General features: G+C 47.2%; 4 protein-coding genes and 1 long non-coding RNA gene across 16 annotated transcripts in view; 1 reads left to right on the top strand and 4 right to left on the bottom strand.

The window, feature by feature from the left end:
* Nucleotides 1-28,684: 28,684 nt before the first annotated feature.
* On the top strand, nucleotides 28,685-128,159 carry SCN5A (sodium voltage-gated channel alpha subunit 5). Of its 4 annotated transcripts, none has more exons than XM_070577232.1 (28): nucleotides 28,685-28,860; nucleotides 44,594-44,918; nucleotides 47,401-47,519; nucleotides 55,216-55,305; nucleotides 56,664-56,792; nucleotides 63,721-63,812; nucleotides 67,091-67,321; nucleotides 68,912-68,975; nucleotides 70,348-70,489; nucleotides 70,966-71,163; nucleotides 72,188-72,367; nucleotides 73,008-73,379; nucleotides 78,337-78,469; nucleotides 79,419-79,657; nucleotides 91,617-91,790; nucleotides 92,895-93,251; nucleotides 97,404-97,844; nucleotides 99,314-99,475; nucleotides 102,262-102,382; nucleotides 103,171-103,325; nucleotides 110,208-110,381; nucleotides 114,256-114,378; nucleotides 116,175-116,456; nucleotides 118,646-118,699; nucleotides 119,343-119,484; nucleotides 120,139-120,239; nucleotides 121,209-121,479; nucleotides 124,545-128,159. In XM_070577232.1, exons 2-28 carry the CDS (start codon nucleotides 44,646-44,648, stop codon nucleotides 125,783-125,785), a joined length of 6,060 nt encoding a protein of 2,019 aa, XP_070433333.1. In that variant the 5' UTR covers nucleotides 28,685-28,860; nucleotides 44,594-44,645; the 3' UTR covers nucleotides 125,786-128,159. The 4 variants fall into 4 exon arrangements, with proteins under 4 accessions (XP_070433333.1, XP_070433332.1, XP_070433331.1 ...); XM_070577231.1 differs by lacking the exon at nucleotides 63,721-63,812 and adding an exon at nucleotides 63,497-63,588 and having other exon boundaries at nucleotides 28,699-28,860; nucleotides 47,401-47,518; nucleotides 55,215-55,305; nucleotides 99,311-99,475; XM_070577230.1 differs by having other exon boundaries at nucleotides 28,699-28,860; nucleotides 47,401-47,518; nucleotides 55,215-55,305; nucleotides 99,311-99,475.
* Nucleotides 99,911-102,383, bottom strand: LOC139076181 (uncharacterized). The gene is made up of 2 exons (XR_011527507.1): nucleotides 100,705-102,383; nucleotides 99,911-100,597 (listed from the first exon to the last, which is right to left on the bottom strand). It is a non-coding gene; the product is annotated as an uncharacterized lncRNA (long non-coding RNA).
* A 19,659-nt stretch (nucleotides 128,160-147,818) lies between the features above and the next one.
* On the bottom strand, nucleotides 147,819-180,384 carry EXOG (exo/endonuclease G). Of its 2 annotated transcripts, XM_008535470.2 has the most exons (6): nucleotides 180,104-180,334; nucleotides 178,756-178,905; nucleotides 175,095-175,234; nucleotides 173,532-173,608; nucleotides 171,615-171,729; nucleotides 147,819-149,697 (listed from the first exon to the last, which is right to left on the bottom strand). In XM_008535470.2, the coding sequence occupies exons 1-6, from the start codon at nucleotides 180,306-180,308 to the stop codon at nucleotides 149,236-149,238; spliced, it is 1,149 nt and encodes a 382-aa protein (XP_008533692.2). In that variant the 5' UTR covers nucleotides 180,309-180,334; the 3' UTR covers nucleotides 147,819-149,235. The 2 variants fall into 2 exon arrangements, with proteins under 2 accessions (XP_008533692.2, XP_008533693.2); XM_008535471.2 differs by lacking the exon at nucleotides 178,756-178,905 and having other exon boundaries at nucleotides 180,104-180,384.
* Nucleotides 180,385-192,899: 12,515 nt separating this feature from the next.
* Nucleotides 192,900-223,445, bottom strand: ACVR2B (activin A receptor type 2B). Of its 5 annotated transcripts, none has more exons than XM_070577238.1 (11): nucleotides 223,036-223,230; nucleotides 199,573-199,780; nucleotides 199,031-199,140; nucleotides 198,721-198,848; nucleotides 198,496-198,639; nucleotides 197,817-197,960; nucleotides 197,350-197,498; nucleotides 195,685-195,799; nucleotides 194,924-195,062; nucleotides 194,701-194,831; nucleotides 192,900-193,233 (listed from the first exon to the last, which is right to left on the bottom strand). In XM_070577238.1, exons 1-11 carry the CDS (start codon nucleotides 223,085-223,087, stop codon nucleotides 193,039-193,041), a joined length of 1,515 nt encoding a protein of 504 aa, XP_070433339.1. In that variant the 5' UTR covers nucleotides 223,088-223,230; the 3' UTR covers nucleotides 192,900-193,038. The 5 variants fall into 5 exon arrangements, with proteins under 5 accessions (XP_070433339.1, XP_070433338.1, XP_070433337.1 ...); XM_070577237.1 differs by having other exon boundaries at nucleotides 198,721-198,872; XM_070577236.1 differs by lacking the exon at nucleotides 223,036-223,230 and adding an exon at nucleotides 217,709-217,942.
* A 735-nt stretch (nucleotides 223,446-224,180) lies between these two features.
* Nucleotides 224,181-287,656, bottom strand: part of XYLB (xylulokinase) — a 78,165-nt gene continuing 14,689 nt past the window's right edge. The window contains exons 1-18 of one of the 4 annotated variants that reach the window (XM_070577242.1): nucleotides 284,817-284,933; nucleotides 282,582-282,651; nucleotides 280,705-280,785; nucleotides 278,456-278,542; nucleotides 277,693-277,821; nucleotides 276,800-276,865; nucleotides 275,370-275,442; nucleotides 273,392-273,510; nucleotides 271,694-271,775; nucleotides 268,483-268,523; nucleotides 267,761-267,876; nucleotides 266,844-266,959; nucleotides 266,071-266,144; nucleotides 263,762-263,858; nucleotides 254,290-254,348; nucleotides 252,747-252,834; nucleotides 250,251-250,345; nucleotides 244,283-244,681 (exon numbers count right to left, since the gene is read on the bottom strand). In XM_070577242.1, coding sequence (XP_070433343.1) covers nucleotides 244,604-244,681; nucleotides 250,251-250,345; nucleotides 252,747-252,834; nucleotides 254,290-254,348; nucleotides 263,762-263,858; nucleotides 266,071-266,144; nucleotides 266,844-266,959; nucleotides 267,761-267,876; nucleotides 268,483-268,523; nucleotides 271,694-271,775; nucleotides 273,392-273,510; nucleotides 275,370-275,442; nucleotides 276,800-276,865; nucleotides 277,693-277,821; nucleotides 278,456-278,542; nucleotides 280,705-280,785; nucleotides 282,582-282,593 — 1,413 coding nt within the window. In that variant the 5' untranslated portion in view covers nucleotides 282,594-282,651; nucleotides 284,817-284,933 and the 3' untranslated portion in view covers nucleotides 244,283-244,603. Of the gene's footprint in view, nucleotides 224,335-244,282; nucleotides 244,682-245,227; nucleotides 250,346-252,746; nucleotides 252,835-254,289; nucleotides 254,349-263,761; nucleotides 263,859-266,070; nucleotides 266,145-266,843; nucleotides 266,960-267,760; nucleotides 267,877-268,482; nucleotides 268,524-271,693; nucleotides 271,776-273,391; nucleotides 273,511-275,369; nucleotides 275,443-276,799; nucleotides 276,866-277,692; nucleotides 277,822-278,455; nucleotides 278,543-280,704; nucleotides 280,786-282,581; nucleotides 282,652-284,816; nucleotides 284,934-287,656 lie in introns of those variants that run through there. The other 3 variants (XM_070577241.1, XR_011527508.1, XM_070577240.1) reach the window with 3 other exon arrangements.

Here is a 287,656-nt window from a genome sequence, read left to right on the forward strand (position 1 = left end):
CTAAAGCTGCAATAGTCAGACCTTTCTGCTGTGTAGCTAAGGAGGCAACTTTTGGATACATTCCAGAAACTATTCCACATCTCATAGACTTTAAGGAGGAAGGTTTTCTTATTTCCCTTGGACCAGGGCACCATAATTAGTATGATCAAAAGAAAAGGGACATTTTGATAAAGATGATCTGGGAGATAAAAGATTTGGCCAATATTTTCTTTAATTCATCCTATAAATGTTATTAAGTATCTATTACATGGCAGGCGCTGCTCTAAGCACAAGAGATAATGAGAGGTAAATCCCAAAAGATTAATTGGATTTATGCAGTGAATGGAGCAAGGGTTGTCAGAGGAGACTATTCAGCCCAAGGCACACGGCAAGTCTTAAGAAGAAGGAGAGCAAGGAGTTCATGTGACAACATAGGACATAAAGGATGTTAATGACAGCCATGATCTTCTATTAACTCTTGAGATATTCCCTGCCACAATGACAAAGATCACATCAATTCATTGATATGTATTTGGTGACTTCATAAGATTTCCCATTTATATAATTACAAAGCCTAGAGGCTGATCTACCTTATGTGCCTCACAGATACAGATTTTTCTGGGGCCTTGCTCTCCTTTCTCTATCACTGTTAGCCCATCAGAGGCCAAAGAGGCTTTCAAGATAATTGTTGTATGTGGCCAGCCCCGTGCTGTAGTGGTTAAGTTCGGTGGACTCCGCTTCGGAAGCCTGGGTTCACAGGTTCAGATCCCAGGCGTGGACCTACACCACTTATCAGCCATGCTGTGGCAGTGACCCACATACAAAATAGAGGAAGATTGGCCTATATGTTAGCTCAGGGCTAATCTTCCTCAAGCAAAAAGAGAGGAAGATTGGCAACAGATGTTAGCTCAGGGCAAATCTTCCCCAGCAAAAAAGATGCTTGTTGGGGTTTGCCAGCACCCACAGATGCAGGTTAATAAGATGACAATGGCATAGCTGAGGCAACAGGCTGTCCCAGTACAAATAAGCTATTCTCTGGACCCCTGGTTTGTATATAAAAGATAAGTTCAACAAAATGGCTTTTCCTCCCTAGTTCCACTAAACCAGAGAGCACACATGTCGACTGTGCAGCTTCTTCAGCATCTAAATCTCATGCAATCAATGAAAATGCTATCTGAGAGGATGCTAGCCCAAGTGTTTATGAGACAGCTGGGTGGACGGAGAGCTTGGGGAATGGTTTACTTTTACACTATTATGTGGAAGGATTAAATGTACCCAACCATCAGACTAGTTTTATTAAGTAGATGATATTATTCTCAAAGATATTTTTGTTACATTTTTTGCCCCATGTTATGAGTTGAATTGTGTCCCCCAAAAGATATGTTGAAGTCCTAACCATGGTACCTGTGGATGTGACCTTATTTGGAAATAGGGTCGTTGCATATGTAATCAAATTAACATGTGTCATAATAGATTAGGGTAGGCCAGTAGTGTCTTTATAACATGATGTAAATTTAAACATAGACAAACAGAGAGGAGAATGCCACGTGAAGACACAGACACACACACACACAGAAGACAGCTATGTGAAGACAGAGGCAGAAATTGTAGTGATGCAGCTGCAAGCCAAGGAATGCCTAGGATTTCTGGCAACTTCCAGAAACTAGGAAGAGGCAAGGAAGGGTTTTCCTCTAGAACCCTCAGAGAGAGTAGAGCCCTGCCAATACCTTCATTTCAGACTTCTGGCCTCCAGAGCTGTGAGAGAATAAATTTCTGTTATTTTAAGCCATCTTGTTTGTGGTAATTCGTTACAGCAGCCCTTATGAAACTAACACACCCCACATTTTTTTCCACACAGATACATTTCCCAAATTATAATGAGAACCATTGGAAAAGCAATGCAATATACACACCTTGCATTACACAAAGTTTTCAGAAATGTATTCAATATAAGTGCAAGATTAGCCCTTGACAATTTCAGTACCTTTAGTTCCAAAGTTTACGTGATGGTCCAATTATAAGGTAAGAACTAGACTTGTAGGGAAGCAAATCTGAGAGGTCCAGGGCATATGAAGAAACAGAGCTACCTTCTCAACCCCACCCATAGGAAATGGCACTAGAATCTCTCTGGCCCAAAATATGTGAGGATCGTTAGTGCTAAAGAGAGATAAACGGAGAAGTGGTGTTGACTGTATGAATATCTGGAACCTGCAGTTTCTTTAAAATATGTCTCCATCGTAAACACTACCCTGACTTTTTATCTGTTAAACTGCATTAACACACAGACATGGATGGCCAAGAACATTCAGGAACATCCAGCCAACACAGATGGGAGATGTAGGCATGGTGTGCTAAAGCATTTGCCTTGAGAGAAAGGTGAAGCCACTTTCTCAAGTGCTGGGGATGCAAAATTAATAAGAAATAATTAGATAATCAAAAAAGTATGGTAAGAAAGAGGATAAAAGAGAAATAGAGACTAAGAGAACAAGTATAAGTAACGAGTATGAGTAATGTAGTATATTTGAACACAAATATATCAGTAATTATATTAAATATAAATGGACCAATGGTCCAGAAAATAGACAAAGATTATCAAGAAGAATTTTAAAAATTCAAATAAATGATATTTACAGAGAAATAGGTACACCTGAAACCTAAGGTTACCAAATGGGTGAAAATAAAATGCAAGAAAAATATGTACCATGTAAATTAATCAAGTAGCTGCTAAATACATGTTCTTTTCAAGTACTTATAGAACATTTACAAAAATAATCTATATACCCAGCCATAGAATAAAATTCAAAAAGTTTTCAGGGGATTAAAAACATATAATGTATGTTTTTGGATCATAATACAGTTTAGCTGAAAATCAATAACAAAAAGAAACAAACCAAAGCATATATGGATACCTAATATATGACGAAGGTGACATAACATGGCAGTGAGGAAAAGATGATCTTCTTACAAATGGTGCTAGGACAATTGTGTTTTCATGAGAAAAAGAAACAAAATTGGACCCTTACCTAAAACCATACTTAAAAATCAATTCCAGGGGACGGCCCAGTGGCGCAGCGGTTAAGTTCATATGTTCTACTTCTTGGTGGCCCGGGGTTCGCCGGTTCAGATCCCGGGTGCAGACATGGCACCACTTGGCACGCCATGCTGTGGTAGGCATCCCACATATAAAGTAGAGGAAGATGGGCACAGATGTTAGCTCAGGGCCAGCCTTCCTCAGCAAAAAGAGGAGGACTGGCAGTAGTTAGCTCAGGAATAATCTTCCTCAAAAAAAAAAAAATCAATTCCAGCTGTACCTAAATGTGAAAGGCAAATCTATAAAGCTAAAATCTATAAATCTAAAAAGGACATAATAGAAGAAAATGTCTACATGACCTTGGAATAAAGAAAAGACTGATAAATTTGACTATACTAAAATTTAGAAGATCAGTTCATTAAAATATATCATTAAAAGAATGAAAAGGCAAGCTATAAAGTGGAAGAAAATACTTAAAACACTGATATCCAACAAAAGTTTAATATTCAGAGGAGATTTTTATTAACTTCTACAAATCAATACAAAATAGATGACACAGTAGGGAAAAAATGGCAAGAGATTTGAAGAGGCACTTCACAAAAGAGGAAACCTAAATAACCAATAAACATAAAATGTTGCATAACCTCAGTAGTAATCAGGGAAATGCAAATTAAAACTATAATGAAATACCACTGCACATCTATCAGACCTGCAAAACTTTGAGTCTAACAAATATCAAGTGTTGGCAAAGATGTAGAGTAACAGGGACTCTCATGCACGGCTGGAGAGTGTAAACTGGCACGATCATTTTGGAAAACAGTTTAACTTTATTGAAAGAGTTAAAGATACATGTACCCATGACTCCAGTTTTCTACTCAGAGATACGAAACTTAGAGAAATCCATGCACACATGCTCTAGGAGAGATACACGAGATTTTTTATCAACATTGTTCATAACAGACTCAAATTAGAAGCAACCTAATGTCAGTAGATTAAATTAATAAATTGTGGTATATTTTTAAATGTAATTTTATGCAATAATGAGAATGAATGAGATGTAGGCTCGTACAAGTCCACAGATGAATCTTAGAAACAATATTGAGTGAAAGAAGCCAGACACCAAACTGTATACACTATATACTTTTATGAGGTTCAAAAACAGGCAAAATTAAATATATTGTTTAGGAATGAATAAAGAAAAGCAGGAATTAGTCCATAAAAGTCAAGGTACAGGTTACTGATAGGAGGAAGGAGGCATTTGATAGTGGGTCTTTGGCAACATTCTAATTCCTCACCCTGGTGGTTCTCTTTACAAGTATTGTCTTTATAACTGTTAACCTAAACATATGTGTCTAATGTACTTTTCTGTGTGTGTGTCATAGCTCATAATTGTTTTTCTAAATTTAAATGGCTTAATTTAGATTCTCATCCCTCTTCACAGAAGTAGTTACAATCTGCTACTCGAATTGTGACGTTTCTATCTTGGTCTTGGATTATCTGAGCCGAGTTGTAAAAGGAGGAGTAGGAGTTCCATAGTGGGTAGTAGAAAAGGAAACTCTAGAGAAAGAGAACTTTCCACTATCAACTCTATCCAAGTAACCATCGTCTCTCACAAGTATTATTTCAATAGCCTTCCAATTGGTCCCCCATTTCTACTCTTGTCCCCAACAATCTATTCTCCTCCAACAGCAGCCAGAGCTCAAAATCTACCCACGGCTCCTATGGCACTCCATTCCAAGTATGCATCAACACAGTGGTTTTACATAATCTGGCCCTTACTCATCTCTGACCTCATCTCCCAACCCCGTACCCCGCAACCCCGCCCGGGTGCTTCAGCCACCCCGTCCTCCTTGCTGTTCCTTAAACACACCAGGCATGGTCTTGCCTCAGTGCAAAGGCCCTTGGCACTTGCTTTTTCCTTGGCCATTCTATGCACACAGCTCACTCTGCCACACTTTCTTCAGTTCTTCCCTGACCAACCTATCTAATTACCAGCCACATCCACAGCACTTCTCACCCTCTGGTGATCATATATGTACTTGCTTATTGTCTGTCTTCCCCACTAGAATGTAAACTCTGTGAGGGCAAGGACTCTACTTTGCTCATTGATGCATCCCCAGCACCTAGAACAGTGTCAAAGTAAATTCACAATATTTGCTGAATGAATTAAATGTTTTTTTCTTGATCAGTCTAGCGGCAGCTCCTCATGCCCCAGTACCCAAAGGCTAGCCATCTGACATACAATAGTATAGGATAAATGTTAGCTTCAACAAAAATCTCTATTTAGAAAAGGTGAGACCACATCCAGAAGTGCCAATCCACAGTATACCCTGGAGCGTGTACTGCTTGCCCTGAGAGTGAATTTCTTGGTCCTGTTTCTGGGAGAATGCATCATTCACTGTCCTACTCCCTCACGAGACAGGAGCACTGGGACAGCTTATTGCACTTTCTGTTGGCATCAGTGGGCCCTGGAAATTGTCTTAAGGTTTGAGCAACCATGGGCCATTATTTTCCTGACCTGAAGTTTCTCTGGCAATACAACTCTCTTCAAACACTAGTATGATTTCTATTTCTTGCATTTTACCAGCTCATCACGTCTTGTTGGATTATGGTCTTTCAGTTTAGACTTGGGACTGGATATTACTGCCTTTTAGCAATAGATGTCTTGTCCTCTTTCACTTCTCAGCTGAATTGCCTGCATTCTGGCCTCAGCCAGCCACTGTACACAGATATTGTTGAAAAGCAATTGGCTTGGGTGTGGAGGCACAGCTTACCTGCCTCCAGCCCAGTCTGTATTCCTTTGGACAGCTCTTTAAAGTAATGTCTCCTTTGCGCTACAAGGAGTACAGGGACAAGATGTCAGGGGAAGGAGTGGGAGGATGTCAGGCTTCTCCTAGCTTCTTACCCCCATCTCTATGTTTCCAATAATTAGAATGCTGGTAAATGTTTAACAATTAGTTCTTCAAGAGAAAAAAAAAATCCCTGATTTGTAGCATTTTCTGATTTATCTGGTATAAATACTCCACTATGGCTCAAGTCAAGCTACCAAGGTGACATCTCTGAAGGCAGAATTGGGAAGAGGTGTGCGCAATTGACTTGAGCTGGTATGAGTTGGCTCCAGCACACCAATGTTTCCAACCCTTGCCTTTTCTCCATCTATATTAGCTTGGGACAGAAATGTGTTTTTTATACTCTCCAAGGAATAAGACTATAAGATCTTGGGTTCCTGGCCATACACAGACAAGGCCTCCTTTTCTGCTTTCATATGGGCCAGTTTAGGCAAAGTATATCTTTCTGTGACTTTACTAAATCTACAAGAAGTAGCCCATGCCTTTCCAAATCCTACAGGTTTTTCCATCAAGGCCCTTAACTCCTGCTGCAAGAGGCAGGTGGTCTGAGTCTCCAGATATAACAGGCTACAGCTAAAAGCATAATGGAAATTTCCAGATTCAGATTTGGGGATGGGAGACTCTCAGTGTTCCACCCCAGCTCAACTTGGCCAATGCTACACTTTAAGGTCCATTAGTAGTAACACTCATCACCAGATATCAATTTCTATATCAGAGTCATTTTGTTACAAGCAGCAGAAACCAATTTTGGCATAAAAGGGATTTACTGGAAGGCTATAAGAAAGTGCAGAATAGAACTAAATGCTAAACAATCAGCAAGGGCAACAGCCAAGGCTGGGTAGGTTTCTGGGCAGAAGGCATCAACAATCTTTTCTAGGGGCCAGGACCAATCAGTTCCAGGATTTCTTCCCTGTTGGTGTCCAGTCAGGATTCAAATTCCAAGGAGAGAGCATCTGATTGGCCCAGCTCCAGCTAGGGAAGGGAGGGGCATTTTGATTGATAGCCCCAACAGGACTTCAGTCAATTACCTCCTCGCACCCCTTTCAAAGCACCCCCTCCCCCCGCCAAAAAGAGTTAAGACGCTGTTACAAAAAGGCAGAAGGAAGCTGGGTGGGCAAAAACACCCAGTGAGTTACAAATTACAAGTTGGATTTGTGTTTTGTGACCATCCCTCTGGCCACAGGGATGAATTACAGAGAAGCTGAAGCTGGGGGCAGAAAGATTAGGAGGTTGTGCCAAAGGGGGACCTGAACTATGGATTTTTGAGTCTCTCAAGCACATTGACTAAAAGTCATTACGTCTGCTCAGATAGAACCCCCATAACATGGACTAGGGTGCCAGCTTCCATCTTCATCTCTGGTGACAGGCCCACATCCTTTTCCTCCAGATGAATGCTCCCTAGGACCCAAATATCAGCAACGCACTCTGTCTCTGGAAAATCACTCATACATTCCCTGAAGTGGAAATGCGTTTGAAGTGTGTTCTCCTGAGAAGCCCCAGATGAATCATCATCCACGTGTGTTCAGGCGGAGAAAGGCAGGATTTGCCTGGGGGCATCAAATCTGTACCAAGAAAGTTCATGTTTACAATTGACCCCATAAAACACCAGTTCTGACAAAAGAAACAACAACGACAAATGGTCGATATGATTCATTGTACAAAGATAACAAATTCTAAAGGGGCATGCATGAAGAGCACTCATTTTTTTTTTCCTGACCAGAATTGAGTTAATTATTAGAAATGTGGCTGCTCCTGCTTACAGATTTAATCGTATTATAAAGCAATATAAAGGCATGTGTGTGTGTGTGCCTGTTGAATAATGATGCTTCTTGTAGTTAGAACAGGGAGCCCCAGAACCACTTGGAAGCTGAAGATGTCTGTAAATGACCCACACAGAAACACTCAACTCATCCACTAAGCACGTGGTACTCTAGACTGAGCTCTAGCTGAGAGGGCAGAAGGTTCCAGTTTGATTCTGGGCCTTCTCTCGCTCTCTCCTCTTTCATGTCACAACTTCTCGAATAACTTTCCTTGTCTATACAATGGGAATAAAGATTCCTGCCCTGCCAAACTCACTAAGGAGGTTCAATGGAGATAAAAACGTCCTCTCTGCCCACTGAAAGAAGCAGGAAGATAAAATGGGAGAAAACTAGAGAACCATCCTGCCACACTGTGCCCCAGGGTTGTCCACACCTAAAGGGCAATGCTGCTGCCCCTCTCCCATTGGGAGGAGGTGAGTAACCCTGTGCTTCACATGCAGAGAAGCATCTAATCCCATGCAGGGTCCTCCCTGGACACACCCAGCACTTTGACTGGTAGACAAGGTAAAGGGTAGCTCCTCCAGAACCCACTGTGGGAGGCCATGCTTGGATCCTACTATTTTGACCCTATAGCAGATACTCCTGGTGCCCCACCCCACAGTCCTTGCCTCAATTGACTTTGAATACAACTCTACAGCTTTTCTGTCTCAGGGCTTTCTCCAAAGCCACTGACTTTTCTCTATGCAGTCCAGAGGTGCAGAGGGAAGGAGAGATGTCGACATCTGAAAGGACAATCCTCAATCAACACTGGACAAGGGTTGGAAGATAAATAAATACGCTAGCCTCCCACACCTTGGAGAAACCATCCTGAGTCAAGTTTCTCAGAGAATCCCTAGAACATCTGAGCCCTAATTGTAGGCCAGTTTTTCACAAACCTGAGAGTAAGTGCCCCCATGATGTTTGTATCCTAGGTGACTCTCTAGGCTCACCTTACCTCCTGCCCTACCTCATTGCCCCCACCACAACCAGCTTTTTTTGGAGTTTCTCCCTTCCTTGGCTAACTCTCCCTGCTTATTCACTTTTGCCTGCTGGAATGACCTTGCAAATAAATTACCTGCCCCAAAATGCTTGTCTCAGCTCCAGATTTGGGGGAACCCAAATTAAGATAAACTCCTAGAAAACTTCCCAACTAGGAAGCTGTTTTCTCATGTGTCCATATCCCCATCATCCCATCTGCAGGCTTGCTATATATGGCTCCTGGATAAAGGACTTTGGGAAGGGAATCACTTCCCCTAGGATATGCAAGGTGTGCAAAGGGTCCCACCCAGAAGTGATAGCACCATCTCCACTTTCTAGCCCCCTTCCCATCACCCACCTGCTTCTGACTGATGAGGCAGGAGAGGCTTCTCTCCTTACCCCCTCAAAGCACTATTGAAGATTTGATTTTGGTAGTAACTGCTTTGGGACCAAGTGTATCCTTGCCTCCCCTTCAAAACTGTTCTATGATGAATAAAAGATTAATTACAAGTCTGAGCTTCAGCTTCTCACCGCATCTTATAAACTGACGACATTCTTGCGAGGTCCACAAACACCTATGGCCCCCCTTTCCATGAGTTTCTTGTATTGAGTTATTTTGAAATTTCACAATTTGCAACAAGACTTTCCAAATTGGGACTTTACCAAGAAGTAGTCATAGTGCCTTTTTCTGGCACACAACATTCTTCTAAGTTGCCATCAGTTCACAAGTAGCTTGGCTTGTGCCACTCGGAGCAGCAGAAGACTATGGGGAAATCTCCCTGGCTTCCCTCTTGTTGTCCACTCCATAAAAGAAGTCAGTGAGCATCCAAGGCTCTCTCCTGAACACTGAGAAATATGGGGTCAAGCTGATGGCTTCATTCCAGTGGCATCATATGTCTGGACAGTGACATCCACCTAACCCACCCACTGTCCCTTCTTTGGACAGAGCCTGCATCATGTTTAACAAAGTTCTAAATCTTTCTGGGTAGGGATCTCCTTGAGGATGATAAAAAACACTTCTAAATGTCTTTATCCTGCCAGATGAAACATTTCCTATAGCACTCAGTACTCAAAATGCCTCCCTGGATTTCTCCCTTAGAGAATCTATGGACCAAGACAAACTTCTCCCACAACACGCTGCCATGGTGGGGAGAGGACTACTGTGTCAGCTCTGGTCCTCAAAAAGCTGGTGTCAAATCAGAACTAGACGTGCAAGAGACTTACTGGAGGAAGCACTTATGAAGAATCAAAGGGAGGGAGCAGGAGTTGGCAGGGAGAGCCTCGGGCTGCATTTCAGGTCTGCCCTTGTGAAAGCCGAGAGGGAAGGAAGGAAGATTGGATGGGGAGAACCTCAGACTGCAGGGCAGCTGTGACAAAGTCTCAGCCAAGTTGGTGGCAAGTCCCAGAATAAAGACTGCCCAGTGGAGGACTCTTTGTTGGGCAAGAATGGCCCAGCTCTAGCCTTCCCACCATCTTTAGTCATTGGTAGGAACAGTGCGGGAAGAGCGTAGCTTCTACATGAATACTGCAGGAGATCCTACATGTGTGACAGCTGGAGCTCACCAGAGAAGATATTCAGAAATATATTGTCTGAGAACCCATAGCCATCTTGTACCAGAAAAGTCATTTTCTAATTAGGTCTAGGAACACCTCCTCCCTGAGTGCCCACAGTCATCATGGACTGCCCTCAATACTGTGGAGCAGTGTTTCTGAAGCGGAGCCCCCATTCAAGAAGCTCCCACTCAATAATTTTGACGTTTCCAAATCAGTGCTGAGGAGTAGGTTTGGCCCCTCCTTTCATGGGTTGTTCTTTACCTTCTAGTACTGTTTTCCAGGGAGAGAACCAGGGTAAGGCAAGCGAGGTGCCCTGGGCACAAAATTTAGGGGAGCACTCATTCTCAAGTGCTGATCTTGCGCTTGCGTAAGCCTGAGAGTGAGTACCTCCTTAAATTTTGCACCCTGGCAACTTTCTTGTCTCATCCTAGTTCTGGCCTGATGACCACTGCTTCTAGTGCACCCACTGAACTCTGGGGTATCATCCCCAGCAATAACAGGCTGAGGTTATTCTCGACCATTCATTAACCCCATGGTCTCTGGCTCATGTTCCCATCCTCAGTCCCAGGGTTATTCATCCAATACACAGATTTCTCAGATCCAATGATCATTTTCTCCACCCTACATTCACTACCCACTCAGGTGGTCATATCCAGAAGCTTGCCATCACTATTAACAACACCAATCTCATAATTATGCCAACTCCTCTCTCTCCAGTACACTTACCTTATTACCTCCACCTAAGTAATTCTCCGATTGCTTTAGGTCTTCCTTCCTTTGACTTTCATTCACTCCCATTCTCTCCTTACGCACTTCGATGTCATGGTCTATCTTTATAAGCACATGCCTGTGATCACTTTCAAGTCTTTTGCCAGCCTCTCCCTGCATCCTACCTGTCTGGTAAAACCTTTACTCCAGTTAAACCCAAATTTCTACCTTCTCTGCTCCTGCTCCAGACAGCTGCAAGTTGCTGGTCTCCCTTCAGTTTAATGACTACAAACCTTAGATAGGCTCTAAATACTGGCCAATGATGCTATTGCATTTCCCAAGAAAATTCATTTTCCTACCCACCAAAATGACATTTTTGTGCCTCTTCCTCTCTTCTTAGACCTCCAACTCCCCAACCCCTGCCTTCCTTCCCTCCTTCATTCTCAGTCTATGGTCCCAATTCTTACTTCTCTATTCAATGATGGAACTTCATTTTTGTCATTCCCCATCCCTTAAACTTTTATTCAGGATGGAAATTGTAACACTTCTGAATAAAATCTTGAATTATTCCATGACTTTTCTGATTACTCTTAAGTAATAAGAAATCCAATGGTCACTTTAAGTCACAAAACACTATTGATTTGATATTTAGAATGTCAGTCCTACGTGATAACCAAAGCTTCCAACTTCATTCAAAGTTCTGATTACACCCCTCCCTCAAGCTGGGGCCTGCTGCAGTTGGGCTGAGGGCTTCCTGGGAAGTGGGTATTGACGGCTTTCTTACTCACTTGCCTTCTCCCTCTCTCCTAGATGCTGCCTCTGACTCCTACAGGGGTTGGGGGTTGGAGAGAGAAGAGAACTGGAAAATTCTGCTCTCTGAGCCTGGCCAACATTTAAAGATGACTCTCTGGGAGCACTTATGAGTTCATCTAATAGCTCTCATGCCTGGAGATCTCTCATCTGCAGCTCCTTTGTTTGGAGTAATATGTTCTCCTCCAGCTCGTCTGCCCACTCACTTCCTTCTGCAGCCCCGAGAAACCCTGAGGTGGTCCACTTCCAGGTTCTGTCTGCTGAGGGGCCCTGATAGATGATTCTCTCTTTCTCTGTCTGTCTCTGTCTCTGTCTCTGTCCCTCTCTCTCTCATAACCCACATATGATGCATGGGAACACTCACAGGTCTTTTACCTTGACAAGTTCTGGGAGGGAATGTCTATTACAATACAGCCACCTCTCCTTTAGCTTCTCTGCCAGCAGCTAGGCAGCCCATCTTCAGCTGTTTAATGTCCCAGGCAGGAGTCAAACGCCAGCCACTGCATCTCCCATCTGCAGGGGTCCCAGAGTTGGTCTCTTGAAATCTTCCTCACAAGGCTCAAATAAGGCAGGCACCGCACCCAACCCCTCTCCAGTAGAGGTGGGGCTGGATCTCTATACACTGTCTCAGTACACTCTAGCCCCTCTCATCAAAGAATCACCCTCAAAAATCCTTCCACCTTCATCCTGACAATCTTACTCCTTCCTCTCTCGATTCTGGTAGAGTCTAAGAGTCATGTAACTATTTCTTCGAAAATTTGCCTCTTAGTCTAGCACCTCACTTTACCATGTCAGATCCATTATATTTTGTGTCTCAATCAACACTTCCAATTTAACATCCTGTTACGCTTCATTGAAAGAATAATGTCATCAGACAGCTTCCCACCAGCAAATAGACAAATCCACTTGCCACTATGAGCATATTCTCTGCATTCCCTCCTCTTAAAATGGAAAAAGAATTTCTGCTCCAGTTAAAAGTCAGTCTGTGCCCAAGATCACATACATCCTCACCCACCCTATAGATACCCCTTCTCCTTCATCATCAATGTCATCATTCTGTCAGCCTTCAAATATGCTCTCTACCCCCACCTTAAAACACACACTCTCTTCTCCCTCCTCTCCACATCTCCCTCCCACCCCATCTCCCTGCTCTCCTTCACAGCAAAACTTGGCTAGAGAGTTGGCTAGACTCACTCTCTCCACTCATTTAACTCTTGTTTGTTTGGTTGGCTGGTTAGTTTGGATAGAATTTCTTTATTTCAAATTTTTATTCTAAATTTAAAATATAGGGAAAAGTACAAACAACAATTCCACAAACAGAGCCCCATTTACCCACCTCTCTGAACAACACATGACAGCCTTTTAGTGGTTAAGGGCAGGGCTCTGGAACCAACCTGCCTGAGTTCAAATCAAGACTCCGCCCACTGTGGGACCTTGGGTGAGTTATCTAACCTCTCCGTGTCTCACCTTCTTTATCTGCAAAAAGGGAAGGTAACTGTACCTGCCTCAAAGTATTGTTATGAATATTAAGGGACTGAATCAAAGACTCAGCTCTGTCCCTGGAGCATTGTAACTGACTACAAAATGTTAGCCATCACATTTGCTTCAGATCTCTTCCTTTACTCTTGAAAGAATTCAAACATTAAAGATGAGTTGAGGTGCCCCTTGTATCCCTTCTCAATTCAATTCTCTTTCCTCCCTTCCCAGAGGCAATCATTATCAAAAATTTGGAGCCCATGTGTTCTTGCTGGGTTTTTATATTTATATTACATGAACTTGTTTAATGAATAATATATGATATCTTTGGTATTTTGTAAAATTTGCATGACATAATATTTTACATGTCTTTCTGCATCTTTTTCATTCAACATTATTTTTTGAATTCATCATTCATTTTAACAGTTAATTACTTTTATCTTATGAATATACTACAATTTAACAAACCATTTTCCAACTGGTGACCATTTACATTGTTTCAAATTTTAAGTATTAAAAACAGGGCTGCTTAGAACACTCATATACACTCGCTTATGGTTACATGTGAAAGTTTATCTGGGGTACATGCCCTCAAGGGTTGTATATACTCCACAGTGGTCAAACCAAATTATAACAGTAGTGTAGAAGGTTACTGCTTACCCACATCCCCATCCACACTTAGAAGTTGTCAGAAATTTTAATTTTTAGTAATATTATGAATTGGTGAATCATTGATATTTTAATTGTGCTTTCCTGGTTCCTTTTTTTTTCTTGTCACTTAGAATTTTTATTTGTCCTTATTGAAATAGCTCTTTTAGATTTTTTTAGACATGAATTATATATCACTTCTATGAATACATGAAAAAGAGTATGTAAAGAAAACTAACAATTTAACGTATTCCTAAAACTTGTCTGACTCTTCCAAATCACTTTAAAAAAAAAAACTTTTCATTTTGAGATAGTTGTAGATTCACATGCAGTTGTAAGAAATAATTCAGAAAAATCCCACGTGCCCTTCCTCCGGTTTCCTCCAATGGAAATATCTTTCATAACTATAGTACGGTATCACAATCAGGAAATTTACATTGATACAATCCACTGATCTTATTAAGATTTAACCAGTTTTTCATGCACTTGTGTGTATGAGTATTTTGTGCTAAGCAATTATATCACTTACAGTGATTTGTATGATGACCACAGTAAAGGCAGGGAACAATTCCATCACAAGTCTTCCTTGTGCTTCCCTTTAACGGGCACAGTCACTACCTTCTATACTCTACCTCTAAACCCTGGCAACCACTAATCTGTTCTCAGTCTCTATAATCTTGTCATCTCAATAATGTTATATAAATAGAATCTGCAGTAAGTAGTCTTTGACTGATATGCAATTGGTCTTCTTCACTCAGCATAATTCCCTTGCGATCCATCCAACTCGTTGTGTGTATCAATAGTTCATTCTTTTTTATTTCCAAGTAGCTTTCCATGGTATAGATGTATTACAATTGTCTAACCATTCACCCACTGAAGGACATTTAGGTTGTTTTTAGTCTTAGCTATTAAGAATAAAGCTGCTATGAACATTTATGTACAGGTTTTTGTATGAACATAAGTTTCCATTTCTCTGGAATAAATGTCCTACAGTGTTCCCTTAGACTGAATGTTTGTGTCCCCTCAAATTCATATGTTGAAACCTAATTCCCAATATGATGGTATTTGGAGGTGGGACCTTTGGGAGGTGATTAGATCATGAGGGCAGAGGCCTCATGAATGGGATTGGGGCCTTATTACAGAGACCCTGGAAATCTCCGTCTGCCCTACCACCATGTGAGGAGACAGTGAGAAGACAGTCATCTGTCAACCAGGAAGCAGGTCCTCACCAGACATCAAATTTGCTAGCGCCTTGATCTTAGATTTCACAGCCTCCAAAACTATGAGAAATAAATGGCTGCTGTTTATAAGCCACCTAGTCTATGGCATTCTATTATAGCAGCCCAGATGGACTGAGACAAGTGCCACTGCTGGTTCATATGGTAAGTGCATGTTTACTTTTATAAGAAATTGCCAGGCTATTTTCCAGCCTAGCTGTACCATTTTACATTCCCACCAGCAATGTATGAGTGATCCAATTTCTCCACTTCCTCACCAGTGTTTGGTCTTATCACTATTTTGTATTTTAGCCATTCTGATAGATGTGTGGTGATATCTCATTATGATTTTAATTTACATTTCCCTAATGATTAACGATGTTGAACATTTTTTCATATCCTTATTTGCCATCTGTAAATGGTCTTCAGTGAAATGTCTGTTCACGTCTTTTGTCCATTTTTCAACTTGATTGTTCACTTGTGTTACCATTGAGATTTGAGAATTTTTATATATTCAAGATGGTAGTCCTTTGTCAGATAAGTGGTTTGCAAATATTTTCTCCCTGACTGTGGATTGTCTTTACATCCTCTTAACAGGGTCTTTTGCAGAGCAAAAGTTTTTAATTTTGATGAGATGCAATTTACCAAGTTTTCCTTTTATGGATCATATTCTTAGTGCCAAGTCTAATTTCTGAAATCCTGAAATTTTTCACCCACGTATTTTTCTAAAAGTTCTTTAGTTTTACATTTACATTCAAGTATGTCATCTATTTTGAGTTAATTTTGAGGTTTTGGTTTAGGTTCATATTTTTGCATGCAGATGTCCAATTGCTCCAATACCATTTGTTCAAAAGTCTATCCTGGGCTGCCCTGGTGGCGTAGTGGTTAGGTTCACACACTCCACTTTGACTGCCTGGGTTCACCGGTTCCGATCCCAGGAGCAGACCTACATAGTGCTCATCAAGCCACCCTATGGCAGTGTCCCACATACAAAAAAAATAGAGGAAGACTGGCATGCATGTTACCACAGGACCAAACTTCCTCAAGCAAAAAGATGAAGATTAGCAACAGATGTTAGCTCAGGACCAATCTTCCTCAAGCAAAAAGATGAAGATTAGCAACAGATGTTAGCTCAGGACCAATCTTCCTCACCAAAGAAATATTTTTTTTTTAAGTCTATCCTTCCTCCATTGAATTGCTTTCACACTTTTGTCAAACATCAGTTGGACGATTTGTGTGGATCTGTTTCTGAGTTCTCTATTCCATTCCATTGATCTATGTGTTTATCCCTCCATCAATGCTACACTCTTGATTTCTGTAGCTGTGCAGTAAGCCTCAACATCAAGTAAAGTAATTCCTCTCACGTTTTTTTTCAAAATTACTTTAGATTCTAGGTCCTGGGCCTTCCCAAGTAAAATGTAGAATAAGCATGTTAATGTCTACAAAAACTATTGCTGAGATTTTGATAGGAATTGCATTAAATCTATAGATTAATTTGAGGAGAAGTGACATCTTTACTATATTGAGTCTTAAAATCCATTAACATGGTATGTCTCTCCTTTTATTTAGATCTTCTTGGAGTTTTTAATCCACATTTTGTAATTTTCAGGATTTAGTCCTACACATATATTACTAGGTTTATACCTAAGTATTTCACTTTCTTTGGAATAATTACAATGGTATCGTGTTTTAATTTCAGTTTCCATGTGCTCATTGTTAGTATATAGAAATGTAATTAAATTTTGTCTGTTGATCTTGTATCCTGCAATCTTGCTTAACTCATTAATTAGTTCTAGGAGTGTGTTTGTTTATTTTTGTAGATTCTTTGGTATTTTCTACTAGACACTCATGTCATCTGCAAATAGAGACAGTTTTCTTTCTAATATATATGCTTTTATTTCTTTTTCTTGCCTTATTGCACTGGCTAAAGCTTCCAGTATTATGTTGAATAAGAGTCGTGAGAGTGGATATCCTTGACTTGTTCCCAATCTTAGAGAAAAAGCACTCTGTCTTTCACCACTAAATATGATGTTAGCTTTAGGTTTTTTATAGGTGCTCTTTTTGAAGTTGAAGAAGTCCCTTTCTATTTCTAACTTGGTGAGGGTTTTTATCATGAATAGGTTTTGGATTTTGTCAAATCCTTTCTTCTGCATCAGTTGATATGATCATATCACTTTTTTAGTCTTGTTGATATGATAACAGTAATTGATTTTCAAAGATTCGAATTATTTTCAAACCAGCATTGAAGATCTGGAGTAAATCCTACTCAGTAATGGTCTATAATAATTTTTATAATCACTGGATTACATTTATTAATATTTTGTTGAGAATTCTCATGTCTAAGATCATGAGAGATACTGATCTTTCTTCTTTTTTGTACTGTCTTTGTCTGATTTTGGTATCAGGGTAATACTAGCTTCATAAAATGAATTGAGAACTGTTCTCTCCTCTTCTATTTTCTGGAAAATTGTGTAAATGTGATTCCTTTTTTAATATTTGTTTGTCATTTGGATTTTCTCTTCTATGGACTTCCTGTTTGTATCTTTTGTCCACTTGTCTATTGCATTGTTTATCTTTTTCTTATAAACTGTAAGAGTTCTTTACATATCCTGGATATACATTTGTTATCTGCTATATGGATTAAAAATGTCTTAAAAATAAGCACACAAAAAGATGCTGGACATCATTAGTCATTAGGGAAATGCAAATTAAATCTACAATGATATACAATTACACATGGAGTTAAAATTTTAAAAGACTGACAAGAACAAGTGTTGGTGAGGATATGGAGGAAATGCAACTATCATACTCTGCTGGTGGGAATGTAAAATGGTACAACCACTTTGGAAAACAGTGTGACAGTTTCTTAAAAAGTTAAACATACATTTACCATATGATCCAGCCATTTCACTTCTAGATATTTACCCAAGAAAAAATAAAGCATATGAGAAAGAAAGTATATGTTCATACAAAGACTTGTACACAAATGTTCATAGCAGTTTTATTTATGAAACCTAAAAACTAGAAACAGACCAAACTCCATTAACAGGTGAATGGATAAAAGGACTGGAATACAACCATACAATGGAATACTATTCATCAATAAAAAGGAAAGAACTATTGCATGGATGAATCACAAAATAATTAAGCTTAAAGGAGCCAGAACAAAAAAGAGTATGACATGACCCCATTTATATAAAGCATTAGAAAAATGCAAATTAATCTGTAGTGGCAAAAGGCAGCAGATCAGTGGTTGCCTGTTGATGAGGGGTGGGTGTCGGAAGGGACAAGAAGGAAAGATTGCAAAGGGGCACAAAGAAACTTTTGAAGGTAATGGATACGTTTACTATCTTGATTGAGGTAATAGTTTCATGGATGTATACATATGTCAAAACTTATCAAATTGCATATTTTAAATTTTACTTTATGTAAATTATATCTCAATTTTTAAAAAAGTACTCATCACAATCTCTGATCCAAGGATCAGTGTTTTGGTTGTCTACTGATATGTAGCAACCTACCACAAAACTTAAGGGGCTTAAAACAATTACCATTTAATTTGCTCATAAGTTTGTGGATCAGGAATCTGCGCAGGGCTCAGGTGGGTGGTTCTTTTGCTCCAGGTGCCATTGGCTGGGGTCATTCACTCAGCTACATTCAGCTAGTGGTTGGGATGAGCTGGAACATCCAAAAAGGCTTTACTCACGTGTTGACATCTCAGTGCTCCTTCATATGGGCAATATCTCTCCACGTGGCAATCTGGGCTTCCTCATAGCATGGCAGTCAGACTTTGTACACAGTGTTTGGCTTCCCAGACAGTGTTCCAAAATATGAAGGCAGAAGTTGCAAACCTCTTAAGAAGCAGCCTGAGAAGTGACACACCATCACTTCTGCTGCATTCTATTGGTCAAAGCAAGTCACAGGACAACTCAGATTTCAGAAGAAGTAAAAGATTCTCTGTCTCTTGATGGGGAATTTGCAGCCATTTTAATCCACCACAGTCAGGAAGCCACTGTAAATGCTGCATTTTGCCTCTTTATACCCATAAATCTAGTCACAGTTTGCTGGAATACTGATCTAGAAAAGCCCAACAGCTCCCTGACCCTGCTTGTCAAATGTAACAGCCAAAGCACTGGGAAGACAGTTTCTGCTATGCAAATCTCATGCCAGCGCATCTAAACGATGGAACCTAAATTCAAATCCAGAGCTCTGTCTGCAAGGAGCCTGGGAAATCTAGTTGCTAATTTTCTGGTTTAGGTACAAGTGGAGGCTGAGTGCCTGACCTACTATGTCCATCACAGCAGAGATTGAATGGCATCAAAGGCATCAACAGCTCTATTTTGCTCCTTAATGTGGTCCAACAAGTACGGACCAGGCATGTGAGCCAGGAGGCAGATGGACGGCTGCTCCCTGCTGTCCACTCCCACAGGTCTGGATACAACCCTAGGAGAAAGCATTCCTAATTGGATGTTTATCTGCCTTGGAGGGGCATCCCAGCTGGGGCTCTAGGGTTACAGATAAAGGACTGATAGCTGAGGTCTGGATTCTGGCTGATGGCTGAGAGCTATTCAGTAGGGACTTCTGAAAGAACAAAAGCCAGCCCAGTGTTCTTATCTTCCCCTCTGAACGTCCATTGATAAGAGTGTGGCCCTGGTGTTGGCCCAGGCTGAAGCCAAACCCCCTGGGAAGTACGGTTGATCTGGTCCCCAACACTCCTTTCTCAGAATGAGGGTCACAGGATCCTGTTCTTTGCAGCCCTCAGACATTATAAGGTTGCTGCCATTCAACAGATGAGTCCAGGATGGCTCTGAGCTCCCACAGTGTACATTCGGCTGCCAGGTCCCCAGACCCTCCCCCGGGGGGACCCCTGCAATAACCACTGACAGGCCCTAGGCAGGTCACTCCTTGTCCTAGGCCTGTCTCCCTCCATCAGAGCAGCGAGGGGGCTGGAGTGGTTGACATCTCTGCCCTGGCAGCCCGGATGCTCTGAGCCGGTGAGAGTGGGAGGCAGCTCTTCTGTTCTCCTGTCAGCGTTCACTTGAGAAGCCTGCACTCCAGCCTCTGCCTCTTATCTCTTCAGAAGCTGATACACTTGCAGACAAGAGGCAGCTTTTGTCAGTTGCTGCCAGTTCTGAGCATTTTCTGGCCCGAAGCATTGACTTCCAGTGAAAAAACCAATTTCCTTACAAAGTCTTCTGAATTCTCTTGTCAGGTCTGGCACCTTTGCTCATCCACTTTCCCTGGCAGTGTGCAGGTGGGCGTGGGGCAGGCAGTTTGCCAGCCAAGGTCACCCGGAACTTGTATCAGTGTTTGGATGCAGAGATGAGGGAGGTAGCCCCAAGCAGAGTCCTCCTCAGGTGCCTGCGGAGTAGTGTGCTTCCTTCCTTCATTGCCCCAACATTCTGATCCAGTATTAGAGAAGGATTTCAGAAGTCCAAGTCTTTTCTCTTAGAGACGGGGAAACTGAGGCCCAGAGGCATCTGGCAGTTAGTCTGTACAGCACTAGGACTTGAGTCGATTGGAGCTATGGACCCCACATCCAGTCCTCTTTCTGGATGCTCTCTGTATCCGTGATGATTTTATTTTTAGGACGCTGTGGATGTCGGGAGGGACAGGACCTGGGGCAGCTTGGAGGTTCCTAAGTGTGGGGCAAGGACTCGTTCACTAGCTCCCTCCCCTCTTCTCTACCACCGCAGCACTGGCGAGGAAATGTCTGACCGAAAAACAAAACAGAACAGAACGAAAAAACAGTCTTTCGTTTCAAAGTCCACGACCCCTGTTTCTGGGCAACCAGAGCCTTTAGTGGAAGCTCATGTACAGAGCAGCAGAGACTGCATACCTGAAGGCCAGGGACCGTCTCAGCTCTCTGGGGCTCAGAAGGGCGGCTCTGACCACCATCTCTTCAAGAACCACACATCCCTCTTGTTTCTCTTCCACTCACACACCACACACTCACACACTCCTGAAGGAAGTAGCACTTCCATTTAAAAAGGTAAATGTGTCTTCCTTTTCATTTTTAAAACTTTTGTTTATTTTAATTTACCTTCAGGCAAATTCATCCTTTTTGTTACAGTTCTTTGAGTTCTGATCAATGCAGAATCATGTAACCACCACCATGGCCAAGATACAGAAAAGTTCCATCATCTGAAAATGTTCCCTCCCTCATGCTGGCCCTCTGTGTCAACCCCACACCTCCCTCCACCCCAACCCTGGGCAACCACTGATCTCTTTCCTGTCCCTTTAATTTTGCCCTCTCCAGAATGTCACATAAAGGGAATCACATGGTGGATGCAATCTTTTGAAACTGGCTTCCTTCACCTAGCATAACACATTTGAGATTCATCCATGTTGTGTTTATCAATAAAACTGTTTCTTAAAGATATAAAAATAAAACTCTGGTGGAAACTCAGTCCCCAACCACAATGCCTATCTGGCGGGGGTCTCCAGCTCTGAGCATGGCCCCCCAGCTCCTCTATAACCAGCATCCTCCTCCCCACCAACCTCAATCTCATTCCTGCCCCCTACCTGCTTGCTCATCGCAACACACAGGCTGCCCAGAGCCCAGAATTCCCAGCCCTCCCTTCAGCATCTGCCTACTTCTGATCCTAGCTCACGTGACCACACTGGGTGATCCAGAGTCCTAATGGGGCTGCTTGGCCTTAATCCGGGAGAGAAAAAGTCAAATGCCTGCAGGGCCATGCAGGTAACGTTAATAAACATTAGACAACAAGGAATGGTGGGAACCAAAGAGAACTGGAGAGTGCGTGTCTCAGCTAAAGATTTTCAATGTATTATAAACTACCTGACACACTGTACCTGCAACCCCCTCAAGAAAACCACATCTGTGGGCTGCAATCAGGTGCGGCGACTCTGGTTTGTAGCCTCTGAATCGCGTGCACTGATTTCTTCCTCACCTCCACCTCTGTATTTGACAGGAACTATGACAGGACACAGGGTGGCCATGGCACCGTCATGAAGGTGGCAGAACCTGGGGTGACTACGTGTCCTCTGTGGAATGCGACGGAATGTGGAGAAGCAGGCTGCCCTAGGTGGACATGGACATACTTTTATGGATTATGCTCTGTGCAGGTAAGGCTGTCAGAAAGGCCAGCTGAGTGGAAGGGACAATGCCCAGGAAAGCCTATCCCAGCCACAGCAGTCTGGTGCTTCCTGCTCTACAAAACCCAAACCCAGGAAGGTTCTTCAGTGTACAGAATCAATTTTTGGCTCTTTTCTTATACCTTCCATGTCACATCCACTGAGAACAACACACTACCCCACATATACCACCAAGGGTAGAGGGATGTTGTGGCTAGCTGCCCAGCATCCCTCTTAGGATCGAGGTACCACTGTCCCTCCAGCTGCTGGGAGCGTGGCTACTGATGCCTCACAGCTGTGCCCCTTTCTAGGCATTGCCCTTGCCTCAAGGGAATGGCCTCACCCAAGGTGATGGCCCCTCGGCAGGAGCAGCCCACCACAATGACTGGTTGAAGTAGAGGTAGAAAAGCTTGCTCACTCTCTTCTGGCCTTAATTTGGGATAACTCCAAAGGGTCATCCAGCTCCAGAGCTTCCTGTGGGCTTGGCTGAGGCTGAGGTTGTAACTGCATTGGGCATCAAGTTCTCCCTCTGCCCAGCCCTGCTTCCCTCACATCCTTGTGGATGTTGTTCCTGAGTGCACTCCCTAGAAACCTCCTGCACGCAAGTCTCCATCTCAGAGTTGGTTTCCAGGGAACCCAACCAAAGGCAAAGGGTGAACAGCCTTTAGTAAGACTGTCAAGTTCAGTCCATAAAATATTTATTCCACTTCTCAAACACTTTTCCAGATGTTATTTCATTTGACCCTCTCAACAATGCAATGAGGTGGGCAGATAATTTTTCCATTTTATATATGAGTAAAGTGAAGTCCGGAAAGGTTATGTGTCCAATCCAAGGTCATATGGACAATAGTGATGAATCTGATCTGAGCTTCCGACCCTCCAAGCCCTGCTCTCTAGTTCACTACAATGGCCAGGGCTGATGGGGGAGTGACAGCATTTCATAAGGAGGAGATGGGTGAGGTGGAGGCAGAAGCAGCCTTCCACATACAGTTGGGCTTCACATAATCATGAGGCATGATGTACATTCCTAGTCATCAAAGATTTATGCCTACTTTCTCTCAACTCTCCAGCAGATGGCAGTCGAGTGTCTTGAGGAAGGGGCGGCCTTTCCTCATCTAGAGACCAGCATCATTTGGGCTGGTGGGGAGCAGCAGAAGCGAGGGGGGTGTGTGTCTGACCAGGGCTGAGGTCACATGTAGGAGACAGCAGATACCCCCTTGCAATGGTCCCTCAGATAAGAGTGTTAGCCTGTCCATCATCTAGATATAAAGGGGGGATCAGGCCACCATCCCCTTTGGAAACACGCCATGTCCTTGCCCTTGACCATGAAAACTTTTCTTTTTCTCTGCCCCTCCTAAGAGGGTCTCGACTACTCAAGCAAAGTCTCTCCTGAGGAGAACGCTGACAACCCATGAGGATAATGTCTGATTACCACTTAAAATTAACTGAGGTAGAAACTGAAATGGAGGACTTTCTTCAAAATATAGTGGATTGAAGACATCTCTTGAAATTTCACTAAAATAACAGTGAAATACTTTTTTTCTCTCTTGACTTTTTTTTTTTTCTGAGGAAGATTCACCCTGAGCAAACATCTGTTGCCAATCCTCCTCTTTCTGCTTCAGGAAAATTCGCTCTGAGCTAACATCTGTGCCAATCTTCCTCTGTTTTCTTTGTGGGTCACCACCAGAGCATGGCCACCAAGTGGTATAGGTCGGCGCCCAGAACTGAACCCAGGATGCTGATGGGGAGGACCCGTAGGCCATGAGCCGGCCCCCTAATAATAATTTTAATAAACTCTACAAGGACAAAAAGTATGGAAGATGAAACAGCAGTAGATGTGACGACAACTTTTGGGAAGTTTGAGTGATAAGTGACAGCAGAGCAGGGAAGGCTGAATTGGAAGCGCTCCCAGAGGGAGAGGGGCCAAAAGAAAGTAAAAGACACCCTCCTCTTCAAAACCCTGGAAAGTTCCCGGGACTCAGGCATAGGTACCTTGGAAAGAGGGGAGAGGGTTGACTAACAACAGGAGAACTGGTAAACAGTCTGTATTAGGAGCACCCGGGCTTCCAGATGCTTCACACCCAATCCACTCCGGGTGCGATTACAGAGAATCTGGTCTCATTTGTTTACACAAAGAGTAAGAGAGAAGTATGAAGGTGTGAGCTCTAGGGTTCATTGTCATCAGGGCCAAGGCCTGCATATCTCCTGGCCTTACCTTCATGGTTGTGGTATGGCTTTGTCAGCTCCAAGCATCCTGCCCTCATTCAAGGCAGGAAGAAGGGAAAGAGGGAAGGGAGCTCATCCAGCTGCTCCTTTCCTCTTTTATCAGGAATGTAAATGCTTTCCTAGAAACCACCCCTTCCCCAGCAAAGCTTTGCTGATGACTCGTGGCCATTATTGAGTCACGCGGCCAGCACTGGGTACAAGGAAAGCTGGAAAGGCAAATCACTTAGCTTGTACAGCCTCATAGCAGAGACAGGCAAGGAGAAAGATGGGTGGGAATGAATGTGGAGCGAGCAGAGCTCCTTGACAGGTGGGCTCTACAGTGGGGGTGGCTGGACGGGTGCCCAGGATCTATCCAACATCTTCTCTCTTGGGCTGGGCATGGTGTCAACATGGAATTCCCCAAGGCTTTGCCAGAGTTCTGGCACTGAGTGGAGGCAGGAAACCAGGGGTCTCCCTAGATCCCCTTACTTTCAGTAAGGCTCCTCACTCCTGCCTCCATTATGCCAGACACCCCCACCCAGAGCCAGAAGCAGTTGGCTGGATGGGGGAACCAGTCTCTGGCTGGGTGGGGGCCGGGGGCAGTGCCAGGTGTCTCTGGGTCTACAGGTCTTTGTGTGAGATTTACACTAGGCCTCTTGTTTTCAGTCCCAACTTGCACCTCTGCCATCTAAGATGCCCAGTCCTGAGTGTTTGTGGGTTCTTCACCTGCTCCCACCTCGGGCCTTAGCAGAGTGAAGAAAACAGAAACACAAGCCAGTTACTACTCTTCCATCCACTTACCATCTTCAATCCTACCTACCATCCATCTCTAGGGGAATGGATAAATAAAGTTCAGTGGACGCATAACACAGAACACCCTGCAGCTATCAGAAGCAAAGAATAAGCTGCCTACGCCACAACATGGATAGAGCTCAAAAGCAGAGTGCTAGGGAGAAACATAAGAAAAAGAATCAAAGTTAGAACAATACCCATTTATATAAATGAAAAGCACATACACACAAATGGCCAATAAACCATGAAAAAGTGCTCAATTTCATTAGTCATCAGAGGAATGCCAATTAAAACCACAACGCGAAACCACTGTACACCCACTCAAGTGGCTAAAATGAAAAAGATAAAAATACCAAATGCTGGAGGATGCAGACGAACCAGAATTCTCATACATTCACTGCAGGTGCAGGGTATATTGGTAGAACCACTTTGGAAAACCGTTTGGCAGTGTCGACCAGAAGTGACCATGCTCTCCCATGACCCAGCAATTCCACTGCCAGGTATGTACCTGGCAGAAGCGCATACCTGTGTTCACCAAAATTCATGTACTAGAATGTGCCGTAGCAGTACTATTCCTAGTAACCCCAACTAGAAACTACCAAACACCCATCAGCAGTAGAATGGATAAATAAATCATGGCATATTCATACCATGGAATTCTATACAGCAATGAGAACAAGCAAACTGTAACTACAAACAGCAATATGGGTGAATCTCATAAACCTACAGCTGATCAAAAGGAGCCAGACACAAGCGTTTGTGCCATGTGTTTCCATTTAAATAAGTATCAAAACCAGGCAAGACTAACATAAGGAATCTGATGTGAGCATAATAGTCAACACTGGGGAGAAGTGGTGGCGACAGGAAGAGGGCATGAAGGGGACTTCTGGGGTGCTGGTGATGTTTGCTTTCTTGACCTGTGTGCTGGTTATAGGGACGTGTTCGACTAGTGACAACCTTTGAGCTGAACACACAGGGTTTATGCTCTTTTCCATATGTAGGTTATAGTTCAATAGAAGTGAAATAGAAAAGAAAAGCCTAGGGCAGTAAAAACAGAAAACACATAGGCACAAACGACAATATGGCTACATGTTTTACAAAGAGGTGTAGAGACCTGCTATAGCTATTACAGAGGGTGCCTGTGTGGGGAGGGTGACAGTGAGGTAGCAGTAGCAGGGGAAGAAATAAAAGAAAGTAATACAGGAGAGGAGTCTTGTGTGGATGCACAACGATAACGTACCTAACCCAATTTTCAACCTGAGGTGGGGGCAACAGTGGGCTAGGAAACTGGCTTTTAAAACCTTTGATTGTTCTCTGACTGCTGACTCCATGTTCCTGCTTTAATTAGACGAGGTCTGGCGAAGAGAAGGGAGTCGCCCAGATCTTGGCAAGAGTTCCTTGGAGGAGGTGCCCCGTCTCCAGGCTGTTGCCCTTTCCTGCCCTCCGTGGCCTCTCTCAGACCACCAGGTATGTTGGCTGAATCTCCATAGCGTCGCAGCTCTGGCTTGTCCCTCTCACGGGCATCTCTCCCCTCCATCAATCTGGGCTGCATGTAGATTCATGGGGCTTAGCTCACACCTCCTGCTGGCAACATCCAAGTGCCCAGCACTAAGGAGGAATGTGAAAATCCCAGCTCTTCTAGAGGTAGGTGAAGCAGAGGGCCCTCTAATGCCCACCCCCAGCAGCCTCCGTTCTAGCTCAGTCTCCTGCTTGTCCCAATGTCCGTTTGCAAGCTTGAATCTTCATTCTGGGGCCCAGAAGCTGGTGGTGGAAGACCTTAGAGAGGGCTCCCGTTCTACTGCCCTCTTCTCCCACCTCAGGAGGTGTGAGCCCAGGGAAGGTGGGTCCCCTGACCTCAGGCTGAAAATTTGACATTGCCTGCTCTTCCTGCTCTGGCCGCTAGTGGGAGATGCTGGCCAACCTGAGCCCCGTCAGGGGCTAGAAGCCCATACATGGTTCATCCGTCCTCTGGCCAGCCACCCTACCTGACCCAGGGCCAGAAAGGGTCCTGTGTCTTGAACTTTCCTGTAGACTGATTTTCTTACTGATTCCCCCATCCTGGGCTGGCCGTCCAGGCCCCTCCCGAAAGCATGGGTAGCTTCTCAGTATATGTGTAAGGCACCCAGAGACCCCTGGAGCTCCAGAGCCAGGTCTCAAAGGGACAATAGTCCCCTGGTGACCTCTCCAAGATCCCAATAATGGAGGGGTAGGTCGCAGCCCTGAGCTCCCAAGCACAGCACGTTGGTGCCTTCTGACACCTCAGCAGCCGTTTTGCCCTCCAAGAGTGATTCTTACTTCTGGGAGCCTTGAAAATGTGTCAGGAGAGAGTACAATGCTGCTAGGAAAGAAGACAAAGGCTGTGTGTGTGTGTCTGTGTGTGTACTTACGTGTGCTCCTGTGACACTCTGGGCCGTGGCCACCGTGCAGGGTGAAGCATTCTGTTTCTTCCAGTGATGTTACTGGCCTACGGGCAAAAGCTGGTGGCCTGTTTGTTTAAACAAAGAGGTGTGTTCCTGGGTATGTTTCCCTGTGGGTCAGCCTGGGTGTGTGAGCGACTGTGTTTGTCAGTGTACATATCTGTGTGTCTGTGAGTGAGAGACAGTGTCTATCCGTCCACCTCAGTGTCAGCATGTGTCTCCTTGTGCGTCAAGGTGTAGGTTGAATGTAGCTCAACAGGGTGAATGTGAGTGTGTGTCTGTTTCAGCGAGGGTGTCTCTGTGATTGTCGGTTGTGTCCTTGTTTCTGGTCTCGGGGTGTGTTTCTGTCAGTGCATGTGTCAGTATAGGTGTCTACCTTTGTGCAGACTTGTGTGCTGTCCGTGTGTATGTCTCTAGGATAATATGGTTCTGTGTGTGTGTGTGTGTGTGTCTGTCACTGGATGTGTGTCTCTGAATCATGTGGGTGTCACTTAGTTTGTCAGTGTGTCTGCCTCAGTGCCAGTGTTTGTCAATGATGTGTCTGCCTGTGTCCATGTGGGTGTTTGTGTGTGTGTCTGCGTGTATCTGTCTCAGTGTGCAGGTGTGTGTCTGTGTCGGTGCAGGTGTGCATATGTTGGTATGTCTGTCTCAGCACGGGTGTCTGCGTGTCAGTGTGCAAGTGTCAGGGTATGTCCGTGTCCACGGGGTGGGTGTCTGGTGTAGGGTCTCCAAGTCAGTGAGGATGTGTGCGTGTATACTCCGGCGTGTGCCGTGGTGTGTGCCAATGTTTGTCAGTGTGTGCCTATCTGTGCCCGCGTGGGTGGCTATGTGTGGCGAAGCGTCCCTGGGTCGCTGCGCGTGTACCCCAGAGTGTGCCCGTGTCTGCGTGTGTCTGTCCGTGCCCGCGTGGGCGGCTGTCGGCGGCGGGGCGCCCCCGGGTCCGCGTGGGGGTGTGCGCCCCGGCGGGTGCCGAGGGGTTCACCCTCCGAGCGGGCGGAGCGCCACGTGCCGGGCCGGGCGCGTCGCTCTGAGGCGGAGCCAGCCCGGGGCCCCAAGCCCCAGGCCGAGCCCAGGCGGGGCCCGCCCCCGACCCCGCCCCCAGCCCGAGCCCGCGCCGCCCGCCGAGCCCCGGAGCCCGAGCCGAGCGGCGGAGCCGAGACGGCGGCGGCGCCCGTGGGATGCGGGGATCGCACCCCCGGGGCCCCTGAGCCTGCGTCCAGTGCCCCGAGCCCCGCGCCGAGCCGAGTCCGCGCCGAGCCGCAGCCGCCCATCCCGGGGCCCGGGCCGGGGGACCAGCAGGTGAGCGAGCGCCCCCGCGCCCCGCAGCCCCTGCCGGGCCGGAGCCCCCTCCGCCCGCCGCCGCCCAACTTTCCTCCCCGAGGGTCGGAGCCTCCAGCCTCTGCGCGCCCCCTCCCCTGCTCCGGGTCCGCCCGGCAGCTCCCTCCCCCGTCACTCCCCACTGAGGGTGGGAGAGGGAGAAGAAGGGGCGCAGATCAGCCTGGCTGGAGGGGGTCCCCCGGGGGGAGGGCGTCTCTAACCGCCGTACGCCCCCTCCCCTTCCCTTTCCTTCCGGGTTTCCCAGTGCGCTGTCGAGGGCCGGGGGAGGGGGGAGCTGCGGCCCCGGCTTCCCGGCCGACCCTGGCGCACGCTCGGGGAGGGTCTGGGATTGGGACCCGGATTCCCGAGGCCGGAGACCCCAAGGTCAGAGCGGCGACTAGGCGCGCAGTGAGTGTGGTTCCAGAGAGTGGGGAAGCTGACCGAGCAGGGCTGGGAATGGGGGAGGGGGCCAAACACCCCGTTTCTCCGGGCCGGCGGAGCCGTCCGCTGGGGGTGTCCTCTTTGGGACGAGATCTCTGCCTGTCCTGACCGGGAACAGATCTCTGTGCGCCCTGAGAGGGTAGAGATCTGTGTGTGTGTGTGTCCTCTCTCTGCGCGCTCCGACCACAGAGATCTCTGTGCCCTCTGACGCCCTAATGGGGCCTCATTTCGTCTCTGTGCGCCGGGAAGGCGGAGAGATCTTCGTGTGCTCTCAAAAGCGGAGATGCCTGTGCGCTGGGTTTGGGAAGAGTTCTCTGCCCTCCTTGCTCTGACCCCTCTGACCCGGGCAGACTCACACGCCCTGCGGGGAGGCAGCTCTTGTCCTCTGTTATTTGACGGTCTTTGGTGGCGCCCAGGGAAGAAGTGGAGGTGCCTATCCTTGTGGGGGCCGAGGTGTGGAGAGTGGTAGTGGTGGGGGGGCTGCTGGCGACAAGGCCCTGGCCATAGGCCCGCCTTGCAAACACCTGTTGGAGGCCAGTGCACCGCGAATCAAGACACCATGACTGAGGTTGTGTAAGGAAGGAATTGATCTTCTCTCCTTAGTGCCTTGAGAGCAGCCTGGGGTGGTGGGATCAGTCTCCTCTTGGGGGCTTGGGCTGGCATTCCATTTCCCCAGCTGTCTCCTCGCCTCCTGCTGAGACCCCAAGCACCTCCCACAGTGGGCCTAGACAGCACGGTGGAGACAGGCACACCAAATGACCCCACCATGCTCAGCACCTCAGCCCTCTCCCTGATTCCCACTGTCCCCCAGGATCCAGAGGGACACGGAGCAGCAGAGGCCCAGGCGACCAGGAGCCCAGGCCCTTGCTGCTGCCCTCAAATCCTCCCAGTTAGAATTGGGCAGGTGCACGTGAGCAGGTGGTCATGGAGCTGGAAGGTGGAATGAGGGTGGCACAGGCTGATCGCTTATGCCATGCTGCTGTCACAGGAGCGTGGGGAAAGCAGGGTCAGGGGACAGCCAGGGCAAAGAATACAAATTTCATGCTAGAATGGCCAGCCCTATGCTGAAATAAGCCTCACTGAACTTTTAGTCTAACCCTATCATCACCACATTGTACAGGAGGAAACTGAGGCTGAGAGTGGGTCAAGGACTTCTCCAAGGTCACCTAGAGAGAGAGTGAATTTGAGGCACCACTTAGGGTGAAGATTCCTTGAGATCTACTTCTTGGGAGCCAAACTGGTCTAGCACTGACCCAAGAGGATCTGAGCAGAAGAGGGATTGGCCCTGGCATACCAAGAACCAGCATCCAGCCCAATGTGGCATGGGCAGCTGCTGTGCCTCTGGGGTGCTTGGCCCTGTCTCTGTGTGGTGATTGAAGCTCCTCTGGAAAAATTCCAATATTGACTCACTCAGCATGAAGACTGAGCTTGGAGGAGTGGTGGGAAGCTGGGACACCCGAGACAGCTGGGAGTTGGGGAGCAGGGGAGGCTGGTGCTTGGGCAATCCAAGGAGAAGGGAGTCATGGGGGCAGCCTGAGATAGTGGGAATTGGCAGTCTCTGTTTTGTTCACAGGAAGCTAGTTCCTGCTGACCCTTGGGAAGCTTATTGGAAAGGTGTGCGATGATAGAAATGTGTCCCCATAGTCCACTCGAAGGAGGAGTGATTACCTTGGGCCAGGAGAATCAAGGGTATCTGTCTAACAAAAATGACCTTCCACCCAGGTTTTGAAGGATGAATAGGAGTTTTCTGGATGGCGAAGTTTCGGTGCAGCCCTCAGGATCAGCATGTACAAAAGCACAGAGATGTGAAACAGCATAATTGTTAGTTTAGTGACCCATTGGGTCCCATGGTTTGAGGGAGGAAAGAGCAGAAGATAAAGCCAAGATCACAGTCACGGAAGCCCTTGTGAGCTCTGCTCAGGAATTGGGAATTTATCCTCAGTAATGGTACTAAAAATAGCTAACATTCACTGAGTGCTTTCTGCTGGCCACTAAGTACTTTATAAGTCTCATCTCACTGAATCCTTGCATCAGTCCTGGAGGTAGGGACCATAATAATGACCGTTTGGCAGATGGAGAAACTGAAGTCTCAGAAAGGTTAGGTAACTTGCTCACCGTCACACGTCTGCTAAGTAGCAGGACTTGAGTTTGAGCGCGGGGGTCCGAACATCCGCTCTTCACTGTACTACCTCTCCAGGGCAGACCATGGGTGCCGTCCAAGGTCTTTCCGTTGAAGGAGAGGGACAGACAGGTTGCCACAGGGAATAGAACCTGTGGCGTCCCAGCTTTCTTCTCTGTTAAGGGCCATGCCACTCTCCCATCCCTAACTTCGATTGCTCACTGAGTGATGTTCACAGCGCCGGATCACACTGTGAGGGGTAAATGGGCAGGGGAAGCTGCGTTGGCGAGCTTGGTGGAGAACAAAGGAGAAGCGATGGCTCTTTCAGGTTCTGATTTGAACCTGTAGGGCTTGCCGGGAGAGAGGCCAACATCCAGCAGTCAGTTGAGGGAGGGGTCCAGCGTTCAGGAAGGAGATGTGGGCTGGAGGTGGGAACTTGGAATCGTCTGTGAAAGCTCGTCATTGGAGCCATGGCAGTGAATTAGATTGTCCAGCAAGAGCGCAGACCAGTGGTTCTCAACGCTGGCGACATTAGCATCACTTGGAAAGCTTAAAAAAGAAAGAAACCCTATGTCCCGGCTCCACGCCCAGAGATTCTAATTCATTTGACTCTGGGGTAAGGCCTGGGCATCAGTAGTTTTAAAAGCACCCGGGTGATCCTAATGTGGTGAAGAGGGTGAGAGAGAGGAGGGTTGAATCCGGAGACCCGAGGCACTCCAACAATTGAGGCAGGAGAATTCTGCAAAGGAGGCTGGGGAGGAGCAGTCAGAGAGGTGGGAGAAGAGCCAGGAGCAGGAGGTGTCACAGGAAGCAAGGAGGACACACATCCCAGGAGGAAGGAGAGTCATCCATGTCTTTCTGCTGAGAGAAAAAATACGTTCTGAGAAGTTCATGGATAGATAAAAAAGAATGCATCATTCAAAAACGAGTGTCCACTAGATTGAACAAGAGTAAGGGTGCTGGTGGCCTTGGCAACAGAAATTTCCTTTTTAATGCATGCCCGGCACAGAGGGGTCATTGATGAATGAATGAATGAATGAATGAATGAATTGGTGAGAATGGAAGCCAGTTCAGAGTAAATTGAGGAGTGAGCAGAAGGTGAGGACGTGGAGACAGCATGTGTAGACAGCTCTTTCAAAGAGTTTGATGATTTAAGAGGGAGGAGAGAGATAGAGGGGTGCTGGTGAGGGGTGGGGTCAGCGGAGAGTTGTAGGGAGAGCCTGGAGTGGACACTGGAGGCGTGCGTGTCCATGCAGTGCGTCCACGTGTGGCTGCTTGTGGGAAAATGCCTCTCCCTTGCAGTGAGGGCGGGAGGTCTGTGAGTTAAAATTGTGCCCATGGGGTCTCAGTTGCTCTGGTTTGTCCAGTGGGCCAGCCAGGAAGACCCGGGGTGAAATGATTCTTCCTGTGAATCTCTGAGAGGGAGATTTTGATGGCAGGAACCGTGATTCCTGCTGGGGGCCGGGAGCTGGAAGGGAGGGAGATCTTGCTCTGAGGAGAGAAAGTGTTCCAGAAAGCGGTGTCTGGAGACAAGATGAGGTCATCTAGAGCAGGTATGCAGGAGTAGAGGGGCTTGGGTAAGAGGCCTGTGGCAGAATCCACGAAGGTGGCAGAGAGAGAAGGTGAAGCCAGGGGGCAGCCTGTGGACAGAGGCTGGACGCGGACGCCGCAGGGAGCAGAGCAGTCACAGGGAGGCGGGTCCCGCAGTGAACCACGGACTGGATGCCCACTGCCCTCTGCCAGCCCAGACTGGCCTGAGGAGTGAGTGAACTCTCTGAGGCAGAGTTCAGCCTGCGGTGGTGGAGGAGAGCCTGGACAGGATGTATAGCACCTACTCTGTGCCATGGAAGATTCTAGAAGGTGTACAATTCAGATACAATAACTGCTCTCATGAACATGGTTTACATACTATTGGGGAAAGATCGATTGGATACTACTAAACAAATAGATAAGAAAGATAATTTTTGATAGTGAGCAGTGCTATGAAGGAAATAAAACAGGACGATGTGATGGAGAGATGGGATTGACTAGACTGGCTGGTCAGGGAAGGCCTCTTGAAGGAGAAACTGAACTGAGACCTGAGTAATAAGAAAGAACCAATCCTGAGGAGATCTGGGAGAAAAATATCATATAAAGAGAGAGCTGCAAGTGCAAAGGCCCTGAGGCAGGGTTGGCTGCTGTGGCTGGAGCAGAGGGAGTAGGGTGGGGATGGAGAGATTCCCAGCCTCTATTTCCACCCCCAACCCTTTCCGTTGTCTGCGCCTTCAGACTGCCCCTTTGGTTGTGCACGGCTTACACCACTCTCCTCAGGCTGGCAGCAGATCCTGGGGATGAGACTATATTTAGACACAACTCTCCTCTCTGTGGACCTAGAACATACCGTGTCTTTTTAAGATGATCAATATGGAATGGGTGCTATTTATGGGACTCCACATCAATTCCTGGGGTCTGGGACCCTCAAATGGAGGCGGGAGGTAAGGACCAGGCTTTGTGGGCCAGGTACTGAGGCTGGCACCGCACTGGAACCGTCTGACTCATGGACACTTTGAAACTTGTATCACCTCCCCTGCTGGGCCTGCCCTCGCCCCATCCATGCAGTCACAGCCATGGGCTGGGGAGCTGGGTGTCCACAGCCTCCCCACCTCTAACTTCGTTTCCTGGACGGGCATCCAGTGTACCGAAGCCCAACAGAAGTTTTAGTTGTGATTGTTGAAGCCAGAGTCCAGTGGGACAGTTCATCAATCTCTCCTTTCCATTCCTCACTCTATTTACTACGCTGGATGGGCAGAAGGGGGTATCTAGGACCCTCAGCGCCTCCCAGGTTCACCCCCTGGGCCAGAGAGAGATCTGCCCAGGACAGAGAAAATGCAAGGTTGGAGGCAGGAGCTGAGCCTCCCTGGTGGGAGGTCACTGTGGCCCAGAGCAGCCAGGGGAGGCTGCCTGGAGGAGGTAGGATTGGAGCCTAGCCATGGAAGATGCGCAGAATTTGGAGAGGTGAAAGGGATCAGATCATGTTTGTGGGCCTTTTGTGGGAAGAGAATGTTTATGCTCTGAGGCTGGACTTTCTCTTTCTCTCCTCTTCAATTTCTCTCCTGATTAAGTCTCCCAGGGAGGCAGTGGAAAGTTGAGTCCCTGCAGGGGTATTAACCGAGGGGAAGGATGGAGCTGTTCTTATGGCGTCTGTGTGGGCTCAGGGAGGTCCCTCACCCGCTCGAGATCCTGCTGTTGTCATCTCCAAGGGCTTTCACTCCCTTCCTTACAACCATGGGAGGCCATGGGCCGGTGCTGGTCACCCCATAGGCTCAAGGTCACACAGGATGCAGGTGATGATGATAAGCGCAGGGCCGTGTCTCCCTGGCCCCACCCAGGCCTTGCCCAGGCAGTCCCTGTGCTTTCTGGGAATGGATTTGAACAGTAGAAAGGCTCTTCCTGGCATCAGGAGGGTGGTAAACGTCTTTCTGGCGAGTATTGATTCCTCGAAGTTCTGTGTGAGGGAAGAGCCTGGCTCAAGAGGCAGTTTTCAAAGGGATGGCAAGGCAGGGAGAGGTAATCTGGCTTGAGGCACCAAATCCATTCTCAGGCTGCATTAGCCATCTCCCCCAGGCCGGGCTGGGAGGTGCCCTGGACAATCTAAGATGGGGGGAAAAAATCAGAACACAGGAGGGACCAGCCCAGCCCAATCACTACTTCCTGCTTGGCCATCAAAGCCCCAGCCCCGGGTGGATGGCAGGACAGTGGTCCCGAGGAACCCCTCAGAGCCAAAGTGCCCGCCCTCTGGGCCTACTCCCAGGAAGAATCGCAGCCCTCAGTCCATTCCCTGCTGGGCCCAGGGCCCCACCCAAGGGACACCCAGCTGGTGTTGGGGTGCAGGGAGGCCGAGGGTCAGAGGCTCGCTCACCACAGGCAGACTTGAGCGGAAGAAGGCACCGGAGCTCAGCTGGCCATTTGCAGCACCAGCCCTGCCACCGTGCTGCATCAGATGCGGCATAGACTGCCAGTTAAACAAAGCGACAGCTAGTTGCTAACAAAACTGCAAACCCAGGGAAAGCCCCCACTCCGCGCTTGCCTGCCTGGGTGCCTATTAGAGGTATAATTGCTGAGCTTCCATTTCAGGAAATGTCTGAGAGAGGGAGAGAAAAACACTCCTGAAGGATCCCCTGGGGCTGACCATCCCCGAAGATAGCTGGACTTCAGGTCCCCTCCAGCCCTCGCCTTTTATGATTGAATTAAGGCCTTGTCCCCAGATGGGTCACTTGTGTTCTCAGTGCATTGCACAGGTAATTAGATGCCACTCACCAACAAAAACAAAGTAAAAATCTCGAAAGCATTATGTTGAGCAGGAACAGTTGACACACGAGAGCCCGTACCGTATGGTTCCGTGTATGTGAAGTTCCAGAACAGGCAAAACTAATCTACAGTGATAGAAATCAGAAGAGTTGACTGAAAAGAGGCAGTGGGGAACTTTTGGGGACGATCAGAATGTTTACTATCTTAATTGGGGTAGTAGTTAAACAGGTATGGTTTATACATTTGTTAAAAGGCGTTCAACTGTACACCTAAAAACTGTATTTTCTTGTATATATATTATACCTCAATTTAAAAGAGTATTAAGGAAAAAGGGTTGCACATTTGGCTGTCCTGTGGCATGGACACTCTTGTGGCGTAGATTTTGTGTATTGGTGGATTGGCTTTTCTCCCTCTGAGGACGAAGAGGCCCTATAGCCTGGGCCTCCCAGGTTTCTCTGGGGGCATTTTTGTCACCCTCAGTGCACACAGTAGGTGCCCCATAAATGCCTTGGTTGCCATGGCATCGGTGCACAGTTCCCCTGTGAAGCCTTTTTTCAGCCCAGGTATTGAGAAAAATGAGTTGGAAGAAACTGGGCTGGAGAGAGACAGGATGCTGATTGCTGTCTTGTGGGCAACTGTTTGCTATGAAGGCATTTCCTGGCCCCAGGTGGGCACTTTTCTGGCCCCATTGTGTGTATTGTGAGGGTGTAGATGGTCGGGGTCTGGGGCGCAAGTGAGCCTAGGTGACTGTGGGGTCCCAGGAGTAGATCTTCCGGGCTCCCTCCTGGAGACCCCAGGGCGGGGCGGTTCTAGGCCTTGACTGACAGCTCAGTGCCGCTCAGCACGGTATAATAGATCTCCTATGCATGAAGCAGTAAAGGGGGTGAGAAGGAAAGCTCAGGTTTGAGGGGAATGGGATGCCGTGTGCCCTGTGGAGGGGGCCCTGAACGAGCTGGGGAGTTTGCAGTTCCTGTGGCCTGGCACCGAAACACCACCGAACATTCGATGAAATGAATGGGCAGCTTCCAAGCCCCCGACCCCTGTCTTTACTGTGGGGGAGACCGACGAGAAGGCAGGGGGCTTGGGCTGAATCCAGGGCTCAGGCCATAGATGCGCCTCCCCCCATACCGGCTCTCCCCTCAGCTCCCACTCCGGAGGGCAGCGTGGTCTCAGGGCCCCCGGTTTCATCCCTGCCTGGGGAATTACTTCGGCAGAGCCCGCGGGTGGAGTTTTCCTGTCAGCTAAATTAGCCGCGGCTCCAGCCTGAGCGTCGGAATAAATGAGATGCAAATGTATGTAAATGAGGGCATCCCCGGCTTCTGGGGTGGGCGTGTTCGCCTCTGGGAGGGATGAGGATGATTCTGCAGGACTTCCCCAGATTGCTGGGGGCTGGGGTAGGGACTAGAGAAGGGAACCCCTCAGGATCCCCCTTCCCCAGGACCAGGCTCTAGACCGGACAGGGTTAATGCCTGTGCAACCTCAAAGGAGTGGAGCCTGCAGGGAGCCGGTTAGCAGAGGCCCCGCACAAGGACGTGCCAATGTGCCTTTGGTCTGGGAGCAAGGACCTGAATGCACAGGCCACGAGCACCAGCTGGCACCCCCGCCGAGCCTTTGTCCAAGCCGTTACCCCGGGAGAGCCAGGACTCTGCAGATAATTGCCTGGGCGGGAGGGATGGCCTGAAACATGCTGTCGACCCGCCCCCTTGCCCCTCCCCCCCACCATCCCAACCTGTGGCTTAAGCCTGCAGAACCACCCACAGCCACTGCCAGAAACTGGGGTGGCCACTTTCTGATCTGGTGAGGACAACTCTTCAACCATCCCACCCCTCCTCCCCGTCCATTTCTTGCTCCTCCCCTCCCCCACCCCCAGGCGGGCCTGACGCCCAGCCTCTGAGGAGTGGCGCTCAGTCAGAGTTTAGGGCCTGGTGGCTGGAATTTAGGGCAGTGCCATCCAATAGAGATATAATGTGCACTACAAATGCGAGTCACATATGCAATTTTAAATTTTCTAGTAGCCATATTTTAAAAAGCAGTAAGAAACAGGTGAAATTAATTTTAACATGTTTTATTTAACCCTGTATATCCAGAATATTACCAGTTTAAATTGTAATCAATATTCAAAAGTTAAAAATGAAATGGTTGACGTTCTTGATCGTACTAAGCCTTCAGAGTCAGTGCGGATTTTGCAAGAGCACATCTCAATCGGCACTCACCAGGTTCCAAGTGCTCCCGAGCCTTGTGTGCCCAGTGGCCGGCTACCCTGTTGGCTGAGGCAGCTCTAAGGTGCCTGAGCTGGAGCGAAGAACTGCTGGGGAGTCGTTTCTGTCAGGGAAACTGCTGAGTCTTTGGCAAGGGCAGAAATGAGCCGGGTCTCCCTGGGAGCATCTGCCCACACGTGGGCCTGGGCGAGCCTGCCCTGCCAGGCTGCAGAGAGGGAGGACCAGCCTCAGAGGAGGCGGACGGAGCCAACTCACAGCTTTGGAGTGGGGATCACAGACACACTCAGTCCAGGTGGGTGGGCCACAGATAGACCATGACCCTTCCTCCCAGCTCTCTGTGACCTCAGAGGTCGGAGGCAATGTAGTGCAGTAGTTAGGCTCACAGGCCGGCTTCAGACAGACTGTCTTGCTGACTTAATCTCCGAGCATCAGATTTCTCATTTGTAAAATGAGGATAAACCACCAACCCCTCTCCTAGGATTGTTGCAAGGGTACAATAAGGTGATCACAAACAGTGCTTATGCAGTCCTGGGTGCATAATGGGCCCATGATACAGCTGGGATGACCCGCCCCAGCTCAGAGTTGAGGAAACTGAGGTGTAGAAAGTGGGGGGATATGACGTTGTCCAGGGTTACAGTGTGGGTTAGTGGCTGGACAATAGGAAGGTTAATCTGGCATTCATTCATTCATTCATTCATTCACCAGGCCCTTCTAGGCACCTGTGTGGGGCCAGACCATACCTTGGGAGCTCAGGACACAGCCAAAGGGAGAGGCAGATGTGGAAGTAAATTATTCTACCCTGTGATAAAGCTAATGTAGGCATACAAGGGTGTCAGGAAGTCAGAGAAGGGAAGGGCCAGCCGGTCAGGGAGGGCTGGTGTGGGCAGCGAGGAGGGTGTCAGAAGAGGGTCCTCTGAGCTGGGTCTCTTAGGAGGAAAATAATGAGAACAATGATAATAGCAGCTGACATTCATTGAGTACTTTCCATGTGCCGAGCAGGTACAAGTATTAATACATTTATGCTTCAAACAGCCCTGTGAAATAGGCACTGTTATTAGCTCCATTCTACAAATGGGAAAACTGAGGTAGAGAAACATCAATTAACTTTCCCAAGAACACACTGCAGGTAGCAGGGACCCAGGTTCACACGGGCAATCTGGCTTCCAAGCCACAGCCCTAACCCCTTCCCTATTCCACGTAGGAACAGGAAATGTTCCAGAGGGGGAGAGAGGAAGAGGGCAGAGGGGAAGCGGAGCTGGACACAGGGGCTGGGTTCTCTGGCCCAGGGCATTTCCTCATTGCCAGTCTCAGCAAGACTGAGTGGAAATTTCCTTAAAAGCCACCACGGAGTCTCTTTGCTGATGACTGTTCCTCATTTCCCCCTTCATCACCTGTTGATTTGGGATCCATTGCCTTGGGAAGAAAAATATGCTATGATGTCATTTGTGGGACTATGTACACAGTGGGTGCTGATTAAATGTTCACTGAATCATTCAGTTAATAAAATGAGCCCATGAGTTGTGTTAATTAGTTTTAACGTGTTCTCCTCAAGGAAGAAATGAAGTCACTCCTGGTGCCTCCCCTCCACCTGTGGGGAGTGAGCCCCTGCTTCAAGGGCACCCACACCCTCTCCCTGAGCCTCTTGCTTTAGGATGGAGGGGCAGCGGGAGGCAGTGCCATGGGGCCGGGGCACAGGTGGAACGAGTGCCCAGGGTGGTGGGTGCTCCAGCCCCAGGTCACCCCGGCCTGCAGGGCGAGAGAGAGGAGCCCAGAGCAGAGGAAGCCAGCAGAGATTTTCTAGGAAGCCTAGGAACCACTTCCACCGAGCGTTTTGCATAAATTTACATGGCAAAGAATATTCTTTGCATGTTGTGTTCCAGAGGCTCCTGATTCCAAGGCGACCAAAATGCCAGACGTGACTCAGGACGCTGGAGTGTGCCTGCCCTCGGGATCCAGGAGGGCAATGGGCAGGAAGGGGCTGCAAGGAGGGGTTAGGCCGGAGTGGAGTCCCTCTTCACCCCTCAGATGAACAACCGTCCTGGTTTGTCTGGGACTGAAGGTATCTCAGACACAGGAATTCTACTGCTAAAACAGGGGAAATCCTGAATATCACCGCCCCATCCCAGACAGTACCCACAGTTGCACTCTGGGCTGCCAGCCTGTCATGCTCTGTGTCATAGCTTTGTAACCACCATTGATTGAGAACCAGCTCTCTGCCCTGTGCATTCAGGAAATCTTCCGCCCAGCAGGCCTATTGAAGAGACAAAAAGAGGAGACCGTCCAGGACAGTCCAGTCTGGTGTGAACAGTCAATATTCTTCCCTACAATATCTCTGCCCTGATGTGGACATCCATACATACAGGCCAATGACTCAGAGGAGGGCGCGAGAAGCTTTCAGGCTGTTTGGGGAGACCAGAATTGCCCCCATGGCCTGTCAGAGAGCAGCTGAGGCCTGAAGGGGGCAAGGACTGGGGGTGGGGCTCAGCCTCCTGGCCCAGAGGAGTGAGGTCAGTGTGGGTGGGCAGTCAGAGGAAGTGTCCTGGAGGAGATGGGGTAGTGAGGAGAGCCTGAGGTCACTCTGCCCTCGCACAGGGCTGGGGAAGTGTTTGGGAATGTCTAGGCCAGGGAGTGGTGGGAGCTGCACGTGGAGGATGGAAGGTAAAAGGGAGGAGGCCAGTGGTAGTGGGATCAGCATGGTCCCAGCTGGGACGAGGATGCCTGTCCCAGGGCAGTGGCATTGGGGATGGGGGCTGTGAAGTTTGGTGGGGGTGTGGGGTTGTAGCCAGTGTCAGAGGAAGGGACGTAAGGAGGAACCAGTTTGAAAAGGAGCATTCATAGTTTGTTCCCATTAACTCTCAGGAACCACCAGAATGTAGGGAGAGATGCACCCAGTAAGCAGAAGCTGATGAACTTGGGACAGGATGGAGTAGCGGGTCCCTAGAGCTCGAGTGAAGCTGACAGGATAGGGGAAACTGGCCCAGGGAGAGTGGTCAGCTGGAAGAAGCTGTCCTAGCCCAGGGAGCGGCAGCAGGGCTGGTGCAGATGGAGAAGCTGTCCTGGGTGAGAGGAGAGAGTCACGGAATGCTGGCGTCTAGAAGAGGAGCTGTGCTCTTTCAATCAGATCAAGTCCAGTCTCCCCCGCATGATGGAGCTGTGCAAGGCAGAGGCCCCCTGCTCTTCCCCAGCTAGGGGTGGGTCCTCCCTGGAAAGCTGGGGACTTGACCTCCTAGGCCTTAGGGTATGGCTGGGCCTGAGCCTAGAGCATCCTTAGACCACCCCCAACCCCTCCTTCCCTGGCATCCCCGGAAACCTTGCAGCCAGAGCTCAGCCAGTCTCCACCACAGCAGGGCGTGGGCCTTGAGCTGCTGAAGGAAGGGCAGGGCCAGAGCCAGGTGCAGGCAGCGGGAGACAGAGAACAAGGGAGGAAAGGATCCTGCCCGCCCACCGTGAGCCGCCTGTGGGACCCAGAGACAAAGGACACTCTTGGCCGGTGTATTTTGGAACCTGAGGCTGCCTGGCTGCTGGGGAGCAGGGAACATCATCTGGAATCTGGTTTCAGAAACCACCAAGCCCCAAGGGTTTGGGTGATCTGCTGGAGTCCAGCTGGGACAGAAGCTTCTGAGGACCCAGGGCCCCATTGTCAGGGCTTCTTTATTAATGTATTAAATAATACAATCTAGCAGTGGGTCTAAGGAGTATTGTAATTTTTTTTTTTTTGGTGAGGAAGGTTCACCCTGAGCTAACATCCATTACCAATCCTCCTCTTTTTTTTCCTTGCTTGAGGAAGATTAGCCCTGAGCTAACGTCTGCACCAATCTTCCTCCACTTTGTATGTGGGATGCCTCCACAGCATGGCTGGTGAGTGGAGTAGGTCCCCACCCAGGATCTGGACCTGGGAAACTGGGCCCCGAAGCGGAGCACATGGGACTTTAACCACTTGGCCATGGAGGGACCCTGCAGCACCTGTGGTGGGATAGGGTACTGCTGACACTTCCATTTTGCTGCCTACATTCATAATTGAAGGAAATGCTAAATTTCAGTTAGAGTTCATGAGAGTGAGACGCAATTTCCCCCTGAATTCTTTCCCCATCCCTCCAAAAGGCCTGTTAGGAACCCCTGCATGATATGGATGATCAAAGCTAATCTATGCTGTTAGCAGTCAGGAGAGTGGTTATCCCTGGTGGTTAGTGACTGGAGGGGAACCCAGGTCTGAGGGACTAGGAACAATTTATTTCTTGACCTGGGTGCTGGTTCCCAGGTACGTTCAGTTTGTGGAAATTCATCCACTTGTGCATTTAGGGTATGTGCACCAATCTGCATGAATTATTGATTTCAATACAAATTTTAAAAACACCTTTACTAGAACAGATGTATCTGTAGGGTCAGTTTGCGGGCACGGGCACGCACACACACACGCGCGCACACGCACACACACACACACACACGTCGGTCTCTACTGGTGAGCCTCTGCAGGTCCATGGGCGTACACGTGTCTCCAGAACCCTTGCAGGCGTGTGGACACAGATGGATACAGTGAGACAGAGAACACTATTTTTAGGAAATAATTCCAAGCAAAAGAGGAGGCTTCTTGATTTACGGAACTCGCGATTGCTCGTGTGGAGAGGATTGCCCTGCAAGGCTGCTGTCATCCAGGCTGGCTTTTTTTTTTTTTAATTAAAAAGAACAGTGATTTTATTGTTTTTGTAAAAATAATACAAGATCATCATAAATAATTCAAGCAATGAAGAAAAGTACAAAGACGAAAGTTTAAAATTACCCAAATATCCACGAGCTAAGGAAAAAAAAATCACCATTCGCATTTGGTGATGAGTATTACAGACACCTTTCTTTGTTCACTCAAAGATGGAAGGTAGACAAGGACATGCGTTTATAAAATGGGAACCTACTCCCTCATCTGCTATTTTTAACAAAGGTAGTCCTTTCACTTTACTTGAATGAAAGAGAGGAGCAAGATGCTGAAGGAAGGGGTGGTTCCTAAAAGCATGGGTCCTAGGACCTCTCTCCTCCAGCCTCCTTCGCACATTCCATGATGCACATCTCCAGGGACCAGAGGCGCCCTTTTGAGGCCTGGCTGTGTTGTGTTTGCTCACTGTTTACCTGTCACCTGGCCAAGTGCCTCCTTCACAGCAATCCGTGGTGCTTGGGGCTCAGCCCTTTGCAGCCTGTGTGCAAGGGTTGGTGTGGCAGCAGCTCAGTGGGTCATTGATGACATGTTTCATAGGAGTAAAATCAAGGCAAAGCTGACCCTTGGTTGATGGAAAGGGATTCTGTCCTGGCAGAGATCTCTAACAGGTGTCCACCCTGCCCCCTTGAGCTGGTGCCCGGCCATTCCCGGGTTTGATGTGGTAACTGGTGACACGGCCTCCCCGTCCTGGTGGTGTCCCCATCAGGAGCTGTGCCGGCCACATCCTGTTTTGGTGGGGCAGTCAGGAGCACATTCTTCAGCCTCCATGTCATAGGCAGAGCGTGTTCGCACCAGGTCCTAGATCATTTGAGGCCACTGGGGGCCGCATTCTCCCGGTTTGATGTCACACGCCTGTGCCGGCTGGACGTCCTGGTGGATGAGCGATCACTGTTTTCCGGTGCTGCTGTCACTTGGAATCGGCTGTCGTTTGTTCAGATTGGAGCGGAGGCGAGTGAGTGGAGGTGTGAGGAGCCTGAGATGCTCCGTCCGTCCGTGTTTCCCGTCTTGGGAAGGATGCCTCACCCTGGGGATTTCTTTGAGATCCTCTCAGCAGGGCTCCACTGCAGCTCTGTACACCCAGGTGCCAACATCTAGATGACAGTTCCAAAGTTGTTGCCCGGCTGTTTCCAAAACCCTACAGGATTTTCCTGGGTCTTGCTTGGCAGACACACATGCCCCATCAGTTGCCAGATGTTGGCACTTGCATGTGAAGTCTAGGCACCCTCCCCCATGCAGGCGCATGGCGCTGAGGGGAGCCCCACCACCCAGACTGGGGATCTGCTCAGAAAAGAAGCCCAGAATTCCTCATTGGCCCAGGAGGCCTCTGACCACCCTCCCTAGCGCCCGGGGGTTTCCTAGAGAAGGGACAAGCTTGAGAGGGGGCGGCACGAGGTCCCTTCCAATGCCCTGCCCCTCACCCGCATATTCTTTATCATTCACTCCATCGTTCATTTGTTCAGAACCAGCCATGCCATGGATCTGGGATAAAAAGATGGCAGGTCCCATCCCTGCCCCACAGAGAGTCCTTCTCAGTCCAGAGTGTGTCGGCACCCATCTCAAGAAGTGCCTCAAGTGTCAGAGTGGGCTTGGTTAAGGAACCAACAGGTGCAAGTGTTCCCTTTTGCATTGAGGGGGACAGAATGAAGGGGCCTTGATGACACAGTCACTCCTGCCTACTCGAATTTAGACATGTTCGTTGGGATGGGAAAGGGAGCAGTGACCCTCCTGCGGGTCCCCGTGCATACACAGCAGTCAGAGGGGTCTGGGTTTACCCAGGCCACCATCGGCCAGGTCTGCCTGCGGAGAGGTTGGGAACCTGTGGTCCCAGAGCATCTTTGCGAGCCGTGTCCTTCCCTCTACCAGCACAGCCCCTCCCCAGCAGGTCTGGCCACCCTGCACTCTGGCCCTGGGAGTAGCATGAGGCTGGGTGTCTGTGTCTTCCAGCTTCCCACAGGCAGCGTGAGGACAGCCTGTGCCCCAGAAGCAGGATGAGAAGATGGCAGACTTCCTGTTACCTCGGGGCACCAGCAGCTTCCGAAGGTTCACCCGGGAGTCCCTGGCAGCCATCGAGAAGCGCATGGCAGAGAAGCAAGCCCGGGGCTTGGCCGCCTCACAGGAGAGCCGTGAGGGACTGCCCGAGGAGGAGGCTCCCCGGCCCCAGCTGGACCTGCAGGCCTCCAAAAAGCTGCCCGATCTCTATGGCAACCCGCCCCGAGAACTCATCGGGGAGCCCCTGGAGGACCTGGACCCCTTCTATAGCACCCAAAAGGTGACTGCCACCCACCCCCTGTCAACACAGCAGACGGGGAGAGGGCTTTGCCTCCACGTGGGGCTCTGTTTGGGGTGGGCTCTCCGGGCTTCGGGAAGTGAGTCACTGGTGCTCTAGATTCCAGTCACCTTGATTTTAGAGCTCCAGAATAAAAGGCCAGAACTGTGCAGCCTGAGGTTTGGTATGAGGAAAGAAAGAGGGCAGCCGTGGTTGATCTCCTGCCTCCTTGTGGAGTACCTCCTTGGGGAATCATCTGTGGTTAGGCTTCACCTCTGGAGGACTCCTGTGTCCCATGGTGTGTGTGAATCGGAGTCAGGCCCTGAGTCCTCTCCTGAGAGGAGTTTGGGCCCCAGAGCACAGCATGTGATCCCCTCTCCTAACCAGAGACAGCGTGTAGCCCCCGCCCCCGCCCCAGAGAACTTGCTGGGCCTTGGCTGTGCCAGGCTGGCTCAGGCTAGGGGCCACGGCGGCAGCTCCCTGGGCCTTGCAGGCTGGCGATGGGAAATCTGAGATGGGTGGGGAGGGAGGCTGTTCTGCCATTGTCCCTCCTGAGTGTAGGGAGATGAAGTGGCTTTTGTCCACTCGAGCAGGGTGACTCAGGTTTCCTCCTAGCGTGGATTTCTACCCCGGAGGTAATTCCCCCATCTGGGTCCCCTGCCCTGGCCTCACCTCTCAGGACTGTGTGCCCTGCCCCACCTGCTGCCAGACCATAGGCACACAGGGCTCCTGCAGAGGCCTGGTCCCCAACCCAGCTGCCCACATGTCAGGCCTCGCTGTTGGAGGAAGGGGGTTTGATTTGGACGAGGCCTTTCCCCAGAAGACTCAGGAGGTTGTGGCTGCTCACCTTACTGCTGTCAGTACCAGGGCTGAGGACACACTGGAGGGCAGGCGGATTCGGTGTGCACAGGGCACGTGTGAGAATATGGCAGGTGGGAGTGCTGTGTGTCTGTGTCACCAGGCCCCTGAGTGTGTGTGTGACTGTGCATTTAGGAGACCAAGAGTCTGACAGTGGGCGTGGTGCACGATTGTCTCTGTGTGTATGTGCACATACGTGGGTGAGTGGGGGAAGGGAAAGCCCACCCAGTCTCTCTGCACAGCTGGGAGAGGAGACCTTGAACTTGGTCCTGCTTCCTACCCCTGGTTCACATGACTCAGGTGGGGTCAGGGTCGGCAGCTGAGGCCACAGTTGGGGTCAGAGTTAGGCTGGAAGTTGGGATTAGTCAGGATGGGTAGGCCTAGGTCATGGTTGGTCAGAGCTGGAAGTAAGAATTAGGGTTGGAGTTAGAGCTACAGCTGGTGGTAAGTCAAGGTTTCAGCGGCCAGTCAAAGTGGTAATTAGATTGGAGTTAACTGGGCCAGGCAGGGGGACCCAGTTGAGGGTGAGGTCAGGGCTGGGCTCAGCTTTTGGGGGCTGGTGGTAGTTGAGCATGGAAGGAGTCAAGGAGACTCTCCCTTGTCCCTGGGTCTGAGAGTACTTGAACCATGGCCCAGGTATGATTCTGTCTCTAACCTGTCTCTCCTTACTGGCACCGGGCCGCACTGTCTGCAGTCCCCCCGGGTGATGCAAGCACCACAGCAGAACTTCTGGTCCTGATAGGTCTGGTCAGCTTGTCTCCCCAGCCCAGAATAAATAGAACCTTGTCTCACCAGCCCAACCCTCGGAGAAGCCAGACCCCAGAGCTGTGCCACCTCGGCTGTGCGCACCCTAGCCGGGCAGAGGAGGACCAACTGCTGTCCTCAGGGGCTGCATCTGGCCCAAACATGGCCCACTTGATGGGCACGTGGCTCAGCCTCCAGCGCTCATTGTCCATTCCCATGCCCCCTCGTGCTCTGTAGGCAGTGTCATCTGGAAGCTTGGGAACGGGGTCTACCTTGGGCTGCTCATGATCCCTCCAGGGGGAGATACTAGGTTGTCTACTCTCAGGTGGTATGCACCTGACATCTGTCCCACCCTCCAAGAGATGAGGTCCCAGAGAAAGCTTCTCCTGGGCTTGGGTCTACATTTTTTTGTTCTCTGCTCCTTACCCATTAGTTTTCCTGGCTTACCCAGCTCCCTCACTCCCCACAGGGCCTGGTGGGGAAGCTACGCAGGGTGGGGAGCGGTCAGAAGGGAGAAGGGGAAGAAGGGGGCATCAGCTGGGTCCTGGCCTCTGCTGTGACAATCACGAAAGGCCCCTTCTTGTTGGGACTGTAATTTTAAAACTAAACTAAATTCCATCCAACCTGACATTCCCCTAAACTTGACCTCATCCCACCCCAGCCATGGGCCACCCATCGAGGGTCCACTGACCTGCTGAATGTGCTGGCTGCCCCCCCCCCACCCCTACCGCTCCCTCAGTCTCTCACTTCCTTCCATCCCACACCTTAGCCAGGGAACTCTGACTAGGATTCTAGGGCTCTGAGCCAACAGCTGTCCCCTAGAATCCTCTCCCCATCAGGGCCCTGGGGCTGCCACCCCGCTAAAGCAGGCCTCTGTCCACAGACCTTCATCGTGCTGAATAAAGGCAAGACCATCTTCCGGTTCAGTGCCACCAATGCCTTGTATATCCTCAGTCCCTTCCACCCCATCCGGAGAGCGGCCGTGAAGATTCTGGTCCATTCATATCCTTTGCAGTGAGTCCATGCTGTGTGGACCCTCTAGCCTCACATGGGGTTTGGGGTGGGGATGGGCAGGGTGTTTAGGGCTAAGGGTGGTGCCAGTTCCAGGCTGGTCCTCAGACAAGCAGCACAGTCATCACCAGGGAGCTGCTTAGAAATGCAGACTTTCAGACCCCACCCCAGACCTACCGAATCAGCATCTGCATTTTAACGTGATCCCAGGGCTTCTTGGGCACATGCAAGTTTGGGAAACCCTGCTCTGCTTCTTCAGGAGAGAAAGTCATGGAGGTTAAGCTACTGAGGACTCCAGAAGAAATGAAGCCTATCAGTGTCCCCTGGCTCTGATATTGGCTCCAGATGTCCCCTCCCACTGCGCCGGCTTGGCCCTGCATCTCCCTGCCCACTTTGGGGGACCTCAAGCAGGTCACGGGGGCTCAGCCAAGGAGAAACCACCTCCCAATAAAGAAGACCTCAGCTTATTCAGACATGGGCATCTCTCACGGGTGGAAACACTTGCTTTTTGATTAAGTGTTGACAAAATGTTTGCAGTTTCAGAGTATCTCAGAGAACTTTGGTTAGCATTAAATTATATAAATCACAGCTAAAAAAGCTGCAGGCTGCGGAGGAGAGCAGTTGAGGTGCAGCAGTGTAATAAGGGACAGTCCTGGTCTTTGGGCCTTAGAGGGCCTCATTCAGGTCGTGTGTGCGACGGGGTGCCACGACCCAATCACAGCTGTCCTCCCAACTTCAGGAAAGGGGCCCCACAGATGGAGCCTCTCAGGGCGGGCTGGTGTCCAGCTGTAGGGTCAGGCATCTGTGTGTTATTGTGACGGCCTGGGCAGCCCTTCCTCTGGCTGGCAGCTGGCTCTGCTGTTAATCAAATCAGTGCTGCTGGGCTCAGCCGTGTGATTGGTTGTGTGTGTGTGGCTGGCCCGATAGGGCTTCCCGGGGTCACCCCTCAATTGCCTACTCTGGACCAACCTTTTCAGAGGCCAAGGTAGAGACCTCAGCCATCAACCTCTGGGCAGGGAAGAAGGCTTCAGGAAAACGGCTGCCCAGCAAGGGACTGAGGAACCGAGACCGGTGCTGATGCTCAGGAAGTTTTCTGTCCAGGCAGGGATGAGGGAGGCTTCTTCCTGGTTCCACTTTCTGCCCCCTGGGCCCCAGGGCCTGATCCTCACCCCAGGGGTTAATTGGAGGCATTCGGTGCTGCATGTGTTCTCTGCATGCAGATGCTCTCTTCCCTCTTCCAGCTCACTGCTGCTTTTCTCAGGGGCTCCTGAGAAACATGTGTGTCCGGGAAAACCCCCCACAGCTCGTGGCTGTGGCATCAGCAGAGTGGTTTCTAGGGTGGCAGATACCTTAGGGAGGGGCTCCATTGAGGGGGCAGCCTGCCATTCACAGCCGCATCTTACTTTGTGAAGCAACAGTGGTTCTATATTTAATTTTGAGCCATTCTGACACTGTTTCCGAGCTCCCTGTAAGTGCCAGGCACTTTACTGGGCACCTTGGGGGTATCGAGCTGAATAAGAGCCTGTCCTTACCCCTTTGGGAATTTTACAGTTCCCTAAGAGTGATGAGACAGCCACATGAGTAGTTGTCATTCCTGCCAGCGGGTGGGCACAGCCTGGTGAGAGCTGTGCAGCGGGAGGAGGAAAGGCCAGCCTCCTTTCTCACTCTGAGCCTGTCTCCAGCAGCACTCCAGGGGCATGGCCTCCGTGAAAGCATGCTCCAGCTCCCACCTGGGGCTTCTCCTCCCCGTATCTAACCAACCCAGCACTGTTTGGCAGCCACAGCGGCCCCCAGGGATGCAGCAGCAGCCCCAGGGTTCCTGCAAGACCCTGGACTGCGCCGTGGGGCGGATGAGGCCACGAGGCAGGTGGTCGAGGGAGGCGGTGGGGGCACTGGAGTCCCCAGCCTGGCCAGGGGGTCCATTAAGCAGTGGCTCTGAGGCTGTGAGGTGCTGGCTTCACCCACAGTCCCTGAGGACTCTGAGCCAGCCTATGTCCCCCAGGGCAGCTGCCCCAGGGAAGTGGCTCTGCCTCAGTGAGGCCCTGTGCTGGGCTGCCTGCAGCTGCCTTGACACTCCACTGCCTGGGGGTGGGAGCACACTGTGGGCCCTCAACAGCGCCCCTTAGTGGGTTCAGGGGGCACTGGGGGAGAGGAAGGGCCAAGATCTGTGGGGTTTGGGAGCCTCCTGTGTGCCCTTGAACCTGCCATTCAAAGTGTGGTACACAGACCAGAAGCATCAGCATCACAAGGATCTTGTAGGAACTGCCGAATCTCCGACCCCACCCCAGGACGTGGTTTCAGCAAGGTCCCCATGATTTGTGCGCACACTGCCCTAGGGCAGTTGTTTCCAAGTGTCATCTGTGAAGGCCACCTTAGACTCACCTGGGAAGTTTGTTAAAAATGCAGACTCTTAGCCCTGTCCAGACCAGAATCATCAGTGTAGGAATCTACACGCTCTCCATGCATTTCTCTCTTTTGTAATGGAGATATAATTCACATATCATAAAATTTACCATTTTAAAGTTACAATTCAGTGGAGTTGAGTGTATTTATATAGTTGCACGAACATCACTGCTATCTAATTCCAGAACATTTTCGTTACCCCAAAAAGAAATTCCATGCCCATAAGTAGTCACTATGCCTTGCTAACACACACAGATTTCATGTTGCATTATGAACTTTTTTGAGTCGTGAATTGTGAACTTTCACTCTGCTTACATGTTTTTCTTACTGTAATAAAAAGCACGTAACATAAAATTTGCCATCTTCACCAATTTTTTTTCTTTTTTTGGTGAGGAAGATTCACTCTGAGCTAACATCCATTGCCAACCTTCCTCTTTGTTTGCTTGAGGAAGATTAGCCCTGAACTAACACCTGTGCCAGTCTTCCTCTATGTTGTATGTGGGACACCACCACAGCATGGCTGATGAGTGGAGCAGGTCCGCGCCCAGGATCCGAACCTGCAAACCCAGGCCGCCGAAGTGGAACGTGCAGAACTTTAACTACTCAGCCATGGAGCCAGCCCCCAGCCATCTTAACCATTTTTATGTGTGTAGTACAGTCGTGTTAACCACATGCTTGTTGTGCAATAGATCTCTAGAACTTTTTCATCTTCCAAATCCAAAAGTCTATACTCATTGTTGGCTTACATTTTTATATCCACTCAAACGTCTGAGTTCCCACACATGCACAGTTCTGTGCCAGGCCCTTTCAAAAGGGCCGGAGGGGCGAAGACAACCTTAAAAGGGGCGGGAATGCAGTCCCTGCTCTCAAGAAATCTGCCACCAGGCAGAAAGAGAACCTGCTCACTTGCCACCATCCACACGTTCACAGTGACATGCCAGCAAGTGCAGGATAATTCAGTTGGCTTTGCTCTGTGCTCCACGCTTGCAATGCATCCCTGGGAAGTTGCCTAAAAAGTAAATATGGGCATGCAGAATTATTTTTTCCTGTATATTTTTGTTAGAATCCTGCAGAACGTGTTCCTGCCAGGATTAAATAGAAGGAACCAACTGAACTCCCCATTCCGCTGTAGTCACATCCAGAGGCCTCACGCTCACGCCGAGAAGCATTGTGCCTTCCTGGGTGCGCAGGATCTGTTCACAAAATCCTCCCACGTTCCTCTAGCAGATTCAAATGGGCAATCAAACCACATGTTTGTGTGTGTGTGTGTGTGTGTATGTGTGCATGTTCATTTAATAGCACAAATATCTGAAAGTACCCCCCACAGTTAATTCCCTTCTCTTTGGGAGTTTTTTCACTTCTTGGGGAGTGAAGACAGGCAGGCCAAGTTTCAGTCATTCCCCACAAACCATGCAGGCAGTCCTTGCTGGCATTTTAATTATGAGGCTGGGAGTGGGTGTTGGGGACAATGACACGACAAGATCGAAGATGTTCAGCTGAGCTCAGGCCTGGAGAGCTGGCCTTTGCCTCTGCCTACACATGGGACCCGCTCAGTCATCAGTCTGAAACTACCAGGCAGGGCAAACAGGTGTGCCCTGGCCAGGAGTGCACTTGGCTCATCTCTCTGGTATTGGCTGTGTGCTTGGCTCCATGGGGCACCTGGGGACGCTTTGGGGAGAGTCACAAGGACTAGAGGTTCAGTCTAGGGAGGAAGAGATGACACACATGCATATACACGGGCACACACACATACACAGGAGTGACTGGGAATAGTGAAGGGCTGTCCTCAAGGCCAGGAGAGCCAGGCAGGGCTTTGGACACCAAGTGGCAGAGACTAGAGTCTGCCGCATCTCACCCTAAGCCATTGCTATGTCTGGAAAGCCAAAACCCAGACAAGTGGCTCCTGTTATTTCCCACCATTCAACCCAGGCCCTGTCTTTCAGGACTCAGAAGGGCTGTCTGCTATGTCTCTTCCCTAAGTCTCTGTGTTAGAGTTCAGCTCACCTTGTCTGTGTCCAGCCAAGTCCTCTGGTCCCAGGCAGCCTGCCCACACCACTGCTTTCTGCCGAGGGGCCTTTTCTCCACTCTAATGAGAGCTGTGAGCACTCTGCCTACAGCCCAGAGAGGCTTGGCTCCACAGGGAGGGGGTCTCCCCAGTCCTCAGCCCAGCCTGCTTCGCCATGACCAGCTGGGCTGACTGATTGCTGGAGGAACCCTAGCTGGCCTTCAGTGCCTGTCTAAATGCCTCCTCTGGGAAGCCTTCCTGCCCAGTCCAGCCAGAGGCGGGTCTGGATTCTCATAACATCCCATCTGGGAGCAGTTCAGTGGCTCAGATGCCTCCCTGTCTCTCACACAGGGCCAGGCACACATGCTCAGGTGAGGTTTGTTCTGCAAAATGACAGTTCCATTCCTCCTCCTGGGTGGCAGTCTGCTCACACTTTACGGAGCCCTTCACTCATTTGGTTTTCATACTGTCCCGTGGGTGGCAGAGTCCAGGTGTGAGATCGCATTCCCACTTGGCAGATGGGAGCCTGCGCAGTGCGACTCACGCAGGCCCTTCAGTCTGGAGGCAGGGGAATGGACCAACGACCTTGGGTGTCATCGTGCAGACAGTGCCACAGCAGGGCTCAGAGTGGAGGCTTGCGCTGGGTCATCCAGGGCTCAGAGCGGGCTCTGCCATGGGCCAGCTTTGTACCTGGAGTGGTTTTCTGTGGCAGCTGTCACAAATGACCACAAATTTAGTGGCTCTAAACAACACAAATTTAGCATCTCACGGTTCCGGAGGTCAGAATCCAAAAAGGTCTCCCTGGGCTAAAGTTAAGGTGTCTGCAGGCCTTCCTTCCTGGAGGCTCCAGGGAAGAAGCTGTTTTCTAGGCTTTTCCAGTTTCTGGAATCTACATGGCTTATGGTCCCCTTCTGTCTGCAAAGCCAGCAACAGCTGGCGGAGTCTTTCTCACGTGCGTCCCTCTGACGCTGACTCTCCTGCCACCCTCTTTCACTTCTGAGGACCCTGTGATGACATTGGGCCCCCCCAGATAATCCCGGATAATCTCCACATCTCAAGATCCTTAATTTAATCACATCTGCAGAGTGCCTTTTGCCGTGTAAAGTAACACTCACAGTTTCCAGGGGTTAGGATGTGGTCGTCTTTGGGGGGCTGTTATTCTTCTTAATATAGTATCCTTTAACTTAACCTCACGGTGCCTCCATCTCCTTGTCTGTGAAATGGAGACGAAGTCCCCCCTCATGGGTTGTTGGGAGAATTGAATTAGTTAGTGGATATGGAGAGCAGAGCCTTGCACCTGGGAAGGGCTCAGTAAATATTTGCTCTTAGCATCATTACTTTCATATTTCAGGAATCATCTGGCATCCTCAGTAGATGGTTTAGCAATGGATCTGTGGGGATGAATAAAGGCTGGTTGAGGGGTTCGTTAACTGTCTGCCCAGCAAGGAAAGCCTTGGCACAGAGCCCGGGTGTGGGGAACGTGTGTGTGTGTAAGGGAGAAGGGATACTGAGATGTGTATCTGATCCTGCCCTTGAAAGCTGGAGAAGGAGAGAGACCTGCCTTGGAGACCCCCAGAGGGATGGGCAGATGCCAAGCTGAGGGAGGGACCGCGATGCCAGGAGAGGTCTCTCTGGCCAGGGAGAAATCAAGGCTTCCTGGGGCCATGGTTTCTGAGCTGAGCAACTCTGGTTTGACTAAGAGGGGTTCCCAAAGCCCAATGTCAGATGAGAATTTATTATAAACTGGGGGCTGGGTTTGGTCTGCTATTGCCTGGTTGCCTAGAAGTAGGCCTGGAGGTATGGAGGGCATCCACCTGGATTCCTTGAGAGGCCTCACGTCTCTCCCCAGCTGGGGCACCCCCTACTTAGAAGTCAGTACTTGAGTTCAGCCCAGTCTCCAGGCTGACTGCCTTGGCCTCCCCTCGGGCCTGAGTTTGAGCCAGGCGATGGAAGAGGGTGGAGCTCTGGTAGAGAGGAAAGAGGCAGGCCCCTGGAGCTCAATTATTGCAGCTCCCGGGCAGCCTGAGGGATCGCAGAGCTGGCGGCTGCTGCTGCGCTTGGGGTTGAGGCTGGGGTGGTGTGGTGAGCCTGGGGGCAGCCGCAGGCAGGGCGTGGGAGGCCCAGCCTCTCCTCTCTGGCTGGGGAGGGGATTTGTGAGGGCAACAGAGTGTCCCTGTTCTCAGCCAAGCCCTTGGGGGATCCCAGCCCACAAGAGACTGAGCGTCTGTCCCTTGCTTCTCAGCAGGCCTTGCAGAGGTGAAGGAGGCTGTGAAGATCAGAGCTTCGTCCAGCCAAAAGCAGCAGCTAGGACTTGTAGCCAAAGAGTCAGGGGTCAGACAAGGCCTCGGGTAGTTCAATTCAAGGTCAAAGGCCCAGAAGGATGCCCAAGACAGTCCCAGCATTTGAAGAGCTCCCCTGCTGGTGAGGGACAGGTGGACATTGCCATTCAGTGAGCAACCTTGCAATGAGAAGGGGATGCCCCGTGCCCTGGGGGTGCAGGGGCTGCAGCAACCGAGGTCAGGGCAGGTTGCTCGGGGAGGGGATCTTCCTGCTGGGGTGCTCCTGCTGAGGGGGAGCTTCTGCTGAGGGGTGCTCCTGCTGACGGGTGCTCCTGCTGAGGGGTGCTTCTGCTGAGGGGTTTCTTGGAGGAAGACAAGGAGTACATCAGGTGGAGCAGAGGACAGGCGTGAGGAACATGCGCAAAGTCAGGAAGCAGCACCTGCCTCCCCCAGGGGCAGTGTGTTCTCACAAGATGTCTAAGTTTTGGCAGCAGAACAGCTTTTCAGAGAAGTCCTAAGCCAGAGTTCAGCCTGAGTGGCTCCTAAAGAAGTGGGGAGGGGACTCGGAGCCCTGCCCCATGGCCTTCCTCTCCCACACTGGCCCCTGAGGAACAGTTTATAAATGCCTCTCCCTCCATTGTGGCTGAGGACAGCACTCCTGTGTGGCTCCAGGATTAAATCTCTGAGGTCTGGGGGTCGGCCCTTCCTCCCTTCCCTCCAGGATGGACCCTCCAGGGGACCCTGCCAAAGGGGCGAATTCAGGTATCTGGTCCCTGCCAGGGGCTGTGGAGCAGAGCAGCTGTCCAGCTGCAAGTGCCAGGGAGGGGACAGAGGCCAGCCTCGGTGGGGAGAGGTTGGCACAGCCCAAGTGTGTCTCCTTGGAGCCCCTGTTGCATTGATCTGGCAGCACTGGCCTGGCAGTGACAACCCCAGGGCCAGGCCCCTCTGGCAGCAGTGGCCAGCTGGCCCCCTGCACGCAGCTTTCCTTGACCCTCGCCACGCTCTTCAGCATGCTCATCATGTGCACCATCCTGACCAACTGCGTGTTCATGGCCCAGCACGACCCTCCACCCTGGACCAAGTATGTCGAGTGAGTATCTTTAGGGCCTCTCCAGCTGGCCCCTTCTGTCCTCCCTTTTCCATTCCATACTGTAGCCCCTAAAGTCACCCCAAAAGAGGCCCAGGGAGTCACCCACCTGGGGTCCCTTGGCCAAGCCCCTACCCTCCTTCTCTACTCCCAGGCCTGCCAACTTCTGGCTTTGAGCTGTGCCCTCGGGGGAGGAAGCTCTCCAGGTTGGCAAAGTGGGGATGTCTCCCTGTCGCACTCTAAAGAGTGTTGATGACCTTGGAGAAGGCTCTGAAATAATAGTAATTTATTGAGCCCTTAGTGCATGCCAGCGCGATCATAGAACAATAGGCAGCATCTCCTTTAACCCTCAGGGCAGCTCCACCGGGAAGGCACAGCCACTCTCCCCATGTGACAGATGAAGAGACTGAGAACTGGAGAAGTTACTTGCCCAAAACCATGCAGCCAGGAGGTGTGGCCACTGAGAAAGGCCCAGAGATCTCCCCACTTTTACCACACTCTGCTGCCTTTTTGTCCCCAAGTCCCGCCTCAAACCATTTGTGCAGTTTTAGAGAACTATTTCTGGTCCTCTCTTCCCAAATGAAAGTACCTCACCCCCAGGTTCTAAGCAGAGCTGAGAGGCCCTTGGTGCAGTTGGCTCCTGTCTTGAGAGGACCGACAGAATGTTAGGGACAGCCTCTCTTACCAAAACCAGGGCCCACAGCCAGCAGCTGAGACCTGGGAAGCAGTGTGGGTGTGGCCCTCTCCCATTCCAGCCCTCTGGGCCACAGTCCCGGCATCCAGGCATTTGGGATTCTTCAGCCCATCCCGGGCAGAGAGAAAAGGCCCCCAGCCAGCCGTCAGTGTTAGAACATTAACCCCCTTTCCAAGCCCAAGGCAGACAGCTGTGCCCACACCTACCTATAGGTGGTTGAGGACAGACCATGCTCCCATCACTAGCTGCCTGAGGACCCACAAACAAGGGTGAGGGGCCGTGACTCTGAGTGTCCTTACTGTTCCACGGTGGCCACCAGATGCCTATGTACATGGACCCCCAGGGCTGGGGTGAGGGGGTAGATGGAACGTCTTCTTACACCAACACAGCCAGGAGAGAGAAGGTGGAGGGTTCAGATGGGCTCATGGCAGGCACTCAACAATGCTAAATCACCAAGGGGGAAGATGCATTAGTTAGCCGGATGTTTGGAATAAAGCTCCAGCCCCCAACTCCAGCTCTGCCAATGGCGATGTTGCAGAGAGCCTCCGGGGGTCTGAGGGCCTCTTGAGAGAGGAGCTGCATGGGGCTCATGCCGTGTGGGGAACCTGGCGAACCTGGCCTGTAGGCTTCGGCCTCCTGAGAAACCCCGCCGGTCTCTCCTCCCCAGGTACACCTTCACTGCCATTTACACCTTTGAGTCTCTGGTCAAGATTCTGGCTCGAGGCTTCTGCCTGCATGCATTCACCTTTCTTCGGGACCCGTGGAACTGGCTGGACTTCAGCGTGATTGTCATGGCGTAAGTACCTTGCTCGCTGCACCATGCTGTGCCACCCCAGGCCACCCTGAGGGGCGTGTGTGCCACTCTCGGCCCCGGGCTGCCAAGCCCTCTCAGCTCCCTGGGGCAGTCCACATGCAGCTCTGCTCGGGGCTGTAGGGCAGCCCTCCTGACTGCTGTAGCAGGAGGAGACAGGATGGAGGCCCTCAGCTCATCCTAGTGGGAAAGATGGGTCCAAAGTGGCTCAGGTGGGTCACGGTGGTCAGGTCCACTGGCTCATCTGTGGCTTTCCAGCAGCCCTGTGCTCAAGGGACATCATTAAGATTCTGGTTTAGCATCCTCTGCCCTTTCTGACAAGGGAAATCAGTATTATGGCCTGAAATCTCTGGACCACTGTGAAACAGTAACCAGACTCCAAGGTGATTAAGGATGAAACTGCAGGGAAGAGAAGGGGCCTGGAGAAGTGACCAGGCCTCCCTGGGAACTCATGCCGGGCACACCAGCATGTCTGCTCTCTCTGCTCATAGACTCCATGTTTGGCACATTTTATGGCACCTGATCACTGACATGATCCATTGGGTCCTCACACCAGCAGAGGAGGTAGGCTGGATAGGGATTCTTGATCCCTATTTTCCAAATGAGCAAACTGAGGCCAAGGACACACACTGAGTCCTCCAGAAGGTGAACATCATCGCAGCCTGGTCTGTGCAGGTTGAGACCTCACTCCCTTGCCTAGGAGTCCCTTGCAGGGGGGTTGGGTTGAGGCGTTGCACTCTGGCTGTCTCGGGCAGTGGCTGCTGTGTTCTAGTGGGGACAGCTGCTCAGGGAGGGTCTCCTGTGCAGGACTCGTGGTCAGGGCTGAGCCATCAAACTCTTTCTGGAAGCCTGATGTGTGTGGAGAACCCAGTGTGTGCAGGACTGGGCTCCACACCTTGGCAAGAGGCAGAGATGGTGAGGGTTATATTCCCTGCCCTTGCAGAGCCTCAGTTTCCCCGCTTGTGAAAGGATGGTGCTGGGCCAGGTGGTATAAGAGGTTCAGTTCAGCTCTTCCTTTCTAGGACTCTCAGATTCACTGAATCCACCCATTCATGACAAAGACTTTATTTAACCCAGACATGAGCAGCCCTGCTGTGAGCTCAGCCTTGCTGTGAGGGAGAGAGCAGAGGGGGAAACTGGGCCCTGCTCATGGGATGCTTTCAAACTAGCTAGTGAACCTGGTGGCTAGAAAATGCATCAGAACCTGTTTCTAGGTACCCTGTGAGCTGACTCCAGCCCACCACTTTACAGCTGGGGAAACTGAGGCTCAGAGAGAGGCTGCCACTTGCCCCCAATCCAGTGTAGATTTAGGCCCAAGCAAAGCCAAGTGAACAAGGGAGAGAGCAGTGGGAGATGAGGATGCAAAGTGGTGGGGTAGGTTGTGCGGCCTTAGAGGTGGAGGTAAAAGCCAGGTGGGGGTTAAGAGCAGGGAGTGACGTGCTCTGATTTACATTCTCTGAAGTTCGCCCTGGCTACTGTGTGGACAAGAGACTGTAGAAGGTGACGGTGGAAGCAGAGCAGTTAGGAGCCTGTTTTAGTAGCCAGGAGGGAGGTGACAGTGGCTGGGACCAGCGTCCAAGTGGAGAAGGTGAACGACATGGTCAGATTCTGGATGTATTTTGAAGGTGGGTCAGGCAGGAGACCCCCAGGTGGTTCTTGGCTTGAGTAGCTGGGTGAATGGTGTTACCACCCATTGAAACGGAGAAAGGTGGGAGGAGCTGGCTGAGGGAGGAAGAGAATCAAAAGTCCAGTTTGGAATGTATTAAATTTGAAAGCACCTGGTGTGAGAGATTGAGTAGGTGTCTGGATATTCTAGTCTGGAGTTCAGGAAAGTGGTCCGAGGTGGAAATAGAAATTTAGAAGCCCTCAGGATGTAGATGGCATTTAAAGCCAGGAGACTGGAAAGACATCACCTAGGAGTGAGTGTAGCCAGAGAAGGGAAGCTGCCTGGGGACTATACTGAAGGATGCTCTAGGGTCTCGAGGTCAGGAAAGAAGGAGGATTGAGTGAAGAAAACTGGAGGGAACTGCCAGGGAGGGTGGAGGGAAACCAGGAGAGAGCAGAGTGATTCAACTGGAAAGGTACGGCAAGGAGACCGAGGAAGGAGAGAACCAAGAATGGACCAGCCATTGGAGTGGACAACGTGAAGATCATTGATGACCTTGACAAGACAGGTTCCAGTGGGTTGAGGGACATACGTCTGATTAGACAGGGCTGGAGAGAGTGGAAGGAGGCGAGGTGGAGCAAGTGTAGACATCTGGAGTTATCTTTGCGGGCTGATGGAAAGGATCCAGTAGAGAAGGGAAGTCTGATGATGGAGGAGGGGCAAATTGCAGAGCAAAGCCCTTGAGCTGTCCCGAGGGGTGGGAATCCAGGGCCTGGGGGGAACCTTGACCTTAAGAGCAGGGCAGGCAGAATTTCAGGTGGTGTTGGATAGAGTAGATGATGAGAGAAGGAATTTCTCTTCTGATTGCTTCTATTTTCTCAGTGATAAGAAGCAGGGTCATCAGCCGAGAACACAGAGTAGGGAGGCATGTCTGAGGTTTGAGGAGAGAGGGAGCACTCTCATGTCGGAGCCATGAGCTATTGCACTGACTTGGAAATGGAGTAGGATTGCTGGCCGGGCCCTCGAGGAGGGGGGCAGTGATCCCTGGACCCCTGAGGGCCTAGTGTCACAGGAAGGGAGCTTCCACAGGAAAGGACACAGCGTCTGCCTGATCCATCCCTACCTTCCCATCCTGGAGCCTCAGCAGGACTGTGTCACGGCAGTGACACTCCCAGACCCCAGGAAAGGGGTCGCACGGGGCCCCTTGTCTGACAGCAGGGGCCAGGCTTCGGCCCGTCTTCAGCCCATGTCTCTGGGAGATGCTCTGCATGACCTCAGGCCCTTAGCACGTCCTCCTGTCCTGCTTGGGGAGAGAATCCCAGTCTCAGTCCCCATGAGATCCCTTGGGGACCCGCTCCTTCTGCTCAGCATCACAGAGCAGGTGTGTAATCCTCACCACGGCTGGCCTGCCTACCTTCGCTCTGAACCAGAACCAGGGGTGACAAAGCAGAACAGGGCCTCAGAGGCCACCAGACTGTTTCCACGTCTCTGAGCATCTCACAGAAATGTCACACTCAGTTCCCCGGGGGCCGCATGGACCCATTGAAATGTAGGTTTGTGCTCTGGACTGGACTCGCCCGGCAGCTCCGATTGACAGAGATTCCGCGTTATGAACACAATGAATTAGTGCTATGGTAATGCAGTGAAACACATCATCCTACAGCCAAAACAGTTCAATAACATGGGACGCCTAGGATAATCAGAGGAGCCTTGAGTGGCAGAAAAGTTCTATTCGATGAAATTCCCCATCCCACCCTTGGTTTTACAGATGGAGAAACTGAGGCTCAGAGAGAGCCTACCACTTGCCCAAAGTTATAGAATGAGTTAGCAGCAACACTGGGACTAAAACCAAGTCTCCTAACTTGTAACCAGGAGAGGCACCCGCAGTCTGATGCTTCTGATTCCCCACCCCCAATTTAGGGGCTGTGGGAGGGTCAGGGGGGTGTGCCAGGAAGCCTGCCAGGCAACCCTCCAGCCGGAGCTCTTCGTGGGGCCCCCTCCCAGCTGGGCATTACCTGCTAGTTAGCACAGCCTCCCTCCCACCTTCTGGGGTTGTTATGGAAACCAAACCTGGAGGGGAAGGGAGGGAGGGCAGAGAGGAGAGGGTGGCATTCAGTGCGGTGGCTGTGGTGCTGGCTATACCTTCTGCCAGCAGCCCCATGAGGGGCCGTCTACATCGAAGGGGAGGGCTGCACAGCAGCGTAGGGCTGGAGCAGGAAGAACGCCAGGGTCTGCCCTTCCTCTTGGTTCCTCAGCCTCCCAAAAGGCTCCTTGCTGTGCTGCTGCTGGTGTGATAGGGAAGGGATTCTCACCCACCACCCTCTGCTCTTCCTGTGGGGGGGCCCGTGGCACCACCCGCCACAGCTGTCTGCCCTTGCCCAGCAGCTTGGCCACAGCAGAAGGAGAAGAATGGCTTGGAGGAGAGTTGTGCCAACCTTACAGGGGCGGAGCCTTACCTGTACCCCTGCTACCGCGGAAGCTGGCCCTTTGCCTGCTTGCCACACTCCAGGGCCCCAAGAGAGGGCTTGATGGGGTCTCGGGCCCCAGCACGGGAAGCAGGCAGGCACCAGGCTCTGGACCGAGTAAGAGGCAACAGCTCGCATGTCACAGACATGGTCACAGACACACCGTGCCCTCACGCAGCCCTGCACCCCACCTTTGAGACTTCCTTCCCCTAAGGATTGCGCTCCCACGCGTGTCCTGACTTCACAGACACGCAACCACCAGCCCCAATCCTGTTCTCAGCCACTCAGCTGACTTTGCAAGCCTGTCGGGAGCACGCGCCTTGGGGTTTTGACTTCTCTGTGCCCGGCACCAGCAGCTGAGGAGGCGGACGAGGAATGGAGGGTGGGTACTGTCTGTGCAAGGGCGAGGTGTGGCAGGTTCTACACTGGGACGGGCAGACACAAGCTGAATTCGAGCTAGAGACAGGCAGGTCTTCACTGGAGATGCCAGGAGACACACAGGGTCTGTAAGGGACAGGAGGAGAAAAGCAAGGACAGTTGGTTCCCTCTCTGATCTGTACAGTGCTCCACTCACACTCTGTTACCAGAAGAGGCAGTCTTGAAATCAGTGTCCTGAACAAGAAAAGCTGTTGTCCCAGGCCACATCTGCTAGACCAGCAGCAGGAAATGGGACCCAGAGCCACCAGCAGGCTGGAATCATGGCTTTCGTGTGATGGCAACATTGGCAATGGGCCAGGCTCCACCTGAGAGGCCCGTGGCAGCACCATGTCTGGATGGAGAGTCCAAGCCGGAGAGAAGAATGTGAGACAGAGGCCTGAGGGTCTGAGCCATAACAGAGAATGGAGTAGTCATCAAAAGTTGAGAGGGAGCTTGGACCAAATTAATAGGTGTATATGAGCCAGAACAAGGGAGGTGACTTCTGCTCCCCACTGGAAGATGGGGCTGCATCTGATTGCTGTACCAGAGAAAAATCTGCTAGCTGAAGTGAATCTGGGGGATGGAATGGAAACTACACCACAGAAAGGATTTGGTATAGCCAGAAGGAAAGCTCTGAGAATGTGTTTGCTGACTTCCCACCTCTGAAGGGATGTGGTGAGTAAGGAGGGAGCAGGCATGGTCCACAGGGCCCTATGAAGATGGAAGGGCCCCATGAGTGGACGTAGAGGAAGCTGGTGTCAGTCAAGCGTCAGTTAGAGCTGGACCAGGCTGGGCCCAGCTGATCCCAGGACGTTGAGTCCCTTGACACAGCCCGCCAAGTCCTTCCCTGTAGACACCCCCAGCTTGAAGGCAGATTCAGAAGCTCTGAGCAGAGTGGAGGGGCCTGGAGGTCCAGACTGACCACAGAATGAGTCCAGTGGACTCTAAGCATACCCTTGGCACTCAGCCGGTGTCACTGGGCTGATGTGCTAGGTCTGATGTCACTCAGACACCAGGTCACACACACTTGGTTAAACATCAGACATCCTGAGTCCGCTGTCCTTTATTAAACATCAGACACCTTCAGTTAAATGTCAGACACCCTGGATGCGGAGCCTTTGGTTAAATATCACAGGTCATTGCCACTGTCCCAGTGGTCCTGGTCACACACTGTTGATCCTCCTCTCAGACATCCTGGTCATGTGGCCCAACCATGCATGTCCTCACGCTTTGCTTGGGCAGGTCTCTACCCACCAGAGACCGACTCCTTCCTCTTATGGCTGTGAAGGCCACAGATGGATGACTGTCCAAGTTCTAGGTTGGAGCCCCACGGCCATTCAACCCTGCTGAGCACCATTCAGACCCAAGCAGGACAGACCCCAAGGAGGGCTGCTCACGTCCAGAGGTCACTCCTCCTGTGGAGACCCAGGGCCATCCTTGGGGGACACAGAGGGTACTGCAGTAGACTCATGGGGTAGGGGCCAGCATCTCTCTAGGACCCCCTCATCCTGCTCTTTTCTCTTCTTCTTTTGGCCGCTGCCCGTGAGTAGTCGAAGAGCTGAGTATTCAGGCAGCCTCCCTTCCCATCTCCCAAAGCATCGTCTAGCGAACTCTGCTTCTCCCGTGGAGGATTCAGGTCGCCTCCACCTCATGACTTCAGGGACTCCTGAACCACTCTTTGCACAGAGATTTCTGGTTGGAAGGAGCAAGAGGGCAGCCCTCGCAGACCCAGCCACGCCTCCGTGGTGATAGCAGCCAAGGCTGAGGGTCCCCCAGATCAGAGCAGCCAGACACGAGTCGACCACAGTCTGCAGAAGAAAGAGCAAAACTAGGACCAGAAACCCACTTGCTTCCTCTATCACCCGGCCTGAGCCTCCTGGAAAACTATCACCCTGCTGTGTCCCCAGCCTCAGACCCTGCCACATGGTTTTGTGCCACCGTCCCAGTGGCATGGAGAATGCGGCACATCCTGGCACAGGTTGTTCACGGGGCCATCACTGGGAGAACCAGTGTGGACATCCTTAAGGCACCCACACTGAGGTCCCTGTGTCAGGAGGGTTGAGATCAGGAAGGAGACCTGGCAGAGATCCCAGGCCATCCAGAGCCTCCCTGTGGGAGGGGGAGAAGGGAGAGGGCTGGTCGGGGAGGGCAGGCTGAGGTGCCGCTTTGTAATTCCCAATAACTGTGGTTTGATTCTGCAGGTATGTATCAGAAAATATAAAACTAGGCAATTTGTCGGCTCTTCGAACTTTCAGAGTCCTGAGAGCTCTAAAAACTATTTCAGTTATCCCAGGTAAGATGCCAGCTTGCCTCTCAGATCTCAGCTACAAGTGACTCTCTCTCTGTCTCCCCCTCCCCACCCCCAACCGTGTGTCTCCTCCTGGCGTGTTGTCACTGTCTCGTGTGTGAATTTCCCTTGTTACAGATACACCACTGAATTTGTGGACCTGGGCAATGTCTCAGCTTTACGCACCTTCCGAGTCCTCCGGGCCCTGAAAACTATATCAGTCATTTCAGGTGAAAATCAGGTTAAACGCCAAGGCTGCCAGGATATGCTCCGGCCTTTCCAGCCACCGGGGAGCCGAGGCGAGCCTCGGGAAGGCCCCTTCGAATGTGCCTGTCACCAGAATACCTTTCCCAGAGCTCCGGGTGTGGGGTCTGTCAGGCAGAGGACACGGCTGTCCCCTGGAAGCCTCAGAATGGGCTTCCGGCTGCCCACCCCAGCAAAGCCCCCTCTCACAGACACCAGGGGGGCTCAGAGCACCCCATGGCAGGCCCTGGATTGAACCCAACATCTTCCCAAGAGAGTGATTTCTTTCTTAAACTGAGCTCAGCTATTTGACTAACTAAAAGCTTGTGTGTGAATTGCTTCAGCCTGAAGCATCATCCACACACACACCCAAAACGAAAAAGGACAACTGTGGCTCGGTCTTTCGAGACTGAGTGCCCAGCCCCGGCCTTGTGCCCGCTCTCGTGACGTCTGCACAGCCGGAGCCACACCCCATTTTGTGAAACGGCGCGTACTCTGTGGACAGGTGGCATCGGGCCTTGGCGTCTAACAGTCCTTGCTGCATGGTGCGGTAGAGGTTTAGCAAACCATGCATGGTAGCCTCAGGAAGAAATCCTCCTTCACAGATGTTGGCAACTGTGCCCGGGAAATCTTCTAAGCCCAGACAGCCTCTCTAGAAAGCCGGTCTACCCCGTCCATCCAGGAAAGCTCTCCAAAGGCTTGTGATGATTTCAGGGCCCAGACGGCAGTGCCCAGAGGCTCCCTCGAGAGCCTTTTCTGAATGCAGCCACACTCAGAGCTGGAGAAGGCACTGTTTTCAAAAAGGCAGCTGGAGCCAGGTTGTGTGCCACCCATCTGGGGAGGTGTCAAGGCTGAGGGAAGAATTAGGTGAACCAGATGGTTGTATCCACTGCTGAGTTGGAAAGCTGGTGGGTCCTGGGCCTTTGGCCTGCTTTTAGCTGTTGCTGCCCCCAAGGAGGTAGGGGCCTTGTCTGAGCTCCCTGGAGGAGTTCAGACTCCCCCCGGTGGGGTTAAATTATCTTATAGAAGAGCCCCCACTTATGCTGTGTTCACACTGAGCCAGAATATTCCCCAGGCATCTGAACCCCCCATAGGATGTGCACAGGGCCATTGCCCCCACAAGTGGCCCAAACCCCTGCTGAGAGCCAGTAGCTGGTGGGGCAGTACACCCCCAGCCGCTCCCATGGAGCCACCCCCCTTGAGACAGACGTCGTTGGCCTTGGCCAACACATACGTGCTTCGAAGCCTCAGGGTCTGTCCTCCAGGGGCCCAGGGACAACCTCTCAGCATACACCTCACGGGAGCAGATAAGCACACTGACCACAGCAGTTAAGAAAAGGCACCTTCCAGTCTGTTTTATAAGAAAGGTTGACAAAGGAAAATATTTCTCAGTCCTGGGGAAAAGGAGGAAGCTCACCAACCTCAACCCAGCCCTACTCGGTCTCTTCAAGCTGCCAGCAACCCAGTGAAGCAGCAGACAGCAGACCCTGAAATTGGACATGAGAAAAATGCTATTATGGTCAGCATTATGGAAGGCTCCCTGGAGGAGGTGTCCCGAGCTGAGTCTTAATAGCCTTGGCCCTCTCTATACCTCAGTCTCCTTTCCCGTAAAATGGGAATGAAATCAGAATGGTTGGTTTCCAAGGGCTCCTCACCTAGCCTGTTAGAACTTAGCAGCTGGAGAATTTCCCAGTTGACCCCACAGGACTCATTGCTTCCTGGGTCTTTTCAGAAAGAATCTTGTTACTTTCCCGGGATCATTCTTGCCAGAAGAGAACTCTGTCATCAATATGAAAAACTTCTAAAGGAATGGGTCTGTGCTCACCAACTGATTGTCCCCACAGACGCTGTCTCCACAGACCAGGAAGTGCTTTGCTGGGCCTTGAGCTGGATGCTTAGGCCAAAGATACTTTAGCCTAACGGTTGAGGCAGAGTCTAGTTTGGGTATGCGGGTTGCTGCCCACCACCCTTCGCTTTATCCCTCCATCCCCCACAGTCTGGGCAGGGTCTCCAGGCCTGGTGTGCAGAACCAGAGTGTGCCTACTGAGGGGTCCTAGAACCTCCGCTGGAGATGAGGAGTTCTAGACTAGGAGGGGCTCATGAATCCCGCCACTACCACTCCGGGCCCAGACCCCTGCAAGGTCCCCTCACTGCCCAGGCAGTTGCCAACATCTGCCAGGATGATTTCCACATAGACCACGGAGTGCCTCTGAGCCTTGGGCGGGCAGCAGCATTAGCAGGTCTGTGGGGATGACTTCCCCACGCGCTTGCCCATCGCTGCCTCCCTGTCTCTGGGTCACGGGCACAGCAGCCTTGGGCACAGTAGCCACAGGTGCTCCTAACACATTAACCGGCTGGACAGTGGATGGATGGAGCTTAATCTGAGATCTGGCCGCTTCGATGGGAGCGCGGTGTGGGTGGGGGCAGGGCCCTGCTGTTGGCAGAGAAGCCCCTCGCTGCCCTGCTCTGCTCGAACTTGTAGGACAGTAGCTAGTGTCAGACTGAATGCATCTACACGTGCTTTTCTGTTACTTCGCTGTGTGGTGCTGGCTTCTGCAGGGAGCTGGGCTGTGCCACTAACAGATCACGGCCTCTCAGCTTTGGGGAATGGAGTGGATGGGCATGGGTCCCAGAGGGACAGGGCAGAGGAGGAAAATGCAAAATAAGTCAACCCCTCCCCTACCCCTGAACCTTTCCTAAAAGTGAGGCCCAAGCCAGAACAGGCCCCTTGGGACATTACCTGCCATGGCCTTCCCAGACCTCCCCTGCGGCCCCCCAGTGCACGCACCACATTCCCCCACCAGGAATGGCTGTGTCTCTCCCCATCTCAGGATCAAGGCTGAGGCCCCTCCATCGCCCTGGAATGGGCCTAACCCCAGGCTCTTCTCCATGGGCTACATCTAAAGGGGTCGGCCTGGCATACCTCGGGACCAGCCAGCAGGGACAGGCTTTGAGCATTTGCGTCCTCAAGAAAACAGCAGTTCCCGCACCCATTTCATGTATTTGGCTAGTGGCGAGCAGAGGACTTGGCCCCTCTGAAAATACATGGCCGGACTGGACTCCTGCCCCAAGGGAGTGAGGACGGAATCTCGGCAGCTGAAGAAAGGGGGGCTTTGGTCTAAAAAGCCCAAGAGAGGCCTCCTTCGCTCTGCCCCACCTCGTGATTGCCCACCTGGCCCAGCACCCGCTCAGGCCCGGCCCCCGCCCACTGGAACAGGGAGCGTGGTGCCCGTGGGTGACCTGTGCTCCGTCTCGCCTTCCCCAGGCCTCAAGACCATTGTGGGGGCCCTGATCCAGTCTGTGAAGAAGCTGGCCGACGTGATGGTCCTCACAGTCTTCTGCCTCAGCGTCTTTGCCCTCATTGGCCTGCAGCTCTTCATGGGTAACCTGAGGCACAAGTGTGTGCGCAACTTCACGGCACTCAACGACACCAACGGCTCTGTGGAGGCCGATGGCCTGGTCTGGGAATCGCTGGACCTCTACCTCAACGACCCAGGTGCGGACTGTTTCTGTGGCCCTAGCAGGGCTTTGTGAGGCTACCAGGACTGGGGCATCTCCCACACAGGCCTCGCCAGAGGACAAGCCTCGCTCCAGGGCCGTTTAAGCCCTACCCGATCCCCTAGAGACCCTGCTGTGTGCTCACGTATCCCTGCCCCTGCCCTTTGGGGTTCCACAAGAGAGGACAGAAGGGGACAGACTTAGGGCCTGCCCTCGTGAATTCTCAGGCTAGATGGGGAGATGACATTTGAAGAACAGGGATGATGGAGTTAGATGGAGAGGCAGACAAGGGAAGAGCAGCTGCGACGTTTGGAGGTAGGACTGACCCTAGAGTGTCAGGAATGGTGAGGAGGCGGGCCTGTCTGCAGAGAGAGAAGTGTTAGCTTGGGAAAGGGTGAGCCATGGAGTTGGAGTAGTTTGTGAGGCTCACAGGTCCCATCTGCTTGGCATGAGATTTTTCAGTTGACTTCATCGTTCTTTGCCAAGATGTTCGTTCCATACACCTGCACCCCAGAACCCTGCCAGAGGGTCAGAACAAGCTTGGTGAGTGTACAAGGTCACGTGAGCCCCTCTTGTTGTTTCCCTGCCCCATGGTGTACACTTCCAGTCTCCAGGCTGAGGGCCAGCAGCTCTCTTAACTAGTGCCGTCGGCCTGGACCAAAGGTAGACACTGGTGCAAGGCCATGTTCTGGGCCACAAGAATCCCGAGGGCCATTTGGAAGTTAGGGCCACTTACATACACCAGCAATCCACTTTGGAAAAAGAAACAGAAATTCAGTGAGTAAATTTGCTTACGGTTCAGCTGTGACCATATAGCAGTGGTTCTAAAACTTCAATGTGCACCAGAGTCACCTGGAAGCCTCCAAAAAACGCAGGTGCTGGGCCCCACCCTCAGAGATTCTGAGTTGGGAGACCTTGGGTGGCACTCAGGAAGTTACATTTCTAACCAGTCCCAGTTGTTGCTTGATACTGCTGTCCACACTTCGAGAACTGCTGCCTAAGACCAAGGCAGGTGGTGGTGAGTGCTGGGGGCTGATGGATGGCCACAGAGAGGAGAGGACAGGACTGGGTGTCTCTTTTCTCATCTGGTCCAGCCCCGGCCCCATCTGGACAGGCCCCAGCATCGGCACCATCAGCGTGGCAGGCCTCGCCCACACCTTATACACAAGGAAGTGGTTCCAGAACTGGGCAGTAGCTGCCAAGGCCACACGTGAATCAGCAGCCAAGCTGGAACTCTGCTCAGACCCCTGCCTCCTCTCTTGGCCCTGGTTGGCCCCCTGAGTGGTTTAGGGCAAGGTGCACAAGCTCCCTGTGGGGACAGCTGAGGGCCTCCACAGGGCTTCCTGTTTCTTCTGAGAGTATAGGGGACAGTGGCAGCTGAACGTCTGAAGAGGAGCAGGAGGAAGGCCAGAGAAGCAGCTGGAGTTTTCTCAGGCCTGACCAGGCAGAGGGTAGGGGTCAGACAGGGTCAGAGAAGAGGAGGGAAGACCGCCAGAGATGTCTCTACCGCCCCAAAGCCCTGGGTACAAAGAGGGAACCCCAGGAGTCGGCCACACGTGCCCCTCACCGTTGGGTGTTTCTTTTCCAGAAAATTACCTGCTCAAGAATGGCACTTCTGACGTGTTACTGTGTGGGAACAGCTCTGATGCTGGGTATGTGGCGCCCCCCACCCAGAGCCACCTCACTCAGCCAGAGGAGTCTCCCAGTGCTTTCTCAACTGACTGTGCTTTTAGTTTATGCCCTTGACCCCAGGGACACTGAGGCCTCCCCCTGCCTCATTTCCACGCCCTTCCAGGCCCCTGGCAGCTTCCCCCCGCCCCCACCACAGGGGTGACAGCTGCAGAGGGGGTAAGAAAGGGATGGGGACACAGATCTGGAGGGAGGGACTGGGGGCAGCTCAGGAGGCCCTGCAGGGCTCCCCACAGCCCAACCCTGGCTGCATTTCCTTCCAGAAGCCCCCCAGGTGGTTTTGTCCTACTCCAGTCTTTCCTTCCTCCCTGCCAATTTGTGCGTCGGGTCCAGAGTGAACGTGGTTCCCCCAACAGCCTCTGAGACTTTCCTCCGGGACAAGCAGGGCCTGTACCTGCAGCCTGAGTGTGGTGCCCAGAGACGCCCAGTAACCATGTGCAGCTTCTAGGGCTCTGTGCACAGCAGTGTCTGGGTCAGTGTTACTGTGCCATAGGTTGTTAGGGGCAGGGAGCCCACAAGCTCACCTGGTAGGGGAGGTGATCTGAGGCCCACATCTCTGAGTATGAAGTTCCAGAGCCCTTCCTGTCGCTAAAGAGATTGTCTAGAAGGTCTTAGGACGTTAGCAATGCACAGAGGCCTTTGGCTGCATCCTCCCACTGACTAAGTCCCCCTTCCCTCAACCTCTGTCACACAAACACACACACACACACACACGCATGCATGAATCAAGCCCACTGCTTCCTTTTTGAGAACAAGGCTATCCCCTCAAACTCAGTGAGCTGTGGGTCTGCCTCCCTGTGCCTGTGTGCGCAGTCCTGCAAATGGGCACATTCTCCAGCAATGGCCAAGCCCCAGCCCGTTTACCCCGGAATCATCCATCAACCCTTTGGCCCACCCTTTGCCCTGGGCTGCATCCTGTTTAGCTCAGCCAAGCCTCACTGCTCCCCTTGCATGCCTGCACTCTGCTCAACTCCCCGTGGGGTAGGCAGGCAGAGGAAGAGATGCAAGCCAGGCCCTCGGTGCTTCCTCCATGAGGGGAGAGGCAACTCAGTCAGCAGCTGGAATGGTGTGTCATGTGGGCAGAAGGGAGCTGCATTTAGGCCTAGCAGAATCAGAAGGGTAAAGAAAAGGAGAAGATGATGTCCCAGGTGGGAGACACAGCATGAAAAGTCATGGAGGCGGGACCCAGCAGTGCGGCACTAGGTTCCTGACGCACAGCCTCATGAAGCAGTGGGGACTATGCTGGGCTGCCCAGAGATGAGTCAGTCTCAGCCAGGGTCTCAGGGGCAGAGGATCCCTTACAGCGTGAGCCAGAGTCTGCGTGTCTGGCCACAGGACGTGTCCCGAGGGCTACCGGTGCCTCAAGGCAGGCGAGAACCCTGACCACGGCTACACCAGCTTCGACTCCTTCGCCTGGGCCTTCCTTGCACTCTTCCGTCTGATGACGCAGGACTGCTGGGAGCGTCTCTACCAGCAGGTAGGTGGGTGCGTGAGGCCAGCAGAGGGACACCAGGATGGGACTCAGGGCCCCTCAAGGGCCAAGGCTGCACGAGTGACTAAGCTAGAGGTGGCCCCAGGAGCTTCTCCACTGGTGAGAGCTCAGGAGGGGCAGGGGTCAGGGATCCTTGTATCTGAGGGATAGGGGCTCAGCAAGCAAAGAACCTTTCTTTTTGCTGGTGACCTACTACCTCTCCCTTTATATAGGACACCCCATGCTCTGTGAGGAGACACTCCTCCACCCTCTGTGAGGGAATAGTCCCTCTGTGGGTGCAACACTTCCCCAGCTGGCTGAGACCTCCTACCTCCCTCTGTCGGTGGGACTTGCTCTACCCCCTCCCCCGGCTGTGGTCCTCTGAAACCCTGGCATAGCCAGACTGGACAGCTTGGAAACGCCATGACCGTGACCCAGAAGGGGCCCCAGTGAGAATGACCTCTGCCCCCTTGCTCCCCCAGACCCTGAGGTCCGCAGGGAAGATCTACATGATCTTCTTCATGCTTGTCATCTTCCTGGGCTCCTTCTACCTGGTGAACTTGATCCTGGCTGTGGTTGCCATGGCCTACGAGGAGCAAAACCAAGCCACCATCGCTGAGACTGAGGAGAAGGAAAAGCGCTTCCAGGAAGCCATGGAGATGCTCAAGAAAGAGCATGAGGTGGGTGAGCAGGACGCAGCCAAGGAGCCTCCAGACCCAGCCTTCACCTGACTGTGGGTGCCTGGAGAATGGTGCATGCTGGGTAAAGCGGGTGCCTGGAGACATGATGATGCATGCTGGGTAAAGCTAGTGCCTACTGAGTAAAGCTGGTACCTGTAAATGTGGCACCTGCTGGGTAAAAGGCAGTGCCTGCTGGGTAAAGCTGGTGTCAGCTGGGTACAGACATTTCACCTGAATGTGGTGTCTGCTGGGTAAAAATTCGGTACTTGCTAGGTGAAGACAGTGCCTGTTTGTGAGATGCCTGCTGGGGAGAAGTGGTGCCTGCTGGGTAAAGGTGGGCCCTGTGAATGTGGTACCTGCGGGGGAAAGCTGTTCCCTAGGATCGTGGTGTCCGCCAGGTGCAGGTGGTGCCTGCTGGGTAAAGGTGGCCCTGTGAACATAGTGCATGCTGGATCAAAGAGATCTTTGTGTTCATGGACATAGTTTCCCTACTCCAGGGATGCCTTCTGGTGGGGTAGTGAGAAAGGTCCAGGGTCGGAGGCCTGACCTAACTCAGAGAATAAACACTGACGATGCTGCCCTGGCTACTAGCAGTTCCACACACAGCAGGTGCTGGAGGCTAACTAAGAGTAAGCCTGTTAGAAGCCAGGCTGTGCACATCCACTTTCTTCTCACTGCCCTGTGCCACCTCCCCCAGCACCTGTTTTGGCCAACTGAACCTTCTAGAAGATTCCCTGCCCTCTAGTTCTGTCACTTCCTCTACTCATCAGCACCCCCCTCCCTCCTCTCTCCCACAAGTTCCTCTTCACTTCAGCCACTCCTCTCTTCCTCCCTGGATCTTGATCTTTCTCAGAACATTCTGGGTCTGTCTGAGCTCATCTCTCTGTGATGCCCATTTGGGGGTAGGTGTGCAAGTCCGCATACTGATGGGGAAAACCAAGACACTGAGAGTTGCCTGGCCTGCCCTAGCCTGAGGTTGCACAGTCTCCATAACCAAGACATCCCTTCTTCCACCCTTTTCCAGGCTCTCACCATAAGGGGTGTGGACACTGTGTCTCGCAGCTCCTTGGAGATGTCCCCTTTGGCCCCAGTAACCACCTGTGAGAGAAGGAGCAAGAGGAGAAAACGAATGTCTTCAGGGACGGAGGAGTGTGGGGATGACAGGTTCCCCAAGTCCGACTCGGAGGATGGTCCCAGAGCAATGGTAATCCCTGGCCTTGGCTCTGGCATCCACCACAGCCACCATGCTAGGCCCCTGGGGCAGTCACAGCCCCTTGGGTGCTCCCCAACGACAGCATCCTTGAGCCCCTTCCAAGCCCCTTCCTAGCCCTTCCTGTTTCCCATGGCCATTCTTGGAGTGGCAGAGCCCTGGGCAGAGGGACACAGTAGGTTTGAGTGTTATAATATCCCCAAGCTCAGCTAAGTCCCCAGCACTGGGGCTGGGGGACACCCCGTGGTGTGGATTGGCAGGAGCCTAAGGAGTGAGGGGCATGGCTGACTGCCCCAGGTCCTGCTTGGGCCAGGCCTGCCTGCACCACCAGGAGCCTTCCGGCCTCCTTGCCCCCGTGCCCAGCCTTAGCCCCACCTTCAGGCCCAGGTAAGCTTCAATCTCAGAGCCTCAGAGGCACAGGCTTCAGGTGAGCAGAGATCCCAGAAGATGCAAGACTTCCTCTAACACCACACCTCTTCCCTGAACACCCCCTGGTGCACCCATCCAGTTCCCGTGTGGCAGGCAATAAGCCCTCAGTGCTCCAAGAAGTTGAACGGGGGCCGATGCCACAAGAGGTAGGCAGGGGGTATGTGAAGAGCTGTCTTGGTCATATCCCCTCTCTGCACGCCCTCAGAATCGTCTCAGCATCTCCCACGGGCTCAGCAGGACCTCCATGAAGCAACGCTCCAGCCGCGGGAGCATTTTCACCTTTCGCCGGCGAGACCTGGGCTCCGAAACTGATTTTGCAGATGATGAAAACAGCACAGCAGGGGACAGCGAGAGCCACCGCACATCGCTGCTGGTGCCCTGGCCCCTGCGCCGGCCTAGTGCCCTGGGACAACCCAGTCCCGGGACCTCAGCTCCCAGCCACGCCCTCAATGGCAAAAGGAACAGCACCGTGGACTGCAACGGGGTGGTCTCCTTGCTGGGGGCAGGCGACCCTGAGGCCACCTCCCCAGGAAGCCGCCTCCTCCGCCCTATAATGCTGGAGCGCCCCCCAGACACGGTGAGCCAGCCCTGCGATGTAGCACTAGGCAGATCTGGACTCCAAAACTGGTCCCCAGTGCCAGGTCCAAAAATACTCACCAAGTGTTTACTGAGCACCAATTGTGGGCTGGGCTCAGGGGGTGAATAAACCTACCAGAAAATCTCTGCCTTCAAAGAGCTTCCATGCTAGTGGGGGCAGACAGACCAAATCAGGGAAAGAAGGGAGAATATGTATGCATGGTGTGTAATGGTGAGGAATGAGAATGATAGCTAAATACTTAGCAACTGGTAAGGCATGGGCACAGAGATGCTGTGGTGGCTCAGGACCTGTCCTAGAGGTCCTGTGTGTGCCAGGTGTTAGCCCTGTAGAGTCACTGGATCTGGACAATCCAGGGGGTCCCAGGAGAAGGGCCAGAGTGACAAGGGGATGTTTATGGGGTTTTGGGCATCAATTATTCATCCAGTTGGAAATATTTCAGTACTTTATAGACTGGTAACTCAATATGAGCCTAAGTAACAGGTGCTGTGGGAGGACAAAACAGGGAGGGGGAGAGGGAACCCCACTCGTTAGGGGGCATTTAAACAAAGACCTGGAGGAGGCGAGGGTGGGAGCTAGGCTGCCTTCTGAAACTGTGAGGGTGGTATGGCACAGCTTAGCACCCAGATTATGGAGACAAACTAGGTTCGAATCCTGCCTCATAGCTTACCAACTGGATGGCTGTAGGCAAGTTACTTTATTTCTCTGTGCCTTGGTCTCTCATCTGTAAAGTGGATTTAAACTACCCACCTCAGGATTGTTGCGGGGATTAATGGGCTGATATGGGTAAAGCAATCAGGAATTGCATGACTATGTTGATGTTGTGATGATGTCATGACAATATACCGTCATTATGTGATCTGGGGGAAGCATGTTCCAGGCTTAGAGAAGAGCAAGTGCAAAGGCCCTGAGGCAGAAGCATGCCTAGCCTATGGGAGGAAATGCTATCAGGTCACTATGGCTGGAAACCAGGGAGCAAAGGGGAGAGGAGTTGGAGTTATTCTCAGAAAGGTGGCAGGGAACAGCCAGATAGTGAAAGGCCAGTCACAGTTTTGATCACTCAGTCTGCTGATCCCATGATGACAGACTGGTGACTGCCCAATTAGCCATCAGGTGTCCTTGCTGACCCCTGCCTCCCAACACAGTGCCCAGAAAGTGCCAACGTGGGGCTCAGACCCCAAGGCCTGCAGGAAGATGGAGGGGGGCAGACTTCCTGAGGGAGCTGGGCCAGGCCAGGGAGACTTGGGCAGGAAGGTGGAGGGGGGCTCACAGCCGAAAGGCCTCCTTTGCTCCAGCTCAGACACTTGCTCTAGCTTTGGGACTGCAGAGGTTAATTAATCTCTCTGTGCCTCAATTTCCTCATCTGTCAAGTGGAAATAAAATTAACATCCACATCAGCTGGTTGTGGTGAGGACTAAAAGAGTTCTGACCTGTCTGGTGCTTAGACCAGTACTTGCCTCATGTTCAAGTAATTGCTATTATTATTTATTATTGTTATTATGGAGCAGGAAGGAGTAAAGACTCCTGGGGCAGAGCTCCTGGGGCCCTCACGCCCCTCTGGAGCAGGGAGTCAAGGGAAGGGTCCTGGGAATCCATCTGGGGCAGAGCGCAGCTTCCCGGGGGTCTGGGGAGGGCCCCTGGCCATCACTGGGAGGGTGGGTGTCTGGCTTGCCAGGAACCCCGAATGCCGGTGCCTGCAGAACCCCCTACAGATCCAGCCCTGGAGCCCCAGTCTGGTGGAATCAGGTCAGCCACAGAGCGCTAATAGAATTTCCTAATCTCATTAGGGTGAAAATCATCTCATTGTGCTGCACATGTCAGGAGGAATCCAAGTCCAAACACTTCATTACTGGGAACTCTGACTTCACTCATTCGCACTTCTGTGGGGCCCATTTGTAACCTTAAAGGGATTAGCAGGTCGAGGGGGTCATTTGCAAAGTTAAAGGAATTAGCAACCAAGATGGAGACGTTTGAAAAGTTGAAGAGATGAGCAGACTGTCGCCCCGGGAATGCCTTTTCTGCCTCCACTGGGTCCCCAGTGAGACATTTCTGCCCAGTTCTCCTCTGAAAACAAAGCTCAGTGTTGGTACAAAGCTGGGGCTTAACACCGTGGTGGTGGGGGCAGGAAGGGCCAACCCGACTGACAGCTCACATCTCCTTTATCAAGTTTGAGCGTGGAGGGTGAAGACTTTCTTTGCCGGCTGTCTGTGTGAGCGCCGACCCCGAGGGCCGGATGGGGGCAGGGAGGCCCACTCAACTGCCCTTCTCCCTCCACGTGTTCGACTTTTGTCCTCCTTCCCCTGGTCATCCAGCAAGTTAGGGGGCAGAGCTGGAACTCATCACCCAAGCCTCCTGATTCCTGAGTATTTCTCCATCCAGCGGATATTTACCCAGCACCAGCCAGCTGCATCGAGTGCCGGGCAGTGTTCGAGGCTCCAGGGTTATAGCCGTGAAGAGAATGGACAGGAGCTCTGCCCTCGTGCAGCCTACAGTGTAGTCAGGAAGATGGATAGTAAACGGGTCAATATTCCAGGTAGCAATAGGGTCACATGGTAGAAAATTGCTAGGGGTGGGGTTGGGAATGGGGGCTGTTAGAATCGTCGGGGAAGTCCTTCCTGCAGAAGTAACGTTAAAATTGACAGACAAATGATTTTAGGGAGCCATCCACGAAGATCTGAAAGAATAGTGTTTTAGGCAGAGGGAACAGCAAGTGCAGAGGCCCCGAAGAGGAACAGGCACGAGACTTTCAAGGGATGAAAGGGCAGGGCAGGCCTGATATGGTGGAAACAGTAGAAAGATATATGAAATGAGGTTGATGAGTTAGGATTTGGACTCTGCAGGGCCTTGTAGGCGATAGAAAAGTTTGGATTTACTTTGAGTAAGATGGGGAGCTGTGGGGTAGGGGAGTTGTTGATCAGAGGTGTATCATGACCTGATTTACTTTTTAAGGGAATCCCTTTCGGCTGTGTAGAGAATAGAGGGAAAAGAAGAAGAGGCCAGTGAGGGGGCCGTGGCAGTAGTTTTAGGAAAGAGATGACGATGGCTTGCACTGGGATGGTGTATCAGTCAGCTAGTGCCACAATAAGGCTGTGTAAAAAACTACCCCCAAAGCCAATGGCTAACAGCAAGCCTTTATTCTCACATCCACTTCTCTGCAGGTTGACCATGGTTTGGCTGGTCTCCGTTGGGTGGGCTGGGCAGCTGTGCTTCAGACTGCACATTGGCTTGGCTCCACCCTGTGGGTTAGGCTCAGGGCTGCCTCACTTGTCTTTGTTCTGAGGCCCAGTCTGAAAGGATGGCAGCTAGCTGGGGAAGCTCTTTTCATGGCCAATCACTGAAGTACAAGAGCAGGACAAATAGCACAAGCACATTTAAGGCTTCTGTTCACATCACGTCCACTAACGTTCCATTGGCCAAAGCAAGTGGGTCATCGATAGCACAGGGAGGTTTTCTTCACTCACAGTGGGAGAGGAAAGAGTAAATATTGGCTAAATGATAACCTGAACGATCACAGATGGTGAAGGAGAGAAGGTGGGAGAATTTAAGACATGCTTGTGAGTTAAGCTGGCCAGATTTGTGGTTGCATTGGATCTAGCGTACTGCTGTTAGACCAGCCACCTCAGGCGCCTCTGCTTGAATACTTCCATGACTGGGAGCTCACTGCATCCCCACGCAGCATTTTGGGGGCATTCTCACCAATTGCAAAGGTTGAGCTTAACTTGAGCCCAGATTGATTTGGTGCTCACCACAGGCCTTGGCTCTGCCACCCGGGGTAGCCTGGGTCCGTCTCCCCTCTGACCTACAGAGATTATAGAGCCTTGCTCTTGCACACCGAGCGTGCGTGCTGTCTTCAGCAGCTCCGGCTCCGGTTCACGGACTGGGGTCATTCAGGGCCGTGCTGACCTGAAGCCTTTGTGGGCCCTCCTTGGTTCCGCGGGGCCTCTCAGTAAGCCTAGAGAATACCTGTGCCACCTCCCTCCATCAGGGCACGCCACGTCTCCATTCGCAGGCCTGGGTCTCTTACTTACAAAAATGATGCAAGCACATTGGAAACAAATCCAACCAGGCAAAAGGAGCTTCTCCCTCTCCTTCCCCTCCCTCACAAGCCCACTCCCCAGATACATCCACGTGAACAGTTCAGGGTAGAGCTTCCGGGTCTTTTCCTTATGTTTTCATCAAACAGTTTGTCTTGGAAGTGCACTCCTGAGAACACACGTGGAACTGTCTCGTTCTCTTTATTGTCTGCATCAGAGTCCAGAGTTGGATTGTGTCCATAATTGATTTTAATATTCTTCCTATTGATTAGCTGTTTCTTTTTTATGGTATTAGGAACAATGCTGCAATGAACATTATTGTGTGTCTATTTTTGGTGCACGTGTATAATTATTTATGAAGTTACATTACTAGATGAGGACTTGCAGGGCCAATTTAAAATTTTCTTGGTAGATATAGCCAAACTGCCCCACAAAAGCTCCCACCAGCTATGTCTAAGCATCGTGCTTTCTTCTTCTATTAATGTCACCTTAGAGCATGGGAGATGTTTTTTAGCTTCTTTATGCTCTTGACTCTAGGGAGCTTGTGGTCAATTTAGACTCCCAGATCGTTTTTGCATGTACTAATGTATATGAAAGAATCTGGGTAATAGAACTTGATACATGGAGTTTCCTGTCCACCCTCAAGAATCACCACTGCTGGGAGACGGTGAAGAAGAAAAGAGAACAAGGAGATCATGACTGGTAGGAAGGGTGAGGGGAGTCACTAACTGAGAGGGAGTTGAGAGCAGAGAAGCCCAGCCCCCAGTGTCCCATCAAGACTCTCATCCTGTCCCCCTTTGACCCCCCTGACCTGAGCGTGGGCCAGCTGTCCCAGGTCCAACAGCTGCCCCACGTCCAGTAGGAACCCCGTCCCCAGGCTGACACTATCTCCTGGTTGCACCCAGACCACACCGTCGGAGGAGCCAGGCAGGCCCCAGATGCTGAGCCCCCAGGCTCCGTGTGCGGATGGCTTCGAGGAGCCAGGAGAGCGGCAACGGGCCCTCAGCGCTGTCAGTGTCCTCACCAGCGTCCTGGAAGGTCAGCATCACCCGGTGCCCTCCAAACATTCCCCACGTCTGGTCTAGGCACGCCCACCATTATACCGCCCTGAGCCAGGCATACCCCATCTGCTTGGCCTGCCCTGGACATCTCCACAGCTGTCCCACGCTTTTTGGTCTGTGTCGCCTGTCCTAAGGGTCTTTTCATTTGTTTCAGCTTGTGCTTTCCTGGGCATCCTCAGGAGCCATGTTTGTGTTTCTTCCAAACATTCCTACAGCTGTGCTGGCCTGTCCCAGGTGCTTATCAGCCTCATACTGTCCTCTCCCAAGTATCGCCATATCTGCCTGGGACCATCCTGTCCCAAGCGTGCCTGTTCTAGCCTATTCCCAGCCATTCCTGTATCTACTACAGGCTATTCCAGGCCTCCCACATCTGTCCCAGCCAGTCCCACGGTAGGCAACCCCGCATCCATTCCAGTCTGAATTTGGCACCCCCCCATCTTGTTCCCTCCTGTCCCATATGGATTCACATCCTTCCAGCCTGTCCCAGCCACCCTCCGCCTGTCCTAACATGTCCCACGTATCCATATCTATTCCCACCTGTTCTGTCCTGGGTGTCCTTATACGTGAACTTGCAAATCTGAGATGTTGTCTCATCCTTTTAAGTCTATCCTTCCCTGAGTGTCCCCAGATCTGTGTGGGACTGTTGTCTCAAGAGAGCCCACTTCTGTCCTGATCTGTCCTGTCCGGGTTTTCCCTACATCCATCCTGGCCTCCTGTCCCTGTGGCCCTTTTCTCTCATATTTCCCGGGCAAAGAGTCAGGACACAGGCCACCCCTTCCCTTAGCCTTCCCTGCCCCTCTAACCGTCCCCTGCCTTGTGGCAGCCGTGTCGTCTCCACAGGTAAGTCATACGTCTTCTCTGGAATATCATGAGTTATACAGGAGTGAGTCAGCAAAAATAAACCAGCTCACTGGCTGTCCCCCCAGAGCTGGAGGAGTCTCACCGCAAGTGTCCACCATGCTGGACCCGCTTCGCCCAGCGCTACCTGATCTGGGAGTGCTGCCCCCTGTGGATGTCCATCAAGCAGAGAGTGAAGTTCATGGTCATGGACCCATTTGCTGATCTCACCATCACCCTGTGCATCGTGATTAACACGCTCTTCATGGCGCTGGAGCACTACAACATGACAACTGAATTCGAGGAGATGCTGCAGGTCGGAAACCTGGTAAGGGCCGCTGGTAGCTGACTCTCAAATGGGCATCCTGGTGTGAAGGGCTCTCGGCCAGCTGTCACAGCCTTCATGGGTAAGGGTGGAGGGATTCAGAGCACAAAAGATCTTCTGAGGGTGAGAGTCATCATGGAAGACATCTTGGAGGAGGGAGTCTCAGGATCAGCTTTGAAGTAACTGAGAGATGTAGTTGGAAGTGAGAGGTTGGAGACAAAGGTTAATGAAGATGCTCAGAGGCTAGAAAACAAAAGTGAATTGAAGGTGAGCCTGAAATGCGTGGGGATGTGAGATTTGGCAGTTAGTAGATGGAGGAGGGGAGCGTATGCAGAAAGAGGCAGTTCTCTTACAGGAAGAGCTGGAGTACGTGAGCATCAGTGTTTGTTGGATGGGGAAGGATGGATGAATGGATGGATGGATGGATGGATAGCTGGATGCAGTGAGTAAATCAGGCAGGGCCAGATCTGAATTCTGATTCAGCTCTTACTAAGTCTGTGACCTCAAGCAAATTACTTAGTCTCAGTAATTGGCACAATAAGTATTTGTTGAATTTAATAAACGTAAAATTAGTATGACAATATCAACCTCATAGGGAGCTGATGAAGATTGAATGAGATAATGTGTGTAATGCGCTTGGCTCAGAGTTTGATAAACAATAAGCACTCAAAATGAATGATCACGGTGGTTATTATCATTGTTGTTGTTATTAAAGAGACTGTCTCTGGAAGCCAGAATGTCTAGTTTCTAATTCTGATTTTTTTCTTGAAACCAAATTCAAATCCTGCCTCTTCACTCTAAAGATGGGAAACTGAGGCCTGAGAGGTGGCATAATGGTGGCAGAGCTGGGAATGTAGCTACGGTCTCCCTACTCTGAGAGACAGGCTGTAGTGGCTCCATCCAGATAAACACAGAGTCATCCCTTCTCCAAGGGATCCTAGGACAAGCCTGGCAAAGAGCCCACCAACCTCTGAAAGGAGCTCCTGGGATCACCACTGAGGTTGGGTGGGGGGAGGGGCTCATTTGGCCCAAGCTCTGTCTTACTGCAGACCCAGCCCTGTCTTAGCCCCTAGAGGCAGGCGGGTCCCCCACGCTGTGGAGTGTGGAGATTTTCTTCCCTTATTACATTCCCTATCTAGGACTCTAGACAGTTCTCTATAGGATCTATTCAAATTTTTTTTACAAATGTAAGTCCATTTTGCTGTAATTCTATTTTTATTTCTTTTTTCTATATGCAAACAGAAGGGAAAGGTATATCTGTCTGTAGCAGTGTTTTGGCAAATTGTGCCTGCCTTGTGTTGGGTGGTCTTCAGATGGTGGTTATTAGGGTTTCAGTTGAATGCAGTTTTATTGGAATGTGGCCACTGGGTTGGGCTGAGCAGCAAGTCAAGGTGATGAAGAGCCCTGGTGGCTTCACTGGATCCTTGAGTTGTGATTGGGTTGCAGTTGTTTTAAACTTACGGTTCAGTTATTAGTAATAGGTCACGTTGTTGGACTATAGCTATATTCTGTTCTGTTTGGATGGCTTTATTGCTAGTATGTAAGGTTTTTATTGTCTTGCAGTTAATATATTCTAGGTGGTTTAAATATTAACTGTAAAGAAACAAAACCACAAAAATAAGCATGGATAAATAATCTTGGTAAGGGAAAAGCCTTTCCAAGCATGTCACTAAAGACAAATTCCATAAAGGAGAAGATCGATAGATTTAACTAACTTTTAGCCCATCATATAAACAAAAGTAAATGAAACTTCTGTTCCTAGTAATATTGTGGACGAGAAAACCTGAAAAGTCTTCAACAATTAAACAATTAAAAATTTAGCAAACATCCTTTGACATGCAGGGATAGTTCCTGAGAAAGTAAGAAAAATCTCAAAGCGTCAAGAACAAAGAGTAACTTAAAAACTGTATTGATAAACATCTGAAATGGTTCTGTAGCTGCCCTGGGAAGGGTGAGTTGCTGATTTGGGTAATCTGGGAGCTTGGATCTCAGTGAACATGTAGAGACAAGACATGTTTTTGGGGCAGTGCGAATAGGGGTTGGAACTGAGTTGCCCCATAAGAATATGACCCTACCTTCAGTAAAATGGTGAACCAGAAAAAATCCACACATCTACTCTGGGAAATGATAAAGAAGGAAGCTTGTTAGTCCCAGCCAGGGCTGCAGAAGGAAAAAAGAAAAAAAGTAACCTCTGGAAACTTGTCACTATGAATTAGGCTTCATACACATTTGGAGTTCAGATTTATACCTGAGTGTTCCTAGAATCTATGCCTAAAAACTTGACACATAAAGTGATCCTGGGATGATATCTTGGGGTCCCTGAAAGAAGCAAACACAAATTTCTCTGGAAGGACCCGCCTTTAACCCAAGCTAAGTTTGATTCTCCAAATTACAAAACACACAAGGAAATACTCCACCATGAGCAAGAGTCAGCAGACACACACACATGCACGCATGCACACTTATCCCCTTAAGAATGCCACATAATAGAACTGTTGGATAGAGATGATAAAATAAGAATGTTTGTAATAACTAAAGACATAAAAGAAGGAATTAGAAACATAATAAAGGAATAAGACAGCTTTGGAAAAGAACTAAATAAAATCTCTAGAAATGGAAAACATAGTTATTGAGATTAAAATCTCAATGTACAAATAAAATAACACATTGATACAGCTGGGAGAGAATTAAATGAGTATAAATTTAGATCTAAGAAAGATGCCCACAATGTAGAACAGAGAGATAAAGATGCAGAAAATATGAAATAAAGCTTTAAAGACATGTAGTCAGATTCAGAAGACCAAGCATACAAATGAGAGGAGTTCCAGAAGGAGAAATAGGGAGAAGGAGAAAACGAGAGCAAAAGAATATTCCAAGAAAGAATGACTGAGAATTGATGAAATAAATGAACCTTAAATTCAGGAATCATAATACATCCTGTGTAGGATAAATAAAAATAAATATTTCTAGACATGTCATGATGAAACTGCTGAACATCAAAGCAAAGACATCATAAAGCAACCAAAATAAAGCAACCAAAAGAAGAAATATTGCCTACTAGGGAGCAATAGTCAGATGGATGGCAGACTCCCCAATATCTTCAATAGAACCCAGAAGACAGTAGAATAATAATTCCAAAGTGCTGGGAGAACATACTGGACAACCTAGAATTCTATACCCAGTCATCTTACCACTTAAAGGATACTAAACAAACACTGAGAGTTCTCTCTGAAACAACAACAAAAATTTGTACTTCTAAAAGAAGTAAAATGATTGCAGAAGTAAGATTCTGCGAATGGAGCAAGCAGTGAAATGAACGTGGGTAAAGATAAGCAAGCATTGACTGTGTACAACAATAATAATGATGATGACTGATTTGAGGGTATAAAAAGTAGGAACTAAAATATTGGACAACAGTAGCATGTAAGGTAGGCATGGAGCAGGGATTGAAGGTAATGAAGTCTAAAGTTCATATACGCTATGAAAAATTAATTAACTTAGAGCCTTGTGTTAAAATTTTTTAGGTAACCACTAAAACCACTAAGAGGATAGAAGTGGAGGGTCCTAATTGCCCAACCAGTAGAGAAGAAAGTGGAGAATTTTAAAAATTCAATCCAATAGAAGGAAGGAAAGGAGAAAATAAAAGAAACCAAAAAATAGAAGACATAAAATAAGATGTAGACGTAAATACAAATATATCAGAAATCACAATAAATAGAGGTGGGTTAAAGTCACTACTTAAAAGACAGAGTGTCACTTTGATAAAGAAATAAAACTCTGCTATGTGTTTTTTACAAAAAAATACCCAAAATATGAGGACCCAAATCCCCAAAAGGGGTTGAAGAAAAAGAGACAGAAAACAATATCCCAGAAAATACTATAAAGAAAATTGATGGAGCTGTATTACTATCAAACAAAATAAAGTTTAAAGCAGAAAGTATTACTGAGGGATAAGAGGTCCAAAATGCACAGATAAAAGGAACGATTCACTAGGAATATATAAGAACTCTAAACTTGTATGTCCCAAGTTACATAGCTTCTAAATATGTAAAGCAGACAGTAAGGCAAATTTAACAAGTCCACAATCTTAGTGAGAGACCACCTTCAATAATTGATGGGTCAGGCTGACAGAAGTTTAGCAAGAATATACAGGATTTGAATAACAGAAATGAAAAGCTTGAGTTTATGAATGTGCCGAGCCAAGCACCTAACAATTAAAGAAAATACACATGGAACACTTACAAAATGAATGCATTTTATATCTCAAAGTAAGTCTAAGCAAAGACAGGGTATCATGTATCTTTCATTCTCTGCGCATTGTACAATTAAATTAGTAACTTTTTAAGAAGACAAGTTAAATTTTTAAGAGTATACTTCCAGATAACTCATGGTCAAAGAAAATGTTATAATGGAAAGCATAAAAGCTTATAATGTAAAGAGAATGAAAATACTTTTGAGTTGCAGCAAATGCAGTAGTTAGAGGGAAATTTATAGCCTAAAGTATATATATTAGAAAAGAAAAGTTGAAAATGAATGAGCCAGGCATTTGATTCAAATAGTTAGAATAAGTATAAACATCAAAGAAAATTGAAGAGCAGGAAATTAATAAAATAATAAAGATTCATCAGGGAGAAGTTTTTTTAGCAAAACATTTTTTGAAAAGACTAATAGACAAACTTTCAGCAAGATTAAAATAGAGGAAAAAAAGAAGGCACAAGTAAATCCTGTTAAGAATGGACAAGGAGGCATAACTACACAAACAGCAGAGATTAAAACATGGGAAAAGGACATTATAAAAAACTTAATGCCAGCAAATTTTAAACAGACTAAGTGAAAATTTTCCTAGAAAAATATAGATCACCAAGAAGAGATTTAAGACCATAAAGAAAAGAGAAAAAAATTAACCAAGCCAAATCCAGCAGTGTATAATTAAGAAAAATCAAATAAAGAAAGAAAAAACTCAGGGCCGGCTTGGTGGTGTAGTGGTTGAGTTCATGTGCTCCACTTCAGTGGCCTGGGGTTGACAGGTTCGGATCCTGGGCATGGACCTACACACTGCTCACCAAGCCATGCTGTGGTGGTGTCCCACGTACAAAGTAGAGGAAGACTGGCACAGATGTTAGCTCAGGGACAATCTTCCTCACAAAAAAAAAAAAAAGAAAGGAAGAAAGAAAAAGCTCTTCATGATCAAGGTGGGTTTATGCCAGGTACATATGATCTTTTCTTACATGTGGGAAAATTATTTAATAAAATTAAATGCTTTGTGATATGAACTCTTGGCAAATTAAAATAATCTAACAAAAATATCTACAAAAATTGACAGTGAATATCATCCTTAACTTTGAAATGTTAGCGGCCTTCCTGTTGGTCGGGAACAAACACAGATGGTGATGATGAAACTGGTGGTAATCATAGCTAGTACTTCTTAATCGCTTAATTTCTGATAACAACCAGTAATGGAGATGCTATTATTATTATCCCTGTTCTACTGATAAGGGAACAGAGGCACAGAGTGGTCAAATAATTTAGCCAAGGTCACACAGCCAGGAAATGGTAGAGTCGAGATTCAAATCCAAGCAGTTTGTATCTAGAGCCCATGCTCTACCCCGTGCGCTACACTGCTATGCTACAGCTCCAGCTATGTGCCATGTGACATAATGGTGGCAGAGCTGGGAATGTAGCTACGGTCTCCCTACTCTGAGAGACAGGCCTTGGTGGCTCCATCCAGGTAAACACAGAGTCAGCCCTTCTCCAGGGGATCCTAGGACAAGCCTGGCAAAGAGCCCACCACACTCTGAAAGGAGCTCCTGGGATCACCACTGAAGTTGGGTGGCACCAGCTTTGTGCCATCTCCCTGCTTCCAAATTATCCTGGAGGTCTTTGTCAGCATGGTAAGAGAAGAAGGAGGAAAGCAGATCTAACATTATTTTCCAGATATATTGTTATCTGTATAAATAATCCAAGAAAATCTACACAAAGACTAATAAAACTAATAAGAGAGTTCAACAATGTTGGTAGGCACTGGGCCAATATACCAAAATTAATTCTGCTCCTAGCCACCATCAGTGATCATTTGGAGAGAGTAATTTTTAAAAACACTTAAAAGAGCAATAAAAAACTGTGAGGAATCTAGTAATAAAGGTACCAGAAGATTGTAAATTTTATATGAAAAAAATTATAAAACTATTGAAAAACATAAAAGAAGACCTAAATTAGTGAAGAGATATGCCAGGTTCATGGATGAAAGTCCCAATATTGTAGAAATATCAGTTCTTCCCAAATTAACTTTAATTACCTTAAATTGAATGTAATTCTAATCAGAATCTCAACACATTTTTTTCCCTTGGGACTTGACACAGTAATCCTCAACTTCATATGGAAAAGCAGAATCTGTCAAGATAAATTAAGTACTAAAATGGGGAACTTACCCTACCATGTATTAAGATATATTACAAAGCTGTAGTAATTTAAAACATAGTATTGGTGCAAAGATAGCAAAATGGACCAGTACTACAGAATTGAGAACTCAGAAATAGGAAATGCACATGCAGAGTCTTGTTAAAAAGCAGAGATGGCGTTACAAATCAGCAGAAAAGCGTAGACTATTCAATAAACAATACTGGAAAGAATGGCTATGTGTTTACAGAAGAAAATAAATTTAGACCCCTCCCCACACCATACTCACTAATTCATTGCAGGAGAGCTGGGTTTAATACCTAAATTGGATAAAGCAAAATTTTAAATCTTTTAGAATCAAAATAGGAAAAAATATCTAAGACCTTGGGGTTGGGAAGGCTTTCTTCAACAATACAAAAAGTTTATACCATGAAAGAAAAGATTGATCAATTTGCCTATGTTAAAATTTGTAATATCTGTATAACAGAGGATATGATGAGCAAAGTAAATCACTACAACAAACTGGAAATCGATGTTATGAGAAGTATTGGAATCCAGAATATATATTGAGTGCTGACACATCAATCAGGGAAAGAAGGACAACCCCGTGGCAAAAACATGACCACAACAACGGACAAAGGAAATGACAGGAAAATCACAGAAGAGGAAATTCAGATGGTTATAAACAAATGAAAAGAAACAGAGCAATGCAAATTAAAGCAACACTGGGATATTCTTTCTCACCTGTAAGAGAATCAAAAATAAACCTCTCTGTGTTGGCATGGATGTGAAACAGTGGGAACTCACACTTTGTAGCAAGTGTGGATTTGGTATGACCATTTTGGGGAGCAATTGTACAGTTATCTGGTAAATCACAGATGTGTTTACCCTATAACAACAATTTCAGAGATATATATTCTTGAGAAGGTCCCACATGCCTGTACAAGGAGACACGTACAAGAAAGTTCTTTGCAGCACTGTTAGTCATAGGGAAAATTGGAATCAATGTAACTGTCCGTCCACACATTAAAGAAATGCATAAATAAATTGTGGTGCATTCATACAATGAACTGCTGTGCACAATTAGCATAAATACAACCACATCAAAATGGGTGAATCTCAAAAACTTGAAGTTAAGATAAAAGGAACTTGCAAAAAAGAATACATACAGCATGGTGCATTTATATAAACCTTAAACAATGCAAAAATACTATATATTGTTAATATACATTAAAATTGTAAAAATGTGCGTGGGAACGATAAGCATCAAATTCAGGACAGTGAATACCTTGGAGTGAATGTAGTACCATGCGGCTTCAGTTTTACCTGTGACAACACATGGTGGTTAAGACTTCGTGGTGGAAGCCAGCAGCTTAGGTTTAACGTCAGGCTCCATCATGTGGGCCAGTGGCTTAACCTGCCTGTATCTCAGTTTGTCTGTAACTGAGGATGACAACTATACGTATCTCCTAGGATTCTTGTGAGGATTAAATGATTTAATGTATGTAAAATAGTAGAACAGTGCCTGGCATATGGTAAATGCTCTTTACGTCATTGCCATTATTTTGTAAGGAAAAATAAAACAAGGTTTGAAACAAATATGGCAAAATGTTAATATTTGGCAGAGTTTGGTGGTGGGTACAAAGGCACTCATTATATTATTCTATACTATTCTACATGCTTAAAATATTTAATAATTTTTAAAAATACAATGACAAACCAGGAAAATCATTGCAATATGTAGATAAAGGGATAATAGCCTTAATGTATAAAGTGTATTTATAAACAACATGCAGAAAAAGGCAAACACTCTAATAAAAAAATAAGCAAAAGATATGAACAGGCAATTTCACAGAAGAAGAAATACAAAAATCAAAGAAATGTCCAATAAAACAACAGTAAGCTATGGCCTTTGTCTTGTTGGATTGGAAAGGTTAATGGGACGCGAGTACCCAATCTGAGCATGGTTGTGGGGAGACAGTTACTCACAGGAGCTCGTGCACTTGGTTAAAACCTATCTAAGGATCGTTTAGCAGTGTATATCAGAATCTGTAAAAATGCTCAATGACTATCCATTTCCATTTCCAGATATTTATCCGAAGAAAAGAATGGGGCAGATTATTTTAAAACATGTATGTGAAAGGATATTTACTATGGCAATGTTTTTAAGAGACAAAAGAATTCCCATCATAGGCAAATGTAACCTTATGGCACATCTGTCCAATAGAATATCCCACGACTATTTAAAAAAAAAGAAAGAAAATGATGCTGTAGATCATGTTCGATTGGCATGGAAGGATGTTCACTGGTATTATGTTTTAAAAGCAAGCTTACAGTATAAACAGTATGATTCCATTAAAGACAAATGCCAAGGTCAGGAGAGTTTGGGGTTTCCCAAAAGTCCCCCCACTTCCGAGAAGCCACCATTGCCCTGATGGCTCAGTGGACCTCCTGGGACGTGTTTCTGCATGTTCATGGCCTCTGTGTGCTAGATCCAAGTGAGTGTGTAAAATGTACAATGTTGTTTATATCTGAAGGCAGCCCCTGCCCGGGCCTGGAGCTCTCGGCCGCTGTCAGCATTCGTAATAAATGCTGCTGATGATAGCAATAATCGCCCTCTCACACTGAGCGTCCACTTGACATCCGTTAGCTCTGATTCTTAGAAACCTCCTATGGAGTTATTATTATCCCCATTTTATGGATGGAGACACTTAAGGTCGGAGAGATGAGGAAACTGGCCCAAGATCACACCGTGGCAGACGCTACTTTGGAAACCAGGTCTGGCTGCCGTTCTCTGCACATCTTAAACCATCCAGCTTTGATCAGATGGCGGTAAAAAGCCAGAGATGCAAGGAGAAGTCGCACCAAAATTCACAGACTTCTACAGCGGTGGTTCTCAAGCTTAGCTGCATGTTAGAATCACCTGGGAACGTTTTTAAAAATCTCGATGCTTGGGCACTTCAGTCCAATTTAACCGAATCTCTAGGAGTGGGACCCAGGCATCAGTATTTTTAAAGCTCCTTAAGTGATTCCAAAGTGCACCAAGTTTGAGAACCAGTGCTCAAAAATCGCACTCCTCAAACTTAAGATCGCCTGGGGAATCTAGTCAAAAACCAGATTCTAATTCAGCGGGTCTGGGGTCTTTGAGATTCTGTCTGCATTTCTAAAGAGCTTCCAGGTGAGGCTGTCGGTTCTTTTGCTCATCACTTCCCCAAAGGCCCCAAGAGCCTGTGCTGTCTTTTCTCCCAGACTTCCAGCACCGCCTGCGATCCCGGGCAAAGTGAGGCCGGGGATCTTTCCTGAGCTCCTTTCTCCAGAAATGAGTGCTGGCACTCGTGGGTCTGTCAAACAGGCCTTAAGAACACGCCCACCCTGGCCTGCTCGGGCAGGGGCCAGGGGAGACCAGAGGCTGGGGTCAAAGGAAAGGGCGACCCAGGCCCCACCCCTCGGGGCTCTCGGGGAAGCCCGGTGCAGGGAGTGCAGCCACATGAGGGCTCTGTCTGCATCAGGAAGGCCTCCCAGAGGATGGGGAAGTGGAACTGGGTGCTGCAGGACACCAGGCACTGAAGGTCAAAGGCCCAACCATTTGTACGTTTATTCAACAAATATTGGTGGACCCGCTCCTAGCAGGGCACACAAGGCACAGTACATATAGTATCTCACATATAGCTACGTATATAGTATGTCAGATGGTGGTATATGAGGGAAAGAAAAGTAAAGCAAAGAAGAGGGATAAGGAGTTTGGTGGGAGGGGCCAGGAGTTTAGGTGTCAAGAAGCTTCTTCATCGACTAGGTGGCTTTTAAGCAGAGACCTGGAGGGAGTGAGTCCTGTGGATCAGGGAATGGGGATGATCCAGGAAAAGGGAGCAGCAGGTGCAAAGGCCCTGAGGCAGGAACAGCAAGGAGGCAAGCAGGGCTGGAAGAGTAGTAGGAGATAGGGTCAGAGGGTGCGAAAGTCATGGGTACGTAACCCGGCAACAGGCTTGGGTGCTGGAGAAAAGGGCAGAACCCGAGGATGCCTCTCCACATGTGAAGGCAGCCCAGGAATTTGAGCTGAGACTGGAGAATTTCGGGGGCTTCACCCTTCCCCAAGACCCCAGATGATAGAGGAACAGCTCCTTCTGGGCACAATCACTAGAGGGACCACTGAAGTCCTGAGGGCCAGGCTGATGGTTGGTGCCTGGGATGGCACTGCAGAGGTGCCATCCACGTGCCACCCCTCCTTACCCTGCCCCCAGGGCCAACAGCAATCCCCTGCACCCAGCCCACCCCCACGGGGCCTCATCTGAGCAGAGTGGGGAAGGGCTGGTGCTGTGGCCACCAACAGAGGCAGAGGCCTTTCCTCCTCTCCTTTCCTCACAGGGTCCTCTCAGGGTGGGTGCCCTCCCCTCCTGACTGCTGACCCTGGCGAGATATCTCAGCCGTGCTGCATCTCAGGCAGGCCGCTGTTTCTCACCTCCACCTCCCCAACAGCCACTGCAGCCCAAGCACTGCCCCAGGGGTAACCTGGCGCTCTGACCTCAGCCCTCCCCTGCAGAAGACCTCAGGGCCTCCTCACTGCCCTCAGGATAAGCCCCCAGCTCCAAGAAGGCCTTGTATATAGCCCCCAGCCTCCCCCAGCCAACCCTTCCCCGGGTATCCCCTCCTCTCAGAACCATGCTCCCGTCACAGCAGTGGCACAACCCGGAGCAGTCAACCGTGGTCACAGCTTCCTGGCCTGCCAGACAACGGGCTTCTGGCCCACGGCTCTGTTGGCCCAGGCTGGGCAGCTTAGGACTCAAGTCAGTGAACCAGGTGAAGCCCAGCCTCTGCCTACCTCAGGAATGTTTCCGGAAGGGAGAGGTCATTGCTCTAAATCTTGAAGGACAGCAGTGAGTTCATCTCCTGGTTCTCACACTTACTGGCTACTTCACCCAGGGCAGGTTACTTAACCTCTCAGTGCCTCAGTTTCCTTACCTGTGAAATGGGATTAATGACACTTTCCTCATCAGGTTGTTGGACATATTAAAAGAAACAACACATGCCAAGCCCAGCTCTTGGCACTGGTTAGGCCCTCAAGAAACAATGGGAGAAGAGTTCAGCATGTGGACAAGGAGGGAGCCAAACAGCGTGGGCAAAGGCCCTGAGCCGTGAGAGCCATGGGTGTTGGTGGAAATGCGTGTATTTGGCACATGTGGAGCGAGGGCACTTCCTGTGGTGACATGGGCTTGAAGGAGTCTGGGGCTGGGTTGTGTCACCTCCCACCTCAGCCTCCCCTGACCCCGGGTGGCTCCTAGACTGTGAGTCTCTGCAGAGCCTGCGATGGGCCCAGTTGTTTCTGAGGGCCAGGCCGGCGGGTCATGCTTGGTGAGCAGTAGAGAGGACTGGGGACATCAGGTCAGAGGTATCCCCAAGGGACTGGGCCATGGCCCAGCAAGCACCCACTGGGAGCCTGGGTACAGTCAAAGCTGTCAGCCCAGGAGGGGGCCCCTGCTAGAGCAAGAGTCAGGAGGCAGGGTGCCCCTCCTGGCCAGCGGGTCTTTCCAGCTCAAATGTCAGGAACCCCTGATTCCCACTCCCTCCTCAGGTCTTCACAGGGATCTTCACAGCAGAGATGACCTTCAAGATCATTGCTCTCGACCCCTACTACTATTTCCAGCAGGGCTGGAACATCTTCGACAGCATCATCGTCATCCTCAGCCTCATGGAGCTGGGCCTGTCCCGCATGGGCAACCTGTCGGTGCTGCGTTCCTTCCGCCTGGTACCCGGCTGGGCCCACCGCAGGGGCGGCAGGGTGTGGGGGGTGGGCCAGGGCACTGAGCACACCCTCTCTGAGATCACCACTTAGTCACCCCAACTTTGATCCGTCGTGCCTTCACCCAACTGCTGTTTGCTAGGTACCCCTGGGTGCCAGGCCCACGGCTGGTGATGTGGAGGCTCAGAGGTGGGCAAGACAAAGAGAAATCCCTCCAGAAGAGCAGTTGGGGTGGCCAAGCCCTTTATGGTTCACCATGACTCCTCCAGTCCTCTCAGGATCCCTGGAGTGGGGCTGGTGTTATCACATCACCATTTCACAGATGAGGAGACAAAGACTCAGAGAGGCGAAACAATTCCCCAAAGCCACATGGCAAGTAACAGGTGGAGCCAGGTCTACTGACAGCCCATCTGGGGCTCTGCCTGCTGGTTTTGGAATCAGCATTTTGGAAACTTTAATGCACACACAGATCTCCTGGGGATCTTGTTAAACTGCAGATGCTGATTCAGTAGGTCTCAGGTGATGCCAAAGCTCCGGTCCGTGGCCCATGCTTTAAGGCATTTCAAAATGCCCGGGAGGTCCAGAGAAGGGGCTGGAGGTAGGCCAGGGAAGGCTTCCTGGAGAAGGGCCGAGCTCTGTTGGTGGCTTCACTGGGATCTAGGAAGGCAGAGTAGGTGTTCAGTAAATGCTGGCTCCCTTTCTCTATGATAACTGAGAGGAGAGAAATAAGGAGGTGACTGGACAAGTCAGAGATGGTTTGAGCCAGCCCGGAAGGATGTCTGATGAAGATGAATCTGAAAGAGAAAGAACATTCCATGTTGGGGGATTCTATGGGGAAGTTCCTAGAAGTGAGACCAAGGTGGATAGGAGGCTAGTGTGGGGACAAAGAGAAGAGCTGAGTTGGGGAGAGGATGCTGGAGCTGTTGTCCTCACTCCCAGAGGAGAGCCCAAGGAAGCTGCCCTCAGGCTGTGGAGAGAAATAGTTCCTCTTGGAGGAACAGGTGTCAGTGACCTCCTAGGGCCCCCGGGTTTTCAGGCAGGAGCTACGGGGTGAGGGTGTCCATAGGCAGCAGGAGCCAGAGCCCCTCACAAGGATTCCTGCCTCCACAGCTGCGTGTCTTCAAGCTGGCCAAATCATGGCCCACCCTGAACACACTCATCAAGATCATCGGGAACTCAGTGGGGGCGCTGGGAAACCTGACACTGGTGCTGGCCATCATCGTGTTCATCTTTGCCGTGGTGGGCATGCAGCTCTTTGGCAAAAACTACTCGGAGCTCAGGTACCGCATCAGTGACTCAGGCCTGCTGCCCCGCTGGCACATGATGGACTTCTTCCATGCCTTTCTCATCATCTTCCGCATCCTCTGTGGCGAGTGGATCGAGACTATGTGGGACTGCATGGAGGTGTCTGGGCAGTCGCTGTGCCTGCTGGTCTTCTTACTTGTTATGGTCATTGGTAACCTTGTGGTAAGTTGGCCAGTGGCCTCACATACACACTCACCTACCCATCCATTCATCCACCCATCTACCCACCCATCCAATCGTCTGTCTGTCTGTTAGCTTACGCTTCCTTCCATCCATCTGTTCATTCACTCAGCCATCTATCTATCAAACCATCTGTCTACCTATCAGTCTCTCACCTATCCATCTGTTTACCAATCTATCCGTCCATCTACTCATTTACCCATCCTTCCATCCATCTATTTACCCATCTATCCATCCGTCTACTCATTTACCCATCCTTCCATCTATCTACTAACCCATTCACCCACCTGTGCACCCACTTACCCATTCATCTATGCACTTATCATCAATCCATCTGTTCACTTACCCATTCATTCTTCCATCCCTCTATTCATCCATACATCTACCTATCCAGCCATCTATCCATCATCAATCACTCACCCAGCAACTCACCCATCCATCATCTGTCCATCTCCATCAGTCTTTCTACTCAGTTACCAATCCTCCTATCCATTTATCTACTCATTCACCCATTCATCCATTCATCAACCCCTATCTACCTGTTCACTTTCCAATCCATCGCTTTATCACCTATCCATTCATCTGTCCGCCAGCCACCCATCCATCATCCCCCGTTCATTCATACACACACACACACACACACACCCCTATTCATTCATCCATTTGCCCATCCATCTGTGTACCCATCCATTCACTTGCCCACCCATCCATCTATCCATTTATCCATTACCCATTTTTCCAGTCATTCAACTATCCCTCCACTCATTCATCCACCCCCACATCCATATATCAGCCCACTCATCCAGTCACTCATTTACCAGTCCCATTCATCTACTCATCCATCCACCTATCTACTCCCTTACTCATTGACCCCTCCATTCATTCACATCACTCTTCATTTGCTCATTTATTCATTCACCCACTTATTTACCTGTTTATTCATTATTTACTCATTTTTATATTCAATGATTTATTTATTTACTCATCTACCCATTATTTTATTAGACATTCACTTCAATGATTTATCGCACGGTTTTCCAGTTCAGCTTAACAGACATTTGCTGAGCCCCTATTGTATGCAAATTGTTGTGCCAGATGTTGTTGGGGATACAGAGGTGAATGTGGCCCTGACATTGCTCACCAACTTGAGAGAGCAGAGAGGTGGACAGTTCAAACAGGCATGGAACAACTCTTAAGCTGGTCAGAATGATCAGAGCCATTAAGGGCAAGCCCAGGGGTGCTGATCCCTTCCAACTGTGGAAATCAAGGAAGGCTTCATGGAGGAGGGTTTGGAGCTGACCTGATTGACAGGTGATGCTAGAGAGGGAAGGAGCAAGGTGAGCAGAGCACAGGTGCAGGCAGGTGGTGGTACAGGTGAGGCAGGGCCCGGGAGAGCCTTGTATGTCACCCTGGGTAGCTGTGGTGGAAGTCCCTGCTGTTCTGTCATGAGGGGCCCAGGCCTTTGCTCCCAGGGCCACCTCTCTGTCCTAGGGAAGGTGCATCTTGCCTTGTGTCTTTACAATGTAGGGAATTCTGGAATTGAGAGAGATCAAAATCTAAATGCCAGAGAAGGGGCCTTGGAAAGGGGCAAGGCTGAGGCAAGTCAGTGGTCCAGGAAGAAGTCAGTGTCCACCGTGGAGCCGTCTTCCTGGGTACACAGGTAGCCCACACATGCTCAGATATGGCACCTGCATGGTCTGGCTCCTGCTGGAGTAGGCAGCAAGGCTCACATCAGCTCATAGAGGGATTTTAGGTGGCGCCAGTACTGTGGGCCGCGGATGCCAGATCCCTTCCTCAACCCTGCCTGCTTTCTCCTTCCGTGTGCCTTAACCAGGCTAGGTTGGGGTCAGTCTCCCTCGGGCCTCACAGGTGGAGCCCAGAGAGGAAGCAAGGGATCAGTGCACAGTGCCAATAGAACCCAGCTCTTTGGCTGCCCCCACAGCCCCCCTTCCATCCCTCAAACTGGCTGCCCCTTGGGGTGGAGCCTCCCTCAGCCCCTGGCCCAGCCCGGGAGCCGCCAGACTCTGTGTTCCAAGGAGGATGTGAGTACACCAAGCTCTCAGCCCAGGGCCAGGCTGAGCTGCGCTCACACACGCAGCCCTGTGATTTCCGAGCAGATCTGCCTGGGGATGAGAAGATTAGAGGCTGCTGGAGGAGGGAAGCTAACGCAGCCCACGCAGCCCCCTCCCTGGCGGCCTCAGGAATTGGGCCGCTGCCGGGCGTGGGTGGAAGCAAGATTGCCATTGAAATGGGAAGTGATGATCAGGCAGGGGCTGGGGAGCAGCAGTATGATTGACGGGGAAAGCACTGGAAGAAGCCGATCTTCTGAAGCCAGCGACAAGGGAGGCCCTAGGTCCTGTGTGGGTGGACAGGGCTGCCCAGGCGCCCCCCTGCCCTGCCCCTAGCCTGGGCCCCAGACGCCTGGAGGTCAGGGGATGTGGGGTTAGGCGTGCTGAGGGCTGTTGGGAGGACCCAGGCTGGGCAACCAGGAACAGAGGCATGCCAGGCCTGGGGCAGTGTAGACAGAGGCCAGGGGCCAGGCCAGAGGTCAATGTAGACAGCAGCTCTGAATCACATCACGTGCCTCACCCCCCAGTGACGACATAAAAAATGCTGCCAGGTGTCACAGTGACCCTCTCTCCATAGAGATAGTGTGGGAGCTCCTACTTCTTAACCTTTCCATGCTGCCTGCGTGAATGTGCATTGCTTTCTAAATCAAAGGCATGTTTCTGAGGCCTGGCACTCTAACCTTACCCACTGCTTTCATCATAATTCTTGTTCCCAGCTTTCTGACAAGCATGTCTTGGGGGCTTGTGAGAAGACAGAACAGGGGCTCAGAGTTGGTTTCCAGTGAGAACGGTGCACCCACTTTCACACACCACCCTGCCATAGGGGCCCCCATTCAACCAAACTACCTTCCCGGGGTGGCTGGGAGGAGACACCAAACCGAGGGTAGGGAGGTGTGTCTCTGTCCTGTCGGCCTGGTGATGCTCATGCATCTGGCTGACCCATGTGAGCATGAATGCATGGCCATCTTCATTTTGCTCCGTGAGCCTGGGAAGTGGACCCAAGCCCAGCCCCTTGCCACTCAGCTAAAGTCCTCTTTTTTAACAAAAGCTAAAACTTCACACTCACGCGATGGCTTAACAAGTGGTAGCCCAGAACCATCCAAAGACAGAAGGATTATGCAACCCCCACTTATGAGGTCCCAAGTCCCTAACTCCTGATGAATAACTTATGGAAAGTACTGTGCCTTCTGGTACCTCTGAAACCTCAGCCCCTCTCCTGACTCCCTGGAGCCTAATGGGCCAGCCCTGGTTCCAGGCCCAGGTCCCTCCACCCCATCCCAGTTGTCTAGTCCTGTACACAGCACCCATACAAGCACTGCCCCCCCAACCCCGATGCAGCCACCTCTCCGTGGCCTGACCCTGCAGTTAGTCTCAAATGCCACCTGGCCTCTTTTCCTGCCATTGCCCCCTTCTCTGCTCAGTCCCCCATGTCACTCACCTGGAAAGCATAGTCAGATATGGGGACACAGATCGAGTGTGCTCCACAGCAGGAGCCCCAGATTTTCGAGTGGTGAGCCAGCTTTAGTGGGGAGCTCAGAGGCCCATCACTACCCCTCCTTCACCAACAGACACAGAAGGCCCTTTCCAGGAAAGCCCCAAGAGCTCTGGGTTGCTTCTAGGTGGCATCCTGTCTTGTGCCTGGTGATCGCAGATTGGACCCCACTTCCCAGGGAGAGGCCCTGTGCTCATCCTTTCCCCACTGCCCCCCGTTACTCCCAAGGCAGCAGGCCCCATCTGTAGGCTTGCTCACTGGATGAACCCACTGTTCTCTCATTGAACATGGGCCAAGACACAAGAGACCTGGGTCTGACCACCCTCAACTCAGACTGTGTCTGAGCCCTTGGGAGGAGGGATAAGAATCTGTCTTTCCTTTTATAGCCAAACTCTCTATATTCAACAGAGTGGAGAGTTAGGATGAGGGGCCAGGGCCCAGAGTTCAACCTAGAGTTGTTTGCCTTTGGCAGTCCTTAAGGTCCCTGGGCCTCAGTTTCCCCATCATGGACCCAAGGCTGAGTGCCCATGGCATGGTGCCTGCCTTGGTGAGCCTGATCTGTTACCTCCACAGGTCCTGAACCTCTTCCTGGCTTTGCTGCTCAGCTCCTTCAGTGCAGACAACCTCACAGCCCCTGACGAGGACGGGGAGATGAACAACCTCCAGCTGGCCTTGGCGCGCATCCAGCGGGGCCTGCGCTTTGTCAAGCGGACCACCTGGGACTTCTGCTGTGGACTCCTGCAGCAGCGGCCTCAGAAGCCTGCAGCCCTTGCCACCCGTGACCAGCTGCCCAGCTGCATTGCCACCTCCGGCTCGCCACAGCCTCCAGAGACAGAGAAGGCACCTCCAGCCCGCAAGGAGACACGGTTTGAGGAAGGCAATCGGCCAGGCCAGGGCACCCCTGGGGATCCGGAGCCTGTGTGTGTGCCCATTGCCATGGCTGAATCAGACACGGATGACCAAGAGGAGGAAGAGGAGAATAGCCTGGGCACAGAGGAAGAGTCCAGCAAGCAGGTGAGCCCCTTACCCTTCACGTGTATGCAGCATCTCCTTGTCCGAGGCCCAGGGTTCTGCTGTCCAGGGGACCTGGCCTCACTCAGAGCAGCTGCTCCTGACAAACTACCACAGCAGGGGTGGGGTGGAGGCCAATGACAGGCCGTCCCCCAACAGCCAGCCTAAGAAGGGTGCTGAGACGAGCTCTCAACCGTTTCTCCTGAACCCAGCCCAGGAGGGCATCTTGGGAGGGGCTGTTGTCCATCATTCATCCCCTGGCTGGTCATGGGCAGCTATTTGTACAGAAAGGGAAACTGAGGCACAGAAAGAGAGACTTGCTAGGAGTTCCTTGTGCATCTAGGACAGACCCAGGACCCCTGGTCCCCAGTCTCCATTCGGACCGTTGTCCCCCTCCAGGACTACCAAGGTGGGCTGTCTTGGTGAGGGAGGAGTGCAGTCCCCTGACCTCCTGACTGCCAGGGGGACTTCCCTTCCTCCCAGGCCCAGGCTGATTCTGAGATTTAAAAATAAGCTCTCCTAAGGTGGTGGCAGGTGTCAGAGACAGCACTATCTTATCTCCCAACCTGTTATTTTTAACACTTAGAACCAGAGTCTGGACAAAAGAGATTTTGCCCCCCACCCCCACACTCCCATCCCTGCTCCCTCCGTTCCCCATGGCCTGAGCCAGGCTCGAATGGCTTCTCCTTAGGTCTTTAGGTCAAACAATGAGGACTGGTTCTCTCCGTTTAGCTGGGCCCATCCTGGCCACCTCCTCTGGGCAGCACCGAGTGGGTCTGGCTATGAAGAGCAGCTGCTCCCCATGCATGGAATTTGATCTGAGGCTCCAGGCTTGGTTCCACATCCTTCTGCTTCGCTATGGTCCTAGAGGCCAGCTTCGGCCCTTTTAGTCAGGCTGTGGGACAGTGGCAGTGTGTGTTGGGGGAGGGGAGTGTTGGCATTGCCAGGACCGTGGCTTCCAGTTATCTCAGGACATGCCCAGCACAGGAGTGGGATTCCAGCTGCCCCTCCTTTTTCTTCTCCTTTTCTTCCCTTGAGCCTGGTGGCTCTGGCTTCCTGGGACCTGTGCGCGTGTGTGTGTGTGTGTGTGTGTGTGTGTGTGTGTGTGTGCAAGCTGGGGGGGTGCCATGGGAACTCATGGGGGAAGTCAGCATGTCCTTCCTAAGTGGAGTTGCCAGCACTGGGAGGTGGGCATTGCAACCCAGCTGCACCTTTCCATGGAGTAGGAAGAGGGGGAGATATATGGCAGGCTGGTCAGGTGCTTTGTCTGGCTACAGGGCCTTTGCCTGGACCTACCAGGAGCCTCCCATCCACCCACTCAGGGCCCCCGAGGGAGGGGTCTTCGGTGAGATGAGGCCCCGTGAAGAGGGCGGGAGACAAGGCTGCAGTGCATGGGCAGGGCCCAAAGCAGAGCCAAGGCTCTGGAAACGCTCTGGCCAGGTAGCTCATGGGCAGGGGGGTCTCTTCAGCAGGAATCCCATCCTGTGTCTGGCGGCCAAGAGGCCCTCCCGGAGCCCAGGGCCTGGAGCCAGGTGTCAGAGACCACCTCCTCCGAGGCCTATGAGGCCAGTGCTGCTCCGGCAGAAAGGCGGCAGCAGCGGCAAGCGGAGCCCCCGGCCCCAGGGTGCAGTGAGGTAACGCACACCTTCATCCCTGAAGCCAGTAGGCACTGCCGCTTGGGCTGGAGCCAGGCCAGGAGAGGTCCCGGCCACACGCCTGCGTTTGCTGCTGGGAGTCACAGCTGCTGTCACGGGCAGTGGGGAGGCCCGTCTGCAGAGGGGAGCATGGGCAGCCCTGGCCTGACAGGAGAGGGATGCCTGGGGCCCAGAGCACGGGGAGATTCTGGAATCAGCCAGCCCAGGGCCCTGCTGCAGGACTAACCTGACATCTCCGTGTGTTCACCCCTCCTCACTCGGTTCCTGTGCTTCAGTCCTGTTTGGCACACGTTTGTCCTGTAGATCACCCCATCCCGGGTGACTTGGGGGAGCTCTAAGAACAAGTTCTTGGCACATTGGCCTCCAGCTGCTTCTTACCTGGACTAAAGCAGAGGTAGTGAACAGGGGGCCTACTGTAGGGTTTTGTTCCAGCAACAAAAGGCTTTTAATTTGAATTAGCTACCAACCTTTAAAACCCAGGAGATTTTATACAAAAAGTCTGCATTCTGGCTTCTCTTGAAAAGAAGTTAGAGAAGCCACCCTACTGGAGCCAGGTGGTGACCGCCCCCTTGACGCCGGCTGAGCTGTCCAGTTGCAACAGACCCCACCTGCCTGACTTCATTCCATTCATTACCTGCCTGGCCCCCATAAGCGTTTGAGTTTGCAACACCCAACCTAACGGATGAGAGCACTGCTGACTACACCTCCAGCCCACACCCCTACACCGGCTCACACCAGGCACCGTGGAAGGTGGAGGTCACGTGTTCAGAGATGGTGCCGGGGTGCCATTGTCCTGCAGCCTGACCTCGGCCCTCAGTCCAGCCGTGGTGACTTGCTCCAAAGGAACATTTCTCTTTTGCCTTCTCCCTTTCGTGGGATGGGTTCATGGAAGGCTTTGTGATCACGGCCAGCTTTGGAGCAGGGCCCAGTGGAATCATCGTCCTGACTGCGCAGATCACCTTTCTCCCCCTGGAGCGTCTGACACGTGAAGGCACATGGGAACAGGAAGACACAGGAGGGGCAGGAAGTCACAGGGAGAAGGGGCTCCCCTGCTGGAATGTTGAAACTCCTTCCTCCATTCAAATCAGTTCACGGCGGGACCTAGAAGGGAGAGCAAGGTGGGTGAGCCTTTCCTAGGAGAAGGAGCCTTCATCTCTCCTGCAGTGGGATCCTGAGAACGGGTCCTCCCGCAGGATGGCCCCGCATACCTTAGGCAGCTCCAGTGTCTGGTAAGAAAAGCAGCGTGAAGACCTCCTCCAGCTTGTGCCTTTCCCAGCTCAGTGCCTCACGGCAAAGCCAGGAGGAGAAGGGAGGGACCCTCAAGGCCACTGGGGACCCTGAAAGGCAGAGCTTCACCCCTCGGCCATGGCTCCACCGGGCCCGGAGGGGCCCTCTCTGCTTTCCCACTGGGATCCAGCCTTCCCCATCGCAAACCTCAAAGTTAAAGAAGACTTGAGATACCGATGGAGCAAATCATGGAAGGAAAAGAAAAGAAGGCAAGTTTAGGAGCAGAGGCATGCCTAAGAATTCAAACCAGCCGTCTCTAAATGGAGCCTGAGCCCGCGCGGTGGGAAGGGGGCCAGCTGAGCTGAGGGGTTTAGGTGTGACCTGAATCCCACAAAGGCTTCCCTTCCTTCGGAGAACCCCCTGCCACACCTGTCTTCAGGTGGGTTTCTAGAGGCAGAGCTGGAGACAGGCTTCCTGTGCCACTGCTGTATTGAGGGAGGGCTCTCCTGGGAAAGCGATAAGGAGTGAAAGAAGTGGGATGAGGCAGAGGAAGAAGGTCCTGCAGACGTGGCAGCCACGTTCTAGCCACAGCCTGGTCCCGTGGGGAGCTCTGGAGCATGAACTGACCATGGCGTTGTCCCCACCCAAGGCAGGGGCTGGCCTTTTATGTTCCCGTTTCAGTGCATCACTGGGTGTCAGTCATCCCTGGCTTGGATTGTAACCTCCAAGCCATTTCCAGGATGGTGGCTGCCTGTCTGAAGATGATTTTCTGGAGAAGGGGCTGGCTAAGCAGCCAGTGTTCACAGTGGCTGGAAACAGGTGCCCTGGCCTATTACAGGGGAACTGGGCAGAGCACCAGCTGTGGTCACTACAGCACCCTCGATACTAGCCCCACACGTGACACACACAGACACTCACAAGGGCACGCCACACGCGCATGCCTCTTTATAATCAGGTTATGTGACATCAGGGTAGCAGAACCCTGCATGGCCAGGCAGGGAAGTTTCCGGCACCTTCTTGCTCTTACTCCCGGCTCTGCGCATCACAGCAGCAGCCGTATGAACTGAGCGAGAAGTGTAGGCTGGGTCGCTGGCCTGTTCTCTGCATGTCTGACCTTGCACTTATGTGTGCCTGTGAATCTGGTTCAGACTGTTCTGGGTGTGGCATGCCTGTTTCCTCTGCATGTGCCAAGCTACCGTATGTGTCTATGTCCCAGTGTGTGTCCATGGTGCTGCCCTGTGTCTGTTTTATTTCCTCCTGGATGTAGTCCCCATCCCCATTGTTTTCCCAGAACCCCATCACACCCCCTGCACCCCTGCTGTAGACTCCAGCAGATCAGAACCACAGACCCAGGAGCCCTGAGGTCCAGCCTCAATTCGGCCCTGACTGGCCCTCTGTGGGCTCCACGGCAGTTCCCACCCACCCACCCCAAGCTCAGATTCCCAGGGTGTGCTCCCAAGCCTCTGGGCTCGAGGCTGGAGGCTACATGGCCCAGACTCACACCCTTGCCCACCCTGTCCCCACACCCCTTCACACAGACCCAAGAGGACAGTTACTCTGAAGGGAGCACAGCAGACATGACCAACACTGCTGACCTTATGGAGCAGATCCCTGACCTCGGTGAGGACGTCAAGGATCCGGAGGACTGCTTCACCGAAGGTACTGCCCTGGATGGCCCTTTGCCCCAGCCTCAGCCCTGCCCAGAGGGGCAGGAGGACCAGCAGGTCCATGGGGCACACAGCCATATTGCACCCTACCCTGACCACAATGCCTGCCCTCCCTCCCCAATTCCTCATCACCCTGGGAGCTCCTCCATCTGCCCGTGACATGAATCATGGCGAGTCTGCCCACAGTGTGCTGGATTGGACAGCTATGGGTCAGCTGCACTGAGGACTCATGATTCTGCATTTGTGGGGTGGTAACAGAACTCTGTGCCCCCACAGCAGCAGGGACTGCATCCTAGTCACCCCTGTTCACCCAGGCCCTGGCATAGTGCCTGGCATATAGTAGGCCCTCTGTAAATACTCGTGGGTGTAGCATGTGGCCATGTTGGTGATTGGCATCTGTAGCTTTTATGAATTGGTGGTATATTCAGAAGACAGTTGGAAGGTTTCTCTGGGGTGGGGAGGGTTTCCCAGATGAGCAGAGGACAAACTGGAGCCCATCACAACCCCAGCCTTGCCCCTGCTCAGACCTGCCAGGCCCCTCACCCACTCACTGGGTGCCTAGTCCATCCAGCCTCTCCACAGAGTCCCTGCTGAGTGTGGGCCCAAGTGCACAGCACCCACAGTCTTCCTCGCCCCCACCCCTGCCATGGCCCCGCCCACCATGTTGCCCTGTTCATTATCCCATCATTGTAACCTCTTCCTCTTAGTCATTCCTTCAACCATCAGACATGGGCATTCACAGGCCCTGATCTGGGCCTGACCCCTCACCATCCCTCATAGGCTGTGTCCGACGCTGTCCCTGCTGCACTGTGGACACCACGCAGGGCCCAGGGAAGGTCTGGTGGCAGCTGCGCAAGACCTGCTACCGCATTGTGGAGCACAGCTGGTTTGAGACATTCATCATCTTCATGATCCTGCTCAGCAGTGGAGCACTGGTACCCTCCTGGGGATGCAGGGTTGGGCAGGGAGGGATGGAGGAGCCGGGGAGAGTGGGGAAAGGAGGTCTCCAGCTGGAAAGCCAGGCCAGAGACTGGGGCAGAGCCTCTGCTGAAAATGCACTCCCCAGGGCCCCAGATCAGGGATCAGCTCACAAACTCTCAACACCCACAGCAGGTAGGGAGGTCAGATAAGGTCAAATAGGGAGGCAGGGAAGGGCTCACAGAGGTCATCTGTCCAGGCTCCCTTGTTCCACGAAAGGAAAATGATTTACCCCAGATCACAGTGCACAGCTGGCATAGGCTGCAGGTCAACAACCTCCCATGCCTGAGCTCTGGTGACACACCCACCTGCACACAGCCTCAGGCGCTCCATCAGACCGTTTCAATGCAATTGACAATGCTGGCTGATACTACAGTGGTAGCTCCACTTATCCCATGTCTTCTAGAGCTAGAGGCCAAGCTATGTAGTTCATGCATTATCACATTTAATCCCCACAACAACCCTTTGTAGAAATATTAAGTAACTTACCCAAGGCCCCACCACTCACAAGCAGCAGATGTGGCCTTTGAACCCAGACAGTTGAATTCCAGAGTCCTTTGTCTTGACCCTCCCTTTGTTCAATAGGTCGTTTCTAAGCTCTTCTTGTATCTAGTCCTGTGAGCCACAGGGAAGCAATAGGAGGAGGAGACCCCAGACTGGCCTTGAGCTCCCAGTCTAGTTGGGAACGCCAGGTTCAGCAGGTTTGAGATAGTCAGAGATCAGCTCAAGAGAGTTGAGCAAGAACGGAGATGACTCAGGATTTTGGGAGATCAGGGGGAACTGGAGCAACCAGGAAGACTCTCTGGAGGAAGCAGATGGAGCTGCACTGTGGAGAACAGGGAGGTTTGTTGAGGCCAGGAGGAGCAGTGAGCCCCTCTAGGGATCCCTATCTGGCTCCCAAGCACCCTTCTGTGACCTCTCAGAGCCCTTCTCAGAAGAGATGGAATAACCCTGGAGAGGGTTCTGGAAGGTGCTAGTGAGCAGGAGAGGGGTGATCAAGAAGGCAGAATAAACAAACTTTTCTGGCCCAGGAGAAGTAAGCACCTGATATTTCTGGGGAGGTGAGAACGCCATGGATAAGCAAGTAATAGGGAATGCTTTGGACTACAGAGTGGGAGAGGGCCATTTTGATCCGAGGCTATGTGCCTCCAGTCTGTGCTGCCTCCTGTAGGGGCAGGCCATGGGGAGGCACTGTGGCCGTCACTTCTAAAGCTCTGGGCCTCCCACCCACCCTGTGCTGCCTCACCCCTATTCCAGAGTGGGCCCGGAGCCATGATTTGCAGGCTGCATGCTGTTTTACCATCGGCAGCTAGAGCCAAATCTCCGTAGGCTTCAGAGAAGGATGATTTGACAATATGTTAACGAGTTTTGTTTTTAAACAGCCACAAACAAGGGCAGCCAGAGCCATTTAGTCTGGGCTGCAGAGGAAAAGCTCAGCCTGGCATAAGTGAGGAGGAGTTTTGGCAAGCAAGTGGTGAATCTAATCAGGATAGACAGCCAAGCACTGTTAAAAAAAAAAAAAAAAACCATGTCAATGATATATTGAGAAAAAGAAGTCTGAGTGTGTTATTTAAAGTTATAAACTTGTTTAACAGAAAGCAGATTATATATCTCTTCCAAATTGCTGAAGGGAAAGTTTTTAAAGAAAACAGAGATCTTACCGCAAAAGATAGGAGAAAAAAAGAAGCAACAAGGAAACATTAAATCAGGAAACAAAAAACAATATGGCAGAGGCAAGATCAAACAGGTGTCTTAATAATAAATGTAATTGGATAAAATTCATCTTTTAAAAGAAAAGGACTCAATAGATTAAAAAAAAAACACCTCAGCCATGTGCTCTCTGAAACAGTGTGACTCAGAAATATTAAAAGTAAAATAATAAGGGGCCAGCCCAATGGCACAGTGGTTAAGTTCACTTTCTGCTTCAGCAGCTCAAGGTTCACCAGTTCAGATCCCGGGTGCAGATCTGCGCACCACTTGTCAAACCATGCTGTGGCAGGCATCCCACATATAAAGTAGAGGGAGACAGGTACAGTCTTCCTCAGCAAAAAGAGGAGGATTGGCCGCAGCTGTTAGCTCAGGGCTAATCCTCCTCCTCAAAAAAAAGGTGAAATAATAAGATATACCAGACAAATGCAAACAATGGCAACAAAAATCATAGTGTTTTTGTCTGTTAATATTAAACAACATTAAATTCAAGGTAAAATGCTTCAGATAATACAAAGAGGGTCGAACCTATAATAAAAATATAACTATTATGAGCATATTGGCTTGGGATTGCATAGCACTTATATAAAGCAAGAACCATTGGGGGAAAAAACATTAAAAAGTGGCAACCGTGTAATAGTACAGGGAGATTTTACCACACTTACATTATTTCTTGGCAAATCAAATAGAAAGAACAAGACAATGAAAAATCTAAAACATACATAGAATTAATAAATTTTATCTAAGTTAATAATAATAAAAATAATAGCTAACACTTTAATAGCACTTGCTATGTGCCAGACCATGTTTAAATATCTTACAAACATTAATTCATTTAATTCTCACAGTTACCCTATGAGATAGGTATTATTATTAAGCCTATTTTACAGATAAGGAAACTGCTAGATCTAGCAAAAATAGGAAAATTAAAAACAAACCTTTAGAAATATAAAAGTCATTCTTAAACCTTAAATCAAACAGAAAGTAGTTTGTAATAGGTTCATGGGTGTTTATTATATTAATAAGTAAGCAAGTAAATAAAATGGTCTATTCATGGACCAAAGATGACAGTGTGTCATAAGTCAAAGATTATGATTCAATCAGTTCTATCCACCTGAAACCTAGAAAAATAAGAGATGAAAAATAGAAGTAGAGAAAAAACTGTGACTAGGGGGAAAAAACTAGAAAATAACAATATTGAGAAGATTGCATGTGGGATGCGGCCAAAACTGTGATAAGAGTAAAATTCATAGACTTAAATACTTTTATTATTAAATAGAAAGAATGTAAAGTAATTAAGAAATTCACTCAAGAAATTAGAAATATAACAACAAAATCTTCAGGAAAGCAAAGGAAGTAATTAATAAAATAAAAACATTAATAAATTAGGAAATAAATAGTGAAACTGATAAAATTCCAAAGCTGATTCCTTGAAAAATTAAAACAATCAAATAGATAAGCCACTAACTAATCTAATTTCTCACATCTCCAAGAGTGGATTCTTTCATGTTCTCAAGGAAGAAGATAATTCCAATCCTATTTAAAATATTCTAGTGTATGAAAAAAGGTGGAAAGTGTACAGATTCTTTTTTTGAAAGCTAAATAATGCTGATTTTTGAAACCTTAAATATACCAAAAGGAAAACCATGGACCAGTTTTCATACTCCATACTTATGAACAGTGATGCAAAAATCTTAATAGGATCCAGCAATATATTTAAAACATGAAATAAGTCATAGCTGAGTATATTCTAAAAAGTCGGAATGGTGCCATATTAGGAAGTCTATTTATATGAATAGGACAAAGATGAAAAACCATACAATTATCTCAATGAATGCTTAATTTTTAAAACTTTGTTAAGAATAGAAATAAATCCATTTCCTTAATTTAGTGAAAAACTTACTCTCAAATTAACTTCCATCCTCATCATTAGTAGTAAAACACTTGAAACATTTTTATTAAAGTCAGGAATAAGAAAAAGGATGATTTAACTACTTTTTAGCTATTGTTCATTATTTAATAATAATTTGGAAGTACTAGCCAGTGCAGTTAATCAAGAAAATTAAACATACAGTATGAAAATTGGAAAATAGAAGAATTGAAGTCAGTATACCCAAGTGTAAAACAAGAGTTAAAAAATAATAGAAATATATCATTACTTGTAGATAATGATTGCCTAGAAAAATTTTAAAACCTATTAAAAATGTGACATGGCCAGTTATATAATAAATGTACAGGTAATCGTTGCTCTTCTTCTTGTTTTATACTAACAGAAGCCGTTTAGTCACAGGTAACATTTCTTGAATATTCCTTACATGCCAGGCATTGTGAACATAAAATAACTGAGAATAAATATAACATGAAATGTGTGAAAGGTACATGAAGACTAAAAACTTTGCTCAGGAATGTAAAAGAAGACAAATAGGTAAACATACAATAAAGATACTTTGATCTTAGGTAGGAACACGATTAGTTCCCAAAATAGTTAATATATTCCATGCAATAACAGTAAATTTCCGTTTTTGAGGGAACTTGAAAAGCATTGCTAAAGATTATCTTGAATATTATTAAACATGGCCAGGAAAATTCATATGATACTAATTCAGAAAGAGAGAGAGAACAGTGGAACCACATAGAGAGGTCTGAAATAGATTTAAGTAAATATGGAAATATGGTATATGATAATGTTGACTTCAAATTGTGGATTTGAAGTGGATTCTTTAATAAAGTGTTGGGACAATTAACAAGTTACTCTGAAAAAAATAGTCAAGGGGCTGGCCTGGTGGTGTAGTGGTTAAGATTGGGTGCTCTGCTTCGGAGGCCTGAGGTCTGCAGGTTCGGATCCTGGGTGCGGACCTACGTACACACCACTCATCAAGCCATGCTGTGGCAGTGTCCCACATACAAAGGAGAGGAAGATGAGCACAGATGTTAGCTCAGGGACAATCTTCCTCACCAAAAAAAAAAAAAGTCAAGGTGACATTTGTTCTTTACCAAAATATATTTAGATTTTTTAAATTGTAACATAAAACAATGAAACCAGAAAGTGAAAAGAAAAGAAGGGTCATTTTTTTCTAGCTTTGGAATAGGCAAAGACTTTCTTAACATGATGCCAAATGTTTTACTAAATGAAAATCATAATAAACTATATAATGACATTATAGTAAATGATATAATAAATAAATGAAATACAATGAATTCGTATAATGAATATATGAAAAACAATAAATGAAAATGAAGTGTAGAACTTCAGTATGGTAAACAGGATTTAAAGGCATGCGGCTAGGATAAAGTGTATCAAATAAAGAGTTAATGTCCCCAAATAAACCAGACACTCAAGTAAAAATATAGGCAAAGGAGGTGAACAGGCAAGTCACAAAAGGAATGCCACAAGTATCCAAGTCAGCATTGCTAGTCATAAAATACATAAAAATGTAAACAAACAATTTTTGTTCATTAGGCTGGGAAAAGTGACAAAGGAGAAACACCCACCGGTGTGGGTAGAGTGGTGGGGAAAGAGCCACCTTCGTGCACTGTTGGGGGAATGTCAGTTGGTGTCCCCTTCTGGAGGTCCTGTTCCCAATCTGTACCAAAAGCATACCTTTGACCTGGCCTCTCAGTTCTAGAAATTTGTCTTCAACAGATAATCAGACACATTATTCATTGCAATGTTGTTACTACGAGGGATAAATTGGAAACAACCAGAAATGTTCATTAATCGGATTATTGGGCTAAATAAACAGTAGTATATGCAAATAATGAAATACTATGTAGCCTTTAAAAAGAATGACATTGTGTGTAGTCACATCATTGAGTAGAAAAAATGTTCACAAAAGATTGTTTAGTGGAAAAAGAAATTTCAAAGCAAAATATTTAGTATATGTTATAAAATTTGTGCTCACACACACACATGAGTGTTGAAAGAATATGCATCTAAATGTTAGCAGTGGCTACTCTAGTGTCAGGAAATTGGAGGAGCCCCTTATTCTCTTTTTTATAATTTCTATATTATTTAATTTTTTTAATAAGAAACACACATTTTTATAATCAGAAAAAACACACCTACTTTTTAGCTTGAATAACTCCCAAAGTCCATTGGGGACCTGAATTATCCTGTTGTCCCGTCTACACTGACCAGATTAGCATATGTCTGCCTCAGCAGTGCGTACAGCGAGGGCCGCCTGGACCCCTGCAGCTCACAGAGGCCCTGCAGTCAGAGAGGGAGGCCCAGAGCGACAGGTGGAGGCAGCCCCCCAGGGCCCTCTGTGACGTGTTCAGTTGCCTAGACTGGGAGCCTCAGAGCACGCTCTGACAGGGAGAAGTAACTCAGGAGAAGCAGGTACAGATCAGAAGACTGGGGTGGCAGAGGGCAGCTGGCAGCCATCAGTTTCTCTGTAGGCTCAGGAATTTGGGTTGAGGCAGGAACAACGAGCTGGAGAAAGACAACTGGCATTTTAGAAACGTCCACCCCTAGATTCTGAGCATGCAGGAGGTTTGACTTTATTTAGTCCTGTGTTTCCTGAACTTCCTGTCTACAGACTGCCTATACCATCGTTTATTTAAAATTTAGCTTTAGATCAGCTCTCATTGGTTTTTTGTTTGTTTAAATAAATTTGTCGTAAAGGGAAACTTTTAATGATTCTTATAATGGCAAGCGAATATAGTTTCCCATGAAAAGTAGGTAACTGTATAAAGTAAATAGAGTAAAAACGAAGTGGAGAGAAAACAAAAAAATGTTTTGTATTGTTCCTAGCAGCAGGCTACAAGCCGAGCTTGCGCGACCTCACTCCTTGTTAAAGCGGGAGATGAGCAAGTTTTAGAAAGGTCTTAAAGATGCTCTAACCCAGAGCTGAGACTTGCTCTTTATGTGAAGGAGGATCCAGTCTCACTGGCATTCTGCCTTGTTGTCCACATCCCGCGTAAGATGTGTTCACGGCCCACATGTGCACACGCTCCTTGGAGAGCAGGCTGAGGTGGTCCAGTGCTGACCGTGGAGGGACCCCCTCCACTACCCGTCTCGCCTCTGCTCCCCACCCTCCTGGGTGGCACTTACTGTTAGACATGAAGCTGGTGCAGGGTGGGGTTGGCAGTGGTCAGGGTGTCATGTCCGCCTTGTCCGACCTGGTCTGCAGGCCTTTGAGGACATCTACCTGGAGGAGAGGAAGACCATCAAAGTCCTGCTCGAGTATGCCGACAAGATGTTCACTTACGTCTTCGTGCTCGAGATGCTGCTCAAGTGGGTGGCCTACGGCTTTAAGAAGTACTTCACCAACGCCTGGTGCTGGCTCGATTTCCTCATCGTGGATGTGAGTGGGGGGCCCTGAAGGGAAGAGAGGAGCGGGGAGACCCGTTGCCAGTGCGAGAGGGAGCTGAGGCAGAAGGACAGAAGGACAGAATGACGGGGCGGCAGGAGTCAGCAGGCTGGAGTGGAGGCGCTCAACTGTGTCGTGGGGCAGGCAGAAGGACAGGAGCCTGGAGTCTGGGATCACAGAGGAGAGGCCTGGGCCCTGCCATCAAGACCCCAATTTGGGGAGATGGAGGAGCAGGGGTCACCTGGGCCCTGCCTCAGGAGCCCCCAGGCTTCTGGGGGAGACTAGACCCACCATGGGGGACAGTGAAGAGCAGTCCAGGCAGGCGTGTGAGCCGGGGCAGGAGTGGGTGCTCACCGTCTCGGGGTGGCCAGAAGAGCGGGGAGCAGACAAGCCTGTGCTGCAGCACTCACCACGGCGTGCTGTGAAGTGTCTGCCAGGCCCACTAGACAGATGGCCAGTTAAGAGCTTCCATGCCCACACCCAGGAGGGGGCTGTCTGTACAGCCCGAGGCCAGAGGGGACAGGGTTGGTGAGGGGATGCTGGGCGGGCAGGGGAGAGCCTCCTGGCTCAGGTGGAAGATATCACTTAGGGAGGATGAGCCAGGGGATGGAGGGAAGGAGGAAAGCCATGAACACTGGCTGAGGGGTTCTGGATTGCTGCCCTGGACAACCAGGTAGCTGGCAAGGCTTGCCTGCCCGGGGTGTGTCCGGGGAGGGCCTGGGGAGGAGGCTGGCATGTCCTCTCTTTACCAGTTGGCAGATGGAGTGGGAGGGCCCTGCCCCACAGCTTCCTGGACCCCAGGACACTGCTGGGTGCCAAAGCAGGGTGAGTGTAGGGTCCAGCGGGGTTCCTGAACACGGTCAAGTGGGAGAGCAGCCAGAGAGGGAAGAAGTGAGACTCCAGATGGGGAGCAGCCTCAGGTGCGCACTCACGGAGGGCAGAGGGAGCACAGCGAGGGCAAAGGCTCAGGTGAGGGCTCACCATCAGGTTGTGGTGGGTCCTGTAGAACAGAATGTGGGTCAGGATCTGCAGACTGGGAAGAGCTTTCCAGAAGGCGCCCATGGCTTCTAGGCTTGGCATCAGGCTCTGCCCACCAGCAGGGGCTGTCCTTCCTGTGGTTATATAACAGGCTCAGGCCTGTGCTCAGTCCCGACACCCCACTCAGAGGCCAAAGGGAGGAGCTCAGCCCCCAGGAGCCCCGGCCAGGGTCTAGGCCTGGGTGGGAGGTCAACCATCAGTGGCTGTGGCAGGAGAGGCTCCTTGGGCTAGAGTGGGCATGGAGACACAGATCCAGATCATTGGGTCTCCAGTCCAGGCTTCCTTCTATCACTCCAAATGGCTGAGAGGATGCTAATGCTGGGGGGAGGGGTGCTGGGTGGCAGGGAGGGAGGGAGGGAGCTCTAGATGCCCTGACAGCCTGGAGCCCTCCAGTCTCCCTGAGATGAAGGAGGGCCCCCTGAGGCCTCCCTGCTGAGGGACTGCAGGGAGGCCTGGGATCCTGGCATCTCCGCCCCAATGCCCCCTCACCCAGCTGTTCCTGCAGCTTCTTTGGAAGTTGGGCCTGCGGAGGGACTCCCCCAGGCAGGCCAGAGGGAGTTTGCAAAGATTTCGGGGGAAGCCCACCAACACCCCACCACCTGCCACCTTGCGGAACTCAGAGCTGAGGCTGGGCAAAGGAGATGGTCAGTGCGTCCTACCCAGTCCCAATCTCAGAGAACGAGGCTGTGGAGAGGGAAACTGAGGCCCACAGTAGGGAAGGGTCTTGCCCAGGGTCAAGCAGAAGGAAGTAGGTGCTGGAATCCAGCTTTCCTGATGCTGGCCACGCTCCCCCCCCCTCCACCCTACACTTGGTGGGAAAGGTGGACTCCAGGCCTCCGGACTGGAGAAGGGTGTTTCCAGGATCCATTCAGGCACTTTTTCAATAAATACTATTGAGCATCTACTGTGTGCAAGCGCTGCTGTCGGTGCCGGGGGTGTTGGGGAGCAAAATAGACAAAGCCCCTGCCTGCACGGAGGAAGGCGACTGCGAACGGTCAGATCGTCATAAGCTAGTCTTCTATTAAGTCAGAAGGTGATGTGAACTGTGGAGCAACAGGAATTGGAGAAGGGAAGGGATTAGGAGGGCCCAGACTCAGGGGAAGGGAAGGTATCCATTACGACTTTAAATAGACTGGCCAGGGTGGGCCTGCTGAGGCCACATTTGAGCAGATTTGAAGGAAGTTGGAGTTAGCCAGGCAGATGCCTGCAGAACATTCCAAGCAGAAGTTGGAACAGCAGTGCAAAGGCCCAGTGGTGGGAGCCTGCCTGGCATACTTGAGGAGCTGCAAGGAGGCCAGAGTGAATGAGGAAGGGAAGTGCAGGCAATGAGGCCGGCCTGCCTGGGGCAGAAGGGTGCAGCCTTTGGAAAACATGGGCCTTTATTGAGCATGAAATGGGGGGCCCTTGGAGGGCTTTGAACAGAAGAGTGACATCAACTGACTCCTGTTATTAAAGGGTGACCTTTTAATCCTTGGTGGGGGTGGGAGGTGGGGGCGGGGACTCGAGCAGAAGCAGGGAGAAGAGTTGGGAGGCTGTGGCAGTGATCCAGGGAACGATGACGCTGGCCTGGCCAGCATGGTGGCAGTGGAAGTGGTGAGAAATTTTTGGACTTCTGATGTATTTTGAAGGCAGAGCCAACAGGAAATCCTGATGGGTTGGATGTAGGGTGTGAGAGACAGAGAGGAGGCAGGGATGACGCCAAGGCTTGTGGCCTGAGCAGCTGGAAGGATGGAGTTGCCATCGACCGAGATGGGGGGACCGTGGGTGGAGCAGGTGGGGGAAGCTCTGGAAAGAATGGAGATGACAAGGTTGGCCTGCTGGGAACTAGGCAGGCTGACTGTCCGGACCTGGTCTCTGGGGCCCTGCCCTCAGGAAGAGGTCTCTGAGAGATGTCCGTCTGCCTCTCTAGGAATGGGGACCACCAACCCAGCATCCTCGAGGGGTGAGTGGGGGCAGCACAGAAGTTGATCCTGGGAGTCTTCCTCTGAGCCCCTCTGCCCAGCCCTCTCCCAACGCAGTGCTTCCAAGCTTAAGCCTGGGAGGAGGCTGTGGGAGTCAGGTCCCTGCCCGCCCTCTCCACCCCCAGGCTGCCCTGAGTGCCAGGGTAGTGTTAACAGCAGTTGCAGGGGAGGTCAGGCAGGAGGCCATTTCCAGCATCTGATCACAGGCCAGCAGTGAAGGAAGCGGGGACTGGATGCCCGCAGAGCTTTAGAAGGATAAAGTTCACGGGGTGGAAATGCCCCAGTGGGGATGGGACAGAGGGAACAAGAGCTGAGGCTCCCGTTACCAACAGCATCTTCCCCTGTGTCTCCCTTCTTTGACCATGTTGGAATGTGGCGAAGTCCAGCTTTGGGGAAATTGTCTGCTCATACTCAACCAAGATGATCTTTTCTTCCAAAAAGAGGCTTTTTGTGGGGAGGGAAGGGAAAGGCACAAGAATTTGACTTGAAAGGAAGCACGTGGGGACCAGAAACCCAGACTTTGTGTCCCTGCCCCTCCCCACCAGTGGGTGGCTTCGGAACTCAGTTTGCTCACCTGTGGAAAAGGTTTGATGCATTCCTAGTCCTGGGGGTAGTGGGGCTATTGCAGACAAGCATGTGAAGTGCACATAGCAAGCTCTCGGTAAATGTCTGACAGCCAGGATGCACTGGCTCACCCCCAGCCTCTTGGGCCCCAGGAAGCTTGCCCAGTGCATGATGGCCTGTGAAGACGATGCAGCCAGGCATGGTAAAGATTGGACATGGGGAAGGCCTGCTGGCTCTCTCACGCAAGCCCCACTACCTGTCTCGGGAGCTATGTTGATGTCCTCACCCCACTTTGCCTCCCACAGGTCTCATTGATCAGCCTGGTGGCCAACACCCTGGGCTTTGCTGAGATGGGCCCCATCAAGTCGCTGCGGACGTTGCGTGCGCTCCGACCCCTGCGAGCCTTGTCCCGCTTTGAGGGCATGAGGGTAAGAGGAGTAGCTGCCTTCCTGCAGGGGCAGCAGGAGGTGACTCCACTGAGGGGACCCCCGGTCTCAGCTTGCTGAGCAAGCGGCCCAGCCTGGAGCTGGGTCTGGGGCCCCCATGACTTGATAGGAACATGGTACAGCATCTGCTGGAGAGGCACAGGTGAGTTTGGAGGCACTGAGAGGCTGGAGAGCTATGAGAACCCTCCCCCAAGGCCTGTCATCTCCAGCCCCAGGGGCTCCATGAGGCCAGGAGAGTGGTGGATCAAAGAGAGGAAGTGAGGCGCTGGGTGCAGGTGTCTCAGCTGCAGCCCAGCCCCACTGGCCCCAGGCCCCTCTGATTTTGCTCTCCTGCAGGGCCTCGTCTTTGTGTGTGCCCAGCTCCGTGTGCCCTCCAGGCCACTTTCCTGTTGTCTGCGATGCAGGAGTGATAGTGAGGGCAAAGGGAGCAAGGAAGGAGCAAGCTATATTCTCACCGTCAGATACCAGTTTGCATTTGCTTAGGAAACTCTTCTTCACTACTTTCTAAGTGCAGAGCCCTATGTATTTTTCATGTCACCAAATTTTACCAAAGAATGTGCACATATAAAGCAAATTTAAAAGCCCACCAAGAAAAAACATTACTCATAATTATAGCAAGAAAACAAACGTGTGTGTGTTTGTGTGCGTGCATTTTTTATTTTTGTTTTTGCAAAATGTCCACAGTTCTCTTGTGTCTTCAGCAGCCCCCATTTGGTTGATGGCTGTGAACTTTGCCCGCACCCCCAATTCATGGAGAAACGAATCACTCACTCCTCATAGAAAATCATTCACAAGTGAACAGTCTGACCCAAGTTAAATGTATCTTTGGGAGCAAGGATATTTGATTCCAGAAGGACATGGGGGAGATGCTCATTGCCAGGAATGCCTCTGCCATGGCTTTCGGCTACAGAGCCAGCCAAGGGCAAACTTGAGAGTTGGGTTTCCCACTTCGTTTCTGGGTTCATCGTGCTTGCCAGGGAACCAGGAACCCCTCTTGTTTGCCTGTGTCGGCATTACCCGTCCTGGCACCATGCCTACCACACAGACTACACCAGCTTCACTTCCAGTCTGCATGGCAAACATGTTCCTGGCTCCTGGACACCTGGGGATTTGGTTCCTCAGTGGAGTAGAGCGCCCTATATGCCTTTGCCAAGGAAGCTTCTCCTGGGTGCTGTGAGTTTAGATGCAGAGCATGAGGCTGTGGCTCTGTGGGGTCGGAGAGCCACTCCCTGGGAGGGCAGAGGCACAGGGGGGCACCCACAGCACATGCTCTCCCAGCTCTGCTCTCACCACAGCGTTGAAGAACTGTCAGCACCCTCCAGACATACACATGAGGTCCCCTGGGCATACTTTAGGGGAAAAAAGCTCATCCATCCTGGTAGCAGCAGCCCCAAAATAAACCAGAGACTTAGCTCAGAGAATGTGTCTCCAGAGGCATTCCCATCAGTTTCTGGCATACTCAAGCAGCAGAGACCCAGTTGAAAATTAAATTTGAATGTCATGCATTCAGGGCAGGCCCAAGAAGGGAAAGGCAGATGTTCTGGAGTTGCGTCAGACTTTAGGGTGCAAAGAAAAAGCTGTGTGTTCTCCCTGACTCCCCTGACTCCCCACCACGGCTTCCAGCCATGGGTTGCCCTTCTCTGGGGACAGGAAGTATTCTATACCCCTGCCCCCACAGGGACCTGCAGCCAGGGAGTTCAGCAGCTGGAGGGGGTTCTTACAAAGGGCATATGCTCTGGGCACCCCCAAGAACTGAGCCTCTTCTCCGTCCACTTGAGGTTGTGGTCAATGCCCTGGTGGGCGCCATCCCGTCCATCATGAACGTCCTCCTCGTCTGCCTCATCTTCTGGCTCATCTTCAGCATCATGGGCGTGAACCTATTCGCAGGGAAGTTTGGGAGGTGCATCAACCAGACTGAGGGAGACCTGCCTTTGAACTACACCATCGTGAACAATAAGAGCGACTGTGAGTCTTTCAACGTGACTGGCGAATTGTACTGGACCAAGGTGAAAGTCAACTTTGACAACGTGGGGGCCGGGTACCTGGCCCTTCTGCAGGTGGTAAGTCCTGGAGAGGAGGGACTTGCTTCCTCCCATTGGCTCTCCAGCAACAGGCGCCTTCCCTCGTGGTGTGGGCAGGAGGGGGACAGTGAGGCCACTCTGAATCCTCACAACAGAGTCACACTGCCCAAAGGAGGCTAAGAATTTTCCAGACGCTTCTTGGCTGCTTGGGATGTCCCCAGATCTTCCGTTCTAGAGCTGATGCCACATTCTCCAGGATGCCTGGCATGGGGGTCAGCACTGTGGCAGAACCAGCTCCGCATCCAGGAGTCAGGCTGACCTCCTCACGCTCTCAGTTTGGCAGTGTAATGACACAGGTTAAAAATGAACGACCATAGCCACCCAGAGACTGAACTAGTAGCAAATTGTGACTCTGGCCACCCCTCTTTTATAAAAGGTTGTGATACCTCCTGCGTTGTTTAAAAGAATATATTTACTTCCAACTCTGATGTGCAAGATGCGTGATCTTTAAACTCACACAGCCCTACCTAGTCTTTTTAGAGTTTCCATTGATTTGTTAGCATGGTGGCTTCAGTGATTATAACACATGCCATAAAATTAACCAACAAATATCCCTGACAACAGAAATGCAAACAGAACCATAACGCACAAAGCTGCAGTTTGCTTTTCTTGCATTCCCAATCTTAAGCCCAGGCGTCTGTCGCTAGTCCCCAAAACAAAGGAAAACTCAGTGGACTCTTCCCTGAAAACTTAATGTGGATCCACTCCACTTCCACCTGCCCCTTAAATCCCAGTAGTAGCTTTCTCCAGAGACTTCCCTGAAATGCCTCGTGGAGAACAGGATTAGAGCCAAACCGAGAGAGCCTGCCATCCCTGTGACCGTCCCTCTGAATGTCAGAACTTGGAAGGAAAGGCCCCTTCGTAGGCTGAGAACCGCACAGTGGCTGGAAAGATTTCAGTCACGAATACCTCGTGACATTGGGGCTCCCCAGCAGTTTCCAAAGCACTTCCAGGCCTCTCTTTACAGGTGAGGGCCCCGTGGCACAGGGAGCTGAAGTAGCTTGCGCTCTCTGGAGCAGCTTCTGTTTCCCCATGTGCCCTGCCTGCCTCCTAAAACTCTCAGACATGGAAAGTTTGTGTGGACGAGCTTGTGCCCTGAAAGGAGGCTCGGGGCAGGATTGGATTTTGCCAAGGACACAAGTGGGACCCACTGGACAGTCGGTCTCACCACCAAGCATGACTCTCAGGCTCTTTCTGAGTCTTCACAGCAGCCCAGACGGGCAGACAGTGCAGCCAGCACCATCGCATTCCACCTCCCTCTCTCCTGCCTTGGTGTGGTGTGCTAGAGCCAGCTTGTGTGGGCTCACAAGAGCTGATTCTTACATTTTCAGATATTTTGCAAGCCATTATTAAAAATTAGATTTTATAAACTTAAAATTAACTAAATAATATTACAACAAAATCACAACTCATCATTCCCGTTTATTACTATCTGTGCTCTTGAGGTTGTTTACATTTATTGTACCCATACAGTGGAAATACTGCAATGCCATGCTCCGAGGCGTCTCTTCCCAACTCTGTGTTCAGTGACGACAAACTGGCCACCTAAAACCAGCCAGGGTGGGACTGTTTACTCAGAGAAGTTGGCAGACACAACAATCAGGGCTTTTTCTCTTCTGGAATGCCATTTGTTAGCTATTTACCAACACACCACTGGCCAAAGGACCCCCTTAAGTACAGGGACGGTTGGAATTCTTCAGGGATTTCCTTTAAAAGGCCATGGAGCAGAAGCTACAAGGTTCTCTGAGGTGCATGACAGAGGGGACCAGGTCAGCCTGGGATCCACCTTAAGCCAGAACAGAGAGCTCAAACCCCACCTCTCTGGCTCTGACACCTGCTTATAGGATTCTCATCATTTTAGAATCTGAAATGAATGTGGATCTGAAGGGCAGACCTCATCAGTCTCTTGGCCAACATCAAGAAGCTTATTCCCCCACTGTGTGGCCTTCTTGGGGTATCTGCTCTGCTGGCTTCCCCTCCACCCCTTGCCCTGAACAAGAAGGCCTTTCCCTGACTCCCAGCTATTCGGACACGGCTGAAGGGGTGGGGTGGGCTGCTTGCTTCTTGTAGGAGGCTATTTCCTGGCCTCATCTGTGCAGACAGGAACCCTAAGGAGCTCGATAGGTGCCGAGTTAAATAATTTTCTTACTCCTGTCTTTTCTTTCCAGGCAACATTTAAAGGCTGGATGGACATTATGTATGCAGCTGTGGACTCCAGGGGGGTACGTTGCCTCACTGGTTTCTCCCACCAAGTCAAGCACCTGAGGCTCCCGGCTGCTGGGCCGCCAGGGAATCAGTGTCCACGTCTGAAAGCCCACCCCATAGGGGCCAGATCCCTTGTGTCAACCTGGAGTTGAGCCTCTCTGGAATGCCCAGGCCTGGCCCTGGGGCAAGACTGTGTGGTCTCCCAAGGAATCCCAAAATTCTCTAATATCTTTCAAATTAAATTCACTATAATTTACTTGAATCTTAAAGTCTTACACCAGGAGGATGGGGTGGAAGCAACAGAGACGCAAGTCAAGTTTCTTCTTTGTCCTTGTATGCCACCCAGTCACACTGACAGTTCATTGAAGATTGGGAGATGCCCAATATACTCAAACCTCCCAATGGCCCGGGGCAGAAGCCGTACAGTGACACTATGCCAGCCCTGAGCCCAGCATGCCTCCTCTCCTCAACTGTCATCATGCACTCTTCTCAACTCCATTCCCACCCATCCCTGGCCCTGCTCTGTGCTCACAGACACACACCCCTGTATTAGTGACCTTCCTCTGGACACACCCTCTCTCCCACAGAGTGGGCCCCCCAGCCCGCCCCTCCCCCCCAATCCTGCCTGTCTGATGTCCCTGTCTGATTTCTCCCCCGCAGTTTGAAGAGCAGCCCCAGTGGGAATACAACCTCTACATGTACATCTACTTCGTCATCTTCATCATCTTCGGGTCTTTCTTCACCCTGAACCTTTTCATCGGTGTCATCATTGACAACTTCAACCAGCAGAAGAAAAAGATACGTAGATCACAGCCTCCCCCTGGGCTGGCATGGCGTGGCAGGGTGCAGGGGACTGAGGAGTCATTCTGGCTCCTGGCCCCATTTTGTCTTCCTGTTGGGCATGGTCCTCTTCTCGCTTCTGCTGGAATAGAGTGGAGAGGGGTGTGTCCATGATGTCACATGCCTTGGTCTGTGAGAGTGTAACAAGGGGCCCCACACCTGCCCTAGTCTACCTGAGAGATGAGGCTCCTGAGAAGCAGGGGTGAGGATTGGGACTGTTGACCTAGTCCATGATCAGGGACAATGAGGGGGTCCTGTGTAGAGGCTAGGGTCTTCCCAGAGCTCCATCAGATGGGCCATGATTGGGTTGCAGGCAAACCAAGTGGGAAGAGAGAATCTCCAGCCTGGCTGAACTGGGCAGGAGAGAGCATGGTGCGTGTGGACTGGATTTGCAGGTCCCAAAGCCAGAAAGATCTCAAGGTGAATGGGGACAGGGACCCTGGTAAAGCAGATTTGAGGAGGAATCTCTGGTGCAGAATAGGGACATACTTTTCTCCACGGGGAGAGGAAGCCGCCAACCCTGGCACCCTCATCAAGGAGGCAAGATCCCTTGCCCTCCCTGCTGGAGCCCCTGAGAACCCTAAAATGAGGCTGGTGCCTGTCTCTCTGCACTTAGGGGGCCAGGACATCTTCATGACAGAGGAGCAGAAGAAGTACTACAACGCCATGAAGAAGCTGGGCTCCAAGAAGCCCCAGAAGCCCATCCCAAGGCCCCTGGTGAGCCAGGCTTGCTATTCACCAGGAGTGAGGAGGATTTTCTGGGGGTCCCTGGGATGTCCCCATGCCACACAATCAGCTGTTGGGGCCTCTTCACAGTCTTAAGCCAAGCCTGGGGCCCTCAGCCAGTCCAGGGAAGGAGGGACTTCTGACACACAGTCTCAGTCTCATGGAGATAGTGAGGAAGGCAGGAGACAGCTGTGGCAACCGGGGGATATTCCCCTCAATCAGGAACCCATCTGCCTCTGAGTGAGCCCCCTCCTCCCCTGCAAGGGTGCAGGCTTTCCCCAGGAGAGCAGGGCAGTCTTCACAGCCCCTTTCCCCCTTCATAACCTCATCCTTGAACCCCCTGAGCAGTAGAGTCACCTGATGGGTGGGACCAGGAGGGGTGCTGGATTCTTTGCTAGGCTGATTCCCTTGGCCCCATCAAGCCGTTCTCCAAAAAAAATGTGTGTGTGTGTGTGTGTTTTCACTTATTTATAATCTTCTCTTTTCCCTAAAATAATCTGGAGTGGTGTACAATTGAAGACAAATATAAATGTAGTTAGTGGAATAAATAAAATCAATTCCATAAAAGGGGTGGAGAACCTGAGGGCTGGTACAATTACTAGGATTAAACTTTAAATTTGGCCTTGAGCCTTCAGACAGTGGGAACAAAAAGAGAAGCACAATGTATGATGTGCTAACAAAACTGAGGGTAGGAGAAATCCCTTCCTGAAGATCCATCAGAGAAGGCCTCAGGGAAGAAGGAGCCTCAGGGCTGGGCCTCGAAGCCCAGGGAGGTTTAAGCAGGAAAGTCAGGCTGCTTCAGCCTCCTGACTTCTTCCTCTCACCATGACAGTATAGCTGGTGTGTTGGCCACAGAGGGTGGAGTAGGAGGATTGGTGGTCTGAGCCGAGAGGCAGCAACAGGGGGTCTGCTAGCCTGTCTTAGGTCCCTACTGAGTCTATCCTTTACCCTTCCTTTCAGAACAAGTACCAGGGCTTCTTATTCGACATTGTAACCAAGCAGGCCTTCGATGTCACCATCATGTTTCTCATCTGCTTGAACATGGTGACCATGATGGTGGAGACAGATGACCAGAGCCCTGAGAAGGTCAACATCTTGGCCAAGATCAACCTGCTCTTTGTAGCCATCTTCACAGGCGAGTGTATCATCAAGATGACTGCCCTGCGCCACTACTACTTCACCAACAGCTGGAACATCTTCGACTTCGTGGTTGTCATCCTCTCCATCGTGGGTGGGTATGCAAGTCGGCTGAACAGAGAAGCCTTCTCCAGGCCAGGCCTCTCCTCCAGCCCTGGGTCCATACTTAATGCCAAGTACACTAGGCTCCTACATTCTTCTCTCTCTGCATTCCTCACTTGTCCTTCTGTCACACACGTGCATACACACACACAAATACATGCACACATACCCCTCCAGAGAGAACTTTGTGAGGGTCCACATAGGCCAAGGGGACCAACCTGGCCAAGACCCAGCACTCCTTCCTGGCTCTACCCTCTGTGGAATCCTAGAACAGAGCTCTCTGCTTGGAGAGCTTCAAGGATGAGCCTGGGAAAGGGAGTTGGGGCTGTGGGGGCTTCCCTGCCCTCCAAGGGAAAGCCTGCACCTTAGGTTGAAGGAGGAAGAGGCTCACTCAGGGTGAGCTGAGTCTCCAGGGTTGGGAGGCAGGTGGCCCTCCAGGGTAGAAGTTTTCCCTGGATATGGAAAATTTTGAAGTCCAGCCACCGAGGGGTGTGCCAGGCTCCTTCAGACATCACCCACCTCATGCAATTCACATTATATAGTCAGCACAGAGACAGGGAGATGATACAACTAGAGAGGAGCAGAGATAGGATTCACGCCTCGTCCGTTTGGACAAATTGCCAGACTGGGTAACTTATAAACAAGAGAAATGTATTTCTCAGAGTTCTGGATGCTGGAATTTCAGGATTAAGGCACTAGCATGGTCATGTTTTCTGGTGAGGGTCCTTTTCCTCATTCATAGCCAGCACATTCTTGCTGTGTCCTCACAAAGTAGAAGGGGCTAGGGAGCTCTCTGGAGCCTCTGTTATAAGGCACTTATCCCATTCATGAGGGCTCCACCCTCACAACTTAAGTATCTCCCAAAGTTCCCACCTCCTAATACCATCATTTTTGGGGTTGGCATTTCAACATATGAATTTGGGGGAGACACAGACATTCAGACCATGGCACACACCCATGCCTGTTTTACCTCAGAGCCCAAATTCTTTTTTTAATAACAGTTTTATTGAGATATAATTCACATATCATAAAATTCACCCTTTAAAGTATACAATTCAATAGTCTTTTGTATATTTACAGAGTTGTGCAACCATCACCACTATCTAATTTTAGAACCTTTCCTCACCCCCAAAAGAAACTCTGTACCCATTTAGCAGTCATTTTCCCTCTCCCCAGCCCCTGGAAACTATTAATCTAAAAATTTGAGGACTGCCCAACTGTTTTCCAAAGTGGCTGCAACATTTTACATTCCCATCATCAATATATGAGGGTTCCAATTACTCCACATCTTTGCCAACACTTGTTACTGTCTGTATTTTTATTATAGTCACCCTAGTGGGTGGGACGTGATCTCTCACTGAGGTTTTGGTTTGCATTTTCCTGATGACTAATGATGCTGAACATCTTTTCATGTGCTCATTGGTAATTTTCCTTGATATATAAGAAGAGAAATGTCTTGGAGAAATGTCTATTCAAGTCCTTTGCTCATTTTTTAATTGGCTTATTTATGTTTTTATTTTTGAGTTGTAAGAGTTCTTTATACAATACCAGTCCCTTCTCAGACATGTGATTTGCAAATATTTTCTCCCATTCAGTGGGTTGTATTTTCACTTTCTTGGTTGTCTCTTGAAGCAGAAAGTTTTTAATTTTGATTAAATCTAGTTTATCAGTATTTTTTTCTTTTGTCACTGATGCTCGGAGCCCAAACTCTTGACCCTGTCCCCATGGAACTCTGCCTTGGGGTGACTGTCATCTTTCCACATGTACATTCCCTGCCTTCATTGAACTCAGAGGAAAGTACAGGGGCTAAGGCAGGGGCTGCTGTGGCTTCAGTGATGGGAGATGGTTAGCAGCTGGAGGTAGGGTGAAGAAATGCTCTGGGAAGTCCCAGGCAGGGGTGAGGGCGAGAGTGTGCCCAGTGGCACTGGAGAGAGGCCTTAGAGAATGTAGGAGGTCAGCAGCAGAAATGGAGCCATTGAGGGACAGTCTCAGAGGCTTAGAAGGTGCGGCATATACCTCGGGGACACCTCCTGGTCCCGGTGCTTGGCCGTACCGGGGAGGCGTGGTTAACAGGTCAACTTGGAGCCAGAGTGTCTGAGCCAAATCCCAGCTTCTCACTGACTAGGTGGCAACTTGGGTAAATTACCTCACTTCTCAGCTTCCTCTTCCGGAAAATGAGGATGATGGTATCAGCTTACCTCCTAGGGTGACTGGAAGGGCTTCATGGATGGATATAAAGTGCTCAGCCCAGTGCCTTGTTGACAGTAAACACTGGACTCCTGTCAGCCAGTGACATTGTTATTATATGAAGAGTCTGGAGAGGTCACTTGGGCCAATACGAGGCAAGTTTATTTCACTCTCTCTACCATAACATATATCCCTGCTCTTTAAAACTCCAAACCCAGGGTAGTTAAAGAGACCAAGGAGTGGGGAAGCCCTGGAAGCCAGCAGAGTCGGGAGAGTGATAGGAACCATCTCAGAGAGGCTGGGTTGTGACAGGTGTGGTATGGCGTAGGGGAGAGCGCTGACTTCTGGGCTAGTGCTTCTTGCACTTCAGTGTGTATATGAATCATCTGGGCATGTTAAAATACAGTGGATCTCGGGGTGGAACTGAGATTCTGCATTTCTGATAAGCACCCAGGAGATCCCAAGGCTTCTGACCTTGGACCATGTTTTGAGTAGTGAGGAGCTAAAATGCCCAAGTTCTGGTCCAAACTAGGCCACCAAGATGCTGAGCAAATCCGCTCAGGCGTCAGACCCATGATCTAGATGGGCCTAGTACAGCTCTATTGTGCAAGTATTCTCAGAAGACTAAGGAACAAAGGGGCTGAGAAGGCACTTTGCAAAGGATGGGGGTACTGTGGTCCTCATTTTCTGGATCATAGATGCAGAAATGGAAACAGAGAGAGGGGAGAGGCAGGGACCTTTCATGCCCAATCCTCCTGGAAGGACCTCCTCTCTTTGGCTCCTTACTGTACAGAGACCCCACCAGTGATGCTGGGCTAGAAGGAGGACAGAGATGCCTTTGGTGGCCACAGTCTCTGTTGTTTCCCACAGGCACTGTGCTCTCAGACATCATCCAGAAGTACTTCTTCTCCCCAACACTCTTCCGAGTCATCCGCCTGGCACGAATTGGCCGCATCCTCAGGCTGATCCGAGGGGCCAAGGGGATCCGCACGCTGCTCTTTGCCCTCATGATGTCCCTGCCTGCCCTCTTCAACATTGGCCTGCTGCTCTTCCTCGTCATGTTCATCTACTCCATCTTTGGCATGGCCAACTTTGCTTATGTCAAGTGGGAGGCTGGCATCGATGACATGTTCAACTTCCAGACCTTTGCCAACAGCATGCTGTGCCTCTTCCAGATCACCACATCGGCTGGCTGGGATGGTCTCCTCAGCCCCATCCTCAACACGGGACCCCCCTCTTGTGACCCCAATCTGCCCAACAGCAATGGCTCCCGGGGGAACTGTGGGAGCCCAGCTGTGGGCATCCTCTTCTTCACCACCTACATCATCATCTCCTTCCTCATCGTGGTCAACATGTACATTGCCATCATCCTGGAGAACTTCAGCGTGGCCACGGAAGAGAGTACCGAGCCCCTGAGTGAGGATGACTTTGACATGTTCTATGAGATCTGGGAGAAGTTTGACCCAGAGGCCACCCAGTTCATTGAGTATTCGGCCCTGTCCGACTTTGCTGATGCCCTGTCTGAGCCACTCCGTATCGCCAAGCCCAACCAGATAAGCCTCATCAATATGGACCTGCCCATGGTGAGCGGGGACCGTATCCATTGCATGGACATACTCTTTGCCTTCACCAAGAGGGTTCTGGGTGAGTCTGGGGAGATGGATGCTCTGAAGATCCAGATGGAGGAGAAGTTTATGGCGGCCAACCCATCCAAGATCTCCTATGAGCCCATCACCACCACACTGCGGCGCAAGCATGAGGAGGTGTCGGCCACAATCATCCAGCGGGCTTTCCGGAGGCACCTGCTGCAGCGCTCCATGAAGCATGCCTCCTTTCTCTTCCGCCAGCAGGCGGGCAGCAGCGGCCTCTCCGAAGAGGATGCCCCTGAGCAAGAGGGCCTCATTGCCTACATGATGAATGAGAACTTCTCCCGACGCCACGGCCCACCCTCCAGCTCCTCCATCTCCTCCACGTCCTTCCCACCCTCCTATGACAGTGTGACCAGGGCCACCAGTGATAACCTCCAGGCGAGGGTGTCTGACTACAGCCGCAGTGAAGATCTCGCAGACTTCCCCCCGTCCCCAGACAGAGACCGTGAGTCTATCGTGTGAGCCTCACTCGGGCTGGCCAGGACGCCGAAAGGCAGGCTGTTGCATCGTGGCAAACCTGAACACTGCCACAAACCAGCTTCCGCTGGGTCTTCCTTGCTCTGGGCTTCAGGAGTGTGAGATGAGCCTCAGCCCCATGCAGCGACAAGGCAGAGTTCTGTGGCACCCATGTTGACAGCCAGAAGCAGTTGGCTGAGCCAACCATTCAGGGTGGCCTTTCCCTGGAGGCCTCACACACACCAGTGGCCTGGTCTGGTCAGGCAATGCCCTGGGGCTCTGAAAAGCAACTCCATCCCAGCTGCTGAGGCAAAATATAAAACTGAGACTGTATATGTTGTGAATGGGCTTTCATAAATTTATTATATTTGATATTTTTTTACTTGAGCAAAGAACTGACGTTTCCAGGACGTCGGCAGCAATTCATGCTGCCTCTTCTTAACTCTGAAAAGAGTGTCTGTGGAGCTGCTGGAACTCTGTTCTCAAAGCAAAAGTGAAATCCATTGGCTCCCACAGGCCTTCACTGCCCAGGGGCAGAGTGGGGTTCCCCTGCCGCTTGGGCTGAGGTGCCAGGAGAGCTGGACCCCTTCCCTCACACACACACACACGTGTGCACACACTCTCACACACACACAGGCCAGACACAGGCCACATGTGGCCCAGGCTCCTCTCAGGCGAGTGTCAGGCAGCCACCTCTGCCCAGCCTAAGGGAGACAGGCCTTTCTTCCCGGCCCCCACGGGTGGGGTTCTTGTCAGCAGGGGCTCACTCTGGCCTTCCCTTGTCCCCAAAGTCCCGTTTTTCCTCTGTGTTTTAGGCCATACTTGGGTTGGTTCTACAAAATTAAAAAGCTTCCAGAAGAGAGTGACCTGGGTCCCAGGGCTGGTCCTAGGCACTGATGTTGCCTTTTCCTCCCAGGAGAGCTTGACCTTCTGTCAGAGTATTAACGTTAAACTGAAGGGCATGAGGGAGCCAGCCCCACTCACGGCCTGGCACCCAGCTGGTCCTCACTCCCAAACCTGGCAGGTCCTGTGCCACAGGCCGGGAAGAGAAGTCCTGTGGGGTTAGGGCTAGGAAGCTCGACAGGTCTCAGCCGCGGTGGCCCCCAGCCTATCTGAAGAAGGGACCCTGTCGTCATTGCCAGGGTTCTCTCTCTGGACATTTCTGCCTCTGACCGTGACAGGAAGGGGATTCCCATATGATCCCTAGCTCCTCTCCAGATGCAGCGTCATGGGCATGTGGAGGGCAGCTTGGGCCCTGTGCAGGGAAGGGGCCTCGGGACCACCTGGCCCGGTTCCTGTGCCCTGAGAGGCCCCCTTGGGAAAGGGAGTAGTGTGGCCCTGGACCAGCCCCTCCGGCTCAGCCCAGGGTCCTAGTGACACCTTCATGCAGGACCTCCTGGGGCAGGGTCCAGGCTGTCCCATGGGTCTTGTGAGAAGGCCTTTTCAGGGAAAAATACTTTTTCTAGTCCAGTTACCCCCAGGGCCTCTTCAGCTGCTGACAATCCTATTTAGCATATGCAAATCTTTTAATGCATAGAACTGTCACCCTGAAAGTGGCAGTGCTGGCTGGAGGAGCCTGAGCAGGCAGGGGCTCGGCTGCCCAATTCCAGCTCTCCAGCAAAGCCGCCCTCTATCAAGCGTCCACCTCACAGGCCACCTCTCGGGGCAGCCCGGGAAGCTGGAAACTGGCTGCTCCTAACCTACCTCGCCGAGCTGTCAGAGGGCTGGACATTCGCGAGCTCGTGGCACTGCTAAGGGGGCATTGCTGGCGAGTAAAGTATTACGTTTCTTCTTGTCACCCTGAGTTCCCTTGGTGACAACCCCAGCCCCCAACCCACCCACCCCCAGTGATTTCTCTTCTCCTTGTTCCTTTTGAGTCCAGTGTGGGACGTGGTTTTAACTGTCCCAGCAACACTTCTCTGAGTGGAAATCTTATTTTTGTAGGTCTCTGTGCTTTGCTCTCAAGGCTTGGAGAGGTGCCCCCTCCCTGGCACTCAGCGCCTGCTGCACGGGCAGGAATGCGGCTTGGGAGGTAGGCCGGGCTGCCAGCCCAACTGGCCGGAAGGAGACTGTGGTTTTGTGTATGTGGAGAGCCCAGGAGCCTCGAGACAGGTGCCCAGGGCTGGCCAGGGGCTGCAGAACATGTGGCCAAGGGCAGAGATGAGTTAGAGCCGACTTCTTAGCTTTTAGCGTGGCTCGCTCGCTCTCTCTTTTTTTTTTTCCCCAGAACTGTACAGTGACCAGCAGAAGGTAGGAAAAAGGAAGGAAGGACAAGCATCAAGTGCCAGCTGCTGTCTGAACTAATGGAGCACTTCTCACCAAACTTCGTGTATAAATAAGATACATATTTTTAAAACAAACCAATAAATGGCTTACATGAGCTGGCCTGGGCTCTGTTCTTGTGCCGAGATTTGACAAGGGTGGTGGCAGGCCCAAGGAGCCTGTGAGGAGGCCTCACCCTGAGCAAACCTGGAGAACGACAATGCGGGGGCATGGGATGACATCCCAAGAACCACACGGGACTTCCAGTTGTCTTCCCAGAACGACAGCCAGGAGTGTGGGCTGATCCAGGAAAAGTGGGTGTGGGCAGACCACTCTGTCCTCCACAAGAGGATACCCAGGCCCTGCCTTCCAGGACTCCCAGTCTGGGGCACTGCGGAGGGGAGGACCGCAATTTGGGGCTCACACGATGGGAAGGGTTTGGAAAGGTGGAAGCAGGAAGGGGCAACTGCCATGGAAAACAGCCAGGTGGTGGCACCTGTGTGTCAAGCCAGGCTTGGACCTGTGACCTGACACTGGCTCCCTCACCCTCACCTTCCCTCACCCCTCAGTCCAGTGCACCTCACTGCTGCCCCACCACCCCACCAAAAGTGCTCTGCTGGCCAGCAGGGGCTTCCTTGTGGCTGGACCCAGCAGAGCCTTCTTTGTCCTCGTCTTGCAGGTCCCCTCTATAGCATTTAACTCAGTGGACAACAGCGTCTTCTGGAAATCCTCTCTTCCTCAGGCTTCTGTGGTATCACCCTCTCCAGGGTTTCCTCCAGTCTCTGGGACCACCACCCTCGGGGGCACATCCTCCAGTGTCGGACTGAATGATCAAGCTCTTTAGGCCCAGGGCCCTCTCCCAGGAAAAAAGTGGGAAACACCCTCTCATACCCTGCCATGCTCTAAAGAAGAGTCTTGAGTCTTTATCTGGAGCCCAGACCCCTGGGCCCCAGGCCAGCACATAGAGCTGTCTACTTGGGACATCTCGAAAGCTTTCAAGCCCAACCTGCCCAACACTGAGCTGATCTGTCATGCTCTCAAACCTATTGGTGAAGGTACCCCCACAGATGCCATCTTCAACCGCAGGCTTTCCTTCACCCGTGTGCCCAGTCCACGCCCTGTTGATGCTACCTTCTCAGCATCTTTCAAGCCCCACCACCTGGTTCCATCTTGCTGCTGCTTCCTTGGTTGAGGCCAGCATCTTGCCTCATGGAAAGCACCAGAGCAGCTCCTCACTGGCTTCCCTTCCTCTAACCTCATGCATTCCAAACTACTCAGCTACCTGAGTATTTTAACCCATGATCATTGCCTCCTGGATAAAACCTTTCAATGGCTTCCTGTTGTCTCAGGATCAAGGCAAACCCCTCCCAGGGCCTCCAGCATGCCAACTTCTGTAACCACATCTCTCTAACCCCTCAAAGGTCCCAGGCTCTTCCTCCTCTCAGCCTTGCCAACTGCTGTTCTCGACACCCAGAACACTATTCTTCTTTCCACTCAGCCTTCAGGCCTTCATGTCACCTCTTCTGGGAGCCCTCCCTGACCACCGCCCAACCCCCTTCTCCGTCACTTGTCCCCACTCTTGGTACTTCCCTTGTCACAGCACTTAACGCTCCTCATTGCAAATACCTGCAAAGCTGGTATGTGAACAAACATGACGCCCAGTGTCATCGAATCCAACCTTTATTTTTGTCTCTCCCCGGCCCTCACAGCTTTATTCAGTGGAGGTAATCTTCCCTGGCCCTGGATGAAAACCGGGCTCCTCCTGTGGCTTTTCAGCTCAGTCCTGGGTGAAACAGCAGCCTACAGTCCCTCTAGACTGTAAACGGTCTCGGCCTCGTCCTGAGAGTGTCCAGTCCCAAGAACACGCGGAGATGGGGTGGCTGAGTGGCTCCTCCTCCCCGCGCCAGGCAGGCGACCAGCAGGGACTCTCAGATGCTTATCTGTGGGCTTTTGGAGACTCCCTGCTGGGCCTTCTCCCTGCAGTTTCCTCAGCCCAGGAGATGAACTTCCTTCCAGGTGGCCCTGTGATCCCTTCCTTTGCCCATGGGCACCTATGGTTCCACCCCTAGTCACTTCCTGCCAAGCCCTGTGACTCTCCAGGTGGCCCTGTCGTGGTGGCACACACCTGCCCTCTCTCCTCCTGCCACCTCTGGTCCTCGGGAAGCACTCAGAGCACTTGCCCCACCCACTCTGGGTACAGCCATGCCCTGGCAGGAGCGTGCTCCACAGCCACCACTCAAGCAGCAGCCGCCACCCTCCCTCCAGGTCCCAGGGCAGGAGTCAGGAGTCCTGTGACCCATCCACTTGAGCCTCCAACATCTCAAAGCTCTCCAAGAAGGCCCTGGAAGCCCCCTCAGCAGGCCTGGGTTAGAAGATGGCACACCACACACACAACCCTCCCCCAAGGGAAGGCCACAGGTCCTAGAAACAACATACACAGTTCTCTCCAAAGAAACCCGCTCACAGGCTCCCTCAGCCCTCCGCTCTCTTGTACCCCTTTTTATATCCTTCACGTGATTGCAGGCCTCAGTGTCCACATTTCCCTTGTAAACCATCTGCATGTGAGAGACACATGGTTTGGAATCCTGAAACCCTTGGTATTTGGTCCCTTGGTCAAAACTGGAGCAGGGACACTTCTGTGACACTTGCTTAATCATCTTTCCCCAATTAGACCAGGGCTTTCAAAGGCAGGTCACATCCCAGTGTACTGTGCCATGACCAGCTTTTTAAAAAATAATATTAGAATTTAAAATAGCAGTGTCTCCCAGGTGGTAAGGATGAGTGTTGTTTTGTGAAACTATTATTTCAGATATATAGAGACCCTGGGTAGTGATGGAAAATATATTTCTTACTGGAAATTCCAGTGAAAAGAGTGAAAGCAACATGAGGACAGGGTCTGTGTCTGTTTTACTCACCACTGCAGCCAGGACCCAGCTCAGAAGCTGGCATATGGCAGTAACTGAATAACTGTTTGTGGGGTGCATGAGGGGAGGAGGGAAGGAGGCTGTGACACCCACCATGAGCTGTGATGGAGTCAGGCCTCCACTCTTACCAGGTCCAGGACACCACCACTAGGTCTGGGCCAGTGGGGTGGCTTCCCCATTGTTTTCAAAGCCAAGACTTGGAGCGTGGGGTTCTTGGGCCCCTTGTATCGGGTCTTCCCTGAGGTGGGCATTCACCTGGCCTGGGATCTGGAGGGAGGCACAAGTGGGGCCTTGTGCTCGCCACAACGCTGCAACTGTCGCCAGGCCACTCTGGGGTGAGGCTGGGGTCCAGGCAGCGGCCGGCTCTGTGAGGGACGGATGCCGGCTCCTGTGTCAGAGGGAAGGCATGCAGCCCAGGGATCTCAACCCTTGGCAAGGATAGAGATGCTCCAGGACAGACGTCAGCTCTCACCCTGAGGCCATGGCATTGGCAGCTCCCCTGCGCCTGTGCCAGCAGCTCCTCCACCCTCAGCCCTGACAGCCACGAGACTCGGTGCCCAGAGGTTGGGAGGGGCAGGGGAGACAGCACAGGCACTCCCACAGGCAGTGACTGAACGGGCAGCAACCGCGAGCAAGGAGACACTGAAGGCAGCCGCTGATGGGCTCAGGGAAGCCTCAGGACTGGTGTCTCCTGCCCCCTGGGCTGCTTCTCGGGGCATTTATGCTGGTGCAGCGCCTGCAGACCCCTCCCAGGATTCTGAGCACACTGTATTGTGTAGCCGGCCCATGAGTCTGAGAGCTGGGCAAGGCCAGGCCAGGCCGGTCCATTCACACCACGTTCTCCAGCCCCCACCTCCATGCCTGGCACAGATTAGGAGCCAGGGAATTTTTGCTGAAGAGGCAACCAATCAATCAAGCAGTTCAGTCTGCTGAATTCACCAGGATCCTCTCCTCCATTTGAATCCTCCTGTCCTCTGAGGTCCCCTGCCCCTTTTCTCACCAGCGGTCCCACCTTCCATTCCTCACTCTCCTGGAAGAAGGTCAGACACACGACCATCTGAGATTCTCACCTACGTGGAGAGACACTACAGATTCACACAAGTGCACGCTCAAGGCACAGTAACCAGGGTCCATGTCGGGGAGGGGGGTGGGACATGACCACTGGGAGATGCCTGAAATCCCAGGAATGAACCTTAGGCTTCCTGTCCAACCTCCCTTGGATCAGGGGCCTCAGGACATTCCTAGGGACAGGGGCAGTCAGACAGGCCAGAGGGGGTGGCTGAGGGACTTCATTCAGAAATAACATTCAAAGACTAGCAGCTGCCAAGCTCTGTCTGGGGGGATTCCAGGGGGACCCTGGGTGCCCTGCCAGGGGCACCACTCTCTTGCGGGTGTCCCAAGTCAGCCTGAATGGCAGGGGTGGAGGCTGGTCCAGCCTGAGCTCAGCACGTGTAATGACCACCCTGACAAGCACCTCCTCGCATGCCAGCTCACGGGGCTGGCATCCCCGGGCAGCTGCCAGGCACCTGCTGCCGGAGAGAGAAACCCCATCATCTCAGCTTGTGGAGAGACAGGCCAGCTTGCGCTCCAGAAAGGCATGCAAGTCAAAGCAGAGCCCCGCTGCCCGGATGCGGGCTGACCGGCAGGTGGTACGTCCTGTCCTCCCGCCCTGCTCCGTGCCTGGCCTCTGTGGACACAGCCCTGGGGGAGCGGGTGCTGGGATTTAAGGTGCGACTGGCCAGGGGGCTGAGCTTGCCTCCAGTATTAGTCCTTGGAGCCCTGTCTCCTGGGGGACCATCTCTCTGCCACTCACCCTCTCAGACTGCACCCCTTCTTCCTGGAAGGCCAGGCTGTTTCTGCGTGCAAGACTGTGGGAGAAGCTGCAAGAAGCAAGGCCGGCTGAACAGAGATCATTGGGCCTCCTGTATCCTGTATCAATCCATCACATTTATAGCCTTCTCTCCAGACAGGAGACAACGAGGAAATGACAAAAGCCAATAAGGCCAATAAAAATAAAGAGCAATGGAACAGCCAGCATGTGCAGTCTATCTCCTGAGCCCCAGAGCCAGGAGCAGGGCTGAGCCCCTCCCTTCTATCTCTGTCTTGACTTCGGCCACAGGCCCCTGCAGACGTTAAAACCGTCAACAGCCCCACAGCGGTGCCCAGCTGGATTTCCAGCTGCTCAGTCCAAAAACCTTGGCATCATCCCTGCCTCCTCTCTCTCTCTCACCCCACATCCAATCCGGCAGGAAATCCTGTTGGCTCTGCCTTCGAAATATATCCCAAGTCCAACCACTTCTCAACACCTCCACTGCCACCATGCTGGTCTGAGCCACCATCATCTCTTGCCTGGATTCTTGCAAAGTCCTCCTAACTGCTGTCAACTCAGCAGCCAGTGGGGTCTATTAAAAGGGAAGTTGGAGCATGCCACTGCCCTGCTCAGAACCACCCCCCAAGTGGCCCCTTTTCACTTGGAGAACAGCCTGAGCCCTATGCGGCCCCCACGATCTGCCCTAGTCCCCAGTGCCTGTCTGAGCCGCTCCACAACCTCGTCTCTTACTCCACTTCAGCCACACTGGCTCCTTGCTGGTCCCTGCTCAGGCTGAGCACACCTCGCCCTAGGACTTCTGCAGCTGTTCCCTTGGCCTGCCACACTCTTCCCCTAGAGAGTGGCGTGGCTCCCCTCCTTCCTCTTTCAAGTCTTCTCAAATGTCACCTTTGCAGTGAGGCAACCATGACCATCCAATTTCCTACCCTCTTCAGCCCACTGTTTCTATACTTAAATCGGGTGCAGTGAGGTATAATTTACATACAATAAAATTTACCCTTTTTAAATGCATGGTTTGATGAGTTTTGACAACTGTATAAGCAATATAACCACCACCAAAATCAAGATAGCAAACATTTCCATCACACGCCACGAAGTTCCCTCGTGCTCCTTTGTAGTCAACGTCTTCCTCGACCCTAGCTCCTGGCAACCAGTGGGCTGTTTTCCATTCCTATACATTTGCTTTTTCTGGAGAGATTATATAAATGGAATAATTATATAAATGAACTGCAGCCTTTTGTGTTTGGCTGCTGTCACTCAGCATAATGCATTTGAGACTCATCCATGCTGCTCCATGTGTTGGCTTGTCCCTTGTCATTGCTGAGTGATACTCCATTATATGGATGTACCATGTTTGTTTTCCATTCAATAGTGGATGGACATTTGGGTTGTGTACAGTTTTTTGCTATCATGAATAAAGCCACCATGAACATTTGTGTTCAGGTGTTTGTGTCGATATATGTTTTTATCTCTTGGGTAAATACCCAGGAATTGAATTTCAGAATTATATGATTAGTGTAGGTTTAACTTTTTTTTTTTTTGAGGATGATTAGCCCTGAGCTAACATCTTCTGCCAATCCTCTTTTTTGCTGAGGAAGACTGGCCCTGAGCTAACATCTGTGCCCATCTTCCTCTACTTTATATATGGGATGCCTACCACAGCATGGTTTGCCAAGCAGTGCCATGTCTGCACCCAGGATCTGAACTGGCGAACACTGGGCTGCCGAAGCAGAACGTGCACACTTAACCACTGAGCCACCGGGCCAACCCCCAGTGTAGGTTTAATGTTAAGAAGCTGTCAAACGTTTTCCAAAGTGGTGTTCATTTTTCATTCCCACCAGCCATGAGAGTTCCAGTTGCTCTATGTCATGTCAGCATTAGATATTGTCAGTCTTTTTATTTTTCCTTTAATGTTAGCCATTTGAGTGGACATACCCCGTAATTTTAATTTACATATCCCTGATGACTAAGGATGTTGAACATCTTTTCATGTGCTTATTGGCCATTCTTACATCTTCTTTGGTGAAATGTATGCTACTGATTTTAAGGAGCTCGAAACAAATGCTTTATATACTTACATCATCATTTGAAGGACTAGGACTCCCTGTTCAGTATGAAAATATGCCATTGCTCTGCCATTGGCTTACTGTATGCTCTAAAGAAACTGATCTCCCTGTACTAGTCTCCATTTCCTCATCTGTAAAATGGGCATAACAATACTCACCTCCTAGGGTAGTGAAGGTGTGTAAATTAAGAGATGTAGAAAATTTACAATAATCCCTGATACATAGTAAATAAGTACTTAATAAATGTCCAGTGTGATGATGACAATTATTATTACTAACCCCTATGTGACTTGTTCCTGTCAATACCATTTCCCTCTTCAGAGCCCTGTGTTTCCAACTGTAAATGGTTGGGGACAATCTCTAAATCCCTTCTACAGTAACATCCACTATTTCTTGAATTGTTCTCTGTTTACTTACACAGCCCTTACAGGTCCCTTCTTCCACCTAGGGGCACCCCCCCTGACAGCCACCACCCCCAGGACACTAGTTATACATACAACAGCAGCAGAAAGCTCCCCTACAACTCCTGACCCAGCTCCTCAGTCACCAATGAGAGGGACCTGGAGAAACTAGAAGGACCAAGGGAGACAGAAGAGACTGAGGAAGAGTTGGGAAGGGCAGACGACACTAGGCAAGACCAATGGAAGCTGAAAGGCTGGACAAAGTAATGTGGTCCTGCAGGGACCCCATTCGCTGCCCCGCAGTGACTTGGCATTCTCCCCCTACTTCTCCCTCATGGCCTCCCCCAGCTCAGCTCCACAGCTTAGGGTGGGCCAGGCCCTCCATTAGCCCTACTCTCACCCTGCCTGACCTCTATAGGAAAGCTGGATCCCCAAGGGATCCCCTCCCCCAGCAGCAGTGGGGTAGGGAGGAGGACAGGAGTGTTGGGAAGTCAGTCCACGTGGATCTTGGGCTGGCGCCAGGGTACCACAGGGAGTGAGGAGGAACTGATGAAAGAAGGACAGGCCAACAGGGCCCAGGCCACTGACAGGATAGGCTAGGGGTGGTGACTAGGGGAGCTGAGGGGCAGGGAGGCTGGGAGAGCTGAGAGGGTTATAGGGGCTGGAGTCCTGGAGGTTCTAGAAGCCCAGAGCAGGGAGAATAGGAGGCACTGGGGGACCGAAGTACAGGAAGGGTGAGGGAGGTTAGAGGCAAGGAGAATCGCTAGGCCATCCCACACGCCCTGTCCTTCACTTCCACTAAGCATGCTCTTCACGCTCACTGCCTCCCCTCTGTTGTGGGCAGCTCCACCCAGCCTGCCCAGCCTCCGGGCCCCAGCAAGACTCCCTTGGCACCCTGACAGCCCATGCCTTCTCCCCAGGGCAAGCCACCACCTCAGTGCTGCCCTTACCACCCACCTGCTGCTAGGCCCCGGCCACACAGCTCCCCAAGCCAATTTCTCTACTCCTGTGTGCCCCAGCTGAAGACCACCCAGCCCCAAGGATAAACTCACTAGGAAGCCATGCACCTGCCCCCCCGCCAGCCCTACCTGCCACATCCGTGATCCAGCCACCTTCTCTCCTGTGGAGACTATGATGTTTGCAGGATAAATGAAAGCTGAGAAGTGGAGCCAAAGCCCAGTCAGCAGGGCTGACACCAGCGGTACACCCCAGGAGTGAGTGGGCATAGACCCCAGAGCCACAGGGGTCTCCTTCCTCACTCATTCCCACTAAGTGATGTCAGCCTACACATGGGACCAACTGGGGAAACTGAGGCATCTGTCCATTCTTCCTTTTGCAAACATGTATTGAGCATAAATTTCATGTATTGAGAATTACAGATTCTCGAGTTATAATAATGAGCAAAAACAGACAAAGTCCGTGCCCTCATGTAACTCACAGTCAAGTTGAGGAGACAGATATTAACATCTAAATCCACAGACAAGGGCTGTTTGTACTTAGAAAACTATGTGGGGGAAGTACCAAGTACAATGAGTAAGAATATGCAGGACTAGGGAAGACCTCTGTTGAAGATAGGGCATTTTTGTTGACCTTTGTTGAGGTGGGCATTTCCAGGCAAAGGGAAGAGCAGGTGTGAAGGTCCTGAGGTGGAAAGGACGTGGCCCATTCCAGAAGGGAATGTTGGCCCACGTAGCTGGACCCAGAGAGTGAGGGGGAGCCCAGCCTGGCGAGGCCCAGAAAAGGAGTCTGGACATGACCTTGAGACACTGTGGGGCTGTTGGAGAGGTTTATTGTCGTACATACTTTTTTTATTTGTGGGGAGGGGCAGGGTTGCTAAATGAGTTTGTCCTTTAGAAAGATCCCACCTCCTGCTCTGAGGGGAATGTTTGTGGGGGATGAGAATGAATGAGGGGAAGCAAGTCAGGTGGCCTCTGTAGGGAGAGATGATGTTGGCTTGGACCAGGATGGGGACAGTGGAGAGTGAAAAAATTGGGAGCTATTTAGGACGCAAAATGGTAGAGAGAACATCCAACAGTGCATGAGGAGGCTCCTCTGGTCTCTGGCTAGGACAGTGGGGAAGGTGCCACAAGAGGCCTCCTCAGGTCACTTCCCAGGCTGACCCTCAGACCTCCTACATCTGCCCCAAGAGCACTTGGCTAGCAGGATAGATGATCCAATGGGGAATAAATTCCAGGTCCCATCTCCCTTAATCCTTCCTCCTACATCTACCCCGGGCAGCACGAGCTCCGAAAGACAGCAAGTTCCAAGTACCTGCTGGAGGCCCTCCACACATGCGCTGGTGATGGGCAGGCACGGGCTTCTCTGGTCACTGGGAATGCAGCTGTATGAACTGTCCCCTGAGCACAGAGCACAAAGGCCACTTGTAATTTTTTCTATTAATCAAGTAAGAATTTACATACCACATCCAGTTCCTCCCTTGAGAGAACTTCACCTTCTGCTTGAATTGTTTAAAAAACAAAATAGGGGTTGGGGTCTGCATAGCACTGCCACGTCACTGTTGAGGACACTTGGACGCCTCAGAGTCCAGCCGAGGCTACCAGAAAACAGCACCATTCCTCAAAGTCAAGGGGCACCTGGGGCCACCACTTGGACTCATTTCTAGGTGACAGTCCTGTGCAGAAATCACCACAGTCCCAGCCGAGAGCACAGGCAGTCGGTGCGGCTGAGTCTCTAGAACTGACACAGCCACCTTACTCTGCGCTAAAGTCAGCCTTGCCCCGGGAAACATACGGGGGCCCTCGCCGGAAAACTGTCACCACCCCAGACTCCTGTTTTCCTCAACATAATTTCAAATTTCATTTCAGAAGCCCTTGGTCCAAGGTCTTTATTGTGGCCAGCCCCCTCCGCGCCAACAGATCTCCTTCCCTTTACATCTCAGGAAGTGGCTGGATATTTTCTTCCCTCCCAGAGGCTCTCGGTGCCTTTTGTAAATTGATGCATTTCCTCCAGGGGCCAGCTTCACGTACCAGGGATCTTAGGGAGAGGAAGCCTTAGATTTAGTTTCAGTTAACCAGCTCCAAAGGGGGGACCAAGGCTACCCACTCACCCTATATTTGCATAACTAAGAAAGCCAGTCAAGTGGCCTTCACTGGACTCCAGGCATTTTCTTTTCAGATCGTCCCTGTACCTGCTACCTGTGGCCATGGCAAGCGGGCTGTCCTGGGCATGAATCCCCAGAGCCTTGAAGAGGCTTATTTGGAGAGCGCACCTCTCACGGTGCCCCATCCCCAACCTCAACACAGGCTTTGGTATGAGTGCTTTTCATGTAGAAAAAGGAACGTTTCCAGGTGGAAATCTTCCAAATGTGTCTTCCCCAATCACCTTGTCACCAGATTGTTCTAAGCAAAAACTTTCTCATAAATTATCTTTGCCTTTGGCTGTTCACACACAAAGGTCACATAGTTGTCTGCCTCTGATATCACACATGTAGCTGGGGAAATGGTTTCAGAGGTTCCCACAGCTGGAATCTGCTGAGGAATTCTGACCAAGAAAGGGGAGATGAGGTCATGATGAAGAGGGAAAGGAAGGACAGAGAGAGCGGGAAAGAGCCAGAGAGCTAGAGAGGGAAAGGGGACTCTCTATCCAGGTCATCTCACTCCTTTTCCCCCTTCCATCTCTAAGCTGCAGTTTCTTCAGTGCTCCGCACACCATCACATCCAAGTGAACAGATATAAAATGGTCAACTAGAAGCACCAGAGTATATACATACCAGTATCAATGAGCACATGCAGCACCCAAATCTGGTCTCTAAATACCAATTGTTTCTAAATATCATTCTCCATTAAAAAAAAAAAATAAGTGAAATGACTCGGTGAAATGGCTGATTCATTGCTAGAGCAATACAAGAGAAAATACAAGATGAGCCTGGAACATCTTGTGCCAGAAAGTAAGAGAGTGCTCAAAGATTGATGAGACACGTCAAAAGACGCAGGAGCCAGCTTGAATGGGCCAACTGGTAAGTTTAGAAGGAATGATGGGGCCGAAAATCATCAATGGATGAAAACTAGTGGGTAAAAGTTTGATGAGGAACGTAGTCTCAAAGTATCTCCCCACAATTACTTCTTAATTGCAAAGAGAAGACAGCAATTGTACAGTGGGACAGGCCACCTAGCCCAAGTGATCAAAGACGACATCTCTAACAAATGGGAAAACGGACACTGTATGCCTCCTGATGTCACTCTGAGAAAGACGCAACATCACCTTTGTAGTGATCTTGCTGAAAACGCATAACCTGGAGCTAATAATGAGGAAACAGCAAACAGAATTTGAGCGACATCAGTCCATGAAATAACTGGCCTGAACTCTTCAAAAATGTCAAGTTCAAGAAATACAAAGAAAGGCTGAGGAATTATTCCAGATTAAAGGAGGCTAAAGGAACATGACAACTAAATGCAATGGGTGACCCTGGAACAGGGACAAATAAGACACAAAAGAAATGTGATTGGGGCGATCAATGAAATTTAAATACAGGTTGGGATAATAGTATTACATCAATGTTAAATTTCCTGATTTTGATAACTCTATTGTGGTTTTGTAAAACAATATCCTTGTCTTTACCAATACACATGGAAGTATTTAGGAGTAAAAAGGTAATGTCTTCAACTACTCTTAAGTGATTCAGAAAAAAAATAAGTGTGTGTGTATGTATATATATATGATGTATAGTATACATATAGAATATTGAACATAGAGTGTATTATACACACACATATGTAGAGAGAGAGAAATATAAAATAAATGGGAAAAATATAAATGGTGAATCTGCATAAAGGATGAGAATTGCTTGCAACTTTTCTGTAAGTTTGAAATTACATTAAAATAAAATTTACATAAATAATAATAATGCCCAACAATTACATGGAGCTTACTCTGTGCCAGGCACTATTCAAATAATTTACATGTATTAATTTAATGTAAATTAATTTAATTTACATGTGTTCGTTTAATATTTAAAACAATCCTACAAGGTATATGGTACTATCATCCACATTGTCATCTTCATTTACAGATGGAGAAACTGAGGCACAGAACAGTTAAGCAACTTGCCCATGCCCCCCTACCTGATAAAATGGCAGAGCTGGGATTTGACTCCAGGTTAATCTGCCTGGCTTAAGAGTCTGTGCTCTTAGCCAGTGTGTTCTGTTGCCTCATAAACTGTGCAGAGGCTGAGAATGGGCCCATGGACAAGAACACAGAGGATGAGCACACACTTACACCCACTGAATGGGCTGCCTGGTGCAGAATGGTTGCAGCCTGAGAATCAAAATAATCTTCAGATCTGAACACAGAAAAGAGACTGAGAAAGCAGGCAGTTGAGTTTAGTACCTTAGGTTTGGAGGCCTGGGCAAAGACTCTCCTCCCCAGGAGGTTTCCTATAGCCTCTGGTCCAGTCCTATTTATCCACCCCTCCCACTTCTCTAGAGCTCCAAACTGTTTCTCTTCCTCTCAGCCTTCCCTGCTCCCCCTACCCCCATGACCACAAACTCAGAATTAGGGGTTTCTGGCCTTGGCCTTCTGGTGAACAGTGGTTGGGGCATTAGAGAAAAGAAGTGGGCCCAGATGGAGCAATGGCCCCAAAGCCAGAGTTGAGGGAGGATGACTGAAAGCTGATGGCCACAGGGACTGGAGGAGATGGGGTGAGGAGAGGAGACGAGAGGACTGGCCTTGAGGTGTACCCAGTGGTAAGCAGTGGGTATGCCAGGCCCCAGCACCACAGTCACTGCAGGAGTAGGCTGGGATGGAGGGGCATCCTCCTCCTTGGCACTTTGCCAGAAGGGACTGAGGGAGGTCTGTTCCCTACCACCCCTAAGGAGGTTAAGGCCTCAGGAGCAGAGACAAAGTCTCAAATCCAGGGGCTGAGTGGCAGGGAGGATGTCCAGTTCGTTGGCCCTGTCCAATCCGATGGGAAATGGGGTAGGGGAGGAAGATGCTGACGTCTGAATTCAGAAGCGGAGTGGACCCCCACCATCCCCTCCCTGCTGAAGGGCCTGTCACAAGGCGGCCGTGGCTCACACCTGCTTATCAGGGCTGGGGTGTGGAGAGGGTGTCACAGACGGGAGATAGTGCTGGGACAGGGCTGTCCACACCAGCCTGCTCTGCCTTCCTCATTCACACCTCCTCAGAGGCCCCTCAGCCCACTTATCCCCTGCGGCCTCCACCCTGCTCCAGCATGCTTCCCCGGCAAACCACCCCTGCAGGCTGCCTTTCTTGAAGAGGTGATCTGCCCTGGACAGTTAAAAGACACCAAACAGGGAGTGACCCTGGAGACTGCCTAGCCCAACCCTCATGTTACAGATAGGGAAACTAGGAGTAAGGCGATGCCACTTTCCTAAAATCATATTGCAAGTACACATAGGAGCCCCAGCTAGGCTCTGAACCTAGACCAGAGCATGTAAGGGTCTCAGCCTCAGATTGGGGACCCCTGAGGCAGAGTCCCAGGGCCATAGTGAAGCAGGAGTGAGGGGGACATTGATCCCTGAGGAGCGCCAGTCTACTCAAGTTTCAGCCTCATGGAGGGAGAGAGTACACAAACACATCATATTGACCTGGGCTCCACTGACCTTAGATGAGATCCAAAGTCTCCTGCCAGCGTCTGAATGGTAAGATGGCAAGGGGTCAATGTTCCTTCTGAAGTGGTGGGCAGGGAGGGCAGAGAGGTGAGAGGGGCACAAAGCACATAAATCAGGAGGTTCGTGGGAGAAGTCAGCAGCCCATCATGGGTGGTGGTAGGCAACTAAAACATTTGTCCTGCCTAGTGGCCTGAGGAGGAGCCAGTTGGGCCCCAGCTGTGCTGAGGCCTCAGAGGGGCTGGGGAGGCTCAGCAAACTCAAGGCCACTGCCTGCCACTGTCCCCAGGTCCACAGCCACAGAGGTCATTTGGGTGCAAAGGACCTCGGCATTACCAAAGGCAGCACAGCTCATCCTGTGCCTGTGAAGGAACTGGGGCTGAGGGGGGAGGGGAACAGAAATAATTCCAAGATCCTGGTTGGGGGGAGGGGAGGGGGCGAGCTTCCACACCTGCACACAGCTGGAATACCTAATTTTAGCTCTGTTTCCCTGAGGGCCAAACACACAAAAGCCCCTGCTCAGCACTCTCTGCCTGCCACCTCCTTGTTCCCATCTTCGCACCAGGGCAGGCTGCCTCAGACCAGAAACCACACCCTGCAGAGCCTGATGAAGGGTGCTCTAGGGAAACTGCCCTGGAACTCAAGCCTGCTGGAAGCAATGCTCAGTGCCCCAGGGTTATCTGAGACACAGGACCTCTGGTACCGCTCTACTCATCCGGGCCCTACTCATCCGGGCCGGCCTACAAGGGCCCTAGCGGGACACTTACAGACCAACACATGCCTTCCTTCCTCCTCTGAGATGCCTTCCTCACAGCAGTTCTTACTCTGTCCTCAGCTGGTCTAAATGGTCCCTGTAGGGGGACTGAGCCACCAGCTGGGCCCTAGTCCCCATCTTTCCTGGGTCCCTCACAGGGACAATGAGTACATTGTGACTCAAGCAAGACAAGCTCAACTTTTCTGAATTGTTGGTAACTCCAAAACATTTTTTGAGCAAGTATTATTTACAGATCCCTCTGGAGGCCCCGGAAGGGAGTCAACTCCATTATTTCTCTGCCTCCAGGAAGTTAGCAGGGCCTTGTAAGGCTAAGATGAGTAAGTGCACGAATGACTGAATTACAAAGCAAATTAAAATAACTGCAACAACCTTGGCCAGTGGAGGGCAATTAGACTGGGAGCCAGGAAACCTTCATAAGTCATAAAGGCCTGGAGTTTGTTTCCTCATTTGTGAGACGGGATGAACAGCAGCAATTCAAATGGTGGACTGAATAAGCTCTGATGTGAAAGCACTTTGTAAACTACAAAACACTGACATGGTCAAAAGGTTAGTAGCAACAGATATAGTCTTAGGGTTGGGGAGAAACAGAATTGCTTCCACCTGGTCCTGTGCAGAGCTTTACACCATACTAAGATCAGGCTGTCCTTCTACTCAGGACAAGATGACCTTCGTCAGTCACCGTCTTAGTCAGTTCAGGCTACTATAACAAAATACCATAGACTGGGTGGCTTATAAACAGCATAAATTTATTTCCCAGTTCTGGACGTTGAGAAGTCCAAGATCAAGGCGCTGATCAAGATCTAGTTGTCTGCTGAGGGCCTGCTTTCTGATTCAGCCACCTTTCCGCAGTATCCTCACATGACACAAGGGGCAAAGGAGCGCTCTCAAGTCTCTTTTACAAGGGCACTAATCTATTCCTGAGGGCAGAGCTAATCACCTCCAAAAGGCCCCACCTCCTAACACCATCACACTGGAGAGTATGTTTCAACATTCGAATTTTAGGGGGACTTAAAGACTGTCGATGGTAGTCTCTGATAATGCTTCCCAAGAATTCACAGTAACTGGCTACCATTTATTAAGGGTTTGCCAAAGTGCATATGTTATTCAATCCTCAATCTTGCTGGTCATTCTTGACCTGCTCCCAGATGAGGAACCTTTCAGAAGTATGAAGTCAATTGCCCAAGGCTGCCTGGCTGGTAAGTAGGAAGGCAGGATGGGGACCCAAGTGTACCTCCCCACGTGCTGCAGGTGTTCAAACCGTTGGTCCAGCTATGCTATGTGGACCCAGAGATGCAACAAGCACTCTCCCTGTCCCAGAGTGACTTACAGGCAAATTGTGATGAAGACCTATTTCTGCATTGTGCAATCAATTTAGTGCTGTTTTCCATTTTAAAGAAATAGAGTTGAACTTAGAAAATATCAGAGCACATTATCACATGAAACTTTTTGCGTGAGTGTGTGAAGCAGGTTGCCATGTAAAATGAATTTTCTACCAAAGGGAAATTCTCTAGCTCTGTCTCAGACATTCCATGTTTTTAACAGATACAATGAAGGCTTGTTTATCCAATCTGCAACCTCAAAGCTGGGAGGCTTACCTAACATGTCAGATGGCCAAATCAGGATCATCAAGAACGTCAACTTACTTGAAGATGGGTAGAAACTATAATAAAATGAAATCTTAACAGTTGGGCATACACATAATCCCACATTTGTGTTCTACAAATTGACTACGTAAGAGCATGATGGGAAAGTGATGCGACAGTAGATCACGTGAAAAAGACCTAGAGCAGTTAGTTGGAGCAAGTTCCAGATGAACCAATGGTATAGTGAGCAAAGTAGAGTGTCCCTTACAAGGGAGGTCAACCCCTCCACTCAATTCAGCACTGCTATCACTGCATCCTGAGTGCTTTGCCCAGATGTAGCTGCCATACCACAAGGGCACATAAAATCACGAGGAAGGATCTGAAATCCATGAGTGCCTGAGCATGAAATGAGATGCCCTAATACCTTTATGAGCTTCCTATCTCTAAAGGACTATCAGGTGAAAGCAGCTGCAGCCAGTTCTGTGTAGCTTGGAATGGCCATCAGGACCTGTCATTGACAGGTAGGAGTCACTCGGAAGATTTCAGCCTAATTTTATGAAGCTCTATTATAAAGGAAATTGGGTACCTGGGGGCCCAAAGGAATGGGACAAAGTTCTCTCGATATTCACAAGCTCAAAGACCATCTTCTCCCCAGAGGACTCTTGTCTAGGCAACATGTGCTGTGGGAGAGTGAGGGCAAAGGAGGGCATGGTCTGGTTCCAAATCCTGGTTAATCAACAGAATTACCAGTGTTGCTTGCTTAAAAAATATAGATCCCAGTCTCAAATGAGACCTGCTGAATCAAAATCTTCAAGGGTGGGGTTGGAGAATCTATATTTTTTTGAAGCTTACCAGGCAGACTGTTCTAGATTAAGAGACTAGAAATAATAACAAAATAGACAATATGTGAACCTTGATTAAAACTTGGATTTTTTAAAAAAGGATGAAAGATATTTTGGGAACACCTAAGCAAGTTTTTTTTTTAAGGAGCAAACCCAGCTATAGCTGAATCAAAATCCTTTTTTGGCCAAGAAAGTCTAACCTCTGTTGCCAATCTTCCTTTTTTATTTTCTCCCCAAAGCCCCAGTATACAGTTGTATATTTTAGTTATAAGTCCTTCTAGCTCTTCTGTGTGAGCTGCCACTGCAGCACGGCTATTGACAGACAAGTGGTTGTGGTTCTCTGCCTGGGAACGGAACCTAGGCCACTGAAGCAGAGCGTGCCAAACTTTAACCTCTAGGCCATCAGGGCTGGTCAGCAAGTTTTAATAGAGATTTTTAGTAGATGATATTCAATTCTTGATACTTTTCTTACATACGATAGTAGTATTCTGGAAATATAGGGTAATGTCTTTATTCTTAGGTGATACAGGTCAAAGTAATAAAAAGTGAAGCGTCATGTCTATAACTTTTTTTTAAATAATGAATTACTTTTAAATGGTTCAAGAAAAAAGAGAAAGCAAATAAGACAAAATATTGACAGAGAGTACATTCATTGTACTCTTCTTTCAACTTTTCTGTAGGTTTGAAATTTTTCGAAATAAAATGGGGGGGGGCAGGGAACTAAGCTATCTAGGCTATTCTGATGTGAGCCAAACATGAGGCCCACCAGACACGATAACCTCTGCTGTTCCATTGAGCCAAGAGCCTGGAGCCTGATGTCTGAGGCAGACTACGTCTTTTGCAGCTTACAGAGCTAGAGGTTGTGCTGAGGCGGGGTCACAGCTGAGATTCTGAGTCTTGCAGTGCGCCATTAGGCCACAGTGACCCCTAGAGGTACTGTGTACTCAGGGGCAGACCAGACACTAGGCCATGTTGGCATGTTCAAAAACACAAGAGAAGCCCCCCTACCACCATTTCCCCACTGCTATAAATTATATAGGCCCACGTCAAAGTGTGGTTCACCCTGCCTGGCCCTCTCTGATGACCTGAGGGTTGGTCCCTGGAAGTGGGCTGGACTGGAAAAAGAAGCTCTGGATCCCCTGATGGATAATCTCCATGAATGATGACATCCAAAAGAGCAGGCTGTATTGAGAGGCTGGGCATGGAGGTAGGCAGGAGCAGGAATTCCAAGGCTGATATGAGCTCACCTCTGACCATCTCCACTAGAATTAATTAAGAGTGAGAATCAAGGAGGAAGGTGGAGTGTGCAGGACGGCGCAGAATGGGGAAGGGCACACAGGGTGGAGGAGTGAAGGAGTGAGCAGGGAACAGAAAAGCAGACCCTGGGTACAGAGATGGGGTCAGCGATGGGCTGCTGAAAGAAAGTTTGAGATTTGTGATGTTGATGTCAATGACATTTATGTAGTCACAAGAATGAGGCCAGGGAACACAGGTGACATGGCAATATTCAGGATCATTCTAAGAGCAGGGTCGCAGGCTGAGCCCAGCTCTGCAGGAAGCTATTCTCTCATGAATAGACTATGTTTCTCCAGCTGGCAGATATTCAAAGGCCTGAAGGAGCAACAGAGGTTTTCAGTTATTTGAAGGTCAAGGTGCCAAGGTGCCAGTGCTAGCAGGTATTTAAGGCACTAGCTCACCCATTCTACCTTTGCCACTTGCACAAGGTCCACCTTTGCTGCATACAATATTGGTGAAACAGCCTCAATCCAGAAACCAGAGCCTGGAGTCTCAAAATAAAGATGTCACCGGGGGTGGAAAGATATTAGGGAGTGAGCTCCCTCACCCACAGATGAGGGCTTCCAGCAGCACAGACCAGCCATTCTCGTACAGCAGCCTTTCTCTCGGACCAGGTACTCCCTGTGAGTAAACAGAACAGAAGGCAGAGTCCGAGGCTCAGCCTAAGAATTTGGCTGAACCCAGACCCAGGGAGGGACCAATTGGATGGTGATATGCTCAGGTTTGGTAATGAGGTGCTTGCATCTTTGATCAGAGGGACACACCTGATACTGCGGAGAGGCCTAGGGATCAGGTGCATCTGAGTCCAAATAACCAGCAGTCCCAGTAGGGGAGGCTGAAGTGATCTAAGCTCTACTCAATACTTACATTTTAAAGTTTGTTTTGGAAGAATTCTTAATGGAAGTGTTGAGACAACAATTCAAGCATCGCTAGTGTATACAAACAAAACGTTTACATATAAAGATTGGGAGACTGCATTTTTTTTTATTATGAGCAGTTATTTCTATTTTTCACAACGAGCAGGTAGCATTTTTCTTAGGAACTAAAAACATAAAACACTTTCAGTTATTGATCTAGAAATAAAGATTCTCCACCATCTAGGCAGAGAGGCAGGAGAGAGAAGGCTGTTGGAAATTCAGGTCAGAAAAAAGCACAGTGACAGGCCTGGGGGAAAGACGATGGGGGCGAGCCTCTAGAGATGGGTGGTAGGTACGCAGGACTTCTCCCACAGAGCCGCCCCCTCAGGCTCCTGGAGACACACTCAGGTCCCACCATCACAACTCCAATGAGGAGAGAAAGTAACAGATTTTTTGGTCACAGTGACATTTTGGTTCTTTGTCCCTGAGAAGGACTGGCACAAGCTAATGGGAAACAGAGTGATAAAACAGAATGGTACTAATCAGGCTACAGAGTTCTGACCCCACCCACCCAACTTTTTTTTTTTTTTACCCAAATAAAGGAGCAGAAGAGGTCAATCATTATCATCTTACCTTTATTGTAAAGCCTCAGCATTTCTGTGAGACAAACACAAAAACGCCACAAAAACTGTTCTTGTAATATCACTTGGAAAGAGAGCAGTGATGAGACACATTTCGACAAGTTCCTCTGACCTATTTAAGATATTTTACTGCTTATACTTATGATGGCCTATGAAAGGATTCTGCATAAACCTAAATCTAGAGATCTGGCTCAGAAAAACAGCCACTGCTTCCTCCAGACATAACTGTCATTGGGTCTTTGGTCCAAAGCACCGCCTGCCCTATGCTCCCTGGGTAGCCAAGCAGGCAAAAAGCAAGCAAATCATGGGCTGGTGGATCTGTGGGCACAAACCCTTCTTAAGCTCCATAATCTTTGGAACAAAAAGCTCACTTGGGAAAAAAAGAATGCATCAATTTGGCACCATCTGGTCACTAAAAGAATTGCATCCCTGGAGGCAAGTAGGGCCTCTGATGAACCACACAAAGCACTGTCCTCTTCAAATGCCTGTTACTGTTTCTTCCTAAAGAGCTAAGGAGGCTTCAAGTCAGAGGACACTCTGGCTTGATAGGAGACAGGAAACCAGACCCCTCTAACCCAGCAGGCTCCGGGATCACAGATACCCACATAGGTGTGTTATTTCTGAGTCAGAAGTCTCTGTGTCAAGAAAGATTTGAATCTACCTCATGCTGTCTTTCTGCTCTTAGCCCTGCATGCCTCATACCTTGTGGGTTACTTCTCTGTAAAGGTGAACCTTGGGCAAGGTATCTAAGCCTCAATTTCCTCATGGGTACAGTAAGTACCCACGGTATTTACCTCAGAGGGTCACTGTAAGATAATACATTGAGCTCAGCATACAGAACACACTAAGTGAGAAGAAAACATAATTGTGAGTGCTTCTATATGACAGAAGTGGAGGAAAGGCAGGTCCACAAGAGGAGGAACAAGAAATAAATATATAATACATGTGGACAGGATAATGCATAGAGGATTTCTAAAAGCTCTAAGACCAACTCAGGAGCTAGGGAAAGAAAATGTACAATATTGGGTTCCAAGAAGGCTGACAGATACATCAAACACATGGTACAATTTGGAGACACAAAAATAAAATGCCTTCACATACCATACATCCAGAGGGACACAAACACAGTGTCAGCCTGTGGACACAGTCCTCCTGTTAACTTGACACAAGATCAGCCCTCCATCTGCAGGTGCGACAGTTTCCTTAATAATCAGTTCCCAGGTCAAATAAAATACTGACCAGAAAATTTTAGATTTTTCATCATTTAGGGAGAAATTTTATCTTAAATTTAGAGTTCCATCATTTCTTTAAAGCAAGCCCTCTAAAATACATTAGCTTGAAGAGGGCACGCCTGCTTCACCACAGATGATATCACACATCTTCTGAGATAAAAACTAAGATGGCTTTCTCTCCAGCATTCCTGACTGCTCCTTAGCTTTGAGTTCTTCCAGTTTCTTCTCATAGCGATTCATGAAGTAATCATCTGGTTCAATCCCTGCATTCTTCAAATTTTCCATGACCTTTTCCAGTTTGAGTACTGATCGGGCCCCTTCAATCTTTCTTGTGCTCAGGTACAGAGTAAACTCCTGGAAATCCAGGAGCTTACAGGTGTCTACAGAGCAGATATTCCTGATATCACTAGTTCTATCCAAATGAGGAAAAAACACCAGTCCTGACAACTTCTCCAGGTCCTGAAGGCTCACTTGGAATTCACTTAACTGAGGTTGGAAGCCAATGGCTTCATTGGGCACCACGAAGGCACCTAGTGCCAGAGGTTCAGTCGACACCGGGCTTCTGCGAGCCAGGATCACCTTATAAAGGTGTGAGGGGACTGCCACATTGTCCTCACCAATCACCTAGAAACAAAGCAGTCATATTAGCAATATTAATTTATGCTAGCCAGATCCCAAATTCTTCCCGAAAGACTTTAGATGCATTTCTGAAAATACACTTATAAGCTACCCCACTCCAGCCCAATGAATTTAAATTCAACTGCCAAAGGTAATAATAAACCAAAATATAGATTCACAGAGATGAGCACCTAACAAGTAGATTCTGATCATTCTTTAAAATAAAGCCATCCCAAAGAGCAGAGGTCACCTTCTCTGCTCTGTTTGCAGACAAAGAACAAAGGACTGCCATGAGTGAGTCCTGGATTTTTAATGGACAAGAAAAGCTGTCATTTTCTCTTCATCTCATAATCAGAACTTACGGTACTCTAAACATTCAAAGGTCAAACTGCCAGCTTGGGAACTCCCAGCTCTAGAAATAAAAATATGGCCTTAGTTTATCAAATTCACTAGGGAGCTAAACAAAGAGACTTTAGAGAAGCAGTCAGACACACCACATTGGTATTACTATCTCCAATATCACCTAGAATGTGGTTCATTTTTTAACTAAAGTAAATGTAAATGCTGTCTGCTCAGAGTTTTGCACACTCTTGGGCCTGCTATCAAACAGAGAACTTCTGAATGTGTCACCAAATCAAACACTCTGGAATGGTATCTACACAATGAAGAAGCCAGAGTCAGGGTGGGGCCTGAAAACAACTTGGTTGCCTGTGTAGGATGGCTGTAATAACGAAATAACATTGTTATAAAATCTTTTCAAATTTCCTTCCAATTGGCTTAAAAGCCGTATCTGTTTTCTGAAAAAGAAAAACTGAACATCCATTTCCTTAATGGTCTCCAGTAAAATGACACAATCCAACTACAACACGCTCTTAAGACTACTGCTCCTCCCTGGCCCTTCCTTGGGAAGAGTGGGCATTACTTCCTAATCAAACCTGCCTGCTACATGAAGTCCTGCTGGGAGCTCAGATAAGGCAGAGGAATGAGATCTGCAAAAGATTTTTTTCTGCTTTTCCCAAGCTGCTACCTACATGGCACACAGCCTAAGAACTCCGTGGCCATCTGCTATCTGGCATGCATAGAGGGATGCAGGGAAGACCGACTCATCCACAGGAATGATTTTCTATAACTGTCTTTGAAGTTAGTGAAAGTGGTTGGTCAGGGTGGAGTTTAAAGTATATGAAACTACCCAACTTACAGACATAAAATCCACCCCACCCCAATAAGCCATTTATGCAACTGGGAAAATAAACATACTCTTCCAGGTGAAAAATATACTGAAGGTGAACTCTACGGAGGTTCACAATTAGTCCACAGATCACTACCAGATGGTAATTCAACGGTGCAACTCAGAGGTCCTATGCCTGGCACTGCTGGAAATAGCCATGCGCTGCTTAACGACGGGGATATGTTGTGAGAAATGTGTCACTAGGCGATTTCATCATTGTGCAAACATCACAGAGAGTGTTTAGACAAACCTAGATTGTACAGCCTACTACATACCTAAGGTATACGGGACTAATCTCAAGGGACCGCTGTCGTATATGTGGTCTGTCATTGACCAAAACATCACTATACAGCACATAGCTGTAAAGAAGGGAAGACACTTTAAAGTGAATGCAGCTAGTGTCTGCTCTCAAGAAGCTTTCCATCTAGAGAAGGGGTCAAAACCCACAGCTTTCATTAGGCAGAATGTGGTCAGATGCCAAGACAGAGCACAAGCAACAGCATTAAAGGGGTGGGTACAGGGGAAGTCAAGGACCCGAAGTGAGGGTACAACTGTAGTCGAACCATAGTTCACAGGAAGGGAGAAGTTTAAATGGGCTCCATGTGTTCCAGGCACTAACTAGGGAGCCATAGTTAAGCAAATTCTTGGTGCCACCTGGTGGACATCCTCCATCATTGCAGCACAGTTCTCAGACACCAATTATGAGGCTTCGAGACCATTTACTTGATTATTTTCTCTCCTCATGGATTCTTTGTCTACAAACAAATAGCAATTTTCAAAAATAATTAATTGGTCATGTCCATTTGCTGCCAACCAGGGTTTCTAATCAGGTTCATTAAATTCCAGCCAATTTTGACATTTTAAGAGTCATGGCTTTACCTCATGGAAATGCACCATTTCTATTAGGTTTTCAAAAACTCTCACAATAGCTAGAGGACCTCCATTATTATTTTTGAGAAACCTCATGGACACAGAAATTCTAAGAACACAAGGTGTGATTCTTCCACCCATGACCTTCTCACAATATTTCAACAAAGAGGAGTAAAACACTATCCCTAGAAATAAAGAGAAAAATGAAAAGTTAGCCACTCACTATCTTCTCTGATTCAGTCTGTTTTGTTCTCAGGAAGTAAACATCTTTAACCTATCTAATACAGGGACCAGTCCTATTTGGAAATTCAGAAAACTGATTGTTTCTTACTTGAATTTAAGATTTAAAATAAAAATCCTAAAATATTTTAGAGCTATCTTCTTCTTTGTAGAAAACTCAACCTACATAATAAATTTTTCCCAATTTTGGGAAAACTGGAAGACTTTCAGTAAATGTTTCTAGAAACTACTATGATACTGAAGGAGAATGGGTCAGTGGATTGGAACCCCAGAGACGTGGTCAAGTCTGGCTTTACCACTAGGCTGCAAGTTACATTCACTGGTATCTTCTTTCTCCTTTCATAAAACAGGTAATAACAATCCCCATGCTGCCTATCTCATAGAAAAGTCAGGAAGATACAAAGACATATTAGTTACAAAAAAAAAAAAGATTTAAAAATCTGCAAAACCTATGTAAAAAGCTATTTATGTGGTGAATGCCATTCAAAAGATAGGGATGCAATTTCACTTGGTACAAAAGACAGTTCTGCAGAGGGAGAGTATGGAAACATGAGATCAAGCAAGGCAGACAATAAAGTTTCAGGAAAAACCAGGTTGGACACAAAGCCCTGAACAAAGGATCTGAGGGCTTAACATGAACCAAGTCTTTAGTATCAGTAAAGCAACAACAATTCTTTTCATATAAGATTTAGGTATAAAAATACTTTACAAAGGAAATCCTCACTGCTGTTAAATTACCAAAAAGCACTGAACTCTTGTCAAGATTGTAACAAAAACTGGAAATCAACTGGGAGTGACTGGAAAATACAATATATGTAAGCCATAAAGCTGGCACTCATTTGTGACCTGAAGTTAGTTTTCGTATATGCTAGCCTGAGCTTGTTTCCTCCATCCAAGACACAGAAATGATGATTTGCTCCCCGCTTTCCCAACTCCGCACACACAGAGATGGGCCTTCATGCTGACTCAGTGCCAGAAGAGACTGGCAACAAACATACCCAGGCTAAGCCTGCCATTTGTCATGTCATATATACAGCAATTGTGCCTTAAATGAAACATGAAGCAGCATCATGAGGAAAAAATATGTACCTGCTGGAATCAGACAGATATATTTGGTGACATTCCCCTAGTAAGACAAAAAAGGAAATTCCAAAAATAAAACTATTGGACACATCAAGAGACCAAGCCCGTAAAATGTCATGCCAATCAAATGAAAGAAAGAAACCATGATGGTGTGATAAATAGGGAATCCATACCTGAGAGGACAGAGAAACAAGAAAAGTGAGGGAGTCATAAGGCATGGGAAGTCAAGAGCAATGTGGCCAGCCCCTTGTGTTAGCTATAAGGCCTCTGCAAGTGCTTGTGCAGCAGCGCAAACCCTGGGAGACAGTGCTTCTGGCACTGGGGTACCTGCTCTGGGCAAGGGGGGAGACTGCCAAGTCACAGTAAAACAAACACCATCTTCCCAGACAGTCGGTTCTACCTGGAGATTATCTACTGGTAAGGAGATACTTAACCAGTAAAATAACTTATTTTTCAACTGAAACAAGCAGATATGGAAATAAACAAAAGATCTGCCTAAAGACAAAACAGGAGCTTTCCAAAAAAATTACTCCCTGATCACTTCAGGTGATGCCTCAAGATCCCTGCTGGCATGTTTTCAATTTCCTTCCCCTCCAGGAACTGGTGGAAGTTTGGAAAGTAATGCCGTAGAAGGAAACACAGACTGTTAAGTACTTCTAACCTTATCACCACCACCACCACCAGGTTGTAAAATCTGAAGCTCACTTTCTTGTCAGGTCAATTATAATGTTCAGGCCAGAATCTTCAGGTATGTTTCACTTGTCTGGAATCAATATCTTCTTGAAACAGGCACATCAGGGAAAGCACATGGATGACCTCAGCTATAATAAAGGGGGTGATTCTGATTAGAGCTGTCAGATGACTCACTTCTGATAAAATCACTGCTACTAATCTTCCCTTAGGCTCACATTCACTCAAGTCCTATGATGCTGTGTTCCTTTCCTACATATTCTAACAGACATTTCTGCCTGGCTATAAGGAATACTCCTCTTGGCCCATTTTCTGTTCTTATTTTTGCATGCCAGCAAATATCACTTGTAACTGCCCTCCATCCAAACCATCTTCACCTCCTGGCCTTAAGCTTCTATATTTAAAGAGCACAGAATCCCTTTACTATAGACTTTTGAGAGCTTCAAAGAACAATGCTCTGAATGATTGGCAATTCTCAAACAAATCAGACAGACCAATGTTTGGATCTCCCCTTTGACAATTATTACATATATGACTTGGACTTGACCCCTCAAAACCTCAATTTCCTTCGTATAAAATAGAAGACTGCCACTACTTTTCTGTAAGGGCGGTTTCTGAGGACTGATTGAGATAGCATGTATAAAGCTACTGACATACTGTGTGGTATATATGGCTCTCAATAAATATCAGTTCATTTGCTTCACTTCCTCCAAAGTATGCACAAATATGCTTCAAAGCCTAGAGAGAAAACTAAATAAATACCCTTGTTTTTATTAGCTACATTCTCCTAAAATAAGGTTCAGGGTGTAGTTGTAAACAAGCAATAAATATTAAATGGCTGGACCTGAGAAAACAAAACACTTTCCAGGCATTCTGAACTGCCATATATAATTGCAAGACATTCCCTTGGAAACAGGAATTCACAATTCAAACATTTATTCCTTGAGAGGAACAAACTGGTCTCTAGGGCTGGATAAGGCTGTGTCCTCTTTCTCAGCATCACTAAGGACATGGATTTATCCGTAACTGTCTTATTATGAATTACTAGAAAACAGCCTGAACATTTTAGCTGGGCATTCAAGGTTTCTGCCACTGGGCCCCAACCACTTGTTCCTTTCATTTTTGTCTCCTTTCCCACATGAATGTTCTAATCCCACTATCTGAGGAACTTATCATTTCTCAGCACATATCCTACATTTTCCTATCTCCTCCCCTTGCCTAGCTTTGCCTCCCATGTTTATATGTGTTTATATGTGTATGCATACATATAAAATTTTTAGCCCACCTTCATTCTTAAAATGGCAAGCTCTGAGACAATGTTTTCAGTTTAATTTACTAAAGGATCATATTTTGCTTTCATGTTAATAGATATACCAAAGATTCTTAAGTTTAAAATTCCACCTGAAATCAAGTTTGATCTGAAAAATAATGCCAAATCTAACAAAAGCCATATTATTACAGAGAAACTGTTAGTGAAAAACATAAATATATAAAAGTAGATGTCACTTTGATGTGATTCCAAGAAAGATGAAAAACTATATGCCTCTCCAAGGATACAGATTCCTATCAACATTCAACCTTACATACACGTACACAACACACAAACACAGTTAATTGTTTTCTTATGACCAGGGTCTATAAATCTCCTTCTCAAAAAACACAGGAACATTGAAGATGGAGAAAAAATGCCTTCCTAACAGTGAGCCACTAAAGGCAATAGAATTTGTGTACTATGTTCCTTGGGGCTCTCCACCACTATAAAAGGCTAAAAATAAATGTGGTGAACACACATGACAAGCCAAACAGCAGACCGAGCTCTCAAGAATCAACTTGTCATCCAGATCTTGGTTTCTAAATACCAATCTCCCCACCAATAAAAGGAATCATGGCTCCTTAGAGAAATGGCTGACCTCAGAGTTTGGCCAAGATGAGTATGGAACATCACGTGTTATGTCAGGAAGCAGGAAGTGCTAAAAACATGATGAAGACGAGTCAAAAAGACACAGGAGACAGCTTGAAGGAGCTCCTGCTGGCTGAATCTGGGACAATTTGAGGATCAAAAGGAATACTCAGTAAACTGATTAGAACTCAGTGAATAAAATAAAAGCCCATGAGTTCACACTGATAATAAATAGGAAGGAAAAGCTCTTCCTTACAGTAGAATGTCAAGTAATAAATGTAGAAGGAGTAAGAATTAGAAGATCGTCACTTAGCAACTAAAGTAGCAATAGCTGATTCAGGCAAGAATCATCCATGGATGCTAAGACCTAGTGAGTAAAAGTTTGAAGAGGAAAAAAATACTTAGATGGTCTCAAAGTATTTCCACAGATTACTGATTAATTTCAAAGGGGAAAATGGTAACACAGCAGTGAAGAAATCTGGAGGACACCACCTTAATCAAGTGATCGAAGTTAATATCATCAATAACAGGACAAACTGACATCATGTGCATCCTGATGTGATACATTGAGAAGCACACAAGATCAGTGCTAAGGTGTTCTGCCAGAAACATAACTGAATTTAATAAAGAAACAACAGGCAGACCCAATTTGAAGAACATACTACAAAACAACTAGCCTGTATTCTTCAAAAATGTCAACGTCATTAAAGACAAAAAGGCTGAGGAACTAACTGTTCCAGATTAAAGGAGACTAAAGAGACATCACAACTAAATGCAATGCATGATCCTGGATTGCATCCTAAATCAGGGAAAAAAGATGGCATGAAGGACATTATTGGAGCAATTGGCAAAATCTGAATATGGACTGTATACTGCATAATATTCTTATATGTTGAATTTCATGAATTTGCTAATTATAGTGTGGTTATGTGAGAGAATGGAGTATTTAGCAGAAAAGGAACAAGATATCTGCAACTAACTCTCAAATGGTTCAGAAAATAATAAAAATAGGTGTATGCATGGGGGGTACAAATGCTGCAAAACGTTAACAACTAATGAATCTAAGAAAAGATATAGGGGAGTTCTTTCTATTGTTCTTGTAACATTTCTATAAATTTGAAATTATTTCAAAATAAAATGTTAAAAAGTATCAACTTGCTTTGCTAAGGCTGTGCAAAAAACTAATGAATAAAGATTAAAGTGAGTTTCCAGTTTAAGATGACAACCTGAGTCCAGGCTTTTGCTCTTCCCTCCCTTCAAGTAAAAAAATATATATACACAGGCAGTAAACAGGTATAAACACATTCATGAAAGTGCTGAGAATGAGAGAGTAGTATATTACTGGACTAAGAAGAGCCCTGACCTTCCGGAAGATGGATATGATGACACTGTTAGACAAAACAAAGAGGAAGGAGCCAAAACTAAGACTTTCACAGCCCCTTAAGTTGTGCTCCACTAAGTAAAGGATGTCAAAAATCAAGATGAGACTGAAAAACCCATCTACAGAATTACTGTGCAACCAACAAAGGTAGCAGGCCTTTGTCCTGCCTCCAGGATGAAACTAAGAAAATTCTTTCTAAAGAAATGGTTTTCAAACCTTAAGGTGTCTACAAAATTGCTCTAGAGAGCCTGTCATACATGCAGATTCCTGAGTCTCACTGCCAGAGTTTTAGGACATTTTCAGACAAGCAAGGACTTAGACATTGCCATCCAATGACTCTTCCAGAAAGAATCTGAGGATGTACTCCAACAACAGGAAAAAAAGGAATCTAAGGAGGGGTGGTGTCAAGATAAAGTGTACCTAAGCTAGGAGTGTAATGAAAAGAAACAACGACAGACGCGCAGCTGACTTAAAACTAACACAGCTTACTGAGTTTGCCAATGATCAGCTCTCAGCTCATCATTCCTTCCTTGAAATGCTTTCTTCACTTGGCTTCCGGGACACCACTCTCCCCTGATTTTCCTCCTACCTCAAAGGTTGCTCCTTCTGTCTCCTTTGCTGGATCCTCCTGTTCTCAACCTCTAAATGTCGGAGTACCCCACGGTTCAGACCTCAGATCTATTCTCCCTTCTATAGTTACTTACATGATTTCATTACAGCATTAAACATCATCTTTGTGCTGACCACTCCCCTGCAAATCTCCACTTCCAACCTCTCCTCTGAGATCCAAACTCATAGCCTGCCTACTCCACTTGTAAGTATCTCCACTTGGACATCAAATAATCTCAAATTTACACAGCCAAAACACAGTCTGCTCCTCTCTGGTCTTCATCTCAGACTAAAAACCTAAGTTTTATCCTTGACTCTTCTTCTCTTACTCTACAACTAATCCATTAGGAAGTCCTATCAGTTCTACCTGCAAGGCACATGCTAAATCAGACCGTTTCTCACCATTTCTACCACCACTATCCTGTTCAAGTCATTATTATTTCTCATTTTGACTACTCCATTAACGCCTTAAGTAGTCTGCGTATTCTTCCATTCTTTACATCCAGCAGCCAAATTGGGCTTTAAAAATGTCATAGATTATACCATCGTCCTGATCCAAACCCTACAAGAGCATCTCATCTCAACACAACCCAGACTTCTTCCCATTGCCTCCCTCTCTGATTTACCTACTTCTCCTCAGTGCACACTCTGCTCTAGTCACACTGGCGTTCTTGCTGTTCCTTGAACATGCCAAGCTAAATCTCACCCGTGTCTTTGTGCTTGCTGGCAAACTCTTCAAACAGGTTACTCCTTCATTTCACTTAGGTTTCTGCTCATTGTCACTTCCCCTTAGTAGCCTACCTTATCTTTCTTTTCCACTCCCACCACAAGCCTTTACCATGTTTTATTTTTTTATATGGCATTTTGTTTATTGTATATCTACTCCACTATAATGTAAGCTCCACATAACATACAGCCTTGTTCACTGCTGTATCAGAAACACTCAGAACAGTGCCAAGTATACAGTGGGAACTTAATAAATATTTGTTGAATGAAAGGAAGAAGGGAGGGAGGAAAGAAGGGATGGAAGGGAGGAAACAAGTAGTCCAAATTAAAACAGAGACCAGAAGGCTCCAAGAATGATGTCTTCAAGACACTGATTTACCTTTTTAAAAAATAGTATGATGGTAAGGTTAAATGATCTGAATTAGAAAGTAAAAGCTTATCATTATGTTTTTCAAAATAGCAATTATAAGACACTGCCACCTTTATTTTCTACTTCTCAGTTTTTTGTTGCTTGTGGTTAATACTTCTCTCTCAAGTGGCAGAGACTTAATGATATAGTATTATATCTACTTCTTTACAGGCCCAAATATTCTACTTATACATTCATAATACTATAAATGCTGGTTTTATATTTTCAATAGACTCAGGATTATAAAACACAAAGACCAAAAAGGGCTAGACAGGAAATGTAAAGGGATCAAATAGGCCAGATGAGGATTATGGGGAATTGAAGAACATGTGGCTCAATCTATGGAGAAAGTTGCCAACTCTCACCTAGTGAATGGTGCCCATGGGAATATATCCAAGAGTGATCGAGTCATCTCATTTTTTTAAAAGAAGCTAAAATTTGGATTTATGTGAAATCTCCCAATTTAAACATTACCAACTAATTAAAAAACAAGATACTATGTGAACCAAATAAAATATCTCTATGGGCTAGATGTACCCTAGGAGGCCTATGTTTACAACCTTTGCTGTAGGCAAAGCTCAAACTAAAGTGTAGTTAGCAAATACAAATGTAAAAGCTATAAACCTTGATAATATATAAGTGATAGATCAAGAAGTAAAGGTTGAAGTATACTATGTAAAGTATATGATATACAGTTTACCAACAGAAGAACTAAAAATGTGACTAGCAGAGATTAGAACAGTGTGTGAAGTGAGCTAAACAAATTTCATATATTTCACAGAGAAAGCACCAAAAGAGACTGTTAAAAATTGTCAAATCAAAGTTAAGAAATATAGTTTAGCACCCATTACTCTGAGATATAGAAATAACCACCAGAAGAACTAGAAAACTAGCCAGTGGGATTGGGACCAGAAGCAGGAGATTTTAACTTTTCATCTTGTATCCTCTTATGCTATTTGAATTTCATTACGATGTCATGTAGTTCAATGTTTTAAGGTTTAACGGTTTCATTACCATGCACATATAGCTCCATAACAACAATTTTCTTTTTTTTTGAGGAAGATTAGCCCTGAGCTAACATCCCCTGCTAATCCTCCTCTTTTTGCTGAGGAAGATTGGCCTGAGCTAACATCTGTGCCCATCTTCCTCTATTTTATACGTGGGATGCCTGCTACAGAACAGCTTGATAAGCGGCGCATAGGTCTGCGCCCAGGATCTGAACCAGTGAACCCCAGGTTGCTGAAGCAGGGCGTGTGAACTTAACTGCTATACTACCAGGCTGGCCCCCATAACAATAAATTTTTAAAGTTTAAATTCAAGGCTCATTAAAAGATTGTTTGGCAATTACGGCTTCAATGCTATGGGGGAAAAAAAGCATCAAGATTAAACGATATTTAAGTATCTAATTTCACAACTTCTAACAAGATATAATTCATGAAAAATAGATTCAAAAGCTTTACAATTAATAGAAAGGCACCTATCTCTAAGTGTCTGTGGATGAGAAAGAGAAAAAAAAAGAACCTTAGAAATCATAGGTTCATGAGTGTATATAAACTCATGTTTTTTTATGTATAAACATACAAAACACCCTGATTGTCACTTCTCACACCCCCTATTAGCAAGTCCATGATAGTCAAAGCCAAAAGCTCAGAACAGAGATAGAAAGATTGGTGTCTGGGTCAGCATCTAACAACACCCATAAGTTAGGAATCAAAGAATGGCTCTGGTCCTTGCGAAGTCTGCTTAGGCAGCAGCCAGGCCTGGAGCTTAAGTTTTGTCTGCACAAATACAGGCACACCTCGTTTTATTGCACGTCTTTTACAAAATTGAAGGTTTGTGGCAACCCTGCGTCGAGTAATTCGATCAGCATTACTTTCCCAACAGCATTTGCTCATTTTGTGTCTGTGTCACATTTTGGTAATTCTCGCAATTTTTCAAACTTTTTCATTATTATTATATTTGTTATGGTGATCTGTGATCAGTGATCTTTGATGTTACTATTATTACTGTTTAGGGGCACCACGAACTGCACCAATATAAGACGGTGAACTTAAATAAATGTGTGTTCTGACTACTCTCCACCAACCAACCAGCCGTTCTCCTCCTTCTCTGCCCCTCCTCAGGCCTTCCTATTCCCTGAAACACAATATTGAAATTAGGCCAATTAATAACCTTACAATGGCCTCTAAGTGCTTAAGTGAAAGGAAGACTTGTACATCTCTCACTTTAAATCAAAGCTAGGGGCTAGCCTGGTGGCACAGCGGTTAAGTTCACATGCTCCGCTTCAGTGGCAGGGGGTTTGCTGGTTCAGATCCCGGATGTGGACCTATTCACCACTTGGCAAAGCCATGCTGTGGCAGGCGTCCCACATATAAAGTAGAGGAAGGTGGGCACGGATGTTAGCTCAGGGCCAGTCTTCCTCAGCAAAAAGAGGAGGATTGGCAGCAGATGTAAGCTCAGGGCTAACCTTCCTCAAAAAAAAAAAAATCAAAAGCTAGACATGAGTAAGCTTAATGGGGAAGGCATATCGAAAGCCGAGACAGGGCCTCATGCCAAAGAGATAGCCAAGTTGTAAATGTGAAGGAAAAGTTCTTGAAGGTAATTACAAGTGCTACTCCAGTGAACACACAAATGATGAGAAAGCAAAACAGCCTTATTGCTGATATGGAGAAAGTTCTAGTAGTCTGGATAGATCAAACTAGCTACAACTTTCCCTTAAGCCAAAGCCTAATCCAGAACAAGGCCCTAACTCTCTGCAATTCTCTGAAGGCTGAGAGAGGTGAGGAAGCTGAAGAAGACAACTCTGAAGCTAGCACAAATTGGTTCATGAGGTTTAAGGAAAGAAGCCCTCTCTATAACATAAAAGCACAAGGGGAAGCAGCAAGTGCTGATGTAGAAGCTGCAGCAAGTTATCCAGAAGAGCCAGCTAAGATAATTAATGAAGGGGCTACATCAAATAACAAAGTGGATTTTCAATGTAGATAAAACAGTCTTACATTAGAAGACGCCGCCATCTAGGACTTTCATAGCTAGAGAGGAGAAATCAGTGTCTGGCTTCAAAGCTTTAAAGGACAGGCTGACTCTCTCAATACGGGCTTATGCAGCTGGTGAGTAAGTTGAAGCCAATGTTCATTTACCATTCCGAAAACCATAGGACTGTTAAGAATGATGCTAAATCTACTCTGCCTGTGCTCTATAAATGGAACAACAAAGCCTGGATAACAGCACATCTGTTTACAACATGGTTTACTGAGTATTTTAAGCCCACTGTTGAGACCTACTGCTCAGAAAAAAAGATGCCTTTCAAAATATTACTGTCCATTGACAATGCACCTGGTCACCCAAGAGCTCTGATGGAGATGTGTGAGATCAATGTTGTTTTCATGCCTGCTAACAACATCTAGTCTGCTGGGCAGGGAGCAAGGAGTAACGTCGACTTTTAAGTCTTATTATTTAAGAAATATATTTCATAAGGCTATTGCTGCATAGACAGTGATTGCTCCGATGGATCTGGGCAAAGTAAATTGAAAACCTGATGGAAAGGAGTCACCATTCTAGATGTCATTAAGAACAGTTGTGACTCGTGGCAAGAGGTCAAAATAGCAACATTAACAGGAGTTTGGAAGAAGTTGAGTCCAAATCTCATGGATGACTTTGAGGGATTCAAGACTTCAGTGGAGGAACTACTGCAGATATAGTGGAAAGAGAAAGAGAACTAGAATTAGAAGTGGGGCCTGAAGATGTGGCTGAATTGTTACAATCTCATGACAAACCTTTAATGAATGAAGAGTTGCTTCACATGGATGAGAAAACAAGGTGATTTCTTTTTTATTTACTTTTTTGAGGAAGATTGGCCCTGAGCTAACATCTGTGCCTATCTTCCTCTATTCTATATGTGGGACACCTGCCACAGCATGGCTTGATAAGCAGTGCCATGTCCGCACCTTGGATCCAAACCAGTGAACCCCGGGCTGCTGAAGCACAGTGCATGAACTTAACCACTGCACCACAGAGCCAGACCCAAGAATCTAGTCCTGGTGATGATGCTCTGAAGATGGTTGAAATGACAACAAAGGATTTAGAATATTACATAAACTTAGTTGATAAAGTAGTGGCAGGGTTTGAGAGGACTGACGCCAATTTTGAAAGAAGTTCTACTGTGAGTAAAATGCTATCAAACAGCATCGCATGCTACAGAGAAATCATTCATGAAAGGAAGAGTTAACCAACGCGGCAAACTTCATTGTTGTCTTATTTTAAGACATTGCCACAGCTACCCCAACCTTCAGCAACCACCACCCTGATCAGTCAGCAGCCACCAGCATCGAGGCAAGACCCTCCACCAGCAAAAGGATTACAAATCTCTGAAGGCTCAGATGATGGTTAGCATTTTTTAGCAATAAAGTATTTTTTAATTAAGGTATGTACATGGTTTCTTTAGACATAATGCCATTGTACACTCAGCAGACTACAATATAGTGTAAACATAACTTTTATATGCCCTGGGAAACCAAAAAAGTTGTGACTCGCTTTATGGCCATATTCCAACTGTGGTGGTCTGGAACCAAATGTGCAGTATCTCCACGTATGCCTGTAGTCATTCAATAAACGCCTTCTGACAGCAAAAAGAGCAGTGTCTCCTAAATCCAGAAACATGTGGGCTTCTCTAGCAGATTCTTCAATCAGAAGACTTTCCTGATTAGTAGGATTATGATTAGGAAGTCTTTACTTCTCTCAAGATTTTAAAGAAAAAAACACACAAAGACACACAGTAAATGGTTGGGGAGTGAGAAATGAAGCAGAAGGTGAATACAAGAAATATAAAAATATCAAGAGAAATCTAATAGGAATCAATGACAATGATGTGCCATAAACTGAGTGTGATAACTCAGCAACCCTTTGCAACTGAGGTCCATAAAAAACCACAAAACAAAGGAAATCTCCCAAATTGGCCTCACTATTTCATGGAATTGTGTTGTAACGGGTAATCTACCAGCTAGATCACAGTCCAAAGAGCATAGTGACATATAACACTAATATACAGGGAAACTCAGACAGAGGTATTACCCTGAACATGGTACCAGTCTTACTAAGTAGAGTCCAAATCTACTAAGTTTATTCAAAGACAGGCTTCTGCCTAATCTTTGTCACCTTCTCTTCTATTCATTAATGCCCTTGCTCTGGCTACAAAACTCTGTGCCCAGCTGAGGCTGAGGGCTATGCCAACTTCACAGTAAATGGGGCCATCAGGAATAATGAAACCTGGAGGCCCTGGCTCTAGCTACAGACAGCAATATAACAGCAATTCCTGAACTACTGGCAAAAGAGCCAAAACCAGGTAAGGTATTTTAAAATTGCAAGAGTGGTTTAACATTAAGGCTCTATTTGTTCGTGGTAGGAATGTCAAATGGTACGTCCACTATGGAAAACAGTTCCTCAAAAAATTAAAACACAGAACTACCATATGATCCAGCAATTTCACTTCTGGGTATACACACCAAAGAACTGAAAGCAGGGACTCAAACACATATTTGTACATCAATGTTCATAGCAGCATTATTTACAACAGCCAAAAGGTGGAAAACATTCATCAAGAGATAAACAAAATTTGGTATATACATATAATGGAATACTGTTCAGCCTTACAAAGGAAGGAAATTCTCACACATTCTACAACATGGATGAACCCTGAAGGCATTATAAGCCAGACACGAAAGGACAAATACTGTACGATTCCACTTATGTGAGGTACCTAGAAGAGTTACATTCATGCAGATAGTAAGTAGATTTGTGGTTGCCAAGGGCCAGGAGGAAGGAGAATGAGGAGTTACTGTTTAACAAATACGGAGTTTCAGTTTGGGAAGATAAAAATGTTCTGGAGATGAATGGTGGTGATGATTGCACAACAATGTCAATGTACTTAATGCTGTGGAATTCTATAGTAAATTTTGTTATATATATTTTACATCACATAAAAAGACTATATGCATAATTCACTATAATAAAGATTAAATTGGAAAAACATACGATCTATCAATGTTTGACATCTAGATGTTTTAAAAGGCATTCGATAACAGTGAACATGCACAATAAGCTAGGAATAAGCCTAGGTCATTTCATCAGTGAAAGCCTTCCTGAAAGAGATAACTCCTATGCTACTTTACTTTTTGAAATTTGAGGCTTCTCTGTGGCCTGAAGTATGGACAATGTGTATAAATGAGTATTTTTCACCTAATATTTGTCCAAAACTGAAAGACGCTCATTGAAACCTCCCAATATTACTCTAATCCAGTTTCTTTTTGTATTATTTACACCAGTACTTGCTTTTATGTACGCTGATGCTACGCAACTGCTTGCACACAAGCATAGCAGTTAGAACACAACACTGTGTAATAGTAATATAATAATCCCAGTTTACTTTTTGTTTTAGATTTGCTTGGTTTATCTTTACCCATTTTTTTAACTTTTAATCTTTCTGAGTTGATTAATTAGTTGGCTTTAATTTTCTGATCCAATCTGAGAGTTTTACTTTCAATAATGGAGTATCTTACATTTGCATTTATTGTTATATAATTGCCCTGTCATCTTATTTTAAAGTTTCTTAGTTTTCTATCTTTTGCTATACAGTCTTTGTTTTTGTTTTGCTTTGTTTTGTTAGGGGAGAGAATTGGTCCTACTAGTGTTCACTTTATAATTTTACATATGCACGCATCTTCTCTATTGCCACCAGCTTGATTTGAAACAGTGTGCAGACAGCCCCTATGGAAGACGAAGAAATCAGTCCACTTAGACTGCTGCTCCTCTCTCTCCACTTCCCCTGTAATCCTCTAGTTGCTGTTGGCACATTCTTTGATTTTTATCTTTGTCTATTATAAAATCATTACATTTCATACACTGGGTAGCTTTATTTCAAGAATAATGTCTATTGCAATGTTTTGTAAAAGTAATTATCAGACTTCACTCTATGTTTAAATGGATTCACTGTTTTATAGGCAGTACACTCCTTGACATCAGTTTCAAAAGAATCTTTTCGGACTCCGTAACTCCTCAGATGAGGGAAACAATAGAAAGAATAAACAAATGGGACTTCATCAGACTAAAGAGCTTCTTCAAGGCAAGGGAAAACAGGATTGAAACAAAAAAACAACCCACTAGTTGGGAAAAAATATTTACAAGTTATATATCCAACAAAGGGTTAATCTCCATAATATATAAAGAACTCACACAGCTCAACAACAAAAAAATCAAACAACCTGATCAAAAAGTGGGCAGGGGACATGAACAGACATTTCTCCAAAGAAGATATACGGATGGCCAATAGACACATGAAAAGATGCTCATCCTCACTAATCATCAGGGAAACGCAAATCCAAATTACACTAAGATATCACCTTATACCTGTTAGAATGGCAAAAATATCCAAAACAAAAAGTGACAAATGTTGGAGAGGTTGTGGAGAAAAAAGAACCCTCATACACTGTTGGTGGGAATGCAAACTGGTGCAGCCACTATGGAAAACAGTATGGAGATTTCTCAAAAAATTAAAAATAGAAATACCTTATGACCCAGCCATCCCACTACTGGGTATCTATTCAAAGAACCTGAAATCAGCAATTCCAAAAGTCCCATGCACCCCTATGTTCATCGCAGCATTATTTACAATAGCCAAGACATGGAAGCAACGTGAGTGCCCATCAACAGATGATTGGATAAAGAAGATATGGTATATATACACAATGGAATACTACTCAGCCATAAAAAAGGATAAAATCGTCCCATTCACAACAACATGGATGGACCTTGAGGGTATTATGTTAAGTGAAATAAGCCAGAGAGAGAAAGATGTACTCTGCACGACTCCACTCATAGGTGGAAGTTAAACATATAGACAAAGAGAACTGATTGGTGGTTACCAGGGGAAAGGGGAGATGGGGGGAGTGCACAAAGGGTGAAGTGGTGCACCTACAACATGACTAACAATAATGTACAACTGAAATTTCACAAGACTGTAAACTATCATAATCTTAATAAAAATTTTTTTTAAAAAAAAAGACAATGCCATAAATGGATTCACTGTTTAAAGTTTTCCCATGTTGTGAATTCTTTATTATTTGTTTCATCTTTCAATTAACTGGATTACATCTAAAGTAACTTTCAGGAAGGGTACATAGGTAGCTATATTTCTGAAGTTTTAACATATTGAGAGATCACCTTTCTATCATTAACTTGATGTGTTAATGACAACAAATCTGAGTAATGAATTCTTGGGTCACATCTTTTTACCTCAACACTTTGTAGATGGCATTTCATTTTCTTCAGGGATCTAATCTTGCTGAGATTTTTTGAGTCAGCCTCCAAAAGAATAAAATAACAGCAGCTAACATTTACTGAACATTTACTATTTGCCAGGTACCAAGCAAACAATGGTCCTAATAACCCAATGAGGCAAATGTTATTATTATCCAAATTTTGCCAATAAAACTGACCAAATGCAAGTATTTATAAAAACAAAGATACGAGCCAGATCTGACATGAAATCTGCGCTTTTCATGACTACAATCACCTTGCCAGTCCTATTATTCTAAGGTAAAGGGATAAACTCCAAGTAGGGCACAAGAAGTTTCTCGTGTGACCTGCTACTGGTGGGACCCTTCTGCAACTTCCTTACTAACTCAAGTACCCTGCCCCATGCTTTGATAAGAGAAGACATGTCAAATTAATATCCTTTTATAATTTAGTCCAAAGGTACTGTATTTTTTAGATATTATTGGAAGTTCTTTGATATAAGAATACAGACATTTCCTGATTTCAGTATAAATGATGTTTCTTTTCCTGTTCTTTTGGTATTATTTCTGATGGTTTTGAAGATGAGAAAAGTAAAAATGTATACTTTCTCTGTCATGATTTCTGGACTCCAGATAGATTGGAACCAAAAGAATTGGAGGCAGAGACACTCACTAGAGGCCTCTGCAATGCTACAGGTGTTCAGAGCTTCAGTAAAATCTAAGTAAAAGTTAAGAAAGAGAATCGATAAAAGTTGTTGACTCAAAGAAATTGAGAGAAAGAGAGAGAGATGACTCCTAGAATGTAAAATACAGGAAAGAAGGGAGAAAGTAATCAAGAATGTAGTTTGAGGCATCTCATTTACAATTCTATATACATTCCTCCCACATGACAGGTGCTTGAAGATTTGCTGAATTAAAGATTTGCCAGTGTGAACATGAATAGATCCTATAAACTAACACAGACATAGAAAATTAATGATATAGGTTCAGAGGCCCAGAATCTGAAAGAAAAGACCTAAGACCAATAAAGCTGTAAAATAAAAACAAAAAACAAAACTATTACTATTCAAAGTATACTCTTCAGGAAGCTGATCTCGACAGCTCTCAACATTTCATCACCATGACACTAATTAGGGTAAGGAGAGCTGACAGGTCCCTTTTAAAACTCTCTTTAAGGCTACTTGAATATGCTTTAATATCATTTGCTGATAAACTATTTAGGAGAAGGTAAGGCTTTTTAGTGGTTAGTTTTATATATTCCAGTGTAAAAAGAATTCTAGCATAGAAAAGATATATTAAAATATATATATGTATTTGTTTCATTCTGAATTAATTGCAAATTTAGAATTTGCAAGAATAGCACAAAGAACACCTGTCTGCCCTGCACCCAGATTTGCCAACTGTTAACATTTTGCCCAACATGCTTTACCACTCTCTTTTGCTTTCCCTAAACCTTTTGAAACTAAGTCCTAGACACATCCTTCACGATGTATTTCCTAAAAGAGAAGACATTCACTTAAATAATCACAGTACGATTTTCAAAATCAGGAAATTTAACACTGATAAAATACAATTATCTCATCTACAGCCCTCAAATGCTGCCAATTGTCCCAATAACGTCCTTTTCAGCAACTTTTGTTTATTTGATCTAAGATCACACATTTTGTTTTCATGACTCTTTAGTCTCCATTAATCTGGAACAGTTAGCTTCTCGGCCTTTGTCCTTTACAACACTAACATTTTTGAAGAACACAAGTCAGCTGTTTCACAGAATGTCCCTCAACTGGAGTTTGTCTGATATTTCTGCATGATGAGATTCAATGCTATGCTTTTTTGGCAGAAATATCACAGAAGCAATATCGTAGCCTTAGTGCATCACACCAGGAAGTGCAGCTTATCAGTAAGTCCCATTACTGGCAATATTAACCTTGATCACTTTGTTAAGGAGGAGTTTCTCCACTACAAAGTTATCATTTCTCGCTTTGTTACTAATAATTTGAGGGGAGATTCTTTTAACTACATAAATGTCCTATTCCTCATAAAACTTGCACTATTTTTATCATGCACTGATAACTCTTGTCCGAATCACTTATTACCATGATGGTTGCAAAATGATTTAACTCTTTCATTATTATAAATCTATTAGTTGACATTCTATGGTAAGACGTAGAAGTTCCTTTACACCCATGTATTTATTTACTTATTAAATGTACGGATTCTTATTTAATTGAACAGGTTTATAGTCCATTTTATTTTGATACCAAATAGTCCCAGACACAGTAAGTTGGAGTTCCTTCAAGCTACTTTCTGTGTCCTTTTGACACGTCCCCACGATTTGTTTGAGCACTTCCTTGCTTTCTGGCACAAGATGTTCCATTTTGTAGTTCTCTGTACCATCCAGGGAATCAGCCACTTTTCCACATGCTGAGTTCTTTCAGCAGGAAACGTTTTTTTTAGAAACCAAGATCTGGTCTCAAGGTACACTCACTGCTAGTAACCTATCACCACTTCTAGGCCCTTTCAGCAGAACGAGCTGGCAGATATATAACATTTTTCTAAGTTATATTTTGAAAAATTATATCCAACTTAAGAAAAACAATATACTTTCCACTATAGCATTTGGCCAACACATATTTAACAGAAGTATCCACACAAAAAAACTGTTTAGTGAAATGCTCTTAATTTAATGATAGTTAATTTTTCCTTTTAAACTTTGTATGAATTTTCTTCTACACAGTAAGTTAGTCACATAAATTTTGCAATTTTATGAAAACAAGGCACACTCATAACTGTAATTTGATCACTTGACATTTAGAAGTCAAAGCTAGGAGAACCTCTTTTTCAATGGTAAGAGTAAAGAGAATTTAACAAAGCTCAAGAATAATTAATATTTGAAAAATAAGAGAATACAGGGAGCTTTAAGCTATTTTTTTCTTCTAACATTACAAAAAAATACTAAAATTAAGTTAGCAAGTTGATCAGAAGAGATAAATTAATCTTTTTAAAATACTGACTCCTTTGCCACTCCTTCCCTCCCATAAGAACTGCTGGAATATTCTGAGGGTGTGAGCACCTATGTGAACACTTTGGATACTTACATATCACTGCACATCTGATCCAGAGCGGTTGATAATAAGCAAGTTAAGTGGGACAGAATACACCTTAAAGTTGTTTTTGCTTTCTTAAATCTGTTTTCTCAGGTCACTCAATTTTATCACAGGCTTTCTTAAGTAATCATTTAACCTAACCAGCATCTATTAAATATCTACTTTATTCCTGGAGCTGAGCCAGGTGCTCCCTCCAAATACATCTTCTCTTTGACCTTACTGGGCAGTCCTTCAATCCCTCTCTTTTCACGTACGCTATCACCTGTTCCTCCTCACTTCACTTCATTTCCCACCCTATGTAGATCTCACAGTACATCAGTTCAGCCACCCTCTTGGCAGAATCCTCAATTTTAGACATCAACAATAGATGTCTAAAGCTCTCACACCACTAATTATACTCTCTTATATCTTTATTCTCTCTTTCCTTCAGTCTATAAAGTTCTCAAATATCTTGCATGTAAAAAATCTTCTTTTTAAAAAATCCAAGTATCTAAAAGTTTTCCTCCCCTTACTCATTGCAATCTGGATGTTATCCTTAACTTTTTCCTCTTCTTCATCCAACAAGTTAATTCATGGTTCCTCTTTCTTGTATTTCTCTATTCATCCTCACCGCAACTGCGTGAGTTCAGCCATGTCTGTTTCCACAGGACTGCTGCAGTAATGTCCCAATTCACCTCCATGCCTCAAACCTCTCCTTCCAACATCCCCGTCCTCACCTACCTCTCTACATAGTGCTGCCAGAATACTTTTTATAAAACCCAAAACAAATAAATTGTCTCTCATGTTTAAAACAAATCTATGACTTCTCAGTGTCTAAACATGAAAATTCAAGTCTTCATGGAATACAAAGCCCTCTATTATCTGGCCCCTGTCTTACTTGTTGTAGAAATCCTCATCCCTCCTGAGCCACCCATACTTTCTTGAACCATAAGCTCAAGTCTTTATCAACAATACCTGAACCCCAGAACTACGCTGTTGATGACGAATATCCTGTGCTCACACTGTTCCATCTTCTGGAATTTCCATGCTCCCCTCCTGACACATTTTACTCTTACTCACCTGTCAAGATCTAGCTCAAAAGTCTCTTCCTCTGTTAAGTCTTCCCAGCTCACACAAATAGAGCTAGTCAGCCTTTCGTCACTCCACTTCACTCATGTATTTCTCTCTATTACAGCATATCCCAATTTAAGGTAATTCATTAACAGCATGTCTATAAACTGTGAGCTCCTTGTAGGCAATGGTTGCTTTTTAATCCATCACTATATCCTCTATGCCAATCATTCCAACAGGTGTTCAATAAATACTACTGAATAAATGAAATTAAAAACAGAATACAGAATGAGATTATAATCCCATAAAAACAACATAAGCCTGAATGTTAAAACATGTTCCTACCTGGTAACTAACTGTTTTCTTTCCATCACTTGCAGTGTGAGGTAAGGTCAATGGTCCAGAGACTATCCAAACATCTTCAAACCTCTCTGTCAGTTCTCGACAGTACATTTCTATTCTGAAAAACAAGGCAAAAATATGTATGATGTTCTCAGACATATATGTAGAGAAGAAACAAACCATATCAACTTCCTAGGAAAGAAACCAAGAATAGTGAATTTAAGAAATTAACGTAAACAAGAGAATACTGCACAAACATTATAAGCACATAAGCAGTGACTGTCCCAGTTTCCTACTGCACAAAAAGACTTAAAAATCACACAATTAAGATAACTATCTACACTTTCCTATGTGCATTTAGCATGCATTTTAAAGCTGAAATTTTGTTTTATTTTCTCTTATTTTTCTATGTCATAGTTCTCAAATAAACTTTTTTCAAGAATTATATATCATTCCAATAAGTTGCTATACCTTATTTATTTAACCATTCCTATTGTGGGACAACTGGAGTTATCCTAACATTTCTTATATAATGTAACACTGTATTAATTCCTTAGGATAAATTTCAAGGGCCAAAATTACTTTATTGAATAAATATTTTAATGATGCTTGATTATATATCAAACTAATATTTCTAATGAGACTGTATCAATTTACTCTATAAACTCCAAAATATGACACAGCAGTTTCACAACAATCTTTACAACACTGGACTTATCACTTAAAAACTGTTTTTGCTAATTTACTAGATAAAAATGGCAAGTAGTTTTAATATGCACTTTCTTATACTGCAGTCGAAGAGATTTATGAGAGATAACAATGCATGTCATCATTCTTCAGTTTCTGTATCTAAAAAGTAAAATCAACATTATTATATCTTATAGTATGTATGCCCAATTATAAGGTAAATTTTTCCTCCCAAAAATATATCCCTTGGTAAAGGAAAATGTTAAATGTTTCCACAGGTATGCAATCAGCCAGAAGATGGAAAGGAAACTATAGGACAAACATCCTAGACCTTGAACAAATAATTTGCAAGGGGAAAAAAAAAGAGGAAGGTAAACCTACAGATTAAAAAAAAAATTAAAGACAATCAGGGAAATTTGAAGACTGATTGTAAAACTGCTAATAAGGAAGTACTATTAAACTGTTCGGGGGCAATAACAGTACTGGTGTTATATTTTAAAAGAGTCCTTATCTTCTAAAAATATTTACTTATGAAATACTTATGTATAAAATTATATATTTTTCACCTGCTTAAAATAATCTGAGCAGGGGAAAGGGAGCGTATGTAGATGAAATAAATGTGGGCCGTGACTAATAATCATTGAAGTCTCTTTTAGTGTGGGCTGCTCTCTTAATTACTTTAAACCACAAAGTACTGTGGGGAAAACACAATAGCCTGAAACAACCTCCAGCAGTACTCGTTTCAGATGCTTAGACAGTACCCCCTGACAGAAGTGCTTAAAAAGTATCCAAAAAACGCAGAAAGTCCAGATGAATTTACAGTTAGGTTTTATCAAAAACTGGTTAATGGTTATGTTTAATTGTACCAAAACTTTTTTTTTTAAAAAAAAAAAGCTCAGCAACTCTTGATTCTTGAAATAAGGAGGAGAGAAAAATATAGTGTTCTCTGGACATATTCAAAAATATTTTATTGCCTCAGTAATAATATTTTGAGTAGCTTCTTCCAGAACTTGACTTCTGATCAGTGGTAAACATGATCAAAATGGCTGGCTATGTTTTGAAGTCTGTACTCCCATAGAAAACCGTACTCCTGAAATATAGCAAAAGAAAAACCTAGTCCAAAGTACGTACCTTTAGTAGTTTAAGCTTTGGAAAAACAAAGACAGAAACAGTTGACGGACACACTAGTACATTCTCCCACAGAATCACATTTTAAAAACTCTCACCCCTCACCTGTTCCAATATCCAGCATTATTATCAAAATTCTGTGGCACAATATTAGAAAGGTAAAATGTTTCAGCCATGGCTTTCTGTGAAAAGAAATTAAAATAGTAACTTGCACTGAAATGTCCTCCTCTTTGAGAGATTTTACAAAGCAGACACAGAAAAACAGTTCCTTATTTATACTTTAGCTCTAGGCAATTACAGTGACTACTTGTTTTGATAAATGAAAGCCAGAGCCATTCCAGGACAGAAAGCTCAATAATGATTATTCAAAATAAGTAGTTTGGTATGCTAGCTTTCTTTATAATTTATAAAATTCAAACCTATGTAGTCTCGAAGAACTAAACATTTCCAATATAAAACTAAAGAGTAAATTCTGGTTTTAAGCCTCTGGCAAAGGGTTTCTTGGTAAAGGTCAACTTTCAAGAATTTTATTAAGTAGGAGAGTACAAACATATTAGTTCAAAAGCGGCAGAGAAAAATTTCTTGTTCTTCTGCATTTCTGGCCACTATGTGTTCATTTATTTCACACTTCTGACCCATAAATACAAGGCTCTATCATTGTATTTCCTTTCACCGATCTATACTGCCAAAGCTACCAATTACCTTCTCTTCAAGCAGTGGCTCTCAACCTTGAATGCATGGTGGAATAACTTAGGGCTTTAAAAATACTGATTCCAGGGTTCCACCCCCCCAGTTTCTAATTTAATTGCTTTGGGTTACAGGTCTGGCCATTAGGATTTTTTAAAACTTCCCCAGGTGACTACTGAGTATCCAAGGTTGGGAACCACTATCTTAACATTAATAATCACCTACACTTCATGAAATAAATGTAAATGCCATAAAAGACATTTCTCTCCTTTCTGGCAGATAAATTATCCTAAATTAAAGGAGACTAGAAAGATATGACAACTAAACATACTATGTGATTCATGACTGGATACTGGATCAAAAAAAAGCTGTAAAAGACATACTTGGGACAATTTGGCACACATGAATTGTATATTAGACAATATTATTGTACACATACAAAAATACTTTTGCACATATTTCTTGGTATAATGATACTCTCATCATATATATAAATATCTTCTTTCTTAGATGATACAATCCCTTGAGTGATCTATTTAGGAATGAAGTGTTATGATGTGTGCAATTTACTGTCCATGTTTTAAAAAAAATTAATATACATATATATGCATATGTAAGGTAAATGTATTAAAATGTGTTTGCCGTGCTATCTTCTCAACTTTCCTACAGGTCAAAATATTTCTGCTGTACTCTTTTCAACTTTTCTACATGTCTGAAATTTTTCAAAATAAAAATTAGTAGCTTTAGCTCCTAGTGGCTTTCCAGTTCCCTTTTACACAGCATTTAGTTTTCCTCACTCAACCTGTAACAATGTCTCAGCATCTGAACAAAAAACGGAATTAGAGTCAGGAAGAAAAATACAAAATAGAATATGGAAAGTCTCAAATTTTAAGGTTTGGCTCCTAAGTTCTTAATCTACAAGTCCCATGGGACGCATAATCCCAGCCCCACATTCCCATCCCTCCCCAAAAATATGCCTACAGATGAAAATTTGTTATTTCCTGCTGGAGCCATGTGTCCTCGTGACCACCCACTTCCAACATAGTCCTCGTTTAAGGCACTGAAGGTTGGAGGGATGTTGGGATCAGGCTTGAATTTACAATGTTTTCTGTCTGCATCACCTGAAGAAAAACACACAAAACGGGTAAGCTGTCAGTGGACAAACATCCCTCAAGATTCTCTAAGCAAGGCAAGCTGGTTGCTGCTGGCTGGTATCTCTCTAAGCAGCTAGTAGTTAGTGATTGCGTGCATGTCTCAAGTTCCTGGGATAGTTCAGATACTTCATCTGAATTTAGCAAGGCCTAGTCTAGGAAAGAATGCTTTTCATACAGTGTAGCTATCTCATATACTTTTGTTTCTGGCCTTTTAAGTTAAAGGAAAAATGCCCTGGATAGGATTTAAGTAAAAACAATGACCAAATAGCTAAACTGTATAAAAAGCTCAGGTACTAAATAAACTCTTGCTTTTTAAAAAAGACCTCTATGTACTGTATTTTGTACAACTGTATTTGACAAGTTTGTATGTACTGAAATAATGGATATATATAGACACAAAACAATTTGTTCTGGGCAGGAATAGCCTAGGGCAGGGGGAGAGTGTCTCTGTTATCTTGCTTACTGCCTCTTAAGCCATGACAAAACAAACATTTAGGTTATGAGCTCAATCCAGAAATTCCTGAAATAAAACATCTGAGTACCACATGGGAGAGAAGAAATCTCAATTTTATTTATATTCTGATACCTCAAGAATAGTTTGCCACTGTAGACATCAGCAAATCCTAACACTACATTCTCCACTGTCATTAGGACAGATCTTGTTAAGCTACAAAAATTATGAGGAAAAATGGAATATACTCAGGCCGCTACTCAAAAAAGTGTAAATGGAGATCAATGAAGTCACTGATTCCAATGTCATTTCATTCACCCAAGGAAAATTTAAAATCATCAGATCCCCAGGTTCAAAGTATCTAATATATAGCTTGTCAGAATCACTTCATAAAGAAAAAAATAACTGGGGGTCAGCCCGGTGGCACAGCGGTTAAGTTTGCATGTTCCACTTCTGCGGCCCAGGGTTCACTGGTTCGGATCCCAGGTCAAGCCATTCTGTGGCAGGTGTCCCACATATAAAGTAGAGGAAGATGGCCACGGATGTTAGCTCAGGGCCAGTCTTCCTCAGCAAAAAGGAGGATGGGCGGCAGATATTAGCTCTGGGCTAATCTTCCTCAAAAAAAGAAAAGAAAAGAAAAAAAGAACTGGTAACACAGCACAAGTATTAGTAAAGTTCTCTAAGTGTCATTACCATTGGAATCGCTTCCTTGTATGCCTGGTTATCTTTGCCTGGTGCTCACTGCCCTTGAAAAAACATTTGTAGGAATTTCCAAAGGTCTAGGATGAAGATGCCTTCCTTGAGAAAGGATGTAAATTTACTTCTGTCAAGTGTCTGGAGGCAAACCAGTGGGGGACAACATTAAACCAAGTTCAGGGCTTAAGGTTCCTTGATCTATTCAGGCTACATGGCTTTGGGCTACAAGTCTGCATCATAGCCAGTCTGTGGCCTCAACTTCTCTGGAATAAGCTTTTTATTTTCCTTTTGACCCTTCCCTGCTCAGTGCCAAGACAACCTTCTATAAGTCCCCTGTGGTAGACAGGCAGATTAATGCTGGTTCGTCCTTCCCCGAGGGTGCAGCTCTCTGGGGTTCCAGGTTAACATATGGGGAGGATATCTTAGACAGTCTACCTTGGTGAGCCTTGAGTCTGGCGTTCAGTCCCCCTCACCCTGTAAGGCTGCAGAACAAAAGAAACGCGGCTTTGGTTTGCCAGGACTGCCCTTACCTTTCTCGATGCTGGCCTTCACCCAGATATTGGCCTGGCAATTCACCACTATCATGCTGGCTCTCTTCCTCTTCTTTCTTAGAGATTTTTTTCTCTATACTTTTTACATACTGAGAATAACATTTCTCATTGTTTTTAGCAGGAGAGTAAGTCTGAATAATTTAGTCTGTCATTACTGAAAACAGAAGACTCTTTACACTGAAATCAAGTAATCACAGGTATCTTGCTCCTGTTCTCAAATAACATTATTTTACCGCCTCAAAAGTACACAGCTCACAGGATTTACAATAAGAAATGCAGTGCTTTCCTCATATGCCTCTGAAAATGATAACTTAAGAGCACGATAAAATTAGTAAAGCCAAAGTTCCTTACATCTTGGGAATATTTCTGTATTTAAAGGAAATTCATTAAACTTGAGACTAAATCAAGAATTTCTCTTGACGTAAACTTATAATCAACTCTCAGGTGCTATGATAAAGTTTACACCTGCATCAGTTTCCCTCCACCAGCAAGCACGTTCCAAACTTCCTGCTATTCTGCTGGTTGGTTTGCACTCTAGAAACGACACATTCACATTTTAACATCACCATTCTAATATACATAAGCATAGCATGAATTGTAAAGCAGAGAAGAAACAATTTGTGGGCCACACAGCAAACTAAAAGGCAAATAACAAAATGGGACTTAAACAACTATAACAAAAGGTAATATACTTAATATAGAAAAGAACTCTGATAAATCAATTCAAAAAAGAATTATCTCAACTGAAAACGGTAAGACTAATCTACAAAAAAACAGTAATTCACAAAATATTAACCCTCACCGGTAACCAATAAACACAAATGAAATCAGCTATTAAACTTGTAAAGCTCAATAATACTCATTATAGGTAAGGGTTGGGAGAGACGAGGACAAAGAGTGATGATGGGAGTGTAAATTGGAATAATCTATCTAGAAACCAATTTGACATTAAATATCAAGATCTGGTCATCTTAATTACAAGAATCTACCAAGACATAAGGACATATGAACAGACTTACACACCTGCCTACCTCTCCAGTCTCATTTCCTATCATATTCTCCCTTGCTCCAGCCACTCTGGCTTTCTTTTAGTTCCCTAAAGGAACAAAACTCGTCACATTGGGGCCTTCAAAGATGCAACGGTGCTTTTTTTTCTGCCTGGAATGCTCTTCTCCACATCTCATGGCCCACTCAACTCCTCTGCCTAGCCAGCCACCCCTTCAGGCTACTTTCTCAGAGAAGTCTCGCTAATCAGAATCAGGTTCTCCTGTTATAATCTCTTATCATATTCTTTACTGTTCCTTAATTACACTAATCCAACTTGCAATCACTTTTCCTTCAGAACAGTTATTATCAATAGTAATTATATATTCACAATTATTTGTTTGATAGGTCAACCCACCCCCTTCCCAACTCAAAGTGCCACAGCGGGATAGAGACCATCTACTCTGGTCACTGATATATCCCGAAGGCTTAGCACAGTGCCAGACACATGGTAGGCACTTAAAAAATATTTGTGGAGGTAATGAATGAATGGTGCTCACTGCAGCAATATTTATGACAGAGCCTCCAATTTGTGTGTGAAGATACAGATCCTCTCAGCCCCTGAGACAGCTGGGAAGGGTCTGGGGCTCCCTGGCTGCCAGGAAGGGTCTATTTATCTAGTAAGCCATACAAACATCATCATTTTCTAAATGCGCGGTAATGTGAAAAAAGGTTGAGATTATCAATAATCCCTGTTCTAAATTTGGAAACATCTTTCATCAATGCCTTTACTTCTAACCACCTACCCATTATCTTGCTTTTGGATATATGTTCAAGAACCCATCTAGGCACCCGCTTTGACTGATCATAAGACAAAGCATGATTAGTGTAACACCTAGTTTCTGTTCCAGTTAAAGGGAATCCAAATTGTTCCAAGAGAGCCTTTTCTGCAGAACCTAAAAATGGAAAAAAGGGGGAAAAGAACAAAAATAAGAAATAGCGACTATTATTAGAAACAAAAAATTCTAAGTAAAGGGAGAGGAGTGAGACTTAACAAAAGACTGACTCAAAAGTCTAATGGACCAGGACAACTCATTTTTGCAAACGCTTACAAAGCAGAGGAAAGACACAACAGGCAAAATACTGGCTTTGTCTATGATCAACTGCATAGTTACATCAAGATAAACTGCAGCTATCTCATTAACTTTTAAATAAGGACCTTATCTTACTGGTCTTTCACATAAAATTTCCAAATCTCTGCCCCACAAAGTACTGTGTATACCACAGAAGTAAAGGAAAAACTCCCGTCACTACTTGTCACTGATATGATTGAACAGGAAAGAGCCTACCTACTCATCACTTTTTAATAGCGAGGGGACAAAAGCACAGTCTTTTAAATTTTTTTTAAAAGATCATTATTCATTGACACTCTTCCTCAATGTTCTGGTACTGAAGCAGACGTGTGCTGCAGCAAGACAGTGGTAAAACTGGTACCGTTTTTCCTAGCGAGGGAAACCCAGCACGCGTTTAACTGGAAGTCAATTTCAGAATAATCCTCTCTTGATGCCTTCTCTAGTCTTCAAGCCATCAGAGGTGTCTTGCTAAATGCCCAGTATCAGAAGGAGCAAGTTAAACTAGCACGTCGGGGAAAGCGTAAAAAGGAGCGTGAATTCATTTTCTTTATCAAATATAAGGTATCCCCTGGTAACGTGATGACATATACTTTAAAGAAGGGCTGGCAGGTATTCTTCATCTGAACGATGACAAAATGAGGACAATTAACTAATCTGATAAAACTATGTTAACTTAGTCATTCATTCATACTTATTGAACGCAATTGTGTACCAAGTACCGTGCTGTGGACACGGTGGAGACTACATTGGACACAGTCCGAGCTCCTAAGGAGCTAACAATCTAGTGGAGGACCCAGACATTAAAACATACAAATCGTGATAAATACTCTGGGGGCAGAAGGAGAGAAAATGAAGATTCCACGGAAAGGAAGTGTACGTGAAGGAGGCAGGCGACACTCAAGGTGGAGAGAGGAGGCCAAAGCCAGGCAGATGGAGAGCCGCCCGGCGAGGATCAAGATTCACGCCCGAGGAAGAAGTCGGGCCCTAAACCCCGGGAAAGAAAAGCCGGCCCCAGACTTACCGCCGGGCTCCCTCACCGCCAACGCCGCCTCAGCGCCCTGACTCCGGAGGAACTGAACGGCCGTGAACCCGGCTCCCGCGGCGCCCACTACAGCTCCGGCCACGAAGGCACTCAAAAGGTGCCGGGAGCCTCTGAGACGGGAAGCAAAACTTTTGGCAGCCATCTTAACCAAGGCAACGTGCCTTTTGCCACAGCGCATGCGCATACCAGGTCTGAGGTGTGAAGGCCAATCACAACAGCGGGACCAAGACACGCATGCGCAATCTGGAGTCGCCGTGGCCTGAGTCTCTCAGGAGACGCCGGAGGTCCAGAGCGCAAGCTCACGCGCCTCTCCGCTGAGGGCCTCGCGCGCCCCCTGGTGACAAACTTTGAGGCCCAGGAGCAATCCCACCTTCACCCCTGGTCCACTTGACTGGATGATGAGGGAGCATGACATCTTTAGGGCTCAGTAGTGTGCATACATATCCTGAGAAGAAAATACCTTTAGTCTAGGCCCACTTAAAAGGTGAGTAAACCACTTGCGCATGGTTACACTAAGGTCCCTGGAGCCAAGATTCCAACTCAGGTCTGATTCCAAAACCTGTGCCACATTGGCTATCTTGATGACACCTGTCTTTGAAGTCACATGTAATACAAATATTAACTTCTAAAAATAGCTTTGTACCTGCTAAGGAGTTTCTTGACAAGACAGTATGGTGACGAGCCATGGTGGCTTAGGACCCTGAGTGCAAGGGGTTTGGATCCTCAACCAACCACTGTCGGTCCACCTTGGATGTGTTGCTTCACTTTTGTAGGCTTCCGCTTCCTCTCTTTTAAATGGGGATAATCGACCATAGGGTTCTTGCGAGGATTAAAGGATATTAACCATATAAAAGCGTTTAGGGAAGAACCTGGGGCATGTTAAGTGCTCTCTAAATGTTAACCACTTTTGAGTCATTTTTACTTTATCTTGATAGGATATAAAATCCAGATGGCTGAATGCCTGCTGACAAAGGAAGGATATATGCACTCCCACTGACAAATAGATGGATCTTCTTCCTTTTGCAGCGCAATCTCCAGCATTCCATGTGGACTTAGGTCACTAAGCAAGAGGCCATTTCTAACAACCAACTGAAAAAGGGTAGACATTGTTTAGACAGCTTCATGGCTCCATACCCCTTTCCCAGGCATACCTCTCCAGAAGTCATCTTGTATAATCCCCTGGGCCTCTGACCCTAACTGGCTGAGCTAGGTCAACCCAAGTCTTTCCAGGGATTTTGGATCTGGAACTCTCTCCAGGTAGCAAAGGTGTAACATGAAACTCTGGCACTGTACAGCCTTGTTTCCTGCTAAGTAGACAAAGGAGCAGATGCATCTGGTCTTGCACTGAGCAACAGTGGAAGAAATGCTGAGACAGAGGTGAAGGCCTGCATTGCTGTCACCCCAGCTGTGACCCCAACTTCCAAGGCTCCTGAAGCCCAGGCACATCCTGCCTTTCCCTGAGGCTTCTCTGGCCACTTGCCACAGGATCCTTCCAGTAAAGCCCCCTCTTGTTTAATGGTTTCTGTCATTTGCAACCAAGAGTCCTGATAAATACAACCCGGCAACACTGGTATCTGTAGGTTTCAAAGCTACTTCAGCAGCTTCCACCAGAATTTACTAAATACACACATTCACTTAAGAGGTATTTCTCAAGGCCCTCCTAAGTGCCATGCCCCATGCCAAACACTAGAAAGAGAAAGATAAATGGTAGGTGACTCTTCCTCATCCAGATCCTGTACTTGGGAACAACAGTGAACCCCACATTTGGGCCTGAGGTCAAGAATTGGAAGGGCTGCCTGACTTTGTGTAAGTAGCTCCCTCTGGGCCTGTTTGCCCACCATAAAGTGAAGTGACTGCACCAGTAGTTTTAAAACTGTAATCAGGGGGAACCCTAGTGTTCCACAGGGGTACTTGAGGCAGGTTGAATGGCTCTTGTGCCCTCTTCTACTTGCTCACTTGGGCAAGCCTGGTTTTATGCAGCAGCTTCTGTGTCCAGTTTCTTTGGGTGAAAGCAGCCTTTGCTGAAGGAAACATTTTACCAGATGACCCCACGGTCCAAACTTCCAGTGTTTCTAGCTCCAAAGTCCTCATTCAAAAATGTTAGCCTTTTGCCTTTGTCTCCTTCTCTGTGCTCGTCATTAGGGGCACTCACTAATGAAAGGTGAACTTGCTAAATCTGAAAGAGCAAAAAGGGCCCAAAGCTGGACAACTGGTCCCTAAATCAAGGGCCCTTTCATCAAAAGTTGTTCCCCAAGAGCTCCAAGCAGGTTGTTTAATCCTCATAATAAAGGGTAAATAAAAGGCATTAAATAACCCCACTCGAAGGCTTCAAAGCTGGTGTTTCTTCACTTAGCAAATATTAGTCATGGGCCAAAAAAATCTTTTATGTTACTGCAGAAAGCGGTGAGGTGATTTCTGGGATTTTCCTATTTTCTTTGTCAGTTAGTAGAGACTATCATCATCATTTTATTAGCAGGGAACCATGTTTTCATTTCCTGAGATAAGTCAGGAACTCCAAAACATGAGCCCTGGTTCAGATCTGGAGTGGTGCCCCATAAGTATATTTTTTAATAGCTCAGCAAGTGACCCTGGTACTCAGCCATGTTTGGAATGGCAGGGCTTGTATCCTGCAGGAGTCCTGAATATAACTTACTTTCTAGGCTTCTCTGCTCCACTTACAAAAATATTGCTCAGTCCTATAATTCTGCGAAGTATAGGACTGGGTGTGTGTGTGTGTGTGTGTGTGTGTGTGTGCGCGCAGGATCTTGGAGATCTGGAAAACAGACCCCTGCCCTGCAGGAACTTATCCAGAGTCCTCGTACAGGCCATTTAGGAGAAGCCCCATGTCTCCAACAAGGTCCTAAGCTTGGGAAGGGCAAAAATGGAGGCCTGTGCTGAGCTCCAGCCCTGCAGGATGGTGGGAGACTAGGCAGTCAACCATTAAGAACTGATGTGTACCAAGCACGAACTCACAGAAGTGTTCGAGTTGGCCCTGTAAGTCGGAAACAACATTTTATTTATTTGTAATTCCCATGAAAAGAAACATCAATCCTCTGCCATGTGATTAAGAAAGACAACAGGGTTTCATTATTATTATTATTTTATTTTCATATACAAAAAGATAAAACTTGAAATAGCTCTAGATTTTCCCTCCTATTCTGTTGGGGTGTGGCTGCTCCTTCACACAGGGGGAAAAAACTACATTCACATCGGTTTATTTGAGGACCCAGTGCAGAGTTCAAACAGCAAAACCCCAACTTAGCAGATCTAATTTCAAACTTGACACTCATTTCTAAAATTACCACAGTAAAAAGGAACAAAGATCCACTGCAAATGAATGAACCATATGATACAATGCTCTTTCCAAAATGTCTTCATTTTGCAACTGTAATTACACAGATGTCTGCTTTTGGCCATTTTAGATGTGTGCGTGTATATAATATATATATGTGTGTGTGTGTTATATATATATATATATATATATATAAATCAGCACACCTTCAAATCCAGACAGGGTGACAGCAACAAGCTTAACTCTGTATATATATATATTTTAAAACATGATACTTTAGTATATCTTTTGTTAATTCAGTAGTACAAGCTATTTCTGTTCTACAAAATTTTTATTTTATAGCTACAAGGGTGAAAAGTGACCTATTACATATACAAACAATACTTACTGAATTTGAGCCAAAAACTTTAAGTCTTTAGTTTTAGCACTTGAAGAGCTTCCTCACTTCTACAGCCTTAAATCATATACTAGTCACATTTCCAGAGTTTGCAATTACTCATTTTTAAACCGCGAGAAACAGGTGAATCCAAACTTTTAATTACAATTTTTATATACAAGTTAGATAACACAGCTCAATAAGACTTCGCTATCCATCCTAAACCCAACACACACATTCTCCACTAAGTTAGACAAGTCTTAGGGTTTTCCTTCTTTTCCTTACAAATAATGTACAAATTTAGAAGTAGCTGGTAAAACTGATACAGAAGATGGAAAATGAGAGGTGACATTTTCTGTTAGTTCCAAAATTGGTCCTGCAAATTTCGTATTCTGCTGTGTTCTTTAACTGTGTGTCTGTTACATGCAGAAGCTCTTTTCACAAGAATTAACATCAAACTCGATGTAAGTTAAATTTACAGTACTGTATAAAGTTATTCAGATTCAAGGACAAATGTGGAAAAATATTAACAGGTGAAAAATTTGGCCTTTGACACTAACAGGATCACGTCAAATTCATAAGCAGATTCTTTTGTACAGTTGAAAAATGGCATTGTGTGGATTTGTGGTGTGGAACTGAAATCTAGAAGTATGTTTCTAATCTGCGGTAACCCTCACCCTCAATTCTCAAGTACCACTCAATTTTCTTTGCGTTTTTACAGAATTCTAGAAGAAATGGTGAAAAAAAGCCACTGGCATTTTAACAATTCTTCCCCTCACAGGAGTCTTAACACTTTCCCATGAGGTCTCCTAAGAATCTCTGTATGGTCACTGGCTCCCAGACAGCCTTTGACAATGACTTAGACACTTTCCAAATCAAGCCCCAGATGTTGCCTAATCTTTCCTACTCTCATCTCTGTCACTGCTGGTAAAATTTGGATGAGCGCGCTTTTCCCTTACGGAGAAATTATTTGGCTAAACATACACTTAACTCGTGGCAGTGCTCTGAGAAAACCCCACTTGGGCTAAAGCACTTGCAGGGACTGAAGTCAACAGTCCACTGAACAGGGCAGAGACCAAACACCCTGAGGGCTGAGTCCGGACCCACTGGACACACTGACCTTGGTGTCCACAGTCAGCGGGACAGTCCAGGCAGGCAGCCCACGCTTGTATGACTGAGTTACCACTTTTAATCTTGTTCTGCCATCTATGCCCCAGAGACAAAAATTCAGATGTGGTGACTGCTGGTTAATTAAACTTCTTGAACTGGTAAAAAAGGCTCTTTAAAAAATATATATATATTTATTTAAAATACATCAAAATGACAAACAGCCATATCCCGCAAGGCCTAATTTCACAGCAACATATGCTACAGACATCTTCCCAAAATGCACCATGGTAGATGGTGGGTTTTTCAATCCTGCCATTTAAAGGAATGTTCTACATTTGAGCTTTAGTGACTGGAAATGTGTTACAAAGAGCTCATCTTTGGAACTAACTTGTGTGCAAGACCAGCCAATTGAATCACTTTGCCTATTCAGACATGAGAATACTGAAAATGGCAGAATTCAAAGAGGAACATAGGAAGCACCGTTCAGATGACGCTCTAGACCCATCCCACCACAGTGCTGTTAAGAGCTTGCCAGAAGCCCCTTTGTCAGTCCTTGGGAAGAGTTTTACTTTAAAACAAAGAAGTGCCCATACTTGGCAGGGTTCCCGCGTATGTATGTTACAAGCCTGCAGTATTGAGAGGACCCAGATGGTGACATTGTTCAACATGAGGTCTGAGGTAACTGGTTCTTAAAATACCTGGAGCACAGAACTGCATCCAGAAATTACAGCTGGAAAAAAGCAAAAAGGTGGGGTTTGGGGCTAGAAAATACCAGTAGAAAAAAGCTTACAGCAGTTGCTTTTGTGGGGAGCCAGGTGACAAAAACAAAGGCACAACAGAATTACATTCCAAGATGTGGCTAGAGAGCAGAGAAATGTTCTTTCATGGGGAACAGGGAAAGGACCAATGGGCTGGTTCCCAGAGTGCTACTGGATCTGCTGAAACTAAATTTATTCCAAGTATAAAAGGGGTAAAGTGTAAAACTTTACTCTAAATCAGACTGAATAAAAAGCACAGCTGGTTTTAAATGACACATTAGGGATTCTCCTGACAAAACTGTCCCAACCAGTGCACCACTGGGCACAGCAGCCTGAAAAGCCAGCAGGCAGGGTCTGGGGGACAGGCCTTCAGCTGGACCTCCGGACTGGCAATTACAGATAGAAACAATCAGCTTCATTATCCACTTCCCTTAAATCCCCATCAAAAAGGTTCACCCAAATAACCACCCACTCTCTACCCCCAAATAAAAAGCTAACATGAAGGCCACCTTCCTATCATGGCAGTGATGCTGACCTTTGTAGGAAGAGCAGGAAAACCTGTGTCAACACTGCAAAGATGCTCTGCTGCTACAGGGTTCGGAGCTCCCTCAACGGGCTCCTGGCCAACCACCCTCACCTCCAAACTGCCCTGAGCAGAGAGGACAAAGGAGCTGGCAGCTCTCCATTTAATTTGACCACCATGTCCACATACTACCCATTCCACCCTCCCCCTTTCCAAATCATTTCTCAACTGGAAATTCTGTCCTGAAAACTAGATAAGTTGGTCCTAAATAGTTCAGTTTTGTGGATTACTCAAATCACTAAACCCTCATTTCAAATGTTTGTAGCCTATTTCTTATTCTAGTCCCAACCCACCCCAATCTGCACCCCCATACAATTTCTGTTCCCCAAAACACCCTCACACTACCACGTCCTAGGGCAGGAGCTTACAAACGACTTTTTAACCTGAGAACCCTTTATTCAAAAGAAATCTCAGAGGAAGCGCAAATGTAGAACATACTGCAGGCTCCTCTCGCCTCTCCCCATCCCCTCTTGTCCCAACCTGCAAGAGCCGAACTGAAGCATCACTGTCCTACACAGCCACAAGTGGAGTTTTGGCCAAACAAGACCCAGAAATGGACTCCAGTCTGTCAGTGTATCATGAGAATCCACATGGGCACTAAGTAGAAACGCCACACCACTCACACTCCAGTGTACGTTTATCTTGAAAGGTAAAGCTCGTTATTCTGGTTACAAAATCATTCTTATTCAAACTCACTAGACTTTATAAAAATAATCTGTGGTATAAAACAATCTCGACACTGTGCAGAACAATCTGTCAGGTGATATAACTAAATATATATGTAGAGCTATAGGTTTTTTTAAAGTAAAATTTCAAGTGTCGTATCTCTATTATATAACCTATTTTTTTATTTACAATGCTACCTAAAAACATTCCAATGCAAACGTGATTGGGACAGGCAGGGAACGAGCCCATGCCCAACCAACAGCAGAAATTCCCAGACTCAAGAAAGAACTCATCCATTTGCAAAAAAACCCATCCTCACCTGCCCAAAAAGCATTAGATAATGGGTCTTATTTTTCCTAACTGTGAGCTCAAAAATGTAAACTTTGCAAATGAATGTAACACTTTTCTGTAGATGTCCAGAAGAGCGCATGTTTGTATGATCCATTGCATACACACATATGTCCGTGTGTGCATTTCTTTAGCGTCCTGTAGTTGGCTTGCAGTAGCTCTCAGAATGGCCCAGGCCCCAGACAATCCAAAGACACTCCTGGAGACAAAAGGGGAGTGCAGGGCCATCAGCGCACACTGGCATGTAGAGAGTATGCCTTTTAATTCAAGAGGAAAAACCACTTCTGTTATCTCTACGAGCTGCCATAGGAGCAAATAAAATATCACTGGTTTGGGCACTACAGGGATATATGGAGTACCACAATCAAAAAGTCCTGCTTCACTCACACCTGGAAGATACTGTCACAAAGTGTAAAAGCTTGGTAAAAATTTAAATAGTGGTAAATCCTTTAAATTCAAAACCTCATCCAAACCATTACAGTGGACCCAAAATGAGTATAAAACAGGAATACTCAAAATATCCCTAGATAATTTGGACTTTGATGATAGTTTATGGGTCTCCTGGACCCACTCACTGTTTTTAAAATGTGGCTGAGTCAACTGAATTAAATTTAGGAAGGAGTGGTGTTCTAAACTTCCGATTTCTTTTTCCTACAAAACTAAATCATTATCTTAAAAAACTTTTCCAAGCCTTTTAAAGGTTTGGGATACATTCATATGTGGATTGCTGGTTACAAATCAACTACCAGGAATCTTACTTAAAGAACTATGTGTATAACCCTGAATTCATTTAACATTTGCAAATCTAGACTGAGAAGATAAACATCAAGTGAATTACTGGGCCACTTTCTTTACCTAAAAGATTACTGTTGATCAAGACCTAAACTCATCATTACTAGGTTGAACACATTAGCTGCTGAGTATTTTATTAGTTCAGCTTATGTAAACAGCCATTGACCGAGGAGAATTCATGTCACTCAAATGAGAAAAAGCCACCGTGCCCTTGCCTTTCTGGCTGCTCACGCTGTTTGAAGGGTAGATGAATAAATTCACTGTGCTTCTTGGAAAGGTCTAGTACCCCTGAAATGGGAACCATGCCTGGCCTCTCTCCAAAGATGAGCCATTAAGAACCCAACAGGTTACTGAAATAGCTGGTACTAACGATCAAACCAAGTTAACTCCTGGAAAATGCCTTCCAATTTAGATATGGTTCTAGTGAGCCAAGTTCTCAGGAATAATGCCTGACTATTTGACTTCTAGTACCAGTTCTAAAAACTTACATACTTATGTTTACCATAGTACTACAAAACATCAAATCCTTCTATTATCAATAGGTGCTGGGAATTTACAATGCATTCTAAAAAAGGCAAAATTCCATTTGCAAGGGGGCCACCCAGTCCTCCCACCCTGGATAGGATAGCCACTTCCCTGCCCTCATGGCTCAGAGCACAGTGGCCATGTAACAGGCTTTCAGAGCCACATACAGCACAGGGTGGACTTTGAATACACAGCTGGGCTTGCCACCAAGGAAACACCACACACACAGCCCAAGCACCCACTGCAGAGAGGCAGGGTAGCAGGGAGCAAGAACATGGCCAATTGGAGAGAAAGGTGACAGAGCAGAAGTAAAAGATCACCTGCTTTGCTTTCTAAACCATGACATGAGAAGCCATGACAAGAGAGTTGGCCTGGACCCTAGGGGCAGTGGAAGAACTATCTCGGTGGCCTGGAGGTGAGAAGCCTTTCCCTTGGCTGAGAAAATGAGTGGGGGGCTCAAGCCTCCTGAAGATGTTCAAGGCTGGACAAGGTCCTTCTTGTTCTGTACAAATGCCCCAAGTCCAGATAAGGTGAATTCTAAGTCAGAAGCAGCTGGCACACACGGGGAAGCCCTCCTCAGGCAGGACTGATCCCTCCGGGCACCTACCAAGAGCCAAGAGGACAGGAAGGCCATGCTGAACAACAAAGGCTGCTGATGCTCACCACTTTCCCTCACAGCCAAGTCTCCTTTTCTCCTAAGATCGGTCCATCTGCAGCCCTCACCCTGAGTAACTCACTCAAAGAAGGACTCCTGATAGGGACCAACAGTCCCAGGAGAAAAGCCAGCTCGTGCCAGGCCCAGAATGTTCTAATGACTATGTCTACGGCCTCCTCTGGCCCCCTTGTCATTAAGAATCCTCTGTAGGACAGTGTGACACAGTGACCTCTGTCCCCACTTGCTTCCTCCTTCTCTTACTCATTCCTGGATTTCTTTGGCTAGGGATGTCTTCCCACAGTCATCATGAGTGTTTTCAAAGAGAACACATTCTCCCTGAAAGCCCATCCCACAGCCAGGAGGCTGCTTGGATGACAGTGCACTAGAAAGGAAGGAGCAAGGAGCCCTGGCCACTTTTCTCCCCCAGCTTGGCCACACTCCTACCCTAGATGCAGCAGCCTTTCCCATGGGCAGAGAAAATGATGCCAGACTCCATTCCCACCAGTCTTCCACCGAGTTTGGAGGAAACAAAAGCAGCAGTTATCTGAGCTTCTCCTAAGTGGATATCACATGAAACCTTTGTGGAGAAGAGCAAAGGCAGAGGCCCTACAACCCAATAAATACAAACCAGGGCTCTAGATGGTTTGCTCCCCAAAGAATACATGACAGCAAACAGCTGATCTGAGGCAAAAGACCCACTCAGGCTCCCAGGGGCATGCTTTGGAAAAAGATCACTCACCTTCTTCTAGCCATGAGCAGCAGTCAGGGATACTGCCTGACGGGTGCATTTTATACCACAGCACCTGGGGAAAGGGCAGCCTGAAGCCCAAAGAACTGGCACAGACTCCCCCGGACTCTCCCTTCTCCCTGGCCACACCAAACAGGTACCATTTCCTGATATGCCATTCTGGTGCCAAGGCCGCAAAGGGGTGCTACAGCAGCTGAGCACAGGGTCAGCAAGAAGGGAGCCCACCCAGATAAAAGGCATGCAGGCCGACAGGAAGGCCTGCCCTGTCTGTACTGCATCCTAACCAGCAGGTCCCACATCAGGGCCACAGCTCAACCCTTCACAGCCAGGCCAAAACTTGTTCTCACAAGAATCAAGCCAGCACACAAAAGAAAAATCACCCAGAGGAAATCTAAAACCAAACGGAGAGTCTGGGGTCTAGAATTCCACACTGGGTAGGACCAGTGACCTGATCATTCCTGTGGTAAATCAGCTACATTTGTTAGTGCTTTATTTGTTTCTTCTGAGGGTGAAAAGTAGAGATGCCCAGTACTGCCTGAGGAGAAAGCTAAAGAAATTAGATATGGCACTTTTCAATAAATATTTTAAAGCTTCTTAAAGAAATATGTGGAAAAGAAAAGCAACTGCTGTAAGGCCTGTTTTGCTGTTAAAAATTATTCCAAGGGAAGAAAAATACCACAGCACAAAATAGTTAAAAAAAAAAAAAAAAAGAAGAAGAAGAAAAAGACAACATACCAAAAACACAAAAACCTGTCCCTGTAACCACCTTGGCCAGCTCACATTTTGACCCACGACGCAAAAACTGAGTTCTGAGAGGGAGGAAAACTCACCTCCCACAGCACTCTGTGCCCAAACACACAGAGAAAAGGATACACCCAAGTGGCAGGCCCCAGACACCGCAGACAGCGTGCTGAGCGCGAAGCAGGCGGCTCAGGGTGCGTGCAGCGCTGAGACTGCAAACTCCAGGGCAGGGCTGAGAACTCCCCACTCCAGATACGCTACCCTAGCACAGACTGCCCGAGTCACAGTGCAGATTCACCAAGATACTACAGGTCTCTTCCACTATCGCTGCTACTAATTTGCTTAAGAAATTAAATCTCAAGTAAAATTACCTCATCCGGGTCTCTAAGGGCCACCGTTTTACCAAGTTAAAGTGGGGTTACCTGTCACTCTGAACATCGACCAGTCAAGTTGAGGGAAACATCTGAACCTCCAAATAACCCAAGAGGAGGCACCCCTCTCCCGTTCTCACCCAAGTCAGCCTCTCCCCATTGCCCACCAACTTGCCTACCTTCAAGATTAAGAGATCCAGTTTTTAAATAAAATCGTCTAAACAAACCAGAAGGAAAAGCCTTTACAAACAAGAGTGATGAATGCCCAGACTCGGCCCAGACAGCCAACCTACAAGTGATGACAATTATTTACAAGGGCGTGTTATCAAACAAACATGGTAGCACTCCCTAGAAGACTCCAACTTTTTCTCTTTTTCTCTATTTCTTTTAAACTTTCTTGTCATAAAAGCCAACTTACATTAAAATATACTTACTACAAGACAACACAACTAATAAAATATATAATAAAACTTACACAAGTAGAAAACTTTGAGGTATTTCTGGTTTGAGGTGGTCTGTGGTCGTGAAGTTTTAATTCTTTTACTTTTCAAAATTTAAACCTCGGAAGCCACATAGCAAAGCGTGTGTGTATATGTGGATGTGTGTGTTTTGTTTAAAAAAAAAAAAATTTGCGTGTTTCATAAATTAAAAAAAATTCAAATGTTGAAACAGCAGCATTAGGAACATTCACTGACTAGAGCAAGGTTATGGCATAATAGAGAAAGGGTTTTTAGAATATGCACCACTTTAAGGGGTCTGGAGAAAGCCGTGCCCATGAGCCACATATAGGGGACATTTATGTCACCACTTGGGGCAGAGCCAGTGCTGCAGGACTCTCAGCGTCTCCAGAGAGGCAGACCTTGCTAGGCCCCACCTAGGAAATCCTCTTACCCTGGCTGTGCAGGGGGCCCCCTGTGGGCATTTCCCTGAACTGCTCCAGGAGGAAGTAACATATTTCAACTTTTCCTCCATTACAGATATTTATAGCATTGAGTCTTATGAAGAATGTACTCACTAAACCATGATGATTTCTACCCTTATATAACCTTAAAATAGGGCAGAAAAATGTTTTGTCCTATGCCCAAGCCCAAGTTAGTGGAAAAAACTGGTCAGGGCCAGCAGGTGGGTGAGAGCCACCTGCTTTTGGACTTTCTCCAAACCTCTCCCTTGCCATTAATGCTCGGCCTCCACACGGTCCTTCCCCTCGATTCCTGGTTACCTGAGAAGTAGCCTCATAGCAAAGGATGCTGCTCCGAATGTGCCCGAGTCCAGTGTAGCTCTGTTCCAAACCCAACCCCCAGCTCCATCCTCCCCTTCCAGCTCCAGTCCAAACCATCCTCATCCTCATCCCAGTTTTTCCTCGGTCAGGACAACACCCGTTAATCCGTGAAAGACACATCTGCTGTTTCTTAAACTCACTGTCTAAAAAGGGAGAAAAACAGAATAAAAGGGAGGGAGGAGGGAGACAAGGGCAGAGGGAAACTCCTCTTTTGAGGAAGGTGTGTTCTTATGTAACAGTCTTCAAAGATTCCTCTAGGTAGAGTTTGCAGCATTAAGTTTCCTAAGACAGGAGATGGGTTTCTTTGTGTCACAGATTCTGAGACAACAAACAAAGAGAAAGCGGGAAAAATGAACCCCAAGAACAGGAGGTGGCTGAGGCTCTTCAGCATGGCGCTGGTTCTGCATTCACAGCTCAGCACCTCAACGCCTGCTGACGTGTCCGCTGTTTGCGATACAGTAGAGCAATGTGCTGGTAAAACTGATCCAATCCAAAAAATAATATTAATAATAATAATTATAATAATTATAATAATAATAAAAAGTCAAGGTAAAATAGCAGCTGCATTTTATGTGTTTGTTGGTGTTACGGGATTTCCAAAACAAAACACAACTTTTTTTCCTTTCCTCTTCAGATCCACTGAGTCTAGAGATCCACTTGTGTCCTGGGCTTAGATGCTCGACTCTTTAGGAGGCAGGTCCACATTGGTGACGGATGTCACCAGGGAGACAAGACAGTCCGAGGTAGTGCCGTTGACCGACCTCCGGATCAGGGACACCCGCTCCTCCACGCAGCCTGCAGACAGGCGAGCCTCCGCATCATGGTCCCAGCACTCCTCAATGGTCACACAGAGCTGGGCCAGGCCCTGCACAACAGGGTAGGGAGAGGAAAAAGACACCCTTGTTAGTGCCCCTCAGTGAGGACAAGCATGGGGACAACAAACTTGATGATGTTGCCAAGGATGAGGCAGAGCCCACCGGTCCCAACCCCAGCAGCAGGCCAATTAGCAGGAGACTGGGGAAAAATGCAGGAATGAGAATGCCTTCGCTTGTGGCACTCACCATCCTAAGCCCACTGGCCTTCCTCCACAGCCCCAAGAGAAGGTCCACTGAACCTCAACATAGGAAAAAGGAGGGGGGACCCAGGCCCCTCCTGGGGCAGACACAGCTGCTTGCCTTGGAGCAGTGATATTCAAACAAAATCTTATGCGAAGCCCAAATCCTGGGCCCAAAGTGCAGCAGTTCAGTCACAGTGGGGAGTGGAGCAGGGTTCTGTCCCCTACAATTTCCCACAGGCCATGGGACACCTCCTAGAGTCCAGGGAACATGGTGTGGCACCTTGTGCTGGAACCAACTGTGTGGAGCCAGGAAAGGCAGCAGAATGGGCAAAATGCACACACCCAGGAGCTCTCTGGCCTGCTCAGCACCAGGCCACACTGAGACCTCTCTGGACCTTGGACTCCTCCTCAAGGAACTGGACCAGCCACCCCAGCATCTCTGCCTTGGGAGACTGAGAAAGTCTGAGGCAGACGATACAGATTCTGGCCCAGCCTTCATCTCCCCATGCCTCAATTTTCTCCATTTGCAGCCCTGGGTCCCAGGGAGCAGCATGGCAGCTGAACTTAGCCTCCAAAGAGTGACCCCTGATGGTAGGTATGGTAGAGTGCTAGCCCCCAGTGGGCTCAAGCCTGTCCTTTTTCTGAGTTAACTCTGGGATGGGCAGGGGGAGGGGCTCAATGGAGCTGAAGGCAAATATCCTTTTAAGATAAGAAACAGTTTACACGGCTGGGGTCTTTAGTAGAGTATCCCCAGAGTGGAGGAGGCCAGATGCCACACAACTCAACCCACATCCAAAAAATGATGAAGGCAGAGAACAGAGAATATTTAATCAGAGCTAAGGCACATGAAGCATTTATGTGACAGGTATCCTGCCAAGCAATTTATTAAATCTATTACTACCCTGAGGAGATACAGGCTCAGAGAAATAAAGCAATTTGCCCAAAGTCACTCTGCTACTGATTGGCAAATCAGCATTCAAACCCAAATGCGTCAGCCCAGGACTAGTGGGCTCCACTGCACAAAGTGATCCACAGGGGGGCAACCTGGACCCTGAGGGAGCTGACTATCAGGCCCCATCACTCTGGGGCCAAACTTGAGGCCAGAGTACTGCAGAGCACTGAACCTCCCCAACACTTCCCTGGTGGGAGGGAGGTAGTGCACTCAGTGGCCTCTGACCTGGCTGCGGAGGAAGGCACTGTCTTGCTGCCTGACGCACCCTTTCTCTCTGCCCCACATCCCACTGGTCTTAGGTTCCTGCCACCCAGGCCCCTCACCGGGTGCTTCAGCCAGTGATCCTTAATGGCGGGCCGCATCTTCTTGTGCACAACCACCTCCTGCAGCTCCTCCAGTGACGGGTGTTGGCCAATCTCTTCCTCAAAGGGTAGCATGTATTCGTCCACCGGTCCTGGGGGTGAGAGAGGGCCCAGCAGGGTTACCCCAAGGTCCTGTTGCTCCCCACCCCACACCCAGGATGCTGAGGGCTCCTGTCCCACTCACCATCGGCAGCCTTGCAGCGGGACACGAGCTCCCACAGCACCAGCCCCATGGCATACATGTCAATGCGCAGGAAGGCGTCTCTCTGGAAGTTGATGGCTCCCTCAAGCACCTCAGGGGCCATGTACCGCCGTGTGCCCACCTACATGAGGACAGGGGAGGGTCTAAGAGTCACTGACCATGCACAAATGCACTCACAGCTGGACACGGAGCCCCATCCTGTGTGCGCCAGACAGGGCCAGAACGGCAGAGGTCAGAGCAGGACACCAACAACGACGGCAATCTTGATTCGCCACGTTCACGGAAGGGTCATGAGAAGTCACGGTGTAAATTATACCTCAATGATAATTTTAAAATATCACCCACTTGAGATAGCAGTAATCTAACACGGAACTGCTGCTTCTTTACTCGAGCAGCACCACAAGGGGCTCCACAGACAATGTGTATTTTACTGAGATTAAGACCAAAAACAAAAGGCAGAGGAGAATACTTAAAAATTAACAGTGAGAGAAAGACTGAGACTACAAAGATGAGCGGCCAAAACTCCAGTCAGGAATCTGGGCTTCTCAGCTGACTGGCCTGGAAGCTCTGCTGCCCTCCAGGCCTTGCTTTCCCCACTGGGAAGCGAGAGCATTGTTCTCAGAGGTCTCAGACAGCTCTGTGCTCACGTGGTGACCCTTGCCCCTGTGCCGTGCCAGCTGAGCAGAAGCGCAGTGTCTATCCCTGGACCCACCCCCCTTTTTGCACCCCCTGAGGCTTGTTACCTGCCCATGGGTGTCCCCCGGGGGTTTCCCTGGCTCAAACCGAACAGCGAGGCCAAAGTCAGCCAGCACGGCCGTGAGGTCACTCTTCAGCAATACATTCTTGCTTTTAAAGTCCCTGTGGAGACAGGTGGACCAAGACAAAGCTGAACATCATGGTGCAACCCACCCTACTCCTGGCTTCCCACCATGGCTCCCAAGATACTGGAGCCTGTGCTCTACAGCCCCCAGAGACCCCAGACCAGGCCATCCCACCCTATCTGGGGAGCAGCGTCGAGTCCAGGAAGCCACACAGGCAGGTAGCTTTAAGACACTCCCCCACACACTGGGGCGAGAATCCCTAACTGCACTTCCACCAGAGCTGTCCAAGAAACACCTGCCCTGCTGGCTGGGCAGACCCCATCCCAGTCCCCACAGAATCAAAGGCCAGCCCTTGCATTCTCAGAGGGGCTGAGGGCAGGCATACTGGCCTGGGATGTGAGTCTTCTGAGAAGAATTTACAATATTTGGAATGTGAGTGAGAACAGAAGTTTAAATAAACTTCCTTGGGTTTCTGTGCAGGCCCAAGGGGCTTGAGCCCACCAGGAAGGCAGGGGCAGAGCAGGGTGCTGGCGCGTGTGCTCAGCTCCACCTTCAACTAACAGAGCCACTTTGGGTCCTCAGTCTCCCCAGTGCCTGGCACAGCCTCGTTGTGAGGATTACACTGGGGACAATAAGCACAATGCCTAGGGCCACCCCTGGCACACTTACTATGAACTACCGTTAGGGTGAACAGTATGGAGAAGTCGACATTCAACCGTTTTTGACCTACAAAAACGGCAATTTCATAGTCATTCATTCTTTGTCATTCACGTTCTTACCATTAGGGGCCCTTCAGCTTTGAACTCTAGAATTCGAGACTCATTCCCCTCCCTCAGAGCCACAGAACCACACTAAACCAGATAAGGCTGAGTCACTTAACTTCGCTGCACTACTGTTCCTTCATCTGTAACACAGGGCTGAGCACCTACCTCACAGGGCAGTAAGGAGCTTAAATGAGCTGGTGTTTCTAAGTGTTAAGAGCAAGGCCTGCCATTTAGTAAGCAGTATGATGAGGAGGTAACACAGCGGCTCTCCAGGTGTAAGCCAAGGACCCCAGAGGGCCCCTGAGACTGTTTCAGGGGATCTGTAAGGTCAAAATTATTTTAATAATAATCCATTATTTGCCTTTTTTAAGCTCATTCTCTCAGGAGTACAGAGTTTTCCAGAGTTTATATACATGTGATGTCATCACTCCGACAGTTAATGGAATGTGTGTGCTCTGACACAGCAAATATCAACAGACATAACCCACATATACAAGTTCTTTTTAGGAGAGTAAAGAGATCCTAACCAAAAAGTTTGAGAACCACTGAGCCAAAGTAATCAAGTCAGCACTTCCTCAAGTGGCCACTAGAGGTCACCAAAACCCAAGATGGTGAGGCCAGGCCGTGCCCAGGACACAGGAAGGAGGGGAAGGGCAGCGCCAGGTGGGCCCAGGTTTTGTTCCCAGTCGCTTCTGACACACCACAGAGCAGCTAGGCATGTTTATGAAATTAGAACCGCCCCCCAACAGGCCTTGCTCTCACCCTCCAAACTCTCTCTGCACCTCCAGGTCAAGTACAGGGAGGGTAACTGCTAACCCAGTACCTGTGGGCGATAGACGGCTTATGGCCCTCACCACGGCACCAGGGCACGTCCTCATGCAGGTAAGAGAGACCTCTTGACATTGTCTCTGCCACATGACACAGTTCGTTCCACGTGATGATGTTCCCCTTGAGGTAATCCGTGAGGGAGCCCTAGAGGAGACAGCACAGAACTTGGGCACAGGGTCTGGGTACAGGACAGGACCCAGCCCAGCCCTGGGAGGGCTGCCTCTGTGGACCAATGGCTGGAAGGCTGGAATTGATATGGAAGGTATATGAGGCTAGGAGGGGTCAGGGGGTATTAATTATGAAGTCACTACTCTTATTCATAAGAACATATCCCAGGGTTAGGGGTTCTTACTGTAGACATTCATGTCCACACGTATGGCAGGGTCACCTTACTGTGGAAGGCCACCACCGGGACAGTGATCACCTCACCTTGGGAGTCTGTTTCCACAGGGCATGGCTCACCTTGTCGTGGAAGGCTGTGATGAGCCACAGTTCCACCTCGAGGTTGGAGCCTCGCTTCTCAGCGGCAATGAACTGCAGCAGGTTCTCGTGTTTCATGCCGGGCGTGCTGAAGATCTCCCGCTCACTCTGCCACGACTGCTTGTCCTGAGGCAGGGATGCAGCTAAACCCCACTGCAGCCACACCACCCGGCAGCAGAAGCACCACCCTCACCCCATTCCCCATCCCCACCCCATCCCCAGCCTTGGCATCTGTAAGGGAGGCAGGCAGAAGACGTGGACTGAGCCAGACGGTGGAGCACAAGCCAATAGTGATCCCTGAGATCACTTAAGGCCAGCACCTGCTTTATAAACGAGGCCACTGAGGAGAGTGAGTGGCCCAGTATCACCTAACAAACAAGAGGCAGAGCCCGGCCTGACATTGTTATGTGTCCTGGGCAACTGCTTGGGATAGACTGGCGTTCAGGGCCTCTAAGCAGAACCTGATGTCAAAACAAAACTTGGAAAATCAGAGCGGACTGAGGTTTGGCAAAGCCCTCCCCAAGTCCTATCATGAAATTTCACCAGCCCCAATGGGGCCCATTTCTCTCTCATCCCACCTATACAGGGCCTGGACAGCCCTGAGGTGGGAAAGCTCAGGCCACAGGAGGGGAGGAGGACCCAGAGCCCCTCACACACACACCTGGAGTGGGAAGATCTTGACAGCCACAAAGTCATTCATGAGCTGCGCCTTCCAAACACAGCCAAAGCGCCCCCGAGCCTTGATCTCCAACAGCTGCAGTGGCTTCAGGCCCACCAGAGGGGACGGGGGTGGAGGTCCAGGGTCCTGGGGGAGACCAGGGCTTAACAGAGTCTGGCCTGGCCTCCCCATCTCTACCCCCGCCCTGCCCCAAACCAGCCACCTTACCTCATGGATGTCCACGTGGCCATAGGGAGGTTTTCGATGCCGGTACATCCAGAAGGCCAGCAGGATGATGAGGGAGAGGCCCCCAATGGGCAGCAGCGAGTAGGCCAGCACCGTGAGCAGGGTGGGGGCTGTCGGGGGTGGCTCGTACGTGACTGGGGGACACACGGAGCCCTGGGTCACACAGCCCGCCCACTCCCGCACCTCCAGTGCCAGACCAGAGAGCCCTGCAGCCACTCTCCACCCAACTCAGGAGCTGAGAGCTCCAGGGCCAAGGAGAGACCCAAGTCTGCTCCTCCCACGGGCCCCTCACCTTCCGGGCCCCCAGCCTCTGGCAAGTGGGTGAAGCGCTCGTTGCAGAAGTTGCCTTCACAGCAGCAGAAGTATACCTGGGGGTTCTCCTCGGTGGCCACACACTCCTGCCTAGAAGCACATAATTTTCCATATACTCCCTCAACTGAAGGATGTGAGACTCTCTGGAGCCCACCCAGCCAAACCCCTGCCCACAGACCAAGAGCCTCACGGGGGAACCCTCGGGGGACAGTGTGAACCCACCTCCCCTAAAGTGGGACCCAAAGTCAGGAAGGGACAGCCAGGGTCAACATTCAGAGAGCCCTCCTCAGGACTGGGGCAGGGTAAAGACAGTTCCAGCAGGGCTGGGACGCTGGCACCATCCCTACTTGTCCAAGCTGTCTCAAGAACCCTTTGTCTTTTTCCTTCCGCCCTTAAATGCTTGGCTCAGTTTCATGGACATCCTGAGACCCACATGGCCCAGGGGGTGGTGTACAGTCCAGCGAGCCCCAGTGGACCTGAGAAGAGAGGTGGCCGGGCGGGGAGGGCACAGGCCACTGGTACCTGTCATAGCAGTTGAAGTCATCCAGCCAGCAGCCCTTCTTGACGAGCTCGATGGTGCCGGAGCTGTTGCGCCAGGAGGCATAGCAGTGCAGCCGCTTGTCCTGCTCGCCCTCGCAGCGCTCCAGGCCGCTCTGGTTGGTGCGCTCCAGCTCCCAGTTGGCGTTGTAGTAGATGCACTCCCGCGTCTCAGCCTCCCCACGCCCAGAACCTGTGCCCCCAGAAATGAGAGACTGCTGAGCACTGCGAAAACCCCTGCTCCCTGTCCTGGGTCCCAGGCCACCCAAGGGAGGCTGGGTGGCAGGTACCAGACCCCACATCACCCATCCATTCAGCACCTCTAAGCTTACTGTGTGCCAGCCAACACCAGCCCCCATCTTATTTTTCCCACTGCAACTGCCCCCAGGCCCAATTAAGAGGGAGAAAGCAGCAAACCTAACACCAAGGAAGGACGGATGGATATGCAACCAGACTGATGACTAGATGCACAAAAAGGGCCTCCACCAACGCCTGAGGCTCGTGGGTCGGGGCTGCTTCCCTGCATCAGCAATTAACGGAGGGACCCTCAAAACCCCAGTGCCCATCAGAGCCACTGTGTGTGTGTGGAGGGGGACCCAGCCCCAGACCTGTCCAGTAAGAATGGGGGCAGAATCTATGTTTTTAAGCACCCCTGTTTGTGTCAGGTGATTCTGATGCAGACCTCAGGCACCTCCGCCTCTGCTATTTCAGCCTCACCCCACACTCGCCACTGTGCCCACCAGGGTGACACTACTGGTGTGTCCCCCACATGCCCCTTCCTAGACTGGATGGGAAGCAAGGACACTCCAGTGCCCTTTCCATACCCAGCTACCACTCCTGGTGCTCTGCAGGGCTAGAGAAGGTCATGAAGAATCAGGCCCTCATGTTCAGGGTAAGGCTCCCAGAGTCACCTTAAGGAACATGTACCCCAAGCAAAATGAGTGCTAGCTGGTGGCTGAGCAGCGATAGCAGATGATCCTTCCAGCTGGGTGGCCCCCAAGAACCCCTGTGGACACTCTCTACCCACTCCTGTGCCCTCTTCCACCCCCTGCACCAGTGCCATCCAGGTGGCCGAACACCAGACCCCCAACTGCCCCTTCAAATATGACCTCAAACATTCACCAAATCCATCTTTCTCACCATCACCTCCAAAATAACCCCCAAGTCCCAGCCCCTAAATTTGCCCCATTGCCCCCAAGATCCTCACAGCCCTGTGAGGGGAAACGGGAAGGAGATGCCAAAGGAGGTTCCCAGGAAACAGATTCTGACTCCTAGACCTGAGGCCTGGGCTGAAGAGCTCCCAAGCCTCCATTTGGGAGTGCCCTGCCATCATTCCTTCACAGGGCATCCCTGATCAAGGGTGGCAGTGGCATTTACAACCTCGCTGCCAGAACTCCATGCACACACCCGAGAGGAAGCCAGCACCTCCAAAAAGCATCCTCCTGTCCTCTCCACACTTCTTGGGCACAGTGTGGGCTGGTGACCTGACACCATCCCTGGCTGGTCTCCCCTACAACTATTCCCATACTAGGAAGGAGGAAGAAGGGGTCAGATTCACCCCCACAGAAGGACAGTTAGCCAGCCCACCAAGAGCCAGGAGCCCTGTTTCACCATCAGCCTGAAAGGCCAGCTGGAGCAGCAAGAAGAAGGCCCTACCCTGACCGGGGGGGCAAAGTGCCCCAAATCCTGGAGGCGTCAAGACCTCCCTCACCCTCCACTCCACCTCTAACAGTGTCCATCATGAGCAAAGAGCTTGATATCCCATGGTACCCCCAGGGAGAAGGACAATGACTGGCTGTCAAGTGGGAGGGGGCCCCCCACCACAGGAGTGGCCATTCTCTAGTCAGACTCTACCCCTTCTGCATCTCCCTGGAGTGATGGGAGGCTCCTTCTAGAGGGACTAGCCAGTGGCAAGCAGCAAATCTCAAATCTCCAGGTAGAACCTAAGGGTTCAGAATCTCACCCAACCAGAATGCCAGTGTCCAGCCATGGCCCTAGCCATCTAATGCCATGGGACCTAGACTTAGACATTAGTAAGAAGAAAAAGAGTGTGGTCCTGCCCACCCAGGCAGCTGGGACCCAGCCTCATCCACAGGAAGGGCCTAAAGGGTCACAAAGGGGCTCATGCAGGGGTACACATGGGCTTCCGCCAGCCAGGCCCTTCATCCAGCATAAGGCTTAAGAGTTAAGAGAAGAACCTGACGGGACGGGGTAAGCATGGGAGACCAACAGCTGAGCAAGCACACCAGAGGCCAGGACCCAGGTTGGCACCTACAATGCCCAGAGGCCCCTTGTCCACTTGCAGCAGCATCCAATGACTAAGTTATGCAAAGCACCCAGTCCAGAATGCACAGGGCCTCCTCTCTCAGCAGGTGGCCCACTGCATCCACAGGAACAATTCTATTGGGAGTCCCTAGAGACTTGAGACTTGTGGGGCCAGACCCCCAAGCCAGGCTGCAGACAAGGGAATTGAGTGCTCTCCCCCGTTCCCTTCTTCAACGCAGTCACCCCACATTGCCAGGCCCTTGAATATGCTTGGCTTCTCGACTTAGCACAAGTGATTACCTCTCGCTGTAAGATGCTCCCCACTTTCTCCTTTAAATTTCAGCTCTTCCCTCTCCCCAGAGACCAGGCAACCCTCTACTTCCACAGGCCCCTGTAACTCCTCCATCACCTAACTTATCATTCTTGTCAACCTGCTGTTATATAAAGGAATATTTCAGACATTCAAAAAGTGTAAAAATAATGTAACCAAAGATAATCCCCAAGAGAAAATAACATAATGAACACTTACGGAAGAAACAAAACATTACAAATGTGCTTGACAACTGCTTTTTAAATGTCAGGCTTCCCCATAAGACTGCAGAGTTGATGAAGGCAGAAGCCTTGAGTGTCTTGAGTGCTAGTTCCGGACACATGATAGACAGACAGACAGATGATAGAAAGATCAATGGACGGACAGAAGAACACAGTCATCTCCTGGCTAGGGCAGGATTTTGAAGGGAGAGGACAACAGGAGGAATGAAATCAGCCTGCAGCCCAAGGCTTAGGGTCCTCAGAGGAGTTTCCACCTCCACCCAGACAACAAGCAACAAGCCCCCTGTGCAAGGCTAGGAGCCCGAACAAGGAAGGTTGACAGACATGGAGCGTGGCCCGAGGCTGGCCCAGCTCCTCTCCAGGCCACTGATCAGGCAGGGACCCCTCTGGCACCATGGGCAGGACCCAAGTGCACAGGGCTGGGAACTCCAAATCTCAAGGCTCTAGGTAGGACCCAAGGGTCCAGGATGTGACTGGACCCCCATCTGGCCAGATCCTCCTACAGGTGACCGAGAAAAAGTCAGTCACGAGTTGGCCAGACTGTTCAAATCCTGGCTCTAACAGTTCCTAGCTGTGTGACCCTGGGCAAGTTACCCAACCACTCCATGTCTCTCTTTCTCCACTTGTGAAAAGGGGATATTAACAGTACCTTTTCCAAGATCAAAATGAGTTAATGCATTTTAAGAGTGGTTAACATAATGGCTGGCATGTTAGCTGTTATATTAGAGCCATACCCATCCCCTGCCACCTATGACAACCCTTAACACAAGCCCCTCTGGAGGGCCCCTTGACCACCAAGTCGGGAGTATACATACCCACGCCTGCAAGAGCTTTGCATTTAGAGCCCAAGGCGGGACCTGGGGAGACTGAGAAACTCCATGCCGCTCCTATACCATACCGGGTTCTGCTGCCAGCTGGAGATGCTGGGGCCTCCCCACTTCCTCCCTCCTCCCTGGCGCTCTGCTTCTGCACACACTCAGCTATTTATAGCCTCTGGCTACACTCCAACCACAGGCTGCCTTTTAATAGACACAGGGCTCCTGCCTACACTCATGGAGCCAGGGCACCCATGCACAGGAGTACCCACTCCCCCGACCTCCAACCCACTCATCCATCTTGGCAAAGGAAGCTGTGCTCCTAAGACAGGGTGCTGCGTGCCCCCTCATACCTGCTGCCTCACAGCCCTGAGGGGAGCATGACTCCAGACACCTGGGCAAGGGGCTCGCTATATCCCTGAGCCACAGCTAACCCAACCACTGGCCTCTATAGGAACCAGGTATATAAGTGGCAGTGTCCCCAAGAGTCAGTCCCTATGTTCCAGGGGCCTACATTTTGGTGGAAAGAAGTCCCCAGTTCTCCCCAAGCCCTCAGTCCAGCCGGGAGAGAGAAACCTCACTCCTCAACATACACCACCACCAAAAAAAAACACATGCAGATTCCACTCTAAACTGACATTCCAGGGAGCTGGACCTAAGTTTTGACACTCCAGGACAAGCACTCCGGAGGTCTGTTTCCCCAGTCCAGTCAGCCTTGGACACACCCCTCTATGCAGTGGGGAGAAAAGGGGGAAATCTGACCAGGGTCCTGCCTTTGAGGGACTCCAAGTGCAATGGGGAGAGGGAGGAGTGACGGATGGGTGGAAAAGTGAGGGGTGGTTAAGGCCGAGCCTTGGAGAGAGGATCTAAACCTGGAGTGGCCACGCCTCCCCTGGGGACCCAGGCTCTGGTCTTGGGGTGCGTCCAGCCCAGTCAGCATCTCCCAGAGGAACTGCAGACCCCAGCAGCCACTGGGCCATGGCACTCCACCCTTGGCTCCTGGAGGCCCCTGGGGAGCCCCTGCCCTCTCCAGGGGGGTAGGTACCCAGCCCCAGCCATGTAGGCAGTGTGGAGCACTGAGACAGAAATGCCACCCGCCACCTCAGGCCCCTTCTGCCAGCACACCGAGGAGCCCCCTCCCAGAAGCCTGTACACTGAGAGGTAGCCAAGTGAGAACGACAGAGGGAACCTGGCATTCTCCCTCACTGTCCAGCCTCCAGCTCTGCCCAGAGAGGAGGGGTAACCTCCCCGCAGACGGCAGCCAGGCTCCCTTCCTAGGAGGCTCCTTCCTTAAGCTCCCCAGCCCTCCCTGCTCAGAAGGCAGCCCTGCAGTTTGTTGAGCACCTGCCGCCCCAGCAGGTTCCCCCAGAGGAGCCAAGGAGGGCCTGGAGACCTAAAGGTTAGGGGTCCCAGTGACGGTATCCGTGTTAATGACTCCACCTCCCCCAATCCACACACCAGCATCTTCACCATCCTCCCCACAAGCAGAGTAAGGATGGTGGGGGGTCGGGGGGAGGCTGGGGGAACTCAGAGAATCTAAATGGAAGGGGAAGGGGACGAGCAGAAAGGCTGGTGTGTAAGAAAGACAGAGACACATACACACACTTGAATGTGAAGGCATTGTAGAGTGGAACATATGTACAACGGGGCAGCAAAGAATCCAAAACGTACCCACATTTTGTCTTCGAATTTCTTTTACACACACGAATAACTCGAGTATCTGTTTCTAGCAGCCAAACACAATCTCTGACACATCTGCTTTTTGCCCCCTCACCCATGTATTTGTGAGCCATCGAAATTGATACACACTGACTTAACAAACACCTAGCAAGCACTATAATAAGCATTTTACCAATAATAACTTATTTAATCCTCATGACAACCCTGTGAGGGTCCTTGTTTTACAGATGAGGAAACTGAGGCACAAAGAAGGGAAGTCACTTACCCAAGTCATTTATTAAGCGTCAAAACCAGGCATCAAGCCCAGGCAGCCTGGCTAGAGCACAGCCCTTTACGTGCTCTGCTGCCCCTCCAGCAGCTCTGCAGTGCATTCACACTCGGTGCTGTGCATCAGGCCATGGTACGACCTTACTACAACTTAAGTATCCATCGTCCTGTTGGACTTTCGGGTTATTTATAACGTTTCTGATTTAAGCACTGTCACTAAGAAGCCTCTCGAAGCCCCTTTTAGTGTTTTCTTGTGCTCATGTGTGGGCATTTCTCTAGGATATACACCCAGAGGCTAGAGATGCTGGATCATAGGGTATGAGCATCTCCAACTCACTAGATGCCATCAAACTGTTCTCCAAAGTGGACGTATCAACTGATTTTCCCAACAGACTACAGCCCCACTGAGCCATGCCCTCACCCCTGACATTTGCTAACTGGATCAGTGTGAAATGGTGTATTATGGTTTTGAGCCCCATTTCCTCATGACTTGTGAGGCTGATCATCTTTTTGCATTCATCAGCCTCTCCTGAGAACTGTCTGTTCACCTCCTTTCCCATTTTTCTGTCAGGCTGCTTTTCCTTTGAGTCGTAGAAATTCTTTAAATATTCTTAATAATAAAACTTTCCTTACTATATAGTAACCCTCTTCATTTGTTCACTTGCTCTTTACCAAAAAGTCTACTTTATCTGATGCTAACATAGCTATATGACATTTCCTGAGGTTTGTATTCTCCCGATTTATCTTTCTCCAACTTTTACTTTAAATGTTTTTGTATTTTTGCCCCATTCAATCTAACACTGTCTTTGACCTAGAATTGAATCCCATCACATTTATGATTAATTCTATGTTTAAATTTGTTTTTTCTCTACTGCTACCACCAGTGGATTATCTTTTTTAACTCCATATCTGATCCTATTCTGGTCTAGAACTTACGCACTCTATTTCTATTCTACCCCTTTAAATTTTAATATGTACATTTATGCTAAAAGCCTAAAGTCAATCAACATCTCTAGCATCCCTCATAGAACTTTAATTGTTCTTACTCCACTACCCCCTTCTAATTTACATTTAATTAGTTTAAAATAATACTTGTGTTCAGTATTTAATCTGTTATTGTGGTTCTTCTTCTCTGCCTCCCAAAGCAGATATTTGTGTTTTATAGTCATATTTTCTTATGTGTCACATGTTTATCAGCTTGTCTGCTCACTCATTCCTCCTGCATCTCTCCTCTTCCTTCCAGGACTACTGTCCTTCCTGAAAGACGTCTTCCTTCAGTAAAGACCTTTAGGCAGAGAAGCCTTTGTTTGCTTTTCTGAAAATGTTATTTTGCCCTTTTTCCTAACTGACAATTTAGAAGAGCATGAACTTTTAGGTTGAGTTATATTCTCTCGGTAGTTTGAAAATATTATTCCACTATCTTCCGGCTTCTACTATTGTTGCTGAAAAGGCTGGTATTAGTTTAACTTTGTACATACTCTATGTACGAAGGCAGCCAGGGGGAAAAGACAATCTCTTTGCAGTTTCTCTACAAGCTATGTGTCTAAGCATGTGTTTAAATTTATTTATACTGCTTAGAAGAATATACTTTCAATCTGATGATTCACGTCTATTATCAATTCTGAAAAATTCCTGGCTTTTATCAATTTAACTATTGCACTTCCCCAATCTATGATTCCGAAATTTCTATCCCAAGTATATTAGACGTGCCCATTCCACCCGGTCCCTAAGTCTGCTTTCACATTCTCCAATTCCGTGCATAAGCACCATTGTAGATAATTCCATAGAGCCTAACTTCCAGTTCATTAATTCTCTCTTTAGCTGCGTCTAATTCCTTAGCTCTAAACACTGTTTAGCTCTTCTACTTAATTTATAAATTCAATTAATCTATTTTTTAACTTCTATAAGTTCTATTTTAAAAAACCTCTTGGTCAATTTTTTATATTTCTGTTCTTTGTTATACTTCCAAATCCCTATCTTATAATTCCACAATTTAACTTCTTGAACATCTATTTCCACCATTTGCTATTTCTGATAATTTTTACTCATGGTATCTTGTTTCCTTCTGTCTTTTGGAATTCTGGATACTGACCTTATGTTCAGTAGGGCCTTTCCTGTGGGACTATGTGAGGCCAAGTTTGAGGGGGCAACCGTCCAGAGATCATATATATTTTTGTTTCTGCCAAATTCACTAGGACATTACCAACCTGGAATCACTTTAATTGCTCAACTTTGAGGTTCCCAGAGAATAAAGATGGTATAAGCTTCAACTGCAAGCTCACGTAAGCACGGCACTATGGTTATAAATTCTCAGGGAAACTACTTGCTGCCCAGCAACCTAAGCCAAACAATTTCACTATCCATTTTGTCAGCAAAAGGATGCTTCTTCTAGTCCATACTTCACTGAGGGTATAACTTTGTGGAAGTCCCATCATGTGAGAGCCTCAGTCTCAATTCCACATCTTGTCTCCCGTGCCTTGCACACTGCTACTAAACTCGCATCTCTAAATTATGGAGAGAGGCAAAGTCCCCCCAGGAAGCAACACCTTTAGCTAGTGGAGGTGTACACCTCTAGTTTCCAGCTTCCTCTTGCTTTTCTCTTACTTCCTTATACATGCAGCTATGCATATGCACTTAAAAAGGATATTTATTATACTTTTTCCAGCATTTCTATGTGTCTTACATGGGGAGATTTTTCAGCTGTTTTGTTCACTACTATTGCCAGAAATGGAAGTCCAGGAGCACTTTCCAAGGGTGACAGGAGGAGCTCTATCTGCCTTCAGAAGTCCAGCCTAGGAACAAGGAATCAAGCCAGGTCCCCTCAAGGCACTTCCAACTTTGACTTTATAAACAAGTCCCTGGCACCATCCTCCCATACAAGGTGTGGGGTCCATTCTCTGGAATAATACTTGCCTTTCTCCAGACACCATCATTTTTGAAGAATATTGGAGAGAGAGCTTCTAGGTAAAGGTCAAGGGTTATACACAAATATTACTTTTTCTCCCTCCTGTAATCCCCCTAAAGCGACAGCAAAGAAGTTTTTAAGGCATAAACCCATAAGGACAAAGAGAACGGGAGAGAACCAGAAAAATAAAATTTTAGAGTTGGAAAGCAAACACTCAAGTGGTCAGTGATCATACAGACTCCTAAGCTGGCTGCAGAGAAAGGTGAGAAGCAGTATGATTTGCACCACAGAATCCTCCAAAACTCAGGAATTTGTGGCACCAGCTATCTTTGGAAGAGAGGGGTAAGATGAGTCAAAGACAGAAGGGTTGGTTGGTAAGGGGCAGCCAGATCCTCTGATCTTACTACCACTCACCATGGCTGCAGGCCACCCCTCCCTTGACCCTGCAGAGAGCAGAAGGTTATTTTCTACAGAAAATAAAACAGAGAACCTCTGGACAGGGAGGAGGAGGCACACTTGAGGGTACGGTACCACACTGAAACAAGAGAAATACAGAATACACCAAATATAGAAACCCCTAGCTCTCTTGCCCCTGTGGCTCCCAGAATTTTAGCAGCCAGGCCTATACACATCCCCACCCCCCACCACCAAATAGAAAACAGAAGATATTTCTCAAGAGAATCTAACTAGCTTCAAAAACAGCCCAATGGAATCATCCTACATTTGGCACATTCCACTCACGAGCTCAGAGCTTTCAATCAGTATTCAGGACCATCCCTAAACATGAACAAGTCTAGGAAAGTCAGTTACTTGAAAGACAGAGATAAAAACAGAAAAAAACCAACTTGGAGAAAACAGAGATTATTCAGGGAGATGAGCAACTTCAAAATTATATCAATATCCTCAGAGAGATAAAAGGCAATGCACCCATGAAAAATGAATAGGATGGCATTGTTAAAAGACTAGATAACAAAAGAGCTCTCAGGAAGTACAAATACATATATATGATGGCAGAAAAAATGAAAAGCAACAGAAGGATTAGAAGATAACATTAAAGGGGCTGGCCCAGTGTGGCGCAGCAGTTAAGTGCACACATTCTGCTTTGGCAGCCTGGGGTTCACCAGTTCAGATCCTGGGTACAGACATGGCACCACTTGGCAAGCCATGCTGTGGTAGGCATCCCACATATAAAGTAGAGGAAGATGGGCACGGATGTTGGCTCAGGGCCAGTCTTCCTCAGCAAAAAGAAGAGGATTGGCAGCAGATGTTAGCTCAGGGCTGATCTTCCTCAAAAAAAAAAAAAAAGAAGAAGAAAACATTAAAGAACCTCACAAGAAAGTAGAGCAAACACAGAAATATACAGAAAATAGGAGAAAAAAGAGAAAAGACAAAGAATTTAGAGGCCCAGTCCAGGAAGTCCAACACGTAAATAACAGGAGTTCCAGAAAGAGGAAACAAAAAGGAAGAAATCAAAGACAAGCACAGTGGATAAAAACAGGCCTCCCCACTAAGGAAAATCACTGTGCCTTCACAACACAGTGGGGACAAGAAAACACCCTACAACAAATGTCTAGCAAGAGAAAAATGTCAGCTATAAAGGATTAGGAATCAGAAGGGCTTTGAACTTCCAGTAGCCAACACTTGGATGCTAGAATACAATGGCACAGTGCTTCACAATTTGGAAGGAAAAAGACTTCCTATTTATAAATACCCATACCCAGTTAGCTATCAACGAAACATATAGGCTGTAGTGAGTAAAGCAAGATCACAAAAATGAACCTTCTATTCACCCTTTCTCAAAAGGTACTAAAGGATATGCTCCACAAAAATGAGGGAGTAAACAAAGAAAGAGGATACAAAAACCCAAAAGTCCAACACAGGAGCTAAGTGATAGGTATCTTCAAGATGATGAGTAAAAGACATACAGGGTGACAGCTGGTCCAGGATACAAGCCACAGTCTGCATGTAAACTCTGTTCAAATTTCTGGCTGACCCTTAACTACGCAGGCAGAGAATACATTCCAAGCACCCAAGTAAGCCTAAAAGAACTGAACAGATATTTCAGCAGCTGCCCATCACAGAAGAAAGATTTTTAATTCAGTCATTTTAACTATCTAATACAAAAACAAAGCAATGCTTTTGAGAGGAACATAAACATAACAGAATCCAGTCTTTACAATTATCATTCACAACATTCAAATCTAATCTAAGAGTAGATGAAAAATAGGAAAATGTGTCTTATACTCAAGAAAATACATTCAATGGAGATTGACTCTAAGATGATTGGATGTCGCAATTAGCAAAGAGTTTAAAGTAACTATTAGAAGCATGCTCAAGGAAGTAAAGGAAAACATGCTCCAAAGAATGCACCAATAGGATATCTAAGCAGAGAAATAAAACCTGTAAAAAAAGAACCAAACGGAAATTCTAAAATTGAAAATCTGAAATAAAAAATTCACCAAAACAGGTTGAAAGTAAATAGATGGAAATAAGTGTATCACGCCAACATAAGCTAGAGTGGCTGTAAGATGAAATTCTACAACAGGGAGACACCAAAATGGATGACTTACTCCGCTTTGAAGCCCCACCAATTAGTAGTATTCCCCAATATTGAAACAATTTCCCATAATCATGAAATATCACTTAAAAGAAAAAAACTGGGGGCTGGCCTGGAGACATAGTAGTTAAGTTCGCACACTCCGCTTTGGCGGCTCAAGGTTCACAGGTTCAGATCCTGAGCACAGACCCACACACCACTTGTCAAGCCATGTTGTGGTGGCATCCCACATACAAAATAGAGGAAGACTGGCAAGAGATGTTAGCTCAGGGCCAATCTTCCTCACAAAAAAACAAAAACAAAACTGAAATGCTTTGATTTTTATTGGAAAAACTGTCCACTTCTCAACTTGTGTTGTTTCTCCTGTCTCTTAAAGTAAGCATCCATATAGGCATGGATATATTTCTGGACTTTCTATTCTGTTCCATTGTCTATTTAGCTATCTTGCACCAACAGCTTACCATCTTAGTTACTGCAGCTTTACAATGAATCCTGAAATCCAGTAGGCACACCTTTTTCCCCTCAAGACAACCTTGGCTTTTCTCGATCCTTTGCATTTCCAAATTGTTTTACTATGAGGATTAACTAAAGATTAAACCCTAAAGGCTTTTTCTGCACTCTACTGAGATAAGACTATAGCTTTTCTTTACTCTGTGAACATGCAGATTAGATTTTTCAATCATTATATCAACAACACATTTTTGGGATCAAAACATCATGATGTATTATTATTTGTACATATTGCTGGATTCTATTTGTGAATGTTTTAAGGATTTTTGCATCTTATGTCCATTAGGGATATTAGTTCTATTTATCTCTCCTACTCTATGTTCCCTTATCTCTCTTTTATTGTCTTCTTTTCAATTTGAGAATTCTCTATTATTCCATTTTTCCCCTTCATTAGCTTGAAAGTTATAATCTTTCTATCCTTTAGTGGTTATCCAGAGATTACAGCATGCCTTCTTGACTTATCAAAATCTCACATTAGCTGCTAGTTTCACCCTCTTTCCGAAGGACAACGTAAGAACTTTCAGAACAGTTAAATTCCATTTTTACTCCATTCCATATGCTCATATAGCACTGCCGTCATGTGGTTTGTTTTTAGGTGTATTCCAAACTCAGTAACACACTTCTCTCATAAAATAAATGTCTGAATATTTATAATTTTCATTGTTGCTCATTCCATTCTACACCTCTGACCTTCCACCTAGATCATTTTCCTTCTGCCTGAAGAACACCCTCTTTACTTGATATCCTCATTCTTGAATGACAGTTTCATTTGATACAGAACTTTAGATTGACAGTTATTTCTTTAGCACTTAAAGCTATCATTCCATTGTCTTCTGGGTTTCACAGTTTTTGATAAGTTAGCTGTCAATACAACCATTGCTCCTTTGATAGCAATGCTTTTTTCTCTGATTGTTTTTTAAGATTCTCTGTCTTTAGTTTTAAGAAGTTTGGCTGTGATAGAAACAGATGTGGAATTTATATATCTTATCCAGGTTCACCAGAGCTTCTTGAATCTGTAGCTTAATATCTTTCATTCATTTTACAAAGTTCCCAGCTATAATGTCTTCTGCCTCATTCTCTGTCCTTTATTTCTGTGGCTCTGATTACATGAATCCTAGACCTTCTCTCTTCATCCTCTATGTGTCTTTCCTGCTCTTCTGTATTACCTTTTTGTCTCTCCATGGTTCAGTCTGTATATTATCTACTGATCTATCTTCCAGTTCACTAATTCTCTCTTCAGTTGCACCTAATCTCCTGATAAAATGATTCACTGAGTTCTTAATTTCTGTTGGTCTACAGGTCAGTTCTATAACAGATTTTTCATTTGCTTGCTTTATATATATATATAAGCTTGGTTTTTTTTTTACTGAGGAAGATTCACCCTGAGCTAATACTCATGCCAATCTTCCTCTATTTTTCAGTATGTGGCCCCTAGCACAGCATGGCTGCTAACAGAATGGTGTAGGTCCGTGCCCAGGAACCAAACCCAGGCTGGTGAAGTGGAGTGCACTGAACTTAGAAAACACTAGGCCACCAGGGCTGGCTCAGTTGTTAGATGTCTTTATAGCTCTCTTCTGAAATTTCCACTTTCATTTCCTTGATTATAGTGAGCACTGCTATTTTTCAGTATGTGTATAACTCCAATCTGGAGCTCATCCAGGTCTACTTCAACTGTGATGTTTCTGCTGGCTATTTATTTTAAATGACCAGCCAGTTATTATATGTGCAAAATTGTTTGTAGAAATAATTTGAGGCCTAGAATGATGTAATATTCCTAGAATGATGTTACATGTGCTTTTGGCAGGCAGCTAAGGGCACCATTAATTCCAGAACATCTTAATCAAACTTTAGAGTGTGTCTTCTTTTGGCTCCCCCTCACCCCTATGCCTTTGGGTCCTAACCCAAAAGGAGGGGTTCACTACATCCACCCCCTGTTTAGAACTGCAATTCCTGTCTTCCTAGCCCCACAAGGCTATCGGATACAAGGCTCAGCCTCTCAGGTGCCCATATGGAAGGACTGAAAACAGACTCAAATGTCAAAGTCCCCACTCAGGGCTTCTGTTCTCACACAGATCCTGGCCTGGTAGGTCTTTACTATCTTCTTAGCTATACAATGCTTTCAACCAGAGAAGTTTTTTTAATTTGTCCATCTTTTCCAGATGCCTTCAGAAAGGTTGGTCCTGATAATCAAAAGAGGAAGTGTCCATATCTAGTTTTCACTCAGCTTTTAGACATACTTTCAGGACCCTAAACGACCCAAAGGGGTTACCTCTACATATACGTAGAAACTGCGCTCACCAGTGTAGATAAGACTGCCCATGGGAAGAGTTAACTGAGAACAACACAGACCCCAAAGCAGAGTCCTGAAAAAGGTAACTTCCATTTCAAAGTGTAACTCAAGAGGAAAACAGAATTTACTTTCAACCAACTTTATAACTTCAGACTGTTATGGCCTGAACTATGTCCCCCTCAAAATTCATAACCCCAGTGTGAACGTACTGGAAGATAAAGCCTTTAAAGAGATAATTAGGTCAAACAAAGTCATTAGGGGAGGCCATAATCCAATGGGACTGGTGTCCTTAAAAGAAGAGGAAGAGACAACAAGAATATACACACACAGAAAAAAGACCATGTGAGGACACAGCAAAGAAGGCAGCTATCTGCAAGCCAAGGAAAAAGGCCTGACTACAAACCAACGCTGCCAGCACCTTGATCTTGGACTTCCAGCATCCAAAACTGTGAGAAAATAAATTTCTGTTACCTAAGCCACCAAGTCTGTGATGTTCTGTTACGGCAGCCCTAGCAGACCAATACGCAGACAGTGCACATCACCTGTACAACGTAGGAAAGGGGACTGGGACATCAGTCATACTAGAAACAGTACCACAAATCCAGCGTCACCTAAATCGAAGAGCAGGACCTGCCAAGTGGGCTTACACAGGGAATCCCAGTAAAATAGTGGTGAAAGAGTAGATAGCATGCTGAAGAAGGAGTCTAGCAAAGCAGGCACCTTGGAGAACAAGTCAGCTCAAACTGTCTTCCCTAATTCTTCAGCCAGTCATGGCAGCAGGTTATGCAAGGGAACAAGGCACACCCTTCAGGCAGGAACCGAAGCTCACCAGAGCCCCTTCGGTCTTGAGAAACTTCTCACCAGACTAGAAATTCTTCTACAGGTTTCTCCGATACCCCCTACCACCACTATCATGACATGTGAAATCAGGATCCTGCCATGCCAAGATCTTGTCAAATACACTGGGCTCACCAGTAGTGGCCCTGTTAAACACAGCTCCTTAAAACCTTCAGCAAGTGCCTCAGTCTCTCTGGAGGGTGGAAGCAGAAAGGAGCATGGTGAGAGAGCACATACAGTCACACGCATGCACTTCCTTCCATCTCAAACCCAGACCAGCACATCCTGCTAGCCCACTGCTTACCCTCCTATGTAAGCAAAGTAACCAGGAGACTCAGACACGGGAAGCAGCCTCTCTGGCTCTCCTCAGACACTAGGCCAGAAGCAGCGAGCACTCTCCCTGTCCCTTCACGAAGTGGGCTATTCCTACATTCTGTAATCTAGCATTTCTAGAGGGGAAGAAGTGCTCAGAGATTGCTGCAGAGGGCCACCTGCCCTCTCAACTGGGTTCTGCCCCCACTGCCGTCACCTGGGTAGCCTCAAAAGAAACAAACAAACCACAGTATAGTCATTTTCCAGTATCTATTAAAATTTAAAACATACATGTCATATGACCCAGAAATTCCTCTTCTTGTCACCTATCCTTGAGAAACAATCTGTATAAACTATATACAATCAGGAAGCCCATCAATAGGAGACTAGATAAAATGGAGTCTATACTCAAACTTTGAAATTTCACACAGCTATTGAAAAGATCGAGGTAGATCCATATATAGATTGCCAAAACATATCTCTGAATTTAAAAAGCCATGCCATGCAACAGCACAGATGCAAGTCACAAACATGGTGAGAAAAGATGGACACAAAACAGTTCATTCTATAAGATTCCATTCACTTAAAGCACAAAAACAGGCAAAACTGACACATGCTGTTAGAAGTCTGGATAGTGGTTACCCTTAGGGGTTTAGGGGGTAGAGACTGGAATGGAGCAAGAGACTGCAGGGGGTGGGAGGGGAGTGGCTAGTAAATTTCTGATTGTTGATCTGGATGCTGATTACATGAGCATATTCAATTCATGAAAATTCATCAAGCTGTCACTTAGGGTAATCACACTGTTCTATAGATATTTTATTTTATACGTCACTTAAATGTTGAAAAGAGCAATACAATTTTAGGTAAAAAAAAAAAAAACCCTCTCTATTTCTCTAAATATTTCTATAGATGGTAAAATATCTAGAAGGATATCTACCAACCTGAGAAGGCTCACTTCTGGAAGAGGACTCAGAATGGGGCCAGGAGTGATAAAGGAGACCCCGGTTTTATCTGTAACATCTAAATTTCTGCAATTGAATTTATATATATTATTTGTAAAGCTAAAAATTAATAAAATTTAAAACGAGAAGAGCAGTGATGGCCAAAGTGAACTCTACTGCCCCAAGTACACCCCAGGTGGCTAACCAGGAGACCTGTGGGTGAGGGGAGTTTTGAGACCGGTTTTTCAGGGTAGGGTAGACAAGACTGCATTGCCATGGCTCTCTTTTCCCTGAGTGGCCCTGCAGGACACACTCTCACATGGGGGGTTCACAGGAGGGGCCAGCCAGGTGGGAAAGGAAACCAGAATTCACCTCTTTAAATTTTCTGCCCCTCTATTTTCTAAGCCCCAGAGCAGATGAACCCTGATCCCCTATGTCCTCAGAGCACAGAGATGCTGGACCTCCTTATGCGCCCTGCGCCACAGGGCTCCCCTCTAAGCCACCTACCGCCTAAGCCAGCAGTTCCAAGGGAGGCCCTGGTCTGCCTGGCTTGTGAGCACCTGAAGGGAATGTCAAAACTTACGTGAGAAGGAAATTTCCAAAAAGTACATAAAGTAAGGGTTTCTTAACCCATGGCTGCCAGCCAAGGGTTCTGAGAACTCATGCATGCTTTCTTAATCAATGGGGGGGAAGGGGAAAAGAGGGCTGTCAATGACGCTGAACATTAAAAGGCATTGTCCTCATACCTGAAAACATTGTACACCACTACATAAACCAGAAGAAAAAACATCCTGTCATCAACACTCAAGAAAGTCAGCTTCCAAGTCAGCCTCTTGCTTTCACTGGTTCAAGTCTAAGAGGCAAGGAGGGGCCCCACCCTCTCCTTGGATGGACAGACAACAGCTGGTCTGGTCACATCTTCCGAAACGCTCGGCCACAAATCCCGGGAAGCAGCCTCCTCCATCCTCCAGCCAAGAGCTTGGGTTTCCAACCAGCCTTCCTTTTCCTTCCCCGGAACTAATTTTAGACTCCTTGGTTGTCAGAGGGGAACTGAAATAGTCGGCAGAGGAACGTTTGCAAACAAGAACATGAGCTCACCTCACAAAACACCTCAGCTCCAGCCCAGAAACTGGTCAGAGAGAAGTCCCATTGATTGTACAGCAGGCCAAGCCCCAAGAGAAGGTCCCCCCAGGAGGACCATACATCTGCCCAGTGGGGCAGGATTCCTTTCCAACACCGTCTCAGCAATCACATGTCCATGAATGAAAACACTCAGCTAGGGCTGCCTAAGACACTCTGAACATGTATGTGTACAGCGAGATTGGAAGTACCAGGGCAAAGCACAGAGCAGTCCACAGGCAGGAAGCATGAGTGATTCTGGGCCAGGAGGAGGCATGGCTGGCCCCCAAACAATCCTGGCCTGCGTGACCATCCCAGCCTGCAGTGTCAGTTGGTTTCCAGTACCTATCATTGTCTCACACAGACATCACTCAGAAACAAACAACAAAGACTCAGAAGAAGGCAGCAGCATCTCCTCTCCCCCATCTTCAACACCACCCAGCAACCTGAGCATCCAGGAGCAGCACCACCAGCACCTCAAGGAACAGGGACCTCTTGGGCTGGGCTGGGCTGGGCCTGTGCGTCTGGTGAAGACCAAAAGGAAGCCCCAAACAAGGGGATGGGTGTCTATTCTGGAACAAAGGATGGTGATAGAAGGGGAGGGAAAGGAAAGAAGACAAAGAATTCTGAGAAGGCAACAAAGTTCCCTTTGGAAAGACCCCAAAGAGATGGAAACAGGAAGCCTCAACTCCAGCAAGAAACTCTTTAAAATAAGCACTTCACACAACAGTGATGTGGAGAACTGGGAAACTGAGGATTTCAGGGCAGCTTCCTCCAGCCTAAGAACCCAGTGCAGCAAGCTGTGTCTTGCTGAGTTCAAGATCAGACAAGAGCCCCTCAGAAGGCCGTTCCTAGCAGAGCTGGGTGTCGGTCAGAGGAGGAGTGGAGGACAAACACGGGTGCTGCCAGCCTGCCAGGCCCAACACACAGGCGCCCACAGAGATCACCCCTTCCGTCAGGGCCTGCAGCGCTGGCGCTGGCCGTTCTGCCCACCACACCTCCCCAGGACCCCAGGGAAGCGCGCCCTGCCCTCCAATTCCCTGGGGCCAGGGTAGAGACCGGTGCCCATACCTTTGCGGAGAGGCTGCCCCCCTGCCCTGGCGTCCCCGGGCTCGGGGCTCCAGGCCCACAGCCGCTGCGGCTCCTCGGGGCGCCGCGCGGCCGGCCCGCCCGGGGGAAAGGGCATGCCCGCGTCCTGCTACCACCGCCCGCGCTCCTGCAGGCCGCCGCGGACCGCCCCCACTCCGGCGGCTCCCGGCTCAGCAGACCGGGGCTGCGGGGCGCCGCGGAGGCCCCGGCAACAGGCACTTCCAGACATTCTGCGCGTGCGGGAGGGAGCGGCGCGAGCGCAGACCTCGCGGCGCGGGCGCGGGCAGCAGCGGGCGGGCGGGCTGCCCGGCCCACCCACAACCACCGCCTCCCTGAAACCCGAACCACTGCTGGGAAAACTCAAGGACGCCAGGATTGTACTCCGGGGCCAGCAGCGGGTACTCCCGAAGCACTAATTTCGAACCAAACTCTCACACGCTGAGCAGGTTTATCAGAGCAGGAATCTCCAGCTTCCCATCCCGAATCGGGTGGGAGGGGAGGGGTGCAGACAGTAGCCATTAACCCCGCCTCTCACAAGCGTCTCTTTAAACCGTGAGAACATTCTAGATCAGAAGTTTTCAACCTGAGGTGATTTTGCACGCCCTCTGCCTACGACATTTTTGGTTGTCACGATTAGAAGAGCTACAAGCATTTAGGTGGGTATGCGCCAGGGATGCTACTAAACATGCTGCAATGCACAAGACAGCTCTCACCACAACCCCACCACTCCACCACACCCACAAACACACCTAACAGAGAATCACTGGGTCCAAATTGTCCACAGTGTCAAGGCTGAGAAAGTCTGTTCTAGAACGAGGTCTACCCAGCCAGGACCTGCCTGAGGGCTGTCTATTCAGCGTCATTCTCAAAAGCAGTACCCAGGCCAGATCCCCCTCAGCCTCTAGATCCCAGACTGTGCTAACAGGCCATTATCTGCAAGTGGATCTAAACTCTGACCTGATGTCCCTTGGTTCCCACTTGCAGTATCCTGAGGTCCCAGGCAGGGGGCTGAATGCACAGGCACTCAGGTGACGGCTTCCTGGAGGAGGAGGGGATCAGGCCTGGAATGTGAACATTGGGCAGGATCACAAACAGCAGAAGTAAAGTAGAAGTCATGTCCAGTGGCTAGAACAGGGTAAGTAGAGGTATCAATGTGGTAACAAGCCCAGTGTACCCGCAAAGGCCAGCAAGGTGCCCCTCAGGACTGGTACAGCAGGTATGTGCAGGGCAGCCAGAACTTCACCGAGTCCAATCCAGGGGGCTACAGGTTCCTGGTATCAGCGCAAAACAGCAAGTGTGCATGCATAATGAATGCATGCACACACACAGTCTCTTATTAGTATTTTCCTGGGGAAAGGATCCACAGCTTTCATCAGACTCTCAGAGGGGCCAGTGATACAAAGGACCATGGTGTAGGATGGGGGCTCTTCACTGGGCTCCCTGTAAAGGAAGTTCCTTGGGTGAAGTGCCAGGGGAGGTCCAGGTACTGTTTGGGGATTCTTGATACCCAGAAAGACCCTGCAGGGTAGTACACCAGAGAGGCCTACCCAAGCTGTGGGAGGCCGTGGGGTTCTGGGTCTTATGTTTTCACCCAGCTGTAGGGCCTGGGAAGCTGGGTGAGTTTCTCACACCATCTACCTTGAAAGAGCCTCCAAGAGCTGAGGAGGGTGTCCACTCCTCCCAAAGGGCAGGCCAGCGCGCCAAAAAGGGAGAGCCTGGAGTGCCCAACAGGTACAAGGACAGGTAGCAGAGGACATCCTTCCCTGGGGAAGAGCATCAATGGCCTGTGGCTCTGTGGCCCGTGTCCTTGTCAGCTACCACCACACTGGGCCTGAGGATCACTTCACTCATCACACACACACTTCTCCTCCAAAGCAATGGACATCTCTGGGTCAGAGAGTAGCCAGCCTATGAGGACAGCTTAGGGCAGTTACGGCCTGAACTTCCTGATGGGACAGAAAGGAGGCAGGTCTTCCTTCTCTGCCCGTGGCTCCTGACATTCCACTCAGAACACCCTTCACTCTGCCCCCAAAGGCCCTGATCCGAACCCCAAGTACAGAGACAGATGTCAGGAGTTCTTGTGGGATACACAGATGTGTGTCTGGGATGTCCATTGCAAAGCAAGAGCCAAATGGCACCATGTACCATTATTACAGCACAAATTCCCCCTTTTCTTCGAGGACTGCACCATCCAATATGGTAGCCACTAGCCAAATGTGACTACTAAGCACCTGAAATGGGGAAAGTGTAAATTGAGATGTTCTGTTAAGTATAAAATACAGACTGGATTTCAATGACAATAAAAAAAAAAAAGTAATGTAAAATCTCTCTTTTTTTTAAGATTGGCACTTGAGCTAACATTTGTTGCCAATCTTTTTTTTTTTCTTCTTCTTCCCAAAGCCCCCCCTCCCTGGTACATAGTTGTATATTCTAGTTGTAGGTCCTTCTGGTTCTGCTATGTGGGACGCCACCTCAGCATGGCTTGATGAGCAGTGCCATGTCCGCACCCAGGACCTGAACCAGTGAAACCCTGGGCCGCCAAAGTGGAGCACATGAACTCAACCACTCAGCCACGGGGCCCGCCCCTCATTATTTTAATATTTATTTCATATTGAAAAGACTATTTTACATACATTAGGCTAAATAAAATATATCATTAAAGTTAATTTCACCTTGTTAGGGACTAAATGCTTATGTTCCCTCAACATTCATATGCTGAAACCCTAATACCCAGGATGAAGATATTTGCAGTTGAGAAGGCAGCCATCTGCAAGCTGGGAAGAGGGCCTCACCAGAACCCTGCTATGCTGGCACACTGATCTTGGACTTCCAGCCTCCAGAGCTATGAGAAAATAAATTCTACTGTTTGTCACCCAGTCTAAAGTATTTTGTTATAGCAACCCTAGAAAAAACAACTGTTTCTTTTTCCTTTTATTGACACGACTACTAGTAAGCTTTAAGTTATATACATGGTTCACACCATATTTCTTTCGGACAGGGCCATCCTAGATCTTCCTTCTACAAGGGCACCGTGTGCTGCAGGAGGTGGGGGTAATTCTAAATGGCAAGCCAGGAGCTTGAAGGACAGGCACTCACGAAGTCAAAGGAACAGGAGGGCCAGCTCTGCCCCGACCTGGGCCTGGAGCAGCTCTTCCCAAAATTCTCACAGGTCAGGGCAGTGGCCACCAGAAGACCAGCTAGGGTGACCACAAGAAATACCCGGTGACCTCAGGGCAAGAAAGCAGGTCGTGGGGGGCTGGCCCCGTGGCCGAGTGGTTAAGTTCGCGCGCTCCGCTGCAGGCGGCCCAGTGTTTCGTCGGTTCGAATCCTGGGCGCGGACATGGCACTGCTCGTCAGACCACGCTGAGGCAGCGTCCCACATGCCACAACTAGAGGAACCCACAACGAAGAATACACAACTATGTACCGGGGGGCTTTGGGGAGAAAAAGGGAAAAATAAAATCTTAAAAAAAAAAAAAAAAAAAAAAAAAAAGAAAGCAGGTCGTGGGACTCCAGTCTAACCCCAGTTGCCCCACCTTGCAGGGTACACTGCTCAGCCCTGCCCAAGCCAGCAGGGGGGAGCAGAGAGAAGAGGAGGGGAAATATAGTCCTTCCAGGCGCCCAATCCAACCCTGCCCTGCCTAATCAGGGAGGGAGGTGAGACTGGCGAGGCCAGACTGAAACAATTAGGGAGAAGATTCCAGGTCCGAGGCTGTCCTGTCCTGGAGTCCCCCTCTGCAGGCCTGGGCTTAGAAGACCCCAGGCACCTCTAGGAGGGATCTAGAGACAGTCAGCTGGGCTGCTGCGTGCCTATCAAATCAGCTTGCTGCCACCACCCCCTAGAGACCAATGCCTTCCTTTCACTTCAGAGCTCTCAATCTTGGGAAAAAGCATCTCAAAGCAGCACTTAAAAGCAGAGAGAGGAAAGACTTCAACACCACCACCACTGCTTCTACCACACAGAAAATGGCTCCAAAAGAGCCACGATGTCCCCTCCTACATCGTTCCCAGGTAACAATAAGAAGGTCTCTGTCCTCTAGACCCTGCACTCAGGCTACGCAGCTCCAATCCCCACACCGAGAACTAGCTTGCTTTCTGTGTGGACAGCTGAGCGACGCCACATTGCAAACGACGCGGTTAGAGTAGGGGTAAGGATGGGCTGGAGATCCCGGATCCCCACCCCCGCCGCCGCGCGGGGATCCCAGCCCCGCCCCTGCACGCCCAGCCCCGCCCTTCGCGGGTTTCCCAGACTCCGCGCTGCTGCCACCGCGGGCGGCGGGGAACCCGCGCTGCATGTGTAATAGGGGCTGGGAACAAAGACGCGCAGGACTCCGCTCCCAGGCTGCCGCACACCCGCCGCCCCGACTGCCCCGGGCTTCTCCCTGGAGCTTCAACGCGCAGCTCCGCACGCTTCCCAGGGCTGCCCGGAGCCATCTAAACCGGAGCGCATAGCCCGCCCCTGCGCGCACACCTGCGCGGGGCGCGCCCCAGCACCGCTAGAAGAGGAAAATCAGTGCTTCGGCCTTGGGGGAAAAGCGCTTTTCCGGCGAAACTCCGCGTGCATACAGCTGCACCCACACACCCTCAACCACACACACACGAGCCAAACCCTAGCCCCGCGGGGTCAGCCACCCCCGCCACGTGCTTCCCAGAGGCCAGAAACATGTTGGCTTTTCTTCTCGCCCCACCTCCCTTCCCAGGCGCCCAAAACAAAGCGGTCCTGCGGGGCGGCCGCACCTCGTGTCCTGGGGCCCGCCGCAGGGAGAGCGGGCGCAGTTGGAAGCTGGTGCCAACGGCCCGCCTTTTGGGGAACACGACGCAGACGTCGGTGGGATGGGGTGCAAAGGACTCCGCCGGGCTCGGTGAAGCAGCCCCCTTCGCTTCGCAACACCTAGTGGCTCTGAGGGTCGCGCAGTTCTGCCCCCAGCCGCTGCTGAACCTACAATCCCGCCAACCTTGGATTAGATCTGCCCGCCCCGCTTGGCCACTTTGCCCACTTGGGTTTTCCTCTCTCTCTCTAGGCTCCACGCGCTCGCGTAGCCTGAACCCCGACCCTGGGGCTCCAGGTCCCGCCCCCATCGTGGGGTCGCCCCCGCAAACCCAAGCCCCGCAGGTCGCCGCACAGACAGGATCGTCCTCCCAAGATCCCCGAGCGGGGCGCCCAGTCCCCGCCCCGGGAGGTGTAAGCTGGGTGCAGGTGGCGCGGCGAGGAGGCCGCGGGGCCGCCCTTTGTTGGTAAACACCGCGCGGCGCCCGAGGCCGGCCCCGCGCGCCCTCCCCGCGTCCCCCACGCCGCGCCCCGTCCTTACCCGCGCACAGCGATCCCCAGAGGAGGGCGAGGGCCGCCCAGGGCGCCGTCATGTTCCGCGGCGCCGCCCCGCGGACACCCGGAGCCCGCGGACAGGGCCGCGCGGCGCTCCAGGGGCGCGCAGGGCCCGGCGGCGGCTGCGCTGTCCTTCCCGCTCCTTCCTTAGGTCTCTTCCCCACGCGCTTCCTGCGCCTTCGTCCCCGGGCAGCGTGCAGGCTCCAAGGGCCGGGCGGCGGGGCCGGGCTCAGGGCTGCTGCGGGCGGCGCAGGCTGCGGCCCGGGCTCCGGGGCGACGCAGGGGCCGGGGGGCGGCGGCGGGGCGCGGGCCGGGGCGCGCCCGACTTGGGCATAGCGCGGCGGGGCTGGGCCCGGGCCCCGGGCGCAGGGGCCGAGTCCGGAGGGGCCATGAACGGGGGGAGGGGTGGGGGGAGGGGATCTGAACCGAGTCCAAAATGGCTCCTGAGCCGCGGCCGCGGAGCCGAGCCAGCGGGGAAACCCGGATGTTGGATACAAAGAGGCGGGCGAGCTGGGCGGGGAGGGGGAGGGGGAGGGGAGGCGGGCCCTCCAGCCGCGTGGTCCGCGCCCCCCTCAGGGGCGGGGCCCCAGAGAAACAACAACAAGGAGGCCCCGCCCCCAGCGCGCGCCCTCTGGGAGGAGGCGTGCAAACCGCGGAGCTGCGGGGAGGGGTGGGCACGGGGTACCGCTTTGCCCCGGGACTCCGTGGCCGCCGCACTTGAGATTCTTGCTCGGCGCGCTGGAGCCCACGCTCCCGAACTCGTGCTGCCCTGCAACCCCGGAGTGGGTGGACAGCCCCCAGATTCTGGCCTGGATTCCTTTCTGCGCCTCCGTTAACCCACCTGTGAAATAAGGGCCACAATGAACCATAGGAGAGTCGTGTCTTTATTGATGAACGAACGAATCAGCAGAAAAAGGCTGACTTCTCTGAAATGACAAGTGGTCCCCGACGTCTGCAACCCCGCCCCCCACACACAAAGGGACAGCTGAGGATGCTGTAGTTGGAACCATCCGAGGGAGAGAGCGCGGAGCCCCGTCCAGCAGAGCAGCAGCAGGTGAAAAAGGGCCTCTGACAACTTGCTTCGCCATCCTTACCCCAAGTGGTCGTCAGAATTCCCACCCACCCCCCACTTCAATCTGCACCTCCAATTGTTCTCAATTGTCTCCAGTCCCCACAGTGGAAGATCTTGTCTAGCGAGTGGCCCGGCTTCCCTCCTCATCACCAGCTTCCTCTTTGGGGGCCCGTTGTTCTCCAGAGCTTGAGAGGGTCATGATGGGGCTCCCAGCTAAAAACAGAAAGCCCATCACAGTTCAGGGATGAGGTGCGGGATCCTTAGATACAGAAATTGTCTTCAGGCTTCTCCTGGCTTGCCACATCCTTTCTTGGAGTAGGGCAGGAGCAGGGCACAAGCAGCCGGGGGAAGTGGCGCCTAGAAATCTGAGTTATTTCACTTCTCTGAGCCTCAGTTTCCTCACACAGAAAGCGAAGACATTAGACTCCTGTGCTTTGCAGTTTTTAAATGGCAGAAATCTTCTTCAAACAAAAGCTATGTAAAAGTCCACCAAATAGAATGTATATTGCCTTGACTGAAGTTGAAATGAGTGTTCACCACCCCCAGTTTCCAAAGCACCAGAAACACCTCAGGGACCACACTTTGGAGTCACTACCCAGAAAGATTTCTGGGTCTCTAAAGGTCCTTTCTAGTTTAGGGACCAGCCCCATGGCCGAGTGGTTAAGTTCGTGGGCTCCGCTTGGGCAGCCCGGGGTTCATCAGTTTGGAATCTGGGCGCGGACATGGCACTGCTCATCAGGCCATGCTGGGCCTATGTCCCACAGAGCTGAACTAGAAGGACCTACAACTAGAATACACAACTATATACTGGGGGGCTTTGGGGAGAAGAAAAAAAAAGAGAAGATTGGAGAGAGATGTTAGGCCAGGTGCCAATCTTTAAAAAAAAAAAAAGAAAAGGACAGCCCCACCTTGCCACAACCCCTACAGGTGACCCATTCATTATATAGGCCTCCTAACACAGGATTGAATGCTACTGTGTGCGGAGCAAGAAGCACTGTAGTATGGGACACCTTGGCTGTGTATAAGATATTTGATAATCCCACAGGAGGCTATACTGATAGACACACAATGGCAGGGAAAGCAGCTCCATATCCAGACTGTATCTTTTCTATGGAAGATAAATCACTGCCTCCTCCCTACTGAAAGGTATCAACTATAATCCATGTGCCAACAATTAGATTTCCTGGTTCCTCTCTTCTACTCCACACCAGGTCAGGGATCACAGTAAGGGCTCCCTGTGGTCCAAGTTGCCAACACCCCTCTGTTTTCCACCCTGACATCTCTGGGAACTCCAAATTTGTATATCCAGTTGCCTACTTGACATCTGTATTTGGCAGCCTATCAGGCATCTTGAACTTGACCTAGCCAAAAGAGAATTCCTCATTTTCCCCATAAATCTACTCCTCCCCAAGTTGTCCCTGTCTTAATCAGTGGTACAACCAACTAACCAATTGCCCAAATCAGAACTTTGTGAGTCATTCTTGATTCCTCCCATATTCAGTCTATCAACAAGTTGGCTTCAAAAACATATCCACCCTCCAGCCACTTATTTCCACATATACTATCAGCACCCACATTTCTCATCTGGACCACTGAAACACCAGTGAACTGAAAGGGATCGTAACTGCTCACCTGCTTCCATTCTTGCCTGGCTATAATTCATCTTCCATACAGCAACTGAAATGATCTTTTTAAAATGGAACTCATATCATATTACTCCCTTTCTTAAAATCCTCCCGTGGTTTCCTGTTAGGATGGCTAACAAAACTCTACGTAATCAGCCTTTCCTCTCCCATCTCACCATTATCAGCCAGACACACTGGCCTGCTTTCTGTTCCTCAGACACATTAAAGTTGTTTCTGCTTTAGAGCCCCTGCAATCCCCATTGCCACTGCTGGAATACTCTTCCCCTGCTTCTCCTGGAGAGCTGAAATCCATGTTGTTGAGTTTATGGGATTAGCCTCTGTCTCTGCCAACATTTTGTTCATGAGCCCATTGAGCAAATACTAGGCTGGTTGAAAAAGGTGATGATGGATAGTGAAAAAGCAAGTTTGATTTGGGTTTTCTGTTCTTTTGAACTACAAGTATACTAAATATCAGATATGGGGGTGACTGGAAGCTGAAAGGCAAAAAACAAACAATTGTCCATATAGAACTTATGGCAGGGAGTTCTGCCGTTCAGGCATTCTGTGTGTTAGTGAGGCGGGGTCGGTGAGCCGAGGAGTCGAAAGAAAGATTTCTTAGACTCTCAAGATCTGGCAGTAGTGCTCTTTTATTTAGAGAATAGTGTGGAATAGCATGGGGACAGGGCCCAAGGGCAGTCAGAGCTGCTGCTGCTGCCACTTCTGCTGCCCCTGCTGGCATGGGGACAGGACCCATGGGCAGGCAGAGCCGCTGCTGCTGCCCCGAGTTGAGGTTTAGGGCTAATTTTATAAGGCATGGGTATGTGAGTCATCTCTTTACAAGACAAAGGAAAGAACATGAAAAAAAGTTAAAATGGTATCAGTGCAGGTGGGGTCTGGCCCTTGGGTGATCCCATGACTTTTAGACAAGAATCAAATCGGATTAAGTAAAGGTTAGAAAGGTTAGAAGCCACCACCCTAAGTCAGTTACATGAGATTGCCAGACAGCAACCAACTTAAGTTCTTGCCTTCCCCATTAAGAGTTTCTAGGGACAAGGTCATCTCCCTTCTTCTTCCTGGTATAGAGAGGGAGGCACCTTTTATAGGTAGAGATTTAACTTACAAATGTAAATGTGTCCCAACAAGGGCAAGTTCCACTCCCCAGAGCCTCCTTCCCTGTCCCTGTTATCAAAAGCAATCAGCCCCAAACAGTCCCGATGCCAAAGAGACATATCCTGGGGTGGCCAAATTCAGGTCCCTACAAGGTCATACCCCCCTTCCTTCACAAATGCAAATATCTCTCCAAGGGCAAGCAAATTCCAGTCCTCAGAGCCTGCTTCTCATCTGCAGTTTTTTAAAATTAACCAGCCTAAAATCCTCATCATTAGGACCACTCTTCCCCTACTCTCTCCCTTCCTCAGTGATCAAGGTCGGAAACCAAGGAATTGGGAAGAAACAATTGAGCATCGTACCCTTCAGTATCAAGCTAATGAAAGAAGATGGGAAACTACAGCCTTATAATATGACTTGATATCTGTATAATTAGAAGGCATTTTATTGTGAGAGTTAAATGCATTTATTTGGCAAGATAAACTCTTAAAGTAACCACAATTTGTAATTTTATCTGGAAACTTCTTCACTTAAAAAAATAGAAGTAGTTGAAACTCCCTCAGCTTCTGAGAGGCTCTGGTTAAGAGATATGCTGTAGTGGGTAACTGTGAGAAATATGGGATAATACATATAAACGTATATTAGTGGGTAATATAGGTACAGCAGTATCACGTTAAACTTCAGGGCGTTACCATTCACACTAATGGGGGGTGTGTGTGCAAGGTTTCTTTGGCAATACAATTTCCCCCAAATTTAGTAAACTATCTCTTTGTTTCCAATCTGTTCTATGTACCATCAACAACACTGAGAGTTATTTCCTAGACATAGTTCTCAAACTGTTTATTTCTTTTCTGCCTTGCCCCCATACTTCCTCTCCCCACCCCCTCTCTTTACTTAATGGTGGCTACCCTGAGGTCAACTAAATGAACTGGCTTGAGTGGAAAGGTGACACTCTCTAACTCTCAAGATAGATTAGATTATACTGTACTAATGGAAAATGCTCAAACCTCAATGGCTTAAAACAACAAAATTTATTTCTCACTCAATCCATTGTGGGTCACCAAGCAAGAAGTACTCATTGCAATAACTCAGGGGGAAAGGCTAATGGAGGCTACCTTTTTTTTTTTCCTGAGGAAGATTCGTCCTGAGCTAACATCTGTTGCCAATCTTCCTCTTTTTGCTTGAGGAAGACTGTCACTGAGCTAACATTTGTGCCAATCTTCCTCTATTTTATGTGGGACACTGCCACAGCATGGCCACTGACAGACAAATGGTGTAGGTCTGAGCCTAGGAACCAAACTGGGACTGTGGAAGTGGAATGTGCCAAAGTGAACTGAACCACTAGGCCACGGGGCCAGCCCCTGGAAACTACATGTTGATACATGCTTCTACTCTTGCAGAGACAGGGCGAAGAGAGCATGGTAAATTACCTGCTGGCTCTTAACACTTCTACCAGATTCTGAGATGATGGCAGCTAGGTTAGTGGCTGCATAGTTTTTTGAATACTCCAAAATTCTCACATCAAAACACAGAGCTATGTGAAAAATAAACCAACAAAAAGAAAGTCCATGTACATTTATAATAAAACTAGGTGACAAAGTTTCCCTCAAAATACAGGCAAATGGAGACAAACTATAAACTACCAACAACAACAAAAGCTTCATGGACTAGCATCTGTGTGAGGGGAAGCTGAGGAACATGACAGGGTGTATGAGGTACCCAAGAACCACAGAACCCCAAAATAGCTAAGAGATATTCATTGGAAAGCATAGCTCAATAACTTAAGAACAGTAGGTGAAACTGGGAGGGATTTTCCCCAATTCAATAGCAAGTGAATGCATTCTGTTTTTCTGGTAAAAAACAGAAAGAGCTGGAACCGTGTGCCCCTGTGAACTCTTAAAACTGACCAGCCAGGACTCCCTTTTAGGGCAGATTCCTACACTGAGGAAAAACTGCTTGAAGTAGAACCGAAATTGAGCTGGATAAGATTTTTTTTACTCCATACTTTCTGCCACAACAATAAGAATTCTGGATGAAATATAGGAGGCAACTATTTTTGGACATTGTACAATGCTGTAATCCCTGGGAGAAGAGAAACAAATGAAGTGAGCCTGAGGATTGCTCCTGCTTTCTGCCTGGAGACAAATTCCAGTTCACAAGGTATGGAGCATATCCCAAACAGAGGCTGGCAACCTTGTAAAGTTGAGGACAGGAAGAGAGACTGGAGGTCAGGAAGGCTGCAGCAAATTTAAGGAGCAGAGTACCAGAGGGGAGGGAGTTGCATAGAGAATGCTGCAGATCTGCAGAGGAGTCTCCTTGGGTCTTTTGCTGAATTCTATGTTTCACATACATAGAATGAAACTCCATGAGGTGAGGGAAAGAAAGACAGAAGCACTATAAGTTGAATAGCTCCAAGAACCCACACAGGATAGGGAAGTTCTTGGTTCTAAGCGGCCAGAGTGGAAAGTCCTCATTGAACACCCAGGACACTCAGAGTTGGGACTCAGAGGGTCACTCCATTGTAGTGGAGCTAAATTAGCCCTAGAATAAAGGATACTGTAAACCCACATTACCAAGCCTTGAAATGATCAAACTGAATATAAGTAACTTAAGTACCTACCAGACAAAAGTCTAACACTTTTTAAAGGAATTCAACAGATCTGGCACTCTATGATAAAAAACATACAGTGGCCAATATGTAGTAAAAAATTACTAGACATGAGAAGTAGTAGGAGAATGTGACCCATAAGCAGAAGAAAAATCAGTCAGAAACAGAAAGAAATGACAGAGATGATGGAACTATCAGTAAAAGATTTTTAAAAAGCTATTGTAAATATGCTCAAATATTTAAGGGAAATATGAACATAATGAAGAGAGGATGAAAATATTTTAAAAATGGACTTTCTGGAGATAAAATATAATCATTTTTTTAAAAAAGATTAATTGGATGGAATTGATAGCGGATTAAACACTACATAAAAAGAAGATTCATGAATTTGAAGACACAGCAATAGGAACCAGCCCAAATTAAGTATGAAGAGAAAAAAAGACTGCAAAAAAGGGAACAGAGACTCTATGACCAGTGGAACAATATCAAATTGTCTAACACATCTAACTGAAATCCTGAGGAATAAAGAAAAAATATTTGAAGAAAGAATGGCCAAAATTTTTCTAAATTTGATGAAAACTGTAATTCCACAGACCAAAAAATCTCAATAAACCCCAAGGAAGATACACACACACATAGACTCTCTCACACTCCCTTTCTATAGATAACATGCAGTGTTATAGCTAACATGCAGTTTATAGTTTAAAAAAAAACCTGTCTCCTAACATCAGGAACAAGGCAAGGATGGCTACTCTCCCCACTTCTATTCAACATTATACTGAATGTTCTAGCCATTGTAATAAGTCAGGAGAAAAAAAATAAAGATTGGAAAGGAAGAAGTAAAATAATCTCTTTTTCACAGATGACATATGTAGAAAATCCTACTTATTCTACTAGTACGAAATTCTACAAAAACTACTAAGTGAATTTAGTAAGATTATGAGATACAACATCAAACAAAAATCATTTCCTATATGCTAGAAATGATACCATAGAGTATTTCTATAAGCTAGCAATAAACCATTGAAAAGTGAAAAATTAAATATGCTTACGTCAGCATCAGAAAACATTAAGTATATAGAAATAGCCAATAAGCACATAAAAAGATGCTGAACATCACTAGTCATTGGAGTAATACAAATCAAAACATTGAGATACCACTTCACACCCATTAAGATGGTTATTATCGAAAACAAAAAACAGAAAACAGAAAATAACAACTGCTGACAAGGATGTGGAGAAATTGGATCCCCTGTGCGTTACTGGTGGGAATGTAAAACAGTGCAGCTGCTGAAAACAGTATGGCAGTTCCTCAAAAAGTTAAAAGAGAATTACCACATGATCCAACAATTCCACTTCTGGGTATACACCCAAAAGAATTGAAAGCGGGCACTGGGACATATATTTGTACAGCAGTGTTCATAGCAGCATTATTCACAATATCCAAAATGTGGAAACAACTGAAATGTCCATAAACGGATGAAGAGATAAATAAAATATGATGTATACATACAATGGAATATTATTCAGTCTTGCTACAACATGGATGAACCTTGAAAAAGTTATACTATGTGAAATAAACCAGACACCAAAGGACACGTGTTGTATAACTCCACTTACATGAGGTACCTTGTACAGGTAAATTCATAGAAACAGAAAGTAGAATAGTGGTTATCAGGGGTTGGGGTAGGAGGAATGGAAGTTGCAGTTTAATGGTTAGTTTGGGAAAAAAAGAGTTCCGGCAGGACATCGCATATGTACTTAATGCCACTGAACTGTACACTTAAAAATGGTTAAAATGGTAAGTTCTATGTTATTTATATTTCACCACAATTTTTTAATGTACTTAAATAACTAAGGAAGAATTTAACAAAACATGTATAGGATATGTACACTAAAAACTATAAAACTTTATGAGGGTAATTAAAGAACTAAACGGAAACCTGTCCCATGTTTGTGGAAATCACTCTACATCAGCACATAAAGATCTTCCTCATTCTTATTTATAGTGTGGATGTACCATAATCCATTCAAACAGTCCTATATTAATGAATATTTGCTTTTATCCAGATATTTTACTATTATTAATAATTTTTCAATAAGTAACCTTGTACAGATATTGCTTTATATGTTGTATTGGGTCTTTTTGCAGGTTCCTAGCAGAATTGTTAGATTGCCTTCCTATTTAGTTTTGTTAAGATGTTGCCAAATCCCCTCCACAAAGAGGAGTGTGTAAAGCTGCACTACTCTCAGCTTCACTATCTCGGTTAACAGAGTATTTTATCAAACTTTTGGATTTTTGTCAACTTTATAGTGAAAAATGGTATTATGAATGAGGTTCAGCATTAAATATGCTTTAAAAGTATTTGCATTTTTCTAGTAACTGTCCATATTTTGCTGCTGCTGTTTGTTTCTGACCATTTTTCTATTGGGCTTCTGCCTTTTTTCTTTTCTAAGAGCTTTTTATATCTTGGGAGGACTAGCCCTATGTCTTTGATGTAAATTGCAAATATTTTCTCCCAGGTTGCCATTTGTCCTTTGATTATTCTTATGGGTTTTTTACCATGACAAAAAAATTTTAATTTTTATGTAGTCAAATATATGAATCTTTATATTTTTGGCTTCTGGATTTTGAGACATGAGAGACGTCCCCACTCCCAGATTATAAATTAATTTATTTATCCATGTTTTCTTCTAGGACTTCTATGGTTTGATTTTTATATTTAGATTTCTGATCCATTTGGAATTTATTCTGGCATATATGAGGCATGATTCTAATTCTGTATTTTCCCATACAGCTATCCAGTTTTCATAACGTTATGTATTAAAAAGTCTATCTTTTCTCTGTGTTTTGAACTGGCATTTTCCTCATCTACTACATGTCCACACAATTATTTTTGTACTTACTATTCTATCCTATTTATCTGTCTATTCCTTAACCAATACCACATTTTAAAAAATAGAACCTTTAAAATATGTTTCATTACCTAACAGAGCCAGTGTGCCCTCACTGAAGACTTTTTTCAGAGTTTTCCTAGCACTTTCTGTTAGTATGTTTTTCCAAATGAACTTTAGCATCACCTTGTCTAGATTCGGGCAACTTGCCCCTCAAAGCTTGGTATTTTTATTTGGATCACATTAAATCTTTGTGATTCTGAGTATCCTTTTGCTCAAGTCTATTTATCTTTCAGGAATGTTTTAAAATCTTCTTCAGGGCCAATCCCAGTGGTTGTGTTAAGTGTGTAGTGGTTAAGTTTGGCATTTTCCACTTTGGCTGCCTGGGTTTGGTTCCCGGGTGCAGACCGACACCACTCATCTGTTAGCAGTCATGCTGTGGCGGTGGCTCACATAAAAAGAAAAAGAAAAAGAAAAGGAAGATTGGTAACAGATGTTAGGTCAGGGTGAATCTTCCTCAGCTAAAAAAAAAACAAAAAAACAAAAACAAAACTTCAAATGTTAGCTCTAAGTATTTTAACTTTTTTGTTACTATTGTAATTGGGCTCCTGTCCTTCACAACACATAGTTCTTATTGGTTGTATACGTGAACACTAATCCTTTTATATTAAAACTTCATATCCTGCCACTTTACTGAGTTTTCTTATTACATGCATTAGTTTTAGCACTGATTCTCTTAAGTATTCTCTCATCCTTTCCTATTATTATGCTTTGGTTCTCTCTGGTCTCATTGCATTGGCTGCTACATTTAATACACTATTTAATGGTAGTGGAGATGGTAGACTTCCTTGACTTATTCCTGAGTCTAGCAGGAATGACTCTAGTGTTTCCCCATTAAGTACATGCTGCTTTATATCATGTCTTTTAAAAAAATCAGAAATAAGTGTTAAATTTTGTCAAAGAACTTTTCAGCAGTTATAATCAAACTGTTTGTCTTCTAAGATCCACTAAAATGGAGAATTGTATTCACTGATTTCCGAAAACCGAAGCATTTGGGAATAAACTGTATTCAGTCATGATATAACATCTTCAATACCCTATTGGTTTCTGTTTGCTGATATTTTATTTGAGATTTTATTGATATTAATTAATCTGCTTATATTTGATAAATTTAATTGATAATTTCTTTGATATTAGTAAGAGATTGATATGTAGTTTCTTATTTTGTAAAGTCTTTATGAGATTAGGTACTGTATCAGTTATCTATTGTTACAATAATGGTATTTACTAAGCAACCACAAACCCTCAGAGGCTTACAGCAATAAAAGGTTTATTGCTCATGTAACTGAGGTGATTCTGATATTGGCTGAGCTAGCTTACATTTCTAGAGTTCAACTGACTGTTGACTGGAGCATCTGGAATGGCCAGGCTCTGCTCCATGTTTGCCATCCTCCCAGTCATACTATTATAGTAATGGTCCTCTTCCATGAAAGAGAAAACTCAACCATGCCAGCTATTTTCAAGCCTCGGCTTGCATCATGTTTACTACCACCCTATTGGCCAAAGCAAGTCACACTGCCAACCCAAGAGTCAGAACGGGAGAGCATGGCAAAGTTGTGCAACAAAGTGAATGGATACAATGAGGAAGGAAGCACCTGGGGCCATTCCTGCAAACTCTCTGTTTTCCCTCATGGCCATAATTATTCACAACAGATGTTAGCTCAGGGCCAATCTTCCTCAAAAAAACAAACAAACAACAACAACTAAAGCATAACTTTTATTCCTTTATTTTTATCAATGTTACACTTTTTTAAAGCTAAGTATATTTCACCTATCAATGCTTTAATTATGTCCCATATATTTCACTACCAACTACTTTCTTAGAAGCTCTGAAATTTTGGTTTATATTTCTCCTTTGCCCCAAGAACAGGTTCATAGAAAATCTTTCTCCAGGTGGGACTTTTAAAAAATGTTTTATTCATTTCTCATTCTATTGTATGTGATTAAAGAAGATCATACTTTTTCTATTTTGTGGAAATCTTTGTGGTATAATAAATGGTCAACATTTGTGAAGATAATAGGTGCTTTCTCTACTATCAAGGTGCAAAGTTCAATATATATTCAGAAGATACATTTTATAAATTCTGTTGGAATTTATAGGTGAGAGGGAAAGAATATCATTTAAAGTTGACAAACCAGTTGAGGCTCCAACATTCCTAACTCATATATCTTCATTGTGAATTTTGGCTTTTAGTATTATAGTGTCCTTCTTTGTCCTGTCTAGTTTTTTCCTGAATTCTACCTTGTCTGATATCAATATCAAATCTTTATGTCTTATGGTTTGTATTTTCCTGGTATATCTTTCCCCATCCCTTTAATTTTTAGCCCTTCTGGATACTTATTTTTGGTGTGGCTCTTGTAAATAACAGACAATAAGATGTTGGTTTGTGAGCCAATCTGAACTCTTTTTTTAAATAAATGAGTTGAGTCCTTTCATTTATTAATTTGACTCATATGCTTGGCCTTATATTTATTGTGTGTATGACACTACATTTACTGGGTTTTCCACTATGTGATCTATTGCCTTTATTATTCTGTCTTTGGGGATAGAGGGAGATTTGCATGTTTATTCTAGTGATTATCTTTATACTATTTATACTACCCTATTACATTTATATAATGCTTTCAGTCCCCCTTTTCCCTTATTTAAGCCTCAACTATTTGATTCATCAACTTTAAATGATATTCTTTGCCTTGCACATATTGGCTTTGCAACAAAGAGCTTTGTTCTGTTCTCTTCCTCTCCCTCTTCTTAATTTTAGTTATGCTACTTTTACCTTATCAAAGCATATACCATTTGATACTATTCCACCCTTGTCTCCACTTTCATTTTGGTCTTAAATCTATAACTAAAGATATTCAGTGCTCACCACTAGTCCTTTTGCTGAAGTTTCCCCAGTCACTTCCTACTTGGATGAAGCTCATCTTCTGGTAGAATCCTAAGAGGTCAGGAGTACAATATTTCCTGAGCACTTTTCTGATTAAACCTTTTTATATCCTTGATATTTAAAGGACAGCTTAGCTGGATACAAAATGCTTAGTTCATTCTTTTTCTTTGAGTTTCTCGAAAATGTTGCTCCATTGCTACCTGCTTTTTGAGAAGTCTGATGCACACCTAATCTTCTTTGCTTTGTAAGAAACTTGGTCTTTTTGGCCTAGTTTTTCTAAGCCAAAAAAAAAAAAACAAAAGTTTTTTTTCTTTACCTTCGAAGTGTAATAGTTTGCTAGGATATATCTCCGTTGGTCATCCTGGGTCAATTTTCTAAGTAATGAGATAGGCCCTTTCAAGATATAGACTCAGGTCTTCTGTTGTTTTCAGAAATTTCTCTTGGGGTACAATTTTAAATATTAACTCTGTTCATTATCTTATCTTTTGGCTTCAGGAGCTTCAATTTTACCTGTGTTAGCTTTTCTTTGCCTATCTTCTTTATCATTTTCTTTCTGGGCCTTTTCAGCTCTTCCTCTATATTGTTTTTGCTGTTTTTCATTCTTATCTTCTACAGGCTTTACTATACTTGCAGTCATTTCTATTTTCATTTGGATACATTGTAATTTAGTCTTCAGATCTATAAGGATTTTATCTTTTTGTTCAAAATCTTTCCCTAGTTTGGTTAAGTTCTCTTTTCACATATGCCTGTTGGTTTTTTAAGTTTTTGAATTTCTTACCTGTGGTACTCTTTCATATCCACAATTATTGGTTTCATCTATTTTAAAATTCATGTTCAAATGTTGTTAGTTTATTCTGTTTGTTCATTTTAAATTTGTAGCATTTTCATTAGCTGAAAGTTGTGATTCTTACTGTATTTTCTTTCAATATTGATACAGTGAGTTTCTTTTTTTCCCCGTTTTTATTGAGGTAACATTGGCTTATCACATTATATAAATTTCAGGTGTACATCATTATATTTCAACTTCGCTGGAGACTACGTTCTGTTCACCACCAAAGTCTAGCTGCCATCCATGACTGCACACATGCGCCTCTTTACCCTTTTGCCCTCCTCCCACCCCCTTCCCCTCTGGTAACCATCCATCTGTTCTCTGTATATGTGTGTTTGTTTATCTTCCATGTGAGTGAAATCATATGGAATTTGTCTTTTTCCATCTGACTTATTTCACTTAGCATAATACCCTTAAGGTCCATGCATGTTGTCACAAATAGCAAGATTTCACTTTTTTTTTTATGGCTGAGTAGCATTCCATTGTACATATATACCACATCATCTTTATCCATCCATCCACTGAGGGACACTTAGTTTGCATCCAAGTCTTGGCTATTGTAAATAATACTGAAATGAACACAGAGGGGTATATATCTTTTCTAGTTACTGTTTTCATGTTCTTTGAATAAATATACAGAAGTAGAATAGCTGGATCATATGGTAGTTCTATTTTTAATTTTTTGAGGAATCTCTATACTGTTTTCCATAGTGGCTGCACCACTTTGCATTCCCATCAGCAGTGAAGGGTTCCCTTTTCTCCACATCCTCTCCAACACTTGTTATTTCTTGCTTTTTTAATAATAGCCATCCTGACAGGCATTGTGGTTTTGATTTGCATTTCTCTAATAATTAGTGATATTGAACATCTTTCCAAGTGCCTGTTGGCCACCTGTATGTCTTCTTTGGAAAAATGTCTGTTCAGATCCTCTGCCCATTTTTTGATTGGCTTGTTTTTTTGTTGTTGCATTCTTTATATATTTTAGATACTAACCTCTTATCAGATATATGGTTTACAAATATCTTCTCCCAATTGGTAGGTTTTCTTTTCATTTTGTTGATGGTTTCCTTTGCTGTGCAGAAGATTTTTAGTTTGATGTAGTCCTATTTGTTTGTTTTTTCTTTTGTTTCCTTTGCTTGAGGAGACATATTTTTAAAAAAAGATACTGCTAAGACCAAAGTAAAGAGTGTACTGCCTATGTTTTCTTCTAGAAATTTTATGGTTTCAGGTCTTACATTCAAGTCTTTAATCCACTTTGAGCTAATTTTTGTGTATGGTATAAGATAATGGTCTACTTTCATTCTTTTGCATGTTTTCCCAACACCATTTATTGAAGAGACTTTCCTTTCTCCACTGTATGTTCTCGGCTCCTTTGTTGAAAATTAGCTGTCCATAAATGTGTGGGTTTGTTTCTGGACTCTCAGTTCTGTTCCATTGATCTGGGTGTGTCAGTTTTTCTGCCAGTACCATGCTGTCTTGTTTACTAAAGCTTTGTAGTACCTTTTGAAATCAGGGACTGTGATACATCCAGCTTTGTTCTTTTTTCTCAGGATTGCCTTGGCTATTTGTGGTCTTTTATTGTTACATATAAATTTTTAAGATTCTTTGTTCTATTTCCATGAAAAATGTCACTGGGATTATGATTGAGATTGCACTGAATCTGTAGATTGCTTTAGGTAATATGGGCATTTAACTATGTTAATTCTTCCAATCCATAAGCATGGAATATCTTCCCATTTCATTGTGTCTTTGATTTCTTTCAACAATGTCTTACAGTTTTCCAAGTACAGGTCTTTCACCTCCTTAGTTAAATTTATTCCTAGTTATTTTATTCTTTTTGTTGCAATTGTAAGTGGGATTGTTTCTTGATTTCTCTTTCTGCAAGTTTGTTAGTGTATAGAAATGCAACTGACTTTTGTATGTTGATTTTGTACCTTGCAACTTTCTGTATTTGTTAATTATTTCTAATAGGTTTTTCTGGATTCTTTAGGGTTTTCTGTATATAAAATCATGTCATCTGCAAATAGTGACAGTTTTACTTCTTCCTTTCCAACTTGGATACCTTTAATTTCTTTTTCTTGCCTAATTTCTCTGGTTAGGACTTCCAATATGATGTTGAATAAGAGTAGTGAGAGTGGGCCTCCTTGGCTTGTACCTGTTCTTAGAGGGAGAGCTTTCAGTTTCTCACCATTGAGTACATTAGCTGTGGGTTTGTTTTATGTGGCCTTTATTATGTTGAGGTACTTTCCTTCTGTGCCCATTTTATTCAGTTTTTAAAATCATAAATGGACGGAGAATCTTGTCAAATGTTTTCTCTGCATCTATTGAAAGGATTATGTGATTTTTATTCTTCATTTTGTTAATGTGGTATAGCACATTGATTTGTGGATGTTGAACCATCTTTGCATCCCTGGAATAAATCCCATTTGATTGTGGTGTACGATCCTTGTAATGTAGTGTCCTCTTCAATTTGCTAATATATTGTTGAGGATTTTTGCATCTATGTTCATTAGCAATACTGGCCCGTAATGTTCCCATTTTATGTTGTCTTTGTCTGGTTTCAGTAATGTTGGCCTCATAAAATGAGTTAGGAAGCAGCCTTTCCTCTTCTATTTTTTGGGAAAGTTTGAGAAGGATAATTATTAAATCTTCTTTGAATGTTCAGTTGAACTCACCAGAGAAGACATCTGGTCCTGGACTTTTGGTTTTTGGGAGGTTTTTAATTACTGTTTCAATCTCTTTACTAGTGGTTGCTCTATTCAAATTCTCTATGTCTTCTTGATTCAGTTTTGGTAGGTTCTATGACTCTAAGAATTTATCTATTTCTTCTAGGTTATCCAATTTGTGTACAGCTTTTCATAGTATTCTCTTATAATCCTTTGTATTTCTGTGGTATCCACTGTAATTTTTCCTCTTTTGTTTCTGATTCTATTTGAGCCTTATCGCTTTTTTTCTTAGTGAGTCTAGCTGAGAGTTTGTCAATTTTATCTTTTGAAAGGACCAGCTCTTACTTTCATTGATCTTTTCTATTGTTTTTAGCCTCTATTTCATTTATTTCCACTCTAATTTTTATTATTTCCTTCCTTCTACTGACTTTGGGCTTCATTTGTCCTTCTTTTTCTAGTTCTTTTAGGTGTAGTGCCAGACTGTTTGAGACTTTTCTTGTTTCTTGAGGTAGACCTGTATTGCTATATACTTTCTTCTTAGTACCACTTTTGCTGCATCCCATAGATCTTGGTATGTTTTCATTTTCATTTGTCTCCAAGTATTTTTTTATTTCTCTTTTGATCCAGTAGTTGTCCAGTAGCATGTTGTTTAGTTGCCACGTATTTGTGACTTTCCACCTTTCTTCTTATAGATAACTTCTTAATTACCTACTATTGTGGTCAGGAAAGATGTTTGATGATTTCAATCTCCTCAAATGTATTGATACTTGTTTTGTTTCCCAACATATGGTCTACCTTTGAGAATGTTCCATGTGCACTTGAGAAGAATGTATATTCCACTACTTTTGGATGGAATATTCTATATATTTCTATTAAGTCCATTTGGTCTAGTGTCTCATTTAAGGCCACTCTTCTTTGTGGGTTTTCTGTCTCGATGATCTATCCATTGATGTAAGTGGGATATTGCTGTGTTGCTGTCAATTTCTCCCTTTAGGTCTGTTTATAGGTGCTTCACCTACTTTGATGCTCCTATGTTACGGGCATATATATTAATAAATGTTATGTCTTCTTGATGGATTGTCCTTTTTATCATTATATAATGTCTATCTTTGTCTCTCATCTTTTTTAGCTTCAAGTCAATTTTGTCTGGTATAAGTATGGCTACATTCACTCTCTTTTGGTTGCCATTTGTTTGGCATATCATCTTCCACCCCTTCACTCTGAACCTCTGTTTGTCTTTAGAGCTGAGAAGGGTCTTTGGAGGCAGCATTCTGTTGGGTCTTGTTTTTTAATCCACTCAGCCACTCTGTGCCTCTTGATTGATGAATTCAATCCATTTACTTTTAGAGTGATTATTGATATATAAGGACTTAATACTGCCATTTTATCTTTTGTTTCCTGGTTGCTCTATGTTTTCCTTGTTTCTTTTCCCTGTGTTTCTGCCATTTCAGTTCATCAGTTTCTGTAATGTTTCTCAGTTTCCTCTTTTTTTATGTTTCGTGACTCTGCTCCGAATTTTTGTTTTGTGGTTACCATGAGGTTTGTATAAAAACGATTTCATAGATGAGATAGTGCTTTTTCTGCTGATAGCATCTTATCTGCATACACCTATGAAGACCCCATCCTCTCCCTCTTCCCCTTCTATGTTTTTGTCACAAAGTATCCCTTTTTGTATTGTTTATTACCAAATTGAAGTGGCTATAGCTATTTTTAATGCTTTCTTTCCCTTGAACCTTTGTTATAATTGGTTTACTAACCTATTCTGATATAGAGAGTTGCAATTTTCTGATTCTATCTACTTATCATCTTGATTAAAGTTTTGCATACCTTTGCCTTTTTGTTTCAGGTAGAAGAGCTCTTTTCAAGATTTCTTGTGAGGCAGGTCTAGTGGTTATGAATTCCCTCAAGCTTTGGTTTGTCTGGGAGAGCCTATCTTTCTCCTACATATTTGAAAGATAATTTTGCTGGATAGAGTATTTTTGGCTGACAATTTTTATCTTTCAATATTTCGAATATATCATTTGATTCTCTCCTGGCCTGCAGAGTTTCTGCTGAGCAATCTGCTGATAGCCTAATGGGGGTTCTTTGGTAGGTTATTGTTTTTATCTCTCTGGCCACCCTTAATATTCTTTCTTTGTCACTGACTTTTGACAACTTTAATATAGTGTGCCTTGGAGAAGGTCTTTTTACACTGAGATAATTAGATGTTCTATTAGCTTCATGTACTTGTATATCCAGTTCCTTCTCCAGGGTTGGAAAGCTCTCAGTTATTATTTCTTTAAATAAGCTCTCTGTTCCATTCTCCCCCTCTTCTCCTGCAATACCCATTATGCTTATGTTGCTTTTCCCAATTGAGTCAGATATTTTTCATAGAATTTCTCCATTTTTAAAAAATCTTAGTTGTCTCTTCTTCCACCTAAGTCATTTCTAGATTTCTATCTTCGAGCTCACTAGTTCTCTCTTCCATATGGTCTCCTCTACTTCCAATGCTTTCTACTTTATTCTTCCTCTCTTTTATTGATTTCTTCAGCTCTAGAGTTTGTTTGGTTCTTTTTTAGAGTTCCAATCTCTTTGGTCAAGTAATCCTTCTGTTCATTAATTTTATTCCTGATCTCACTGAGCTGTCTTCCTGAGTTTTCTTGTAGCTCACTGAGCTTCTTCATGACGGCTATTTTGAATTCTCTATCACTTAGATCACAATCTTCGATGACTTCAAGTTTGGTTTCTCAAAAATTGTCATTGTTTTTTGTGATATCAAGTTACTATAGTTTCTCATGGTGCTTGATGAATTGTTCCTCTGCCAGTGCACTTATAATAGCAAACACCTTTCTTATTTAGGTAAGGCTTTGTTTACTTTGATTCTGAGCTGCTTCTGGTTGTATTTAAGAGCCTGCACTTTCCACCCTCCACTGCCTCTGTCAAAGGTATCATCAGTGCCTTTGGTGTGCTTCACATGCCTCCAAGGTTGCTGATGCCTTACTGCTATGGTGTTGCTGCAATTGTGGGCATCGCCACTGGGGTCACCAGACTGGCAGGAACCTCTGCTGCTTCTGGGCTGCCTGGGTCACAGGTTTCCCCACTGTGGTAGGGAGAGGGGGAGGTTATGGCAGGAGCCAGGGTCACAGGCACCTCCACTATGTCCAGCTTTGGTGGGTCTGCAGGCACTGCTGCTATGAGTGCCACTGCAGCTAGGGGAACCATGGCTGTGGGCTCCACTGTTGTTACCAGGCTTACTGTAGCCTCAGCCACTGATGCTGCTGTGCCCTGCCTACACAGCTGCTCCTGGGTATTCTGGGGGTGCTGGCATCACCACTGCTGGGAGCATTGGGTTCATGGGTGTCACCACCACTGCTGGGGGTGCTGGGGTAGCAGATGCCACTGACATTGACAGTGCCACAGCAGGAGGGGTTCCTGGGGTCACGAGTGCCACCACAGTTCCTGGAGTCTCTAGTCTTGGGTGCCAGAGTGGTTCCTGGAACCTTAGGTCACAGGCACTGCCGTTGCTACCAGCAGCACTGGGGTCGTGGATGAAGCCCCCACTGCTGAGAGGGCCAGGGTCACAGGCACCACCGCTGGGGAAGGGGGAGGAGAGTGGGTCACAGGTACTGCTGTAGTTCCTGGAGCCTCCAGTCTCAGGAGCTGCCATCACTGCTTCTCTGGTTCCATTGCCCCCACAAGGTACAGTCCACCCACCTTCAGATGTATAGACATATGGATCTCTCAGGCATTCTGGTGTGCTGTGCAGAGTCCTTTGTTTGTCTAGGACTTTGTAGTTCTTAATGTCCTACTGGTTGTAACTTAGAGGGGAGAGACAGGGAGCAACTCACTCTGCCATGATGCTGATGTCACTACCCTCTTTTTCCATTTATGTTGATGTATAGGGGAAGCAACAACAGGCAACTCTGGGAGCAGAAGCAAAATGGGGAACAGATTCAGTAGCTGTTTCTTGGTCCAAGAGCGCCCTTTTCTGTTGGTCAATAATATAAAATTTCTTTAATAAGCAATGTCCAGCTAGTGGGTGGGGGGAGTTATCCATTTTCTTAGGAATCTTTGACTTGCTGTTGTATCTGATGGGTTGTCATCTTCAGCTTCTTGTTCCCTTTTTCCTATCACCCACAAAGTGTGCATGGGACACCACTCCCTTTCTAGACGACTTCGTATCTCTCAGAAGTGACGTCTCTGGTCCCACTCACCTTCTAAACTCCTTCCTTTTGACCTCCCACTAGCCACTGCTCTGATCCACCAGGTCTCATACCTGTTTGCAGCATTTTGCCACTATGGATGAGACCACAAGCAGTTTGGTTTAACCAGAGTCCCAACTTAGACAAGGTCTATGACAGAAGAAAAACCTGGAAGATTTGCAGGAAGTAGATCACAGAGGACTTCCTATGGAGGCTTTTGCAATGATTTGAGCAAGCAATAAGGGATCTAAAGTAAAACACGAGAGATGAAGAGAAAGGAATTGCTTTAAGAGAGATTTAGAAGGAAGAACCAAGATCACTTGGTGACTGATTTGAGGTGGGAAAGAGGGAAGATATCTGAACTTTGGGTTTGGGTTCCTGAATGAATGGATGGATGGTGGTGCTAATTCACTGAAAGAGGAACTCTGGAGGATGAGGTTTGGGGAAGGGCAAGGGAAGATAAGTGGAATCTGAAGTACCCTTGTGAGAATGCCAAGGAATGTTCTGGCTGGAGACACAGATCTGGGTGTTGTTGGTATATAAGTAGGAGTTGATGCCCAAGAATACATGAAATCATCCAACAAGGGAGGATAGACTGAGAGGGAAAGAGAGATGAGGACAGAGATTTGGGGCCTAGCAACAATTAAGGAGTAGACAGAGCGGAAGTATCACTGAAGAAGAAGAATGAATTAGAGATCAGGAAAGCAGGAGAAAAGCTGGAGACAATGGCTATCAAAAAGAAGACAGGCTAAGAATAACTACTACAATGGATTAAGACAAAATATTAAATGTACCATATTAATACTAAAAATAAAAATCTAGTTGCTATAAGAGGATGTTCGGGAACCAACTCATTATTTTGAAAACTGGTGAATCAAGAGGAAAGAATCCATCTATTCTGCCTTGCCTATATAAACAATACCAACTGGATAACTGGATGGGGGATGTTTCTCATATAGAAGAATCCCAGATAATAAATGAAGAATAACAAAATTATATCCTGAGTGAAGTAATGGAGCCAGTTCAACATCAAAAGAAAAAGAGAGAAAACGTGGCATTATGTGCCTCCTGATGGAAGAATATAACACCATGTATGAAGATGTCTTACATAAAAAGGAAAATAATCACATATGCATCTGATCAAGCCTCCAAGTCAGTGGTTCTCAACCAGTGGCAATTTTTCTCAGAGTGTGGGAGAGACACGGCTGAAGAGTCAGGGTGTGGGAGAGAGGATGGACAGTGGGGTCACGTTACGGGATGGGAGAAATGTGGGTCAGGGTATGGAGGAGGGCTTCAAAAGGGGAAAGTCATAGTTTTTATTGGACATATCCCAGACTCAGTGTTATCCTGCCTCCCAGGATAAAAGACAGGAAAAGAGAGATGGTTTCCACCTCTGGGCACAAGGGCCCAGGGATACAAGTAGCCTATTTATGTTCAGGAAGATGTGCTAAGGCGGACTTCAAGGTGGTCCCGCGCAGGGCTGCAACGCTGCAAGGAGTCAGGTGGGCAGACAGGGCCGCTTGGAACAAGGAAGAAGATCCCTACTGTCCAGGGCCTCATCTCCAAGTAGGATCAGTGAGTCTGGGCAGGCAGGGTTAACAGGGGTGCCTGGGCCTGTGGAATTCACTGCAGAGGCCCCCGGGTCTGGGACAGGATTCTCTGCTCGAGCTTGGCGTACTGTGGGAGGAGGGCCTCGTAGACCTGGGGGGTGGAAAGAACAGTTTAGAATGGGGAGAGGGAGGTGTCTCTTGCACATTTTTGCAACTTGCAATTTTAAAATTTTACATCCCATTTACTTGCAACTTAATTTTTTTGCTAGGCAAAAAAAGAAAAGAAGTGTCAATTCACAAAAGACAAAATGCTAGTAGTCCTCAAACCTATAGTTTAAGATTTTTTTTAATGCAAATTATGACAAGAAGCAAATTTTTGTTACCAAATCTACAAAATTACAAAAAATTCTGATGAAGGTACTTGGAAATGGCTGTCTTATTGCACAGCTGGTGGAAGTTGGTGGTGCAACCCTTTTGGAAATAAACTTGACTTTACATCTGCATTAAGAGGCTTGAAAAATTCCCATTGCCTTTGACCTAATTATGCTACTACTGCAAAGCTCTCCTAAGGAAATAATCCTAAATGTAGGGTGCTAGGCCAACCAAGGGCCTTCTTAGACACCATTAAACACTCAGACTCATAAGACTACCATGGGCCACACCTTGGCCCTCAAAAGGATACACTGGCGAAACATACCTGTTGGCACAGTAGCTGCAGGTGCTCCTCTTCAATGGGAGACCATGTAGTGGTCCCTATAGCAGTTTGCACAGGTGTCCAGGAAAGGGTCTCTTCATCTCCCTGCCTTCTCCCCTTCCTGCCCCCCAGGTTATAGCTCAGGTACAAGGAGACGAAATCCAGATTGAACAGGTGCAAGAACCACCTTGGCTTTGAAACTTTGTGTCTCACAGGTCTATCTCTTGTAACAACTCCATAAGCAAGAGACATGCCCATGAGACGTCACTGCACTCAGAAAAGCACTAAGTATGACTTCCCATCAGGTATTTATGGTTTTCCTACTCCAGCTGCAGTTTCCCAATTAAAGGCCATTTTTACATAAGTAATGTTGCCTGTGACATTCTTTATTAATTTTATGACATGTAATTAATTTTATTAATTTATTATCCATTTTTAATAAGTCCCAAAGGAAACCTAGTTTAAAAAGTTAACCAAAGGACAGCTAATCTTCGACAAAGGAGCTGAGGGCATACAATGGAGAAAAGAAAGTCTTTTCAACAAATGGTGCTGGGAAAACTGGAAAGCCACATGTAAAAGAATGAAAATTGACCATTCTTTCTCACCATTCACCAAAATAGACCAAAGACCTAAATAGATCATAGATCAAAGACCTAAAGGTGACACCTGAAACCATAAGGCTTCTAGAAGAAAATGTAGGCAGTACACTCTTTGACATCAGTATTAAAAGGATATTTTCAGACACCACGTCTTCTCAGACAAGGGAAACAATAGAATAAACAAATGGGACTTCATCAGATTAAAGAGCTTCTTCAAGGCAAATGAAAACAGGATTGAAACAAAAAAACAACCCACTAACTGGGAAAAAATATTTGCAAGTCATACATCTGACAAAGGCTTAATATCCATAATATATAAAGAACTCACACAACTCAACAACAAAAATCAAACAACCCGATCAAAAAATGGGCAGGAGACATGAACAGGCATTGCTCCAAAGAAGATATACGAATGGCCAATAGGCACATGAAAAGATGCTCATCATTGCTGATCATAAGGGAAATGCAAATCAAAACTACACTAAGATATCACCTTACTCCCATTAGAATGACATAAATACCTAAAACTAATAGTAACAAATGTTGAGAGGTTGTGGAGAAAAAGGAACCCTCATACACTGCTGGTGAGAATGCAAACTGGCACAGCCACTATGGAAAACAGTATGGAGATTCCTCAAAAAATTAAAAATAGAATTACCATACGATCCAGCCATTCCACTACTGGGTATCTATCCAAAGAGCTTGAAGTCAGCAATTCCAAAAGTCCTATGCACCCCAATGTTCACTGCAGCATTATTGACAATAGCCAAGACATGGAAACAACCTAAGTGCCCATCAACAGATGACTGGATAAAGAAGATGCGGTATATATATACAATGGAATACTACGCAGCTGTAAAAAAGAACAAAATCGTCCCATTTGCAACAACATGGATGGACCTCGAGGGAATTATGTTAAGTGAAATAAGCCAGATAGAGAAGGACAATCTCTGTATGACTCCACTCATATGAGGAATTTAAAAATGTAGACAAAGAGAACAGATTAGTGGCTACCAGGGGAAAGGTGAGGTGGGGGTGGGCACAAAGGGTGAAGGGGTGCACCTACAACACGACTGACAAACAATAATGTACAACTGAAATTTCACGAGATTGTAACTTATCATTAACTCAATAAAAATTTTTTTAAAAAGTTAAGCAAAGGTCAAATTCTCATGCAGAATAGGAAAAGGTTTTGTTAACCCTTTACCCACACGGGGTTAATTATAATAATTGAAAAACTGGAAGCAACCACTCTCAAATGGTCAAGTAAATTATGTTTCATTTGCCAGATCAAATATTACAGTCATAAAAAATAATGTGTATATGCATTTTTAAGATTGTAAATACTTATGTTGTAATGCAGAATTTTAAAAGAAATGGGATAAAAAATTATATATGCAGTGTGCTGTGTAATAAACCAAAACCAACAAGGGACAAAAGACCAGAAAGAAATACAACCTCACATTCTTATCCTTCATTCCTTTTTCTTTAAAGCTGCTTTTGCCTGTGGCTCTGTAGAAATGTAGGTACACTTCAGGTGAGCACATGTTGTCTTACAGACAAGATACACTTGAGACTGAGGGACTCAGATTTCCTTGGGACTCATAAACATCACTAGCAGCTCATGGCAATCCCATTGCTTCTTAATTTGGCTTAATTAGCTCCAACATCAAATACTTTAGTAACTGATTATGCAACTAGGGCCACTCTTGGTGCAGCTGGAGCAGCTCTGTGAATGTCGTCAGAGGATGGAAGGGGTTTTGATTTTCTTCTCCAAGGAGGAAATTGCAACATTCAGCTGAGCTGAGAAAGAAAACACTCTTGCTGTTTTGAGTTTCCCCTTCAGCACAGCACTGCTGTAGCTGCCATAGACAGAAAGCAGAGATGCTGCCCTGCTCTGAAGAGTTTACAGTCCAGTCCTCAAATAGGTCACTTATGCCAAAAATGACAGAGTGTCACTGCTTGCAAACTGGTGTTGAGAAGGATTCCAAGGTTATACTTGGATATAATGGTAAAGAGTTTCATGAGCTGTGAGTGACTTTGGTCACGGGCAAGCCAGGGACAGTGGCGGTACATACACTGAGTATTTGCTATCTGTAATGTGGCAGATGCAGCCATTTGTTGCCCTAAAGCTCTCCCCAACTACCTTCTTCCTTGCTGGTCACCTTCCAGAAAGGACGAAAGAGCCAGACTCTACTGCAGCCTTTCTTACAGCCAAGGCTGACCAGATGACCAAGTGGTCGTCTGTGGGGGAGCTGAGGGTACAGACCCATCTGTCTCTCCCTGATGAGCAAGAAGTGTGTGAGGAGAGACTCTGCCAAGGCCATGCTCTGACTCCCACCAGTGAAGACAGTTGTGGGGAGACACGATGTCTGGAGCAGCTGCAGACATCCTGTGATCATTCTGGAAACATCTAGAGCTGCACTCTCCAATATGGCAGCCGCAAGCTACATATGCCTTTGAGCACTTGACACGTGACTAGTGCTATAGCACAAAATGCACACCAGATTTCAAAAGCTTCATACAAAAAAAAGAATGTAAAACATCACATTAGCAATTTTTCGTATTGATTACATGTTGAAATGACAATATTTTGCACATACTGAATGAAATAAAATATATTACTAAAATTAGTCATTTATTTTTACCTTTTCAAAAAATGAGACAACTGAAAAATTTAAAATGGCACATGTGGCTCTCCTGATGTTCCCACTGTCCACTGCTGACCTGGAGAACTTCAGGGAACATGACCCGGAGCCCTGACATTGTTAAACCACTGAACCAACACCGGCAACTACCTTCAGCCTTCCTGTTACATAATAAAGCCATTATAGTCAAGGATTCTTTTTAAGCCTCACAATTAGGTTAAAAGAAGGCAGGAGAGATGTTGTCCCCACCTCACAGATGAAGAAACAGAGGTTCAGAGATGAGGAGTGCTGCTCAAGGTCACATGAATGTCACATCGTGAGGGAGAGGCAGAATAAGAATCAGAACCCAAAGACCTTTTATCTCAATGTAGGATCTTTCCACTGCATTGAGCTGCATCAAACATAAGGACACACAACAGAAAATAATAGAAGCTTGGGCATACCTACATGTGGGTTATCTGGTCACCTGGAAAACATGAGCTTCTGCTTCCAAGATATGCTGGGAGATAATTCTCCATGGTGTTTCTATACCTCTGGTGACAGCTTTAGTTCCAGACTATCTTTTTAAGGATGTTTGTATAGCAAACAGTCTTGGAAGACAGAGATAGTGTTACCCTCTGGGGCAGAGAGAAAATTTGTTTGCTGACCAGGATAATAAAGATAATATCTCCTTTGGGGGCAAAGGTTGGGCAGGTTTGCAGCTCCTTTATAAGGCTGGGGGTTTCCTAAGCTTGGGGTCCCTCAGTTGTGACACAGACATAGCGTGTGCACATATCTACCTGGGCCCACTCCACATCATCCCATGCACTTCAGGGCCAAGGAAAACCGATGCAAGCATGAAGCTCACGCTGCCTGCTGTACTGTGAGTAATAAAGCGCTCTGTCTGTGCTGCCCCTGCGCCTGGGCTGCAAGAACCTTCCACAAACAGGAAGAGTGGTGTAGTGGATGTGTGGCGTACCACCCAGACTGCCTTTCAGAAAGGAAGAACTTATTCTCCCAGCCCTCAGCTGACAGCCCTCTTTGGGGATTGTTTCAGCTAAAGGAGAGCTGCCTTACCCCATCCTGAGGTAACCTGCATACAATGACTGATTGACATGGTACCCCATGGTGTAAAGGCCTGGCCCCCTCACCCAACAGGGTAAAACTCTAAAGGGTCATCCCAGCTTAAGAACTTCCTGCAGGATGGGCTGAGGGCTCCAGTGAGATTACACTGCAGGTCACCTCCTCCTGTGCTCAGTCCTGCCTCCTCCTTTTTCCTTCCACATATGTAGATCCCAAGAGCGCCCTCTAATAAATCTCCTGCATCCTAATCCACATCTCAGAGGCTGCTTTCTGGGAAATCCAACCCGTAATAAGTAGGATCTGACTTCATAGGTACTTCCTGGCCCGAGTGACTGCACAACTGTCTTGGATCCAGACTTCCAATCTGAGTGCTAGAAACCCAGCACGTCTTGTGCTTAGGTGAAGAGTGTTTCAGTGGCTTCTGTAACTGGGTGAAATGGAAGGGCCCACCCTGAGGCATTCGGAGCAATGAAGATATGCCCAGCAATCTATTTGACCCCTGGGGCTACAAAATCAGCAGGACCTGTGAATCTCAGTTGACAACCTGGCTTCTTTTCCTCTGCTTCCTTGACAATTAAAAAAAAAAGTAGAATTTCCCCTTTAGTTGAGCACATCAACTTCAAGGTAGGTAACAAAGAAAAACTTACCTTTTGGAAAAAAGAACCTAGTTGGTTTTCACAATGCAAATGCTATGACCAAATTCTGATGGTCTCTTACCTGAGAAGCTCCTGGGGTTGGGGTAGCAGCTAATCTGGGATTTGGGGCTAACTTCACAACCTCTGAAAAGGGGACATCTGTTTCAGCTGCAAGGCCTAGAAGGAAAGGCTCATTTCATATCAGTGCACCTTATGCAGGACATTAACTGGAAACAGCATTTTATCTCTGGGGCGACATAATGTTCTAAAAGTGGACCATGGTGATGGCTGCACAACTCAGTAAATTTACTAAAAATTACTGAATTGTACACAGAAAATTGGGTGATTTTTATGTCACATAAATTGTGCCTCAATAAAATGTTAAAAAAAAAAAAAAGACAGAGAAAGAAAAATTTCAAGTGCAAGCCTCGTCTGTCTCGCTCGCTGTGATAGTGCCTGTCAAGTAACCGGAGGCTAACGCCTGACATCTGACAGAACGGGAGAGTCCGCCTGCCGCTCCTCCCTCACGTTGCTCCACTCGCCCTGTCACTCACCGCATTCAAGCCACCCTGGGAGTGTTACAATTCCTTCTGCCTCAGAGCCTTTTCACTATGTAGAATGCTCTTCTCCCCTCCCTTCACATACCTATTCTCTTCTCCTCAGATAAGCTGAAGCTAAGAATATCACTTGTTCAGGAGGCTCCCTAACCCTCCAGCCCTAAGTACCATCTGCTTTCCTCTGGGGACTTCTCACAATTTCTGGCCACAGATTGGTTTAAGGTCCCTTCCTTGCTGAGCCAGAAGCTCTGTGAGGCCAGGGACTGAGTCTCCAGCAGAGCCCTGGTGCCTAGCACACTGCCTACATAAAGGAGGCACTCAATAAACACCAAGCAAATGAGTGGCAGGGCTGGAAAAGAGGGAAGCTTGCCAGAGGTAGACAAGAAACAGTGAGGAATTTCCAGGCAATTTAAGGATTAGCATCAGATTGACAGGGAAATGCAACACCACCAAGAGTGAAGGAGGGCCCCCTGAAGATGAGGGGCCCAGTTTTCTAACTGAACGATGGAATATCCCAGTTCAGAGCTGTTTGATGAACGGCTGGGGTGAGGGGAGGGGTGGCCAGCGGAAGACTCAGTCAAAAGACATAGTCCTCTCTTCACTCATCCACAGACTGGCTGCGTGTGAGATTTATCCCCAGATCTCCAAATAAAGTGGCTGATACGCCTCAGGGTGGGAACTGCTGTGCTAGGGCTTAGCCCAGGCTTTGGTTTTCTAAGGCAGAGCAGGGCAGTACCCCAGGCAACCTCTGACAACTAAATAGGCACAGAAAAGGGAAAATAAAAAAGAAACGCAGTGCAGCAGAGCAGTGGCATCCCTAAAGGGTCACTGCTTTCCTGCTTCAGCAGAAGGAGGAATAGGAAGTGGATCCCAGGCTTCTCATGGGCAACACTGAAGGCTGGAAGATTATGGAACAGTGCTTCCGAAGTTCTGAGAAAAAGTATTTTGAACTTAGAGTCCTTTGCTCAGCCAAGGTAGCATTCTTTGGGAGGGTGGAACAAAGCCCTCACTGCACATATAAGGCCTCAGAAAATGATCACCTACTGAATTCTCTCTTAAAAACTTACTTAGGTTGTATATTCCAGCAAAACTAGCATAGAAATGAAGAAGGAGAAACAAACTGCAGGGACTTAAAAAAAGAAAGAAAGAAAATCTCATCGGTAAATGCAAATAAAAGCCAATATGATGTAAAGTTTAACTGAAAACGCAACAATCTTGCCCAATGATCTTGGAGGTGATCCAGGAGGTGGCAGTGAGGTGGGGTGAGATGGAGAGCGTGGAGAGAGAGGGGAATAAAAGAGTAAGAGGTTAATTATTAAGAGAAGGCTATGGTCCTTAATTAATTCTCAATGTTGATAGAAAAATATAAGTTTAAATAAGTGTGTTAAAAAGTTAAGAGTAAACGCATGAAGAATGGAACTGCTAGAGGGAAAAGACAAAGCCCTGGATGTACACAGGCAGCCGAAGGAGCAGCCTGAACAGGCAGAGAACAGTAGGAGGAAGAACGCCCTTGTGGGCATGTGCTGCTCCGGCCAGAAGTCGCCTAGATGGGGGAGATTCCTGTGTTATCCGGAGTTTCAGCGAGGCCTCCTTGAGAGCAATGGGCCCCCATGGAGCTGTCCAAGGTCCTAGACTGCTTGGCTCTGAAGCCTTCGCCTTTGTCTCAACTTCCTGTTCTTGCTGAAAAGATGGCTCTGGACGTCATCCATCTCTCCTGCCCACCAGCTGTCCAGACCCATGCCTGTGTGCCCTCAAGCACGCCCTGTGTCCTTTCAAAATGTCCCTGTGCTACGCCTCAGTCTGACCAGGCCTCATTCAATTAGGACCCTGTCTCTCTTTCCCTACTTTAAGCAGAGAATAAAGGAACAGAGGATTTGGGTTGGAGAAAAATAAAGCTAATGTCCCCAAGACTCCAATGGCCCTAAAGAATGGGAATATCCCAATCTCCCCTTTTAGCCTCCTCAGCCCAGCCAGTGCTCCAACCTCTTCCAGAGGCCTCTGTCCCCCATCCATCGACCTACCATGAAAAGCTCGGTATGCAGAGCCCACACAGGCTGAGTTGGCGGTGTCTATGACATACACTGGGGCACCAAACACATCTGCAAGCACCTGGAAAGAATAGAGTTTTCCTCAGAGGGAACACGGACATTTTGGCATGCATTTTCCAGGCTCCTTCTTCGTATGTCTCCTGATGCCTTCCATTTCACCTCTACTGCCTTAAAGGAAATACACTTGGCCATGCCACCCCGGTGATAATAGGGTCAGGATGACCTGGGAGAAGTCTGTAGTGGAGGGCCACAGCTCTCCAACTTGTCCCTGCACTGTCTAACCATTTTATCACAGACAAGGAGGAAGACTTAGGAAGTATGTTTAGCAAAGGGTCAGAGTGGAGACGGCTGGGTATCAGACTAATATAACAAGCCCGAACAAACCCAAACTAACAAAGGCATGTTTTATGGGGATAAAAATAAACTTTTCCATTTAGCTTCCAAAAATGATTTGCATGAATTTAGAATGGAGGACCAGTACTAAGAGGAGGTCACATGGAAAAGATTTGGGAGTCTTAGTTGACCAGAGGTAGTGTAGTACTAGATGCCGTTGACGCTCCATCTGGATCCCCTTCATTGAACCAGTGTGCGCCCCTCCCCCAGATGCTGTGAGTATTGCTGATGGCTCACAGATGCCCTTCCTCAAAAGAATTGCTCTTGGATGAACAGAGGCTGCCTCTCACATGAAGTTATTCTCACCTCTCCCCAGGGCAGCCAGTTGGCCCCCTTACTCAACGTGGAACCAAGCCTGTGGTATAGTTCATGTTCCAGATATCCCCATGGGATGGAACTGAAGCTGACTCCAGCTAAAACCACATCCTTGTTTTTCCTTCTTCCCCTGCCCTACCTGCATCCATTTCTCCTGGCAGCACTCTCCAAGAAATCACTTGTATAAAAATTCCCATTTCAGGCTCTGCTTCTATAGAATCTTACCTAAGACAGGTATACTACAAGTCAACAGCTGATGCAGTTACTCAAACAGCTAAGACAGCATGAGGCTATATCCAAAAATGCTCAGTACTCCAATAAAATACTGACAGCCTCACGATGTGACAGCCTCATTGTCAGACATCTGCAGGTTGACTCCACCTTTGGTCATATATTTCCAGCATAACAGAGGACTAGAAAGACAGTGACAAAGTCTAGAAACTCTATTACAAGAGAAACGGAAAATTAGAGATGTTTACATTGGAAGGGAGAAACCTTGAGGTAGACAAGAATGCTGGCATTAGATATCAGAAGGTTTGCCATGTTGTAGGACAGGCACTTTCCTACCAGTGCTGGTATCAGAGAGTGGAGTTATACAGGGCAGTGGATTTCACCTGAGTATAAGAGAGAACCTGCTCACAGCGTGAGCTGTAAGGCAATAGAGCTGGCTTCCCGGGAGAGTGTGAGCTGTGAGCCCCCCATCTCTTCAGGAGTGGGAACATAGGCAATCCTTATTGCTGAGTGTCTGGCTCTTAGAGGTAATAGACGTGTAGGAGGCCCCAGTGCAGGGCTTGCTACCAGCACTTACTTGTAAGATGTCTCTGTTGTGAGATGCCCCTCCAGTGGCCAAAATCTTTGTCTTGGGCACTGCAAGAAAACAGAAAAAAACAGCTGTGACAAGTCTCCCAAGGCAGTAAAGGCTGTTTTCCAGAGTTCTTCAGCCACAGAGGGCTTGTGTTGGGCCAACGCCTCTTGCTTATCATTGGGACTGGGGGAGAGACTCAAAGCTGGCTCTGTCCATGCAGCCTTGTCACATATAATCTTCTGTAAAGCTGCTGCCCCACCCACCTCTTACTGTCTTCACTTTTTATAAATCATTAAACAACAAAATCTCTCAACAAACCAGGAATAAAAGGGAATTTACTTAAATTGATAAAGGCCATATATCCAAAATTTACAACGAACATCATTCTGAAGAGAAACATTTAGAAGCATTCTCTTTAAGACTGGTGTTCCTCCCAGACCCTAAAAATGGCCTCCAAATGACCCCTGACTTCCGATATTCATACCTTCATGCAGTTCCCCTTCACATTCAATTGGGCTTACTCAATACCAGTAGGATATTGTATAAATGATGGAGTGTGATTTCCAAGACTAGGTCATAAAAGACATTGAGGCTTCCGCCTTGCTCTGTTGTAGATCACTCTATCTTGGACCACTCACTTTGGGGGCAGCCAACTGCCATGTCATGAAGACACTCAAGTGGTCCTGTGGAGAGGCCTACAAGGTGAGGAACTGAGGCCTCTTGCTAATCGCCATGTGAACTGGCCCACCTTGGGGGCAGATCCTGCAGTCTTCGTCAAGCTTTCAGATGACATATTGACCTCAGTCTCAGGAGAGACCTCAGTCAGAACCACCGAACTTTGCTAATCCCAAATTCTTGACCCATAGAAACTGTGTAAGATAATAAATGTTCACTGTTGTTTTAAGCTGCTGAGTTTTGAGGTAATTTGTTACACAGCAATAGATAACTAATACTAGGAACAAAACAAAGAGTCATACTATTTAATACACTGTTACATAGTACTAGTTATACTAGTCAATGCTACAAGGTAACAAAAATAAGAAAATGTATAAAGACTGAAAGAAAAGATAAAACTTTACCATCATTTACAGACAATGAGCCATCTACTTAGAAAAATTAAAAATAGGCAAACTAATGAAAGTTTAATAAAGTTTCCAGACAGAAAATCAACTTACAATAATCAACGGCATTTCTAGCAATAATCGACTTGTAAATATGATAGAAAACAAGTTACCATTCACAACGGTAACCAGAAATGTAATGTAGCCAGGAAATACCTTAGCAAAGAATGTGAATTTGAATTCGAAGGTTTTTGAATTCAAAAAAATTCATTTTTTTCAAAGGAAGAAATTGAAACTGTTATTAAAGTACAAAAAAGAATATCTAAATAAATTAAAAGATATTCCATAGTTTTGGATGAGTATGAATTAACATTATAAAAGTGTCAATTTTTTCAAATTAACTTATAAATTCAATGCAACCTAAATAAAAATTCCAACTGGATTTTTACAGTACTGAACCAATGTATTATAAAATATTTACAGAAAAATAAAGACCCATAAACAGCTAAGACAATATTAAAAAAAGAAAAGTAGGAAGGGGTAAATTGCTATACTACATATTATTAATACATTGCTATGGGCTGAACTATGTCCCTCAAAAATTCATATGTTGCAGTTCTAACCCCTAGTACCTCAGAACGTGACCATATTTGGAGGTAAAGATAGATACCTCTTTAAAGAGGCAATGAACTTCAAATGAGGTCATTAGAGTGGGCTCTAATACCATATGGCTGGTGCTCTTCTAAGAAGAGTAAATTAGGACACACAGAGTGAAGACCATGTGAGGACACAGGGAGAAGACAGGCACCTACAAGCCAAGGACAGAGGCCTCAGGAGAAACCAACCCTGCTGATACCTTGATCTCAGACTCCCAGCCTCCATGAGTGTGAGAAAATAAGTTTCTGTTGTTTGATCCACCCGGTCTGTGGTACTTGGTTCATCAGCCCTAGTAGACTAACACAGACATACTGCAAAGTCATAGCAATACAGGTTGTCCCAAGAACAGACAAATAAACACAGGGAGTGAAAAAGGGGGTGCAGAGAGAGACCCAGGTATATATAGGAACTTGATAAACAATAAAGAGGGCACCACAAGTAATGGGGGAAAACAGAACTGGGTCACCATGGGGGAAAAAATTAAACTGGATCCCAATTTACACCATTCACAAAGGGGGACTCAAGATGGATCAAAGTCCTAAACAGAGAAGTTACAGTAAGAATAGAAAATGTAAAACAAAACTGCTGTGACACTGGAATAGGGGAAAACCTCTCACATAATATCTCAAAGGCATAAAATTGAAGCTGAAAAATTGGTGAATTTAACTTAATCAAAATTCTGTTCAGTTGCTGACACTATAAATAAGGTTAACAGACAAACTGATAGAAAATGCTTACAACACAGAAAACTGACAAGGATCTAATATTCGAAGTGTGCAATAAACTCCTGCAAATCAATAAGAAATCCAATATGGGAAAATGGGAAAGGATATAAACAGCCAATTCACAAAGGAAAAAAACCAAAGTTACAAAGAGCTGTTCAAACTCATTATTAAAAAAAGAAACACAGATTAAACCAACACTGAGATACCAGTTTACACCCACCAGATAAGCAAAAGATTCAAAGGTGCTTGATGGTAAGTGTTGATGGGGATGTGGGAACCCTCACGTATTGCTGCTGAGAGTAACCTAATGACTTCAGGATCCTAAGACTCTCAGCCTCTTCTCTCCACCCCCTCACACTGAGCAGAAGCAGCATCTGACCTCAAGCTAAAGACCTGCCCTCTAGTAAAAGTGAGCTACTAACTGGGGAGGACACCTGGAGGGCCTGAGAGAGAAGCAGAACTTGAAGTCACACTGAACTGCCATGGCAGACACGGAAAGACGCAGACTTGGAAGGTAACTCCGCCCATCAGATAAATAAGCTGGGTTCATCTTCCAACTAGAACAAAATCCTGCTGATTTTGGCATCTGGAGAGACTTTGTAGGAGGTCTCCAGCTTAAAAGCTTGTACAGTGCTCACAGGCCTCAAGTTACATCTCTCTGTTGTCTCCCATCTACTTAGGCAGCCTCTCCAAGCAGCCCTTCTGCTGGAGAGGTGTGGGGAGGCCCACTGGGAGAAGAGACCTTGCACCTGAAAAGGACACCGAGAGTTGCTGTCTACACTAGGAGACCCAGTTATTCATTCAGCACTATGAACTCACAGCCAAGATAACTGAGAAAAACCAAGAGCATGAAAGAGAAGGATCAATGTAAACAAACAGAATAGTTAAGAAAAAGAAATCAGGGAACAAATTTGAAAAAATTTTAAGATTTATCCTCAGATGTACAGAGTTCAATAAAACAAGAATAAACCATTATGAAAAAGAACCAAGACACAAGAAATAACAATCTATGATTACAAAGAATATATATAAATAAATGGAAAGGCTAAACAGTAGACTAAACTTGGCAAAATCTGACTAATAATCTGAAATATACAATCCAGGAAATTCCCTACCACTTAAAGTGATAAACAAAGAGACAGAATTAAGTTAGAAGACATAGTGATCACTCTCCATTTAACATTTATTCATTCTACAAAGACTTAGGGAGAGCCCAGCTATATCCCGGGAGCAGTTTAAGCACTGGCAGGAGGTGGTTTAACAAGACAGCTGTGATGCTTGCTCTCAGACAGCTCATATTCTAGTTGGGGAGTGACAGACAATCAACACACAGATAAATTAACAAAACAGGACGTGATGGTGACAAGTTCCATGATGAAATAAAGCACAGTGAAATTAGGACCAGAGGGCCAACATCTGGTTTAATACAGAATTTCTCAACCTCGGTATACAAGTGACACTTTGAGCCAGACAATTCTTTGTTGTGGAGGATTGTCCTGTGCATCGTAGGGTGTTTAACAGCATCCCTGGCCTCTACCCACCAGATGCCAGTAGCTCTCCCCACTTAGGACAACCAAAAACGTCTCCAAATACTATCAAATATCCTCTCGGGGGCAAAATTGCCACTGTTGAAAACCACCAATCTATATGAACTCTAGCAAAAAGAACAGAGAAAATAGAGGGGAAGACATAATGTAATAAATTCCCCCAGATGAAAGAGGCCAATGAGTGCTCAGCACAATGAATGAATAAGGCCTATGCCTAGATATTAATCAAGAAATTTTAGAATTCTAAGGAGAAAGAGAAGATTCTAGAAGATTCTATGGAGAAAAAAAATCATTCTGATGGGCATCAGGCTTCTCATTGGCAACACTAAAAGTCAGAAAACAATGAACATTATTTTCAAAGTTCTGAAATAATATTTTTCAACTCAGATATTTTTATCTCTATCATTTCCTTTACAAGAGCCTTTAAGTGTGAAGGCAAAACAAAAATATTTTCATACAGTCAGAGGTCTTTCCTCTACACGCTCCCATCTCTACATGAAAGAATTAGCCAAGGATGTTCTGAGGTGAAAGATGAAATACAAATTCAAAAAAAGTTAGATGCATGACATAATAAAAAGTACTGATCAAAGGAACCAGCCAAATGTGTAATTTACATAATTATTGATGTTAAATGCACACAAATCAGTAACATTCTGGAACCAGAAAAAGGGAGGTGAAGAAAGGAGAGAAGAGAGGGAACGTAATGTGTTGTTCTGGTGGAAAATATAATTACTGAACAGAACACAAATTCTAAATGTTGATCAAAAACTATACATTTCAGTATCTATGCTAAAATTTTAAGGGTAATTACTAGAAAAAGAAGTAGAGCCTTTAGGCCCAGGTGTCAACAATGGAGATGCCTTCAGGGGTGAGTAGGACAGTGTAACTGAGTGGACCAGGCTAGTGTATGACAACAGAGGGTGACGTCGTGGCACCCAAGTGAGCAGGCACTACCTAAAGGTATTTGATTTAAAAAATTGAACATCATGCTAGACAAACACGACAAATTCTAAAAATAGAATCTGTACTCAGATTGTCAGTTTACTACCAATGTTTGTTAAAAGGAAAAGAGATGAAATTAAGAAAAATCAGCCAAGGACATTTACAAGATTGTTCATAGCAGCATTATTCATAATAGTGACCTGGAAAGACCAAATGTATATCACAGAAGGATGGATAAATAAGTCGTAGTATAATCTTGTGATGGAATACCATAGTGCTGTGGAGTTAAGAGCTAACAGCCACACTAATTCACATGATGGATTCATACACATAACACTGTTATAGAAGCAAGTCACATAAGAACACATACAGTATAATTCCATATATCATGAAGTTCACATGCAGGCAAACAAAATGAGGTAATTTTAGGGATGCATACATAACTAGGAAAACCATAAAGAACCTCAGGAGAATGACAATACAAAAATCAGGAGAGAAATTACCTCTAGGGTCAGATGGGCCTGCAATTGAAGATGGGCTTGCAATTCTAAGGTCTGGCAAATGTTCTATTTCTTAACCAAAGTGCTCAAGAAACAGGTGTTTGACTTACTAGTATGTTTTACAATTAGCTGTATGATGCATAGACTCGACAGTATGCATGATATTTTTCACAATAAAAAATAATAAACATATAGTTCCACCTCCACTTAAAATGGAGATAGTCAAGAAAGAACATCCCTTATGCTCTAACAGTGAGAGAATGCTGAATCAACAAACAAACAAACATTCTTATTTAAAGTTATCAAAAAGCTGTGAATGCAAAGAATTCTAAATAAATTAAATCCGGGGATGAGATGAGCCCTATACTACCTGACTTACCCAGGTAGTGTAAGTTAACAGGTGGAGTTAAGACTCTAGAGGCCAGGAAACTTTGGCATGAGAGACAGAAACCTCTCAAACATTTAGCAACTGTGTTTTGGCTAGTGCAGTGGACCTGAACCTGGAGGAGCCCCAAATGCAGACCAGTCCTGCCTACCCCTCCACGGCTGGCCACTGTGTAAGTGGCGATGCAGAGGCCAGGGGCAGGGCAGGAAAGCAGAGGGAGACCTCTGGAGTCTCACAGTGCTTAGATCTGTCTATTTCTGTATTGCATGACTCTTTCACAACAAAAAGGCAGTCCTTTACTACACGAGTATTTAAAAACAAATAAATGTTGTAAGCCCCTGCAGCTGCCTCCCAGCCTGCCCCATCTTCACCCTCGGCCTTTAAGAGAGTGTCTGGACTGGAAAAGGGGAAGGAATGTCAGCCCCCTAAGGAAACGATCCAGGACATGGGAGGATGTTCTAGTGTGATTCCACGTTGGAAAATCAAAGACATCCTCTGTGTCCAACTGTAGGGAAAGTCAGCTGGGCATGAAGTGAAGCACCACAAAGAAAATTTTTTTTTGAGGAAGATTAGCCCTGAGCTAACATCTGCTGCCAATCCTCCTCTTTTTGCTGAGGAAGACTGGCCCTGAGCTAACAACCATGGCCATCTTCCTCTACTTTGTATGTGGGACGCCTGCCACAGCATGGCTTGACAAGCAGTGTGTAGGTGTGCACCCAGGATCCGAACAGGCAAATCCCTGGCTGCCAAAGCAGAACGTGCGAACTTAACTGCTGCATCACCAGGCCAGTCCCTAAGAAGACTTTTGACGAACTTTTGGGTTTGTATGTACAAAGGAAATAGGACTATGGTTATGCAAAAATAAGCTCGTAAAGGAGACTGGATGAACTCCCAGATGGTACGAGTGGTTGGGGAGCGGAGATGGGATTATAAGTACATGTAGGTTTCTTCTCTTTATTTTCCAAACTTGATATCATAAGGTTTTACTGATTTTACAAACCAACACAAACAAAATGAAATATACATAGAAATACAAGCTGAGACGGACCATGGCTTTAGCCCAGCCCAGCTGGTGCATGTGTCTCATGGTGTCTAAACACTGAGAGAGCAATCACTCCTTACATAAAGCAGATGTAGCCCGGTGGTTAAGAACCCAGAGTCTGGAGCCAGACTGGCTTGGTTCAGAAGCTCTGCCAGCCTCGAGCAAGTGACTTAACACTTTGGGTCTTGGTTTCCTACTTTGTGAAGCAGCAGTAATACCAGTACCCATCTCAGAGGCACTGTTGTTAATAAGGACGAAGTGCTTAGGAACCAGGCTGGGCACACAATAGGCACTCAATAAATGTTGGCAGCTATTATTATCATGATCACCAGTCTTACTTCAAGCTGGCAAGACAGGTTTGATTCTGCCTTTAAGCTTGCTAAGAGGACAAGTAACTTTATGCTGTTTTGCATGAGAAATACTTTAGAGGCTGGGAATGATGACATAATCACATTGCCCCTCCGAGCCCAGGAGGGCCTCTCTGTTCTCACTGCCTCTGCCTACACAGGGGGCTGTCAGGGACAGCCGCCCCCTAGGGTGTCCCCTCCTGATGGCTGGAGGCCCCTTCATACCAGGCACTCAGGGCCGACCTCAGCACCATCCCTGCCCTGCACACCCAACTGCATTTCTTGGAGAACTCTGAAGTCTTTGGAGACCTTTGGGGAATTTTTCTTGCGTGTTTTTTGTTTTTTTTGAGGAAGATCAGCCCTCAGCTAACATCTGCAGCCAATCCTCCTCTTTTTGCTGAGGAAGACTGGCCCTGAGCTAACATCCGTGCCCATCTTCCTCTACTTTATATGTGGGACGCCTGCCACAGAACGGCTTGAAAGGCAGTGTGCAGGTCCACACCTAGGATCCGAACCGGCGAACCCCACGCCACCGAAGCAGAGTGTGCGAACTTAACTGCTGCACCACCAGGCCAGCCCCTGGGGAATTTTTTTTACACTTTGAGTGGTGGGATGGAGAGGAATGAGAATTCTTATAAAGCTCATTTTATTTATTTAAAAATTTTTCTTGAGCACACACACATCCTGAAAAACATACATACACATCGTAAGCTGACAGCTTGACAAATTTTCACAAACTAAACACCTGTGTAATCCAGGAAACAGAACATCGTCAGCACCCCAGAGGCCCTCTCAGGTCCCCTCCTGAAAGGCAACAGTTAACTGTGCTGACTTCCAACAACAGGAAATAGTTTCGTCTGTTCTTGAATTTGATGTACACGGAATCCTGCCATACGTACTTTTGTGTTTGGCTCAAAGTTACATTTGTAAGATACATCCATTTTGTTGCGAGTGGTAGGGGCTGGTTCGTTTTCATTTCTGTGTAGTATCAGGTTGCATGAACACCCCACAATGCATTTATCCTATCTACTATCAGTGGGCCTTGGGCTGTTCCCAGTGTGGAGCTACTGGGCACAACGCCATGATGAGTGTTCTCTCACACGTCTTTAGAGAACATGTATACATACTTCTGTTATGCGTTCCCTGAGCAGTGAGATTGCTGGGTAAGTGTGCATGTAGTTTTAGTACCTGCTGCCTAACAGGTTTTCAAAAAGGTTTACCCAATGCGATTTTTTTTGGTGAGGAAGATTGGCCTGAGCTAACAGCTATAGCCAACCTTCCTCTATTTTGTATGTGGGAGGCTGCCTCAGCACGGCTTAACGAGTGGTGCATAAGTCAGCGCCCAGGATCCTAACCTGTGAAACCCAGGCCACCAAAGCAGAGTGCATGAACTTAACCACTGCACCACCGGGCCAGCCCCCCTAATGCTCACTTTTGTAGTATCCTTTTCCTTGGTTGGTCCGAAGACACGAAACATACCCTATATAGAACCTGGGTGGTCCTGAAAGTATCATGAGGAGGCCCTCAAGCAAAGAGGCTTCAGGGGTTTCTACCTTCTCTAGTGATAACTGCTCTGGCCCAAAGAGACAAACACATCTTAGAAACCTGAACTCCAACCTCCCTGCAGACCCCCGAGACCATTCCAACATCATCTGTAAGAGGAACTCACGGACCTCCTAAAGCTGCCCATCCCAGAGCTCAAGCTCTTAGAAATCCCCTTCTCCCCCTAAGCACCTCCCGGCCCTGGTTCCGCCCCTCCCTTCCAGACCTCTCAGCTTTGACAGTGGCTCTACATCCCCACTCTTCCCTGTCTACACTGAAATGTCCAGAACTCTGCCCTCCAGGTAGATGGGGCCTGGCCAGGCCAGAAGGCCAAGGTCCAGTCATGGCCCCAGCCCAGACCTTTCCTACCGGCACTGCCCATGTCCTTAGACATGGCCAGAGCTTGGGACATTTAGTCTGCAGGTTGGAGGTTAGGATTACAGACAGATCTCTAAGTCCTACAGTTCTTGGTCAGGAGATCAGGCTCCTGGGACAGAGCAGAGAAGCAGGAGCAACCTGCTCCTGGGCTATGTTTGCCCACAAGTGACCCTTCAACTCACTTTCTCACCTCACCACCAGGGGCCAGGCTCCATCTCCCTCCTGCACGGGGCCCCAGTAATGCAGCCTTAACGGATAGAGCCCCACTAGGCCCAGCCTGAAGGATCTCACGCACCCAAAGATGTGAGGGCCCCCACCCCAGAACACAGCCCACCGGCAGCTCACTTACTGACTCGATATCCCAGGCCCTCGGCATGAATCCTCTTGGCCATGAACTGTCCTTCGATCAGTGCTCGAATCTCCACATCCCAGGGGAATGCTGACACCTGTCTCCAGAAGAAAGTGGGCACAGAGTGAAGAACTTTCGTTGTCCATTCACGCATGTGTCTGTTGTGTGTATATGTGTGTGTGCATTTGTGTGTGTGTTGTCTTTTTAAACAACAGCCCAGATTGGGAATTCATGACTCAGGCCTCTAATGGAGCTCATGCATAGCTGGGCTCTTGTCTGTCATACACACTCACACAAACACACAACTCACATACACATGCTCACAGCCTCACGTATAGATCACTGTGGGGAGTCAGAGCATCAGAGAGCTCAGTCTCAGGCTGCTGAGGGTTCAAGTTCTGCCTCAGTTATTCAGCTCTGCAACCTTGAATAAGTTACCTAAATCTTGCTGAACCTCATTTTCTTTGTTAACAAAACTGAAGTGATAGTGGTACCTGTGTTTTAGGGTTATAATATTTGAATCAGACAACGGAGCCTAGTCTATGTCATGGATACTCACTCAATGACAGCCAGGAGCTTATGCTGAGAACCCCCAACCATGGAGTGTCTTTCAGGCTGACAATGATAGAGATCAACTCTACCCTTGCCTGTTTCTCCAGCCCCTGAGACCAGTGATGGCTGCTGTCACTCCCTCTCTCACGAACTACTCCAACCTGACACACCTACTTTCATATCGTCAACCTGCTCCCTCTGCCTGGAAGTCTACCCACTCTTCCCATGGTGGGATCCTTCTCATCCTTCAAGCCTCGATCTCAAGGCCACCTCCTCAGGGAGGCCGCACCTGGTAACCCCATCTAGGGCAAGTCCCCCAGCCCACCACTCACTTCTTCTCTGGCGCTTTGTTCTTTCCCTTCCTAGCCACGTCACCCACCGTAATCATATGTGTGTTCATTCACTTGTTCACTGCCCATCTCCCTCCTAGACAATGAGCTCCGTGGAGTGGGGACCACATGTGTCCCCACTGCCTGGCACCAATCATACATATCTGTTGATCAAAGGAACAAATGAACAAAACTACCCTCTCCTTGACAAACCTAGATGGGTTTATGTAAAAGAGAACAGGCATATCTTCTATGACAACAGAAACCAAACTGATCCTCCATCAGAAGACCAAGATGAACCCCCTACACTTTATATAAAGCTTTCCATTTATAGGGGGCTGGCCCTGTGGCCGAGTGGTTAAGTTCGCGCGCTCCGCTGCAGGCGGCCCAGTGTTTCGGCGGTTCGAATCCTGGGCGCGGACATGGCACTGCTCGTCAGACCACGCTGAGGCAGCGTCCCACATGCCACAGCTAGAGGAACCCACAACGAAGAATACACAACTATGTACCGGGGGGCTTTGGGGAGAAAAAGGAAAAAATAAAATCTTTAAAAAAAAAAAAAAAAAAAGCTTTCCATTTATAATCCAATATCTAACGTCATCATCAGCCATATAATCAAATGCCAACTCTAACTGGTACAGTTACTAGACAGAGTGACTTACTGAAGTTGCCCAGACATTTATTAGGGTCAGAAACATCTCTCAGATCCACTCCAAAATGTGGTGATGACTCTCTGATAACTATTTCACAGAAAAGTCAATCAAAGCAGCGGGTGTGGACCGAGTACCTCCTGGGAAAGGTCACATGGTGGAGGGGAAATAAAACAGCGGCTTAGGGCCAGAGAAGACTGGGTTTGACCCCCTTCACCACCTAGGCCCTCGTGACTTGGGTGCATTATTTAGCCTCTCTAGGCCTCAATTTCTCCATCTATTAAGAGGACGACAATACCTACGTCATAGAGTTGCTTTGAGAAGTAAATGAGGAAGATACAGAAAACCACCAAAAGAGTGCCTAGAACTAAACAGCACTCAATAAATACTGGCAAATGTGAGTGCCTCCCATCCCAGAGCCTTTATCAATCGGGAAGAAATTCATGATCTGGAGATCTGTGAGTTTCAGGAGGTGAAGGATAAAGCTCGCCAAGGAAACGGGCTCTGTGACGCTCAGTGGCAGTCACTGTGAGCACGTTAGCTCAGGGAGAACCCGTAGGTGTTCTGACTTCTCTCTGTGAGAAAGGATGGTGCCTGTCTCAGATCCTGCTGATTCCCCAGCATCTAAAATGCACCCTGGCACATCAAAAGTGTTTGTTTTATCAATGGCAGAGTGAATAAATGAGATCCCTAAAAGTAGCATAATTTGATAGGCAATTGTTAAATTTAATCCTCAAAAATGGAGCCAATGCAGCTCCAATACCAGTAACACACATACCTCACGGTTTTCTGCACTAAACCTATGACGTCCAACAATTTCAGGGGTGATCTCCATTACGTCAAAATAAAAACCTGAAATAAGACCAGGAAGAGATTAGCTGTCAGTGGTCAAAAACAAAAGATAAGCTTCTCAAAGACTTAGAAAAGAGCTGGGTGAAATGACCCCATATCCCTGTCCCCAGGGCCCCTCTTGTCTGCCATGAGACCTGTGAATACTCTCAGTTCCTTTTCTCCAGCAGCACCTGAAAGCTTGGGCTAGATTTTCCTAGAGGGAACTCTTCCTAGCCTCACCTGGCAGCCCAGGCTAGGAGGCAGCCACCAAACTAACCCTTACATACCAGCACGGGTTTGATCAAGGGAGGTGCACCCCCTCCCTGCTCACCAAGGCCTGCCCCCGATGCTGGGCACTTTTCCTAACAGAACTCTGTGTCCGGGGCAGAAAGCTGCATATGGGGATTCACCAGGGTAAAGTAGGCGCTGTGACTGCCATCTCTGATGTTATCACCAGGGGCTTCGAAGGGAACAGAAGATGCAACTCTGGCCTGATCTTCCACTTGGAGCAGCAGTCAAGAGTAGCCTCTTGGCCCGACCTCACTCAGATCATGGCGTCTCACACTAGTTTATAAGGCCCATGGAGCAGAAGCGTAGACAGACAGGGCTCCCTTTGGCTTCTCCACAGCCCTCAGCCTCTACTCATGGGACCCTCAGCCTTGTCCCTCTCACCAGCAGCTGCTGCCCCTCCACAGGCCTGGGCATCACCAAACAGCCTACCGAGGTTTCCACCATTCCCCATCTCCGTGGACTGCAGTGCCTTAGAGAACTCGCTCCAGGAACGGGAAGCCGACTCATCGCGGATCTTCTCTCTCATGAGGGAGCCATTTTTAAAGCTGCAGAAGTGCACACAATGCTGAGAGAGGGACCTAGTGCTTGCTGACTGGATCCACGTGTTTCAGTGAAGAGTCCCTTTTAGAGAGGCTGCAGGTCAGGCTGGACCACAACCCCCAGCCAGTGCACGGCAGGGATCTGAGGTTCTCCCTCAGGTATCAGACCCAGCACACATGCCTGGGAGTCACTGCAAAACATACTTGTCTTGGGCACTGTTTACAGAGAAGGTTACCAGAAAGGAGCCCCAGGGAGACACAAGGAGCTGTGGTTTCTACATACTGTACTACCTGGACAATGGAAGGGGGCTGGCTGTATTTACTAAACCTATATATCCTCCAATGGTTCCTGGGGCTTGGAGGCTCAGAAACCACCCTCAGTAGCTTCCAGTAGGTCTCCAAAGGCCTGTGGTCAGGACACAGAGCACACCCCTTCCATGAGAACTGTCAGGAAGCAAGACGTGCTTACTACAATTTGTTGAAGGTCTATCTACCATGTGCCAGACATGTGATAACAACACTATAAAGTAAATCTCTTATTCTCTCAACTTTATGAGCAAAGTGTGGTTCAGATACGCTATGGGGCCTGCCCCAGGCCACAGAGGATATAGGCGTTGGGGATGTGATTTGGATCTGGGTTTGGGGGGAATTCCAGTTCCTGGGTTCTTCCTCACCCAGCTCTGTGGTCAGCAAGACCCAAAGAGTCCATGGGGTCTCAGCCACCCACAAGATCCTCAGTGGTAGAATGACAGGGTGCTCCAGATGGTGCCAGATGTGCCTGCACCTCCTCCTCCCCACTTAGCCTACCATAGGAGCGCCATGTAGTGCTGGGTGTCAACCGGGTTGCAGAAGATGTGGCCTTCCAGGGCGGGCGTGGGCTCCTGGAGCCAGAGAAACAGGGTATCACTGGTGCCTAGGCTGACCTGGGGAGAGACGGGCAGAGGTGAGGCCTCAGTCTCTGCCCCGCTCCACCCACCCGGACCCCCACTGCTTCACTCCTCATGCTGCAGACCTCCAGATTAAATGCCACTTCCTCGGAGAAAATTCTTCTGACCCTCCTACACCAGATGAGTCCAAAGTCAGCTCCTGGGATTCAGGCTCTCATGGATCCTGTGGGCCGATTTTCTAGAACTTACCAAAACTGCACCTAACTAATGGTTTAAGTGACAACTGGTTCCCCAAATGACTTTCCCACTAGACCCAGCAGGGTATGGGTTATGTCTTCTTTATTTATCTGAGGACTTCACAATCCTCTGGCCCAATGTCTGACCCTTCTGCCACTGTACCCACCAAGACTGGCCACTGTCAAAGCAGGCAGGGAACCTGCTTGCTCGGCAAAGGCAAGTGACCTTCTAAGAGAGGAGATGTGGGCAGGTCTTGGGGCCTGGGTCTCCCTATCCTCTCCCTCAGCTGCCTTTTGGGACCAGCAGACCCTCTGATAGGCAGCAAAGATGCTGCCAAGACCCAGGACCGTTGTCCTCAGGGCAGAGAGAGCTGACTCCATCTGTGAGTGTGAGAAGTCTCCTTACCGCAATGTCACCTTCCTCCAGCCTCATGCCTGCCAGCGACGCTGAGAATGGAAGGGAGCCTCTGGTTAGGTGGAGGTCACATGGCAACCACAAAGCAAACCACAGTCACCCTCTAGATGGCAGCGCAACCCCCACCTCTCACCCCCACCCACATATTAGGTTAGAGGCAGGAACAGGGTAAGCTGAGGCTCAGGAGGCCCCAAGGGAAAGTCCCAGGGGTGAGAAGGTGGGGTCCCTATGGTCAGGACCTCTGATTTGGACTGGGAAGCCTCTCCTAAAGGGGTCCAAACTCCCTACCGTCAGACACTCCCAGGAGTGCAGAGAACCAAGGGGGCCAAGCTAAGACAGCAGGATGCACATGGTAGAGAAAGACAAAGGCGAGGCAGGAGTGAGGGGCTGCCCTCCACCCCAGCGGAATGGAAGGGACGAGGTTATGTTGGCTATCTGTGCCCCTGAGACATCAGGCCCACAACAGCGACCTTTATCTGCCTTGTTCTCTGAGGTCCTCTGGAACTGAAAGAAGGCCTAGCATACAGCAGATGCTCACTAAACATCGAGTGAACGAATGAATGACTGAGCAGAAGAAGTGTGGGCAAAAACAGGTGTACTGACATTGCTGGTGAGGTACAATCAGCAGTGTGTATCAGAGCCCTGGCTCCAGGAACCCTAACTCTGGTAATCAACCTACAGGAACAAGGCACAAGACACGATGTGCATCTCAACACTGTTTGCATCGTCCAAACATGGAAGCCATGCTAACCTCCATCCACAGGAGACTGGAAGCAAAAATGCCGGGACAAGTGAACCCTAGACAACCATTAAAATGATGCTGTACAAAAATACTGCCTGGGTTGGTTAAAATAAAACATGTTTATTTATGAGCACAGAAAGAGAGCTGGAAGAAGAGCCATCAAAATTGTAACTGTAGCTCTTTCTGGGTTAAGGGATTATGGATGATTTTTTATAACCGTCTTTTAGTTTGTCAGTATTTAAAATTTTTTTCTGAAGTATCCCTTGTGAATAAGAAAAAAAGCATGATGAGGCTTCGTTAGTCTGTGTGCTTGTTATTGCTCTTGTTTTAATGAAGGAGAAACTAATGCATTATTTAAGGCAGCAGCAAACTGAAGGTCAGACTTAGGGAGGGACCAGCTGAGGGCTACCTGCCTGGTATATCCAACACTCAGCCTGAAACCAAAGTCCAAGAGAAAGGATTAGAAAGCTGCTTCCTTGTTGTTCCTGCTCAAACATGCCCAGAAGCTCACAGTTCAGTGGTTAAAAAGCAGGCCCACTATTCTCCCTGACATTCTTCTAGTTGATGGAGCAGGTAAGAAGAGACGTTTTCCTAATGAGATTTAACAAAGTTATTTTCATTTTGAAAGGAAGACAGACGTAGCCCACAAAATGTAGAAATTTTCCTGAATTGGTGTTTTTACACTGATTATTCTTTTCTGAGGGAAGCTGGACCTCCCAGTCATTAGGGCTGACAGGAACCGGTGCCTGAGGGTCTCCTGGGAGCCTGGGGCACCAGAACATGCACACTGTCTGGAGCTGTCTCTCAAATGCAGGCACCCAGGCGACAGAGCAATGGGCTGCATATCTTGCCATGCTGAAACCTGGCCATGTGTCCAGCAGTCCCCATCTCCCTTTCACCTCTGGCCCAGGATCACTGGGGACCCTCCTCCCAAACCTGCTCTGTGTTTGGGTTTGGGCTTTGACAACAGGGCTCTGCGTGACAGTCTAGAGAAACTGTCAGGGACAGAGAGGGCCCTCGTCCGGCTCCTGGGGGTTCCCTCAAGATGCCAGAGCCAGGCCATCCCAAGAGGGAGGGGTCACAGCCAGGACACTGATGCAACCACAGGTGTGCCAGGGAAGTCCTAACCGTGCCCTCAGCTCCAAAGCAGACAGGCCCAAAGCAGACCTAGGAGCACCACGAGCATTATTCGAAGTGGTGGCAGGGATAGAAGCAGCGACTTAAATGTTTCTCCCTGGTCACAAAGGTATACATAGACACTGCAGAAAATACAGAGTATAATAGTCACCATCATCATTATAATGATGATGATGATGATGGATGAGTCTTAACAAAGACCTTCAGCTCCATTTCTAGGCAGACAACTCCACTCCTAGACACATGCATCTCTCTCTCTCATTGACTTATTTTTGATGTTCATGCCCTCCAATAGGAGGTAAGTACAGGGAGGCTAATGGATGTGGAAAGTGGAAGAAAGGCTGAAGTCACAAAATAACCAAAAATAAATGTTTTTAAAAGGAGGGGTAAATAGAAGAAAGAGAGTCCCACGTTCCCTGCCCACAGAGAGAAGCAGGATGGTTCAGACAGGAAGGTAGCCTCCCAACGGCACAGACCCGGACTCCACCCCTGCAGCAGCCCAAACCTCTTACACGCCCCTGAGATTCTCTGCCTTGGGGTAGGGACCGCTGCTTAGGATGGCAGTTTAGGGTAGAGTTGCCAGACAAACTACAGGACGCTCAGCTAAATCTGAATTTCAGAGAAACAATATTTGGGACATACACTGAAAAATCATCTGTTAGCTGAAATTCATAAATATTGCATGGGACACACTTACACTACATAATTATTCATCATTCCTGTGAAGTTCAAATTTCGCCGTGTGTCCCATATTTGTAGCTACTGTATCTGGCAACCCTGATTGGTGGCTCATTAGGAAAAGGGCTGCAGGGTGGGGTCCAGGCGCAGAAGCCTGGGGGTATCAGCGTGGCCACCAGGCCTTTCTTCAGAGACCTGATGGTCCCTCCAGGCTCGAGCCTCAGGAACCCCTAAAGCAGAAGGAGGAAGAGGAGAGGCCAGGGAAGGGGATAAGGCATGTGGATGAGGAATGTTATACCTACAGATCAAAGACCGGGTGGAGACTCAAAACTGTGTTCTAGGAGAAGGGACAGAGGAACTGAGCTGTTTAGCTTGGAAGAGAAAAGGCAGTTAAGGAGGGGTGGGCACAACTGCCTTCCTTAATCGCTGATCAGTTTTCACCTGGAGGGCAGTCCTCAGTGGCTCCCGAGGGCAGTCAGGGCCGAGGTGAGGCAGGTGGGAGGAGTCTGATTTCAGTGGGGCAGGCAGCCAGGAGGAGGGGCCCCACCACAGACGGGCTTCACCAAGAGGCCAGACTGGCATCTTCAAATGTCCAGCATGGACCACATCAGGCTGCTCAGGGAGTGAAATTCTCAAGCTACTCACCTGGGTTGTCCCCAGTGAAGGCCACCACTTTGCATCCTGGAGGAAATCCATAGCGCTGGACGTAGTAGGAAGAAACGGCTCCCTGAGGAGAAAAAGCAAGCACACTCTGCTGAGGCAAACCTCCTGCCCGGCACAGCCAGCCACAGGAATGCCGCCAGCTCCAGGTCACTGAGCCTGGAGTCCCAGCACGCCCTGTTGCAAACCAGGGAGGTCCCTCCTGTTCACAAAACGCCAGAGGAGCCCAGCACAGGTTTGAAACCGCAAACATGAGGTCGCCCACCACCTCAAAGACCACTAGCTTCTGAGATTCAAGGCAGCTAGAACAAAGCAATCCCCAACCTGAACTTGCTTTGAGACCTCCAAATTCTGGATATAGCATGAAAAATAAACACATAAATAACAAGAGGACACCAGTCTGCAAACTCACGGAAGCAGACAATGCCTGACAGGCACACTGTATCAGCCCAGCAATTGGATTAAGAGAAATGGGACACGCAAGTGCAGACATCAACGCTCCAAGCAAAATAAACGAAAAAAAGCAGTGTAGGGGAGGGGACTCCAGGGCCACAGAGCAAACTTCTCTTCCCTTAAGGATGCCCTTCCTCCAGCTCTGTGAGCTGACTGCCAGGCACACTCTGGAAGATGATGGTGTGGCTCTGAGGTTCTGCTCATGGTGACAAAGGCTGTTTTCAGCATGTCAGTGTTAACCTCAGAAAAGTGCTTCTGTGGCTGGGACTCCCAAAAGGGACTACTCGCCATAGCCAGGTCCTCCTCCTGGCCCAGCCCTCCCAGCTCCACGACTCTCCCCAGGCCTCAGGGACCCTTCTTGCTTCACAGCCAACACTCTGTCCAACCCAGGATTTCCGGTTGTTCTGGCTGTGTGGCATGTGCTCCCCACCAAAGGGCCCTGAGGGCAGAGCTCTGGTCTCTCTCTACTCCATTTCCCCCACAGAACAGCCAAGAACTTAGCCAGTCAACAAGGGGAAACCAGGTCGTTCAGAGCCAGTGTCTACTCTGAATGGGAGCACCAGGCCAATAGTTACTCGTTTTTAATATTACCGTGGGACCGGGCACTCTCTTAAGCACTTTAAATATATGAATTCATTTATTCCGTAGAACATCCCAATGAGATAGAAAGCATTAATGCTCCCATTGTTCCAGGAGCAATGGAAATGATGAGGAAACTGAGGCACAGAGGAAAGTCACAGAGCCGGTTAGTGGTAGAACCAGGATTCCACCCCAAGCAGTCTGGCTCCAGGGCCTGTGCCTGCCAGGCTCGCTGGTATTTCTTTTTACTTCCTCCAGCTGCTTCAAGCTTCGGTGGTCATCCCTAGACCTAAAATTTTAACATTCTGTGCATTTTTATTTAGGGTGTGCAATCACCCAGAACTTACGACTTCAGTGTTTTTCCTATTCTAATAAATTTCTAGTGGAATCTTCCAAAGTCCCCGCCCGCCCCCTGCCATGAGGCAGTAAGCTATATACGTACCCCAGTGCCTACTAAGTGCAAGGCACTGATCCAGACATTTTGCTTTGACTACGTCAAACGCTTGTCTTATACTAGACTGAAAATCCCATGTGTAAATGGATGAATGAGTGTGAGCATATGTGTGTGTGTGTGTGTGTGTGTGTGTACTGCACTGCTTCCCTAGTAGCTGTTGACTCTTAAATGAGCCACATCACTGGAAAGGGACCTACCACAACTGAGCATGATGGTACTGGTGAGCCAAGCTTTTCCTCTAAATGAGGTGCGCAGGCACCAAGGCAAGCCTGTGACCAGACTTTGCCCTGGATCTGCAACAAATTCATTCCAGAACCTAAGGAAGCAAGAAAACAAGAAACAGAAACATCTTGAAAAGGGACTTTTTGTAAAAATCAAAACTCTGGCAGAGAGCAGATCATTCTCTTGCAGCAAACTTGTACCTGGAGCTCTTTCCCAATGCAATGTGTACAATGTGCCTCGGTCATTCTGGAACCTGAGAACCAGAGGCTGGCAGGGCCCTTGGAAACACATGGCCCCACCACCTCCTCCAAATACTCCCCACAGGCTCAAACATCACAGCTAGTCTGGAAATCTGCTGTCTAAGGCCTGGAAGTCGGGGCACTATGTTGACTAGGACCCGCTCTTCGTGTCCCCGGGGGTTCAAGGTGTTTACTTGGAGGCAGCCCTGGTGCTGATATGGGTCAGCCCTCAGGGACTCCCCGATCACATCTCACTTTTCAAGGAAAGCCCACAGATGCCTCTAAACCTCCTCATGCTCCTCACTAAGATCAGCTCGCTAAGTCTTTCCTGTGACGATCTACTTCTCGCAAGGTTTTCCTGAGAACGGGAAAGGGGAGAGAACTCAGAGCACAGGTGGAGGGGCCTCCTCCTCCACTGGGCCAAGGTGGAAGCAGACAGAGCTGGGCTGGGACGCTGATGGAGTCACGTGCCCATGTGAGGAGGCTGGACAGCTGGTAACTTAGGAGGTGACTTCTCAGTTGAGACTGAGGGGAGCGGAGTGGAGGGCCCAGCTGAGGCTAAAGAACGTGAACCTCTGGAATGCCTACTGGAGCGGCGGTGGGACTTTCCCCAGCAGCACTTAACTGCCCCGGGGTAGACACAGGCGATTCCAGGTTTAGGGTTCTGCTAGTCTGAGTTCTTCGGAGCTAGCTGTAGGAAACCTTTCTTCTCTAGACCTTGAGTGAAACTTGGGGACCACTCCTTAGTCACCTTACTTTCTCTCCCTGAAAACTAGAATAACGTCTGGCATACGGTAGCACTCAAAAACTTCAGGTGAATTCCCAGGAGCCCCAAAACATTCCAAGACCCTTCTCTGAAGCCACTTTCACAGGTCTGGGCTCTTGCTCTGCCCTCTGCTCTCCTCTTCTACTCAAAAACCTTTTAGTCTAGCCTCATCCAAGAATTCCTTCAGCAACCTCCTCCCAGCTTTCCTTCCTCACTGGGATCGTTCACGTTTATTTCTGACAGGGTTCGGATTCCAGAAGCTCACAACTCTCATGAGTTCCTCAAATGTGAACAAGAACTTCAATAAATAACTCCTTGTGGGAGCCAGGCTCCAAGATGGCCCCTGCGCATCCCTGAGTCCTGGTGTTCACACCTTGTGAGGTCCCTGCCTCCCTGTATTTAGGTAGCTTGGTGTGACCGGTAGGATGGAGCAGCAGTGATGGTATGTTACCTTCAAGATTAGGGTGTAAAAGACTCTGCAGGCTCTGCTTAGCCACTCTCTCCTTCTCTCATCCCTCGCTTGGGGGAAACCCAGCTGCATTGTCATTAACAGTCCCACAGGAGGCCCACATGGTGAGGACCTGAGGCATCCAGCTCTGGAAGTGGATCCTCAAGCCTCAGTTGAGCCTTCAGATGACTGCAGTCCTGGTTGCCAGCTTGACTGTCAACTCATGAGAGATCCTGAGCCAGAACACCCGGCTAAGCTACTCCCAGATTACTGACCTTCAGAAACCCTGTGAGATAATGAACATTTGTGGTCTTCAGCTGCTAAGCGTTGGGGTCACTTGTTACACAGCAAAAGATAACTAATACGCTCCCTTTTAGGCAATAGATGATAGAGCTGGAAGACTGGCACCCACCCAGGGTGGATGAGGCTCACACTGCTCGCACACCCACAGGCCCACACACCCGCTTTACAGGCACACACCCAGGATTCTGAAGGCTCACCATCACTGTAGTCAATTGGGGAGTAAGAGCCAAGGAAGAGGGAGGCAGCAAAACTACTGACCAAAGAAATTCTCTGTAAAAGAAAGAAATACAGTGAGATATGACTCACTTCCGTGTATCCTAAGAACTGAATACTTTGGACACATACACACAACATGAGAAGACTTTTAAATTGGGGAGGGAAGTGGAAACTTGGAGCAAGATGCCCCCATAATGCCAGGGACTGAGTGTCCCCAGTAAGAGCATTCTGAGCAGCTGGAATACCAAGAACCGACTCTCTGGGAGAGCACCTCACTCTGCAGCTTCTGACGGGCCATCAAACTGCAATTTCAACTAAGACAAAAAACAAGCAGCCCTGTGAAAAACTCATGCTTAGGAAAGTGAGTCTTCCACCCGGACTCCACACGCTGGGGTGCCCTGACTTCCTTCCTCTATTTCTGTGGTGTTTATAACCAGTCACAAAGGAAGAGGGATGTGTGGCCACAGGACTCAGAACCGACAAAGATACTCTCGAGGGTTCAGAAGAATGTAAATGAAAGCTGGCTCCTCGGAAGCCAGAGACCCCAGACATGAGCTGGGGGAACTGATAACGGATTTCAAATGTCAGCCCGAGGGTCTGCGCGTCCACATGGGAATCATGGCCCTTGGACAGGGGAGAAAATGCCATCACTTCCTGTGCCCCTCAGGCCACCTCTGTTGCACACACAGAATGTGGAGTGAGTTTTTCATTGTCCTTGGCCCCCAAAACTGACATTAATGGCTACTGCTGCAGAGTAATCTGGAATCTTGAATCATTCAATAATAAACTGCATGTTAACTTCCAAGATTAAAAAGGCACTTTGGTTTAACATGCGCTGATCATTTTCTAATTATTCTGAGATAAAAATCACTAGCCAGGGTGTCAAGCTGCTTCTCAGGAGGCATTAAGTGCTGGCTTTCAGCAATGGTGGATCAAGGAAGGAATCTGGGTTCCTGGGACGCAGGCTCTGATTGAAGGGCCACAGCTAGGGACACGTCGGTCCAGATGTCCACATCTCCGAAGAAAACAATGACCCCACGCCAATCAAGTGCCTGGTAGCCATGTGCATTAACCATACAGGAAACCAAGTGGACAGAGCCTAACGGGCAGCCAGACCTCCCTCTCTGGGGGACCCAGGAAGACCCCAGTCCCCGCTGCTCCCACCCTGATCCTGACCTCCATCCCCTTCTGAACAGGAAAGCCCCTGACTTCTTTTTCCCACAATTCCACTCCTTCCCTCCTCTTTGGAAATAACCTAACAAGGAGAAAATAAGAAAACTGAATATATCATTTTTAACGTCTGCTAATCAACGTTTTTAGCCAACGCCTACGAGATGTATTTTTGCTAAAAGTAAGCATTATAAAAGGAATTCACCTGTGCCTTTTAACCAAATGGGAAAGTTTAACCAACCTCTGTGTGTGAGTAGGCCTCAGGGTTCTGCTGGTAAATCTTTGCGATTTGGTTTCCTGTAAAACGCTGGAAAAAGAGTGAAAATTGTAAAAAACCCAAATGGTAAGTGGAATGATCAACTCCCTCAAGTGGCTTTAGTGTGGCACGCTTTAGGTATTAGTTAGTATAATGAAAGCTTTTAAAAAGCCTCCAATCTGGGGATGTTTGCTACCTCCCGAACACTCCTGAACAAGCCCTGCTCCTCACACAGCGCCGTCAGTGACCGACAAGGGCACCCGTGAGGGGCCTCGGGCACTTTCCTCACCCACACTCTTCTTACCTCAGGTGGCCCAAGTAGGGTTGGCCCTATCCCCCAAACCTCCACTCCAGTGAGGAGTTGCACAACCCGAGCTGGGCCAGTCACAGCCACCCCTGGGACCGTGGCTGAAGCCAGCAGGAAAGAGGCACTCTTTTCTTTTTTTTAAAACTTTGCCAGGAGCTGCACTAAGTGTCTTACATGCATTGACTCCTTTCAGCTTCAAAGCTATGCAAAATGTCAGTCCTATTTTTACCCCCAGCTTAGAGAGGCTGAAACCGAGGTGCCATCATTACCCCCACACATAGCAGTTTGATGCGAGGAGCACAGTCGTGTTCACACCTCAGCTCCGACCTGGGAACACACAAGAGGAGGCCTGCCCTTGCTCGATGGGCGGCACAGGGAGGCAGGATGGCCTTGATCAGAACCTGGGGCCAGAGTGCCTAGTCCTGGGCTCCAACCAGCCTCATGCGATCCCCATAGGGGTAGGTCACCAGCTGTGTCCTCCTAGACACCCAGGAGAAGGGACCAGAGACAGCAACCAGACCTTCCTCCCCGGACGTGCCCCAGTCCCCAGCCCATGGCGGGCGCTGCCCACCTCATAGGCGCGGGACCCAGTGAGGCAGCTGAGAGCCTGGGCCCCACCCACAGCGGCCTCCAGCTGGCGGCACTGGGCTGTGGTGCTGGAGTCCATCCACACTGGGCAGTCACTGATGGAGAAACAGGCCTGGAGAGAAGAGACAAAAGCGCAGGCTTGAGCTCTGCCTGCTGATTCTGGGGGCCACCCCAGCACTGGCAGTGACACGGCCCATCACAGCAGGTGTGAGCGCCTCTTTCTTAGATGTGACCTTGGGAGATGCATGGACAAGCTCTGCATGCCCAAACCTCGGCCTGGCTCAGTGGGGTGTCTCCCCAGAAAGGTCGAGGTTGAAGGTTCTGGTGAGGGGGCCAGAGCACTGCAGGTGACACTACAGATGGGCATGGAAGGAAGACAGCTGCAGCAAAGGGAAGCTCTGCTGGGCCATCTAGAGCCCAGGAGAAAAGGAGAGACCAGAACCTGGCTTCCCAGCATCCCTGGGAGGCATCATGTCCCAGGGGGAGATTCGTGAGGGCAGAACCTGCCCGAGTCATGCTGGGCAGGAGGGGATCCGTGTGATAAGGACTGTTAGCCCTCTGTCTAGACACCAGGTAAGTCCATCACAGGGAGGCAGCGCAGACCATGCTTACAGGACTACTGCCCAAGCCACCTGCCTACACACCTGACAATGCAAAAAAGCCCCAGACTTCAGGGCCCACAGGGCTCGGGGCCCTTGTCCCCCGTCTACAGAAGTTTCCCTGACTCCTGCAGCATGCCCAGTTACCTGCAGCTGCTCATGCAACGGGAGGTTTGGCGACAGGCTTGTCAGCACCTGGCTGGCCCCAGTCTTCCAGTATACACTTCCGTGTTGCTGTCAAGGAAAAACCCAAGCACATGTTCACGTGGTCACACAATGGTGTCACAGCCTCCTGGAGACCCAGAAAGACCTTAGACCACACGCCAAAGAACTGGGCTCCAAACCTGCCTCTACCACTTCTCAGTCACAGAGCTCATCACCTTTATCAGACTTGGGTCTCATTTCTACAGAATGGGGAGGAACTCTGCCCTGTCCACCACAAAACTTGGAGTAAGGGTCCAAGAAACAATTATTGGTCTGGATTTTGGTGCCTTTGTAAAATAGCATTTAAATATATTACTCATAATATGACCTGAAATTCACTCATTCAGTCACTTATTCATTCATTCAACAACATTTATTTAGCACCTAGATCATGACAGGCATGGGACAGATGAATAAGGTAGTCTTGTCCCTATTCTGCAGGATATTGGAGTTGAGTCTGGGAAAAAGACACAAATGTATAATTACAAAACCCTGGAGGTGCAGTGACAGGGCCGTGGGAACACAGAGCATGGGCATCTAACCAGCTCGGGGTATAGATGGAGAGGTGGAAGTGATGATCAGGAAAGGATCCCAGAGTTGAGTGTGTGGGCACTCCATGCAGACAGTAACCTGAGGTGTCTGGCAGGTACAAGGAAGGGTGGTATTCTAAGCAGCAGGCCTGAGGCTGGGGCAGGAGGTAGGTGATGGGGCTGGAGTGGGTGGTGGCAGCCTGAGCACCAGGGCCTTGACATCCATGCTTAGAAGGTTGGGGTTTATATTGGAGATGGTGGGAACTCTAGATTAGCAGGGGAGTGACGTGGCCAGGGATGAATGTATGAAAGAGCCTGTGGGAGTCATGGAGAAGTAGGCTGGAGGCAAGGAGGCTGCAGCAGAGTCCAGAGGAAAATGATGGGTACTAGGCCTGGGGCAACAGAAACAGAGGTGGAGAAGAGATGGTAGATGCATTGTCATGTACAAATCAACGTGGGGAACCCCTAGATGGATGAGGGGATGGAAGACGGAAGAGTCAAGAATGACACTTGGGTCGTGGTCCTGGGTGAATAGAGAGAATTCCCCAAGAAAGGGAAGCCAAGGAGGAGGAGCTCTGGGGGTAGACAGAGCGCTCAGTCTGGGACATAAGTTTGAGGTGTTCATGGGACGCTGGGCCATAGGGAGAGGGGGGCAATGCCTAGGAGGGAGAGGATGTCTAGGCCTAGGGTTCAGGTGAGAGAAGCGGAAAAGATCCCCCAGGGAATCTGTCCAGTTTACCAAGGACAGGAGCAATAAATTCCTGTTAGGTCAGGGGAAGAAGAGGCATCTCCAGAAAAATTAGCAAGTGCTCTCTAACAAGGATGTGAAAACGAACTAATCCAGCATGGAGCAAAGTGATTCAGAGGACGAGACTGCACTTGGGTCCTGACTCTCCCTCCTAGCAGCTATGTGACCTTGGGCAAGTGACATCATCTCTCTGTGCCTCAGTTTCCCCATGTAAATGGCAATGATAATAAAAACCGTAGCTAAAACTTAAATAAAATTTTATGCACTGTTCTACCTATTTAACACTCACATTGACCCTATGGCAGATGAAGGTATGGAGGTAAGAGAAATCTGGATGATGAGCCCAGGCCACTGCTTGTAAATGGCAGGGCTGGGGATCAAACCAGGCAGCCTGACCAGAACCCCTGTGCTAACCACTCCACGATACCACCTCGTAGAATCGTTATAAGGATTAAGTTAGATAGTGGCATACACTAAGTAGGCTCAGTCAATGTTCTTTGTTATTATTATTACTAATATCTATACTACTAAATCTACTATCATTATTAGCATAATTTTTGACTTTGCTTTTACTTCCATGAAATAGAAAACAATTTTAGTGCCCCCAAACAATCATAATAAATTCATGTCAGATGCTTCCTCCATCCCCTTAGATGACCTCTATCCAGTCTCTCCTCACCCAGTGTCCTATTTGCACGGTGCTTAATTGTAAGAACTGTCTCAGATCTTTTTGCAAGGAGCCAAGCTATACATCCTCCAAGGTCAAACGGCTGTAGTGATTTTTACTAACAGAATGTGTGCAGTGGTTCTCAAGAGCGAGCACCTTCCCTCCAGGGGAGCCGTCTCCTCAGCACCGGCACCACTGCCCGAGACAGCTGCCCTCATGTGGTGGATGGATGCTGCTGCAAACACACCTGGCCTGCCCCAGACAAGGCGAGGACTTGAGAGAAGTCAAAGCCCGAAGTCTTCATCTTCTCCAAGATGATATCCAAAGCCTGGGAAGAAAAACAGGATCCACCGTGACTGTGATGAACCACTGAATTAGGCAAACAAGCCTTGAAATTGCAATGTAAGTGCTTGCCATTATGGCGGAGATGAGAAAGAGGAACTGATGCTGGGGATTTGTAAGCATCAGAATACATTCACTAAACAGGCAGGCATCAATCAAACGCAAAGGTGAACTATGCTAAATATATTTTAAATAAATAGAATCATAAACCATCAATGCTCCAACTTTGCTTCTCCAATTTGTGACTTCCAAGCACTCAGGAAGAGCAAAAACAAGGTGACTCAAATTTTGGTTTCTTTTCTTTGCATTTCCAATGCACTATATTAGTGACATGACTTCACTGCAATGGAGAAATGAAGAGTGAAGCAGAGGGCTCCCATCAGAAGGGGGATCCAGGCCTAGACTCCCTGTGTCCAAGAGTGCAAGGTTGGAGGGAGCAGGTAGAAATGGTGGCCATTTGTACCAACCCCTCATTCCACCCTCCACCATCTGTTTGGAATTTCCTTTCTAGCAAGACCCCATGGGTGCGATGGATGGTGCTGCCCAGCAGAGCTTGATACTTCCTCTAGGATTTCACATCAGGAATTAGAGTCATTGCAGGTTGGGTTTTCCTTGAGGGTAAAGAAGCCACTGGAACTTTGGCCTGACCCGCCATCCCCACCATATGCTAGGAGGGCACCTTTCACAGCCTTGGCTGTGGCTGCCAACTTGGCTCTGCTGCCAAACCTCAGGCGAGGAGGGGCGCACAGCTGCAGCAGGGAATGGCAAAGCTAGGAGAGGTCCAGTCCTGGGGGGATGCTCAGGATCAGAAATCACCCTGGCCCCAATACCAAGTCTGGCTCTGTACCCACTTGCTACCTCCCCAGAGTTAAGGCTTTGTCTTATCAGAAGCACTTGATGTCATCACTGGGACTCTAGACACCAACTCGTGCCTATCATCCCTATCCCCACCACTACTTCCCCTTGGTATAGCTCAGCCCTATCAAGTACATTCTGGCCAGCCTGTCTGGTGGAAATTCATCCTTTACCCCATTCTTCCAGTATGAGTCAGGGTCAGGCTGACAAAAAAGAAATCACACTAGTTACCTTAACAGAAAGACAGGGAATTGTTAAGCAGTTATTGGAGGACTGGAAAAGCTTTTGGCAGACACATTAAGTGCTACCTTTGGCTGACCTCTAGTTTCAGGGTCTTGGGTCCTGTGTGGCATATGAGGCAGCCTCTGGCCCTCTCATGCCTGTCTGTGTTGTCTACACCCCTGATCCTGTGGCCCCATGGGTCACCTAGATTTGGTAATAGGCATCTTCCTTTCTTGTTGGTCCTGAGCAGACAGGCCTGGCTTCAGATTGGTCTGAGCCTGACTGGTCAGGTCATATGCCACCATTCTGAGTATCTCTGCCCCTGGAGCTGAATGAAGGTTCTGGGGCTGAGCACTAAGACCCCTAGGGCTGTATTTGGATCTCAGGGTACAAGGGTGGCCACAGGGCCCGACTGCAGAGTGTCTGGGAAAGGTTTGCTCTGTGGTATTTTAAAGATGGTTACTGGCAGGGCTTTCCAGCTGCTATGGCTCTGGACCTGGAAGCCCTTTGTGAATCCTCTCAGCTCAGGAGCAGTGACACCAGCTGAGGCTGAGTCTGGCCCTAGGAACCATGCAGACTCCACTTCCCCATGAGGACCTGGTCTCAAGAGATGTCTCATGAGCTGCCATGTTCAGGCTTCCTAGAAAATTTCCAGTGATCCAGGTCTGCTGGGGACGGGAGAGGGACAGGACTCCCTGTGCTTACCTTGACCCACATCAGGACAGGAGAAGTCACTGTCAGCCCATTCTCATGAACATGAACTCCACCCTGAGTCCTACAAGGACAACAAGAGACAAGATGGAACAGAGCCTCAGGCAGGCTGAGTACTGCAAAGCCAGCAGGTGCACAGTGGTGGCAGATCCTGGATACCCCCAGTGGAAGGAGAAACGCCCCCACCCCCAACCTCAAGCAGGAACTCCAGATTGAACAGGCATGACTGCTGGGTAAGAGGGAAAGAGAAGGCATGGAAATTGGCCAGAGTGGCCCAGAGCTAGCAATTCTCAGAAAGCACCAACAAAAACAAGCCTTAATGTAAGAGGTCACCCTGGAAGGAAGCAAGGTGTCACTTGGTTCAGTGACCAGGAATGGACCTGGGGAGCGTGGGGTTGGATTAGAGGCGTTCCCAAACTCACTGGGTTTGGGGAGGTAGAAGAGGTGTGGCTACAGAGACGTGCTGTGTCTGTGGCAAAAGTTCTTGGCTATCAGACCAGGGAGTCCTTGGGTTACAAGCCCTGGAAGGTTACCCGACCCCTCTCCCTACCCTCCTCTTTCCTACAAGACCCTCATGCAAATAGCTGATTTGATAAAATCCAAGCCTTTCAACTATGAGTTTAAAAAACCCAGGCTCAGAATCCATACCAAGATGCTATTAGATAACCATGCGACACCGCCATTCTATTTCAAAGTATCCAGCCAAAAGAAATGAAAGCGTAAGTCCATAGAAAGATGTGTACACAAATGTTCATAGCAGTCTTATTTGTAATAACAAAAACTGGAGTCAATTCAGCTGTCCCTAAGCAGGTGAAGAGATAAGTTGTGGTATATACGTCACAGAGTACTACAGAGCAGTAAAACACCTAACTATTGATACACACACTAATGTGGATGAATCTCAACTGATCACTCTGAGCAAAGGAATCAGACTCAAAAGAGTCCATATTCCATGATGCCATTTATATAACATGTTAGAAAACGCAGATCCACCTGTTGTGAAAAAGCAGATCAGTGGTTTCCCACGTCCAGTGGGGAGGAAGGGACAGACTGCAAAGGGGCACAAAGAATCTTTTGAGGGTGATGCAAAGAGTCTGTATGTTGATTGTGGTGGTGGTTTCACAGGTCTAGGTCTGCCTCTGTCAAATGCATAGAATTGTACATTTTAATGGATGCTTCTTTTCATACATAAATTGTACTCAATAATACTGATATTTTTTTAAAGACACTATTAGGAAAAAGGTGGAAAGGAGCAGTAAACTTACCTACAGAAAATAAAAACTCATCAGAGTTTTGCCTTTACAAAACACACAAAAATTGCAACCAAACATTCCACGATGTATTTAACAACTGAAAATTGGCAATTCCTGCTAAGAAGGAAGACTGGAGCTACCCCATATCACCAAAAGCATCAGGCCTAAATGGCTTCACAGAAAAATTCTACCAAACCTTTAAAGGACAAATACTTCTAATACTATTTAAATTGTTCCAGAGCACCTAAAAGAAGAAAAATTTTCCAATTCTGTTTATAAAATAAATATAAAACTAACACCAAAACCTAAAAAATACTATACCAAAAGTACAAGGAACAAAAGAAAAAATAGATTAATTATACTTTATCAAAATTAAAAACTCTTGTTTCAAAAGACCATCAAGAAAGTGAAAACACATTCCACAGAATGGGAAAAAGTTTTGAAATCATATACATGATAAGAGATTTGTATCCAGAATATGTAAAGAACTTTTACAACTCAATAATAAAGACAAATAATGCAGTTTCAAAATAGGTAACGGGTCTGAATAGACATTTCTCCAAAGAAGATATACAAATGGTCAAAGATACTCAACACCATGAGTCATTGGAAAGATGCAAATCAAAACCACCATGAGATACCATTTCGCACCCGCCAGGATAGCTATGACCTATAAGCAAAGAGATAGTTAAAAACAAATGTTGGCAAGGACATGGAGAAATTGGAACCCTCATATGCCACTAGTGGGAATGTAAAATGGTATAGTTGCTTTGGAAAAGTCTGTTAGTTCCTCAGAATGTTGAACATAGAGTTACCATATGACTCATCAATTCCATACCCAACAGAAGTGAAATGAAATGAATAGAAATGCAAACAAGTCCACACAAAAACGTGTACACTATGTTAGTCTGCTTGGGCTGCCATAACAAAATACCACAGACTGAGTGGCTTAAACGATGAATATTTATTTTCTCACAGTTCTGGAGGCTGGAAGTCCAAGATCAACGTGCCAGCAAACTCAGCTTCTGGTGAGACCTCTCTTCTTGGCTTGCAGATGGCTGCCTTCTCGCTGTGTCCTCACATGGCCTTTCCTCTGTGCACACTCAGGAAGAGAGGGGAGAGAGTTCTGGTGTCTCTTCCTCTTCTTCTAAGGACACCAGTCCTATTGGAGGAGGGCTCCACCCTTATGATCTCATTTAACCTTAATTACTTCCCCAAAAGCCCCAACTCCAAATAGTCACATTTGGGGGTTGGGGTTTCAACATGGTTTTTTTAGGGAGACACAATTCAGTCTGTAACATACATGAATGTTCATAGCAGCACTACTCCTAACAGCCAAAAAGTGGAACCACCCAAATATCCATCAACTGAGGAACAGATGAACAAAATGTAGTATTATCCATACAATGAAATATTATCGAGCTTATTATAAAAAGGAATGAAGTACTGATACATGCTAAGACATGGATGAACTCTGAAAACACGCTAAGTGAAAGAACCTTGTCAAAAAACACCACATATTATATAAATTCATTTATATGAAATGTCCAGAATAGGTAAATCCATAGAGATAGAGTAGATTTTGGTTGCCTGGGCTGGGAGAGGGGGAATATGGAATGACTGCTATTGAATATGGGATTTCTTTCTTTTTTTTTTCAAAGATTGGCACCTGAGCTAACATCTGTTGCCAATCTTCTTTCTTTCCTCTTCCTCTTCCTCTTCTTCCTCCTCTTCTTCCTCCTCCTCCTCCTCCTCCTCCTCTTCCTCTTCCTCTTCCTCTTCCTCTTCTTCTTCTTCTTCTCCTCCTCCTCCTCCTCAAAGCACCCCCAGGACATAGTTATATATTCTAGTTGTGAGTGCCTCTGGTTGTGCTATGTGGGACACGGCCTTAGCATGGCCTGATGAGTGGTACCATGTCCACGCCCAGGATCCGAACCCGTGAAACCCTGGGCCACTGAAGTGGAGTGCATGAACTTAACCACTCGGCCACAGGGCCGGCCCCAAGGATTTCTTTTTGAGGTGATGAAAATGTTCTAAAATTACACAGCAGTGATGGTTACACAGTTCTGTAAATATATTAAAAACCACTGAATTGTACATTTTAAAAGAATGAATTTTATGGTATGTGAATTATATCTTGATAGAGCTGTTTTGTTTTTTTTTAAGATATGATGGGGGAAAAAAACCTGTATTAACCTGTATTAAGGAAAAAAAAATTTCCATGGCTCAACACAGTTGAAGTTTATTTCTCACTCATAATCATGGGGTGGTGGGGACCGGGAATGGAGAGCAGGGAAATCTGTTCCATGCAGTTATTCAGGGAGCCAGGAGGATGGTGGCTCTGTCATCTTCCAAGTGGCTTCCACGGCTGCTCTGGACACTCACATCCAGCCACAGAGCAGAGGAAGCGACAGGGCAGAGGATAGCAAGGAGGTTCATATGGACTAGGTCTGGCAGAGGCTGTTCACTTTCTCCCACATTCTGCTGGTTAGGGCGCAGTCACATTTAACACAACTGCAGGGAAGACAGGAGTGTGCCCAGGAGGAAGAGGAAATGGGCTTAGAGGACAGTTGGTCTGTTCTGCCATAAAACCCCTCTTTTACAATAGTAAAAAGATACAACAGTTAGAAATAAGCTTAAAAAGAATTATGTGCACCAGGTAGTTTTTGCCTTGTTACAAACTACTTCAGATCTTAGCGGCTTGAAAGTACTCACTTAGCTGACAATTCTGTTGGTCAGTTACTCACTTAGCTGACAATTCTGTTGGTCAGTTACTGGGCTGGGCTCAGCTGGGTGGTCCTTCTGGGCTCACCTGGGCTCACTCACATATTTGTGGTCAGCTATCAGTAGCTAGGGGGGTCCGCTTCTGGAGGCTGGCTTCTGCTTCTCTGAGCTGGGGAAATGTGGGCAACTAGGCCACACGTCTCTCACTCACTAGCAGGCTAGCCTTAGCTTGCTCATGTGGCGGCTGGACAGGGTTCCAAGAGCGAGAGCAGAAGTGCACAAGGCCTCTTGAGGCCTGGGTTTACAACTGGCACAGTGTCACCTCCCCCACATTCTACTGGTTAAAATCAACAGGTCAGGAAATGACTCCATCTCTTGATGGAAGGAGCTGGAAAGTCACATTGCAGAGGGCAGGGGTACAGGGAGGGGTGGAGAATTGTGGTCATTTTTGCAGTATACTACAATGTACAAAATCCATATGTCAAACATATTAAAACACACGTGGCATACTCAAAAGAAGACTTGAGCAAATGGAAAGACACAGCAGATGCTTAGCAGGAAGACTCAGTCTCATAAATACACCAATTCTCCCCAAGTTAATCTATAAATGTAAAATGATCCCAATAAAAATATTAACAATTTTGCTTCCTGGAACCTTAAAAGCTAATTCTAAGGTACATATCAAAAAAGAACAAGAAAGAATAGCCATGGAAACTGAAATAGAAGAACAATGAGAGGGGACCAACAATTCCAGATATTAATGATATTAGAAAGCTGGAATAATTAAAACTGTGTGTTACTGGCTCATGAACAGACCTGCTAACCAATGGAATAAAAGAAAATGCCCAGAAATAGATCTAAATGTGCATACACATTCAGCATATGATAGAGCTGGTGCTTCAAATCAGAGAGGTAAAGATGGACTTCTAAAAAAATGGTGTTAAAACAACTGGAGAGTCATCTGGAAAAAAACTAAAGTTGGATATAAATGCCATGCGATGTACCTAGATAAACTTCAAATATTTTTATGTAAGAAAACTGAAATCCTACAAGAATTGGACGAAAACACAGGTGAATTAATTCATAATCGTG

The sequence above is a fragment of the Equus przewalskii genome, chromosome 15, assembly GCF_037783145.1.
Source record: "Equus przewalskii isolate Varuska chromosome 15, EquPr2, whole genome shotgun sequence".
NCBI classification, from domain to species: domain Eukaryota; kingdom Metazoa; phylum Chordata; class Mammalia; order Perissodactyla; family Equidae; genus Equus; species Equus przewalskii.

Coding starts and splice junctions, on each gene's coding strand:
- SCN5A (XM_070577231.1), top strand. CDS start 44,646: ATGGCAGACTTCCTGTTACCTCGGGGCACCAGCAGCTTCCGAAGGTTC. Junction 55,306..56,663: donor CCCTGGACCAAGTATGTCGA/GTGAGTATCTTT, acceptor TCTCCTCCCCAG/GTACACCTTCACTGCCATTT. Junction 93,252..97,403: donor TGGTCATTGGTAACCTTGTG/GTAAGTTGGCCA, acceptor TTACCTCCACAG/GTCCTGAACCTCTTCCTGGC.
- EXOG (XM_008535470.2), bottom strand. CDS start 180,308: ATGCGCATGCGCTGTGGCAAAAGGCACGTTGCCTTGGTTAAGATGGCT. Junction 178,906..180,103: donor GGCGGTGAGGGAGCCCGGCG/GTAAGTCTGGGG, acceptor TTCCATTTTTAG/GTTCTGCAGAAAAGGCTCTC. Junction 173,609..175,094: donor GAAATAACAAATTTTCATCT/GTAGGCATATTT, acceptor TTCTTTTCACAG/AAAGCCATGGCTGAAACATT.
- ACVR2B (XM_070577239.1), bottom strand. CDS start 223,087: ATGACGGCGCCCTGGGCGGCCCTCGCCCTCCTCTGGGGATCGCTGTGC. Junction 198,873..199,030: donor AGAGGCTGGGGGCCCGGAAG/GTGAGGGGCCCG, acceptor TGTGTCCCCCAG/TCACGTACGAGCCACCCCCG. Junction 193,234..194,700: donor ATCACTGGCTGAAGCACCCG/GTGAGGGGCCTG, acceptor CCTGTTGTGCAG/GGCCTGGCCCAGCTCTGTGT.